The 288,358-nt window shown below is 42.5% G+C and overlaps 1 protein-coding gene and 1 pseudogene across 3 annotated transcripts; both read right to left on the reverse strand.

Moving 5' to 3' along the window:
* Positions 1-3,644: 3,644 nt before the first annotated feature.
* Positions 3,645-239,348, reverse strand: APBB2 (amyloid beta precursor protein binding family B member 2; the record flags this gene model as incomplete). 2 transcript variants are annotated; one of them, XM_079713593.1, is made up of 14 exons in its annotated part: positions 3,645-3,812; positions 7,505-7,684; positions 9,496-9,611; positions 11,307-11,390; positions 12,046-12,133; positions 14,732-14,846; positions 68,754-68,881; positions 71,993-72,139; positions 110,163-110,223; positions 110,318-110,403; positions 110,786-110,848; positions 119,486-119,694; positions 190,601-191,416; positions 239,303-239,348. In XM_079713593.1, the coding sequence occupies 14 exons, from the start codon at positions 239,346-239,348 to the stop codon at positions 3,645-3,647; spliced, it is 2,307 nt and encodes a 768-aa protein (XP_079569719.1). The 2 variants fall into 2 exon arrangements, with proteins under 2 accessions (XP_079569719.1, XP_079569720.1); XM_079713594.1 differs by lacking the exon at positions 239,303-239,348 and having other exon boundaries at positions 119,486-119,691; positions 190,601-191,384.
* On the reverse strand, positions 185,787-186,418 carry LOC307061146 (programmed cell death protein 5-like; annotated as a pseudogene). The gene has a single exon. The product of its transcript is annotated as a programmed cell death protein 5-like (transcript).
* Positions 239,349-288,358: the final 49,010 nt, after the last annotated feature.

Consider the following 288,358-nt stretch of genomic DNA (forward strand, 5'->3'; position numbering starts at 1 on the left):
TAAATGTGTAAAAGTGGTCAACAGCAAAAGGGGCAGAAAGCAAAACCAGATGTTCTTTTGGGATGAACAAGCTGCTTTGGATGGCAGGGAGTGCTCTCACTGATAAAGTGTGAGCAGTATCTTTTCCCTGAAGCTGAAATAAACTTCATTTTACTGGCTGTATAACACATGTTAGCTGTGTATTGGGTTAAGTAAACCTGGCAAACTAGAGAGCTAATGCTTTTACTAGTTAAGCTGTGCTAATATCAGTTAGGGAGATGTTTCTCACATTGTTTATGAAATCTTGAGTTTGTGTTGCAATGCTTATGAAATGAGTGTGTGTCATGTAAGAAGAGGAGGAAAGATTTAGGGCTTCTAGTAAATGACCTTGTGTAGAATTGTACAAATGTTCGTCATAAAATCATAAAGTGGAATTTTTTAAAAAGTAGCAGTGCCAACAGTTTATCACCAAGAGCTTATTTTAATGGAAATGGGTCTAATGTCGCTTCATGCAGTAAGACAGACACAAACAAAAACAATGGTCCTAATTAGCTATGGGTGATCATATATCCAGGTGTAAACAAAGGGCAGGAGGACATGTGTCTGTCTCTTAGATGAGCTCACACGTGTTGTGAAGGATATAAAAACGAAGCACCAAGCAGTGCTTTAAGTTTGCAAAGAAGTTTTTAGCCATAGGCATGTTGGCTATTCCCCTTGATGCGGCCAAGGAGCACATATGTGAGTTGGCAAGTATGCGTCTATCTAGCTGCTTTTAAAAAATAAAAGGAACTTTTAAGTATTTTGCCTTTTCTTATACATATTCCGATAAAAATGTGACTACAAATCATTACAAAACCACCTTTTAGGCAATGTATAGTTCACTGAGATTACTTAGACCTGGATACATTGAGAGATAATATCCAGTAAAAATAATACATTAACACAATAATGCAGTATATTTCAGTAAAAATAGAATAAATAAAATAAAAATATTTTAAGCTGTATTTAACAGGTTAATTAAAAAAATGATAAGACATACAAGGCATAGTGAACATGGCTGCCTGTTTACCAAATCACAGATACAAAGAATGCATAGATAACTGAAGTGTCACTACAATATCAGGTAAAACGCTAGCATCCTTTCACAGAAAATACACACATACTTTCATACATACTTTTTGGCCATGGCAGAAAGTGTCTGAACATACGGCTTAACATAATTAATTTTATAAAATTAATTGCATTTAGTATGCAAAGCTATTTTTAAAACAAAGTATCTGCAGTAAAGTTTTCAGTATGTAAAGGCTATCATTCATCTTAATGCATCCTATAATTGCATATATAAATCAGTTTGCTACTTAAAGCTAGCTCAGTATTCTTGATCCTGAAAACATATGTATGCCTTAAAAAAAAATGAATGGGTTCTGGTAGAGATGTCCAGTATAAAAGTGGATCACTTTTTAAAGAATTTTGAAGTTTATCACACTAAAATGTTTGTTTCACTGTGGAGGTCAAGATGAAAGATCATCAAGATTGAATTTTGAACAGCTTTTTCGAGGGGCACAGTAAGGATTTTCTTAGTGCAGTAATTTCTTAGGATGTCACTGGTAACTTTAGTAGAATAGTATATAGGCTGGTGAGAAGTATAATCCACTTCTAGAGTGGCATCTCTTTTGTCATAACACTAGGGTGCTAGCAAACAATTCCAGAATTCTGAGAGGGAACAGAGGCAGGAGGCCACCTACTCATTCCATCATGTTCTCTGGTGGCTATCATGAGTTAGGAATATTTCTACCACATGTAACATCATCTCTGGACTGCATGTAGAATCCTGTCCTCTACAACACATTTGAGGCACACTGCAGGAAAACTGAGAGCAGATAATGGTTTTAAATCACGGCATGAGTAATTTGGACATACTTCCCTACTTGTACAGGGAATCCTAAGATTGCCTGACAGTAACTGGATATGCCCAGAGTAATTTTGGAAAGACTCCTCCTGACTGGTGTGGAAGCAGCATAACTTAATAACTGGGAGTTGAGAAGCACGGGTCCTAGTTCTGGCTTTCTCACTAACTTTCGTGAGATCTTAGGCTAGGTGACTGAGCCTCTTTAATTCATATTTTTTATTTCTCAAATGTGTTTAGTACCTTCTCTACTTTATAAGGCTCAAATGTGACGATAAGAATGTGGAAACCATTTTGACAAGTACATAGCAGTAGATAGATAAACATAAAGCATTACTTTTACAATGATGTTGTAAAATGATAATTTTATCACTGAAAAGTAAACAGAACTAATGTTTAGATTGAGCTTCTTAGCAACTTTGTCTTTAAAACATTATCAACAAGTGTCTAAATCTGTTTATCTTTACAGCTAAGTCTCTCATCTATATAGAGAAGCAGGAAAGTGCTGTTTTTGGGAAGCCTGTTAAATAGTCCTTTGTTCCTATGTATATTTTGCTCTGATATGAAATTTTTAAATCTTGAAAATAAATGGAAAACATATAAATTTAAAAATATATCTAGAGTCCAACAAATTTTAATATTAAATACATAAATTCAGAAAGGTTCAATTTAATGAAGTTTGTTGCCATGGACAATACATGATGGACAGACAGCTTTCTGGGCAAAAAGCATTAAGGTAAGACTGAGCTAGATGCAGAATCCTAGCAGAACATTTACCTAGGAGGTGGAAAACAACGTGGTGGTGGAGATCTAAAATATAAATGACATTTCCTCAACTCCAAGTTGCATATTGGCTAATTATCAAACTAAGGATGAAAGGCTTATGAGGAATATTTCATTTTAATGTTTATGTAGAGAATGGCCATAGTGAACTGTAATTCTCTAGCTGCATTGTACAGTATAAGGCAGAAGTTTGAAATATGTCCCACCCAAAATGCATTATGATTTTGTTAATCTCTTTCTTTTTCTTAATAATCAGTTTGAAAACCATCTCAACAGAAAGGCTATTTTTGTTCTGTTTTAATTTCTGAAATTTAGTTTTTCAATTTTGAAGCTTCGCTTTTTCCCCAACATCCCCCAAACAGCTGTAGACATGAAATGGTGTCCATGTGTCAAAGAGCTCGTCAAGGAAAGTTGCCAGTTGGTTTCTATACTGATGCCAACAGCCAATTTTGTCAACCAAAGGTTCGATTTTATGAAAAACTAAAACAAAAACGAGTCATCCTGTTTTTACAGCAATTCAGTGGTATCCGGTATGCAGTGTCTACTCCAATGTTGAAAACAGGGCAAAGTGCTGTAGGAATTAAAAGTTGCTTGTGACAGATCCAGTCAAGAAGACAGTGAAACTAACCCACATGTCACTCACTCCAAGGACTCAGCTGCTTCACTGGGAGGGGTGTGGCCACATTCTTCCCTGTGTGTGTGAAGTTACATAGTGTTCACGATATTTACAATAAGACAGGGAGCTTCCACTGCTCATGATGTAACTTACTGACAGCAAAAAAAATTAGTCATGCTTTTCATATCACACGACGGTGGCAAGACGAGAGAACATGCTTGTCTAACACTGTTTGGTTAAGTTATTAATCTCTGAAGACAAAGCATCAGCAACTGAATGGAAGGCCAGAGATCAGCTCCTCTTCTTTAGTGTAGCTATTCAATCTTCAGTAAATATTACAGGATCCTTTCACATATGCAGCTACGGCGTTTCTGTGACAGGGCGTTTCTGTTTCAAAGTGTCAATGAGGGATAAGACCCCTCGTTTTACATTGGTTGTGACTCTCCTGGTCACAGAGTCTGCTGGCGCAGGAGGTGGTCGAACTTTCTGTGAAGGCGGCCTGGCTACCAGGCACTTCTGGTATCGTAACTGAAATAAAAAAGTTGTATGGTCGTTAATAATGTATCATCCCTTCTTGTTTATCGTGATTTTAATTCATCAATATATTTAACTTCCAAAGGTTAACGACCTAGCTCCTAAACATGAATCCAGGAGTTTAGTATTTTTTTTCCTTAATGTGGAGTGTTTTAAGTTCTTTTGAAGTTCTCTGTATTGTTAGGCTGCGATGAATATACCTCATAGTCGAAGAGCTAATGAAAAGAAAAAGGATTGGGAGAGAGATTATTAACTTTTTCCTCGGACAGGTAATGAAGTAGGTGTTTATGGCAAACCAAGTGAGGGTCAGCATGGTAGAAAGGGCAGGGTTTGAATCTGGCTCTACCACTTGTGAACCGTATGGCTCCAGGCAAGTTATTAAATTTCTCTGAGCCTCAGTTTCTTCATTTGTAAAATGGCTGAAGAATGGCGACCTTAAAAGACAGTGTTATGATTAAGGAATACCTGCAGAATGCCTGAAACAGGCCTAGCGACACAGAAGGCATTCATAAATGTTTGTTCCTGTCCTGCTTTAATTTAAAAAAAATTATTAAGATTTCAGGATATATTTTATATACAAGTCTAAATCTTAATAGATTTAATTTTTAAAAATCCATTAGCACTGGCACCAGGGGCAGTTTCCATCCTTCAGAAACAAAGTCACAATCCACCTGCTTTTGTATCAATGCAAAGGTAAGTCATTCTTCAAAATTAGATTAAAAGGTTAAAATGTATCAAATGCTTTTTTTCTAATCCAAGCACTTAAAAAATCCAAGCACTTTAAACTGATTTTCAAAAACCTACTTAACTATTAATAGGTTCCTTAGAACAATTGTGAAACAGGCTGATGTTTCCCTGTGAAAAGCACGAACTATCCTACAGCAAGACTCTCGTCACAATGTGCTGTCATAGCCCACAGGCCAAAAAATTAGCCCCTTTCAACCCAATCATATGAAAAACGATTGATCACGTCTCCTGCGTGTAAAGTATGTTTCTAGGTCTGCATCACAATCAAAACAACGCACTTCCAAACACAGTTTTATAATGGGCAGGTACCGCAACATGGTATACTGGACTGGGAGTTTCTAATGTTAGTTACGTTATATCCAGTGCAAATCAGAATTGTGCCTGATGAATTTCATTAAGCAGACCCCTCTCCATCTCCCTCTAAATTTCATCAAAATAGTTTCAGCTGGGCCTATACCACTCAGCTGCAAAATATGCTTAAAAATTCAGTAGATTCAGAATGTGTTAATGCCAGAGATATTTCAGATTGTATAAGTTGATGCATAAATATTTCAGATGGAGAATCATGCAGATTTGAATCAAGAGGAAAGCCACCCAGTTAGAAATGCTGGATACAGAGTGTAAAGAAAGGTTTGATTTTACCCATATGTCTTATGTTGGATTGGCTGAGTCACTTCAGCTGGTGGCCCTAATACAATTAAAATAGTAAACAAGTGAGTAGAAATTGTTTCTAGAGGAGAGAAAATGAGTCTGGGAATCAGAACAAACTGTAACCAGTGATAAAGCTAATTACTTAATTGCCATCAGCATTTAAAATGTATAATTAAGGCTGAAAGCCATTCATTTTATGACTAAAACCATCTGTTACGATCCTTTACAATTTCACAAAATACCTAAACAGTCACCATCCATTTTTGCTTGGCTGGACTCTCCCATTTTCTGTTTTCTTCACACAGTCCGTTCATCCCATCTCAGATCCCTACGCCTGGTCAGGAGGTTCACCTCGACTGCTTCACTGTGCTGCTCCCCTCCACCCAGCCCCGGTCCTTTGTACGCAGGTGGACTTGAGTTAGAATCCTGGCCCCGCAGCACCTGAGGGGAAACTGCACTCTAACACAGGACTGTGGCGAGAATGAAGCCAGATAGGTGCACAACACAGGTCTTCCCCTCCCACTCCTCCCCTCTCTGTTTCAAAGGTGTCTTTTAAAATAAAAGCCAGTTGGCTCTCTCCTCGTCCCCCACCTTTGCCTCTGCCATCCGTCCACCTCGTCCTTTCTCCTCTTTGTTAACTAGCAGTGTACTGTCTGTAAAGAAACAGAGGATGCCCTCCACCGCCCTCAGCTCCACCTGTTCCTGGACTCCGGGCATCTTCTGGCCAGTCTCAAAGTTACTCGAACCAAGCAGCACTCTAACCCAACCCCAGGCCCTTCATCTACCACCAAGACCTTGGCCCAACTACAAATATGACCCCTCTTTCAATCTGGCTTTACTGGCTCATCTCCCTCAGCCTCAAAACTGTGAGGATCGCCCCAACCCCCCAGCCAACAAGCAAGTATCTCAACGGCATGCTTCCAGCTACTCCTTCACCACAGACCCGGTGAGTGACCTGCTTTCAAGGCCACCTTCTTCCTCCCGGTCACTCCTCCATCCAGTGCAGTCTTACACTTTCACTTAGAGCACTTTCTACAGCACAACAGAATTCTGGTTTACCCGTCTCCCCCATAGGCCTAGACCCCGTAATGCAAGGATCGTGTCTTATTCCTACTTGAACTTCCCAGAGTCCAGCCTACAAACGGTGGATTGAGTTAAAAGAAGTGCAGGTGCTTCAAATTCAGCATGCCTCATTGCCAGCCAGGTGTTTCTCCATCACCTGCTCCTGTCTTTTCCCCACTGCCACTCCTGGTTTAGATGCAACTCTCCCAGGGACCAGTAAACTGACCTCCTGGTCATCTCCCCACCTCTGCCCCATCCTTTCAACCCACCTCCACTTTGTTTTCTTCTCTCGTTTTTGGAGTGTGCTTTAAAGCCTAACGTGGTCTACGCACTCTCCTGCTTAACAATCCCTGCTGAAGGTCACACCTTGGCACGAGATCACAGGCCCTTCATGGACATGGACCTCACCTCCTTCCACTTGGTTCCAGCAACCCTACCTCCTGTTGCTGGAATACACCATGCAGCCCAGGCTTGGATGTCTACATTCAAACGGTTCCCTCTTTTTACTAGAACTTTCCTAGTGCTGGGAATGACAGGAGCTCAAAGGATATTTGCAGAATGAGTGACAAGGTGTTTCTCTTTGTTTGAAATCATGTATGTGGTACAAAGAGCACTGGCTTTATTACCCGGAGGCTCGGGGGTGAACGCAGCCTCTGTCACTTACCAGCTCTGCCCTGGGGCCTGTCCTTTCCTCTGAGCCTCTATTTTGTTATAAATAAAAGAGAACTACTTAACAGGGCTGTGGTAAGAATAGAATTCATAGATATAAACAAAGTATGTAACAACAATGCACTTAGACCAACTATCTAAAATAAAAACCATTCAATACACTGAATTTTTAAAGAATTATTGAGTTGGTTCCAAACAGCACCAACTCACGCATGACCAGCATCTCCTGATCGCATACTGAAATTACTTAGGGATCAAGAATTAAGAGGCCTCAAATCCGTGGTTTTGAAGATCATCGCTTTCAGTGTTCCTGGAGTCTCTGCAGAGGAACTTGGCTCCATCCAGTCCTGCTTCTTTCAGGTGTCCTGGCCTCTTAAGACGGCAAAGTGCTTGTCACGATTGATTCTGTCCGCAGGAGTGAGGGTGTCACACAGCAAGGCGTTTAACTTTAGAGATCAGACTTGGCTTCTTTTAAGTCAGTAACTCTGCTCTAATTTACGGCATATTAAACAAAAGCAGGGGCCCGAGGGTCGAACCCCTGCAGCGGGCTCACTCACCATGCAGGCGGCCTGCACTGCCTCGGACACGTTACCGGCATTAGGCTCGCACCAGAAAACATGGCACTCGAAGTGCTGGTTCCCAGTGTCCATGATGAAGGCAAACGTATGCACATCCTTCCCGACGCCCATGAAGGACAGGAATCGCACCCGACACTCCACCAGGATCTCCTCTTCATTCTGCAAGAAACGCTGTTCAGCAGCTCTGGCCAAAGTCACAGACACGTTCGGACCTTAAGTCATAGAATCCGCTTAGAGTGGCTGCACAGAGGAAATGGTGTCTAAAAATATACAGCCAGACTAAATTTAGACAGGACTTATTTTTCTAGAAAGGCAAGTTTCTAAATGTGTCTGGAGAGGCCTCACTGCTGTGGGTGCCTCGTTCCGGCATTTAATCTGCTCTGAACCACACTGCAACTGGGTATGTGTGTTCCGGACTCTGTCTGCTCGACTCCAAGCCCATGGATTCACTGTGGGTGGGAACAATGTCATGTATACTTTTTCCGTATTGCCCATACAGTGGCTCAGAACCCATTTGCCCAGGCAAACCCACCGGAAACCCCAGAGCACCAAGAGGAAAGGAGCCATGGGCTCTCTTTCCATCCAGGTCTTCTTCCCCAACTAAACAGCACATTGAATCATATTTCTATCTAAAACTGTGTAAAACAGAAAGTTGCCAAATACTTTTTTTTTTCCTTTTTCACAAACTGGTATCCATATGGTGCCAAGTTAAGAAGTGTTTGGAATTCATTCTTATGAACACCACATCCTTTGCAGCAGCCATATGCAATTTTTGAAAATTAGTAAATACATCCAGAATAATGCTGACTTTTGGCTCACTCACATCTTGACTTATTAAATATTCACTCAGGTGCTGTGGGACTGATTAACAGGCAAACTAAGCTGGTCTCAGAGGCTGGGAAGTTTTGTTGGGAGAAATGACATTTACATTGAGATCTACGTAGGGGCTGGGAAGGCAAAGGGGTAGAGCACAGAAGGAGCAGCACTTGCAAAGGTGCTGAGGCAGGAAAAGGCACCACATGTTTGCAGACTTGAAGAAAATCCAGCGGCACAGGCTGGAGTGGCAGGCAGGGTCAGTGAGCATCTTACTCCTCTTTAGAAATTGGGGCTTCCCTGGTGGCGCAGTGGTTGAGAGTCCGCCTGCTGATGCAGGGGACACGGGTTCGTGCCCCAGTCCGGGAAGATCCCACATGCTGTGGAGCGGCTGGGCCCGTGAGCCATGGCCGCTGAGCCTGCGTGTCCGGAGCCTGTGCTCCGCAATGGGAGAGGCCACAACAGTGAGAGGCCCGCGTACCGCAAAAAAAAAAAAAAAAGAAAAGAAAAAGAAATTGAATTTGGCTTGAAGGTGAGCTGCTAGTGGACAGAAGCAAGAGCAGACGAAGGACTTACGGTCTTTCCATGACAGATGCCTCACAGAGGCAGAATGGAAAACTGATTCTGCTACTTCTTGCTTTGTGCCTGGGGGCAGTTACTTAACCTCTCTGTGCCTCAGTTTCCTCAACCACAAAGTTGAGGTAATTTGTGTTGAGGCTAATGCTGGCCTCTCTCCCGATGACCAGTGGTCCCTGCTACCACAGGACCTTCCATCACAGAAGAATCTCTTGCGCCCCAAGCCCAGATAACAGCCCAGTCAATACCGGAGCCTGGAGAGTGGCCAGAAAACCAAGCCCCATTAGTGACTTACTGCTAGTATCACACAGTCACCTCCAGCAAATGATTCCAATCTCCCAGGCTTCGTAGAAAGGAAGCATGAGGAACGCCAGAATAGAAGCCTCTGAGGTGTGCAGAGATCCAGGCACAAAGGGCAAAATGTCTCTCTCTCTCTCTTTTTAATGTAGGCTATTTTAATCACAAGCAAGCACAACTCCCCAGAGGCCAAGCCTTGGCACGTGCCTAAGTTTCATGGAAGCTTATTGTATCCGAAACCTCACTGTATTCGACAGGCCAACTCCATCTGCCACCCTTCTCACCTTCTCACTGATGACAGTCACAGTAGCATCGGCCACATTCATGTTCACCGAAGGCCAGTCCTCCTTGCTGGATGAGGTCATAAGACTTTCTATGGCATTGTTCAGGGTATCCATTCCTGTGGATGGAAGGGATAACTGAAAAAGGTCCTAAAGCTATTTCTGAATCACAAACATGGGCCCAAATCACCCAGTAACACCTATGCCCAGACTGGTCTTTTTTTTTTTTTTTGTAGCCCCAGATAAGACATTTCATTTGAGCTTTTCATTGCTCAAAAGAAAAGAAATACCAGCCTTTTCAACAGAAAGAAGGGTCATGAGAACCTCCAGAGAAGCAGTGTGTGATGTCCTGTCTAACCAGGACATCGCTCTCCCTCCCCCCTCTCTACAAAGATTCCCCAGCTCCGAGTGTATAAACAGTATTCAAATGCTACCTTTTCCTAAGCAAGGAACCTTGAAAAAGGGGACCCAACAGAAGCCAGCATCTGCCAGATTACCCTGATCACCTTTCATTGTACTTTGTCACTTAAATAAGGCCAAGTTTGGGCGGCCCCTGGACACGAATAGCATGTGCTATTCGATGGGGCTCTTTGGCTGGGTGTTCCCACAGCTGCTTTTGGTGGTGGGTGGGTGGGAGAACGTTACTGAGATATAATCCACATACCATACAATTTACTCACAGTGTAAAACTCAACGGTTTTTAGTATATTCAGAGGTGTGCAACCATCACCACCATCAGGTTTAGAACATTTTCATCACCCCAAAAAGAAACCCCGTACCTTTCAGAAGTCACCCTCCATTTCCTCCCAGCCCTATCTCTAGAGATCTGCCTACTCCACTCATATAAATGGAATCGTACAGGATATGGTCCTTTGTGACTGGCTTCTTTCGTTCAGCATCATGTTTTCAAGGTTCAGCCATGTTGCAGCATGTCTCATACTTCATTCCTTTTTATTGCCAAATGAAGTACCACTGTATGGAAGTGTATTTGATTTATCCATTCATCAGCTGATGGACATTTGGGTTGTTTCTGCTTTTTGACTATGATGAATGATGCTGCTGTGAACATTTGTGTACGAGGTTTTGTGTGGACACATGTTTTCGTTTCACTTGGATACAAAGCCCAGGAGCAGAACTGCTGGATCAAATGGTAACTCTCTATTTAACTTTTGAGGAACTGCCAGACTGTTTTCCAGGGCAGCTGCACCATTTTACATTCACCCCAGCAGTACGTGAGGGTTCTGATTTCCCCACAGCCGTTTTTTAACCCAGGAAAAGGCTACCTCTCTCAGCCTCCTTCCAGCCTGGTATGGCTAAGCAACTAAAGTCTGCCCCTGAGACGTGAGCTGACTTCTGACTGCTGACTGCTGTGTGCACTTTTGGGTCACACCTTAACAGGAAAGCAGGAGGGTTCCTTCAGCCCCCTTTCCCTGCCCAGCACGCGACAAGGACTGAAGCAGGCGCCCTGGCCCCAGAGATGGAAGCCTCAGTTCAGGACCGAGGCTTCCATCTCTGGAGGCAGGGCCCTTCCACAGCCCTGGCTCACGCAGCTCTGGACTGTGAGCGAATGAGAAATCGGGTCCGCTTTGTTCAAGTCCCTGTATTCTGGGACCGTGCATCCGAGGAGCTTAGCCTGTCCTGTACTGATCTTTTGATCAGGACTGTCTGTGCGCTCTGGCTGGTGACAGTGTGAGGGTCCGATTCAAGACAAGGCAAGGAGTGAAACAGCAGACCCCACCCCCATGGGAGGGTGAACATCTCTCATGAGCTCCCAAACGCTTGCAAAGTGGAAAGACAATACACGTTTCACATACCAACTGGTTTGTCCACAGGTAGCATGCCCAAGTACTGCACGTGGAACTTCTGGACCAGCTCAGTCTTTGGTGTTGGAAAATCTACTACAGGGAATAAAGCAACACATTTTTCTCAATGGTTCTAACAGACACATAATGTCCTGTGTTTCTAATGTCCTGTGTGCCAATCATGCTATAAGAACAGCCATTTCTTCCACCAGACACTGGGGCTGTCGATCAAAATCCCATTCACCTTTCATTTCTAGGTAGGAAAGCATTTGAAAGCAGGAACTGGAATCTGTGTGTTAAGCTGTGACTCTCTCTTGGATGTGTGCTAAGTAGCAGCTTTGGGTGCTCTATTTATTAGGGGAGGTTGATGCCCTGAGGAAATTTAATCACAGAGGGCGAAATCAGAGACAGGAAAAATGACTAAACTGAGCTCCCCCAAATAGCAACCCACATATTTTTAAACTAGCTGACCCTTACCCCAGGCTGTACATGAATTACAAAAGCACTAAAGATACTTTTCTTTAATCTTGTCCAACAACAATAAAACTCATCCTGGCCCTTGATACCTAACCCTGTTGACACAAAATCAGCTCTAAGCCTTGCCCGAGGTCTCGAGTGCGGGCTTGGCCCGGGTCTGCTGAGTCGAGCTCGGTTCTGAGGGAGACTAGATACACCAGGGAGCCGTCCGAGACCCTGCGCTTGGTGACCTGGGCAGAGAGCGCCAGGCAAAGGGGCAGAGGTGCCGACCTACCTTGCAGGGGCACGTCGAGGTTCACGTGGGCCCTTTCCTGCAGGGAGCTGCAGGCCAGGGCTTTGGCGTTCTTCCGTTCGGCCATGATCTGAAGGAGAGAAAACACAGCTTTGGCTCGCGGTTACAGACCCCGTGCCCTCAGCTGTTCCAGCCAGTGGAGTGTCTGCGCTGACTTCACTTCCAAGTTAAACTGGCTTCAGTCTGCTGCCTGACTCCTCACCCCCATCTCGGAGCCGCACGTTTTGAGAACTGTGCCCATCTTCTCTGGGGAGAATAGTGAATGACTGTTCCTCAGAGTGACTAACAGTCTCCTGACTGTTCGGAATTCATTCTTCCATTGACCAGGCTCCCACCTCTACCGCAACAAACCGCACGATCCCCCCGGTCACGCGTACACCTCCCGGCCCACAGCTGTCGGTGGAACACAGGGCAACAGATTCCCCCCGCTGCTTCCACATGGCCACTTTCAGGGACTCTTTTCAGGGCTCTGGGGACAGAGTACCTGGGTACAAATCCCACGCCTGCCACTTACTAGCGGTAAGTGGCCTTGAGCCAGTCACCTGCCCTCTTGTCTCGTTTCCTCCACTGCACATGTGGATGATAATATTTATGTCCCTAATAATAAAATAATTTCAGTCCTGACAGTAAATACAAGCACTCAGAAATATTAGCTGCTATTGCTGTTGGTGTTATGGTCACACTGTTTAAATCTGTCAGCTGTCTTTCTAAGTGCGTCTCCTCTGTTGGGGGCGCTAACATCTCCTTCACTTGACAGTCATCACTTCGCACCCCTGTTCACAGTGCTGTGGGTTTAGGGACTCAAAGAAGCCACCTTCAATGACCACAAGAGCAACTCACACCTTCATCCCCTGCCCGAGCTTTCCATCCCAAAGTGGAACAAGTCATTTCCCCCGGAGCTCCACTCTGCCCGTCTCCAGATCTGCGCCTGGGTCAGCGGGCAGGAGGGCTGCTGACAGTAAAATCCAAGATTCACTGAGCACTGACTCTGTGCCAGGCTGTGTTCTGAGGGCTTTACGCTAGCATATAAGCTCCACAAGGGCAAGGATTTTTTTTTCTGTTTTGGTCTCTGCTGTCTCCTCAGGACAGTGCCTGGCACATAAGCAGCATTCGGTTACACTTGCTGCGTGAATGAATGAGGAAACGAAACCCGGGCAGCGCAGCATGCTTCAGGGCTGCACAAGAAGCAGCTGCCCCAGTGCCATCTGTGCAGGAACGTGCACATGGGCTGAGGTGAACGCAGGGTCTCCGGACCAGCACCCACCCTGCAGGTCCCGGTCATTCGGTCAGAGCAGCAGACTGCTGCGCTATTCTGGGGCTGGGGCAGCCCCCAGTCCCTACCCTTCCCTTGGGAACTGTGGCTTACACCTGCTCCGCTCCTGCTGCGGAGGCCAGGCTGGGCTGTGGAGGTGGCCGTGACCTGGGCCTGGGGAGCTCGGGAGGACCTGTGGGAGTGAGGCTGGGTAATGATGCCAGCCAGGAACCAGAAAGGTGACATTAACACAGGGGGGCGGCAAAGTCCTGTGTTTAGATTCAAGCAGTAAGGCTGGGGAGTGGAAAGGCCTGGCTGAAGGAAGCTGGGGACAGCGTCCTGGAGACCTGGCTCCCACTACTGGAACACAGGCCAGTGGGTAATGGGATTGCTGAGAACACTAACTATGTATCCCTGGAGGTCAACTGTGGCCATGGTCCGTTCTCTGTCGACTCCCTTGTGGAACACTGGTTCATTCGGGAGAACCAAGCAGAGAGTGCCCAGGAGAGAATGGTTAGGAGCCTGGTCACCACGAGACCCGAAAGTGGCTGAAGTGACAGGGTGGGCATTCTGGACAAAGGAGGAAGCCAGGAGCAGGAAGGCTGGACGACAGACACGTGTGTCCAGCCCTCTACATGTGCCAGGCACAGCGCGCAGCTCCGACCGTCTCCAAATCGCAAAAGCTGCCCAGCAAAGAGACAAACAAGGAACCTCTCTCCTCTGCTACAGGCCACACATCTCAAGTAAACACACGGAGGTCCACACAAGGAAGGGCTCTGCAGCAGCCAGAGCCACTGCATCACACAGCCGTGTCCTGACAAGTACAAGGGCCGGGCAGAGGGTGGGACGAGCGTGTCGGCATGGGCTCTGCGGGAGTGGGGGGATGGGGGAGAGAGGCGGCGACTCTGAGGCTGTGACTCTGGAGGAGTGAGCGGGACACGTACCAGTGTGAGACTGTGACTACGGCCCTGCCTCGCCGCTGTGTGTCTTGTGACGTCAGCACGTGTTCACGGCAACCCCCGGCCGCCTGCACTTCCACAGACACGCCTGCTGGTTTCATACCCTCCTCCCTTCTTCCCGGGTCCATGCTCAGATCAGGTGGCCCCCGCCCTGGGAAAGCTGCCCTGACTCCCTGCCCCCACTTTCCAGCTGGGCTCGGGATACACAGCTCCTCCGCCACGCCGCTGTCCACCTGTTAGACCCCTGGACTGTGGGAGGCACCAAGGCCGTAATCCTATTGTAGGTGGAGACGCCTGACACGCAGAAAGAGCATTAACCACGTTGGCTGGGCTGGCGGTCGACCTGCAGGTCAACGTGAACGTGCCGACTCCCCCGTCCTTCCACACGCCCTTCCCTGCTCAGCGGGCGGGCGGGAAAAAGGAGCAGGGCGGACCCCTGTGCCCTGACCCACCTTACCTTGGAACAGATTTCGTGGAGACTTGTGGCAATGGCTTTTGCTGGTGTGTCACATCGAAATACATGACATTTCAAAATTCTTGTGTCTTTGTCTCTTGCTACATAAGCAAAATCTCTGTGCAAACAAAGTTTATCGGTACATTAGAATGAGGAACCTTCACAACACACATTCTAGTGATGAATGTTAACTGAGTGAGCAGCCAGCACGTCAGAGGTAAACACAATACGCAGTGGTTAAAAAGATAAACAAACGTCAACAGCCACCTCCGACAGAGGAACAGTTGTATGGATCCTAGGAATTCATTTCTGAGTAAAGTAACTACAGTGTTCCCTGGACCCTGCCTGTTGAGCTCCTGGAACCTTAATGAACAACGCTTAATGAAAACCGAACTTTACAGGAACCTTCTACCTAGAGTAACAGCAAATATCATGGTTATAAACATTATGATCACAAAACAGAAGACAGGCTTGAGAGGAGCATGACTTTGCATGAGTGAGGCTACAGTCGTGGGTAGCAGAAGCAAAACAACAGGCTCTGATGCGTAAATGTGTGCCCAGAGACCGGATCCGACCCGCAGCTGCGGAGTAAGTTGACGGACAGGCATGGGGACACAAAGAGACGCCACAGACTGAAGTCCAGTCACAGGCACTTGATTCTGCTAAACACACCTCTTACTCCAGGGCTTGGGGCGACGGCGGCAGCATCACCCTGTGTACTGTCAGCTCAGACGCCGAGGTGAGCGTGCCGCTAGTGCTGGATTTCAGCATCTGCTTTACTGATGAGAAGGATACTGTGCCCGTGACACGACCTGGCTTCAAAAGAATAATACCACACAACGAAATTTCTCACTGTTATTATTGAGGACAGTGGTTTAAAAGATCAGAGTATTTTTGAAAAATAAATGCTCAGATTTATCCATCTGGTAAGGGGTCACAGTGATTTCTTTGCACGTATTGCTAAGCCAGGATCCCTGTCTGTAGATATAACCATGGATGAATTTATTAATTACTTCTCTTAAGGTAAGAGCTGGTGGTGCTCTCACAGACTGGGATAGATTTTTCCCCAACACAGACTTGGCTTCTTTGGGAAGGAACAGAAGTCTATCCAATGGAGGCAACTGGTCACTGTGACGGCCCGGCCAGAAAGCCTGCCCTGTGGCCTTGCTGTGCCCCAGGCCGTCCCGCAGCGGCTCCAGGCCAGGGGCATCTTCACCCACAGGCACTCGAACCTCCGCCTGCGCCCTCACGTTCCACGGCAGTTGGTGTCCTCCATGCTAGCACCGGGGGGACTTCCTGATGCTCCCACCCCCGGCCCCAGCACTCCACACCCAACCCCCGTGTTCAGCCGATTTTACCTCCTGACGGTGTCTTGAAGCCAACCCCTTCCTCGCCAGCCCTGCCACCACTCAGGCACCCTAGGTGGGTCTCTCCTCCCTGCCTTTGCTCACACCGTCTCCATGGCCCGGCCTCGGGTGAAGACGCAGCTGAAGCTGGGTGAGTGCCCTGCCGGGTGCTGCCGTGTTCCCCGTACGCACAGCACTCACCACTGGGTACCATGGGCATCTGCTCATGAGTTCTGTCTTCCCCACAACCCCTCGGAGCTCCGTGAAGACGATGTGAGCCTCATCCATTCCCAACACCCAGTCTGGGCCGAGCCATAATCGGTACGGAGCGACCCCTCTCTCAAGCATAGGGATCTGCAGCACGTCCCCCCCAACCCCGTTTCCCGGCGGGAAAGCTGGCTAGTGGTCAGAGGTGTGAACGGGTGCCGTGACAGTGGGCTGAGGGCGGGGGTCTGGGTGAGGAGCTGCGCCCAGACTTTGGGGGCGAGCAGAGCCCTATTCCACACTGTGCTCCTGAGGCCTTTCCGTCCTAGTCTCAACCCCCATCGAGACAGCATATTGCTTCAAAAAGGAAATGACGAGGGCTTCCCTGGTGGCACAGTGGTTGAGGGTCCGCCTGCCGATGCAGGGGACGCGGGTTCGTGCCCCGGTCCGGGAAGATCCCACGTGCCGCAGAGCGGCTGGTCCCGTGAGCCATGGCCGCTGAGCCTGTGCTCCGCAACGGGAGAGGCCACAACAGTGAGAGGCCCATGTACCGCAAAAAAAAAAAAAAGGAAACGACGAGAAGGCATCACTTTTGGAGACATGCTCAAGGGCAGTCTTGTTTTCGGCCCCCCTCCTTCTGGCTACTTCTCTTTCCTGGATGGTTCCTAAAGTAATATATGCAGTGTCTCGCCACGCACAACTCTTCCTCTTCAAAATTCCATGTTCAGTTGCCATTTTCTGAGGCCAAATCTCTTTGAAGTTCTGTGGTCACCCACAGAAAGTCCAACGACCTCTGTCTGGATTTCTGGAGCCCCAAAATTTGTCCCACCAACTCCTCCAGCATCCTTACTCCAATTAAGGAGCTCTCCCCTCTGCTCCAGAAAGCTGGGGCTCCACGTCCGCTCACGGTACCTCCCCTTGCCTGGCGTGGCGACCACTGGCCTCCCTGCACCGTCTGGAGCTCACTACTCTACCTACTCTGTACGGCCCAGCTCCAAAGCCTGCCTGGCCCCCTGGCCCCAGCACCTTGCTTGTGTCTGAATGCTGACAGGATCTGTATTCTGCACCACAAAGGATTACAGCTCGGTACATCCTACGTTTAGTAGTTACTGTAGAGATCTTACCTCCATCTGTCCTCTCTGAGAGAGAGAGAGTAAGGGACAGCTAGAGGGCAACGGATCAGGATCCAGGCAACCCAACTGCTAGTCCCATTCCTGATTCCACTGAGCTGTACAACATTGGGCATGGAGTCAAACCTCATCTCTAAGTGATGGAACATGATTTCCAAGGTTCCTTTCTGGCTCTGATATCCTATGATGTAAGCTTCCAAGATCCATCCTGCTCTCCATGACAGTTGGTCGGCCTTACAAGTGTAGCAAGTGCAAGGTCACCATCATGGAGGACCAAACAGGCCCTGATCAATAATCAGCTCCCATCAAACTTCAGCTCTGTGCCCTCTGCTCTTTCAGAGGCAACCCCTTAGGAGTAACTTTTAAAAATTATTATTATTAATCTTCATTTTCTTCTGGCTCAGGAGAAAGTGATTAATGCCTAAGGCAACCATCTGGAATCCACATCTCCTCAAGAGGGCAGCTCAGCAGCTGCAGGCTCTGTCTGGGGGATTCTGACACTTTTTTTTTAAACAGCTTTGTCTTTTCCTGTTCCCTCCCAGGTACCAGGCTAACAGATCAGGGAAGCAGCAATCTGCCGGTAACTAACCTCCCAGGAGAAAACAAGTGCCTTCTTCTCCTCACTGCGGGGGTCAGGAGATTTGCATGTCTCTCCTGTTTTACTCCCATGAAACATATCCCAAGTCACCCTAAAAGAGCAGAAAGCCTCAAACACGGGGATTTGCAAGACCTCTCTCTGACCTGGAGCACAGACAGTTGGGACAACTTCCTTTGTGTGCAATGAAATACATGGCTGAGTTAATCTCATTATTGTTCAGAAGGAAATCCAAACACTTCTTCACTGGTTGTTTTAAAACCTTGGCTTTTCAGCACCTGATTTCTGAAAAAGGCTGCAGCAGTAGACAGAATAATGACCCTCCCAAGCTATTCCTGTCCTAACTCCCAGAATCTGTGAATAGGTTACCTTACATGGCAAAAGGGACTCTGCAGATGGGATTAAGTGAAGTATCCTGAGAAGGGGCTGTTATCCTGGATTATCTGGGGGTGGGCCCAACACAATTACAAGGGAGAGGAGGAGGCACTTTCCTTATAAGTAAAAGAACCGGCGCAAGGGCCACGAGCCAAGGAAGGCACCAGCCTCGAACAGCTGGAAAAGGCAAGGCTGAGTTAGCCTCCACGAGAACAGGGTGGAGAAGACAGATGGGTAAGAGGTACTGGAAGGGTGGCTGCAGGACTGAGGGATGCGGGAGATGAGAAGGAGAATCCAGAATAACTCTGAGGTCCCTCCTGGGACAGCTAAGTGCCCTCACACTGGGGACGGGATGGGGAAGGATCTGGTGAAGGAAGCTGATGAGCTCCAGGTGGGACAATAGTGTGAGGTGCTTGGGGCGGGGGGTGGGCACCAAGCACGTGGACACTCAGTCCCTGAGCTCAGGCCTATGGTCTGGGCCTAGGGGGCAGCTGAAGTCAGGGGAGCAGATGGGAGACTGGAGAATGAGAAAGACAAAACAAGGGCTGGACCCCAAGGAGGAAAGGCATTTGAAGGGCTAATTGAGGCCAAAGGTCCAACGAAAGGGTGAAAAAAGAATGCTGGGAGTAGGAAAGCCCAGGACAGACTGGCTCCAAAGAGCCAGGAGAAGCTTCGGGAGAAGTCCCCAGGGCTGCAGAGGCTGGGCAGCAGGAGACAAGCCACTCGGTCTGAGCGACATGGAGGTCTGCAGTGACCTCGGCCTGCCGGGCCCTTCCCCTGGAGAATGGAGTTTGGGTCCCAGCTTCAGGGTGCAGTAGTCAAAAGAACACAGTACCTCTTCTTTTTCTCCTCCTTTCGTAAACTTCTCATTCTGGAACTTCTCAAACACACAGTAGAGAGGACGGTCAATGAACACCCATGTCCCATCATTCACTTTTGCAATGACCAAGATGTGGCCTAACTCAGCCTTTCAGACTTTTTTCCAATCAGTATTATAATCCTAAAAGTCCTCATGCCCATATGTAAGAGCAATTTAACATTTTCTAGAGCTTTTCCTATACTGAGGGGGACAAGAAATTGCTTTAATTACCAGCCTCCACGGCTAGAGTATCCCTGACAGATCAGCCCAGTGCCACGCGTGGGAATTTGGGAGGACAGAGCAGCGGGCGTCGGCGGGTATCACCCAGCCAGCCGGGCAGCACCCGCAGGGGCTCTGACACTGTGCGGTGCAGTCGGGCTGCAGCTACCCGGTGCCCACAGCACCGAGAGTGTCACAGCTCAGAGCCAAGATGCGCTCAAATGGGCTTCCACGCCGCCCCCGTGGTCACGCCTCCTTCCAGGGCCTCGGTGTGGTCTATAAAACCACAGAGCTGGCCCAAATGGCCCCCGAGGTCCAGTCAGAGCAGGCGCCCGTCTTTTCTAACAAATTCTGCTAGATGCCCGTCCGTCTGAGTCACTGTGTCTGACGCTGAGCAACAAGGACCATTTTTGTCCTTTGCTCCAGCTCGCTCCTGGAGGCGCCATTTGCTAAAAGAGGTGCAGGTCCCCTCTGGAGTTTTGCCCCATTTATTTCCTGCAGTCAGGGGGATCACTGCATTTCCTTTATAAACCAGGAAGTGGAAGGTTTATAGCTAAGTCTCTTCCTTAAACTGTAACAGAAGTGAATCAACTACCTTTCACCATTTGCTGGCTAAGCCCTTGTGTCTCCAACTCTTTTTGTTCCTCTCCTTTTGCTCTCCTCCCCAGCAATTATTCCCCCAGAGGACCAGCAGCGAGTTCTGACAGGGAAAAATGTCAGTGCTAACACATCTTACATGACAGCCTCAAATTTCTTAATGGCAAAGAAAAAGGGCAAAAGATTGCTTTTAGCTCTCAGCTGAACAGCATGTAGGGGCTTAATCCATCTTTACGGAATGAATGAATGAACGACTCTTTTATTCAAATGTGTTCTATTAAAAAGTAACCAGAACAGAACTGCTCAACCTTTCCCTAAGTCTCTCCCACCACGACTCTTACATAAATGAAATCTGCTTATGTGTTTATCCGTCCTCAAAAGGTATTTATAGGCACCTACAGACCTCGTAGCAGTTACCCAGGCTAACATTTCAAAGTCCCTCCTTCTACAGCAACCCAGACAGGTGGTGCCTAGAATATATCAGTGGTATAAAACCTCATCTACTTAATGGATCAGGAGCTCCACTGCTGAATGCTCGCTGCGAACCAAAATATATTTTTTCTTAATGATGAATGGAAGCTTGCCTCCCTGCAACTTTTGCCTGTGGGATTGGGTTCTGCTTTCTGGAGCTGCTCTCCTCAGGCACATGACAGCCCAGATGTGTCTGGCAGTAGCTCTCTCCTCTCTTTTCTGTTAGATTCCTTGCCATTCACTCTCCCACTAAATCTTTTCTGTTAGCGCTCCTGACCAAGTCTCCACGATTTGGTAACGTCTTTCACATAACCCGTATTTTGCTCAGGTCAAATCTGTGAAGGCTGGCACATGAAGGCAATTGAATAATGTCAGTTGTTATTATAAGTGAGGAAAACGAAGTCAAAGAAAAAGCCCACTTTGAAATACTGTCACCTTATCCACGAGGGATGTTTTAATAAATCTTTGTACTGATATGAATATAATAACACTTGTTGAACTGTACCTAAAGACCCTTATCCTCCCAGCTTATCTTTCTGTAGAAGCAATAAGCCAACAGAGTTGTTACCACTGCAGAGGACGGGACCCACCTGCGAATAAGGACAAAAGAGCAGCAACCAGGTTGGATCTAAACACTCTATTCCCAGCCCTTTATGATAAAGGGCTTTCTCTCCATCTCACCTGCATAGGGCCTGGAGGGAGGAATCCTGTTTTCAGGACTGCCTGCTCTTCTTTGCCTAACTGCTCTTGTTTTCTGATTGCATTTTGAAAATCTTGTTTTGGGGGGGTTGGCGGAGGAAAGAGGGGGAAAAGGGGATGAGAAATGTCATCTTCCTAAATAGCTAATCCAGAAGGTTACACACATACACATACACGACTTTGTTTTTCAAACTGTACCCACTGGCACATGCACCATATGTGGGCATCATTAATTTCACAAAGCTCAGGCTCTGGTTTGATAAACTCAAACTCTCTTGCTTTGCAGGCTTAAGAAGATGCTAAGTTTGTAAACTCTGAAAGGGGCATTCTAGCAACTCATCCCCTGGGTAAACACAAATTCTCTGCAGGGAAACCCTCACCAGGTGCTTTCAGGAGACACACAGACTGTGTACACAGCAGATCTGAAATTCTACCACCTGCAAATAATCCAGGTGGCTTGGGCGAACCAGAATTTGTAGCCCTCTCTAGAACAGTCTTGCTGTTAATATTCAGAGCAACTGGTTCCCAGCGAGGACACGGAGGGTAGGAACTAGCAAAGATCCGAAAACATCCTTACCATGCACTCTGACAAGAGGTGTCGTGACTTCAGACAAGGGAGCTTGTATCCAAACCCACAGCCCTCATCCTCCAGAAACTTGCATCACCTCCAGGGGCCCAGAGCCTCCTCAAAAGTAGTGAGAAAGTCAATCAAGCTCCCAAATTTTCCTAAGCAAACTCTCTGGAAGACCGACTGTGGAAGTGCTACCCACCCAGCCTACGCCGTCTCCCTTCCCTCCAGCCATTGAGCTATGACAGCAGCTTATCCTAAGGGAGGACAGTGGCTGCTAGCTGGAGCTCAGCCCCAGCCAGGAGGGAGGCCCCTGGGACGGACTCCAGCACAAAAAGCAAAGAGGTCAGCGTTGGTGTTGCTTCACTTTGCCAAGCAGTACTCACAATCATTTTTTCAAGGAGAAAAATTCCAAAACTTTCTCCTTTCATCAAAAATGGAGCTTTTATTAAATGATAGAGCTGAGGAATCATGGAGCTTAAAAGCCCCCAATCAGCCAAATGGTCAGGCTGACGGTCAGAGCGCGGGAAACACACACATCTGAGGTATAAATGCCTTTCATTTTGGAGTTACAGCCTTTTCATCATTATGTTCATCTACAGGTGGGAAGGGAGAAGAATTCCATAGATTTTTGCTAATAATCCAGACTGAAATGGAGTCAGTCCTTCCAGCTACTGGCCTAGAACCAAATCTCACCAACGAAACCCTATAGAGAAGTCATAACAAGCAGGTCCTAGAATTAGTTCTTCAAGAAGCACAAAAAGCCTCCTACACCACATGGTACCTAGCCTGACTATTTCTATCACGCCTTCTCCCTAGCATGCTGATTAGACTCTGCTCAGCCAGTAGTGAGAGGGACCAAGTTATTGTTCTGACCAACACCTTCCCCAAACAGGGTCAAGCAACAGAGGATCAGGGACCCAGAGGCAATTCCACACTAGTTTAAATGCAGGACACATAACAATGATGATGAGAAAAGGTTAAACAAAACAAAGTTCTGCCTTTTAAAGACAGCTATGGCTATGGTGGTGGCGACAGGGCACGAAGAAAGCAAGTGAGCTTTGCCAGACACTTAAGACAGCACAAAGGGGGAGAAGTGAAAATTGGTTGGTTACCTCTCTCTGAATCCGGGAAGGCATGAGGGGATAGAGCAGAAACAACACGTTAGCATTCACATGGCAACCGGTGCGTAAGACAGTCCCCTTAACAGCGACTCTGAGCTCTGACATCCCATCTTATTTCCCAACTTGGCTGCAATTAATAGCCTTTCGGTGCTTATTTTAGCTGAACTCTCTCACACAGAAGTGTGTATTTTGAGCCACATTACGATGAAGCCAAGAGATGCCAGCTGAGTTTACAGAGGCAACGTATCAACCTGGGGAGGTAATCAAGCCTAAAATATCACAGTGAAATACAGGAAACCATTTGCAGTGAACAGCGCAGAGTACTTATCCTCATTTTCCAGCTCCACCTGCTGCCAATAAAAAAACATATGGAGGGCTTCCCAGGTGGCGCAGTGGTTGAGAGTCAGCCTGCCGATGCAGGGGACACGGGTTCGTGCCCCGGTCCGGGAAGATCCCACATGCCGCGGAGCGGCTGGGCCCGTGAGCCATGGCCGCTGAGCCTGCGCGTCCGGGGCCTGTGCTCCGCAACGGGAGAGGCCACAACAGTGAGAGGCCCGCGTACCGCAAAAAAAAAAAAAAAAAAAAATATGGAAACAATGACATGGCAACAGCCTTACCTGCTTTACCAACACTTCTGACATCCTATTAATAGAACTACAACATTACACTCCAGGTACTTTCACGGAGCTGCATCCACAGAGGGCAACAGAGCAGGAGGGGGCGGAAGCAGGGCCGAGGGCCAAGGGCGGAGGTGGGACGAGGCCGGGCCAGTAAATGAGCTTAAGGGTGAGAAAACAGATTTGTGCCGGGGAAGAGAGGGGTGGAAGGTGGAGAGGAGCCGACAGCAATTTGGAGTCTGGGGCTGAACGCTTTGAGTTCCATCCCCAGAGCTGCTCTGAGCTGCCAGAGCAACGCTAATGACGCCACTTAACCTCCCGACCCAGAGTGCTCACGACCCCCTGCTGGTCTCAGCACAGCCAATCTGAAGGGGCCCCGAGGACAGAGCCCCAAGTCGGGCACAGGCATGCATCCCACTTGAACAGACTGAAGAGGCGGATAAGGAGCAAAGGCAGAAAGCTGCCCCTGCAGGGGCCCCGTGGCCAGGGTCACGGAGCGGCCAACAGGACCCTGCGGAGATGAGGGCTGAAATCACGGTGTGAAAGAGCAAGCACGCCCCGTCGCTGGGCCGAAAGGTGAAGCTGTCCACTCTGATACTGAACAGCGACCATGACATCTTATCAAATGGGGGGAAGGCAAGCAAGCAAACAACCCAAGTCGCAGATATAAGATCTTACAGGAAAAAACAACACGTTTGAGTGTGTATTTTAATGTGTGCGTGGCAAGAAATCTGGAACAACTTAACATCCAACTGTCAACTCTTACCTGGAGGGGGGATTACAGAGGACTGTATTTAATATATTCATTTAAATATTATACAATAAGAAGACGTGACTTTTGTAGTACAAATATGTAAACATCTACCTCAGCACTTGAGGAGAACCACCGTGACACGCATGCCCCGAGGCGCAGGTAACCACCCTGCAGTAGATGTGATGGCCACAATCACACTCCCAGCGACTACCAGACTACCGTCCACTGAGCTCCGGCTCTGTGATGCCCTAACAGCAACCTGACAAGGCAGATACTACTGTTCTCACTGACAGAAAAGGAAACAAGCCCAGAGGAGTTGAGCGACTTGACCAAGGTACATGGGAAGTCAGCGTTCGACCGCAGGCCTGCAGGACTCTCATTCTGGTCTTCGGGGAATGCACCTAGGACGGGACCCCCACGCTTCTTCACAGTCCTGCAGAGTCACCTCACAGTTTGTCTCCCAAATGAGCCAGCACGCTGCTATGCACAGGTGTTCAAGATGGGGCAAAGGGTTTGCAACTGGGGTTTTAGGTAAACGGGAGGACCCCCCGCCCCCCACTGAGGCCTGTGAACTTTTGCACGGGAAGAAGGCAGCTGAAAATTCCCAAGAGAGGCCCTTTAGCTGAGTAAGCAGTCAGAGCTGTGTTCAAACCCTGCTGGTTACTTACCCTCTCTTTTTCCTGGGGTCCCTCTCTGTGCCCCTTGGAACCTGTTTCCTCGTCGGTGAAAAAGGGACAAGGACCCCTGGCTCAGGGTAATCATGCGAACTCAATTAAATGAGATGGTGTGTGCAAAGAATGCGTGTTCTGTTACAAGTGCGACAGACTGCATCACTATAGTTATCATCCCCAGGTCACCTGACGGTGTCATGTCTCAGGTGGGTCGTGCTGGGCAGCGTTTGAGATGAAACGTCTCCCACAGAAGGGAGGTCACTTGGGGGAGTATTTGTGGCCTCTCCTCAGATTTGCTGGGCACCACTTACCATAGCATTGAGGGCACCTCCCTCCACCTCGAGCCTGCCCCTCTGCACTGCCCCACTATCAAAACCAGTCTTTGGAGGTAATTTAGATCATCAGCGAAGGATCCAAAGACCTGGACTCTAGTCTCAGTTTGAGTAAACACTCTGCGAGTCACTTAACCTCAATCTTGGGTTTCTTATCTAAGATCACATGCTCTTCGAATCTCCTAATGCCCAGATTTTTATCAGAAAAGAATTCAAGTGCTTTGACTCTTACAAAAATGAATGGGCAGCATTTCTTTGACTAACTTTTGGTTTATGCCAGGTGCTTTTAATTTTTATTCTTAATAAAAAGCCTGTGCCTAGTATACGTAGTATATTTAAGTAACCTTAAGTCTAGACCCCCAAGGACGCAATCTGTTTCTTTCATGTATAATTATTATTGGCACCTTGGATATTTGAAATCAGACCCATTACTAGTGATTCACTTAAGGAAATGACATCAATATGTAGCTACCCTGCTTTTCCCTGAGGGCAGTACTCAGAAAAATGACACTGAACTTTTAACAAGGTTAATTTGTTTGGGGTTAATAGACACTGCTTGATTTAAGTGTTGAAGAGAAAAACAGCCATAAATAGGGACTTCAGAGAGATCTCTGAAATGTCATTGGAAAAATGCAGCAGAGTCCTAGTGGCCGCTGCTTCACCAATTCGACACCTTGTAATGTGCTGGGGAAGAAACATCAGCCCAAAGTTGGGCTTCTGCGTGAAGCGCCATTCTGAGAACAGGGAAGGCTCAATTTAGAGTCAGGTGCAAGCTTACTCCCGTCTCACCACACAAGATGCCAGTGGGAAGAATTCAACCCCATGATGAATTCCATACCAGCTTCACACCCAAAGCCTCCCTGATCTCCATGCTCTCGGTGGCTGTTTCTTGGGAAAATGAACGGAGGAGTAATTGTCAATGTTTTCATTAAAATAAGCCTGAAATAACAGAACTACTTGGCATGTGTAACCAGGCATCCAAATAAATAGGAAATTCCACACACACACACACACAAAATAGCATACCAGAATAACAATGTCTACTCCAGCGCTTTGGAAGAGGACGCATCTCCCCAGCACAGCCACCTACTTCTTATGCAATGCACACCGTCTAGTTTTCACAAACTGAGCATGTAAAGCAAAGACTTGCCAGGGTAGTTCTCGCTCCATGTTTGCAGAACTCTCTGCTTCATACGACTTTTTGATGCTCGTCTGCCATCACTGAGAGTCTTTTGAGCCTTCTGAGCGCCAGCACAGACCAGAATTACCCACATGGCAATGAAGTAAAGACATAAAACTTCATGTCATGAAAGCTCTCAAACAAACTCATGAAGCTGACAGTTTCTTTTTCCCCAGCTTCAAGTTTTTTGTCCCTGACATTTATTCGCTGTCTGCATTTGGTCAAGGCCCTTAGCCTCTTTGTTCTTCAGTCTCCTCGTCTGTGAAAAAGGAGCAATAAGTGGTATTTACTACTCATTTCCTAAGAGTGCTGTGAGGATCGCACCCATTAATCCGTGTCAGACTCTCTCAGCAGGACGGCGTGCAGTGTGGACCGGATGGGTACGCTGAGTAGTGCCGTTACCAACGCAGGGGGAGGAGGTCTGCGAAGAGGAAGGTTTCTAACCTCTTTTGGATCATGGAACCTTTTGGACTCTGATGAAAACACTCCAGATAGAAATACATACAGACCCACGCTTTCACACACCATCGCAAGGGGCAGAGGGGAGAAAGTTCAATAATCCCTGAAACTCATTCACAGACCCCTTTAGAATCCACACCCTGCAGGTGAAAGACCTCCGAACTGAATTCTGAGTTTATGCAAATTTACCATCTGGTGTCTAGTGAGTTTCAGAAAAATGCAGCTCAGGGAAAGGTTCTGTCCTTCCCAGAACCAAACGGCAGCAGGAACACCTCTCTCTGACAAGTGTGCCTTCCTTTGCAAAACGAGTATCCTTCCCACCTCCCTGCTCCTGTCTCCCCCATCCCCCTACCCCAGCACCAGGGAGCCTGTTAACTGGTGACTGGCAGACACAGGCCTTAGCGTTCCAGCTAGAATAAGTGTGAAGTTGAGGATCTAAAGTGGTTTAAGGTTATTGAAATTCAAGGCACATTCTTCTAAACAAAGGACTTTCTCATGCCACTGGAGAGAAGACACAATAGTTACCAGTCAGCTTACTAATGGGGAAAAAAAGGATATTTGAGAGCAACCAGGAAATGAGAATTTTTTTTAAGTCCATCTTTGAAGACAGCGAGAATTAACGAGCGTCTGCTTTCATCTGTGCTGTATTACAGTTAAAAACAAAAACCAAAAAACCTTGCTTCTCTGAATATCTGAGCAAAAAGAGAATACACACACACAACTTATATTTAGTTCTCAAGTGAGAGATAATTCATGCCACATTATGGTTTCACGGTATAAAGTTTAGGGCACAATCAAAGGATAAAATTAATGTAAAATATACCTGAATTGTGAAACCATGGGCTGGCTTCCTTCCTGAAAGTAGAGATGGTAAAACAAAAAACAAAATACTTGATACCCAGAAGGCCCCTATCTGACAAGGTTTGAGAACAAGGGAACATTTAAAGACTCTGGTACAGAGCGGTGAAGATGACAGTTCCCTGTACTGGGAAAGTGGTTTCCATGCAAGAAGTGCCACAAGGGCACCAACCACTGGCAGGGTACAGACCAGGCTCTGAGTTAAAACCACGGCAAGCCTGTGGGTGAATTTCCTTCAACTCCATGCACCCAGTCTCACGGAGGACCTCTTGTGGGGAAGACACATTCTTAAACCTGTTTCTGAATTTTCAAGAGGCTTTAGGGCTATACCTATATAGCCAATCCCCATTCCTTTGTGCAGACAGAAGGAATACTAGTACAGGTAACACAAAAAGCCAAAAGACATTTGGTCTTCACTTACATTATGGAAACTTCCATGTAGATACAAGTATCCCTAACACTCTGTAAACTCAATAATACCTACACAAAAATAGACATCAACACTAGAATGAATGATTGCTAAAAGCAACATAACACTAGCAGTTCCCGTTTTATTCAATCTGCCACGCAGCCAGGCTCTGTTCTTGGTGAACATCAACGCCAAGCCACACAATAACCTTGAAGGGGAGCCTCGCGACTCTCATTTTATGAGAGAATCTAAGGTTCAAAACCCCCAAGCTAGAAGGTGGTGGATCCACAAATGGGAGACAGGTTGGCCTGGCTGGTCTCGCCTTTGCTCTGTGTTTTGGGGGCACCTGAGCCTGCCTCCTTCCCAGTGAATGGGCTCTCCTCACCCCTTGATGAAGAAAGGTGGCCTCAGCTCTCTGCTCCTGTCTCCATCCCTATTGGATTTTTGGTTCCACCACAGCTGGGCCTGGTGACAAAAATTGTGTTGTGGGACTTCCCTGGTGGAGCAGTGGTTAAGAATCCGCCTGCCGATGCAGGGGACACGGGTTCGAGCCCTGGTCCGGGAAGATCCCACATGCCGCGGAGCAACTAAGCCCGGGAGCCACAACTACTGAGCCTGAGCTCTAGAGCCCAAGAGCCACGACTACTGAGCCTGCGTGCCTACAGCCCGTGCTCTGCAACAAGAGCAGCCACTGCAGTGAGAAGCCCGTGCACCGCAATGAAGAGTAGCCCCCGCTCACCGCAACTAGAGAAAGCCTGCGCGCAGCAACGAAGACCCAACGCAAGAAGGGAGGGAGGGAGGGAGGAAGAAAGGGAGGGAGGGAGGGAGGAATGAAGATCTCCTGGTATTAAGAAATTGTTTAAAAAAAAAAAAAAGTGCTGTGTTTGGTCTAAATAACTTTGCAGGGCAAAGGCTGAGGATTTCATTCTTTACACAGCAGACACTTACCCTGTTGCTCCCCTGCTTATGACCCTTCCCCCACCCAACCCCAAACTCCCCATCTATCTTTCTGACCTCACTTCCTGCCTCACCCACACTTGCTGGGCTCCAGCCATACTGTGTTCACAAACACGCCCACCGCTTCTGCCTTGGAGCCTATGTGCTCACTGTTCCTGCCGCCTGGACACTGAGTCCCCCAGATCTCCCATGAAGGACGCCTTATCGTCATCGCCTCCAGAAGACCCCGCCGGACCACCCAGCCACCACCAACTCTCAAGGCATCTAAAACTACCCTCTGCTTATTTGTTTACTGTCTGTCCTTCCTTCTGCCCCACAAAAAAGTAAAATCTGCGCGAACAGCAACGTTTCTGCCTTGTTCGCTCACCACCATGGGTAAGTGTTCACTCATCACTGCCTGGCACATAATAGGGAATCAATAAATATTTTTTAATAAATAACTAAGTAGCATAAACAAAGGTCTTCCTCCCTTATTCCTGATCATGTTGGTAAGAGAATAATGCTGTGAATAATAGGGGCTTGGCTGGATTTCTTTTTCTCCTGCTATTGTTTATTACAGCCGGCACTTTAATAATGGCTTTAGTTCACATTCCGTTCTCATGTCAATGAGAAATAATGTTAATAAAACATCTATCTTATCTGAATGGGCAGGAAGCGAGTTCTTAGAAGATTATTAATCTCTTGTGACTCAATTTGAAAGCAAAGCAAATCTATACTCTGATCATCTCCAGCAGAAACGTTTCCAGAGCCCCTAACTAGGTTCCTTCTTTAGAACATTTGTCTAAATGAAAAACGGTGCCTCTTCTCCTAAATAAATCAATATATAAATTTCCCTTGTACATTGATTTCTATCAAGATTTTCTGACTCCCCAGATACTCTTCTTTATCTTTGTACTCTAAGAGAAATAAACTTTCGTTTATCATTTAGAGAAAAGACCCCAGACAACACATTTCCATACACGCGGAGGCAGAGGAAGTATGGAGAGCTCTACTATATATAAGGCAGCACAGAGTATCCCCCCAATGCCCCCCGCACCCCCAGCCGGGAGGTGCTACACTGTCTGAGCAGGGGTTAACTTCTGGATACAGTTTGAAAGAAGACACACCTTTCCTATTCGATGAAGTTACTTCTTATACACAGCTAGCCTGCTGACTCCAGAATCTTCTTTCTTTTCTCTCAAATATAATAAATCTTTAAAAAAAATAAAATCACAATCCCATCACGGTAGCATCCTGTTTTTACTGTCCGAGTTCACCTTCCTTTTATTGTCCATATGTCTTCACACTTGACAAACAGAATTAACATGCCATCTCAAAGAAGCTCAAGCGTGGGTTCAGGGATGTTCAAATGACGGTCTGCCGCAGAAGTACCCCTACCAGCCTGACCTTCTTCAGGAGTGCTCTCTGGAGACTGGTTTTCAGAGCACCATAAAGCCGCCCAAAGGTGACCGAGCCTTCTTGCTTCCAAAGGACAAGATCTCTATTTCAGTTGTCACTGTGGTTTCCACTCAGGTCCTTTACATCAGGGGTTGCAAACGACGGCCCCAGGACCACAGTCCATCCACCCCCTGTCTGCTTTTATAAACAGAGTGTCACTGAACACAGCCGTACTCCTTCATCTCCTACTATCTAAGGCTGCTTCTGTGCCAGTGTGACAGCGCTGAGGAGCTGCAACAGAGACCACAGAGCCCCAAATACTTAATATCTGGACTTCCACAGAACAAGTATGGAGCCCTGCTCTAGATGTCGGCCTGATTCAGAGGTGCAACACACAACATGGACAAACAGTGAGACTAGGACCAGCTCAATGACTTGCGGAGCCCAGTGCAAAATGAAAATGTAAGGCCCTGGGTGAAAAAATTATTACGAATTTCAAGATGGTAACAGCAGAGCAGTGAACCAAGCGTGTATTAAACCCGTTGCGACTGGCTGAGATAGTGGAATAATCCTTCTTACAGGTGACAAACTCCAGGGCCAGCTGGAAACTATTCCACCCAGAAGCAGGAGTAAGAACTCTTCCAATTTGCAGCTTTAGAATCAAAACATCTTTTGCTCAACTAAAATGCTACATGGGTGCCCAAAATGAGAACCAGAATCAATATGGGTCTCTGCTCCAGCCATTTTATTTTGAAAGAGTCACTAGCAGGCTATGACTCTTCTTAGAATGTTGTTCTTTTTTCTTTTTGGGGCGGTGCGGGGGGCTGGATAAAAAACAAAACACACTGGACTCCTTGAAAACAGCATTTTCATGAAACCTGGCAAACAGATGCATGCTTTGACATGACAGAATCAGGTCAAATCAGCCCCAATTGTCAACTGTGTTCTCCGCAGCTGCTTTTCCTCTATCATAATTATTTCAGCTGTCATAATTTATTCATCCCCAGACATACTTACATGTTCTAGGGTAACAAGTCCAGGCTTCCAGATCAGAAGGGATGGCAGTCCCTTCTCATCTGCCTAAAATTCTGACTGCAGAAGAAATATTTTCTGCATCAATATTTTTCTGCAAACCCAAACCAAAGATGGTTTCAAAACCAAAGTTAACTGACAAAGACATTGTAAGCTTTCATGTTCACAAATCGGAAGCTAGAAGGAGGGGCCCCCCAAAAAAAATCCCATCAGAGACCAAGTATTTCATTTCTCTACTTTTTAGATACAAGGAAATGGCTTTTCTAGCTCGCAAAATGCACAGTGAATTTCCTGCAAAGTTACTAAGGAATATTACTCTTTCTGATTTTAAATAGATATAGAACAAGTCTTATTTACAACAGAATATCTGTTGTTGGAACAATGGAGGATACTGTATATGAAAGAAACAACTTCAGATGCAATTATCAATTATACGGTATCTTATAAATCTGGAAGCAAAGGTAGAGTAATTCCGTATGGATTAAAGCTTAAACCTGTCTTCTTTCTTACTTTGATCCTTCATTTTTATGACAGAACAGAGAAAATGCTCTAAGGTCTGATAACCAGTTGAGAAGGATAGTCAGGGCACTGAAGGGTGAAAATGTCCTGGAAAAAATGGCCAAATGCACAGCACTCCACTGGGTAGGGCCGCTCATCAGCACTGGAGAATAAGACACAATTAAGTCAAGGTCTTGGTATAATATAAATTGAAAGTGAGCTGCTCATTGCTTAATTGTCCTTATACAGTCATTATTTCTATTAATACATATATCCAACAGAAATAAACAATGAATCTAAAAATCCAGGTACGGTCCTAGGTGACTCCTTGTCCTGCATCTTCCATAGTCAACCCTGACATTTCAACCTCCACAACCCGCTTCTCTTCATCCCCTCTGCCACCACTTTGATCTTTCCTGGACCAGGACTCGATAACTGAACCCTCAGCTTCCAGTTCAGCTGCCGACATCCATACCCCTTAACAGCATTCACTGAGATCTTTCTTCATGAAACAAATTAGATCATGGCACTCCCCTGGTTACCACCTTTCAGAGGTTTCTCATGGCATTAAAAAGAAAATTCAAACCTTCAACCGTAACCAAAAAGCCCTGTAGGATCTTGTCCCCCAGGCCCCAAGCACCTCTTCCACCGCAGCACGTATCATTGGACTTCCCACTCCGGGCTCCAGCCACCCTGGCCTTCTCTCACATCCTTGAACATGCTGAGCACCCCTCGTCCGTCCTCCTTCCTCCTGCTCCCCTCACACACCCGGCTTCTTCCCAGCTTTCAAGATCAGCTCAAATGCCACCTCCTAGGATGGGCTGCCCCTTGGTGGCCCCTTTCCCCACCGAGGTACTCTCTCTCTGTTGCACTGTGCTGTTGATCTCACAGCACTTATCATAATCCATATCATCTTGCTTCCTGAATTGTTTTTCCAGCTTAGATCCTGCCTCTATGAACCCTATCTCTCCCACTTCCTCATGTACCTCATGAGATGCCTGACACACGGATGTTCCACATCTGCTGAAGGGCAAATTAATCTATAGATTATAAATATCAAGTACGTGTGATAACCATAGTTAAACCCTAAAAGCAGAAAATGAAATATTTCACCTACATTCATTCAACAATTCAATTATTTATGGAGAGCGTCCTATGCCAGGTACTATGTTAAGAACAAAGGAATTCAAAGAGCTAAGACCTTCTCAAAAATGTCATATTCTTCATTTAAAACAGGAAGTTGAAAAGGACAAGTTACACTATTTAGTATGTTTTCACATGACCCTAGGGATCTGTGGAAAAGTCTGAAAGCCCAGACAAGTAAGAAATTAAGTATCATCAGTACACTCCCCCAAATCCATGAAAAGTAGAGAGTGCGTGACAGGGGTTTCGCAACCATGTTCCAGGTCTCTAAACCTAGGAGTCACCTCAACACCTGGGAAACTGGGGACAGATATAAAGCTTAGCTCAGTCAGTGGTCCAGAATGAAATTCATTTCCCTGAGGGGCTGTTCAAGATGAACGCTACTGAGGTGAGACTAGGAGACTGCATGAAGGATAGTTTTTGAAACAGACTGGAATCACCACATCTGAAAAAACAATGCCACTGTTCAGACTCTTTGAGAACTCAGCTTCTCCTGGCCCTTCTTGCAGTCCCAGGCTCCTCTGAGAGGTATCCACAATCAAGGCAAGCAGGTTCAAGAAGACAGAGTCCAGGGCACAACGACCCACTGGTCTGATTAATACCTCCACCCTTGGAGCAGAGGTGACTTTGGCCCCATCTGTTTGTACCTACAGCCTGGGCACAGCTGACCTCCCGGGCAGCAGCTAGCAGCAGCAGCATCCTGGCTCACCTCGGGGTCATCCATAATGCTCCCCGGGGATGCTCCAGTTCAGAGGACCCAAAATGGGTCCTGTGCTAGCACAGTGTGAGCTCCAAGAAAGCAAGTAGGTACTTGTTGCATTTACCACTTGATCATTAGTGCCAATGCCAAGCACATAGCAAGTGTTCAATAAATGCTTGTTAAATAAATTATCCCCATTGCTCAAAAGCCAGGACTTGTTAGAACGACAGAAAAACTCATAAACGAACCAGCAGCGGTCAGAAAGGTGGGGTTCCTGACCAAACCGGCACACACAGCCCATGCCTTCGCTCTGAGCCAAGTCTGATAGCACTTTCTACAACGACAGTGGCTGATGCCTTGTAGAAAGTCTTTCCCCTACTAAGCTTGTTCTACACATCTCACTTTGGACAACAAAACCGCTGGTAACTTTTAAAATTACAGACAAAATTTACAAATACAGATTTAGGGCTGTTCTCCTCACAAGGCATTATGTATCTAACTTCTTAGGAAAGGCCTCAGGACACCTCTGTCCTGAAAGGCTTCACAAAGCAAATAACAACTCAAGGGCAGTGGCAAAGATCTGCACTTTGGGGAGAAAGCTTAAAAACTGCTTTTGTGTCAGAGTAAGGCTGGAGGAGAAACTGACTGCTCCACGGTCTAAGGAAACCAGAAAGAGAACAACACGAGGAAAGCAGGCGGAATCCACCATTCATGATACTAGTCAAAGCTAGGCTGCAGCTGCAGTTATAAAGAGAAAGAAAAGACTAATGAGATTGCTCCTCCCCCGCCTCTTCCCACCCAAGGCAGTAATGAAGATTCACAGCTAACACATTAACTGGGGAATCGATAGACATGCCTGGATACAATACTGGTACAGGGAAATAGATAACACACAGAAAAGACACAGATTCCCTGAGAATCCAATCAACTGTTGTGTTCAATATTTAGATCACGTTTTTCTTAAAAAACAAAACAAACAAAAAAAACCAACCAAAAAAACCCAAACCAAAAATCTACTTTTTTTTTTTTTTCAGTGCCAAGAACAAGCACGTGATAAGTTGGCAGTTTTCTACCTTTTGGGAATTTGAGACATTTGCGTGGAAGTCCACCAATACTGTAAGTCATCCAACTAAAATTATCTGAAACCGCACAGTCTTTCTACACCAAAGGATATTGCTTTTAATTCAAAAACCGGATTACCAAGATCCTGCAATATTTTTCACTCCTAATGTAAACAAGAGGACATAAGCGTGGATTCATCAGAGGGCATGTGAGATGAATGCACTCATTTGCTCAATCATAACACTGGACACAACAGAAATGCCCAGGGTGGACCATCTGAACAGCCCACCTCTGAACAGCTTCCTGCCACCCTGGTAAATTGCATCAAAAGACTCCTCCACCTTCCCTCCATTTCATACAATACTCATCCTTCCCTCCAGCAAGGCAGAAAGACCCCTCCTCAGCCCTCCCGGCCGCCCCCAACCTCGCAAAGCACTGACTCCGGGGAAGGGAGGATGCAGCCTTTGTCCCGCGGGTCGGGTCTCCCGGGCGCAAGCTCGGGCGCCCACCCCGCCAGTTACCTCTGCGCTCACCTGCAGACAAAGGCGCGCCGCTCCCTACCCACGGCCCTCACCTTGGCCTCCCGGGCGGCCGCGGGGCTGGGCGAGGATGCCGCCCCCGTGCCGGGGACGAGACCAGGTTGCGGGGACCAGCCACCCCGGAGCGGTCGCTCACACCAGCTGCTGTGCGTTCCTTCCGTCTCAAGTTGAAGCAAGTGCCATCCGCGCCTCCCCACGCGCGGCCCGCCCGCCGCCGCAGCCCATTGGCTGCTGAAGAGGCACGTGAGCACCCCCCCCCGCCCGTCCCCGCCCACCGCTCACTCCCCTGCCAGGTGCCCCCGGCCAGGTTCTCCCAGCCGCTGGGGCCGGGGCCAGGGCCAAGGCGAGCAAAAGAGAGGGGCGGAGTACCCCCATCCCTACCTACCCCCATACTATGACGAATGTTTCCCTTTTGGGACTCCCGGGACTTGGAAACTTCATCCTAATCCCAACTCTTTAAAAAGCTGACATGCCGGGCCTGGGTTTCCGGTTTCTCTTACGACCTGCCTGATCGGTGCCAGGGAGACGGGCCGTCCTGCAACCCACAGCCAGAAAGCCTCTGCAATACTACAACTAAGCAGAAGCAAACTGTAGTTTAATCAATCAGGCAGCAAGTTTTGAACTGAGCTGAAAGTAGTTTTTACAGATTGCTTGACAATTTACACGAAGCCCATAACAGTGGTTCACCCCTCCACACCTTCCCCATCCCGGCCTCTCGTAAGGCACCTTCTGTTCACTGTTGACTTAAAGCCAGGATGGCACCCCAACACTGTATCTAGCTGGGAGCTTCCTCCCCCCCCACCCCGTACATACATGGAAGCAGAAAAGTGCTCCCTTGGCTAAACAACAGCATTTAAGTAAGAGTGCTGGCCAGCCACTGGCCAAAACGGTTCTGAAAGAAAAACCCAAGGTCTCTTACTGACCATATATTTTGTGTACTGAAAGTACTTCCTTTTCCTAATTATTTCTGGGCAAGACTAAGTTACTTGAGCGATTACAAAATGAAACAGGCAGAGAACATCAGCCATGTTTTCTGCCAAATTCAAAGTTCCATACACTCCTTTTATAAGGAAAGGAACAGAAAATACAAAATATATATGGAAAATCAAGGGAGTATGTAACTAAAAGGCCTTGTCTGGGTTTAGTAAAACACACCACAGATATACTGGAAACTCTTTTTTTAATGTTCCTGTTTTAAAAGAGGATTAAACATCTCACTCATTCAACATTTATTAAGCTCTTCCTAAGTGCCAGGCTCTGTGCTAACAATTTTACATTAGGCTTTTCTGGTTAGCGACTGTTTTTCAAGGGGGGCATGATTTAATTCATGGTGTACTGAATATATGACCAGTAATACCGGAGTGATTTAGAAGAACTGTTTACAATGAACTGCTCTGGCAACCGCAGCTGTTTGGAACACAGCCCATACTAGAAGTGGGCACGGGGGTGGCCTTGAGTCTTGGGGTTCAGCAGGGGTTCAACAGGTGTCACCTAGTCTGGAGACATGAATTGACTTCACCGGACTGTACCTGTCACCCTGTCAGAGGGCACCTTTCCTTCCTTACACATAATTCTAGTCAGTTTGGTTTTCTGCTTCTCTGCCTACAGCCAAGGGGAAGCCACAAATCAGATGGGGCTGCCAGATGCCCACTGGTGACAGCACAGTATGACAGCCAAGGGTCTGCTGGCAGGGCTGACAAGACCTGCCAACTCTACCTCCTCCTGCTGTCTCAAACTCACCCCCTCTCTCCGACTCCAGTGTCACCACCTAGTGCCAAGCCCCCATCTCCTCCCATTGGGATGGTCGTAATAGTCTTCTCAGAGTTTCCCTGTTTTCACTCTTGGCCCTGACTGGCTATTCTCACTGCAGCCACACACATGACCCTTTAGAAAAAGAAATCACAAATCTGAGCATCCACGCTCCTGCTTGCAAACTCTACAATGGCTTCCAGTTAGGTGGAAATAAAGTCCATACTCATTTTCGGGGTCTCTGAGGCCTCCTGGGATCTGGTCCTTATTTTCACTCTAGTCATCGCTGCAACCACATTCCCTCCTCTTTCTGTCTGCTCCAGCCTCCTCTCCTTCCAGTTTTTGGAACATGCCCAGCTGCTTCCCACCTCAGGGCCTTTGCACCAACTGTCCCCTACCCCTGAGATGCTCTTCACTGCACTACTCACCTGGCTAATCTGTCTCATCCTTCAGATCTTAGTTTACTTACCTCCCTGTGAAAAATCTTCCTAACAATACCACCCATCTCACAACCCCAAGCATCCGGACTCTTCCTGCACAGTCCCCATCTTCTTCATCTTCTGGTGAGTTTTATAAACTTATAGTGGGGTTTGGTTTTGTTTCTGAATAGTAAAGAATTCAGCCTTGGCCAAAAAGAGGTCTGGCTCTTGCCATGGGCTTCTGGGAGGTAATCTTTAAGACATGGAATGTCATACCTGATATGAGTGTTTTTGTTTACCTGGGGGTCTCGGGTCACACCAGATAGTCTAACAATGTGATTTAGGGTAGGGGCTTTGGGTCATTTGGCCTTAGTTCCACCTCTTGTGGGGCTAGAGACGTAGCTCAGCCACATGGATGGTCAACCATGTCCACGTGACGGAGCCCCCATAAGAAGTCTGGACACCAAGGCTCAGATGAACTTCCCTTGTTGGCAATACTCTGTGCACACTGTCACACATCAGTGCTGGGAAGACTATGCTGTCCATGAGCCCATGGGGGGAGGACAATGGAAGCTCCTATGTGGATCTCTCCTGGTCTTGCCCTATGCACCTCTTCTCTTGGCTGAGTCTAACCCATACCCTTTAGCTGTGAGTGAGTTCTGTGAATCCTTCTAGCAGATTATTGAATCTAAGAGTGGTTTTGTGAGCTATTCCTCATCATATTTTCAGCAGCAAGCACATTTCCTGACACACAGTAAGTGCTTAATACATTTAATAATCAAATTTAATAATGTACAATTTTTTATGGGTACTTTTGAAATGAGCACATAATCAGCATGTAATGCCTTAACAATTTAAGGAATAGATGTCCATTTTGCCAACTCCTACTTCTGAGTCAAGGTCCAGATCAAACGTCATCTTTTCCCTGAAGCCTTTCCCCACTCCCTAGGGCTTGCCATTCTTGCCTGTGTTTTCTGGCCCATTGCTCTGCTTTCAGAGCAGTCAGTGGTATTGAAATGTCTCTCCTTGTGAAAGAACTATGTTAGATCAACTCTGAGTCCCTAGCACTGGGCATGGTGCTTACACAGAGCAGGTATACAAAAGGTGTTTGCAGAATAAAGGCAATTTTTAAAAAAAGGATTTGGTTTATTGAAAGATAGGTTCAGTTATCTGTGAAATCCTGGTACATATTACAGCTCATTCCCTGAAAAATAAGATAGCTGTTACTGTAGTAACTGAGTATTATAATGGTATTCTACTCTATTATTTTCTTTTTTCTTTCTAAAAATAAAAATGTTCCTCAAAATTATTAACCACATTAAAAACCTGACATGCTTTAAATAAAATATGAAAGCAGATCACCAAACTTTTAAGCATCTGACTCCCTAATTAGAATGAAATATTACAGTTTATTTACATACTACATTAAGAAAAAAAAATCCAAGCCCTAATCTTACTCTCCTCTGTACAAACCTAACTGAAAATTCAAACAGCACACCAATAACCTATGGTATCCGCAAGTAGCACAGAAAAATCAATTTTATTTCCTTCAGACCTGTATTTAAACTGGATAATAACGCTATGATGTGCAACAGCCATAATCCAATTTCAATTTATTTGATTAGATGAGTATAAACATTAAATAAGAAACTAATGGGATTGTCATAAGAATGTTCAAGCTGTTAACTCATTATAGGCAAACATTTTAATTTGCTCCTAGAAAAACGTGCTGCTAGAAAATATATAAATATGGATTTGAACAATCCTTAAATCCCATACACAAAGATCCTTACATTGCCTCCTCACCCAAAGATAAAAGCAGCTTTGAACTTGGAGGCCACTTGAAACTCCCCCTGAATTTAGGATAAGGAAAGCTCCGAATGACTCCTTGAATATTTCAGTGTTTTTTTTTAAACATTCCTTCGTATCACAATGCAGAATCTGTGAGGATATCAAAGCAGCACCCACATTGGTGGTTCTTAAATTATAATGTGCATAATAACTGTTAAAATGAAGATGCCCGGGCTCACTCCAAGAGAGTGATTCAGAAGGTCTGGCTGGAGTGACCCCTTGCTCTTTTCACAAAAGCACCCAGAGGATTGGGAGGCAGGTGGCCTGTGAATTGTACACTGAGAAACTGTTTCCAGAGAAGGGGACAGGAATTCTGTGTGGGTGAAGGAAGTCAAATGACACAGATAAAGACAATGGACAATGCGATGCTGTAGCACTTTCTGTGTCCCCCACTGGACTCTGAGCTCCTGGGAGCTCAACCATGCCTTTTTTGGTTTTGTGTCTTTGGGCCCAGGTCAGCACCAAGCACTTACTAAATTAAGTTCATTTGTAGCAAAGTGGCATGCACCCATGCTCTCACCTACAGGGACATCAAGTGAATTAACCAGGGTGCATTTCTGAGGGTCATACATAATCCTAACAAGGTTATCAACAGAGCAGGGGGGTGTTTGGGCAGGACCTAGATCAGCGCCTTTCAAGCGTCAACGTGCAAATGCATCCTCTGAGGATTTGTTAGAATGCCAATTCCAAATCAGTAGGTTTGGGGCGGGGCCTGCATTTCTAAAAAGCTCCCAGGTGATGCCTATGCTCTAGTCCAAAGACTCCACTTTCAGAGGCAAGAATCCAGATGTAACTTAGCCAAACATGGCCACAATGACAAAGAAACAGCAAAAAAGAATGCAACCCTCAGATCTACAATGAACCGGGCAATGAACGCCAAGGAGTGGTGGGCCAAGAGTAATATTTCCCAACTTATTTTAAAGGACTGTGTACTTGATGGTTGCTCTTGGAAGAATCCATAACGTGCATTTGTAAAGAAAAAGCCCCACTGCCCCACAAAACATCAGATGCAGCAGAAGACTTGCTTGCACTCACACAAGGGTGTGACCTTTATTCTAAAAGACCTCCAGGTTTTACTACAGTATTTCTTTTTTTTTTTTTTTTTTTTAATAGACTTTATTTATTATTTTCTTTGCTGTACGCGGGCCTCTCACTGCTGTGGCCTCTCCCATTGTGGAGCACAGGCTTCAGACGCGCAGGCTCAGTGGCTATGGCTCACGGGCCCAGCCTCTCCGTGGCACGTGGGATCTTCCCGGACCGGGGCACGAGCCCGCGTCCCCTGCATCGGCAGGCGGACTCTCAACCACTGCGCCACCAGGGAAGCCCCTACAGTATTTCTTTTAACTCAGCTCTAGAGAAAATTTTGAGAAAAAAAATTCTCTTGCTCAATGGCCCAGAGTCTTCCTGTTCTGCTCTATAACATGCAAAGGCTATTTATAATAAGTGTGTACAACAAAAATCTTTGTAAGAGGAAGACATTTCCAAGCTCTACGTAGGGAGCGTAGCCCATTTTCTTTATGCAATATTCAGCAGACAGAACCTCCCACTAGACCAAAGACAGTGGGCAACTCCCCGGCACTCACTGTACTTTAAAGAGACTTGACTTATCCCTCCTCCCCGCCCGCCAGCTCCCCCTCCCCGCCTGACAGTTCTCACGTTGCCAACTGCTATGTGGTGGGCGGTGAGCATAAACCGTTACCCCCGAGGATTCCGGATCCTAACAGAACCAACACAACACTCAATTCTTAAAATGCGTCTGCTCAACCATCTTCCTTCTCAGCCCCAGGGCTTGCTCTCTCTGGGACACAGAACTGCAAGGTGGCGCAGGGGCAATGAAAGCAGGAGGATGAAGACACCTCCAGACTTTCCTCATGCTCACTCAGCAGGGACACTGGAGGGCCAAGGGAAATGCCTGTTCTCTGGCAATTTCCATGATTAAAATGAGAGAAAAATCATGTTTGTGTTTTGCATTAGAAACTCTACCTTAAATTGATACTAAATCCATGGCTGGGAAGGTGGGGCACGGGTAAGAGGGTAGGAGCTGGTAGAGTGAAGCCAAGAGAAGTTCTTGAAATAAATTATGTTTTCCTTCATCTCGAGCCCACCACTGCTCTGGTTTATGTCCCTATAGTTTTGTCTTTTCCTAAATATCACATACATGGAATCATATCACATAGAGCTTCTGAATCTTGCTTTTATCACTTAGCATAATTTTGGGGGAGGAAAGGATACATTTTATTATAAGGCCCAACGTCTTTTTTCTAACTTTCTTTTTTTTAACTTCCAGTTTTATTGAGATATAACTGACATAGAGCACTGTGTAAGTTTAAGGTGTATAGCATAATGACTTATATACATCATGAAATGAGTACCACAGTAAGCCTCATACAGATACAAACTTAAAGAGATAGAAACAAATTTTTCCTGTGATGAGAACTCTTAGGATCTACTCTCGTAACAGCTTTTATATATGACATAGAGCAGTGTTAATTTTATTTATCATGTTGTACAATACATCCCTAGCACTTATTTACTTTTCTTATAACTGGAAGTTTGTACGTTTTGACTGCCTTCATCCAATTCCCCGCTCCCTACTCCCCCACCTCTGATCTCTTTTTCCTATGAGTTCGTTCATTGGTTTTTGAAGTATAATCGACCTACCATACTATGTTAGTTCCTGTTACACAACATAGTGATTAGATATTTCTATATATTTCAAAATGATCACCAGGATAAGTCTAGTTACAATATGTCACCACACAAAGATATTACATAATTATTGAGTATACTCCCCACACTGTACATTTCATACCCCCGACTCATTTATTTTGCAACTGGAAGTTTGTACCTCTTAATCTCCCACACCTACTTCTTCCCCACCCTCCACACTCCTCTCCCCTGAGGCAACCACCTGTTTGTTCTCTGTATCTATAACTCTGTTTCTGTTTTGTTATGTTTGTTCATTTGTTTTGTTTTTTAGATTCCACATATAAGTAAAATCATACGGCATTTGTCTTTCTCTGTCTACTTATTTTATTTAGCATAATACCCTCTAGGTACATCCATGTTGTCACAAATAGCAAGATTTCATTCTTTTTCATGACTCATACTCCTTTGTATGCATATATATTCACTATATCTTCTTTTTAAATTTTATTTATCTTTGGCCGCTTTGGGTCTTCATTGCTGCACACGGGCTTTCTCTAGTTGTGGCGAGCGGGGGCTACTCTTTGTTGTGGTGCGCGAGCTTCTCATTGCGGTGGCTTCTGTTGTTGCGGAGCACGGGCTCTAGGTGCACAGGCTTCAGTAGTTGTGGCTCACAGGCTCTAGAGTGCAGGCTCAGTAGTTGTGGCACACGGGCTTAGTTGCTCCACGGCATGTGGGATTTTCCTGGACCAGGGCTCAAACCCATGTCCCCTGCATTGGCAGGCGGATTCTTAACCACTGCACAACCAGGGAAGTCCACACCATATCTTCTTAATCCATTCATCAACTGATAGACACGTAGGTTGCTTTCATATCTTGACTATTGTAAATAATGCTGCAACAAACACAGGAGTGCATATACCTTTTCTGATTAGTGTTTTTGTTTTCTTCAGATAAATACCCAGGAGTGGAACTGCTAGATCATAGGTTAGTTCTATTTTTAATTTCTTTAGGAATCTCCATACTGTTTTCCATAGCTGCTGCACCAATTTACATTCCCACCAACAGTGCACAATGGTTCCCTTTTCTCAAAATCCTTGCCAACACTTGTTATTTGTTGTCTTTTTTTTTTTTTTTTTGCGGTACGCGGGCCTCTCACTGTTGTGGCCTCTCCCATTGCGGAGCACAGGCTCCGGATGCGCAGGCTCAGCGGCCATGGCTCACGGGCCTAGCCGCTCTGCAGCATGTGGGATCTTCCCGAACTGGGGCACGAACCCGTGTCCCCTGCATCGGCAGGCGTACTCTCAACCACTGCACCACCAGGGAAGCCCCTGTTGTCTTTTTGATAACAGCCATTCTGACAGCTATGAGGTGATATCTCACTGTGGTTTTGATTTGCATTTCCCTGATGATTAGTGATGTTGAACACCTTTTCATGCACTTGTTGGGCATTTGTATGTCTTCTTTGGAGAAAAGTCTATTTAAGTCCTCTGCCCATTTTTAAATTGGACTGTTTTTTTTGCTATTGAGTTATAGAAATTATTTGTATATTTTGGATATTAACCCATTATCAGATATATTGTTTGCAAATATTCCCATTCAGTAGGTGGCCTTTATTTTGTTGATAGTTTCCTTTACTGCGCAGAAACTTTTTAGTTTGATTTAGTCCCACTTGTTTATTTTTGCCTTTGTTCCCCTGGCCTGAGGAGACATATCCAAAAAAAAAAAAAAAAAGACTAAGACCAATGTCAGTGAGCTTACTGCCTATGTTTTCTTCTAGAAGTTTTATGGTTTCATGTCTTACATTTAAGCTTTAATATAGTTTGGGTTTATTTTTGTACATGGTGTGAGAGAGTAGTCTATTTTGATTTTTTTGCATGTAGCTGTCCAGTTTTCCCAACACCATTTATTGAAGAGGCTGTCTTTGCCCCACTGTGTATTCTTTCCTCCTTTGTCATTGATTAATTGCCCACATAAGTATGGGTTCATTTCTGGGCACTCTATGCTGTTCCATTGATCTATGTTTCTGTTTTTTGTGCCAGTACTATTTTGATTACTGTAGCTTTGTAGTATAGTTTGAAACTAGGGAGCATGGTATTTCCAGCTTTGTTCTTCTTTCTCAAGATTGTTTTGGCTATTAAGCGTCTTTTGTGTTTCCATATAAATTTTAGAATTATTTGTTCTAGTTCTGTGAAAAATGCCATTGGTATTTTCATAGGTATTGCACTGAATCTGTATTTGCCTTGGGTAGAATAGTCATTTTAACAATATTAAGTCTTCCAATCCATGAACACAGTATACCTTTCCATTTGTTTGTGTTGTCTTCAATTTCTTTCATCAGTGTCTTACAGTTTTCCAAATACAGGTCTTCTACCTCCTTAGTCAGATTTACTCCTAGATATTTTATATTTTTTGATGCGATTGTAAGAGGGGTTGTCTTCCTTATTCCTCTTTCTGATAGTTTGTTGTTAATGTATAGAAATGCAACAGGTTTCTGTATATTAATTTTGTATCCTGCAACTTTACCGAATTCATTGATAAGCTCTAGCAGGTAACTGGTGGCATCTTTAGGATTTTCTATGTGTAGTATCATGTCATCTGCAAACAGTGAGTTTTACTTCTTCCTTTCTAATTTGGATTCCTTTTATTTCTTTTTCTTGTCCAATTGCTATAGCTAGGACTTCCAATACTATGTTGAATAAAAGTGGCATGAGTGAGCATCCTTCTCTTGTTCCTGACCTTAGAGGACATGCTTTCAGCTTTTCACTGTTGAGTATGATGTTAGCTGTAGGCTTGCCATCTATAGCCTTTGTTATGTTGAGGTATGTTCCCTCTATGCCCACTTTCTGAAGAGTTTTTATCATAAACTGATGTTGAATTTTGTCAAAAGCTTTTTCTGTATCTATTGAGATGATCATATGATTTTTATTCCTTAGTTTATTGATGTGGTATATCATATTGATTGATTTGCAGATACTGAAACATCCTTGCATCCCTTGGACAAATCCCACTTGATCATGGTGTATGATCCTTTTAATGTATTGTTGAATTTGGTTTGCTAATAATTTGTTGAGAATTTTGCATCTATGTTTATCAGTGATGTTGGCCTTCAATTTTCTTCTTTTGTGATGTCTTTGTTTGATTTTGATATTAGGGTGAGGCTGGACTTAGCATAACTGTTGAGTGTATCAGTGGTTCATTCCTTTTTATTGTTGAGAATTTCATGTATGGATATACCATTGTTTGTTTATTGATCTACCAGTTGATGGGTATCTGTGTTGTTTCCAGTTTGGGGCCATTATAATAAAACTGATAATAAGAAAACAAACAACCCAATTTTTTTAAATGGGCAAAAAATTTAGACATACACTTCATCAGAGAAGACAAAACCAGAGAAAACCAGAAGGTTTTCATAAGCACAAAAAGATAATCCATATAATCATTTGTTAGAAAAATGCAGATTAAAACTATGAGTTACCACTTCACACATTTTAGAATGCTAAAATAACAAAAGCCCACAAACACACAAAAATTTGGCAATACCAAGCACTGGTGGGGATGCTGAGCAACTAGAACTCCCTGACACTGCTGGTGGGGATACAAAATGGTACAGTTACTTCAAAATGCAGTTTGGCAGTTTCTTATAAAATTAAGTATGCCACAACCATGCAACCCAGCAATCTCACTCCTAGGTATTTACCCAAAAGAAGTGAAAACTTATGTTCTCACAAAAACTTGTATGTGAATGTTTATAGCAAGTTTACTTATTTATTTATTTATTTTATTTTTTCAGTTTTTTTTATTAGTTTCTGCATTATAACAAAGTGAATCAGTTATACATATACATCTGTTCCCATATCCCTTCCCTCTTGCGTCTCCCTCCCTCCCACCCTCCCTATCCCACCCCTCCATATAGCAACTTTATTTATGGTTCATGATTAACTTCCCTTTTAAGATGTATAGGCAATTGTCTTCTAATGGGTTTCCTAAAACTCCTTTGGTTTATTTTAGTTTTCCAAAGTTCACAGACCTGGGCATCTCAGTGATCTTTTAAAAATAATTAAAAGACTACAAAATAGAACCGCCTACTTCCTTGGTGGTCACGAACCTCTATTCTTAGGAGCTTGCTGTTGAGTCTTAATCCTAGAGGAGAGTTTAAACAGGAGCTCACCTTGTTATTGCCACTTCCAGAGCCAGGAAGCATAAAAAGAAACAAGGTGGCATTCTGACCCCTAACTGTTCTTAACCTTGACTCCCTCCTTCACCCCACTTTGCTCATCCCCCAAAGAGATACCAGCTACATCAGGGGCCTATGGAAAGTAAAGCAGATAAAATGTGCCAGCATTTTGATCTTTCAATGTTGAGTTTAAATAAAAACATCATTTATAATTGCTAATATTTGTCTTATCTTCATGCTCAACTGGAAGCTCCTAATTGGGAAGGACTGTGGCTTTTTGGGTCAATTCTGGTACATCATTGAGCATAGGTGTACTTGTTTTTAATAAACAAGGCTTTATTGGAACACAGCCACACCCATTCATTTATATCTTGTCTACGGTTACTTTTGCTTAACAGTGGCAAAGTTGAGTAGCTGAGAGACAGACAGAACGACCCATACAACCTAATGTATTTATAGTCTGGCCTTTTATAGAAGAAGTTTGCTGACTCTTGATCCAACAGAATCGCCCATTTAATCATTCAATTAATATGAATTATCAGTGTACTATTTGTATAGCATTGTATAGCTACAAATTACTAACATTTGTGTACCATTTTATATCTTCAGGTATGAACAAATGTCTGCTCACATCAATCATTTCATTACAGAATCCCATTAGCCCTATTAAGTCGGCTATTATTATTATCACCATCTCCCTTTATAGACAAAATAGGCTCAGAAAGAATGAATGAACTTATTTGTAAGAGGTGAAGCCAGAACTGGAAACTATCTCGTTTCTCCAAATCTTCTGCTCTCATCACAAATAAACAAAATGTAATAAATAAAAATACAGCACACACACAGCCGATCAGTTAGTAGACAAGCTAAGATCACCTTGGATTTTCATCTGCTTAATGCTCCATTGAACTCTTTCAATTAAAGTAAGTTCCACACAAAGTTCACATGTCCTCTGAGATGATGTCCCCACTTACCCTTATTACTGACACTTTTAGAGATTGCTTAACCTACAAAACACTGCTCTTTGTTACAAACTCTATTCCTTGTATACATATCAGTTAATTATATTCATTACTTATCAGAGTTGACTCGGGTTTTATGGGAATGAAAGCTTAGACAATTTCTGGGGACTTCTTTAAGAAAATGAATACAAAAATATCTTCCTTTTGCAAATCTTACAAAAACCATGTGCACTTATCAATAGGCCCCCTCCCCAGGGCCCTGAAAGGGGCCCTAAATTTTAAGCTTCATTATAATAGTAAATCCTCCTCTGTGTATTATCTTTCCCCCTAAAGAAAGGAAACTCATATAATCCAGGTTGAGTTCCTAGCAAAGAGTGGAGCCTTCTGACTGAGCAGACTAATCATTTAAATCTGCCACCCCCATCACCTTCTCTTAAAGCCACAAAACTGAAAGCACTATGCCAATTCTCAGCAAATTCTCTCTTTAGCCTAGAGCAGTGGTTTTCTAAGTGTGGTCCATGGATGAAATTAGCCTCACTTGGGAACTTGTTGCTACTGAATCAGAAACTTTTGAGGATGGGACTCAGCCGTCCTTGTGTTTACAGAGACCTACAGCTCATTCTGATGAGTGCTCAAGTTTGAGCATCACTGGCTATTAGGCCATACATTCCACTTTCTCCACTCATGTAGAAAATTTTTTGATGGAAAGAGAGGAGACTATATCATTTAAGCAAGTTCATAATTTCTCTTTAAGAACAAAACAATCTAATCATCAATTTTAACAGTAAGTGTTCCCAGTTTTAGAATTCTGGAAAACTATGACATGTGAGATGTGTCAGGATTAACCAGGAGGAGAGAAGCAAATGCTCATAGCTCAAAGTCTACTTTGATGACTTCTGAGTGCACTGATGATAAATTTAAGTGAATTCATGACTTATTAACTGAGTGGGAAATGTATATTTAAACACTCCTGATATAGTCAGAAGACTGAATCAGTAATTCCAAACTCTGAATCATCTTAGAAGTTGAAGGAACTTCCCACAAAAGACCTAAATTACTTACCTCAAGCAAAATTCCTTATTTTCAAAGAGTAGGAGTTGGACCAAATTGGCCCTTTTAACCACCAATGAGCCATTTTATTATTTTAACCACCAAGGACCTCTTATTTTAATATATATTTCTTATACAAATAACAAGCTAGTTTGATTTGTCCCCATGCCACTTTTCTCTGTTAATCAAAGGTATACTTAGCCACTACTCATAACTTCTGATCAGCATGAGCTAACCAATGTTGCCACTCTGAGCTGATGTATTTTCATCCCCGCCGGAAGCAAAGACCCTTACCATTTTAGCTGGCCCGCTTATTTTGCACAAATGCGTAGTTTTCCCTTTGCCCTCTCCTCACCTACAAAATGCAAATAATAAAACCTGCCTCCTAACGCTGTTATTAAGAATTAAAATTAAAAGACAAAACAAACAAAACCAGATATAATGTGATTAGCACCGCCTCTGGTGGATGGTGGGCACCCAGCTATGGCAGTTGTGCTTCCCATGATTATGAATTAGGCTGTTAGAAATCTTGAAATGGGCTCTCTAGTGCACACCTGTGATCCCCTTTTCTGTAAAACACCACATCACCCCAACCTATGTGGCAGCAGCAGGCCCCCGGGTGACATCTTGTATGAAGTGACCTGGCCAGTCAGTCTGACCAGGATGGGCACCTGGTCTATGCTGGGTATGAGTCTCTTCCCTTAGGAATTTAAAATTGAGAGACTACACTCCAAGACTGGCTGGAAAAGAAATGTACGGGGTCATTTTCTACCATAAGAACTAAGAAGCAGAGACGAGAACAAAGCCAAGAATAGAGGTGAAAGATAGAAGTGATCCTGATACTACTTCAAACCCTGTTCTGTCCTCTTGGGCATCCCGCTGCCTCAGGGTTCCAGAAGACACCCAAATCGTCTTTTGCTTAAGATCACTCAAATCATTTTCTGTTGCCTGTGATCCATGAGCTTTCACCCCACCCCACACTGTGGTGGAACCCCATGAGGACTGAGGTCAGTTCCAACTTGGTGATGTATGACCCCAAAAGCAGTCACTGGCTGTGAGCATGGCTGTTCCTCAGCATGCACCATGTAGCCACATCTTCCAGTATGTGGGAGTCAAAAAGGAAGGGGGCCCTTAGGCAAGACATACATTGTTTTTTTTTTTTTTGCGCTACACTCTTTTCCTCTCCCCTCTCTTTACCTCCAGGCTGTGTCTCCTCAGGGCTCCAGCCTCCTCTGCACAGGCCACCATGGCTGTGGCTCTGCTGGGTAGCCTTCACCTCCTTGGGCCCTTCAGCTTCCTGCTGTTGCTGATCTCTGAGTGCCTCCCTGTCTCCTGTTTGCTTTTCAACTCTTTCATCACCCATGTCACCAAGTCCATTAAATTCCTTCTGCTTCAAATATTTAGAGCAGTTGTTGTGTTCATCATTGTGCCCGACCGATAGACTATGTAAACATTTACTGTCATTATTTTATTTTATTTTTTAAAAAATATATTTGATTTATTTATTTTTTATTTTTGGTTGCGTTAGGTCTTCGTTGCTGCATGCGGGCTTCTCATTGCGGTGGCTTCTCTTGTTGCAGAGCATGGGCTCTAGATTGTGGGCTCAGTAGCTGTGACGCACGGGCTCAGTTGCTCCGCAGCATGTGGGATCTTCCCGGACCAGGGCTCGAACTCATGTCGCCTGCATTGGCAGGGGGACCCTCAACCACTGCACCACCAGGGAAGCCCTACTGTCATTATTATTGTTGCTGTTGCTATTGTCATCATTGTTTCGTACACCTCAGAGGAAGCTCTGGAGGAAACTGAGACTCAGGAGGTGAAGTGAGTTAACCAGGATGCCACGGCTGGTGGGTGACAGACTCCAGCATGAAACCCTTTTCACTCAATCTCTCCTTCTACGTACGGAGCCTTTGAATGGGCTGGTATCTTTGACTCTAATTATTCTGAATTTACAATGTATGTCTTTGGGGCTTCCCTGGTGGCGCAGTGGTTGAGAGTCCACCTGCCAATGCAGGGGACACGGGTTCGTGCCCCGGCCCGGGAGGATCCCACACGCCGCGGAGCGGCTAGGCCCATGAGCCATGGCTGCTGGGCCTGCGCGTCCGGAGCCTGTGCTCCGCAGCGGGAGAGGCCACAACAGTGAGAGGCCCGTGTACCACACACACACACACACACAAAAAAAAATCCATTTTATTCCTTCCGGTGGTGTGGCAAACAAAGACAAAAGACCACATTGTTGCCTGCACTATGTGTCTGTTGTTAGACAATGCAAATGTTTTAAACGTTTAATATTCAAACACTGTATTTATGCTGTTTTACCCACAAATGAATGTATGGGGTGTTCTTGGTCCTTTTGAGCACTGCAAACTGCTCCATGCCGGGAGCTGCTACAAAGTCAGAGCCCTCCTGATTCACAATCAGGTACTGAAAACAAGTTTTCCCATTGCATGCATGGTCACAGCACTCTAGAACAATTCTCTCCTTCCTTTCTTCCTTCAATAGATATTTATCAAGAAATCACCAAATTTCAGACATGATGGGTAAGTACTGAGACTATTCAATATTTGACCCCCCCCTTTTTTTTTTTCAGTTTTTACCTTTCTTATATCAAAGTTATTGTTAACCAATGACTCTGGGGCAAGCCAACTGTGTAAGGGCCTAGATGAAGTAATAATTCCAATAATTACTTGTTCAATACTCATGCTGTGTCATGCCTATGTCCTACTCCATGGCCATGGCAGACATGACTAACAGATCACAGAATCCCTCACCCAAGCCTGGATCTGGTTTCCTGGCTCTTCTCCACCCAGCATTTCAGGCCCTTCATGTCATGAGAGCCAAGATGGTGAGTAACCCCTACTTCCTAACCTAGCATTAGCATAAACATTTCTTAAAAATAAGGCAAATGTCTAAAGGGACTGCTTTATAAACAAACTAGGCTAGAATTTTAGATTCTGAAGGCAGACAATGAAGTATGTAAAACCACAAAAGCATTTGAGAAAAAAATTGGCTTTGGTATTTCTTTCTTTAAACTTTTGCATTAGTTTCCTTGCCAATTACATAACTGTTTACTTTTCTTCACAGCCTTAATGTTGTGGAGGCTTATTACCTATGGTACTTATCACTAAATAGTAATATTTAGTAAATACTAAAATTTATTGGAATTCACGTACACTAACATATCAGGTTCTATATACTACTTTAGAAATGGAAAAATATGAGGTCACCCCACTATGCACATCTGTATTTCTTGAAAGGAACAAAATGCAAATGAATACGCACTACATTACCTTCAAGCTTAACTGGCAGAGAGAAAAAACATTCAAGTGTCTAAAAATGTAGGTACCACATCATGTTATACATCATTTTGGAGGAAGACATAGTGCTCTGGCAATAAACTGCTCATCCGTGAAATGAAATAACCCTTCTAGGAAAGGATGATTAATTATTTAATAAACATTGTGTATTTTTAGATTCACTAAGAAAAATAAATGGGAGGAGCCAAAGAATGCCAGCAGCAACCAAAAGCCGGAAGAAGAGGCAAGGAATTGATTCTTCCCCAGGCTTCTGGAGGGAGTGGGACCCTGCCCACATCTTGATTTTGGCTTAATGAAACTGATGTTGAACTACTGGCCTCCAGACTGTGAGAGAACAAATTTCTGTAGTTTTTTAAGCCAGCAAATGTGTGATTATTTGTTACAGCAGCCTTAGATAAACTAAGACACTGACCTGCTGAATTCAAGCTGGGAATTTTGCTGTGTGGCCCCTTCAGCTTTGCTATGACCCAAACGCCAGGAGATATACCCCTATCCTGGTTAGGAGCTTTCAACTCTTTTTCTGAAGCTTCCTTCTCCCCTCCCCTGTGTGATCCTCAGCACAAGTAAAAAAAATTGGGGTGATCATATTAACAACTACAAGGAATAGGAAAAACCACTGGCCCAGGATTTAGAATTCATGGTTTCAGATATCGCTCAATCACTTTTTTTCTGGTGCAACACTAAGCAAGTCATGTGCAAGTTCTGGGTCTCATTTTCCTGATCTGTTAAAGGCATAATACTATGTCCTTTGGTCCCCGAAAAGATTAAAGGAGATAGTGTACACAGAGCCTTAAACTATAAAGTATTATATTAAAATATGGAAAGGGTTCTGATTATTCTCCCTTCTCTCCTTCATACAATTAAAAGCATTTTTAAGCACCTAATATAAGGACAGCATCATGCTGAGTTACATACAAGGAAGTATAAAAACATGGTGCTGGCTATCAGGGAATTTACAATCTAACTGGGGAGACGCACACATTTACAACATTAAGTAACAACATAAGGTTGAAAGATTAAGTGCCACTAAGATCTACATGATGCGGAGATAAAAGAGATCATAGGGCACTGCAGTGATGTGAATATCCAGTCCCCTTCCTAGGGAAGTATATCTCCCCATCCCCTGAAGTCAGGCTTGGTCATGTAACTTTGCTTTGGCCAGTGAAATGTGAACAAAAGTGTTGTGTTGTTCCCAGGCAGAAATTTTAAGAGCCAATGCATCTTTTCCTCCTGATACCATGGCTGGCAATACTCTAGTCTAAATAGTGACTGTATCATCTGCCTTGGACACAGAATGAGGACAATACTACAAGGAGCAGTACCTCCAGACAACATGCCACAGACATTTAGTAGAATGAGGACTGTTACTGAGTCTTCTGGTTGTTACTGAAGCATAACCTAGCCAGTGCTGACTGATGCAAATAGTGACAGAAAGGCTAACAGAAAAGGTGGGACCCTAAGTCATAAGGACAACAGTGTCATCTAGAACTTGTATAGGGCTTGGTAGTTATATTACAAAGTGCTTCATGGGACTTAAGAACTCATTTAATTACTTCCTATTACTATTCCACTTAGTACTGCCCATGAAGGCAGGAACCATGAAGTGCTTGTTCAGAGCTATATCCTTGGTGCCAAGCATAGTGGCTGACACATATTGGGGACTTAATACATGGGTGTCTACTAAGTTCCCAGAGAGACAGATGGGACCATACAAGAGAGGAGGAAGGAGGGAGAAAAGAAATTCCATAGCTTGACACTTCAAGGGAGGAATAAGGACGATATGGCCTTGGACATGATGAAAGCCACCTTGATAGATCATTTAAAAATACACAGGTAGGGCTTCCCTGGTGGTGCAGTGGTTGAGAGTCTGCCTGCCGATGCAGGGGACGCGGGTTTGTGCCCCGGTCCGGGAGGATCCCACATGCCGTGGAGCGGCTGGGCCCGTGAGCCATGGCTGCTGAGCCTGCGCGTCCGGAGCTTGCACGTCCGGAGCCTGTGCTCCTCAACGGGAGAGGCCACAACAGTGAGAGGCCCGCGTACCGCAAAAAAAAAAAAAAAAAAAAAAAAAAAAACACAGGTACAATTATGGTTAAATTGTAAAGCTTAAAAAAAAAAAAAAGATGGTGCCCCTTCCAGATGATGACAGCCATTTCTGTTCTCCTCCTGCCCTGATTAACATACCTCTTTGCTATAATCTGTTCTAACAGCATGATTTCAAGGCATAAGACAATGATTAACATTATGATTAAAAGTGACCCAAGATTTAAAGACTTAAGATATACACCATCTTCTTTTTTTTTTAAAGAAGCACTCTAATTCGTACAGTATAGACATATTAAAACCTTATCTTTTATTAAAAAAAAAATTTTCTCTCCCTTTTATTTCAACCCTTGACTTAGTGAATTTAATGAATAGGATTAGGCTTTATCTTTCTTTCTTTTTTTTTTTTTTGCTGTACGCCGGCCTCTCACTGTTGTGGCCTCTCCCGTTGCGGAGCACAGACTCCGGACGCGCAGGCTCCGCAGCATGTGGGATCTTCCCGGACCGGGGCACGAACCCGTGTTCCCTGCATCGGCAGGCGGACTCTCAACCACTGCGCCACCAGGGAAACCCTATCTTTCTTAATAAATATCTTCTAAGTTTCTCCTAAGTCGAACAACAACAACAAAACCCAAAGCAACTCAAGCTAGAAGCTATATAGAGATAAATCAAAATATTTCCTCTAGGCAATAAAGGGGCACAGACAATTACTCTAGGCCACCAAATTTGGGGGGGGAAATATATTAAGAAATTCCACACCATCCATTAGACGTAATGCTTTTAGTAATTGCTGTTTATCTTTGTAACAAGATCCCTGGTGGTGGAGAAAACTAGTCTGGTAAAGCAAGTACCTTAAGGGCCGAGGTGATTTCTGCGACACTATTATTCTCTAAATCATGAAGAAAGCCACAAATGTCATTTAGATTGGTCAATAAATATTAATTGTCTGCAAAGATATATTTTAAAATTTGCTGTTCTTAAAGCCACCCACGTATTGTACAGGGGGAAAAAAACACTCAAAATACTCCTCATTGCAAAATGCATAGCATTTACCAATTATTGAATAATAGGGAAATCAGAAAAAAAATCTGTATTTTAAACACTCTATTGTTAATGGGGCATTACAGCTGGACTCTGTTTACTTATTAAAATTTATATCCCATTTGCTTCCCAAAAGAATTAAATAGTTTACAATGAAAGGCACACATTCTATCAGGCTCTTAAATTAGAAAGTAAAATTTGAAACCAGATGGAAGGACGAAGTGAGTCTATAAATCAGTTAGGCTAAATATTAATTTGAACCACATTCAACCATTTCTGATCCACAAAAAAGGCAGTCATGTAGTTCAGTCTATTATCATTACAGCAATTGAGGGTTTGATTTAACACAAAACTTCCTGGCAGAAAGGGAAAGGTGAAAAAGTACGCAATTTTCACTGTAGGCCAAATTCTCTGAGAATTCTCGGACTGCACTGAAAGCTATGCTTGTGAGAATACCACACTTCTCAGTGCAGGCATGGGGGTGGAGTGCTAGGCAAAGGAACATCTAAAAATAGAGATCTGTGATAACAGATTGTGATATAGAGTCATCATTCAGAATCCCTAGGTCAGTGTAGTTCAGTGTTTTCTAAACTGGCGGGCTCTAGAAACGCCACTGGTTCCCTGAAGTTCATTGGTAGGAAGCAATTAATGTGTTTTATGCTCACCAAGTTTTAAGTGCAGGACAGCTTAGAGCCTTCAACAGCTAAGCTGTGTATTCAGGACTCTCTGAGAGCAGGACGTTTCCAAACATTAATTGTCTGTGGAATCTTTTAAAATTTAAACACCAGGTATTAAGCTGGTAGAGTGTTCAGTTCAAAGACTTTTTGGAAAAGTTAACCAAAGATCAGTGTTATTCAAACTATAATCAATTAATGGTCACAAACAGCGTTTTGAAAGTTAAATAGAACAGAGTGTAGCAAAGAAACAAATCAAGGAACAGAACACACTGCGAATATAAGTACTGTCGTGTAAAACTTTTGTGTGAGTCAAGGAAAGAGAGAGAGGCGGGAGGGAGAAAAACTAGGTCATGCCATAAACTGTATTTCTTACAGGTTAGGACAAAATAGCTTGAAAGCCAATGACACAGAAAAATAGATGACTATAAAGAACGTGGGCATTCACACACAAATTTTTAAAAATCTAATAACTGTCCATGCAAAATTTATTTTCACGTGGGTAGATACACACATATAATAATCAAGTTAAATAAAGCTTCTTCCTTCAGAGGTGCTGGGGTGTAAGTTCCCATAGGCTCTGGCTGTGCCCCAGAGGAGGGAATAGTCAGTTCAATCCAAGGAAACATAAAGGTCTCACCAGGAGGGTTTAGAAAATGAGCAGGCAGGAAAGGGCAGTGCGGCGCAAGGGCACAAGCCGGTGCAGCTGGGCATGTGCACTTGGCCACCATACTGGACGAGAGGTGGAAGAGCCTGGGGAGGGGCAGCTGACTTAAGTATTAAGAGGCCAAAGCACTAGGGTCTGACCACTCCCTACATGTGGTAGGGGTAAGAGGACCCCCAAGTTGTTGACTGTGTAGCTGACTAGATGGCAGAACCATGAACCACACTGGACTAAGGGCAAAGGTGACCTGGCCATAGGTTAGCCAAGCAGGCGCCACGCACACACGACTATCTACGGCCTTGTGGTTCGCAGTAAGGAGAGAAGCTTCTTTCATGAGGCAGCTGAACTCGCTGGAGTTCAGACAGATGCTTACAGATTTAGGAGTGATTTGTGTCCTCTTAGCCTTATCCCAATCCCCATTCCAGTTATGCCCAAAGGCAGATGGGGGCTTCCCTGGTGGCGCAGTGGTTGAGAGTCTGCCTGCCGATGCAGGGGACGTGGGTTCATGCCCCGGTCCGGGAGGATCCCGCATACCGCGGAGCGGCTGGGCCCGTGAGCCATGGCCGCTGAGCCTGCGCATCCGGAGCCTGTGCTCCGCAACGGGAGAGGCCACAACAGTGAGAGGCCCGCGTACCACAAAAAAAGAAAAAAAAAAAAAAAAAAAAAGACAAAGGCAGATGGGGTGGGAGGGCTGCTGAGGGGTCAGGGCCAGGGAGAATCAGACACTTTCGATCTGAACTAAATATCTATTTCACAGATTTGGTAATCAAAGAAATGATACTGGTGCCTCTACTGGTGCTGTATGTAAAATTCCTGCAAAACTTATCCCATAGGCTGTCGTTCTCTATTTAGTTTGTCTCCTGGGACCGACCTGGTTTCGGTGCCCTCCTAGAAAACATTTGGTTCTACTGGGCTACAGACTGAGACTTAGATTTTTCTGGCTTTGTTTCCAATAAATTGATACTTGGGAGTTCTCCTTTAGCGGGTGGCAAGAAAGGATTTAGAGATGAAGAGGCAGGAGCCTCAAACAATTTTCCAGTTACAAAGGGACCCTCCTTTGTATCATGACCTGCCCCATTCTGGGCTGGGCGACTCAGGGTACAGGGCCCGGATGCGTGAGCCCAACCTGAATGCGGATCTCCAACGGGCCAGGGTGCTCTGTGCAGGTAAAAAGGAGCCTTTGAAAACAGAGCTGGAGCCACTCACCCAAAGAGGCAGAGTTGGCAAGACAGGGGAGATGATTAGGCCTAGAGAAGCAATTAGAAGCACAAGGCACTGCCTGGGTAGAGAAAGGCAGTCCTCATCTGGTTGGCCCTTTCTACTCATGGCAAGCCCCCTGCCGCATTACTTGACAGTTCTGTTTGCCACGTCAGCAAGCACTGTACGCAGCCTCCCCCAACCCCGGGCTCCTTCAGAGCCTGTAACTGGGCACCCCTAACCCCAGCCCATCCCACCCCAGTACTTTCAAACACTCCTTGCCCTTGGGCATGCTTCTGGTGTAAAATAACAGGTAGAATGACAAAATTTTCTACGTTTTATTTCTTACTCCCCCTACCATCCAACTTCTCTGGATATGTGAATGGCACCAGATCCAGTCTGTCACACCCACTCTGTGTTCCTTTATTTATAATCTAAATGATTCTTCCTGGGTTTAGAGAGATTTACTCTTTCCACTGAAAATGAACTCCTTGGCTCACATATTTTTCATTTGGCCCCAAGCCTGATTTGGTATTTCCAATCTCTGGCCACTGCGACAAAGCCTGCCTGATTCTGCTCCCAGGACTTTTTTACCCTCAGAAATTGAGTCCTTGCCTGAGGACTCTGACTTTAATTTCTTAATTCTTGTTTTCGATTTCCTTTCTCTTCTTTACTTTTCTAAAGAGCAGTTCCCCAGGGCACTCTTTGGGAGCTGCCTAGAAAAGAAGAATTCTCAGTTGAAGTTATAATAAGAAACAGGGCACCCGGTGCTGGAGCCCAAAGGTTGTGTGCCGCTAAGAGGGAAAACAGGGAACATAACTCGGTCGTCCTCTTGCCGAAGGAGAGAGGCCAGCGAGCTGGAGGAGAAGAGAAACTTGGGCCTCAGTGGGAGCTGGTACAGCTCATGCTGACACAGACAGGTATGACAGCAGCAGGGAGTCTTGGATCCCAAGTGACTGGACTGAAAACTCATTACAGGATAATTTTCATAAATTCTCACCTTTCTCTATTAAAAAAATAACTCCTGCATACACAATTCATTGCCAGGCTTTAATTCACAGCTGTGATACATAAGCACCAAGTCTGGTTTAAGAAGAGGGTTAGAAACACACTAAGCCACTTGGTTGGGGCAGGGAGAGGGGAGTGTCTAAACATCAGTGTTGGCCTTTGAAGAGGCATCACGTCATCAGTCAAGACTCACAGGGAACCAATAATGGAAGAGTTTTAGATATTTAAAGTCAAAGACAAAATAATGCGAACCTCCCATGTTTTAAATTTTCTCCTGATTTTTATAATCTGTTACAGTTGACCCAGGGTAATATTTCAAGGAAATATTAATTCTTAATAAAAGTATTGCCCCTGGGGACAGTGCCTGACAGTTCTATGAAAGCACCTTCACATCTCTGCCATCCCAGCAAAAATCCCCACTGCAGATGGAGAGGCTGGGACACTAAGTCCCCAACACCAGTGCCAGGGAAGAACCATGATTAAATTGCACATGGTAGGATTCCTATACCAGTATTCCTTCTCTTGACCAACCTGGCTCTCAAAAACTTGACAGAATTATATGTGGGGAGACTCCCTGAATTCCACCCGACGTTCTCAAATTCGTCTTCTCCAGTAACCAACTGTGCACCATGATATTGTAATATAATAAGAAATATATATTTGGTTTTCGTCCATGATTCCTGACACAAAGCTTCCAAGACCGTTGTAATTTCCTGAGTGGTAGGAGCATCTTCTATCATAATATTTGGTCTTAGACCCTGGTTCCTGACACAAGAGCTTTCAAAACCCTTGGGCTCTCCAGAACGACAAGAGTAACTTTTTGCACATGAATGAGATGTCTGGGGGCCCTTACATAGTTTCAGCGTGAGGGCTGCTCCCAGAAAGACCAGGTTGTGATTAAAGGGTTGGAACTTACAGTCTCACCCTAACCTCCAGGGAAGGGAGAAGGGCTGGAGACTGAGCTAGTCACCAACAGCCAATGATTTAATCAGTCAGCCTATGTAATGCAACCTCCGGAAAAACCCTAAACAATGGGGTCAAGAGAGCTTTGGGGGTCGGGGGTCAGAGAACACATTCAGGTGCCAGGAGGGTGACATACCCCAAACTCCACGGGGACAGAAGCTGATAACCCTTCTGGACCTCACCCTTTGTGCTTCCTCATCTGGCTGTTCTTTTGTATCCTTTATAAGAAACTGGTAATAGTAAGTAGTGTTTTCCTGAGTTCTGTGAACCGTTATAGCAAATCATTGAACCTGAGCAGAAACCTCCATGGGAACCTCTGATTTATAGCTGCTCTCGGGCACATGTAGGGGTGGCCTGGACTTGTGACTGGCATCTGAAATGGGGGCAGTCTTGTAGGGACTGAGCCCTTAACCTGGGGCGGGGAGGGGTCTGGGCTAACTCCTGTGTCAGAATGGAATTAAATTGTGGGACACCCAGTTGCTGTCGGCAGAGACCTGGAGAGTTGCTTGGTGTGGAAAACTGACACATTTGGTGTCAGAAGTGTTCTGTGAGTGAAACGAATCAGAGGAGCTGCATTATGCTCTAAATCACTGGATTCACCAGGAAGCCCAAAATCTCAGATGATTACATTTAAGTAAAAGAGTTCAAGGTGGGGCTTCCCTGGTGGCGCAGTGGTTGAGAGTCCGCCTGCCGATGCAGGGGACACGGGTTCGTGCCCCGGTCCGGGAAGATCCCACATGCCGCGGAGCGGCTGGGCCCGTGAGCCATGGCTGCTGAGCCTGTGCGTCCGGAGCCTGTGCTCCGCAATGGGAGAAGCCACAACAGTGAGAGGCCCACTGCCGCAAAAAAAAAAAAAAAAAAAAAAAGAGTTCAAGGTGATAATCTGTGTACGAAAAACAGTGACTATCCATTCATCTGCGATAACGTAAGGCCTTTAGCGATTTATCAAACACTTAATCATTTGTTGAGTATATACGACAGGCCAAGTGACCAAGTGATGTTTTGGGTTACAATAGTTACAACTTTTTCTGCTCTCTAAGACACGAATCCATGTCTGCGTGGGTCATTAGGCTTCTTCTCCGCTGACACTACTCTTACTTCTGGTTTCGGAAGGTTCTAAGTGTTCCAAGAAGATCGCAGCACTTTCAAGACTGACAGAGAATCACTGGAGCCTAGTATGATGGATCACCCTCATGCTACATTCGGAATGGGCGATCCCTCACCTGGATTGGGACTCAGGGGAAGCGTGAGATGGAAGTTGCTCAGGGATCATCATCAGAATTTTTTGCTGTTGACACGACAATCTCAAGCTCCCACACCACACCGCCTGGTGCTGAAACATGCTTATGAGAAACAGTGGATTATGCACTGAACCAGCTATCAAAACACAGGATGCGTTCTTCAGAAGAAACTGTTGTCTTCATATATCCACTAAGGAAGGATCGGCTTGAAGACACTCTCAAGGCATTCCTCTGAGGGAAACTTTTCTTAGACAATCACTTACAATGTCTTTCCTTACAGGTTATTCTAGATTGAAAGTATTAGCAAGCATCCCAGCATGATTAATAGAAGGCAAGAAGGCCACTTCTATAGAGATAAAATATAACTATGGTGTAAGTCAGTGGAATGGCCAAGTAAATCCTGATGCCTCTGCTTACCATGTGTCTATATTAAAAAGAAATTAGCTCTAGAGGTCAAGATAATACTGGAACATAGGGAGAGAATTACTGCTCTCTCCCTGAGACTTTTCTCCCTGAGGCAAGGCAGCATATACCTTAGATTAAATTTTTATCAGATCTTGGAATTCCATCAATCTTTCATTACTGGCTGGCTCAGAGAACCCTCTGACTACATGTCATTAGGAAGCTCTCCATCCTCCCTGTGAAGACCCGCCTCCCTCCATCACTCCTAGGAAAAGAAACAGTGGCAAAGGGAAAATAGAGATAACTTTCAATTAGATCAAAAACCAAGAGGCCTGGTACTTCCCTGGTGGTGCAGTGGTTAAGAATCTGCCTGCCAATGCAGGGGACACGGGTTCGAGCCCTGGTCCGGGAAGATCCCACATGCCGTGGAGCAGCTAAGCCCGTGTGCCACAACTACTGAGCCCGCACGCTAGAGCCCGCGAGCCACAACTACTGAGTCAGTGTGCCACAACTACTGAAGCCCACGTGCCTAGAGCCCGCGCTCTGCAACAAGAGAAGCCACTGCAATGAGAAGCCCGTGCACTGCAATGAAGAGTAGCCCCCACTCTCCGCAACTAGAGAAAGCTTGCATGCAGCAACGAAGACCCAACGCAGCCAAAAATAAATAAATAAATTTATTTTAAAAAATGTGTATGTTGAAAACATTAAAAAAAAAAAAAAAACCAAGAGGCCCACTATTTCTAAAATCCTGTCACCTAAAACAGAACTGCCCTTTATCACTGGCAACTTCCACCAATTTAGAAAGGACGTCTCCTTGGCATACATGCTGTTGTGTCACCACAATGTGCAAAGCTGAACATAAAGAACAGCTCCACTCACTTGCTCTCCTGAATGCCCTCCTCAGGGCAGGCACGCCCTCATGCTGCCTCCTTTAGTCAGTGCTAATTCCATTTAAGGGTCAACTCGGGAGCATGCAGGCAGGAGACAGGAACCACACCAGTTACTGGGACAGAAAGATCATTTAAAGACCTGTAACTACAAAACTAAAAAGGGAATAGGAAGAAGTTATCATGGAGGCAGCAATTGCAAGAGGGGGCTGTGACCTGGAGGGTGGAGAGAACAAAGGGCAGAGGTTGGAGTTATCAAAACCTAGAAGCTTGGAGAAGCCCCATGGTGCAAAACCTCTGACACTGAGGAGGTAGTGCTGCTGGGCTGGTGTCTCTAGACTGGAAGCAGGGTCGGGACTCAGACCTTTAAAGAGGGCACCCGAGCCAGTGGCACGGGTAGCTCTGAAGAAGGGGAATGATTAACGGTTCTGCATTTCTGTGAGTGCTAGGAAAACTGCGTGAGAACTGACACAACGTGATGAAGAAGTTGTTCTAGGATGATGCTCACAGACACGGGAAGCAAGTTCCTTCTCGTTCCTCCAGCCTTGCAGCCCCTTCTAGTCAGAGTCTAACGAGCAGCAAACTAGAGAAGCAGAAACGTTTTTGCAGAGTCCCAGCTCCACTCTCACAAAGCGAGCAGAGAAGGATGGGTTTGGAGCTGAGGGACAGCAGCTTAATAACTGGCACAGGAAACAATAGGTCACAGGCTGGGAACACTGAGGTGATTCCTTTTCATACTGTGTAAGAGGCTAGTTGTTTCACCTCATCTTTTTTAATAGTGGTATTAACTTGGCAATTGTTGGCCCAGCTAGAGACTCCATTTCCCAGAATCCCTTGCAGCTGCATGTGGCCAAAGGGATATGAACAGAATGTGGGCATAATGTTGCATGTGCAAGTTCCAGGTCCCCTTCAACTTACAGACAAGTCCCCTGGTTGGTCAGACTAGGAAGACACTGGAAGGATGGCAGAACAGGACTTGCCTTTTACAGAGACTTCCTACAGAAGCCACAACGACTGCCTCATTCTATTCTGAATGAATGTTACTGTAAATGCTCTTTCTGGAAAGAACCAGGCCATGCTGGGTCCTCCACATTTGGGTCCCCTATTCTTTTTTTCCTTTACTTAAAAAATTTTTTTTAATAAATTTATTTTATTTTTATTTATTTTTGGCTGTGTTGGGTCTTCGTTGCTGCACACGGGCTTTCTCTAGTTGAGGCGAGCAGGGGCTACTCTTCGTTGTGGTGCGTGGGCTTCTCATTGCGGTGGCTTCTTTTGTTGCGGATCACGAGCTCTAGGCATGCGGCCTTCAGTAGTTGTGGCTCATGGGCTTCGTTGCTCCGCGGCATGTGGGATCTTCCCAGATCAGGGATCGAACCTGTGTCGCCTGCATTGGCAGGTGGATTCTTAACCACTGTGCCACTAGGGAAGCCCATTTTTTCCTTTTTAAAACAACCCATTAAAGATGGAAAAACCATTTTCAGCTCGGGGCCATATTTTGTCAACCTCTGCTTTTAATTCACACCTGTGGTTTCATCTCCTCAAGGAAAGAGACCAGGCCTTGAGTGCAGAGTTCTCCGTCTCCCTGCTGAGCCCAGGTTATGTGAGACCATCCATTATCTCTTGTCAGATTAACAGAGGAGCTCCTATTTGGACAGAGGACAATTCCAGGAGTCTGTCTTTGCCCTGTCACAACTAGATGGGTCACCTAAGGCAAATCATCCCCTTCTGTCCTCAGTTAATCTCTAAAATAAAGAGGTTGAAAGACAGTGGTTATGAAACCACCTTTTACATTTGAAAGCCTACAAGTTACAGTTTTGCATATTCTGACTAACCTCAGTGTTACAGCCAGGATGCCCATGTACCCCCCAACCCCATCCCAAAATTAAGCAGTTTTTTCCAAAGAATCAACACAGAACAACAGTGGCAGGAAAACAAAAGCATGAACTGTGTGTGGCAGGAGACTTCTAAAGCAACTTAAAACCAGGGACTTGGTGGATAAAACCAGTTGGGAATATTCCAAGAGAAGAGAAAACGAAACAAATATTCAGTGCACTTGAGACTTACTATGTTATTTAGATAAAAGTTCCTGAGATCTTAACCAGATAAAACAGTTAAGTCAAAGATAAACAATTGGAAATTTATGAATAATCTATCACACAGTAAGATTTTATTAAAAACTGTTCATCAAAAGCAGGAAAGAGACACATAAAACACCTTCTCAGAAGAGAAGTTCTGCTATACAAACTATAAGCACAAACAGTATCACAGGGTCAACATTTAACATGCATAAGAGAGTGCTTTTTAAAAAGCGCTTGTGCACAATGGCTGTGATGGCTGCTTTTAATTATAAAAGAATTTTACCTTCATTAGAGCAGGCCCAGTGGGGTCTCCACTTATAATGGTTATTTATTACAAGGAATTCCAATTTTTCCTAAAGACAAAAACAGCAGTCTAGTGTTGCCACTAATTTAAATTAATGAGTTTATTGACCAGAGCAGCGTTTCCCAAAGTGTGTTCCATGAGACTGCATTTCCAAGAAGAAAAGGGTGCCAGTCCACATCAGGACAGGAGAACCTCCGAGAGGGTCCAAAGCAAAGGGGCCTGATGCACTTGGTTTAACCCACTTTCCCAACTGACCCTAGATCTTTTTTTTTTCCCTTTCAAGGAAAGTCTATGAACATTTGACCTGATTAGTGCTCCATGGTACACCGACCTGGGAAATCCCACTTATGGGGTCTGAAACCCTGGACTATACCATCCACCCACTTTCCTTTCTCATGGGAAACAGACAGGATTAGCAGATTCTATTGCTTATTGGCAACGTCCAGAAGGATCTGTGTGCCCCTTCCCTTACCTGTCACAAGAGGCAAGGAAAGTCCCAGTTTAAAGTCTCCTATGTTCAGAAGTTATGTCTGCTTGCTACTGATATCTCTTTAAAAGAATAAGGAGGGGGCTTCCCTGGTGGCGCAGTGGTTGAGAGTCCACCTGCCGATGCAGGGGACATGGGTTCGTGCCCCGGTCCGGGAAGATCCCACATGCCGTGGAGCAGCTGGGTCCGTGAGCCATGGCCGCTGAGCCTGCGCGTCCGGAGCCTGTGCTCCGCAACGGGAGAGGCCACAACAGTGAGAGGCCCGCGTACCACAAAAACAAAAATAAATAAATAAATAAAATAAAAGAATAAGGAGAGTGCTGCTTCCCAGGGCCGAATGAATAAATAGGAGAGCTGTGGCCGGATTAGCACAGCCCCTGAAATTGTTGTGAAACCCCTCCCACCCCATCCTTGGAAGGGCAGCCTGCGGGTCCGTAGAGACAAGATGAGAGATGGCACTGTGGTCACCTGCCCCAATCACTGGCGGCAAAATGCCAGTTCTACAACCCAGGGCCTCCTTCCCACAGGGGTGGAAGCAGAGCAGGTCAATCTGGGTGCTCCCTGGTGCTGCCTGTGATTGGAAATACAAGGCTCATGAAACCCCTTTCACCAGTCCCATCTCTGGGAGCCTTGACATTTATCTCACTGTGATCAAAAGGAACCGAAGTAGGAGGAGGGAGCCCTCCCTTTGCCTGGCAGTAATGCACATGGGCTCCAAGAAATGCCATAATAAAGGCAGGCGTGACTCTCAAGAACAAGTCAAAAACGTCAGTCCAGTCCTGCAACCACCAGCACCCCATAGAGAACCAACGTCTGATGCGATGGCGACTTCTCAGCCATTCATAATAAGAGGCTTCTCCAAATCAACCTGGGGGATCGGTGGGGTGTGTCACAGCTGGATCATCTCCTCACCCAAAGTAAACTTACTCCATAAGTAACTTCTTCAGAGCAACTCAAATCCACTTGAAAGCCTTAAGAAAATGCTAAACCCAAAACAACTTTATAAATCCTGAAATTACATGGCTCAGTGAAGCACTCTGAATTTCAAGACAGACTGTGCCCTTCAAGCCTCTGGTATACATACTTTCCATATTCATTTTAACCACATCAAGAACTTCCCTAAGAGATTCCATTTTCTCGGCAAGGGAGGTTACAAAAGAGAATGTGAAATGGACTCATTTTCTCAAGCAAAATGAAACACTTTTATGTTTTATTCATGCAAAGTGTAAACTCCTTTCCTTTGCAGCATTACAAATTGAATTTGCTCTTGTAAATTGCTGTAAGAAAAAAAAAAGGAATCAAGAGCAAAAGAAAGTATTTTTTTAAAAAAAGCAGGAATACAAAGGCCTTCTTTTAGAGAATGAAAACTCAGGGGTCCAATGGGAGAAATACAACCTTTCACTGACAAACATACTTTTTTATTTACTGTTTCTAAAAGCAATCTAGCTCAAGGGCCCCCAACCACTACATGAGCTTTCTGAGGTCCTGACAGCTGATGCAGAGCCCTCAGTGTATTTCTAAATTACACTTATCTGCTAACATTGAGTAAGAGTAAGAAATGGTTTAAAAAACATGAGTAACTCAGCCCACACTTCAAAAACATAATCAAGGCAAGGTAACCTAATTTACACTGATATCACTGGGTGGCAAGAGGAGTGGCCCTTCCTGCTTTGTAGGACAACTGAACTCAGTGTCTGAAACAGCCTCTCGCCCTCTGTTATCAATGATAAACTGTCCTCGAAACCTCCCTGAGGTCTGACCCCTCCCTCATCCTCCCTGTCTTTGAAAGGAAGCCATGTAATTAGCTGTCTCTTCTAGTGGATGTTGCTTTAATGATTCAAGAGCTAACATTCATTAAGCATTTTCCACATCCCTCATCAGTGGGCCAATTACTATACACACAGAGGCACATACATACACGTGCTTTGTGGTGCTTTGTGGTCCTTATTATCACCGTCATTTCACAGATGAGAGAAAACTAAGCTCAGGGCTTGAATAATTTTGTCGATTGCAATTTGAATCATATTTTCTCCCTGAACAAAGAGCATTTGGCCTTACTTTAAAGAGTTGGGGTGAACTGAAAACCTCATCGATGAAATCCACTCACAAGCTAACCTCAAAAAAACACAACCCCATCCAGTTGTACACGTAAATCATGATCTTCATCTTGACTCCTGTCTTAAAAACAAACTTGGAGGACAGGAAGTAGGGAAGGATCAAGTATCTTACACTCTTCCATCAAGGCTAAATGTTTTTAATGATGCACGAACATCATCAGGTATTTTCCTCTGTAAACTTAATCAATTCATGCCAATGCATCAACTCCAGTGCTCCAGCTCTGCTAAGCAATTGAATGACAGGTATGGATGCATAATCTATCTACTCATTTCCCCCCAAAGCACCTGGTCCAGCTGTCACCGTTCATCACTGTTACAAAAGCTCAAAGACACAACTGTGCTCCCACGAAGGTTTATCCAATCAGCTGTCAGAGGACATTGCAGCTCTCTGTTTTGCAGACCATTTCTCACCTGTGATTCCAGCAAAAATGCTTGTTCTTTGATGAATGCTTAACCACTTTCCTTTCAGGCTTAGGACTTGCAACTGAATCAAAAAACTATCAAATCCACTACTGCCCATCTTTGGAAGACAAAGGATGGCAAAGCCAAGGCACAGCCACCTAGAGGACCCCATGATCCAATAAGCCAGGATGCCCAGGAATGGAGCCACCCCAGGGGAGCAGTCTCTCTGTCGTCTGGGATTTTCAGCAGCTTCTGCAATGCTCTTGCCCCTTTTCAACAGAGCAATAAATAATCATCCTATAGCTTGTCCCTAAATGCTAGGAGATCCTTGGGTATACCTCGAGAGCTGACAAAGATTAATTTAATTCAAGAGTTAGATGCATTTCATGTAGCCCAATTAATTCATAAAGTATCAAAGTATGATGCCTGTGATTACTGTCACTTTATTAGTTAGAATATGTACTTGAAAATCAGAACTTCCTTGTTTCCAGTCACTGGAGAGCAAAAAAGTCACAACACATCTATTAAGAAGTACTTGCTCGGGGCTTCCCTGGTGGCGCAGTGGTTGGGAGTCTGCCTGCTGATGCAGGGGACGCGGGTTCGTGCCCCGGTCCGGGAGGATCCCACATGCCGCAGAGTGGCTGGGCCCGTGAGCCATGGCCGCTGAGCCTGCGCGTCCGGAGCCCGTGCTCCGCAACAGGAGAGGCCACAACAGTGAGAAGCCCACATATGGCAAAAAAAAAAAAAAAAAGAAGTACTTGCTGGCAATGACAAATATTCAGTAGAATTTCAGAAAAATACACATTGAGTGGAACTTTGGTATGACCAGACATTTCAAACGTTAAAAGAGTTCAGCCATCTTCAAACCCCAGAAGCTCCTGATCAGCATGAGTTAATGATCTAAAGCTTGCAATTTGGATAAACAACAAGGTCCTACTGTATAACACGGGGAACTATATTCAGTATCCTATGATAAACCATAATAGAAAAGAATATGTATATCTATGCATAACTGAATCCCTGTACAGTTATACTGTACAGTGTGAATTTTGCTGTACAGCAGAAATTAACACATTATAAATCAACTATACATCAATAAAACAAATTTAAAAAAATAATAAAGCATGTGATTAAAGGCTGTACAACCTCTCCCTTCCAACAAGGCCTCTACAAAGAAAATACCAATAGCAGAGCATCTGAAATAGCTGAGACTCAACTTTAAAACAGACTGCAGAGAAGCCAAAAAAAAAAAAAAAAAGGTGGGAGTTCAGAAAGCCTGGATGAGTAGGGAACTTAGATGAATGAGGATGAGTGGGGGTTGGGGAGAAATACATGGAATCAGAGGCAGGATCCAGAGTTGACAAAAGGTTTGAGGTACAGAAACCAGGAACGGAAGGAGGGTTGATGAGGCAGGGCTAGAGATGTGCTTTAAGTTTTTACATTTCTATAGAGAGTCTACTGTCAAGTTTCATGTTCAGCAACATGCAGTAACAGTGAGGCCTCGCTCCAGGGTTAAGCTAAAACTGGGGCACCAGGTGAGGTGACAAAGGACAGTGCCGGCCCGGGGCACTCACCGGCCGTTGTCGCGGCCCACGCCCCACACACGGATGCTGGCGATGGGCTGCGTGTGGAGCGCACTGTGGTCCATGGGGTCCACCAGGCTCAGCGTGTCGTTCTCCAGGACCAGGTACATGTCCTTCCCCTGGGAGTCAACGAGAAGACAGGTTACCTTCCTCATGAAACCACACGTCTTCTGGATGTCTGTGGCTACCTGGGGGTGTCGGTTCAATGATCAAAAATTCACCCCTGTAATTTGTTCTCCTAAGGGAGAAACATCCCCTCCTGATTAAAAGATTCATAAATCTTTCACCTTCCCCTCACATGCCCAATTTCTCTCTCCTTCTCCAAATCCTCTGAAATGTGTCCCTAGCCTGCTTTCTAGCTGGCTCTTATTTTTAATTATTTACACTTTGAATCTTTACTCTAAGAAAAAAGGCTAATGGCAGGTTCCCTGGAGAATCTGGCCTCTTACTGACTCCAAGTCTGTCATCCTCTCACAACCCCTCTGTCCCCATTCCCTCCCCTCTGGCCAGACCCTACCAGGCATCCCCTTGACGCCCTTCCCAGGTCCACAACGATGTCTGTCTCTTCTCAACTGTTAACACCACGTCTTATCTGTGTGATCTGGCTGGTAAATAGCAAGCACAGCTTTGTGACACTTCTCGGTGCTACAATAGCTAACGCTGAAGTGACTTTATCACATCTCAGATGTTACGTGACAGGCTTCAGGTTCCTTGGGTCATGAGGGCTCTAACTTGCCTCAGAGCTTGGTTTTATTATCTGTGATTAGCGGATGGGAAAACTGAGGCTTATAGGTTAATTTAAGTAACCTGCTCACGGCCTAACACAGAAGCCGCGAGGCCTTTAGCTGCGCATGTGCTGTTGTGATACCAACACGGGGGAGGCTGAGGTTTCTTGCATCACTCTTCAGGTTTTCAGGTTTTGGTCTCCTGTCTCCCCACATGTTGGCTCTTTGAGGGTAGGAATGCTAGGCCATCCAACTTCACTCCCCTTGCAAATCCTCAGGCATAATTTTAAGAAATTATTAAACTGTCCACTGAAGGTCATGGTCAGCCCAGATGCTGTGGCGTGGACGCTAGGGAGGTCTAGCAAGGCAGCACAGTGAGGCTTCCTGGCAGATGTTCAAATCCAAAGCACGACAGATGCTCCTTGGTCTGGTTTTTGAGAACGATATTTCAGGTCCCCATCAAAGGTTCTCAGAGTAAACACAAGCTCTGCTGCCGAGGTGGCAGACACGGGTGTTTCAGTGCCTCTGCTAGTCAATGTCTAAGCCAAGCGTCTACAGATGAGATCCAGGATGAGCTGAAATCATCCCCCTACCCTGCACTGAGCTGGGTGGTGCATTTCTTTTGGATTGATTCAGCTTAGAAACCACAACTGGTCCACGCAAAGGCAACACAGGCCATCTTTGTCAATTACCTCTGTCGACAGTCATCGTATTACCGGACAGAACCAGTGACAGCTACCAGCTGGTCATCTGAAGTGACAATGGTTGGCTGAGTGTGGACTATCCCTGAATGAAAATGCATCGTGGCTTCTGCTGAGTTCACTAGGCACACTCGTGTCTTCCCATATGTGCTCTTTCCCTTTTCTCATGAACACTCAGCAACTCCTGGTTGACCACTGTAAAGTCTTGCTAATTGTAACCCAAACGACCAATGCTTATGCAGGTGTCATCTAAAGATGGGACACTCATCTGAAAGTCATGACTTTATTTTCAGTCAGCCGTTCAACAAACCTTTAAGGAGTTGTGCTGTGCGTGGTGAGGCATGGCAAAAAGTCACATAACATAAAAAGCTCATAACCCTAAACACTGAGCTGTACTTTATATACTAGGAACTAGAAACACTGCTTGAAGAATTTATCGTTTCAGAAGAAGAGGCAAGAACTGAGAAAAATAGGAATGGCCTAGCGGGGGCTAACTAGGTGGGAAGGCATAGCAGATTCTCAGGCATTGCTGGCCCATCCAAAGCTTTCTTTCCTGCTGGAATCGTGCCAATTGGAGATTCCCTTAGAATCTTACTTAGCTCTTCTAAATACCTGGCGGTATTCATTAGTCTCTCAAACAGCAGTATAGATTACGCCAGCTGTCCTTCTAAATCCTAGCTGAGATCTATGCCTTTGGTAGAACTGCATTTTGAATGAAGGAGAGAGAAGACAGATGGATAATTTGGTGGGAGAAAAAGGCCTGGGTATTGGAAAGGTAACGCAGTGAAAGGATAATAGAGGCAAATACCAAAAAAGTGTCCTTTTCTTGGCAGGAGAAAATTCTTCCTCCTCTCCTCCCATGCCTGGGATCTAAAAATCTGGTTCGTGATGCAGCTCAGCCCCATTCTAAAGCAGATGGACTCTACCATGAGGAGCCTTGGGAACCTACCTCCTGCTATGACAGTGCTGCTAGGACAAAAGGCGACAGGGGCTCCTAACAGCCCAATCAAAAAGCAAACTTTCGCTGCCAATGCTCTTAACTGGGGACTGATCAAGTAGAGAGGATTCACGTGGACCACTATCTCGTGATGCTCCCGATGTGCTTGTTGTACAGGTCTCAGAGCTTAGTAGGAATATGGCTTTTCCAATTTCACGTGATTTTTATACAAATTTGGTATTTTTACTCATGACTTTCCTTTCTGAAATGATCTCAACTAACCTTTCAAACTGGAATTGCTTTGTTCTTCACAGTAAGAAAGAATACACAGGTATCAATTCCAAAACTCATGTACGAGGTGGATTTTCAGATCACAAATAAAGAAGACTGTATTATAAAAGGATGATGTGTCAACTTTTAGAGAAGGGGCAACAACGTTTTGGGGGTATATGTGGGGGTCACGTTCCCCTCTGAGAATGTACTTTGAGAGAGGTATGGGTCTTTTTCCCAGAAAACTGCTCTTGTAGACTGGCACATACAAATATGCATGGAGGTTAGGGGGTTTCTGGGCCCTTAAGTCCATCCATGGATCCTTGGGGACTCAGGATACCAAAGTAGATCCTGTCATTTAGACACTGAGAAATGCCCTCTCCCAGGGCCCCAGTCCTCAACCGGCTCTGGCAGGGCTAATAGGTAAATCACAGGTGCATCATGTCTACACCAGCTGCCTTCATGGGAAAGTGACCCCGATAAATACCTTCATCAGCCATCAGTACCAAATCGCTCGGCTCTCAGAGCTCTGGGGTTTCATAAGGAACAGTGGAATGCAAGCAAGTCTGCCATTAATTATTTTCACCTGTTACTTACCTCTCCCCAAATGCCGACTGTATCACGGATGTCATTTTTGCAGTAAGAAAGCTGCCTGATGCAGTTGTTGACGGCAACACTACTCTTGCCAGGGGCGAGGTCCTCCTCTGCCATTTCCACCCACCCCAGAGAGCGCACAGCAAAACACTAGGAGGAAAGTCAGAGAACAGGAGATTACTCACTGGCCACAGGTCAACGTACCTTAAAATCCTCTACAAGGTGTACTCAATGCGTCTTTAATTACTACAAAATGTCCAATCATCTAATTTAGCAACAAATCCTAGATTGTTGGAAAATTAAATTGTGGCTATTTTTTGCTATTAAAAAAATGTAGTAGGACTTCCCTGGTGGCGCAGTGGTTAAGAATCCACCTGCCAATGCAGGGGACACGGGTTCGAGCCCTGGTCCGGGAAGATCCCACACGCTGTGGAGTAACTAAGCCTGTGTGCCACAACTACTGAAGCCCACGTGCCTAGAGCCCGTGCTCCACAACAAGAGAAGCCACTGCAATGAGAAGCCCGCGCATCGCAACGAAGAGTAGCCCCCGCTCGCCACAACTAGAGAAAGTCCGCGTGCAGCAACGAAGACCCAATGCAGCCAAAAATAAATAAATAAATAAATAAATTTAATTTTTAAAAAATGTAGTAATAACTATCTTCTTGCCTAACTTTCTGTGTGTGTGTGTGTGCTTGTGAGTGTGTGAGTGTGTTCAGGTTTTTTTTTTTCTTAGAACAGATTACTAGAAGTAGAATTACAGGGCTAATGGGTATAAACATTTCTAAGCACTTTTATCTAGTATAAGGCAGGTTTTTTTTTTTTTTTTTGTAGTAAGAAATGTAACCCCTGTGAAATTTGTTACTTGTTAAGCACCTGGGAGAAAGAATTAGCTACATGTTTGTCACTTGTTTCTAATAACAATGAGGCAAAATGTATTCTCTAATAACCAGAAATGAAAAAAAAAAAGAGGAGGGAAAATGTGCTTTCATGATAATAGGTCTCAGCATTTGTTACTAGCCCCAAATCCTGAAAGCCTGCAGAATGGATGGACTTGTGAGATACCTTAGAGCACAAATTCCATTTATTCTTTTATCATTTAGAGATATTTGATTTGAGATCACACTCCTTGTCTTCCTTTTAAAAGTTCAGGTGTTCAATTAAAAAAAAAAGGATCTTATCCATATTGTAACAAGTAAAAAATCCAAAAATTTATCAAGAAAGAAGTTCCTGGGACATACTAGGGTGACCTGGCTAGAGCATCTGCCTAGCTGTTAATCACCAGGTTAACCAGGTGGCTGGAACTGCGGTTTCTCACCGCAACCTGTGACCCGGGTCTCCTCCTGAGCTGCACACCAACTGAAGAGACCACCTTTGAAGGACAGGAGGGCAGATAAGGTGCCACACTTCTGTGGAGCCAACAGGCTGTTTCTCAAAGAGTGTCTTCTGAAGTTCCCCAAAGTGAACTTCATAATACAATGAAGAAATGCAGCCAACTGTCCCAAAGTGACCACATTCACTCTAGTTCAACCTTCTCTGTTTCAGACCCCACACCCAGGCTGGGTGCCTCCTTCCTGAATTGCTAATCACACTTTCTCAGGGGAAAACAAAACACGAAAAGACCAAAGACAACCCGGTTACGCTAATAGAAGGTGGATCCTCACGTCCTAAAAGGACGGAGGTACCTGTGTCACCGCCCGGAGTGGAACGTTTCCTGCTCACTGACGGTGCACACGATGCCTTTTACAAATACACCAAAAAAGAGAAGGTCATCCCCACAACAACTGCGAAAGCTACTCAGGACCCTGTGTCCTGGGGAAAGGTTCTGGGAGATGTCCTCACATTTCACGTGCTCATGTGTTTCTGCTGGAGAGAAACTGCCCGAGGGGAAGAGGATGCCACAGGTGCAAGGGCAGCCCCTTACCCAGAACTTCACGGGGCTATGCCCAGGAACTCCCCTCCCTTGTTGGCTCCCTACATAGTCCCTCATGAGTAAACTCACAGTGCCACAACCCAGCCCTCCCCCATCATTTTCATCTTGTTACGTACCACCTTGTAATGGAAAAACTCAGCTTTTCCACCTTTACCAAATGTGCAGATGTTTTCCTCCACACCAACAAGCGATTCTCAGACACCAGTAGGGTGTCCAAGAATTCAACTCAATTCTGACACCATCTACCTGGATAGAGCGTCAGATCCTGCAGGTTAAGGGCTCAGTTCTACAAGACTGTCCCCCCAACAACTGCCCGCCCCACCTCCTGCCTCCGCCAACTTCAGATGCCAATCCCAAGTCCAGGGTGTCGCCTGTACTTCTGGCCGACCAGCTATAGATCGAGGTTCGGATGACCCCCTTCTTGAGTTCAATGAATTTGCTAGAGTGGCTCACAGGACTCAGAGAAACATTTTGTATACTAGATCACTAGTTTATTATAAAAGGATATAACTCAGGAATAAATAGCCAGAGGGAAGAGATGCACAGGGCAAGGTATGGGGAAAGGGCCCGGAGCTCCCATGCCCTCCCCAGGTGCCACTCTCCCCAAGCTCCACGTGCTCGCTGGCCTGGAAACTCTCTGAACCCTGCTCTCTGGGTTTTGTGGAGCCTTCATCATATACGTGCGACTGATTAAGTCACTGGCCACTGGTGGCTGAACTCAACCTCCAGGCCCTCTCCCTTCCCTGGAGGTGGGCGTGGAACTGGAAGTTCCAACCCTCTAATAAAATGGTGGGCTCCACTAGCCCCCATCGTTAGGTGAGTTCTAGAAGTCACCTCATAGGTATTTATTCATTTAATCCTCTCCTCAACCCTGTGAGGTCAATACTAAGTTACTGTACCCATTTTATTTTATTTATTTATTTATTTATTTTTGCGGTACGCGGGCCTCTCACTGTTGTGGCCTCTCTGTTGCGGAGCACAGGCTCCAGATGCGCAGGCTCAGCGGCCATGGCTCACGGGCCCAGCCGCTCCGCGGCATGTGGGATCTTCCCGGACTGAGGCACGAACCCATGTCCCCTGCATTGGCAGGCGGACTCTCAACCACTGCGCCACCAGGGAAGCCCTACTGTACCCATTTTATAGAAAGGAAAGTGAGTGAAGCACAAGGCTGATAAGTGGTGGACCTAGGATGCAAGTTAGGCAGTGTGACTTCTGGGCCCTCACTCTTAACCACTCTGCCATATGCCTGAGAGCTTGTTGGAGGGACAGTATCCGATGGGGCTGGGTCCACAAAGAGGCACAAGAACACAGTCAGTGATGTCAATACAGTTTGAGTGTACCTGGCCCAAGAGCATGGACAGCCTAAACTACAATCTTAGCTCTGACTTACAGGTATTGTGATCTTGGCCATGTAACTTACAAAGTCCCAATTTTTTTCTTATTTGCAAAAATGGGAATAATAATGATAGTTAACTCAGAGGGGGTTCTTACAAGGAGAAAACAACATAACACAGGCAGAAAACCTAGCACATAGAAAACACTCCATGAGCATTGCTGAGTGAAAGAGCAAATGAATATAGTGTCACAAACATCTTAAAAGGAGTCATCAAAGGGGGAAAATGAAAGGAGATTTGAAATTAGTGTGACCCTATGCTCCAATTATCCTCAGGATGGTTCTGATTTATCTCTGTTGTTCTGGAAAAATTATTAAGAGCAGCTCCTTTTACTCCTTTTACTCTATAAATTATTATAATTACTCTAGCCAAAATTCCACTGATGAATCTGGTAAAGTTGCAGGATACAAAATTAATGCACAGAAATCTCTTGCGTTCCTGTACACTAATGATGAAAAATCTGAAAGAGAAATTAAGGAAACACTCCCATTTACCACTGCAACAAAAAGAATAAAATACCTAGGAATAAACCTACATAAGGAGGTAAAAGACCTGTATGCAGAAAAACTGTAAGATAACTGATGAAAGAAATTAAAGATGACACAAACAGATGGAGAGATACACCATGTTCTTGGATTGGAAGAATCAATATTGTGAAAATGACTATACTACCCAAAGCAATCTACAGATTCACTGAAATCCCTATCAAATTACCAATGGCATTTTTTACAGAACTAGAACCAAAAATCTTAAAATTTGTATGGAGACACAGAAGACCCCAAATAGCCAAAGCAGTCTTGAGGGAAAAAAACGGAGCTGGAGGAATCAGACTCCCTGACTTCAGACTATACTACAAAGCTACAGTAATCAAGACAATATGGTACTGGCACAAAAACAGAAACATAGATAAATGGAACAGGATAGAAAGCCCAGAGATAAACCCACGCACCTATGGTCAACTAATCTATGACAAAGGAGGCAAGGATATACAATGGAGAAAAGACAGTCTCTTCAATAAGTGGTGCTGGGAAAACTGGACAGCTACATGTAAAAGAATGAAATTAGAACACTCCCTAACACCATACACAAAAATAAACTCAAAATGGATTACAGACTTAAATGTAAGACTGGACACTATAAAACTCTTAGAGGAAAACATAGGCAGAACACTCTTTGACATAAATCACAGCAAGATCTTTTTTGATCCACCTCCTAGAGTAATGGAAATAAAAACAAAAACAAATGGGACCTAAAGAAACTTAAAAACTTTTACAAAGCAAAGGAAATTACAAACAAGACAAAAAGACAACCCTTAGAATGGGAGAAAAAATTTGCAAATGAATCAACAGACAAAGGATTAATCTCCAAAATATATAAACAGCTCAAGCATCTCAATATCAAAAAAACAAACAACCTAATCAAAAAATGGGCAGAAGACCGAAATAGACATTTCTCCAAAGAAGACATACAGATGGCCGAGAAGCAATGAAAAGCTGCTCAACATCACCAATTATTAGAGAAATGCAAATCAAAACTACAGTGAGGTATCACCTCACACCAGTTAGAATGGGCATCATCAGAAAATCTACAAACAAAAAATGCTGGAGAGGGTGTGGAGAAAAGGGAACCCTCTTGCACTGTTGGAGGGAATGTAAATTGATACAGCCACTATGGAAAACGGTATGGAGGTTCCTTAAAAAACTAAAAATAGAATTACCATATGATCCAGCAATCCCACTACTGGGCATATACCCAGCGAAAACCATAATTCAAAAAGACACATGCACCCCAATGTTCATTGCAGCACTATTTACAATACCCAGGTCATGGAAGCAACCTAAATGCCCATCGACAGACGAATGGATAAAGAAGATGTGGTACATATAGACAATGGAATATTACTCAGCCATAAAAAGGAACGAAATTGGGTCATTTGTAGAGACGTGGATGGATCTAGAGACTGTCATACAGAGTGAAGTAAGTCAGAAAGAGAAAAACCAATATCGTATATTAACGCATATATGTGGAACCTAGAAAAATGGTACAGATGAACTGGTCTGCAGGACAGAAACTGAGACACAGATGTAGAGAACAAACGTATGGACACCAAGCGGGGAAAGTGGTGTGTGTGTGTGTGTATGATGAATTGGGAGATTGGGATTGACATGTATACACTGATGTGTACAAAATGGATAACTAATAAGAACCTGCTCTATAAAAAAAATAAATAAAATTCAAAAAAAAATTCCAGTGAATTTAGCCTCTGGCATAGAAACCAAGGCTTGGATGGGATACTGAGATATGCCCAGGTGGAAATGGGGTTCAAGGTCAACAGCAGCTGCTGTCAGTACAGCATCCTGGTGATCCTGGTGGGGGTGAACCCTAATACACCAGCATTACTGTGGGATGGTCCTATGTCCTAAAACTAGAAGCCAGGAGCACACTTCCTCACTTTCTCTAATAGCTTACTTGAGAGTCCTACAGCCTGTGAAGACTCAAAGAATTTATTAACAATAAGGAAGGTGAAAAAGAATACCGGCTGCATAAAAAGAAACGAAATTGAGTTATTTGTAATGAGGTGGATGGACCTAGAGTCTGTCATACAGAGTGAAGTAAGTCAGAAAGAGAAAGACAAATACTGTACGCTAACACATATATATGGAATCTAAAAAAAAAAAATGGTTGTGAAGAACCTAGGGGCAGGATAGGAATAAAGATGCAGACGTAGAGAATGGACTTGAGGACACAGGGAGGGGGAAGGGTAAGCTGGGACGAAGTGAGAGAGTGTCATGGACTTATATACACTACCAAATGTAAAATAGATGCTAGTGGGAAGCAGCCACATAGCACAGGAAGATCAGCTCATAGCACAGGGAGATCAGCTCGGTGCTTTGTGACCACCTAGAGGGGTGGGATAGGGAGGGTGGGAGGGAGATGCTAGAGGGAGGGGATATGGGGATATATGTGTACGTATAGCTGATTCACTTTGTTATACAGCAGAAACTAACACACCATTGTAAAGCAATTATACTCCAATAAAGATGTTTTAAAAAAATAAAAAAATAAAAAATAGAATGTGAAAAAAAATACTGGCTGCTTTTTTGTCCTTGAGTCCAAGAATACATGGATTTCAAAAAACAAGAGCCCTCACAATATTATTAATATTCCGTATGTAATTTAGTATCTGATCTGAGAAGCTTCACCACTGGTCCCTACGGACAAAGGAAGGGGAAACGGGTTTATGAAGGGGAAACTCCAATAAGCAGCGAGCTCCGTTTCCTTTCAAAGAACCAAGCGGCAAAGAGCAACCTGCGTTATTTGGTGCTGCCCTCGTGTGGCTAGGAAGGTTTATAACCAACACCAGTTTTCCTTAAACTCGGGAATTAGAATCAGCTCTGTGAATAAACGCTCATTTCAGAGAATAGGAGGAGCTCAAAATATTCAGTCAAAATATGTAATCAAATGTTTAATCAATCTGACTTTTCAAATACTTTTTTCTTTTTTTTTTTAAGTTACCTGCTGGTCATTTTATTTATTTTTTAACATCTTTATTGGAGTATAATTGCTTTACAATGTTGTGTTAGTTTCTGCTGTATAACGAAGTGAATCAGCTATATGTATACATATATCCCCATATCTCCTCCCTCTTGCGTCTCCCTCCCACCCTCCCTATCCCACTTTTTTCAAATTTTGCAAAAAATATCAACATTTGTACTTATATTAATGCTCATTCTTCAATAGCTCTTTACCAAAAGGGCAAAAATGAGTAATGGATGGTTCAGGGTATGGACTGTGTCATCAGATGGATCTAGATTCAAGTCATGACTTTGCTACCTACCAGCTGGTGACTTTGGGGAAGTCACTTAGGTCTCTAAGGCTTCGTTTTTTCATCTGTAAAATGGGAATAATAATATACCTATACTTTATAGTACTATTGTTGGACTAAGTGAGATAATGCAGGTAAAATATTTAGCATAGTGCCTGGCATATAATAAGAACTCAACAAACATTTATTATGCTATTGATAAATTTTAACTTTTTCTCTATGTGTGGATTTTAAAGATTTCTCTAGTTTAACAGATCTCAGGCAAAGCTAAAACACCCAGAGGGCTTTGTTAAAACACAGAAAACTGGACACCATCCCCATCATTTCTGATTCAGCGGTCCCCAAACCTGCACTTCTAACAGCCTCCCAGGTGACACTGAATTTGCAGGTCTGAGGACCACACTTTGAGAACCACTGCCATCCACAGACGGCCCCTTCCTTACTCAAAGTCATGCTGTTCCTACGACTGGTCCTGAAAGACGAATCTGGCAAGTTAGTTAACCTCTCTGTGCCTCAGTTTCCTCGTCTGTAAAACGTGGATACTAAAAATCCCTGTCTCACAACAACCTATCTATGCTGTGAGGATGAACAGGGCAGAGTTTGCTGCTGTGCCTGTCGATGCTGTTAGTTATTACGAGCATTTAGGGAACCCGGGTCATGGTTGAACTGGGAGGGACCCAGCTCTTGGCTTGGGGCTTCCTTCTCTCCCACTGGTTTTCTCTCCCCCACACTGGAACCAACTGTCATATCCTGGTTGGAAACACACATCCTGTTTCAACTTCTGTTTCTTTGAGTCCTCTATTAATAGAGACTGATGCCTGGGGAGAACCTCTTCCTAAGACATGTGTCGAGGGGTAGAATTCAGTGCCAAGCCTTGGTTTCCAGGGCCAGACAGTCCCGGGTCCGCATTCCTCTATTCCCATCGGTGGGTGCTCAGCCTCCACGAACCTAAGTTTACTCAGTTGCAAAATGACAATAACTGTAAGCTCAGAGCCCTTCCGGGAGAGCCAAAAAGCAAACGAGGAAGGTCAGGGCCGGGGCACTGCAGGCCTTCAGCAAATGTTCCCTCTCTTCTCTCTCTGGCTGCAGGAGACCCACTCATGGCCGCCTGTGTTCTCCCACAGGCCTTCCACTTCTTGTCCGAGCTTCGGCGAGGACAAGCAAGATGAGAGCCTGCTGGCAGAAAACTGGGGGCCTCGTTCCTGGACCACGAGGTGGGGCAGGGGATGGAGGACAGGAGAGTCGAGGGAACTGGAGCTACTGGAGCTACAGTCGGACACAAACCTTGCCTCCTCCCAGGCGAGCCAGCCTCTGTGCACGGCACCAAAGAAGATGCTGCTCAAATGAGCGAAGTCTGTGAAGTAGCGCATTTGAAGCCCAGAACACGGTCAGAGCTCTACATAACTACGGAGGGATGATGACGAAAAAGTAAACGATACCAGAATTGACAGCGACACTAAATTATAGGTATGAAAAAACTAAGAAAATTTAAGAGAAAAGCTACAATTTGGTCTAGCACTACAAATGTAATCCTAATGAACACTCATTTATAGGAACTGCTTACCACTTAAGCCTAAGTACCCTGCAGCACAATAACAACTGTGCCTTCAAGTCAACAAACGTTTACCGAGTGCCTATTAGTTCCTGGAGACATAGAGAAATGAGTGCGACGCGGGGTAGACACAGAGCGGGAATCCATGACACGGCAACGAGAAATAAGGGGACGCAGAGGCGCACGTGTGCGTTGGTTGCTCATGGAGGGAGGAGCCTTTTTTTTTTTTTTTTTTTTTTTTGCGGGCCTCTCACTGTTGTGGCCTCTCCCGTTGCGGAGCACAGGCTCCGGATGCGCAGGCTCAGAGGCCATGGCTCACGGGCCCAGCCGCTCCGCGGCACGTGGGATCCTCCCGGACCGGGGCACAAACCCGCGTCCCCTGAATCGGCAGGCGGACTCCCAACCACTGCGCCACCAGGGAAGCCCAGGAGGAGCCTTTTAACTCACAGAGAGGGAGTTATGGACAGTTTCTGGAAGGAGATGGTATTGAGCTGAGCCTTGTAGGATGGATGGGTTCATTCGTTTCACAGAGATTTACTGACACCTGCTATATGCCAGGTACTGGAGGCACATCAATGAACCAAAGAGGCCAAACACTCTGCTCTGAGTAGTACTGCAAAAAACTGGAAGGGCGTATTTGTTTGGCTGTGACACCAGAGGTCACACAGCTCTGTGGACATGAACCACAAAGAGTAAGGTACAGTGGAATGGGGGGGAGGGGCTGTGAGCACTGTGGTTTAGGGCCTAGGTTTTCAAGTCACTGACTTGATATCTAATCCCAGGCTGGCCACTATTAGCAGTGTGATCTGAGCCAAGTTTCTTAATCTTGATGAGCCTCAGTTTCCTCATCTGTTGCAGTGAGGATAGCGGTATGGACATCCTGGGGGTACTGGCATGATGAACGGGAAGGCTTATGCTAAGAACAGGGCCTGGCCCATAGGGAATGCTCAAGGAAAGGTGGCTGCTGTTTTCACAAGGTCTCTGATCTCTGTCAAAAGTGTCAGGATTGAGGAACACCACCAACAGTCAGCCAGTCAATCCTGTTTCGTTTTTCCAACTAATGATCCAACCTCACTACGGATATACCTTGGGTGCCTGGGGGTGGGGAGAGGCCCGGGGCCTGGGGAGGAACAGGGGGTGGAACCCTCAGGTCCACCTAAGAGTCCTCGGACCTCGGAGAGCCACGGATGGGGCTTCAGCAAGTTCTAAACCTCCTGCAAATATATCCAAAAGTATGTGTGCGTTTGCATACTGCACAGCCTCTGGGGAAGCACAACCTCGGAAATGGCAGGCACTGCCATTAAAAAGAAAGGTGAGGGAAGCCCAACAGCCAGTTTTGAAAACCAGTGACTGCTTTTGATGCAATGTAAGCTCCCTCGATATTATCCCTGATGCTCCAGCAAAAGTCTGCTACAGAGATGGATGAAGTCAGGAATTAAGAGAAGGGTGTACTCCTCTCCTGGGGAGATGCTTGGTGGAGGAAAAGTAGTGGCGGAGGCCTCAGAGTGGAGAACAGGGAGTCAACACAAGAGACATATAAGCCCAGGGAATGGGCAGAACTGTGCGGGGGAACCCATGGACTTCGCAGCACACGAGACTGGGATTCAAGCCCATTTCACCTGGATTCTAAGAGCATATCGATCCTGCTGCTGCCTGAGCTACGCAGAGCTGCTCTGTGGAGACTCTTTATATCTGTGCTCTTGGGGTCAGGTGGAAAAAAAATAAACATATTCTCACTGTATGTGACTATGAGGAAGGACCTTTTGAATAATCATACATCCCACGTAGAAACTGTGAGAGAATCCTTTTTTATTTCATACTGGTGGCCACAGTAACATACCCATTTAGGGTACATTCATCATATTTGATAGCCTACATCCTGGGGTGTCTCCCTAAGAATTCAGAACACCCCTCTGCCCTTTCCATTCCCAGTTACTGCATCAGAGACAGCACGAACCTGACTTCTGCCCCCCGGCCGATCACTGGACCATCCAGATTTTGCCAAGAAATAAGGCAGCCAGTAAACAAAGGGCTGTGACCTCAAACGACTTTCAGAGTCTGTTCTAAAAATGCATAGGCTTTTCAAGGTTCAAAATATCTTCCCTGGACATGGCTTCCGTAATAGGGAGGTCTTTAGCAAATCAGAGTTTGGGGTCATGATACATAGGAGTGTAGATCATTGTCATTACGGAGACAGTTTGAAATAAAATTAGGCTTCATCTGCTACTGCTTTTCTTTGAAACACAGAAATGCTTTCTAAATCCAGCATCTCAATGGGCTCGGCCAGAGAGGTGCCTGGGGACTCTGGAGTGGAGCATGACCCAGTTCTCCATCTGGCTGAAGCAAAGAATCAGCCTGATTAATTATTCAGCACGGCAATGACCTCGGCAGCCAGGGAGGACCCAGAGAGCATTTCTACACTGACCCCAATGAGCACTTCAGCTGTTCCTTCTGTTTCTCCCCAGGCTGTCTGCAACATGGTAAGCATTCGGGCAGAAAACAAGACACCTGGCCCTTTGGGGCACTGGGCCCGCAAGTGCCATTTACTTAACTCTCCCTCTTTCCTATTTTTCAGAATAAGATCACCCTATTGGAAAGATACATCCTATGCTAACATTCTATGCTGACAGCTTCTGCTACAAAGAGGACAGTCATCATAATAACTACCATGCATGTGGTACTTACAGCGTGCCAGGGACTAAGGACTGATCCATAATTGAAATATCGTCTACAATGCCCACCTTCCTGTCTGCCTGCTCCCCTGGTTCCTGGTGGCCAGTTCATGGAGGGGGGGGTCCCCACTGTCTCTAGTAAATAACAGGCTCTGTTCCTAGTAAACACTCTGGAAACCTACAAGGTCAGAGGGCAGGAATACCAATCAGATTCCCTATATTCAGGAAATGCTCAGAGCATGCGCAGTGACGGGGACTCCAAGCTAAATTATCTAATGGAAGAAGAGGAAGATGCACCACAGTTTAGAAGCAGTGCCCGTAGTCATCTCTCATGCACAACGTGGAGCCATGCAGGTTTCTGAGATTTAAGGCTTCGGTGACTTTAAATCCTTAAATGAAAATGTAAGGATTCTTTCAAAGCCCTGTGCCTTGATTTCTCCCTCTCTGTGCCATTCCCCAAGTCAGCTCCTGCCTGCGATGACTATTCTGCAACTGCTCCTTCTGCTTTATAAAAACGCTTGCTGACTCACCACTCTACCACATCAAGAAAAGCAATCATTCTGAGATTTACCGGAAACGAGGTTTGAACCACTGATGTGCTGAAGGGCGTGCACAAGGGCAGTCACACTGGGAGGACCGAGATCTGATTCTGCATGAGTTTAAATATTTAACAGTCTCTGGGGTGTCTCTGCTTCCTCACGCCTCCTCACTGCACGGTCTCTTTGGCGGATGAGCTAGTCCAACTGGGCAGAGCTGTAGCCTGGTTTCCTCCTCTCCCCTCAGGTTGGGGGGGTGGGATTCACGCTGGGGAGTGGGACGGTGCCAGTGCACTGGGCTTTGACTTTTAAAACACACGGTTGAGCAGCACTGAAATCATGACGCCAACAGGTCTTGCTTTTAATTTAAGACACAAGACATGCATTTTTGCACAACAGTGAAATCATGACATCCATATGCCTTAAGCATATTTTTAAGTGTTTATTATTGTCTTAAAAACAATATTCTCACTGCAGCACTATTTATAATAGCCAGGACATGGAAGCAACCTAAGTGTCCATCGACAGATGAATGGATAAAGAAGATGTGGCACATTTATACAATGGAATATTACTCAGCCATAAAGAGAAACGAAACTGAGTTATTTGTTGTGAGGTGGATGGACCTGGCGTCTGTCATACAGAGTTAAGTAAGTCAGAAAGAGAAAAACAAATACCATATGCTAACACATATATATGGAATTTAAGCAGTACTGATGAAACTAGTGGCAGGTTCATCAGGAATAAAGACACAGACGTAGAGAATGGACTTGAGGACAGGGCGGGGCGGGGGAGGGTAAGCTGGGACGAAGTGAGAGAGTAGCATGGACTTATATACACTACCACATGTAAAATCGATAGCTAGTGGGAAGCAGCCGCACAGCACAGGGAGATCAGCTCGGTGCTTTGTGACCACCTAGAGGGGTGGGATAGGGAGGGTGGGAGGGAGACGCAAGAGGGAGGAGATATGGGGATATATGTATATATATAGCTGATTCACTTTGTGATACAGCAGAAACTAACACACCATTGTAAAGCAATTATACTCCAATAAAGATGTTAAAAAAAATTCTCAGTAGTGCTCAGGTGAGGGGATTTCAGAACGAGAAGGAGGAGGGAGGGAATTTGCATTTATTGTGTTCCTATGATAGAGGCTCTTTATTGATTACCTAATTCAATTTAGTTTAATTCTCACAATGAAGTGAATGAGGTATTCTACCCATTTTTGAGAAGAGGAAACTGACTCCTAAAGGAACCCTGGCAAGTTTAAGGCTTCATAAAACGTTTTGGAAAATCTGACTTTGCGGCACGGTGTCGTCACACTTGATGCTAACACTTGTGAATGTGGTGGTGAGGAGGGGGTTAAAGTGGGCGAGAAAGAGGTGGCGGACAACAGTGTCACACGCAGCATTTATTACGAGTGTCTGTGCACACATTACACAACGAGTGGGAAAAATCCACTTCTCTTTTACTACTCACCCAGAATGCTTCACTTCTGACCCTTCTAGTCACCAAATGTGAGGGGGGTTTTCCCCACTCCAAGCAAGTCTCTGCAACACCAGCTGGGTGTGCTACAATTTAACTCAATCCTGGCACCATCTACCTGGATAGAGAGTCAGATCCCATAGGTTAAGGGCTCAGACCCACAAGGCTGCTTGCCCCACACACCCCCTCAGACACCAACTGCAAGTCCAGGTTGTCACCTGTGCTTCTGACCGACCAATCGGCTACAAATTGGAGGCTCCCATGACCCCCTCCTCGGGTTTGATTAATTTGCTGGAGTGGCTCACAGAACTCAGGGGAAGTTTACTTACTAGCCCACCAGTTTATTATAAAAGGGTATAACTCAGGAACATCCAGATGGAAGAGGACAAGGTGTGTGAGAAGGGCGTGCAGCCTCCAGGCTTTCTCCAATCATGCCACTCTCCCAGCACCTTCATGTGTTCCCCAACTCAGAAGCTCTCTGAGGCCTGTACTTTAGGGGGTCTTCATAGAGGCTTCACATGATGAAGGCACGATCGATCATTAACTCCATTTCCATCCCCTCTCTGGAGAATGGGGGTAGGACTGAAAATTCCAAGCTTCTAATCATGGCTTGGTCTTTCTGGTGACCAGCCCCAATCCAGGAGCCTACCTGGAGTCACCTCATTAGAACAAAAGACACTGCTATCATCCAGGAAATTCCAAAGGATTTAGGAGCTCTGGGTCAGGAACCAGGGGCAGATACATGTGTGTGTGTGTGTGTGTGTGTATGTGTGTGTGTATGCCACTTTCTTTTACATATTTAATCAACTCATGGCAACATATGAGATAAATGTTATTACTATTCCTATTTTACAGATGAGGAAACTGAGGCACAGAGTGGTTGTTAGGGACTGATTTGTGTCCTCTCAGAATTCATATATTGAAGCTCTAACCCCCAATGTGGCTATATTTGGACACAGGGCCTTTAAAAAGGTAATTAAGATTAAATGAGGTCATAAAATGGGCTTAATCCAGTAGGACTAGTGTCCTTATAAAAAGAAGAGACACCAGGAATGTGAGCACACAGAGTAAAGACTACATGAGGACACAGCGAGAAGGTGACCATCTGCAAGCCAAGGAGAGAGGCTTTGGGAGAAACCAAACCTGCCAGCACCTTGATGTTGGACTTCTAGCCTCCCAAACTGTGAGGAAATCAATTTCTGTTGCTGTAAGCCACCCAATCTGTGTGGTATTTTGTTATGGGAGCCCGAGTAGATTAATACAGTGGTGTATACAAACCTAAGGTAACCAGCTAGCATATGGTGGAGCTGGCATTCAAACCCAAGTTCATGTACTGACAAATCCCTGTCAACACGCCATGCTACCTCCTAGGAGCCGTAACACGGCTGGTTTTCCTAAAGGGGGGGTGGGGGGCAGGCATACCTCACTCTACACCCAGGGACCTCAGAGAGGACCTATAACCCCTCCCTCAACCTGACACACTGTGCACATGTGCACATGCCCTCCCCCAGAATCTTAAGTTCTCAACAGCTAGACCAGGCTGAGACCAGAGGTCAGGAGTCCTGGTCCCACTCTAAAGAGGCCCCGGAGAATTCAAGGGCGGGAAGAGGCTGAGGAGAAGGAAATCCCCCCCCTGAGCAGGGAATGAGTACTTCAACCCTCGTACCCCTCCCAGGTCTAGCTTTATTGCTCCAGGCTGGCCCTGAGACTTCTCAGAGGTCTAAGAGAGCCCCTACCCACAAGGCACTAACTAGCTCCGAAGTGGTGGTCTGGGTGCTCCTGTGCACACTGTCCACCAGGGGGCACCATCATCCTTCTCCCTCCCAACCCCTTATTCCTGGGAACAGAGCCCTGGAGGTAAGGAGTCTCCATGGGGGCAAAGGAAATCAAATGTAATCAACTGCCTGATGCCTGTGCTCTCATCCCTCTAGGCCATTGCACAGCTGCTCACACTGTGTTCTGGGAAGGCCTAGGGTGGTTAGACTCTGGGACAACCTGTGGGAGGGCTAAGGGGCAGCCAGTGTAGCGCTGAGGCCTCTGGGGCGCCTCAGGCAAGGTCCTGCTCTTTCTCTCCCATGAAAGGCTTTCTTCAATTAAAGAAGGGCCAGCGTCCCGTGGCAATGTCCACAGTGACGGTCGCTAATCTGTTACCGAGCAGGGTGAACTGTCACCACGTTATGAGGAATCTATATTTACAAAATCTATAAAAACAAACACCAGAATGTCAATGTATTAATTTACAGAGGGAAATGTAAGTCTGACTGGATGCTCAGGCTGGCCAACAAGAGGATTCATCCTCTGGAGGAAATCCACTCCAGTTTTAACCACCAGCCCGCCGCAGGCTGATGAGCAGAGAGGCAAGCAGAGGGAGCCTGCTTCCACGTCTTAATGGCCAGGATCCTCGGAGACTCATCGCTAGTGCAAGACACAGGCCTCCGGGTTGTGATTTAATACATAAACAGTTGATTGTATTAGTCATTTCCTGCCCAGGAACCAGGCCAGCATTATGAGGCCTATTTTTATCAATGGAAAAGTTGAGTGGAGGTGGGTTCAACCAAGAGACTTAGGCCAGTATTTCCATAATGTCACAGAACAAATGAGACCTATGTGCATATTTAAACATAAACCTGCAGATATATCGCATCCGACATCTTCACGTACAATCGTCATCGTCTTTCTAGCCGTGCCATTTAGGCAGTGCTTACTCTGTGCTGAGTATTTTGTATACAAAATTAAGAGTTTGGACTTGGCGGGTAAAGCAAGGCGGCACTGACATTTATAGATCACTTTCTCAACGCTTCATGCCTTACAGCACGTAGCACATGTTCTCACAACCCTACAAAGCAGGAGCTCCTTATTACACATGTGAGAAACTGAGTCTGGAGAGCTGAGCTGAACTGCCCAAGGTCACACAATAAATAAGCAGCAGCTGGAATTTCATCTGAGGTTTAGTACTCAAGGTGGATTACTGTCTTGATTTTACAGAAGAGGAAACCAGCTCAGTGAAGTTCAGCAAAGTGACTCAGCTGTAGACCGGCTTGATCCAAGGCCTCGTCTTGCTCTCACCATTCTTTGTTCTACATTAGCAGTTCTATAAACAGGAGCACTCAATCCAAAGGAGGCTCCTTGAGAACAGGCCTGTTCTGTGGACCTCTGAATGCCTGCCACCCAAAAAGAGGGTCTGGCACATGCTACATGATCAATAGATATTTTTCGGACTTCCCTGGTGGCACAGTGGTTAAGAATCCGCCTGCCAGTGCAGGGGACACGGGTTCGAGCCCTGGTCTGGGAAGATCCCACATGCCGCGGAGCAACTAAGCCCGTGCGCCACAACTACTGAGCCTGCGCTCGAGAGCCTGTGAGCCACAACTACTGAAGCCCACGCGCCTAGAGCCCGTGCCCCGCAACAAGAGAAGCCGCCGCAATGAGAAGCCCGTGCACCGCAATGAAGAGCAGCCCCGGCTCGCCGCAACTAGAGAAAGCCCGTGTGCAGCAATGAAGACCCAATGCAGCCAGATAAATAAATAAATAAAACAATTAATTAAAAAAAATATTTGTCAAATGAAGACACTTGAGCTGGAGGCAGACCGAGGTACGGTGGCAAGAGTGGACCGGATCTGACTGGGAGTCCTCAACCTGGCTGGGCCCTAGGCTAGTTAATTGACCTAAGTTTCTGCATCCTTGGAGGGATAACGCCACAGACGCTGGTGAGAATTCAAGGGGGTGTACCAAGCACTGGTAGAGAGCCTGGCATAGCCACTTTTACCATAGCAAATGCATACAGCCTGGATTATGAAGCCAGAGCACCCAGGTTTGAATCCCAGATGCCCACTTAATTCCTGAGTGATGCAGCTTTCTAATCTGTAAGATGGAGACAATGATAGTACTTATGTCCTAAGGCACACTGGGAGAAATAAATAGTATGGTGCATCTAATGTGCTTAGAATGGTACATGGTAAGTGTTCAGTGTGTTAGCTATTATTATGATTAGCTCTAAATTATCAACAAGTCTGATCTAGGGTATGCCTAGTGATATAAAAGTCATATAAAAATATCCATGTAGCCAGTAATGCGAGCTAGAGTCAGGTATCATGTGCCTCCACTGTGAAACCGGAGGGCCAGTCCTTCTGGAGGCTAATCCCTGCCTGGGGCCCAATCCATCCTTATCAGGAGCCCCATCTTCACTAGCTGGTGCAGCCTTGACACAGCCCTGCAGACAGGAGCCCATTTAAGGGTCCTGGGACACAAGCACTGAGGAACAACCTGAGCCCTTGCTGTGTTTGCAGCCCTTCTCTCTGGACTTCCAATTGGTTCCTGATCTACACTCTGGGCACCTGGCTGGACCAAGAGTCCTGTCCTGGAGTTGAGTCCCCTGGCAGTGCTTTGTGCTGATGTTCCCTTTAGGTGCCAGTGGGATCTAGACACCTCACTGTCATGCTGTCCCTCCGTCCCAACCCTGACTCTGAGCTAAAGACCACTGAGATGCTACAAGGACCGGCTCATCAGATGGGTCCCTCTGGACATGAGCAAGCCTGCCAAGCCTCTGGAGGGTACAATCTGGACCATTCCTACACTCATCCAAGCAACACGGACAAGTGTAGAACTCAATGCTTTGTTCAACTGTTCAAAAATTCAAAAGCCTCCACAGAAGATGATTTCTTACATGATAGGAAACGGTGGCTCTCTTACGAAGGGAGGGAGGGTAGGGGCAGGAGGGGCACTTCTTAAACCTGATGCCTGACATGTCCAACTAAGGCACCTATCAAATCCCACTGACCAAACACCCAATCACAGGCCCTCCCGGACAGCCCGACCCACTGCAGCCCAAGGCCTGGGAGAACTCAGAGTCACCACGCAGCATCGCTGAGAATCAGAATCTGACAGTAACCACAGAAACTTCTCCTCGTGGGACAGCGAATGTGTTACACAAAAGGGAACTTCTTCAGCTGGAGACACCTGAATGCCAACAAAAGCTGAGTCTGTGGCAGTAAACATCAGCTCACGGCCCACTCTCTCACAGTTTTAGTAAGAGCCCATGCCCGTCCAGGCCCAGCAGCAAGGCTGGCTGGAGCAGCCTCTGTTCCTGCAGAGAAGAAGCAGATGTCTTCACTCCTGGGAAACCACTGTTCCGCCCTGGAAGCGTGAGTGATATTTTAGTTTTCCCATACAGGAGTCTTGGAAAAGATCGAGAAGCAAGTTGTATGGTCCACATGGCTGATTTACACTACAGATTTATATTATTTCTGTTGAGAAATGTTATTTGCAGAGAAAGCACAGAGTAAAACCATAATGAATCCTCAAATTCTGCACATAAAGTTGGCCATTTTATCTCGCTGGGGCAAGCAAGATGGCCATGTGAGCTCTAGAGGGGATGCTGATCCAAAGGAAGGACCAGAGAGAGCCTGAGGTCAGGAGACAGACTGCACCCTCTGGGTTGGGGGCTGGGGACCTGGAGACCTGGGCATAGTCGGGGCCGGGACACTGGGGAGACTGGGAGGTTACAGATCCAATCTCAGCTAGTAACAAGTCTACATGCAACACGGAAAATGCAAAACTCAAATAAACAGAGTACCATTCTTAATAACACTTAGCCAAACGTTGCCGTGTCTGAGGCGATTCAGAACTAATTTGATCCTCTTCTAAAATGTGCCCAATAGATGACCCCACTAAGAATGATGCCGCGTGGGTCTTGAATAAATCCTTCCTCTAAATAGCTCAACTGCAAATACAGTTGATCCTGTACAGTTGATTCACCTACTCTCCGAAATTTATCTGCAACCTCCACATCAATATTTGTGGCACGTTTGTGGTCACTCATGGACATGCAAAGACTGGCAAAAAATCTGGGTTGCATGATGTGCATGTTCCCAGCTGAGGTTGAACAAGTCTTCTTGTTTCAGCCCTCATACGGCAAATGAGCGCCCTTTCCGCGGTCTATTTAGCACCTTTTTGTATATGTGTGTGTGCTTTTTCTTGGTGATTTCACTGTTTAAAACGGCCTCCAAGTGTAGCACTGAAGTGCTGTCTAGTGTTCTGGTGGGAGAAGACTGTGATGTGCATTCTGGAGAAAATCCATGTGTTCCATGAGCTTCATTCAGGGGTGAGTCAGTGCTGCTGACTGTGGGCTCAAGGCTAATGAATCAACAATATATATTAAATCAGGTGTCTTTCAACAGAAACACACATAAAATGAGGTTATGTATTGATAAAAATGTGACCAGAGGCTCGCAGGAACCTAACTCTACACTTCCCGAGGAATACTGTATTTCAGTGTTTGCTAATTCAGTGTTGGCAGTGCCTTTACAGAGCTTTATAGACCCACTACAATAGTGAGAATCAACCATACCTGCCCTTCCTCCTAGAGCAAGGCCGGGGGGCGCAGGGTGGTGGAGGGGGACTTGATCACTCTAGCTTTCTGGATTGGGGTATAGCCGGTGCAGGTGGGACTAGGAACCACGGAGTCCTGGGTTCTCATCGCTGGCCTCCAGGCAGATCCCTCCTCCCCCCAGGCTCCCCCTTATCTCCCTGGTTTCCCCCCTCACATCTTACTCATGTCACCTTCTCAGGAGGCCTTCCTGGACTATTTAAAACTGCGACCCCTCCCAGCACTGTCTAGCTCTTTTCCCTACTTTATTTTTCTCCATATTTTCACCTAATGTATTTTCACCTAATGTATGTATATTCCACTTCTGTGTTTTGCTGTTTCTCTCTCTCCCCACACTGGGACACAAATTACATGAAGGCAGGGGTTTGGTCTGCAGTCTCCTCCGCCCCTAAGCACAGAATCTGATTGCTGCGAGGGTTAAATGAGTTCATACACATCAAGCGGGCTTTGAGCAGTATTTGGTGCCTGGTAAAAGCTATACTCATCATCATTATTGGGACTGATTGTAGTTTTTACTGCTGGCTTTTAAGAAAGTTTTTTTTTAAACTGCGCTGCTCACCAAGAAAGGAAAAATCTGCAACTTTTTACAGTGTCTGAGATGAATGCCGTAAACTCGTAAAGTGGGAAGACCTACAAAGACCTGAATTAAAAGCACAGCTGTTGATTGAGCACCCTTAAGGGAGCATTCACCAGGTCCTCGCTCTTGAAGCTGACTCCTAGAAGTCTACACGGTACACACACGGGAAGAGCCTTTGCCCACTGCACAGAGATCCAGAGCACAAGGGATCTGGGGACCCCGGAACCCGACCACCTCATTTCACAAATGAGTAGACCCAAGTCCCGAGAGCACTGCACTGAGTTGCTGCTAACAAGAATGAGTGTCTGTCTTGTGCAGAGTGGAGTGGGCAGGGGAGTCTGTCCCTAAAGGGTTCCCTTAGTCACCGCCACTTACTGAGATGGTACCTGACCAACTGGAATCACTGTGTAATGCAAAGATGAAGTGAGTATGAACACTCGCTATTCCAAGACATTTACGGCAATTCAAGAAGAAGTATTTTAAGTAGTTGTTTTAAAGACTGCTTTAAATTAGCTATATTGAGTTTGTAGGGTAGGAATGCATGTTCACAGAGCTGAGATATTAAAAAGGAGGACATTTCCAGCAATAGACTAAAGGCTAAAAACCTACTCCCAGAGGTGACAAGGTATCTGAAGAATAGACATATCCAGGACTCCATCTGAAGACAGATTGACCAAAGAGGCTCCCTGTGGCCCCTCCTCACAAGCAGGTAACACACCTGTGTCTCAAGTACACTCAGGTTTTATCCTGTGCGTGTGTGGACACAAGGAAAGAAGGAGCCTTAAGGAACCCTGTAGCTCCAGAAAGTGGAAACTTCTAAGACTTCCCTGGTGATCACACGAAATAACCATGGAGAAGGAAGGACCCAGAGAATGCTGCAAGGCAATGGATTCCCAAAATTCCAAGGGAAGTGACTGCAGATTGGATGCTGTCACAAAGCCTTGAGATGGAAGTAAGCAGTTAGTGGAGGCGAGCCTTGCTGGAGACTTACAGACGGGGGCAGAGAGGAGTTCCTGGCAGGAAGGGGCCGAGGGCAGAGGGAGGGAGAGAGAACTTTGCATTATTCAGGGTACATAGCCTCGGGGCTCATTACTGCTGCCTGTGGGACAACTGCAGCCCTGCCCCCTGAATGGACCTAGGGTGGAGGTCCAGTGATTTGGGCCAGAGGCTGCTGGTCCAAATTCAAGGAGAAGCCTCATTCCCAAATTCATCTCCCCTTTTCCTGGACTCTTATTATAGATACTCAGTAGCTTACCTCTTAATGCTCTACTATTCTTTGAATTAATGCCACCTCCCCCATTAGCCCCTGAGCCTTGTTTTCAGAGCTGAACTCAAAGCTTTGCTTGCCCCCTTTGCTTGACTGATGAGGCCCATCAGGGGAAGTGACTCATCCAGGGTCTCCTGGCCTGTGAGCGGCCGGTACAGGTGAGCAGTGGGGTGTCCTGATTCTCAACACCGTACCCCTCTCCCAGGAGCCACTTGAGGTCAGGGAGCCCTTGTGTGTGTTTTTCTTCTCCCACAATGCCCAGGTAAGTGCCACACACACCAGCAGCACTTAATATCTGTTGATTCATTTTTTTTCTTCCAAGGAGAAGATGCAGGGTATCCTGAGAAAAATCACCAAAACTAATCAAAGTGCTATGAGTCCTGTGAATTATAAAGAAAGGTGGAGGGAGTCTGGATTAATTTTCTCAGAGAAGAATGAGAAGCATTATCGTGAAGCAGTTGAAAAAGCGTGGGGAAAATGCAACCCAAAGTCCTCCTTCTACCTAGGGCGTCGAGCAAGGGGTAGGGGCTCTGGAAAGACAAGGAGAAACTGGAAAGCAGTAATGATGAACTTCTTAAGGAAAAGAGATACTAAAACAAGAAACCCTCTACCAAGGGGGCTGTAGACTCTTCACTCCTGGGGCAAAGCTTTAAAAGTAGGATGTTAAGTTAACTGTCCCCACTGATGTTCCTGTTTCAACAGAGATGACCAGACCAGAGACACGAGATTTATTCTGCACATAGGTTACAATTCTGCATGTAAAATACAACCTCTGTGAAACTTACTTCACGACAATACATGAGAACCTCAACCATCCCATTTTTCAAACTGCTTTGGGAAGAGTCTTTACATCTTGAAGGAGAAGATGGTAGTTCCACTTAAGCACATAAAAGAGGACACAAAATAAAATGTATTTTTCTGTCTTGAGAATATCTTCACTTATTAACAATGTGGAGTGCCCCAGGGCTGGCGAAACCACATTACCTTAACTCCACACAGCTTGCTCTGTGGGAACAGGGACCAGCCTCACCTAGTACACACATCACAACCCTGCCAGTACACAGTTAGCTCTGGCACGCGCTCGCCTCTGCGGCCTTGAATCTTTCATAGAGAGAGGTCCGCAAAGAACATTAGAGGAATGGGGAGGTTCCGTATGTAACGTGATGCCAAAATAAGCTGTGGGCCACTGGTGACTTTCTCAGCTTCCTGGGTCAATTTTTTCCCCCCATGTTAACTTTTAATAAGTTAAAAAAAAGATTTTTGGGAAAATGTTTTACAAATGCTACATTATTTATCAACTCATCTTGTGGACAACATGAGTACTTTAATGCTGTTAACGGCAGCAGGCCAGCTTCTGCTGCAGTCCCCCACTTTTCGGCAGTCTTTGTAATCTCTGAAGTCACTGTAAATGCTGGGGAGAAGTAGCAACTAAGGAAGGAACAATCTAGAGTCTCCTGTAAAAGGGGGGCAACTTCAATGTCAATAAAATGTACACAGAACTTTGGAGTAACTTTTCTTTTTTTTAAAGCTAGTATAAAGCTCTTGATGGCTGAAGCCCAAAGCTTTTCAACCAGAACTCTAGAGGCTGAGACCAGCCTGGGCTTCTACCCGGGCACTGGCACACTAGGAAGGGAAGGCTTGCGTTACTGAACTCAAGTGCTTCATTGCTATTCCAGCTGCACCACTGAGCAATTCTGAATTGATGAAGGCTTTACATAAATGCGTCCTAACATACAGAAAAAGGGGAGAGCAATATGCTCTACGTAAAGTGAGAAATCACACACACGCACGCATGCACAAACTGCAACAAGTCAAAAACCTGTTTCAAGGTTTGCTTTGTCTATAAGATGAGGCACCAAACACTCAATCCCACTGACACAAAGGAAATTCTTTATTCCTATCATCACTGCCTCCGTTCCAAAAATTAGATTAAAACTCCTCGTATAACTTATATAAGCTGGTACTATCTGCATTTTCATTAATAACCAGTGTGTCACGAGACATTTCCTATTTTAATTTATTTCTAAGGTCTGGAAAAAAGAAAGTAAAGCTGCTTCACTTAAGCTATGACACATTGTAATACTGTGATCGCCAAAATGATTCCCAAACTAAATGGATTAGAGAGAGAGGGAGGGTGGCCTTAAAGATGGCATACTTGGGACTGGGCTCAGTCCCACACAGCCTCCACCTGGTGGGACCTATACAGCAGCAAAAACGGGTAAATCACCACGAGTGATGGGGCTGCTGGGAACCATTACATCCGAATTTTTAAAGAAACTTTTGGAAGATCAAAACCATACATCCTGTTGACTTAGTGCTGTACAGCAAAACATTGCTATTGTATAACATCTTACTTGGTCTTCACAGTAATACTATGAGTTTCCAAGACTATGCATTAGTACCATCCCATTTTACAGATGAGAAAAGTGATGTTCAGACAGGTTAACAAAATCACACAGCTCATCCCCGACAGCATTGGGCCCAGAACCCAAGGATTCCAGCTCCGACTTCATACCCTTTCCCCTTGGAACATGGCCCTGCATTACGGACAAAGACTCTAGCTGTTTTTTCCTCTTCTGTCCTTCACCGGGAGTCAAGTGCTTGGGTAATCCACTAAAAGACACACACATACACATAAAACCAAAACACACACATAAAAACATATTTTATTTTTCCTCTCAATCTTTAACACAGTTGCACATCTTCAGGTGAACTTGAGCTCGTGGTATAGAACTCCCACACAACAATCACACAGGGAATCAGAGAACCAAACCAAAGGCATGCTTGCAAGACCATGGGAAGGCCCACCTACACAAGAGGAAGGACAGCCCAGAGATTAAAAGCTTGGTCTCTGAAGCCAGACTGCCTGGGTTCACATCTCAGCTCTGCCATTTATCAGCTCTGAAACTGTGGGCAGGTCACGTAAGATTCTGTGCCTCAGCTTCAACTAAAAATAGGAGAAATAAAAAAACATAGCTCCTGGGGTTTGTGGGAAAGCAGGACAGTGGAAGTCACATGGGAATGTTTTCTATTGCCTTTTACAGAGGTGCTAGATGAGCCTGAAAGACAGAAACTGAGTTTACCGATAACGGCCCCAAACCACCTTGGTATATATGTGCCCCATAACATACTAAATGCTCAGTGAACATCAGCAATCATCACCGTATTTTATTATCAGAACACGGGCTTTAGAGTCTGCTTCACTCAGGCTCAAATTTCAGTTCGTCCATACAACTGATTTGTGATTTTAAGAAAGTGACTTGGGTTCTCTGAATCTCAATTTCCTCATCTGTAAAGCGGGGATAACAACATCACCCACCCCCCTGCAGGGTTGTTCCGAGAATCAGATGGCCCGCTGCAAGTAAAGCACCCAGTAGGGTGCCCAGCACATGGCTGGAATCAGAGCAACGTTAGTTTTCTTCTCTGCCCAACCCTCTACTGTTGCCAAATGATGAAGGTCTATGTTGGATATCCATTCATTTTATTGTTTCTAGATCTCAACCAAAACAGGGCAGACATGTATTAGAATATCTGAAGAAGGAGAGATGAGCTTCATATAGTATTTTAGTTGCTAAGTGACACTGGCCTATAGCATTAGGTGAAGAGGGAAAATTGACATTTTCTATAAAATAGGTTGCTATAGATCTCATCTGAACTCACAGCTCTGAAAAAAATCACAGCTCTCATGAGAAGGGCTTTTTGATAAATCATATATTATTATTATTATTATTTTTTTTTTTGCGGTACGTGGGCCTCTCACTGTTGTGGCCTCTGCCGTTGCGGAGCACAGGCTCCGGACGCTGAGCAGGCTCCATAGCCATGGCTCACGGGCCCAGCTGCTCCGCGGCATGTGGGATCTTCCTGGACCGGGGCACGAACCCATGTCCCCTGCATCGGCAGGCGGATTCCCAATCACTGCACCACCAGGGAAGCCCAGAAATCATATATTCTTGCTTCTAGGGTCCATGTGTCATTTACATGGGCCAACGTTTCAGCTTCAGTAGAGACAGGGGTCACTTGCTGGTCAAACCTACCACTGGGAATGTGGCTGGAGCAGAAAAGTGGGCCCTGGGTGGGGACCTGTGTTCCCTTCCTGAGCAGCAGGTCTGCTGAGAGAATGAGAGACTATAAGGGAATCCAAAGGGACACATTTCTGCTCTGTGCCCACAGGAGGTGAATTGCAGTATTGTCTGGCTGGAGATGTGGGTTAAGAATGTGCTGGTTCAGGCTTCCCTGGTGGCGCAGTGGTTAAGAATCCACCTGCCAAGGCAGGGGACACGGGGTTGAGCCCTGGTCCAGGAAGATCCCACATGCTGTGGAGCAACTAAGCCCGTGCACAACTACTGAGCCTACGCTCTAGAGCCCATGAGCCACAACTACTGAGCCCTTGTGCCAGAGTTTGAAGCCTGCGTGCCTAGAGCCCACGCTCCACAACAGGAGAAGCCACCACAGTGGAGTAGCCCCTGCTCATTGCAACTAGAGAAAGCCTGTGTGCAGCAACGAAGACCCAACACAGCCAAAAACAAAACAAACAAACAAAAAAAAGAATGTGCTGGTTCATCAGCTAAGCACAGTCTTAATGAAGTGATTTTTAGTCTGAGGATCTTTTAAGGTCAATTGAGTTATTTCTAAATTAATTTTTAAAAACTGAGATATAATTGATATATAACATTTATGTAAGTTTAAGGTGTACAATGTGCTGGTTTGATACATTTATATATTTCAGTAAGACCACCATCATGGCATTCGTTAACACCTCTATCATGTCTCATTTTTATCATTTCTTTTCTGTGGTGGGAACAATCAAGATCTAGTCTCTTAGCAACTTTGAAGTTTTCAATACAGTATTGTTGACTATAATCACTACACTGTGCATTGAATCCCCGGGACTTATTTATCTACTAGTTGTAGGTGTGGACCCTTAAACAACATCTCCCCAGTTCCCCTGTTCCTGGCCCCTGGTAACCTTCTACTCTGTTTTTAAGAGTTTGGCTTCTTTAGATTCCACATATAAGAGACATCATACAGTATCTGTCTTTCTCTGTCTGACTTATCTCACTCAGTATAACACCCTCAAGGTGTATTCGTGTCCAAAGCTTGTCACAAATGGCAAGCTTTCTTTCTTGTGGCTGAATAATATTCCACTGCATATACATACTATATCTCCTTTATCCATCCATCTGCTAATAAACACTTAGGTTGCCAATTTAAATTATTTATGGATTATGCTCAGTGAACTGATCTCAAATGTCTCCTTCAACAGGAAGCAACTGAAATTCCACATACAGATGCAAATTGTCTCTTTCTCAAGTCCAGTAACATTGTAACTGTCATTCTTAGATTGGATTACCATTTCCTCTGCTGTATTACTTTCTTCTCCTCCTCTCCTTCGTCTGATTATCTCACCTTGCATGCAATTGTTGAATAAATATATGTAGAATGAGTGGATGGATGGCTTGGTTACAGACAGCTGTGGAGAGCTGTCGCACTTCCTGTCAATTTAGAGACTGAAAACATGCAAACCTGACTATTAAAACCATTTCCTTAGAAGCACCAGAGCCTGGAGCAGACGAAGAACTCAGGCTCTGATCGTTGTGGCTTCACACTTCAATGGGATTTTAAACAGGAGGCATAGGAGTGAGGGGACAGTGTGGCTTAGCTAAAATGGCTCAGTGTCTGAATTATTCTAATAGTCCTGTAGGAGGAACCATCATTTCTCTATCAATTTCATTAACTGCAAATAAATAAGAAATGTCCACAGTACTACCTCAGTACTGGCACCGGCATTAAGTTCTCAGGCAACAGCCCCGAGAAGAGGACGCCTGGTACGTGTTGTCAAGTTTCTGGGCAGCCTCGGAATGCCAGCTTCGGGACACCCCCAGGGCTCGACCAACTGGCGCTTCCTAGAGGACCCAGCCCTGCTCGATGAAGGTACCACTGCTGCTGCTTCTACCTGAGGCTGTCCAGCTCGGAGAATACCGACGGCCCAGAATTCTCTGCCAGGATCTCACGGGGCCAGGTTGACACATCTGCTGCCCCTGCACTCTCAGGATGCCCACCTCCACCCCTGCTGCTGGGGGCCGCCCATCACCTCACCTGTTTCCTGCTTCCTTCCTTCAAGGGAAGAAGGAAGTCTCTCTCCTTAATTAGCCATCTAGGCATCTGCCCACCAGAGGGAGCAGCTGCCAACAGGTGGATAACAGTACAGCTCGTTTCAACAGTGCCTTTCAAAACCCGGGGGGCTCGCATGGCTGCCAACTCCTCAACTGCTCATTCAGGCAAGCGCAGTGACCAGAAGTTAATAAGGGAAAGGGAGCCGTGGCTCTGCCAGAAACATGGCATTATGCATGGTCATGTTGGCAAATAAATGGAGGAAAACTGTTTTAGAAACACAAAAGCTGGCTTCTGGGCCCGGAGACAAAATGAGTATCAAAAGCCAATGGCTCAGTGTCCAAGAGACAGTGAGTGTCACCCTGCTCAGTGGAAAACCACGCTGGACCAGGGTCAGGAGCCTGGCTCGGGTCCTGCTTTTCCCAGACCAGCTATACACTCTTGGGCAGATAACCCTGCCTCTCTGTGCTCCTTCCACCTCTCCTACGGCTTGAATGAGATGGTCCTTATTTTCTCTTTGTGAATGTCAACCTGAAAGCCGTTCATGAGAGGATGAAATCTCATCCTGCCAGGACTTGGTACGTTCGTCATCGGCTCTGTGCCTTGGTTTCTTGATTCAACTGTGTTGACAGTTATGGCCCTCACTAAGGGCGTTTTCGCTGAATAACTAAAATGTGAGAATAACATCTGTCACAGACTGTATGTCCCAAAGATGGCAGGAATAAAGCATCCTCTCCCCTGCATCCTACATGCTCTCTGCAGTATGACCCTGACACTCTCCCTCAAGAGGTAGAGTCTGTGTCTCCACCCGTGGGTCTGGGCTGTGATTGCTCTGATCAACAGAGCAGGGTGGAAGTTGGGGTGCCATCTCCTGAAACAGCCTTGTCTCACCTGGTGGCTTCAGGAAGCTTCCTGCTTCTTGGAAGCCAGACACCATGCGAGAAGTACACCTGCCTACCCAGAGACCACCACTGTGAGAACTCCAAGCCACATGGAGAGGCCCTGGAGGATGAGATGCCACATGAAGAGAGACAGTGGCCAAGGAACATTGAGCCACCAAGCACGTGAGTGAAGAAGCCATCTTGGAAGTGGATTCTCCAGCCACACCTGCCCCCAGATGCCCCCATGTGGCTCAGAAAGGAACTGCACCACTGAGCCCTTCCCAAATTCCTGAACCCACAAAATTTATTTCAGGAGCAAAATCAATGGTTGTTTTAAGCTACCAAGTTTGGGCATAGTTTGTAACATGTGTACACATTAACAGATGACAAAAACAATGTTATCTGCAGTATTGGACAAATATGGGTGGGCCTCATCTTAATAGATCTGTTCCTAAAAGCATTTGCTGAAAATGAACACAAAATTACATATAAAATTATTTTTTAATCTTGAGCACTTACATTTACATTTTGGGAGAGAATCACTAAATCCCGCTTCAATGCAAGTATACTCATTAGTTTAGGCATCATCTCCTTCTGGAAAACCATATGCCACCCCTTACTCCCAGCCAGGATAGATGTCCCCGGCTCAGCATCCATGACATGATAGCTCAGCACTTAGCACAATGCACTGAATTTCCCTGTTTGTTGTCTGCCCCATGAAGGCAGGGGACATATCCGTTCCTCCTTGTAAGAGAAGAGTCATAACGTCTAATGCATAAAGTATGATAGAGGTGGTTCTAAGCACTTGACATAGATCTTATGTTTATATCAATTCACTTAATGTTTACTATAGCCTTGTGGGGTAGGTACTATTATTATGCCCACTCTCTAGATGAGGAAACTGAGGTACAGAGAGGCTAAGTAACTTGCCCAAGGTCACCCAGCTAAGTAAGTAGCAGAGGCTGGCTTTGAATCAAGGCAGTCGGGGCCCAGAGTCCATGCTCTTAGCCACTGTAACACACAGCTTTTCTTTAACATTAAGCATTCAATAAATGTTTTTGACTCAATTAATGAATCAACAACAGAAATCAAACCCAAACTTCTCATACAGATCAGGATTTCTGAAAGAAAAAAACCCGTGCCACATGAACAAAAATCAATTCTAAGAACTACATGCAAACATAAAAATCCCATACAAATGCTAAGTAATGATAACGAATTTGCTACATAGACCAGAAATAAATCTGAATGAGAAAAGATACTCCCTACCCCTTCCTGTTTTATCTATTAGTGCTAATCTAGTCAGTAGCCACTAATATAATTATTTCAGGAAAATCTATGCGAATAGGAACCAAGGGAGGGCACAGATAAATAAAGCTTACAGATGAATATCAGAATCTCATGTTCATTCACCGTTCACTTCAGGACATTCCTCTGTCAAACCTACTGACCAGCTGATGTGTATCACCTCTTTCTCTTTTCTCTCCATCTGGGGCAGGTTATAACAAAAGAGGACAGAGACAAGCAAAGCTTTCACGAAAACCAGTGCCTGGGAAAGACATCCCCGAGCAGCTGGGAACTGGCTGCAAGTGGCCATGACAGAACTGGGAGGTATTGTGTAGGAAGACTGCAGAGGATGCACAGAAACGACACCTTATTTATCTGATTTCAAACTTTTTTTGTTTTTTTGTGGTACACGGGCCTCTCACTGCTGTGGCCTCTCCCATTGCGGAGCACAGGTTCCGGATACATAGGCTCAGTGGCCATGGTTCACGGGCCCAGCTGCTCCGCGGCATGTGGGATCTTCCCGGACCGGGGCACGAACCCCTGTTCCCTGCATTGGCAGGCGGACTCTCAACCACTGCGCCACCAGGGAAGCCCTCTGATTTCAAACTTTTACTGTTGCTGCTTGACGTGTTGTGTATAGGCTGGCAGCATAAGTAGCACCCGAGCGCTTAGCAGAATTGCAGTACCTTGTCCAGCCCCAGAACAACTGAATCTGAATCTGTCAATATGGGCAGGAAAGTCTGAAGGCACTGCCAAGGACTGGACCATCTGGGAGCGCTGGAAAGGAAGGGGGAGTCTGTCCTCAAGCAACGACTCTCCAGTCCCCCCCACCCTGCCTACCTCTGACATCCCTGCTGCCTCCACCTCAGACACCCAGGCAGCCAGCGACCATAAAGCTTAGGGAAACGATCCCTGGGAGTGGGTGGGCATGACGCTCCCTTAGACCTTGGAGTCAAATGCAACTAGGTTTGAGTCCCAGTTCCACCAGTTACTGGCTGTGTGATAAAATGAATGATTTAACCTGTTCAAAGCACCAGTTTCTTATCTGTAATATGGGGGAAACAACCACGGTGCCTTGCGTTTGCAGGAAAATTGCATGTAGGTGCCTAGTATAGGGCAGGGCACGGCAGAGCGTGTGTTCAGAAAAGGGAGCCAGCTCCCTCTCTCCAGCCCTGAGCTCAAACTACTCTTTTCTTTCCTTCTCCAGATCTGGAGATAGACCAGACTGAACTATTTAATCTCCAGATGCCACAGATCAGGACTGCTCACTTCATTTCAGATCTGAAAATTTCTCAGAACCAGAAGTGACTTCTGAGATGATAACACATTCGTCTTACAGCCGAGGAAGCTGAAACCCAGAGAATTTAATGCTTGGGAAAAAATAATCTTCCTTACCCAGTTCCCTTGTTGTGGATTCCGAAGAACAGTGTTCTGAAAGCAGTTCTAATTACTTCTCCTCACAAATATCCTGAAAATGATTTGTTATACACTCTGACTCCTGGTCAGAGGCCCAGGAGACCCACCTTTGAGTGCCATCTCCACCACTAATTGTGGGACCCTAGGAAAGTTATGCACACAAATTTTCTGGGATTCACTTTTTCACCTGTCAAGGAGGACCATTCGATCATCTTTAATGTCACTTCTAGCTTTAAGCAATTCAATGATTTCAAATGAAATGCTGATTTCTTTAGGGACGTAATTTTAATATTGTCCACAAGATGGCAGAACACTTCCTTTACAGAAGTCTGAGCATAGTGAACACAAAGGAGAGGAAAGCACTCTAAGGAATCCGTACATATTTTCCAAAGCATTCAGTTTTCTACAATTTAATTATAACTGGCTTTTATTTTAGGGTTAATCATTCTAGTCAAGCATTTGGCCAGCAATAAGCCACATGCCATGAGAAAAGGAACGTTTTAAAGGGCTAAATTAGGCTACTAAGGTAGTAGGATGAGCCCAGGGGGCATAGTGTAGAATTGTGGGGATTCAGGAGTGCAAGCTACCTGGCCACTCAGACATGACTAGAAATTGCCTTCTTGACAAATGAGGCACAAGAGGCAACTATCTACAAAAAGCTTGTACACGCAGACATTTAAAAACATTTCACATGGAGAAGTGACGCAAAATAGACAGAGAGAGAAAAAAATTAATTAGAAAAAAATCTTTAAGATTACAATAACAAAGTTTTGAATTTAAAAATGCAGAGGGACTAAACACCACGTACTGTCCTGAGTTAGATCCTGGACCTGAAAAAGGACCTAGAAGAATGACTGGTAAAATCAGAATAAAGTGTTTAGTTAATAGTTTTGAATCCCTATTCATTTTTTAGTTTTGACAAGTGTACTATGGTTATGTAAGATAGGACCTTGGGGGAAGCTGGGTAATGGGTATACAGGAACTCTCTGTACTATCTTTGTCACTTTTCTGTAAATCCAAAATTATTCCAAAATAAAATTTTTATTTAAAAAATACATAGAGGGCTTCCCTGGTGGCGCAGTGGTTGAGAGTCCGCCTGCCGATGCAGGGGACACGGGTTCGTGCCCCGGTCCGGGAAGATCCCACATGCCGCGGAGCGGCTGGGCCCGTGAGCCAGGGCCGCTGGGCCTGCGCGTCTGGAGCCTGTGCTCCGCAACGGGAGAGGCCACAGCAGTGAGAGGCCTGCGTACCACAAATAAATAAATAAATAAAATAAAATAAAATAAAATAAAATAAAATAAAAAATACATAGAAAAATAAGGGCAAAAGACAGCCAAGAAAGGACAGAAACACGGAGTTTCATAATAAACATGGGGTTTTGTACCTACCAAAACAAATGTCCTATGTTGATGATAATTTAAGAGGGGGGAATTTTAAAGTAGGAGGTAGTAGCTCACATGCAATAAAATAAGGTAAATAAGTAAAAATGACAAATCCTAAAGAATAATGGGCAGTGGACAAAGGTGTCTTCTAGGGTATTACAGATGGAATTATATGCCGCCGTAGCCTTTTCTGAAAAGCAGTTTTGCAATAAGTAACAGAAGCCATAAGTTGATAGCCTTTGACACGGTAATACCTTTTTAGCAACCTGTCCCAAAGCAATGATTTAAAAGAAAAAAAGCCACCTATTTGTATGAAGTTGCAACTCTGCCCTGTAGTACCGGAAATTGTTCCTATGGCCACTGGGTGCCTAGACAGATTATGGTGCTATTAATTAAATGGAATATTATAATGGAATTAAGAATGATAAATCTGAGAATTGTGGAAAGGAATACATGAAGTAATTTTTTTTTTTTTTTTTTTTTTTGCGGTATGCGGGCCTCTCACTGTTGTGGCCTCTCCCGTTGCGGAGCACAGGCTCCAGACGTGCAGGCTCAGCGGCCATGGCTCACGGGCCCAGCCGCTCCACGGCATGTGGGATCCCGGACCAGGGCACGAAGCCGTGTCCCCTGCATCGGCAGGCGGACTCTCAACCACTGCGCCACCAGGGAAGCCCCAAGTGAAGTCGTTTTTTAAGAGCTCAGTACATGCAATGTAGTATCCTAGATTAGGTCCTAAAAAGGATGTTAGTGGAAAAAATGGGAAAATGTGAATGAATAAAGCCTATTTTAGTTAATAATACGGTATCAATATTAATTTCTTAGTTTGGATAATTGTCCGTGATTATGAAGATGTTACTATTAGGGAAACATAGGTGAAGGGTGTATGGGAGCTCAATCTTTGTGACTTTTCTGTAAATCTATAATTATTTTAAAATAAAAGTTAAAGAGCTCAGAATTATATACAAACTCATGCACATACTGCAATCAACTAAAAAAATATTTACTGTATATAAAGTTGGGTAGGCTCATAAAACACTGTCAGAGTTATAAAAATACTTTGCTTTTGCAGGAGTGGGGTGGCATGGGGGGAAGAGTTCATTTATGTTTCTACTTAGATGTTTCACTGAACAACTGATTATCAAGATGCTCTGACTCAGAGTGGCTGGGGAGAATTCTGAAGGATTCATATCCTGATAGTCTAAAAATGACTTTTATTTTTCCAGCATCTAAGTTTCATTGAGGGAGTAAGGAAGACATTTTCTATAATAATCTTTTTAGTAATCATTCCTCGGGGACTATATTTAGAATTCCATCGAACATGAAATTAAATATTTTTGTTTCCTAAAGAAAGGATACCTTCTGCTTCTTTGCGGGGCACTCAGTTCCTGAGTCCTTGGCAAATTGAAAGAATGGAAAGGGTGAACTAAAGATACCCTTTAGATATCTTTAGATCTATCGAAAGCTTGAACATCTGGGAACCTAGATCCTGCCACTTCTGCCTGCTTAGGTGCCCCAGGCAGCATTAAACAGCCGAGGGGTGACTAAGGGGGCAGATGGGAGATGCCAGAGGGTGGTGGCGATGGGGAATACCTCCAAAGTGGCCTCATCAAAGTCAGCTCTAAACCAATGGACTTGTTCCAAATTTGTAAAAAATAATTTCATTTAGTGCTGTTGGAAACAGCATTGAAGGATCACCTTAGCCTTCCCTGCAGGGTTTCCCTTGGCCCACTTCCATCAGGAGGTGGAGAGACTTGCCTCCAGAGAAGCACAGCAAGACTCAATTTCCCCAAAGGGACGCCATCTGTGTGGGGTATCTAAAGTGGGTAGCTCGGCCAATCGCCAGACACACAGATGAGCTCCACTCCAGCCCCCGCTTCCTCCTGTTCTGGCCCAACTTTTTATCATAAGCCTGGTTGAACTTACACCACTGAGGGATGGTCTGAAAAAACCTGCAGCCCATCCATTCCACTTCTAGAGTCTAGGGTTCATCTCTGCCTCAAGTCAGACTGGAAAGCTGGTCCACGCTGTCATAATCCTCCACCAATTGACTTGAAATGGGTTTGTCCTTTGCTTCCAATGAGCAAAATCCAAATTTCTATGTCTTTACATAAATTTGGAGTATTGTTGAGGACACTGATCACATTAATTGATGGTGGCCCCTAAATGAAGCTCCACGTGAGACTTTTCTTTGGACAGTCTAGTGAGCATGGGCTCTGGAGTCAAATGGCCTGGATTCAAATCCTGACTCTACTATTTAAGTAGCTGTTCAACTTTCTATGCCTCATTTTCCTCATCTGCAATAATGACAGTCAGCCCCTTGAATTTTTGTGAGGATGAGAGTCAACAGCAATGAAGTCTTTAGGACTAAGCTGGGCAAAAAGTTAGCACTCAAAAAATATTCATTATTACAATTATTTTATAACAAAGCACTAGAAAAACCATTATATTCCATAAGGAACTGAGATGCTTTTACCTCATGCACAGTGTGGTTCATAGAAAGCAGGGTTCTGAGACCCTTTTCCCCTCCCAACAGACTTAGGGTCCTCACGAGTGACAGTGACCTTCTATAGCATGGGGCACCTTCAGAATCTAGGGTGAGATGGGGCAGTTAGAAGCACGTGTAGTTTGCAGAGGTTTTTTCAAGATTCTGAGATGCCCTTATAGGAATTCATGCCATTTACCAGAAGAGTCCTCAGTATAAATAATCACCTGGAGGTACAAAAATGGACCCAAAGGTCAATTTTCTTTTTTTTTTTTTTTTTTTTTTTTTTGCGGTACGCGGGCTTCTCACTGTTGTGGCCTCTCCCGTTGTGGAGCACAGGCTCCGGACGCGCAGGCTCAGCGGCCATGGCTCACGGGCCCAGCCGCTCCACAGCATGTGGGATCTTCCCGGACCGGGGCACGAACCCGTGTCTCCTGCATCGGCAGGCGGACTCTCAACCACTGCGCCACCAGGGAAGCCCTCAATTTTCTTAACTATGCCAAGTCCTATGCTCTGAAAAAAAGTCCTATGCTTTTTCCTTTTCCCCAGTCTGATCTGTCCTAACTCCATGTACTGTCCCAGTACAGACAGATGCACTGATTCTTCCCTTATGTTTCCTGTGGCTTGTAAGTGCTTTCATAAGTCTCCTCAAATCTTTTATAGAACAAAGAAGGATAAAAAATAAATAATGCAATACACATGATTTTTTGTTTAGAACTAAGTACAACTTTTGTTACTTCTAAGAAAGCTGAGCCTCCTTATTAACATAAACAAATTCCCAATAGGTGCTAGAATAGACACGTTGGGAATAGAACTGTGGTAGATCAATAATTCGGTAAGTGGGCTTCCCTGGTGGCGCAGTGGTTGGGAGTCTGCCTGCCGATGCAGGGGACGCGGGTTCGTGCCCCGGTCCGGGAGGATCCCACATGCCGTGGAGCGGCTGGGCCCGTGAGCCATGGCCGCTGAGTCTGCGCGTCCAGAGCCTGTGCTCCGCAGCGGAAGAGGCCACAACAGTGAGAGGCCCGCGCACCGCAAAAAAAAAAAAAAGAATTCAGTAAGCAATACAACTGAGAGGGAAAAAGAGAAAGCACCCTCTTAGGTAATAGCTCAATTACCTCCTATTCCTGCTACCCATTCAATCTCCGTTCCATGCATCACTCTTCCGGCCCACTCTTGTCAATTGCACACTCAGCTTTACAGACATCACTGGCCCAGCCCTTCCGGGTGGAGAAAAATATTGCTGCTGCTCGCCCTTCCTCCTCCAGTCTTTGCTGATAGCCCTTATAAAACACTTGGTAGCAAAGCAAATTATTCACAGCCTGCCTTCCTGTTTTACTGCGTTCCTTCCCTTCCTTGCCATAAGATTTATCTTTAAAGGCCAGGGTGTCAGTGGCCAACCAAGAACTTGTTCAGAACACCGCTGGCTCTGGAGCAGCCTTAGCCTGATCAGGCTGTGCTTAGAATGAAGCTGAGCAAACTAGGAGCAACGGAGAAGCCCTGGGATTCTTATAGAACCAATGGCAATGTGGCAGATTCCGGCTAGGGAGCCAAGGTTTTGAACCTGCACGGTGTTCCCCACTTAACTACTGCTACAGGAACCTATCTGCTGTTTTATTCATAGACACAGATCTACTCTGGGATTCAGAAAAATATCTAGGTTCAGCTACATAATTTGCAAATGAAAATGAAATATGCAAAATGAAAACACATGGCCCCATGTTCAAAAAGCAGGGGGGAAAAAGCTGTAAAAAGTATTAAGACATGAAGCTTTATCCTTTCTTCTGCATTCTCTCTCTAAACTCCTAAGGTGTTTCTTGCTTGTCATTTAATGTCACGCTCTCTCGGGCACGGGGATACTTACAGGGTGAGTGCAGACCATCACAGGCTGCCCACCCCTACAGACCATCAGCTGCTAGGCCGATGCACCACGTCCTGGCCAGGGGTGGGGAAACTGAGCCAAGAATCCCCCTTTCCCGTGGACTCAGCACCCCAGCCCACAGCAAATGGATGACCCTCTGTTTGCAATACCTGTGCCAGGACACGCTAGGTACCTGGATTGGGAGTGGGCGGGGCCCCACTGAGTCACCCACGAACACACTGCTGTGCTGTCCACCTGAGCTGGGCAGGCCACTACTTTGTCCCCTCCTGGGACACCATGGAGTTTGTGTACCTAGCATCAACTCTCCCCAGGCTCACACCTAGCCCCCTACAGGGGTGGAAGGCAACAGTAACTGCTGGGTGGGGGGCAGCGATGGGGAGGGTGGCAGGGCCTGAGGTGCCAAGCAGCAGGGGAACGGGCAGCTGAGACACACTGGGCAGGTAGGGAGGTAGCAGGACTGTGCATAAGCCAAGGCTCCAACTCCCCGGGGCACACTCCGTTGCCCTACTGCACTTCATCTACAGAGCACAGAGTCAAAGATAAAAGTATGCAGAACATCAAGAGAGCAACTGCACAGAAAAACACGGGGCCCTGATTCTCCACGCAGGGCCCCGTGCAACTGTACTGGTCGCATACCCGTCAGCTGGTCCTGCTGCTTCCCCACCATGAAACAGGCCTGTGTTTAGGACAGGAATGAGGAGGAACTTTCGCTTTGCACAGGTGCGAGGCTGCCCTGGAGGAGGTGGGTGTGAGGGGTCTGTGGCACCTGTTCACCGCCCCTCCCATGGCACTGCAAGGCAGAGCCTGGCTTATCTTCAAAGGCTTCTGAAGCCCACCTGTTCGAACGATAATTTTAACTTATTGTGACGCACAAAGAATTGATGTAGTGAGATACAAGCAGAGTCGTGATGATTACAGAAATCTTCCCAAACCTAACCTGGCCGAGGGGTTTACTTTAATTGTTGGGGAGATTAGGAAAGAGAGGCTGAGGAATAATTCCTTATTAAGTGGCTCTGGGTTGATGGTTTGTAAAAAACTGGGCCATTATCCAAAGTCATTATTCTGATGCAAGAATATTTAACCTGGTCGCTGAAAGCACTTTCTTACAAACCTTAGCTTCTGGGTCACTGTTGATACTACAAGAATCATCATCATCAGCATGTGGGGCATTTCTAGAAAGAAAAACAGAAAATTGGACTTAGAATTCTATTGCAATCTCTAGCTGCACAAAGCCACTCATTACGGCAGGTGCTCTGAATGCCCTACCTGAGTTTCAAGGATGCATAGCGCAGTGTTGCTCCTTCAAACTCTTTTAAACTGGGGTCCGGGTTGACTGTGGCTGCATGCAAATCCTAGAGGAAAAGAGATCCCTGTTAATGTAGAAAGGGGAATGACCCATTACATGGCCTCAAATATCAAAGGGGAGAGAAGTCCTCCCAGCACGAGGCAGAGAGTGTATGTGAGCTTAGGCAGAAAAAGGCATGCATGGGCTGCTGATGCCGGTTTGGTGCAAGTGCCGCTTCTTACAAGACAACAGGAACCTGGGGCAATCAGCCTGAAGTCATTCACAATGGGAGACATCAAAAAAGGCGACACGTGTGAGTCCCACAGCCCTAGCCAGAAGCCCCATCACTCCGTCCCTGCAGAATGCATGATATTCACAAAGAAGATGCAGCCACAGCCATGCAAAAAGGACAAAATATTAAATGAGCTAAAATCTGACAATATACTTGCCTTCCAAATGTCACTATTAATCTTTCCCCCATTCAGAACAGCAAAATCACTCCATGGCTGTTTCTAGACATATAATTATTCACAAGGAAAAAGCACATTGATTTAAAAAAAAGAAAGAAAGAAAGAAAGAAAATAATAAAGGATAGAAAAGGAAAGGAAAAAAAAAGAAAACACACACACACACACACACAAGACACTGTTGTTAGCATTGATATTCACAGGATGGGTTAGGGAACAAATTCACTCTAACGGCAGCATGTGAGCTCGCTCTCCCTTGATCTAGATCAACACCTGAGGCCTAGGGCAGGAGGAAAGAGAGGGCGCTTTAATTACTTACCAAAACAAATGGCTGAATGTTATTACCAGACAGTGAAGTTATCGATACTTTCTAAATGTGGTCTTAAAAGCACACACTATGCATCAAAGTATTAAATGCCCAGCGTACCTAATTTCACAGGCACCTTTTTCTCTCCTATTAACCAAACAGAACTGTTTTCTTGAGCTGGAGGTGGAATTAGGGATGATGCTTGTCAATGTGCTGGATGGAAACGGGAATGTCCATGGCTAAGGGCATAAAAAAGCTGGGGGCCAAATTATTTTCACTTAAAAGAAAAAAATGGCAATGATGGAGGGCAAAGACCCCAGCCTGACCTCATCTTGCTGAGATTTAATCTAATAAAAAATAGCTCTAGACAATCTAATGTAAATTCCTCTTGTTCATAAAAAACTCTACTTCCTTGCCACCCAAGCCTCTTCACAAATTAATATTCGATCATGAAATGCTTTTCTAAACATAGTTATAGAACAAAGTGCAAAGCCTTGCCTTGCTGGGCAACCTCTCACAACAGACCTTCGAATCTAAACAACTCCTTCCTTTATTCACCTCGGACAACAATGGAAACATTTTTTTTCTTTCTACTATATTGACTGAATATTCAAATATTTTTCACGTGACATTTGGGGAAATAAATGATACTAATAAGACACCCAGGCACATCCTTATGAACTTGTTCCACTTGTCAGGAAAATCTCTTTTCTTGAATAATAAATCAGTAAGAGAAACTTTTCCACTAAGTTAGTTTACAACTAAAGTTCTTTGAAAATGAGACGGTAGTATTGACCCATAACATCTGCACACAATACAATTTTTAAAGCCACTCAAAGCAAGAAGCAGCGAAGATCAAATGTCCCAGGTGCTGAAAAATGCATTTATTTGGCTCTGAAGGCCTCTCTGAGGGCATGGTCATTGCAAATTTGGATCCATTATCACTTCTACACAGTTGGTGTCATTGTTGCTTTCTTTGCTGGACTAGGCACCCAACCTGCAGTTTTTCAAACAGAACTTGGACCACTGTGTTTATTTATTTTTCAAAAATAATCTCTTTTACTGAGCACAGAGCAGGAATGCTGTCCAGCCCCTCACCTCTTTCCTCACTCCATCCCCAAAAGCAGTGTTCAGCTTTTACTGAGGAGAAAATATTACAGGAAAATCTTAACCTGTCAGCTGTGGCGACCTATGAACCCCCTGAAATGGATGTGGGGTTTTGCGCAAGTGCATTTTATCCCCAACTTTTCTGTTCTCAGAAGGGCCAGTGACCGAAAAATGTTTAGAGTTACCATCATAGGGGGATTAATAAACACTCACGATGAGGACTTGAGATATCAAGTACAAAATAAAATTTTAAGCTAAAATTTCTTTTTAAAAAAGAAAGCAAGCCTATTTGGTCCCAAACTGTCATCATCATTTACACGTGAGCATTATCTGGTTTTCATTTAGGTTGAACTTTGAAAATGTAATCAGATGATGAATTAGGAAGATTCAAGATAATTGTGCTCTTGTGAAGACATTTTTAAAAAGGCATGTGTGTCTGACAAAGGGAATCTGATATCAGAAATTATACCCAAAAGACACTGTGTTAGGACTACAAAGAGTGAAAGAAGAGCATTTTTTAAAACAAGTGTTCAGAAAAGGCTTTGGCATTTTATCAAACACTTCTCTATACATGTGTGTTTAAATTTTTTTATGTATTTACTCTCTGGATGTAGGAGTCCCTGTAAAGTAAAAGTTGATTATATAGTTCTAAGACTGCATGAATCTAGCTCTCATGCTACGGAGACATGAGTCAGCTGGCAAACTTCCAACAATCACCTTTTACAGATTTAAATAAACAAAGGCCCTATACAGTGATTTTGCAAAACCTTAAAGTAACATAAGTATTCCTAAAGAAACCCTTTAGCACAAAACTCAAGCAAATAAAAATGGAAACTAACATTACATGTTATGAACAGGCCAAAGACCTTTTTTCCTTCCCATATTTAAAATTTTCATTGACATCAAAGATGAGAAATTTTCTCCTCCATTTAAGTGACTATTTTTTTTTTTAAAGTCAAGGGCAATGAAGGACAAAAACAGTTTGTCCTAAATGTTAAGAACGATATATTCTATTCATTTATTATTATTTTTTTAATTAAGAAGAGAGAATACAACATTTTAGCTAATAATTTAAAGAAAAAAGACACCAACACAGATGCTTGGGTTGTACAGAAAGTCTGCAGTCTGGGTGATGGGAGTGAGAGATGAAAGAAGAGACAAAGAGAAAGACAATAAAAGAGGAAAAGGCAGGCGAGCAACATGCCCCAGGGAAGACAGACACAAAGAGAGGTAAAGGAGAGTAGAGGAAGAACAGGGACCATCTTCCATGGGTGACAACCTCCAATCGGTCATCTCTCAGGCAATGCAGCTAAAGCCTTGCACAGCTGAGAGATGGTGGTGTCAGAGTTATGGCTGGGGACACACCCTCCTGGTGCTTGTCTTGACCTTGGCCAGGCTGCAGCACCCCTTATCCTGATTACGGTGATGACATTCAGGTTCTCGAGAGCCCTGGAGCCCTAGCTCCTCAGAGACAGTGGGGACTGACCCAGCGCCTGGAGCACGGCACCTGCCATGACCCTTCATGACCTTTCAGCATGGCACCCTCATGACCTACTAAGGGAATCAATCTGACTGTATAACCTTGACTACTGAGAGTTTTCTTCTTCCATACTTTTCTTCTGGAATCTTAGAAGACTTCCCACCAGAGTGTGGACAGAGTGAGGTCAAGCACGTGAGCCCTTAGCCCAGGGGCTGGCTGCCTGAAAGTGCCCAGGAATAGTAGTGTCCTTATCTCTACTAAGGCATTTGTAAGAATAAAAAGTTTGAGAGCCTAGGGACTACAAAGGGTTATGGATTATGCTTCATAATCCTCTTTTGTCAAGACTTGAGCCTTGGTATGTGTAGCCTTGATGATAAATGGCAGAGTACCTGGAATTCTGGAAATCCAAGGCATAGGCCAGTCAATGTTAATAAGCACTGTATCCATATATGTGTGTATATTTTTTCCTTCTTTTTTTTTTTTTTTTTGCGGTACATGGTCCTCTCACTGTTGTGGCCTCTCCTGTTGCGGAGCACAGGCTCCGGACACGCAGGCTCAGCGGCCATGGCTCACGGGCCCAGCCACTCCGCAGCATGTGGGATCTTCCCGGACCAGGGCACGAACCCGTGACCCCTGCATCGGCAGGCGGACTCTCAACCACTGCGCCACCAGGGAAGCCCTATTTTTTCCTTCTTTTAAAACTGCTTTCCGTGTTTTGCTGGATGCAACACTATCAAAAGAACAGTTATGGTTTATCATGCAAATAAAATCCAGAGAAGTTAAAAAAAAGAATCTAACTAGAAGACAAACTGACAAATGCTTGTGCAATTAAATTAGTCTCTGTGAGCAGCAGCACTATTTAGAAACTAGAGGAGAGTCAGGAGACCTGGGTCTCTAGTGCTGGCTCTGCCTCTACAGCAAGTCAACTAAGAGCTCCCTCCGCTACAAAGCTGGTTTATTCCTTCATTCAGCAAACATTTAATGGACATTGACACATACCAGGCACTGTGCCAGGTGCCGAGGACACAAGACGAGGGGGGCAGGTCCCGACACCCCCCAAAAGGGAGGCGGACGTGCCTCATGTAAGAATACTACAAAGAGACACAATGGAATAAAGGTTAAAGGGCTTTCAAAGCAGACGGGTGAGAACAATCCTTCCCAGGAGATGCTAGCGGGAAGCCAAAGAATTGAAGGGGAAGTGACATATAAATAAAAACAGGGAGACTAGATTCGCTAGAAGACCAGCTCTTGTACTCACTCAGAATTTCCTGGAACGCTTATGATAAAGGCCGATTCTCAGGCCCTACCCTTAGAGAGTCTAGCTCAGTGGCCTGGGGTAAAAATAAGGAAACTTAGCATGTTCTGCAAGCCCCAAAGGACATCCTGGCCACCGTCCTTGGCTCACAGGCTGAGAAGTACTGCCGTAGCATTCACTAGGCCCTTCTCAAAGGTTCTTGCTAGCTCTAAAATGTCATGATTACTTGATCAGGTCAAGAATTTCAGTAAAATGATGACAGACTGGCCCCTTTATGTTGTCATCTTATTTTGAAATGTATGTGAAAATCCGTAGGTTCTAATGCAATACATGGGTTTTGCCCCTCCTGGGGAGTTAGCTGCTCAGGCCCCTCCCAGACTCCAGAGGCAATGCAGCAAGAACAGAGTGAATTGTGATCAAGAAGAGATCATGGTCCTGAGAAACAATTTGACCTTGCCTTGCTGCAGACCCACTTGGTCCTCCATACTTTTATCCTTAAGGAACTTGGAAACACCTTCTGCTGGAAAGATTCTAAGTAAGACTTGCTTATGGGCCAACAGTTATTCCTTACAATATTTTGTGTAGCTTCCTCTTCTCTCTAAAATTCAACATCTAAGTGACTTGGAACAAACTGATGGACTGGGGGGAGATCATCTTTGGGCCAAATTTCAGCAGCAAATGCTTCCCGGCCAGTGTATAAACTTTCAAAAATACTGCTGGCGTATGCAGAGGGAACATTATGCGCTGCGCCTAACACTTCCCTGGTGAACTTTGGAATGTGAAATGTAAAATTTTCAAACTGTAAGGAAGCCTTCCGTCCTAAACTTTTGGGAAGCTGAGTCAACAGATTTGGCACTTACTTTTTTTTTTTTTTTTAAGCCAGCTCAGGAAAAATCTGTATAAAAATATGCGTTTCTAACGCGACATATTACAAGTTTCTTCTTCTCGCCCTTACCATTTTGCTTTCTCTCATGTTTCCAAATTAGTCAAAATAGATTCTATTTAGGGACCAAAGAAATGGCATCAAAGATATAATCATTTCTCTTCAACTGTTATTAGCACCTGAGACAATGTTATCAAGAGAAGTCATTTTCTAGAAGGTGCTGCATATGTCACCGCCCTCCCCTGCAGTGAGATGAAGCTATTCAAGGCTCTCCAAGCCTCCATACACACATAGTGAAACCTGGGGTAGGGGCAGGGGCCAGCAGACCTCCATTCAGGCTTGACTCCACTAGGTATTAGGTCTGTGATCCTGGGCAAGCTCCCTCACCTCTCTGTGTGCATTGTCAAATGTAAAAAGGTAATGACAACTGTCATACAGATGCATAGGGTTTTATGAGTAAGGAGACAAGGCATGAAGCTGGCGCTCTAAACACTCGATTACCCTTAGTGCTTCTGCTTTAATATCCATGTCAGCACCTGCCGGACCTGGGAATGTAGCAGCCTGTATCTTCCCCCACCTCTCCCCTTCCTCTCCTCTCTACCTATCTGCTCATCTCTTTGCCCCTAGGATTTTAATGTATTTCCTTTTAAATTTGCTTGGTTCTTTGACTTAGTGGATGGCCTGATGTCCAGGCGAAAAAATGTACATGAAACAAACAACCGAAAGGTTGATCCAAAGAACATCTACCCCATTGGTCTATTTAAAGTGCTGGGGGACTTCCTTGGTGGCGCAGCGGTTAAGAATCCGCCTGCCAGTGCAGGGGGACACGGGTTCAATCCCTGGTCCGGGAAGATCCCACATGCCACAGAGCAACTAAGCCTGTGCACCACAACTACTGGGCCTGCGCTCAAGAGCCCGTGAGTCACAACTACTGAAGCCCGTGCGCCTAGAGCCCGAGCCCGTGCTCTGCAACAAGAGAAGCCACCGCAATGGGATGCCCGGGCAATGCCACAAAGAGTAGCCCCCGCTCACCGCAACTAGAGAAAGCCCGCGCAGCAATGAAGACCCAACGCAGCCAAACATAAATAAATAGAATTAATAAAGAAAAATAAAGAGCTGGGAATGAGCCTCTCTCTGAAACTTCAAAAAACTACACATTTGTTAACACGTTTCTTGGAGGGGTAAGGCTTTGTCCAACACGATGGCAACAGAAGAGAGGAACGGAACCATCCTGCCACCCTGACGTCACCTGCCTGGTTACTCAACTCGCTGAGCCTCGGTTACCTCTTAAGTGGGAAACATAATAGCTGTCATCTCTGCCACATGAAGAGTCTTGAAGGGGACACATGAAGTGACGTTTATGAAAATACCCTGAAAGCCACAAAAAGTCATGAAGAGCAGCTGGGAGGCTGACCAGTGGGGATGTGATGGAAACACTGAACTCCAGGAGAGCAAGTGAGGCAGGCGGCCATAGGACACAGTCGGAGCCTGGGAAGGGGGGCTAGGCAGTGAGCGGGAGGGGGGTGGAAGCAGGCATGGACGGGGCAGAGCAGGCAACAGTGGGCATCAGAAGGCGGCTCAGGGATGAGAAGAGGACTCTGCTTCCCAATAATTATCCCCAGAGCCAGCAGCCCACCTGTGCTGCGTTCTTCCTAAGACTTTTCGCAGAAAACATGAAAGTGAAAGTCTACCATATTAATCAAAGAAGTAAAAATCCGAGGCACATAAACCTCGGGATGCCCTCCTTGGGCTTCACCCCACCCATGCCTCGGCCTCAGGAGGTGGGCTCCGAGACAAACTTCATTTCTTCCACGTACAGAGGACAAGAGATTCATTGAACAGAAATGGTATCTCAAAGTTAGTCTGATCTCCTCACCTCTGGACCAAGCGAAAGCAGGTAGGCTGAGATCTCAGAGCCAGGGAAGCCAAGTGAGAAGAACTCTGACCTGGAATTCAAGGAGGATTCGGGAACCCTGCGTTCTAGAGCCAGCGCGGCTGCTGGTCACTGGCCTCTCTGTGCCTCGGTTTCCCTGTCTGTAATGGACAGATACTGGTGCCAATGTCCCCTTCCCAACTGGGCATTCTCTGGTTGCAGGGCACTCCCTGGGGGTGAAGATGGTAAAGGGTTACAATAAGGGGGATGGAGCCCTGGAATGGACAAAGATTCTAACAGAGATGCCAAGAACCAAGCAGTACAGGTGAAGAAGAAAGAGGAACTCTGTGCCTCAGTGAGAGCCCAGGGGCGTCCTGGCCCACTCAGCCCCTGGGAGGCCACTCTGCGGTCCAGGGAGAAATGCCAAGAGGTAACTGGGCCGGAATGGAAGAGGGCTCCACTTCATGCTGAGCTCCACGAGGAGCAGCCTGTGTTGGTTCATCTTTACCCCCCAGCACACCTCACATAAGGCGAATAAATCGACTGAATGGGATGTGCCCTGAGAGGAGGAATATTATGCTAATAAAAAGTTATCAAAATCACCCAGTGATAAGCAACAAAATCCTAAGTGATTCAGTGGAACTGAAGCACATATCTGATCATCAGGGCCACGTACCAACAAACCAAGGCCCTGGTCTATCAACGGGGCCTATAGCTCGCCTCAACCCGTCCGTCACTCGAAAGATGGAGAATTTGAGGCCCAGGTAGGGTGAGATGCCGAAGCCCAGTAAAAGCAGAAATGTGGCTGGAATGTAGGTCTTCCTGCCTCCCAGAGAAGAGCAAGTAAATAATGGAAGAGGTTGTTTACTTTCAAAGACAGGAAGGGTGATAATAGCGGCAAATATGTAGAGAAACTTTGGGGTAAGAGATGCAGTTCAAATTCCTTCCATGTCCTCAAAGTAAAAGAAAATGAGTTGTTTAAAGAGCAGAAAACTGTGATCAAAAAAAGGCAGAAGTGCCCGTGTGTTAGGAATGAAACTTCCTTTCTCCAGAAAAGCCATTACTTAACTCTAACCTTTTTCCACTGTAATTCTCTTGAATATTTAGTTATCAGGATTCACAAAGGTTCACTGAAGGGATTTTTGTATTAATAAATACCACGATGGAATTTTTTTAATGCCTCAGTTCTTTGTTTAAACATCAGATTTCATCCTCAGGGACAGAACAAATTTATACTGCTAATTACTTCTAAAACAATGTCACTTCTGCTAAATAAACAGATCCGCTTTTTTTTTTTATTAGAAATTAAGCGTTTAAGGGCTCTCAAGGGTTATTCCTGCAGACATTCTCTCTATGCAGTCAAATGAGCCCACGGATATTAATAAGATATGCAGTAATTATAACACATCTGGCCAAGAGACATTCTTCTGTGTGTAAATATTTTATGGAACCAGCACCATGCAACAGCACCTACAGAGTAAATTACTGCCTCAGTGAGCCCCAGGGAATCTTAACCACTTCTCATTAATCAGCCTCTCTTACTTTCTGTACCTGAAATGGTGTTTCAAGAGACCAAAAGCCATTAAAAAAATGAAAACATCCCTGAAAGATGGTATTAACACTATTCACTAAGAGGAAGCCTTTCGGTTTCAAATGCAACATGCATGAAAGTCAAAAGCTTACCTTGATGACCTGTTGGGGCAGAAGCAATGAGTCTAAAGAGAAATCACAAGTTACATCCACTCTACTAAGCCATCAAAAAGACACTCCGTTTTACCTCGTTCTCTGGGGTGGGAGATGGCGTTACAGAACTAAGGGACCCTTTCCTAGAACCCTGAAGATCTGCTGGGATGGAGACAGGGCGTTCCCACTGAGTCGTCCCGGTTGGTATGTGCCAATAATAGGTCCCAGCGATGTCACTGATTCTTTTCCAGCCAGGTGGCAAATCTGGATCAGTCTGAAAGGAGTGATCACTCCATATATCTGCTGGAAAATGGAAAAAAAGAGAGGGTTTTATTAAAAGAGGAAACAATTACAGTCTTCCAATTTTACTACCAACAGTCAGGAGAATTCCACAGGCAGATGTGTCCATAGCCCGAATGAGAACTAAAGCCATCCTACGGACACGAAGTATGGAAAGAGGGGGAATACGGAAAGAAACATGGAAAGAACTGGAAGGTTGACACTTGAGAACATGGATATAAAGGACCCATTATCAAGTCATCTTACAGCTCCAAGGACCCTATGAACAAACAGGCTAAAGCTCCATTAGTCAGAATCAACTAACTACCCAAGCAAAATTTGCAAGGTTACACACAAAACCTACTGTATCCCTTTGTACATTTGTAAGATTTACTGTTTGGGATCATATATCATTCCCAGCGATGAGTACAACTCTAATGTTCTTTAACCGCTTTCTGGATGAGTTACTGGATTTATGAGTACTGGATTTATACCTTTCATTTGTTTTAACAACTCCTCCCATTTGATTGTAAACATCTACAAAGTAGCCATGTCTTTTGTAATACTCTAGAATTCTAAACTGCACACAGAAGATTCCCAAGGAGTGCAGACTGAAAAAGCCTTGGAATTCGAAAAGGAACCAGACGGACACTAAAAACCGGCCAGTAATATAAATGCATGAAGGAGGACAGGTGTGGGATACAATAGAGAATGGTGAGGATGGTGGCAAACTGGTAAGCATGTGCAAAGTCCAAAGGCATTTAAATTCAAAAAATAATTTTTTAAGAACTGTATGTGTGTGCATGTGGGAAATAAAATACATCTACTGGGCAATTTCAGTCATCCCTGGCTTATATCAATATTTTATTAATTTACTGGATAACTTTGTTTTTTAAAAATCTCATTTTTGGCCTTCTTTGAGTTGAGTATGAGATGGATTAAAGTGCTAGAGAAGAGAGGAGAGACATAAGGAAGCAGAGTAAGAAATCCACAGAGAGGGAGGCATAATGGAGGAATCGCAGGCGGCTATTATCAACATACACAGGTAGAAAAACTTAATAAACTTGTGCTCTAAATCTGGGGATCACTTCATTCTAAGGATGAGGCCCTTTTCTGTGTGGTCATTCACAAGAGGCTGGAGCCGTTACAGCAATTTAAATGAGAAAGTATGTGGGCCTTGCTCTCAGCAAATGTCATTGCATCATGTGGGCTGGCATCACTGAGGCTGCTACAGCCGCAAGAAGAAAAAAAGAAACCAAACAAAGAAGTTGATTAAGGCTATGGGCACAGATGTGCATTCATGCGGTTGTTTAGCATCCCAGCATTCACTTTTCTCATTTAAATCTGCCAGAGGCAAAACTGCCACTTGTCTCAAATTATGATGGAAATTTCCCCTCCCCCTACAGGAAATTAAGCATGATTAAATAATTTCAAGTTACCCAAATCTTTCAGAAACAACTCGAAACAAACATGTGCATACACTCCTCTGTCCTGTCTCCGTTTTAGGGGGTGAGACGGTTGTTTCTGCTGTTATTTTGTTTTAAATATTTCAACTGGGCTGGGAAAGGTAAAATACACAGGTCTTGGTATTAAGTTGGAGAAAACCCTACCAAGGGTGTTCCCTTGTCCAATTCTAGCAGCTCAGACAACAAGCTCGAGATGGAAACTAAAAGGACATAAACAGTTACCGTTTCTGTTGTTTTTAAGGTCTGAGGGCCTGAATTTACACATGTATCCCCATTGTCTCTACAGCTGGGACATTAGCATATATGAAGAATAGCTACATAACACTATGAGAAAATAAATCACATCAGACCAAGGGCAGAGACCAAGGTCAGCAGTCTTCAGGTGTGGCTTTCCAAAGTGGTTGAGAGGGGCCTTGGGCTGCATGGCAGAAAGTGGTCTGTTGTGTTTCAACCAGACCCATTCACTTATATTTGGTTTATATTTTGAATTTCTGGTGAGATTTTGTTGGAATAAAAATTACAAGGGGGGTTATTCTGTTGCTAAAAATTGGTGATGATCAGATGATGATGATGGAAGGAGTGAGGTGCGCACATCTACAATATTATCAGCAGTTCAGAATCATTTATAGAATCCCTTCCACATTACCCTACCCTGGTTGTAAGGAATGTAAGCCCCGTGAGGGCAAGCAGACATTACCTCTGTCATGCTCACCATCATATTTCCAACACCTAGCATGGCAGGTATTCAATTACAATGAGATGGATGAACGGAGGATAGATGGTGGATGGATGGATAGACAGATGGGTAGACAGAAGAAAGGAAGATAAGAAGGAAGAATGCACAAAGGAGGAGGGAGAAATAAGTGAATGAAGTCCTGAATGATGGGAATTGAACTTGGCGCTTAGCAAAGAAGAATTCTGAAGAAATCAGTTCTGTGTAATTTCATAAAACAGAGCAACTTCACAAGGCTCGGGAATACTAGCTTCTAGTTAAGAGCATGTCTACTTCCCTTGAAGGCAAATGTGAATGTTGTTATGGACAAAAAGAAATACAATATGATAAACTGGAAAGAGTCCTGGGCTGGAGTTGAGATTTTGTTTCTTTTTTTTATTGATAGGTTCCACAGGAACAGCAAGAAGTATGCCTTCTGAGGTACCTCAGTGCCATTACACTTCATTTTGTTTAATCTTCAAAGCCCCAATGTGCTTTGTTTTCCTACATAAAACTATGTACACATTTAAATAAGTACCCTGGACCTTATTCAACAGGTCAGTGGTTTTCAAATGTTATCAAATTGGGGAGAAGGACAGTGGTGCAGGTAGGTGGAACTCCAGGCCTGTCCAGAGTCTTTTGACTGTTGCAGCAACATTTTTACCTTTTTAAAATATTGGTCTTGTAGGCATGATTTTCCTTGAAAACAGGGATTAGTTGAATGCTCACATCAATCCCACCAGAAGGTAAGAGTGGGAATAATAGCCAGCCAAGACAAGAAGCCGGGCCTTTCAAGGCTTAAACCCAAGTTCTCTTAATGCTACCATGAGGTTCTCAGCAGCTGGTAACAACTGTGCTGTTATTTACAGTAAAAGTAACAGGGATGCTGATGTGGGCTGTGGGCTGAAATACCCAGCTGCTTTATTGCTTCTTTATTGCAAGAGCTCGTGGAGTGTCCACTGCTGCCCTATGAAGGACACACTATGGTTATCCCATTTCTAAGGCTCAGAGAGGATGGCAGTTTGGTTTAAAGCCAAGGGGGTAAACTATGTCCCTATGTAGAAATGGATGTTACTTTTTCAGAGATCTGATAAAAATCAGTTGTGGTCAGCTTGGGGGAATTTAGAAGGTGTATAAATGGGGCGGAGGCAGGGGGGGACACATCAGAAAGGACACAATGGCTTCAAGTCTGAGGCTATGAGACCGGCCAGCTGACCTGACCAAGGTTACAGAGTTGGTGAGTGAGGGCACCAAGATTTGCCCTGGAGACTAGGTACATCCATGCAAGGACACTTCCAATATAGGCATTGCATAGGGTCCTCCCTTCCGTGTCTCCCTCCCTAATTCTGCATCCAGTAAACCCAGGCAGCCACTTCAGCTGGTCCATGGATCTGCAGCCTCTCCCACTGGAAACCCGAGGATCATATTCCACACCCAGGCACACAGCAGAGACTGAGATCCCACCTATTTCTCCCTCCTCCCTTCCCTACAGGATCCCACAGCTAAGAAGCTTTATGGTCTCCTGTCATGTCACCACTGCATCACTGCATCTTGCTGAAGGCGCCTTCAAGGAGAAGAGGGAAGCGGGGCACGGTTCAGTGGTAAGAGCAGAAAGCTATAGATATCCTTTCTAAGTGGCTCTGTGGCCCACGTTGTCATTTGCAGTTTTGTTCCAGAAGCAGGGCCTGGAAGTCGGAGTGTAAAAATAGCAAGGCTGAGAGCCCCAGAAAGTCTCTCTTGTGCTGGGAGCCTCTTGGGCCAAGAGCAATACTTGGCATAGAAACAAGGAGCCCGTCTATGAGCAGCAAGGACCTGCCCCTTCCAGCCGCCTTGGGCGCCAGTGCCGCTGCTGGCCTGGCTCCACCTCTATCACTTCTCTCCCGCTCTCCTCCCTGGTCTGTGTGTGAAGCAAGCCTGCCTCTCATCACCCTCTCCCCTGGGTTCACTTGCAGGAACTGAAGGGTCAAATGAAAACGAATTAGCATCTAGCAGCAGCTGGAAATCTCCCCTCTTGCTCCGGAGGCCACAGGAAGGAGGGATGGGTGAGCTGGGATTCTAAATTTGGCAACGTCTGCAGTGCAGAGCACAAGAGGCCTCCCTCTGGCCCTCTCAATGGCACTCACTCCCTTCCTTGACAGTTGTATACCCAGTGCCTTCAGTGTGTACGGCAGGGGGTGAGCACCTTTCGAAGAAAGAGGAGACAGATTAACTCATTCAACAAATACTTCCTGTCTACTCTGTGCCAGGCATTGTTCTAGGGCTGGGGGGCGCAGAGTTCATCAGATAGACCCGGGCCCAGCATCCGTGAACTGGGGCAGTGGTTCTCAAGTTTCACAGTCACCTGGAGAATCTGCTAGAACACAGATTGCTGGGTACTACCTCCCCACCCCACACCGCCAAGGTTCTGACTCAGTTGCTCTGGGGCGAGGCCTGAGAATCTGCATTTCTAACAGTTCCCAGGTGGTGCTGATTTCTTGCTGCTGGTTTTGGGACCACACTTTTAAGAACCATTGGCCTAGGAAAACAGAAAAGGTAATTAATCTTTTCCACCAAACTCCATCTAACTGCTGGCTCCAGAAAATAAAAAATGTGAATTATATTCAATCATTCTTTCATTTATTCACCCACTTATTCATTCACTCTCTTGCACTGAGGGCCTCCAATGCATTCCAAGCACTATTCTAGAAGCTGAGAACACAGTAATGAATAAAAGAGGCAATTCAGGTATAATGGGATCAATTGTGTCTGGGGATAGGGTGGGCTATTTGGATAGGATGGTCTGAGGAAGGAACAATGTCACCCTAAACTAGTAGGGGCACCAGCATTGGGAAGAGACAAGAGAACAGCACTCCTGGAAGACGGAACAGCAAGTGCAAAGGCCCCGTGGCAGGGAAGAGCCTGTTGTGTCATTACAACAGAAAGTCACTTGAATGAGATGTGAGTGGTCTAGGATAAGATTTAAGGCCATAAGGGCTAAGGATTCACCCTCTATGCAAAGGCAAGCTCTCGAAGCTCTTGTGTGGTCTGTGTTTTCAAAATCAGAAGAGTAATCTGCACAATGCTCCCATTCTTAGAGAAGAAAAACCTCTCTCTTCGGAAGTCTTAGCTGCAGCTACTGCTGGCTTCTCTTTTGAGCACTGTTATTCCAGAGGGAGCCAGATGCCTTAATCCAAACTATCTGAATTTAGCTTTAAAACACTTTCTCCGGTCACCGGTGGTCTGCTTCCTTTGCCTCTCTCTCTTCTTTCCCAACTCACTACTTAGTCCCTTTATTCTTTCTGGACCTAGAACCTCCTTGTCAGAAAACAGCAAGAAGGCTCTTCATTCCCTCCAGCTTCACCACCGACTTCTGAAGACAAGAGCGTGGAGCCAGGACTCCAGGTCTGGATCATTTATTACAGCTTTGCTGAGGGTTCCAGGCAGCATACAGAGGCTGCTCAGAACCCAGGGTGAAACTGTCCTCAGTCAAAGGAACTGGCAAAAACAATGACTGTGGAAAACAAGGGAATGAGCCCCAAATGTCCAAAATCTGTGAGCTCTCTGACCCGCTGGCCTGCCAGACAGAAGGGAGGAAAGCTGACCTAAAACAGTTTCAGGGCCCCTGCTATTTCTTGATATTTATTTGCAGGGCCTATTTGGGACCCTGAAGTGTCTATCACAGCCTCAGAAAAATTACACATTGTACTCAATTGAGCTTTCCTGTGGTTGCATTCTTTTTACAGCTGTAATAAACCTCTTAACCGTTTTGGGAGCGTTGATTTTCTAACTCTTTTTCCCTATTTTCCTTTAAAAAAATTAACATTAAGATATTTAGTGTCCCTGAAATACGTAGTTATTTGTAACTGAGGATTTTTCTGTTAAAGTTTTTTTTAATTTTTATTTATTTTTTTATACAGCAGGTTCTTATTAGTTATCTATTTTATATATATTAGTGTATATATGTCAATCCCAATCTCCCAATTCATCACACCACCACCACCCCCCCCGCCACTTTCCCCTCTTGGTGTCCATACAGTTGTTCTCTACATCTGTGTCTCTATTTCTGCCCTGCAAACTGGTTCATCTGTACCATTTTTCTAGGTTCCACATATATGTGTTAATATACGATATTTGTTTTTCTCTTTCTGACTTACTTCACTCTGTATGAAAGTCTCTACATCCATCCATGTCTCTACAAATGACCCAATTTCATTCCTTTTTATGGCTGAGTAATATTCCACTGTATATATGTACCACAACTTCTTTATCCATTCGTCTTTCAATGGGCATTTAGGTTGCTTCCATGACCTGGCTATTGTAAATAGTGCTGCAGTGAACACTGGGGTGCACGTGTTTTTTTGAATTATGCTTTTCTCTGGGTATATGCCCAGGAGTGGGATTGCTGGGTCATATGGTAATTCTATTTTTAGTTTTTTAAGGAACGTCCATACTGTTCTCCACAGTGGCTGTATCAATTTACATTCCCACCAACAGTGCAAGAGGGTTCCCTTTTCTCCACACCCTCTCCAGCATTTGTTGTTTGTAGATTTTCTGATGATGCCCATTCTAACTGGTGTGAGGTGATACCTCATGGTAGTTTTGATTTGCATTTCTCTAATAGTTAGTGATATTGAGCAGCTTTTCGTGTGCTTCGTGGCCATCCATATGTCTTCTTCGGAGAAATGTCTATTTAGGTCTTCTGCCCATTTTTGCATTGGGTTTTTTTTTTAATATTGAGCTGCATGAGCTGTTTATATATTTTGGAGATTAATCCTTTGTCCATTGATTTGTTTGCAAATATTTTCTCCCATTCTGAGGGCTGTCTTTTTGTCTTGTTTGTAGTTTCCTTTGCTTTGCAAAAGCTTTTAAGTTTCATTAGGTCCCATTTGTTTATGTTTGTTTTTATTTCCATTACTCTAGGAGGTGGATCAAAAAAGATCTTGCTGTGATTTATGTCAAAGAGTGTTCTTCCTATGTTGTCCTCTAAATAGTGTCTGGTCTTACATTTAGGTCCTTAATCCATTTTGAGTTTATTTTTGTGTATGGTGTTAGGGAGTGTTCTAATTTCATTCTTTTACATGTAGCTGTCCAGTTTTCCCAGCACCACTTATTGAAGAGACTGTCATTTCTCCATTGTATATCCTTGCCTCCTTTGTCATAGATTAGTTAACCATAGGTGAATGGGTTTATCTCTGAGCTTTCTAACCTGTTCCATTGAATTATATTTCTGTTTTTGTGCCAGTACCCTATTGTCTTGATTACTGTAGTTTGTAGTATAGTCTGAAGTCAGGGAGTCTGATTCTCCCAGCTCCATTTTTTCCCTCAAGACTGTTTTGGCTTTTCCGATCTTTTCTGTCTCCATGCAAATTTTATGACTTTTTGTTCTAGTTCTGTAAAAAATGCCATTGGTAATTTGATAGGGGTTGCATTGAATCTGTAGATTGCTTTGGGTAGTATAGTCATTTTCACAACATTGATTCTTCTAATCCAAGAACATGGTATATCTCTCCATGTGTTTGTGTCACCTTTGATATCTTGCATCAGTATCTTATAGTTTTCTGAGTACAGGTCTTTTACCTCCTTACATAGGTTTGTTCCTAGGTATTTTATTCTTTGTTGCAGTGGTGAATGGGATTGTTTCCTTAATTTCTCTTTCTGATCTTCTGTTCTTAGTGTATAGGAATGCAAGAGATTTCTGTTCATTAATTTTGTATCCTGCAACTTTACTAAATTCATTGATTAGCTCTAGTAGTTTTCTGGTGGCATCTTTAGTATTCTCTATGTATAGTATCATGTCATCTGCAAACAGTGACAGTTTTACTTCTTCTTTTCCAATCTGGATTCCTTTTATTTCTTTTTCTTCTCTGATTGCCAGGGCTAGGACTTCCAAAACTATGTTGAATAATAGTGGCGAGAGTGGACATCCTTGTCTTGTTACTGATCATAGAGGAAATGCTTTCAGTTTTTCACCATTGAGAATGATGTTTGCTATGGGTTTGTCATATATGGCCTTTATTATGTGGAGGTAGGTCCCCTCTATGCCCACTTTCTGGATAGTTTTTTTTTTTTTATCATAAATGGGTGTTGAATTGTGTCAAAAGCTTTTTCTGCATCTATTGAGACAATCATATGGTTTTTATTCTTCAATTTGTTAATATGGTGTATCACACTGATTGATTTGCATATATTGAAGAATCCTTGTATCCCTGGGATAAATCCCACTTGATCATGGTGTATGATTCTTTTAATGTGTTGTTGGATTCTGTTTGCTAGTATTTTGCTGAGGGTTTTTGCATCATATTCATCAGGGAAGAATTGATATTGGTCTGTAATTTTCTTTTTTTGTAGTATCTTTGTCTGGTTTTGGTATCAGGGTGATGGTGGCCTCAGAATGAGTTTGGGAGTGTTTCTTCCTCTGCAATTTTTTGGAAGAGTTTGAGAAGGATGGGTGTTAGCTCTTCTCTAAATGTTTGATAGAATTCACCTGTGAAGCCACCTGGTCCCGGACTTTTGTTTGTTGGAAGATTTTTAATCACAGTTTCAATTTCATTACTTGCGATTGGTCTGTTCATATTTCTATTTCTTCCTGGTTCAGTCTTGGAAGGTTATACCTTTCTAAGAATTTGTCCATTTCTTCCAGGTTGTCCACTTTATTTGCACAGAGTTGCTTGTAGTAGTCTCTTAGGATGCTTTGTATTTCTGTGGTGTCCATTGTAACTTCTTTTTCATTTCTGATTTTATTGATTTGAGTCCTCTCCCTCTTTTTCTTGATGAGTCTGGCTAAAGGTTTATCAATTTTGTTTACCTTCTCAAAGAACCAGCTTTTAGTTTTATTGATCTTTGCTATTGTTTTCTTTGTTTCTATTTCATTTATTTCTGCTCTGATCTTTATGATCTCTTTCCTTCTACTAACTTTGGGTTTTGTTTGTTCTTCTTTCTCTAGTTCCTTTAGGTGTAAGGTTAGATAGTTTGAGATTTTTCTACTTTCTTGAGGTAGGCTTGTACTGCTATAAACCTTCCTCTTAGAACTGCTTTTGCTGCATCCCACAGGTTTTGGATTGTCGTGTTTTCGTTCTAATTTGTCTCTAGGTATTTTTTGATTTCCTCTTTGATTTCTTCAGTCATCTCTTGGTTAAATAACCAAGTAATGTATTGTTTAGCCTCCACGTGTTTGTGTTTTTTACGTTTTTTTCCCCTGTAATTGATTTCTAATCTCATAGCATTGTGGTTGGAAAAGATCCTTGATATGATTTCAATTTTCTTAAATTTACCAAGGCTTGATTTGTGACCCAAGATTTGATCAATCCTGGAGAATGTTCTGTGTGCACTTGAGAAGAAAGTGTAATCTGCTGTTTTTGGATGGAATGTCCTATAAATATCAATTAAATCTATCTGGTCTATTGTTTCATTTAAAGCTTCTGTTTCCTTATTAATTTTCTGTCTGGATGATCTGTCCATTGGTGGAAGTGAGGTGTTAAAGTCCCCCACAATTATTGTGTTATTGTCGATTTCCTCTTTTATAGCTGTTAGCAGTTGCCTTAAGTATTGAGGTGCTCCTACATTGGGTGCATATATATTTATAATTGTTATATCTTCTTCTCGGATTGAGCCCTTGATCATTATGTAGTGTCCTTCCTTGTCTCTTGTAACAGTCTTTATTTTAAAGTCTGTTTTATCTGATATGAGTATAGCTACTCCAGCTTTCTTTTGATTTCCATTTGCATGGAATATCTTTTTCCATCCCCTCACTTTCAGTCTGTATGTGTCCCTAGGTCTGAAGTGGGTCTCTTGTAGACAGCATATATATGGGTCTTGTTTTTGTATCCATTTAGCGAGCCTGTGTCTTTTGGTTGGAGCATTTAATCCATTCACGTTTAAGTTAATTATCCATATGTATGTTCCTATTACCATTTTCTTAATTGTTATTGGTTTGTTTTTGTAGGTCCTTTTCTTCTCTTGTGTTTCCCACTTAGAGAAGTTCCTTTAGCATTTGTTACAGAGCTGGTGCTGAATTCTCTTAGCTTTTGCTTGCCTGTAAAGCTTTTGATTTCTCCATCCAATCTGAATGAGATCCTTGCTGGGTAGAGTAATTTTGGTTGTAGGTTCTTCCCTTTCATCACTTTACATATATTGTGCCACTCCCTTCTGGCTTGTAGAGTTTCTGCTGAGAAATCAGCTGTTAACCTTATGGGAGTTCCCTTGTATGTAATTTGTTGTTTTTCCCTTGTTGCTTTCAATAATTTTTCTTTGTCTTTAATTTTTGTCAGTTTGATTACTATGTGTCTCGGTGTGTTTCTCCTTGGGTTTACCCTGCCTGGGACTTTGCGCTTCCTGGACTTGGGTGGCTATTTCCTTTCCCATGTTAGGGAAGTTTTTGACTATAATCTCTTCAAATATTTTCTCGGGTCTTTTCTCTCTTTCTTTTCCTTCTGGGACCGCTATAATGTGAATGTTGTTGTGTTTAATGTTGTCCAAGAGGTCTCTTAGGCTGTCTTCATTTCTTTTCATTCTTTTTTCTTTATTCTTTTCTGCGGCAGTGAATTCCACCATTCTGTCTTCCAGGTCACTTATCTTTTCTTCTGCCTCAGTTTTACTGCTACTGATTCCTTCTAGTGTATTTTTCATTTCAGTTATTGTATTGTTCATCTCTGTTTGTTTCTTCTTTAATTCTTCTGGTGTTTGTTCTTTAATTCTTCTAGGTCTTTGTTAAACATTTCTTGCATGTTTTCGATCTTTGCCTCCATTATTTTTCCGAGGTCCTGGATCATCTTCACTATCATTATTCTGAATTCTTTTTCTGGAAGGTTGCCTATCTCCACTTCATTTAGTTGTTTTTCTGTTGTTGTTTTTTTTTTTTGCAGTACACGGGCCTCTCACTGTTGTGGCCTCTCCCGTTGCGGAGCACAGGCTCCAGACACACAGGCTCAGCGGCCATGGCTCACGGGCCTAGCCACTCTGCGGTATGTGGGATCTTCCCGGACCGGGGCACAAACCCATGTCCCCTGCATCGGCAGGCGGACTCTCAACCACTGCGCCACCAGGGAAGCCCTGGGGTTTTATCTTGTTCTTTCATCTGGTACAAAGTCCTCTGCCTTTTCATTTTGTCTGTCTTTCTGTGAATGTGGTTTTTCTTCCACAGGCTGCAGAACTGTAGTTCTTCTTGCTTCTGCTGTCTGCCCTCTGGTGGATGAGGCTATCTAAGAAGCTTGTGCAAGCTTCCTGATGGGAGCGACTGGTGATGGGTAGAGCTGGGTGTTGCTCTGGTGGGCAGAGCTCAGTAAAACTTTAATCACTTGCCTTTTGATGAGTGGGGCTGGGTTCCCTCATGTTGGTTGTTTGGCCTGAGGTCACCCAGCACTGGAGTCTACCCAGCTCTTTGGTGGGGCTAATGGCGGACTCTGGGAGGGCTCACACCAAGGATTACTTCCCAGAACTTCTGCTGCCAGTGTCCTTGTCCCCACGGTGAGCCACAGCCACCCCCCGCCTCTGCAGGAGACCCTCCAGCACTAGCAGGTAGGTCTGGTTCAGTCTCCAAAGGGTCACTGCTCCTTCCCCTGGGTCCCGATATGCACACTACTTTGTGTGTGCCCTCCAAGAGTGGAGTCTCTGTTTCCCCCAGTCCTGTTGAAGTCCTGCAATCAAATCCCACTAGCCTTCTAAGTCTGATTCTGTACGAATTCCTCCTCCTGCTGCGAGACCCCCAGGTTGGGAAGCCTGACGTGGGGCTCAGAACCTTCACTCCAGTGGGTGGACTTCTGTGGTATAAGTGTTCTCCAGTTTGTGCGTCACCCACCCAGCAGTTATGGGATTTGATCTAACTGTGATTGCGCCCCTACTACCATCTCAGTGCGGCTTCTCCTGTGTCTTTGGATGTGGGGTATCTTTTTTGCTGAGTTCCAGTGTCTTCCTGTCAATGATTGTTCAGCAGTTAGTTGTGATTCCGGTGCTCTCGCAAGAGGAAATGAGCGCACGTCCTTCTACTCCACCATCTTTTTGTTTTTTTTCGTGGTACGCGGGCCTCTCACTGTTGTGGCCTCTCCCGTTGTGGAGCACAGGCTCTGGACGTGCAGGCTCAGCGGCCATGGCTCATGGCCCCAGCCGCTTCACAGCATGTGGGATCTTCCCGGACTGGGACACGAACCTGTTTCCCCTGCATCCGCAGGCGGACTCTCAACCACTGCGCCACCAGGGAAGCCCTACTCCACCATATTGAACCAAGCTCTGTTAAAAATTCTTGAGTAAATGTTCCAAGAACTCACTATTTAAATGGTTCTTAAATTTGGGCCTGGCAATACTGTATACTTTGTGTATTTTTATCAAATGTTTTGGCATAAGATCAACACAATATTTCTTAATTTAAACTCACTGGGGACATAGTTTTTGCTGGGCTTACTCTATTAAATTTGTTTCAGGGCCACATTACTATCGCAGGCAGGAGCTCTGGAGAGAGTGGACAACCTTGAATCTCAGCTCCAATGCTGGCTAGCTGTGTGACCTCAGACAAACAGCTTAATTTCTAATGGCCTGTCTGCTTACTATGACAGAACTGATGATAGCTTCTGTGCCATACAGTTGATGTGGAACAGAGTGCCCAGCACAAAGCCAGGCATGTAACAGTCACTCAGTAAATGTCTGTTACTATTCGCTATTCATTACTTCATTCAAATGTGGCTTTGGGGGAAAATACTATGTAACAGAAACATTTTTGAAATGGCATCAACCATAGTGCATTTCATTGAAAAACTAAGATTTCTGAGAGTTTGCAACCACCAAATGTGTTTTTACTGAAAAGGTAGTTTTTATTTAGATCAAGAAAAGTAGATGAGAACAGTGGTCACTTACATATCCATTCAGAAACAACATATCACATGAGGACCCACTGGTCTGAGTTTGTGGCGCCTCTTTAATAAGCATGTGGAGGCTTCCCCAGTGGCGCAGTGGTTAAGAATCCATCTGCCAATGCAGGGGACACGGGTTCGAGCCCTGCTCTGGGAAGATCCCACATGCTACGGAGCAACTAAGCCTGTGCACCACAACTACTGAGCCTGCACTCCAGAGCCCATGAGCCACAATTACTGAGCCCTTGAGCCACAACTACTGAGCCCACATGCCTAGTGCCTGTGCTCCGCAACAAGAGAAGCCACCGCAATGAGAAGCCCGTGCACTGCAACGAAGAGTAGCCCCTGCTCGCCACAACTAGAGAAAGCCCATGCGCAGGAACGAAGACCCAACGCAGCCCCCCAAAAAAGAAAAAAACCAGCATGTGGCTGCTTTATGTCATGCAGTTGAGCCATTAAAGAAGCAGAAATAAAATCAGAACAAAATAGTTTATGAAGTCTGCTTTGTTATTTAAGACATCCTTCTTTTGAGACTGCTTCTGCTCTACCTTATGTCCTCAAGAAAGTATGTAGGGACTTCCCTGGTGATCCAGTGGGTAAAATTCCACACTCCCAATGCAGGGGGTCCAGGTTCAATCCCTGGTCAGAGAACTAGATGCCGCATGCATGCCACAACTAAGAAACCCACATGGCACAATTAAAGATCCAGCGTGCCTCAACTAAGACCTGGTGCAGCCTAAATAAATAAATAAATATAAAAAAAAAAGAAGAAGAAGAAAGTATGTAAATAGGAACTGATCCGATGATGGTGGAAAATAAAAGGGAAATTATGCCTCTCTGTTCACAGACTGTTAACCAAAATCAAAACAGAGTCAGGGGGACTCTGCAAAGACAAATTTAAAAACTAAAGGGCATGAAATGTAAGCCACTAAAAATTATCCAGGGGGAAAAATTGGTATGTGTAAATATCCAATCATACATCCATACCTATACATAGATATAACTGAAGTTAATCATATGACCTGGCTGCAGAATATTTTAAATATCGTAATAAGGTCTCATTCGAAACACACAATAAAACATGCATTTTCTTACAAGTTATAAAAGGAGATACTAAAATTTTAAGATATGAAATATAACCTAAAACACTATTTCCTTTTAGAGCGTGCACAAAGTAGCATAATTTACAAGCACTACTGAGAAGCTGCAGGCTTAAATTCTTCCCTCCCCTCCAAAAAACGTAAAAATAAAACCTTAGAACTTGAATGGAGAATAGTACTTTAAGAAAGCTACAGATCATTTCAATAACCTCAATTTTGTTTTTCTAAGATGTGCTGGGAAACACCTGTGTTGAAGCTAACCAATCTCCAAAATTCAAAAGTCTATTCACAATAAAAAATGGAGAATGGGTGCAGGTGGGCATGCTCTTGAATCAGCAACTTGTTGGTGATTTTAAAAAGTTAAGGTTGCAACATATTTATATAAAATTGCTAGGCAGGTTTATTACTTTTTCCTTCAGTTGTCTGACTATACCACTCAACTAACTGAAAGGCAGCAATGCATCCTGTGCAATACCAGACGGGATTATTCAGGTTTGGCAGGAAGATCAACAAGTCAGCCCTAATATTCTTTGCTTTCAAGTTTAGGTATTTAGTGCCTAAACACCGTGTAACAGGAAGACCTATAATCATATGGAGATGAAGCAACTGTACAACATCATTCAGAGAACATGTCCAGCTGCCATGTCTGCAGTCAACCAACCACACATCTTCCTCATTTGATTATTCTTTCACAGCGAGCAGTTGGAGAAAAGACAAAATGCCACCTCGGGCAGCAATCTTTCTTTGGCTTCCATGCAATTACACAGATACAATTATTACTGGCACCATAGTCTTTCAAGGTAGACAGGTCTGAAAGTATATTAAATAAAGCCTGTTTTCTTTTCCACTATTTTGGCAGGGTCTTCAATACACTTTTCTCTTAAGAGCTGTGGTCCTCCTCAGGCTGGTACACAAGAGCACTGATAACAAGGTGGAAGCTATTCTACGGGCTGCCTAGACCAACTTCAAGGTCATTATTATTCTATACAGTGGCATGAGAGGCCTTGCCTTCTCATCTACATTAAGTATTAGGACAAAAGATGATTATGGAGAATCTAGGAGATCAACAAAGTATTCAACAACCAACTACAATTTGGTCTTTTATCAGCATGTTAAAAGCACAAGTGGAAGTGGATGCCATCTTTTCTAAAGTCAAAATCAGTGTGTGGGAGCATATAGAACTATACTCCCATAGATTAAAATGTGTATATTTTGTTTCTGATACAAGAACAAGAGCATGCACTTCTAGAGCACTATGGAATTTTCAAAGTTCTGTAACTAATTCAATCTCATTTGATCCCACAAAAGCTTACAGGACAGGTACAGGAGATACTATTCCCATTTTACAGGTAAAGATACAGATTTCAGCAACGTTATATAACTTGATCAAGGCTGGGAAACTGGTTGTCATTGACTGTGGAGAAATCTCAGTGTATTTTTGTTTGGGAACCATTCTATTTGTTAAATGTATTTTTAAAGGTTAAGTGCCCTTTAAAAAATCAGCATACTGAAGTAATTTGTTCAGTAGGCCTAAGTGGTTAGTGGACAAGCTTTAACAGTTGATGTAAAATGTAAAATAGGATTTTCAGGCTGTGGATGGGGTGGAGTAGTTCAGAGAGAAATGTTTTGCTGAGATTAACTTTTAAAAACACATTTAAAAGGATCAGGGTAAAAGCTGTTTTTTATTACTCTTCTGAAATATTTATTGTCTACCTAAATTAAAAGAGAATTTGAAGCAGCTTATATAAAAGATATAAATGTATTTGAAACCAATAAAATAACATGAGAAAATAGAGCCATGGAATTGAGAAGAAATTTAATTTCTTGCCCCTAAAATTTACAAAGTTTTAGTTATCTAATAAAAGAAGTTTACAAAAAAAGAAACTTTTTCCTAAGCACCAAATCTAAGAGGAACTTAGCATGCGGTAAACAGCACTGGAGGTAGAAAGGCAGTAACTGATGATCGTTTCATATTGCATCTAGGTGGTTTTATTTTGTAATCTTGTTCTAAATTATAATCATGTTGTACACTAGGTAATTACGTGTAAACTTTTTTTTTTTAATAATAAAGTTAACTGGGCAAACCATTCTGTGCTTTTCCCTTTGTCTTTGAGAAGCCTGGTGTTTGGGTCTCATAAATAAGGCAGCCAACACTACAAGGTGTTCATCAATATCCAGTGTCTTCTTCCTTTTTATTGGATACATGGCCATCTAGAATACATTTCTCAGCTTCCCTTGCATGCAGGTAACATTCTAACTATTGGGATGTAAGTACAAGGATTGTATGGCAGCTTCTAAGAGCCCTCCTTATAAAATAGCTGGCAGGCACATTTTTTTCTGGCTGCCTGGAACAGACAAGCTGCCTTCGACCATGAGTACACTGGCTATAACCTAAGAATGTTGGAGTAGTAAGGTCAGGGAATTTGGGTTCCTGAGGTCTTTGTGGAACAGAGCCACTATATCAGTGGACTGCTACTGCCAGGTTTCTTCTACGTGAAACGGAAATACATTTCTATTGTAATAAGTCACTGTTATTTTAGAGTCTTGTATTACTAGCAGTTGAAGTTGATCCTAACTCATTCATCTAATGGCAGGAAACTGAATTTCAGACCTAGTACCTAGGAAAGAAATAGCTTCTAATGGATTGTCTTTGCAACCCCATATTCAAAGGCATCTAAATTATAGAGTTGAGTTAAGAAACCCAGGTTCCTGACTCCCAACCCCTCCGACACTGTCCAAAACAGCATATTGTTGGAACATAACCTCGTTGGTTATCATTCATTCATTTTCACCCCCACCAATCCAAGCATTTTAACCTCATCTCCAACTCTTGTAAAAAAATACCAAATGCAGACACTGCGTTGGGCCTAATTTTTCACAAATCTCAAAGAAAGTATCTACCAGGATTCAACCAACCACAAGCAACATTCAGCCATTCATTTGACTCAAGGCTTTTGATTCTTTGATTTGTACCATCCTCCTCCACTACTCTTTCCAATTCTAGGTCAGGAGACAAAAGCAAAGATTCTCCAGGGGAAAACAAAATGGCAAAACCTATTAGCTGATGTACACCTGTGCAATAGCTTGGTTATTCTTTTCCAGCAATGAAAGAGTGGTACACAGAGCTCTGAGTTTTTCAAAGATGCTGAGGCAACTGGCAGAAAAGAGGCAGGGGTATTTGTGGATCCCATCTGCCAAGGATGCACGTGTAGAAAGTCTCATTTTTTTATGCTTCTCATAATAGAATCGAGCATAAGACAGTATTAGGTAATTGGGCCAAAATTCCAGGAAAGGACAAGTAAACAGAATAATTATTCTCAAAAATCTCAAACAATAAATTAGTGCTCAAAGTTTAGACGGATTTCTTTAGTGATCAGGATGTGGAACTATCTGGTGTTTAAGTTGTGGGTCCTCAGGAGCAAAAAGATCAGAAAAAGTGTCATAGAGATGCTACTAATCACAAATTAAACAGATCAAAATTCCTTAAAGCCAAGATCAAGCTTGTTCCTCTTTTTATTTTAATCAACTGATGAAATGTACTGCATTCACACGTACCGCATTTTCGATGTACCGCAAACATGTCTCACGCACAGTAGGTGTGCAATGTAAGTTTTCTGAAGGTAAGCGGATATAGCTGGGAGCAGCTCCCTTTTCTCATATCTCATCCTCTGAAACTGCAGAGGCTACCAAGATAACACCAATATGAATGAGAGCCACAGGAAAGCGGAGGACAAAGAAGGAAAGGAGGAAGAAAGAAAGGGAGCTAGGGAAGAAGGGAGGGAGGGAGGGAAAACGAGGCTGTGGCCTGTACCACTAAGCTGCCTGCCTCCTGAGTCCCAGCAGAGTTCTACTTTGCACTGACATCCAAAAAGAAAGTAGGATGACAGTTTGCTAGTTTTTATTTACCCACAAATGTACTGGTTACCCACTAGGCCATGAATCCCAGGCAATATGCTAAAATTATTTTCCTACTAGAAAAATGCTCCTGAAGCATTAGGGGTTTCTTATCTGCAGGGTGTCTGGGAAGGATTCCAAATTTATTATGCTACAGAAATAGGTTTATTTTTCCTCGTCTCAAAATCTAAGCCTCTTACTTGTGAAAACTCTGATTCATACAAAGTTTTTGTTCTGGGTTAGTTCCATTTCCTTCTTTCTAGATCTACTGGTAGTTAGTGTCCATCTGTAAATGACGGTCAATCTGTTCTTGAATTCTGATACGTTCTAAGCATCTTCCTCCTCAACCCTCCCCATTACTTCCTCTCTGAAAGAAATTACTATAACCTAAAGGCCTTTTGAGAGAAGACTCTGCTCAGCACACACAAATGATTCTTAGATCTCAGAAGTGGGTACAGAGGAATACTCTTTGGAAGCAAATGAATCAGATGCTGTGTCAAAGTCTTCCTTGTTGCAGGCAAACAGGCAGAGATCGGTGGGGACAAGTGTATGACTACGTGGAAACTTCACCCAACATAGTTGTTTGTGTTTCCTTCCTTGTAGAAACAAACTTTGTGTGTCTTCCTGTGTCACAGGTGCACTTTGATAAATGAACTGAGAGCATTTATCCCTCCCTTAGAAAATATTACAGTGGAAAGTACCTAACCATGGAGCCAGGAGCGGAGAGGAGTTGAGTAAAATAAAACACTGTATTTTTGTTTTGTTTTGTTTTGTTTAATTCTCTTTGGAGAAACAAACAGCATAAATTACTTTTAAAAGCAAGAGTGCATTTTCAGTGTATATTTTCCATGGGATTTTTTCTTTAAGGGTAATAACTTTTTTTCTTCCACTTTCTGCTTTGATGACTAATTCATTAAAAATACATATATTCTACTCTGCTGATAGAGCAAAAATTGCAAATTTTCTTATTGTGAATAAAGGCTACTTGCACTTGGCCCAAATTCCAACTGGCCACCCTGGGAAAGTTGACCTCTTTCATGGCCACTGGGTCTGTTTGAGAAACACATTTATAAGAATTGAATTGGTTAGCGAGTCCTAAAAAAAAAAAAGCCACAACTTGATTCACCTTACCAATCAAAAGGATCTGATTCAACAAACACTTGCAATGCTCTATTTTTCACTGAACAAAATTATATAGAAGTATATCCAGGGCTTCCCTGGTGGTGCAGTGGTTAAGAATCCGCCTGCCAATGCAGGAGACACGGGTTCGAGCCCTGGTCTGGGAAGATCCCACATGCCGCGGAGCAACTAAGCCCGTGCGCCACAACTACTGAGTCTGCGCTCTAGAGCCCACGAGCCACAACTACTGATCCCACGTGCCACAACTACTGAAGCCCACGCACCTAGAGCCAGTGTTCCGCAACAAGAGAAGCCACCGCAATGAGAAGCCCACGCACCGCAACGAAGAGTAGCCCCTGCTCACCACAACTAGAGAAAGCCTGCACACGGCAACAAAAACCCAATGCAGCCAAAAATAAATAAATAAAATAAATACATTTAAAAAAAGTATATCCATCAATAAAAATAAGATATCATTTTTTTTTTCAAAACAAGTATATAATATACACCCTATAAGCCAGCAATACTAAGTGTAGAGCTCACACCTCCTCACATCGTTCCACTAGAGGATCCAAGCCAGGGTGCCCCCTGTGAGATTACGTACGGTGCTGGGGAAAGGGGCACACCCTGGGAGCCCACCATTCTACAAGGGGAAAGGGAAACACCAGAGTGCCATGCGGCAGTTAGAAACAATGCATTAAATGTCCACCCAGCCTTATGGATAGATCTCTAAAGCACAGCACATGGGGAAAAAAACACCCTTTAAATAAATTAAGAAAACACACACAGAAAACAATAATGTACATCGCAGGTACACTTCTGAACAGAAAGTTACACATTAAACACATTAGGATGGTTGCCCATGGGTGGAGAGAATAGGAGCGAGGTAAGGGAATAAAACAGGAGGTAATTAAGTAAGAACATAAAACAATATGTTTTATATGGACCAGTGATGAAAATAATCATGAATTGTGGCCTATGATTAACTCAACTGTCTACAGCTGAGGTCCAAATCAAACTCACTTTTTCACATTTACATATTTTCCTTAACAATAAAAACGCTAATTTTGAAAAATCATCAAATATAACAGCCACTGTTTAGGTAGCTACTGAAGTGGCCCAGGGCTCTGAAAAGGCCAAAGTTCCAGGGCTATGATGTCCAATATGGTAGCCACTAGCCACGTGGGGCTACTGAGCACAGGAAATGTGGTTAGTCCAAGCGGTGATGTGCTGCCAGTGTAACACACACTGAACCTGGAAAACTCAGCACAATAAAAAGAATATAAATATCTTATTAATAATTCTTATACAGATTATATGTCAAAATGATATTTTATTTTTTTTAAAGATGAGATTGTTTATTTATTTACTTTATTTATTTATTTGTTTATTTGGTTGCGCCAGGTCTTAGTTGTGGCAGGAAGGCTCCTTAGTTGTGGCTCACCAGCTCCTTAGTTGTGGCATGTGAACTCTTAGTTGTGGCATGCATGTGGGATCTAGTTCCCTGACCAGGGATCGAACCCAGGCCCCTTGCATTGGGAGCGCAGAGTCTTAGCCACTGTGCCACCAGAGAAGTCCCAATATTTCAGATATACTAGGTTAAATAGTAAGATACACGATTAAAATTAATTTTACCTGTTTCTTTTACCTTATTTTAATGTGGTTATTAGAATATTTACTATTACATATGTGGTTCACATTGTATTTCTAGTGGATGGCACTGGTCTGGAGGCTTCCAATAAGCCAGGGGTACAAGAGGGATCCTTTATATAAAAATTTCTTTGGAGCCTCAAATTAGAAGGTCCTGAAAAACATAATATGGCCCCCTGACTGGAAGGATATAAAAGCGGTTCAGGATTAAATATTAAAATTCTAGGTCAGGAATTGCCAACAATTTTGAACCACTCACAACCTTCCACTGCTCTCATTTTAAAATGTCCCTAGGATTAATGCTGCTCTTCAGAAATTTAAGCCCAGTCCTCTAAACTAGACTAAAGGAAAAGAAATTTCTACTACAACTTATTCCAAAGCTATGGTTTAAAATAATAAGATATAGTTGGAAAAGCCCGATATAGTTTATCAATATAGTTGCACAAATATATGATTTAAGCATCCACTCCTGGGAGGTGCTTTTTTAAAATCAAAATGACCTTGGCAGTAACAATTTAGAGATCATGTATTCAGTAATCCCTCCTCTCTCCCTTGCTCGTTTTCTCTCTCTGACATGTGTGGTCCTTTGTCACATGTGGACTATTTTTTCCTGCACTCTTTTGTGTGGACCAATGGCCACCTATTAAAGGCCTCTAGGCTCCTTTATGACAAGACCACAGCATTTTTACCCTTGTATCCCTGGCTCTGAGCACAATGCTCAGCACATAATGGATGGTCAATAACTACCCATCAAATTAACCAAAAGTGAGTGTTTCCAGAGGGGCAGACTGAGATGTTTGGGGAGGAAGAGTCAGATAACTTATTTTCTTGAGATTGCTTAAAAAAATTATGAAAAAGTACCAAATACTCAACAATGTTTCCATTTCATCAACACCAGCATCCACATTGTTTACTTGAAGTGTTTGCCACGTGCCAAGCACTGTTCTAAGTACTTTAGGTTTATCCATTCACTTACTCCTTATGAGAACCTTTTTAAGGTTGGTGTTATCTTATCGCCATTTTATAGATGATGCTTAGAGAGGGTAAGTCACTGACTCTTGGTTCCCAGAGCTAGTAACAGAAGAATTGGTATTCAAGGCAGGCAGCCGCACACCAGCCAGAACCCTCGCTCCCGGGTACCTGTTAATCAATACACAAAACTATGTATTTCAGGAAATGAATCTGGAGCGGTACAGCGCTCTCATACTCACGGCCTCCAACCCCAACAGACTGCATCAGTCCAAGCTCTCAAGAGCCTCACCTGGATTCAAAAATGGTTCATAATCAATTACGGTGACTACACTGGCTCCTGCTAATCATACTGCAGCTGGTAATTTCCCAGAGAACACCCATGTCAACCACTCCCTGTTCTTGTTCCTGCACAAAAGAAATCGACCTCCTTTAGCATGGCAGTGCATCCAATCAATGCCCCCTTCAATGCCTTCCTCGCCCTCTGCCCTCTCACTCCCTTATGCCCCTTCCAGTCCAGGCCAGGTGCGTACTCAGTGTCTCGCAACGAGCCATACATTTCTGCATCCCTGTGCCTTTGCTTGTGCTGTTCCCCTGGACCGGAATCCCCTTCTTCTCCATTGCCTCCACACTAAAAACTGGTCATCCTTCAAGGGTGGGTCCCTCCAAGAGACTTTTCCTAATCACCTATTTTTTAAATTAACCATTTCCTCCCTGTACTACCACCTCCCTTTAGAGATCATTTAGGACAATTTTCTACTTAAGGTAAAACAAAGAATGTTGCCCACCATCCAGTTCTACAAGGATTAAGTCATTAGCCACTGCAGTTGCTGCCTGAAACAGTACACCCTGAAAGGAATTCAAGACGAAAACAGGATAACGCACTCTGTGCTTTGGAAAAAACAGGCCACTTAGATGGTTAGAGATATCTCAGGGGAAAAAAAATTTTTTTTTAATTTTTTTTTGGGGCTGTGTCTCGCAGCTTTTGGGATTCAGTTCCCTGACCGGGGACTGAACCCAGGGCTACAGCGGTGAAAGTGCCAAGTCCTAACCACTGGACCACCAGGGAAGTCCAAAAAAACAATTTTTTTAATGAACCCCGATTCTTGCATCTTCCCACACATAAGCGCTAAAAGCATTAACTGAAATATCTGATCCTCGTGACTAGCAGTAACCTTTTACTGAGATGTATGCTTGACTGCGCGTATTCCCCTGCCAAAACCATATGTACACTCAGAGCTAGCTGAGAGGCTGTCTCCCGGCCTATTATTCACTAAGACCTGGAATAAAATTCAACTGACAGCTCTTACGCTGTGGATTTTCTTTCAGTCGACGTTAGTATTATAGTTTCCAGTGTGAGACACGCATCTCCCTCAGCTCCTGAAGGCCAGAGTCAAGGATCATATGTGTGTGGGATCCACAAAGGATGCCATTGAGAGAGAAAGTGGAATGTGAGGTGGAAGCTACTTTCACAGGGCCCCTACACAACCACATTTTTAAGCTCAGAATTTATTATACAGGCAACAAAACGCGATCGAAAGTTTTGAGCAGGAGACCCCATATGTTTTGAGAATATTATTATTGACAAGACAGAAAATAGATGAGATAGCATTGTATGTATTAATGCAAAATTTATGTATTATAACACATGTTCAAAAATTACATATCCGTAATAGATGTGAAAATAGAGCCCAAATAACACATAATTACCAATTCTCCATCCCTATTTAGTTTTGCTATCAATATAAATCAGTGATTAAAAACGCAATCACTGGCCATTTGAAAGAGTCTTTCTTCCCAGTGTGTAACTGTTGTCATGACAACATGACTTCCGGCTGTATCTCTGTGAACAAGCTTATGTTTAAAAGGAGAGGATGAGGATCAATCAGTTTAAATAAAGAATACACTGACCAATTTTGAAATGTAAGGAAATGTGTCTCAACCAAGGTTACCCAATATAATCTCTTTAAATCCCCTTAAGTAATAGAACCAGGCTGGGTGTTTTTAATCAATAAAATCATGCTTTAGCATCTATATTCTTTACATATAATAATAACGTGCACCTAAGTTCTACACACTAGTCCTGTAATTAGTGAGGAATTTTTCAAAACATATCTTGCTCTTACACTTACTGATATTGTCCTACATCTTCCTTTCAGAGGTCACCTGTCTTCTGTCTCATCCCTTCTGAAGGGTGTACTCTCGTTAGGAACTGATTCTTTGATTCAAGGAGACGGGATGGGGGTGCAGCGTGCTTCCAAATTATCTAAATGTTGGACATCTTGCACGACTATACAAATTAATTTGAAATTCTGTGAGAACTAGTAATTATTTGTGAATAAGAACCACAAACAATAAAAAGCTGACTAAAAGTTTATAAATAGAATCAATTTTCTTATTTTTTAACATGCACTGGATTTTTGATGCACATCGTCTATTAGAAAATCTGTTGAGATCAATAAATCTAATCTTAAAATTAAAAAAAAATAAACCATTTTCACCTCTCCCTACCTCTCTTTTTGTGCCAAAAGCATTTAAACTAACTGCATTTGGATTTTTGTTTGTTTGAAGACTGAAGGGGGCCTCCTGCATCCACCTTACTTCAGTAATGGTCTTGCCCCAGGACCAGAGTGACATATAATGTTATCCCTAGAGATTCCCTAGCCTCGGGCTAGACTTAAGAGTGGTCCCTACCCCTAGGGGACATTTGAAAATGTATGGGAGTGTTTGGGATTCTCACAATGGGTGGAGGCACCACTGGTGGGTGGGAGCCAGAGATGCTAAATGTCCTACAATGAGCAGGGCAGTCTAGCAAGGGTAACCAACTGCCCTGGAACTCTTCTCATTTTATTTTATTTTTATATTTTTAAACTTTTTATTTTATATTGGGGTATAGCCGATTAACCATGTTGTGATGGTTTCAGGTGCACAGCAAAGCGACTCAGCCACACATATACATGTATCCATTTTCCCCCAAACTCCCCTCCCATCCAGGCTGCCACATAACATTAAGCAGAGTTCCCTGTACTATACAGTAGGTCGTTGTTGGTTATCCATCTTAAATATAGCAGTGTGTACATGCCGATCCCAAACTTCCTAACTATCCCTTCCTCCCACCCATCCCCCCTCGTAACCATAAGTTCGTTCTCCGAGTCTGTTTCGTGAATGTGGAACTCTCTTGATTTCAGCACTGAAAGTCCTGAATCCTAGGAAACCTCCCAGTCCCAAGCAAACCATGACCTTAAGTCCAGCATAAATAAAGGTGTGTCACTGTCAAACACTGGAGAGCTTCCTCTCTCAAGGGTAGTAAGTATACATTTGCCCCTCTGTCCTCCAAGAATTCTCTATGGTTCCATAACTCACTAGTTCCTCACAAGGGTGAACTTTCAAACCAGCATTTCTGTGAATAATTCCTACATCAAGGCTATGAAGTGTCTTCTCATGGCTCGGCATATTTCTATTGACTGCGAAACTCCAGTGAGACCTAACAAAGGGGAGCACAATTCTTCCTTAGGAGACTCAAACTAAGGAGGAAGGAAACATTTTAATCTTAAAAATTCAAACAACATATTGAGAAACAGACCAGTGGCTTTCTGAACCTGCCTTCTCTTATCTTTGGTTTCCTTCATTAATTAAAATTTTTTATTTTATTTTATTTTATTTTTGGCTGCGTTGGGTCTTCGTTGCTGCACACGGGCTTTCTCTAGTTGTGGCGAGTGGGGGCTACTCTTCGTTGCAGTGCACGGGCTTCTCATTGTGGTGACTTCTCTCTCTTTTTTTTCCCTAATAAATTCATTTATTTATTTATTGGCTGTGTTGGGTCTTCGTTTCTGTGCAAGGGCTTTCTCTAGTTGCAGTGAGCGGGGGTCACTCTTCATCGTGGTGCGCAGGCCTCTCACTATCATGGCCTCTCTTGTTGCGGAGCACAGGCTCCAGACACGCAGGCTCAGCAGCTGTGGCTCACAGGCCCAGTTGCTCTGCGGCATGTGGGATCTTCCCAGACCAGGGCTTGAACCCGTGTCCCCTGCACTGGCAGGCAGACTCTCAACCACTGCACCACCAGGGAAGCCCACGGTGGCTTCTCTTGCTGGAGAGCATGGGCTCCAGGCACGTGGGCTCAGTAGCTGTGGCTCACGGGCTCTAGAGCACAGGCTCAGTAGTTGTGGCGCACGGGCTTAGCTGCTCCGCGGCATGTGGGATCTTCCCGGACCAGGGCTCGAACCTGTGTCTCCTGCATTGGCAGGTGGATTCTTAAACAGTGCGCCACCAAGGAAGCCCCATTAATTTTTTTTTTACAAGTAATTTCCTCTGTTACTCTTAAGCTGAAAAGGCATTTTATACTACTGAGAACTATAAGAACTAGATTCTGTACTTACTCATTCAAATAAAGGACACAATAATGGGGGTGAGAATCCCTAGGGATAACATTATACATCTTTATGCAGAAATACCAGACATTCTCTGTGGGAAAATGGTTAAGTCAGCCACTTTTTGTTCTCTTTAAATTTCCTCATCCTGAGGCTATTAGATAACACAGCTACTCAAGGGTTCTACACTATTTTTCCTAGAAATGTTCTCCTTATATGGTCATCAAAGGAGTGCTGGTTTCTGTTTAGTAATGGTGCTTTGGAGGCCCAAAGGAGTTAATACGCCTAATTTAATACCAGAAAATGTTTCAATAGCAGGGGAAGAAAGTCTACCACGTAACTGCTCCCTTTGACACCTTTCGGTTCTTTAATCTGACACCAGGTGGCAGATATTTTGCATTAAAATTAGTAAATGTATTTGTGTAAGCAGATAGGCTAGGGGGTCCCCAGAGAAAGAGAACCAGGCATGGCTTTCTTGACATAAGAGAAGCCATTTTAGGCCTAAGCCAAAATTTTGTGATCTAAGCCTGGCTACAATGCTTGCCCTTGAACAGGTTTCAGTAATTAATGATCTTAAGGGAAGTGAGGGAATGCAGGAACAAAGGAAAAGCAGTCAAGAAACAATAGTTCAGCATAAACCACAGTCCCAGTTCCTCCTCAAGAGAAGTAAGTAACATCTGATACATATCTTTGAGCTCTGCAGGAAGTAGGGGCTCTACCTAGGTGGAGGATGGAATGATGGTATTGACCTTTTCTGACCCTCGTGAATTCAATCAAGTAAAGCCTGGACTCTGTCAACCTTTGCCCCAAGTCTATGCTGAGTTCTCCTCTGCTCAAGCCCCTTCATGAATGTGCATGTATCCTTAGCTAAAAACATCCCCAGTTTTGTAGTTCCAGGAGACACTGCTTTGGGAAAGGTCCCTGGTGTTCCCCTTACTTGCTGCAAGTCATAAATCCTTCCTTCTCCTGATTTTTGGCTTGGTTGTGTCTTTTGGCTGAACACCCATCAAGAGGCAAACCCAGTTTTGTGGGTAACATTCCCCCAAATTCTTGGTCTAGATTTAACCACTGATGTAGATGTGAAAAGGCTATATACTGCATAACAAATCTTTTCATATTCACATTCAAGTTTTCATTTAACTTCAGTTAATATTTTTATGGATAAATCAGTTTATGAGAACAGTGACCAAAGAAAACAAAAAGATAATATTTGGTTTCAATATCTAAAAATGAACAAAAGCTCTCTCAACAAAAAATAAAACTTCCGAAAACTAAATCTAGAGCTATAAAATAAATTGTAGACTGTTTTGTTTTAGCATACTTGCTTTGTAAAGGATCCATTCAAATAATCCTTGCAAATACTCCCTAATGCAGTTATTTTGTCCAATTTTGTATATTTTAAGCCACCCAGTAATTTTCAAAAACTCCTCAATAGTGAAGAGAAAGGGTCTAGAATAAGTCACAGTGGCACAGAAATAATTTTGAGCTGAAGGCATTTGAGTTCTTGAAATCCCTTATCTGCCTAAAAGCAGAGCCTCCCAAGAGAACTCAGCAGTTGTAAGTTCCTTCCCTGGGAGCAACTCTAATCCCTCTGAGAGATGAGAAGTTTATGCCCAAACAGACTGTCATCAAACTATTATATCTCGTATCTATTCTCCTAAGAGCCCAATCTTTCAAAAATCATTTGTTTTTCCAGAGTTTCCTTTCTCCCCTCTTCTAAAGTCATTTGTTCTCCCAGAAGTACCCTCTGTCCCTCCCCATCCTCTATTAAGACTGTGTATTAAGCCCCAAAGTCTAACAGCCTCTTTGAGTCACATTTCTTTGTGAACTCTCATAAGTAAGTATGTAATTAAATCTTTTTTTTTCTCCTGCTAATCTGTCTTATGTCAGTTTAATTTTCAGGCCCCAAACACTGAATCTAAGAAGATAGAGAAAAAGTTTTTCCTCTCTGGCAAATACAAGGAACTCTGTCATTCACTCACTCATTCATTCAGTTATCAATTCATTCAGCGAACACCTGCCAGAAGTGAGGCTGTGGGCTAGGTGTTGGGACCTAGCAGTAAACATCCACCATTGGCCTCATGAAGCTTGCAGTCCACAGGAAAAGAGTGGCATCTAGTTTTTAATTTCAAATTACACTGAGTATTATGAGAAAAGTAGAGTGTTACGGGAGTTTTAACCCTTGTTAATATAGTTGGTGCCTACTAGACTAAGTTCTTTAAGGGTAAGGACAGAGTCTAATTCACTCAGTGCTTATCCCCAGGGCTAACTAGTACCCAGCACTACAGTAGGCACTTAATAAGAATTTGTTGAATGAATTCCACTGCCTTAAATCTTGTACTCTAAAATAAACATTTCTGGGTAGCCTATATCGGCAATCACAGTATTTGTTGAGAACCAGTGGTATGCATAGTACTATCTTAGACATTAGATTCTTTCCTTCTCATAGAGAACAGATACCTTTGAATGACATACACCCCTTACCCCAAATGTGTGAGATGTTCTCCAGTTCCCCGCTAGAACTACTAACCACCCTTTCCACCCTGCCCTGGATGCTAAGAGCTAAATCCTTGGCAGATTTGGCCAGTGAGAGGCTCAGCAGCCATAGGAGTGCTGGAGGAGAAAGAGGTCTGAGTACAAATTCCCCAGCTCCCTCTCTGCAAGAGCACAGTCAGGCTGAAAAAGGAGGAAAGGGGGCAGGGCACAACCTTTAAAAGAATGACGCAACTGTTGAGGATATGACAAAAACTGGTTAGAACCAACTAGGTCCAAGATGGTGGAAGATTTGACTTCAGTAGACCCTGAGCCTCAGTATACACTCATTGTAATCCATTAGCATGCTAAATGACACACCCACAGGCACCATGACAGTTCCGAGGCCGACCATAAAGGTCAAAAAGTTGGTGGTGGTGGGCTTCCCTGGTGGCGCAGTGGTTGAGAGTCCGCCTGGACACGGGTTCGTGCCCCGGTCCAGGAAGATCCCACATGCTGCGGAGCAGCTGGGCCCGTGAGCTATGGCCGCTGAGCCTGCGCGTCCGGAGCCTGTGCGCTGCAATGAGAGAGGCCACAGCGGTGAGGGGCCCGTGTACCACAAAAAAAAAAAAAACAACATTGTGGTTTTATTATAGTTAAAAACATCATGTTAATAGACTCTAAAAGCTGCCTAACTACTTCCTCTCCATTACAGAATTGTAAGGAGGGATGCTGAGCTTACATCTGCCTGTACATCTAGTTTTAGGCGTATCTAATTCTAACATCTCCATGAAGTTCTGTCTAGAGAAGTAACCCTCTTTAACACATTCAGGGAACATCTACTGAACAACTCACTGCTTTGGGCTGGACTCTGAGATAAATTCTGAAGAGACAGATGTGAATGAGCTATGGTCACTGCCTTCAAGGAACTCACATTCCAGTGAAGGCAAAACAACCCCAAATACAAATGCTGAGGGTGTCGTGCTCATTGCACATTTCTCTGCTTTCTTCAAGTGCTCAAGCATACATGTACCTTATTTTGGTGACTCAAGGCCATTACGCCAATTGTCACCTGCTACAATGAGAGACACTCAACTCTTTACCTCTACCCCTGCTATCCAACATGCTCTCCGAGCACTTAGGATTTGTTCTGGGTTCCTGCCCCCTCCAACCCTGCCCCCATGCTGAGCTATCACCTTGCTAATACTGGAAGGCTTGGCTCTATCAGCTTCTTTTTTTCTCCTGATCCTTCCACCACCCAGCTCCCTTCTAACCCATTAAATCTAATCCCCTGTCTTCTATAAAGCCATATTAGAAACATGTCTAAATCAGAGTAAATAGGCTTGGAGCAAGGGCCTGGAGGCTCTTTTTAAAAAAATTTATTTGTTTATTTATTTTATTTAGTTTTGGCTGTGTTGGGTCTTCGTTGCTGCGCGCGGGCTTTTTCTAGTTGTGGCGAGCGGGTGCTACTCTCCGCTGCGGTGCGCGGGCTTCTCATTGTGGTGGCTTCTCTTGTTAAGGAGCACAGGCTCTAGGTGCACGGGCTTCAGTAGTTGTGGCTCGCGGGCTCTAAGGCGCAGGCTCAGTAGTTGTGGTGCATGGGCTTAGCTGCTCCACGGCATGTGGGATCTTCCCGGACCAGGGCTCGAACCCGTGTCCCCTGCTTTGGCAGGCGGATTCTTAACCACTGCGCCACCAGGGAGGCCCGGGCCTGGAGGCTCTTAATAAGTGAAATGAAAGTGGTTCAGTATAAGGACAATGGGGCCTCTATTTTTGGCTTCTTAATAGGTTTTTGCCGTTGTTTCAGCTTCTCATCATTGATCTAGTTCTGCCCCTACCCCTCTCCACCACGGTGGTTTTCTACGATGAGCAGTAATCACAACTAATTTTGTCTAATTACATGGTTTAATTATTGTCTGACTCCTGCGACAGAACTTCAGCTCCTTGCAGCTATAAATGGAGAAGGATATAACGGTGGATCTTTAGCATCTTGTACAATATTTGGTATATGCTACACGTTGGTAATAAATGTATTCATCTTGTAACATTTATGACTCCTGACTACTCCAGGCACCATACACTTTATGTCATATAATCTTAGGGTTGGCCTAGAAGGGAGGACATTATACCGTAAGGTCGCTTATACAGTGCATAGAAACAACTTTCAGGTAAATAAGGGATTTGAATGCAGTAAGAAAAGAAAGAAACCCTACCTTCCGCTATATAAACCTCATTCTTTACAAAACAGACACATTCTTTACTTATTCTAGGGAATCTAATAAACACCTGGTTTCTCATTTAATCCAAACCAGTAAATTTAAGTTACTCAAAGTTGTTTTTTTTTTTTTGCGGTACGCGGGCCTCTCACTGCTGTGGCCTCTCCCGTTGAGGAGCACAGGCTCCGGACGCGCAGGCTCAACGGCCATGGCTCACGGGCCCAGCCGCTCCGCGGCATGTGGGATCTTCCCGGACCGGGGCACGAATCCGTGTCCCCTGCATCAGCAGGCAGACTCTCAACCACTGCGCCACCAGGGAAGCCCAGGTTTTTGTTTTTTAATGAATTTTTATGCCTTCTTCTGAACAAAATTATTAGGAAAACTATCAGCAATAATAAGGTTTATGCAAACTCATGAAATATTAATAATGTTTAAGGCTATTTTTGCTTCATATAAAAGTTATTATTTCTCTCTATAAAATTCAGTGCTACAGAGTTAACAGTATATAGAAAATTTACTAACGTTAGATTTTAATTCCAAATTATTTTTTACATCTGGAAAAATCCAACAAATCCAAAAATTCCAGCTTCATAGTAGCAAGTTAAAAGCAATTTCAGAATGGTGCTTGTTTTAATTTTATGTGAACTGTATAATTTACTGTAACTAAATTTACATTAATGGGACTAAACGGTAACATTAATGGGACTCACTAGGTATGAGAATTAACCAAGATGCTAATTCTTAATCTGACACCAGGTGGCAGACATTTTAACATTAAAATTAGCTAAGGTATTCCTCTAAATCCTTTGATTCAGAGACTGCAGACCTTTGGGGATCACATTATTTACTAAAGGAATTCCCAACTTCTAAAAAGCAGAAAAGTGTCTACATATTAAAGAGTGGTCCTAAAACCACTTACCAGTTGTGGTCACAAAGCCTTTGACCACTAACATACGTATTGAAGCTACCATGTGAGGGTCATTCTGTTAGGCACTGGGGTCATGGATAAACTCAGCCTGGGGATCATGAGCTTCCAGTCTAGGGGTGGAGGTGAATATTAATCAGATATTCTTCATTCAAAGAACTAAAGAACTGAAAAATTTATTAGTGCTACAAACGAGAAGCCTTAGCCTTGCCAGTTTTCTTTACCTACCTCACAGAAGAAATATGCCGGAAGACTTGCAATAGGGAAATATCCCAAATATCTCAAAATGCAAAGCACCTTGCTAGATGCTGAAAGGGCAGTGGCTCTCAACATGCAAGAATGAAGGCGTCTTTTATTATATTCTTAGTAAGTACTGATTAGGTAAAGACCTAAGTTACAATGAAGTCAGTGTACTTTTAAAGAAACTTATGCTTTATTCATCTCAAGAGCATCTAAATACATTTGAAAAAGAGTCACACACATATAAATATACACTGGGTACAAACAGAAATGCAGACCCTGAAATATTTCCTTGTTCCCAGAGGTCTGAGGCCCACAGACTAGGAATTACCACAGTCTGTGACAGATAGAAAGATGACTGCCAGGAAGACACTGGAGACGTTGTCCCTGACCTCAGGAACCTTCTTTCCAATGGAGATTTAACAAATCTCAAAACTAATGTACAAATGAGTTTCATATCAGAGTGTAAAACACAAACCATGTGCTCCAGGGAGCAAGAAGGTGTGTTACAGTGATATGGCCGATGATAAGAGGCTTCATGGCAGAAGCAGTGACAAAACGGTTCAGCCATTCTCACGTGAAGGTAAGAAATGTCCCTGTTTGTGCCCATAACCAAGGGCTGATATATATGAAGATGCAAAGGATGGGACTCAGAAATAGCCTATGGTTGCATTGTTTTCTCGATTTGGGGTATTTTGCCCACCAGTATGCCTTCACAACTGCCAAAGATGTGTGCTCAGAACAAAACTGGCAATTAGTCCATTGCTTCACCCCCAAATCAGGCAGCCCTGAGGCTGGGCTAAGCCATACAGATGAGTGAAGGACATTCTGTTCCTACTTGACACATCCACAGTCTCCATGCTGGGACAAAAACTAGCTTCTTATTTGGTAACAGTCACCCCTCAAGCTAAGGATGAGTCTACCCACCTGTGAGGTCATTTAGCAGTGGGCAGTCTGGAGAGGAAGCCTGAATACACACCGCTATAGAGAAACACTGCCTTGTCAAAGGTAAGATTCTACTACAGAAGAAGACATGGAGAAAATAGTCAATCAGCTTTATACTTAAAGAAGTATTTTTTTTAGAACTAGCAAGTATCACCAAATATGGGGGAGAAAAGCATGGAAAATTACTTAATGAATATCAATCCAGCTGTCCATCACAATAAAAGGGTTTTTTTGGTGAGGCAGTTGAATCATAAAAGCTTCCTCTGGGGCTTCCCTGGTGGCACAGTGGTTGAGAGTCTGCCTGCTGATGTAGGGGTCATGGGTTTGTGCCCCGGTCCGGGAGGATCCCACATGCCGTGGAGCGGCTGGGCCCGTGAGCCATGGCCGCTGAGCCTGCACATCCGGAGCCTGTGCTCGGCAACGGGAGAGGCCACAACAGTGAGAGGCCAGCGTACCGCAAAAAAAAAAAAAAAGCTTCCTCTGGTTCCTCTCCCCACCTTCAGCCCTCTAACTCCTTGACTGTATGAGTCATCATGAAAATTATGAAAATTACACAAATGGTCTTCCCTGGTGGTGCAGTGGTTGGGAGTCCACCTGCCAATGCAGGGGACAGGGGTTCGTGCCCCGGTCCGGGAAGATCCCACATGCCGCGGAGCGGCTGGGCCTGTGAGCCATGGCCGCTGAGCCTGCGCGTCCAGAGCCTGTGCTGCGCAATGGGAGAGGCCACAACAGTAAAAGGCCCACGTACCTCAAAAAAAAGAAAAAAAAAGAAAAAAATGAAAATTACACAAATAACAAACAGCCAAATGCTCATTTTATCCAAGATTCTATTTCATTTAGTAACTAATTCATAAACACATTAGAAGAAAAACGTTCCAATTCAAGACAATAATGGCAAACAAGGAAAACTGTTCATTAAAGTCAATGAGCTCCTGATTAATAAGCTTATCTTTGAGAAAAATGTAGAGACACATAGGAAAAGAAATGATAGAAAGGGCCAGCAGACCCCCAGCCTTCCTCTACTCCATGACCTTGGGAAGTTGCTTCCACTGAGACCGTTTTCTAATCTGTATAAGGAGTGCAGGTAACTGGATGAGTGAGCTCTGGGGTTTTCTTAACACTTTGATTTTAAATTCTAAAAAGAAAGGGTAGATATTTTATTCTGCTTAACAACGTTTCTCTAAAAAGTTACAGATTAGAATCTATACACCTAATTCTAGACTCCTAGAAATTAATACTTTTATAGAGTTTCTAGCCAATTAACAGTCAAGATTTGGTGCCCAACATATAATGAACAATCTTTGTATATGTGGCAGGCAGATTTCTAAGAGGGTTCCAAGATTCCTGCCTCCTGATAACATTCTCTGAACAGTTCCCTCCCCTGAGAATGGGCAAGACCCAGGAATATGATGGGTTATCACTCCTGTGATTATGTTACATTGTAAGGTGAAGGATTCTGCAGATTTAATTAAGATCCCTAATCAGGGACCTCCCTGGTGGTCCAGTGGTTAAGACTCCGTGCTTCCAATGCAGGGAATGCGGGTTTGATCCCTGGTGGGGGAACTAAGATCCTACATGCCTCACGGTGCCACCCACAAAAAAAAGGATCCCGAATCAGTTAACTTTGAGCTAACTGAAAGGGAGATTATCCTGGATGGGCCTTACCTAATCAGGTGAGCCCTTAAAGGTGACAAGCAGCAGCAGACTGGCCTTGAAGAAAGCAAGCTGCCATGTGTAAAAGGAAGGAACCACATGGCAAGGACCCAAGGACAGCCTCTAGAGCTGAGGGTGGTCTTGGCTGAGAGCTAGCAAGAAAACAAGGACGCCAGTCATACAGCTACAAGGAAATGAACTCTGCCAACAATGAGTGAGCTTGGAAGAGGATCCCGAGCCTCAGGTGAGACTGCAGCACTGGCTGACAACTTGACTTCAGCCTGCGAGGCTCTAATCAGAAGACCCAGATAACCCATACTCATAATCCAGACCCACAGGAAATACAGATGTTTGTGAGCATTTGTGACTCAGCAAGAGAAAACTAATATAGGACATCTAGACTTTTGGGAACAAAATCAAGGGTTGTTTCTCCATTTTACCACCAGCTGGACCTTTTTCAGTCTTCTCCAGTCCATAATTTCCTGGAGAGCACTCTCTTCCTTCATGATTTTTTTCTTTCGTATCCATTTTGGATCCATTAACACTTCCCTAACTCTGGCCTGGGAGAGCAGTAGCCATTCCACTGTGGGCATGAGATAAAAGAAAGGATGTCCACATGTGGTCCACAAAGGTATACAGCAGAGCCAGTAAGTGTCCAATAAAAGTATGACCATTCAGCTTGAAGATATATAACACCGTAGAGGAGAAGGTTTGGTACAATATCAAAAACACTAGAAATTATAGTCCTAAAGTTAGATCCCTTCTCCATTTTGTGCAATCTAATAGACAGTGCTTACGGTCTCATAGCTTGATAAATGCATATGGGTACAAAACAAAATTTAAATCGTGTAGCTTTAGGGATAAGGACCAAAAAAGGCAGTAAGAAGTATCCAAAACCTACTATTTCTCCCTTTCGGGTTTTTTTCTCAAGTCTATTTCAGCTTCCAGTCTCTTTTCAGGAGAAATCTCAGGTTACTGAAGTGGGATGGGAGGACCACCAGTGTCAGATTCACTTAGGGATACCTGCCAACAATGGAGGTTCCTGGACCCCATCTAAGACCCGACTGAATTGGAATCTCTATGGGGAGGGGCCCAGAGAACTCGCACTTTAACACGTTGAGACTTGCACACTAAATTTGCAAACCAGTGATCTAACTTGGCTAATCCCATCCATTTATAGGTAAGGAACACGAGGCTAAGCAACTTGTTTACAGAGATATGGTTAGCAAGGAAGAGAGCTATAATTAGAATCGAGAATGTAAAATTTACAAACACAGACCAGGAGGCTGGGAGTAAATCAGGGTCTCTGCATTTTCCACACTAATATTCTCCCGCATTAGTAGAGATAATTAAGCATTTAAGATAAAATGACTTTGTAGTGACAGAAATATGTAAACACATTAGGGGGAAAAATTCCATTTCACCAAGATCTGTGATTAGTTAGCATTTTATGACTGGTGCAAAATTTGACAGTACACTGAGATATCACTGGTATGGCTTGCGAGGAAGGTTCTTCATTGAATATCACCTCCCAACCACCCATCAGCTCCAAACAACGAGTGTCCATTCTGGTTGCAGGCGTGGTCCCTGCTCCCTGTAGACAACTAGGCTACCATGATGACGTGTGCAGGCTGTCCCTACTCTCTCCAGGTGCAGCCCCTGTAATTCTTCCACTGTAGCAGTCACATTCGTGTTTGGGACTATGTTTCCTTACGTGCTGAGCATGCAGAAAAGTAGAATCTGCCTTAAAATAACCCCCAAGCTCACTCAGTCACCAATAAATCACATCCTGTTGTTGTGGACTAGTATGTATCCCTTCATTAGGGTATCATTTCAACATTAGGTTGAAATCCTAACCCCCAGTTCCTTAGAATGTGACTGTACATAGAGATGGGGCCTTTAAAGAGGTAACTAAGGTTACATAAGGGTGTTAAAGAGTGGGCCCTAATCCAACAGGACTGGTGTCCTTATAAGAAGAGGAAGAGGGCTTCCCTGGTGGCGCAGTGGTTGAGAGTCCGCCTGCCGATGCAGGGGATACGGGTTCGTGCCCCGGTCTGGGAAGATCCCACATGCCGCGGAGCGGCTGGGCCCGTGAGCCATGGCTGCTGAGCCTGCGCGTCCGGAGCCTGTGCTCCACAGTGGGAGAGGCCACATCAGTGAGAGGCCCGCGTACCGCAAAAAAAAAAAAAAAAAAAAAAAGAAGAGGAAGGACACCAGGGACACGTGGGTCCAGGGGAAAGACTGTGTGAGAAGGAAGCAAGACGGCAGCTATTTGCAGCCAAGGAGAAAGGCCTCAGAGGAGACCAACCATACCACCATCTTGATCTTATACTCCCAAGCCCCCAGAACTGTGAGAAATTAATTTCTGCTGTGTAAGCCATCCAGTCTGTGCTACTTTGTTATGGCAGCCCTAGCAAACTAATCCACCTCTCTATAGTAACAATTCTCACTAAATAAAAAATCCCTTACATGATAACCAGAGATAATAAATAACATGTTTGAGACTGCATTCTAGGCATCCTTCTCTTCAGATGAGGCTGATTGGTTTTCTGATTACAGTAAACCCTTTTTTCCCCCAAGATCAGAAAACATGCATTTATTCAATAAATTAAAAACACCCCGTATTTTCCCCTGTAAGTGTTCAAATGTATTTCTTTGGTCGTGAAGTGATGAAAAGTCACAAAAATAATGCATATTGGTGACTTCTTATTCATCACTTAAAAATCAATCTTAGTTTTAAACAATTTAACCTAAATATACACAGGAGATAAATTCAATGGAGAAAAAAGCCAAAACCACTCTCTCCCTCCCCCAGGATGAACTTTAATAACCAATGTAAACAAACACAAAGATGGAGCAAAAGCACATGGGCAGGGTTCCTTCCCACCTGGACTCCTACCAGGACGCAGACCATCAGGGACGTCCTCCTCCTCTTCTTCCTCAGAGATACAATATCAAAGTTCCAAAAGTCCTTCCACTTGTTCAAATGCAGCAAGTATAGCAGGGGAAAACTGTCCCCTCTTTGGAACCAACAGGTGACAGACCCCTGACATGTACCTGGCTTTACACACTTTGTGCTCTGAAGGGAGCTGGAACTGCCCTGTGTCACTCCTTCCCAGCCTGACCCACTCAACGGCTGGGGGAGGATAAGAATGGAAGCAGACAAGGGAGAAACGTTAGCTATATTTAAGGATGCAAAAATAACAAGAGTAGCTGACATTTATTGAGTACTTACCATGAACCAGACACTGTTCTAAGCACTTTTTGTACTTTAATTCTCAAAGCGCCCATTTCACAGGAAAATGAGGACCAGCGAGAGTTAGCAGCTTGCCTAAGGTCATACAGCTACTGAATGTTGGTGCTAGGATTCAAATCCACTAAGAACTGATACTAAAGCAAAGATGATTAAAAGGCATTCGTTCGGTAATCTACCAACCCATCTATGCTATGAAGAGGACTGTTTCTGGAAAATAAGAATGAAACACACATTTCTATAATTTAAGTGTAAAATATTAGGAACTAGCAAACATTTCACAAATATTCTCCTCCCTACCATTCTAGGAGGTATGTAAATATTATCTGTCTCAGTAATAAACAAAACAGCTAGAGCTGACTTAGTATTCGGTTGGCCAAAAGGTTCCTTCATTTTTTTCCATAAGACGGCACTAGTAGCTCTTAGTTGTCTTTAACTTCATTGGAAACAATTTTGTTAGACTGTATTGTGACAGTTGTCATATCAGTGTGCATTAAAAAAAAAAACTTATCAAAATTGGTGAATTTTTGTGTAGCCATTTTAATATTGAAGATGGAAGAAAAAAAGCAACATTTTTGGCATATTATGCTTCCTTATTTCAAGAAGGTAAAAACGCAACTGAAACGCACAAAAAGATTTGTGAAGTGTATGGAGAAGGTACTGTGACTGAACGAAGGTGTCAAAAGTGGCTTGCAAAGTCTCATGCTGGAGATTTCTCGCTGGACGATGCTCCATGGTCAGGTAGACCAGCTGAAGTTGATAGGGATCATATCAAGACATTCACTGAGAACAATCAACATTATACCATGCAGGAGACAGCCGACATACTCAAAATATCCAAATTGAGTGTTGAAAATCATTTGCACCAGCTTGGTTACGTTCATCACTTTGGTGTTTGGGTTCCACATAAGAAGTGAAAAAAACCTTCTTGACCATATTTTCTCATGTGATTCTCTACTTAACGTTATGAAAACGTTTCATTTTTAAAACAAATTGTGATGGGCGATGAAAAGTGGATACTGTACAATAATGTGGAACGGAAGAGATCGTGGGGCAAGTGACATGAGCCACCACCAACCACACCAAAGGCTGGTCTTCATCCAAAGAAAGTGATGTTGTATATATGGTGGGATTGGAAGGGAGTACTCTATTATGAGCTCCTTCCGGAAAATCAAACGATTAATTCCAACAAGTACTGCTCCCAATTAGACCAAAGGAAAGCAGCACTCGACGAAAAGTGTCCAGAATTAGTCAACAGAAAATGCATAATCTTCCATCAGGATAACACAAGACCGCATGCTTCTTTGATGACCAGACAAAAACTGTTACAGTTTGGCTGGGAAGTTCTGATTCATCTGCCGTATTCACCAGATATTGCACCTTCGGATTTCCATTTATTTCGGTCTTTAAAAAATTCTCTTAATGAAAAAAATTTCAATTCCCTGGAAGACTGTAAAAGGTACCTGGAACAGTTCTTTGCTCAAAAAGATAAAAAGTTTTGGGAAGATGGAATTATGAAGTTGCCTGAAAAATGGCAGAAGGTAGTGGAACAATAGGGTGAATACGTTGTTCAATGAAGTTCCTGGTGAAAATGAAAAATGTGTCTTTTATTTTTACTTAAAAACTGAAGGTACTTTTTAGCCAACCCAATACAATGTCACTGCAAGTCTAAATCCCTAAATCCAGAGTCCTGTGTACTATGATATTTTGATCCCTGAATCATGAAGTCTCTCATGAGAGAAGAAAAAAAAAGGCATTCTTATTTGCAACACTGCCGGTGAATTCACTGTTCAATGAAATGATCCAAAGAAAACCCTGGCTCAGCAAACATCTGGTTAAAATGCTAGGGGTGGACTATTCCACAGATTCATAACTTGATCTTGATCTTTAGAGGCAAAAGAAGGCAGCAGTGCACAACGACCAGTGCAAGGGATCGCTGGGTGAAGTTGAAAAATTGACGGTGTGTCAGACTACAGAAATCACAGACATGGGACGCCTTTCCCAGTTGTACTAGGACAGTGGTCAAGCATGAAACCTTCAGGGGGCCGACCGGAGAAGCTGGCCCATCCCAAGATCATCAGCATTTGTGCTGTCTTTTATAAAAGTTCAGGGAATCCCCTGGCAGTCCAGTGGTTAGGACTTGGTGCTTTCACTGCCGTGGGCCTGGGTTTGATCCTGGGTTCCCCTGGTCAGGGAACTAAGATCCTGCATGCTGTGCAGTGCAGCCAAAAAAAGTAAGAAAAATAAAAGTTCGGTCACTGAGCCTAGACTCAGGTATCTTTGAGTGAGTTCAGAGCTGTCTTTCTTCCTTTCAGGGATCTTAAAGGACCTAATTTCTGAGAGAATGGAGGGCAAAGGTAGATTAGGTAAAATTAAGCATGGAATTTAGGGTTTCAAAAGAGGATATGTGGTCACTGGCCAAAGGAACTGTTCCACCAAGGAAGCCAAGGGCTGAGCAACAGTTGGGGGTCAAGGAGGTAGCATTCCGTGACATCCCCACTCAAGGGCATCTTGCTCTGTGAAAACAGTCCTGGCCTGACGGTCATGTGGTTCACCATAGTGATGTGTTCTGTACCATCCAGTCTCTTGGAGCCTGAAGAGGTGAAATGACAGCGCTAGTAGCAAAGAGGCAGAGAAAATCTGCCCAGAGGAAGCTGGGAATTTAGTGTGTTGCCTCTTTTTTTGGGGGGGTGGGGTGGGGTGGGGTGGGTAGAAAGAATAGTTTCCAGTAAAGATGTTGACATATTGCAGTATTTCATATTATGAAATTAATAATAAAATACATTTTAATAGATTTTTTTAAAGACTCTACCCTCTTGATGAATACTATATTTAATATTGTTGCTGAGGCCCACGCACAAGGAAACAGAGATTCAGGAACCCAATGTCTGTCACAGCTTTGTTTATAATAGTAAACTTTCTTGGCAGTGGTATCTGTCAGAAGTTCTTTATCCAAATAACTCCTCTAGAAAAATATCTGGACATATTCATGAGATGCATAAGAAGATTCACTGAAGACTAGTTTGTTATGAGGAAAACAAGAACAAACCTAAGGGCCCAGAAATAAGGAACAATAAAAATAAATGTAGTACACCTAAATTCGAGATTATTACGTAGCAGAATGAGGAGGTCTTTGTATTGAACATGGAATCTTGAACTGGACTTCCCGTATTCTAATCCCAGCTCCACCACACACTTGACAGATACCTCTTACAAGGTTTATTACTATGAACAAGGCTGTAACAAACAGTGGTCCATGGATCGCTGTTTCCCTGTTTAAGGGTCTGGCTACATGATCTTAGGAAAATTCTGTAACCTCTCTGGGACTCAATTTCCTGATGCTGTAAAATACAAATAATAATAATGGTCTTCTTATAGGGCTCATGGGAGGTTTATAAGCAAAGTGCTTAGAACACTGCCTGACAGAGAGTAAGGGCCATAAAAGTGTTAACTATTAGTAGCAGCATCTCCAATACATGTCATGTGTTGGAGGGGGACGCAGGGGAGAAAAATACTTATAGATTATCCCATTTATATAAAATAAAACCAGTAAGCCACCACCATAGCTCTCCTCTTCTCCCCTACCATCCTTCTTTCACTAATACACACACACACACACACACACACACACACAGAGCTTCCCTCTGGGGAAGAGAGAAGGTGGGATGGGGAGTGGGTACGAGAGGGAGTTCTGACTTATAAGCCTAGACTTCAGAACTGTCTGAATCTTTTGGAACCGGAATCATCTACACTAGTTTCCTCCAAGTTCCTACCTCCTGCTCACTCCTAACGCTACATCAAACTGCATTCCACTCATATCACATCTTCAAAATTACTCTCCTCGGGCTTCCCTGGTGGCGCAGTGGTTGAGTGTCCGCCTGCCGATGGAGGGGACACAGGTTCGTGCCCCGGTTCGGGAAGATCCCACATGCCAGAGCGGCTGGGCCCGTGAGCCATGGCCGCTGAGCCTGCGCGTCCGGAGCCTCTGCTCCGCAGCGGGAGAGGCCACAACAGTGAGAGGCCCGCGAACCGCAAAAAAAAAAAAAAGAAAAAAAAATTACTCTCCTCTAGTCATTAATAACCTCTTGCTGGTAAAAATCAAAATGTATTTTTCAATTCTCATTTTATTCCACTTCTTTATGTCTTTCAATCCTCTTTTAAAAATGGCTTCCAGGAAACTGCCCCCTCCTGGCTGTCGCAGCTGGCCATTCTGCTCCGCTCCCACACCCCTCAGTCTCCCCGACTCCCTTATACTGTCCACGTGGGCCTTCAGTGCTGAAGGCTGATGCCTGGGCCCTTTCTCTGTACACCTGATTCAACTTCTAGGCAACCTCCTCCGTGCCCAGGGCTCCGGTTACGATCTCTAGGAACATTCCTCTCACACTTACACCCCCACTCCAGATCCTTCCTGAGTTCCCGACAACACCGACTGCCCACTCGGCATCGCCACTGGTACTTTAAACTTACCATGTCGAGGCCTGGTCCTCCGGCTTCCATCAGTCCCTATCTCATCCCTCCAGTTACGGAAGCCACTTAGGGCTCTTCCTGACAAATCCCTCTTCCTCACGCCCCTAAATCTAATCCTAGAATAGTTGGTTACTGTTTCCCTCTTCCATCCATCTCCTTCCCTCCCTCCATCTCGACTGCTACCTTCTTCAGGCTAAAACAATCTCTCACCTGGGACACTTCGACTGCCTCCTAACTGGTTTCCAGCCTTTACTCTTGTCTTCCTCCCAGAGGTTCTTAACCAGGGTCCGTGGACTCCGGAAATATTACATCTTTTTTTCATTAATCTCAGAATGAAATTTAGCATTTCAATCAATCATGAATGTTAACAACAAACCATAATAGTATTAGTACTAGGAGAATGCTGATATTATTGGGAGAATACCAATACTCCAAATGCTGTTGTGATTTTGCCACCAACAGAAATCAGGTATTTTCATATAACATGACAGTTGTTAGATATGTTCTTTACTGTCATCACTACTTTGAAATTACAGTAGCTATTAGACTTCCCACTAAATCTTACTATTTAATGTGTTAAGAAGCACATATACCACTACATCACATGTGTGTTTAATATTTTGACAACTGTATTTCAATACAATTGGTCTCCTTTGTAATCCTATGTGTTTTATGTTATAGATTTTAAAACATTATTCTTAGAAGGTGTCTCTGAGCTTCATCAGACAGTCAAAGCCATCGATAGCACAATAAAGAGCAAGAACTCCTGCTAGCTAATTTTTCACACCACGATCACAGTTATTTTCTCAAAACACAAATCTGATGTCACCTTCACATGGTGCTGATGTCACTGTCACCTGGCTTCCCACTGTCTTGCTAATAAAAACCAAAGTACTCAATATCTGGCCCCGGCTCGCCTCTCTGGCCTCAGCTGGCATCAGTGATCTCTTGTTGCCTAGGTTGTAGCCACACCAGCTGCCTTTCAGCAACTCAAGCTTGCCATCCTCCACCCGCCCCCAGGGACTCTGCTCATCCTCTTCTCTACCTACTCATCCCTACCTCCATCTGTTGACACAGCTAACCCTTTTCCAATTTTCAGACCTTCCTGTAAACATCACTTCCTCAGGAAGACCCTCCTGGGACCCCAAGGCCATCCTTTCCCTTGTCTCTACACTCTCAGGGCTACCAGAACTTTCTCCCCATAGCACGTCTCATGATCAGTATAACCAACTTTCCTCTGCAAAGCTATCAGTTCCATGAGACAGGAACCATGAGTGCTTTGGATCTATTCTACTGCTGACCTGTGCTAGAAAATCAGTTAACATTTGTCAAATGAATGAGTGGTAGAAAAAGACCAACCTAAATATCCAATGATGAAAGTAATTAAATAAATTATGGCATTACACACCCAAGTTACTGGGCAGCCATTAAAACTCATGTAGTAGGGGGCTTCCCTGGTGGCACAGTGGTTAAGAGTCTGCCTGCCAATTCAGGGGACACGGGTTCGAGCCCTGGTCCAGGAAGATCCCACATGCCGCAGAGCAACTAAGCCTGTGCGCCACAACTACTGAGCCTGTGCTCTAGAGCCCGTGAGCCACAGCTACTGAGCCCGCATGCCACAACTACTGAGGCTGTGTGCCACAACTACTGAAGCCCGCACGCCTAGAGCCCGTGCTCCGCAACAAGGAAAGCCACCACAGTAAGAAGCCCGCACACCTCAACGAAGAGTAGTCCCCGCTCACTGCAACTAAAGAAAGCCCGCATGCAGCAATGAAGACCCAGCACAGCCAAAAATAAATAAATAAATATTTTTTAAAAAAATCATGTAGTAGGGATTTTGCTGGTGGCACAGTGGTGAAGACTCCACGCTTCCAATGCAGGCTGCACAGGTTTGATCCCTAGTTGGGAACTAAGATCCCACATGCCATGTGGCATGGCCAAAAATTTTTTTAAATAAATAAGTAAAATGGTCAGTACTTAAAAAAAATCATGTAGTAAAAGTATATTTGCTGACATGAAAATTTATCAATATATCTAATATTTAATGTAATAATAGGTGAAAAGGGCAAGTTACCAAGCAAATGTTCAGCAACTTCATCTTTATTAAGAAGGGAAAAAACAGACATATACATATGAAAAGACAGAGTGCCACAGAACTAAGTCTGAAAGGATAATCATAAAATACATAACAGTCCTTACCTCTGGGTAGCAGAGTTAGAGAAGATTTTAAATTGTTAATTTACATCTATGTATGTTATCTAACCTTGTCTTCAATGAACATGCGTTGATCTATGCAGGTAATAAATTACTAAAATTTCAAACTCTCTGCTTAAGTTAATTATTTTGAAAAATAATTAAACAACCCATAAGTGGTAAGCTATGTTTAGCTGAGTTAATTAAAGTCCATTTCAGCAAGGTTAATCTTAGGAGACAAGCAGAACTTTTCATGAGGCTACATAAAGAACTGCAGAACCTAAGGATACACCCGATAGTCAGCACAGTGTCCATGGTGAGATCATTATGACCAGGAGAGGTCTTTTCAAGTTAGTATTGATTTCATTATCTTGTAAAATCCACTTTAGTTACATTAAATTTCACGTTCAATATAATGACTAATCTACAAACCATAATAAAGGAGAAGATAAAAATCATGGTAGTTTCTACTATTAAAGGCAAATTTCTTACCGGATATACTGAAATTAAAGTAATATTTTTTCATCCTGCTACAATTTAACCACATTAAATCTCTAAGTATTAAAATAATAAAAAGATAAGATTCGTTAATTTGCGACAGAGTGAAGCTGAGTAAAAAGATGAACATTAATAATTTCTGGAAAGTTGAGCAAAGTAGCATTTATAGACATATGTCAAACTGAGAGAAGCATCATGGGTAATAATTACACATCTTCAGATCTGGTTTATATTTCATTACAGTAAAAAGTTACTTCACCCTGCACTAAAGCGTTTGGCTTGGAATGAACTTGCTGATTCATATTATCTTGAGTACAGACTTTTTCTACTTGGATAACTTAATAGGTTGTTGCAGAGAAGAAATTAGTGACACATGAAGGAGAAAAAACAAGTTTTGTAACGGATTCTAGTTGTTTGAAAATCTTCAAGCTCCACGGATCACAATCTCCAAACCTCACCACTCAGGCCACAGGAAAGCTAAGAACTTAATTTTGAGACCACTCTTTTCAAGCTACTCCATCAATTCAAAATTGCTCATTTCCTCTTTTTATGATCCCCCTGCCAGCCCAACAAAATGATAAGGTAAAAAATAAAGTTCCAAAGCAATCCGGAAGCAAGCTTTAACCAATGACATACCATGGGTAGTAAGAGATTACTTACAACCTCTCACTGGGACAGCACAATCCACTCTCAGCTGATTTGCTACCAGCATCCTTTAGGTTTTTGAATTACATTTCTCAGCAGTTTCCTATCCTCCTTCACATACCTCCAAGTCAGCTCCTCATTCCAAGCAAGGCAAGTAGTTTTGTGTGTAAATAAAAATTTAGTTAATTAGCCCAAGCAGAATCGACTTTTAGGGAAGAATGAAATCACCTCTCCCATTCACCTTTGCCTGGAAATCACATTGCTGAAGCTCCACATGCAAATGGCATCAATGCCCCCTTGTCTGGATGGGCTGGGAACACAGCAACTAAGAAAAGTGCATTCACCACTGAGCTGCTTCCAGTTTGAAAGACACTGATGAGTGACCTGACTTATTCCCTTCAAGAGATGAGATCAAGAAACAGGGCATCTGGACCATGAATCTACTACATCGATCCATCACCCATGATTGATACTAGGTAGTCACCTAAACAGCAAAAACTCCTCATATACACATTCCTCTTATGAGCACAAAAGAAACCACTCAAAAAGAAGATTTCACTGCAAATTGTTTGGATAAACATGGAGGGGAGAAAGGAGTAAATAATAAAAAATAATAAAGACAGATTTAGGAGACACAATTCTTCCCAAGGTTCTTATTAAAAACTTCACAGGAGCAAAACAGGAATGGTGGAAATTGATTTTTGGGAAAGGCTATTAAAGAGAGTGCTGTTCTCATCAGAAAGTCCCTCCCCTTTTTAACCATAATCAATAATTTAAAGCAAAGCCAAAAATCACATCAGTCAAAATGACCAAGAAAACTTTTTTGTGGGCAATATAGGAGTAAAATTAAATTAGTGTCTGTTAAGAAATTACTACTCTTAAGAGAATTATTAGGTAAAAAATTTAACTCTTTTCCACAGCTTGCCAATATGCTGACTTGAAAAGAAAAGCTCAATGTTAAATAATTAGATGCCGAGTATATATATCAAAAGAGTAATAAATTTATCCTTTTTATTACGTGGACATTTGATTTGCTGTCAAAGTTTAAAAGGTCAATTTTGAATTTGTCAGGCACAAAACATACTTCAGAACTTGGCAATGTAATTGTAAAAAGTTGTTTTCTTCCTCAGTTCAGCAAATTTCTTAATCTAAAGTTATAAAATAATCAGCAGGAAGCTTTGATGGTTTGATTACAAATTACACTGAACCAGTTCTTTATTTTACTGTTCCTGTTCACTTTAGGTAATGATTTGTACCCTAAGGGATATATTTCACAGGACTTTTTTTTTAGATCTTACATTCAAATCCAATGACTAATTCTTTAAAATATATTTAAAGTTATATAGTCATCATTTCTCAAAATGAAGGATTGAACATAGTGTCAGTGTGTACAATTTGTAACTAGGGCATGAGAATTCTCATGGTGTTTCTGGCTGGTGAGCACAAAATGGAAAAAGTTGAAGAACTTTGGCAAGTAGATATGTATCACCATGTTAATGAAGGCCTCTGGTTCTAGAACTCGTTATGGAGAATGATTCTGTGAGTCTCCCAAGGCAAAAGAAATAAAAGCAAAAATAAACAAATGGGACCTAATCAAACTCATAAGTTTTTATGCAACAAAGGAAACCATAAACAAAACGAAAAGATAACCTAATTATTAGAGAAATGCAAATCAAAATTACAATGAGGTATCATCTCACACCAGTCAGAATGGCCATCAATCCAAAAGTCTACAAATAATAAATGCTGGAGAGGGTGTGGAGAAAAGGCAACCCTCTTACACTGTTGGTGGGAAGGTAAATTTGTGCAGCCTCTATGAAAAACTGTATGGAGGTTCCTTAAAAAACTAAAAATAGTTACCCTATGATCCAGCATTCCTACTCTTGGGTATATATCCAGAAAAGATATATACTCATATATCTTGGGTATATATCTTTTCAAATATATAATTTGAAAAGATAACATGCACCCCAAAGTTCATAGTGGTACTATTCACAATAGCCAACACATGGAAGCAACCTAAATGTCCATCGACAGTGGAATGGATAAAGAAGATGTGGGGGGTATATGGGTGTTTGTGTGTGTGTGTGTGTGTGTGTGTGTGCGTGCGTGCACAATGGAATATTACTCAGCCATAAAAAAGAATGAAACAATGTCATTTGCAGCAACATGGATGGACCTAGAGATGATCATATTAAGTAAAGTAAGTCAGACAGAGAAAGACAAATATATGATATCACATACATGTGGAATCTAAAAAAATGATAACAATGAGTTTATTTACAAAACCAACAGACTCACAGACATAGAAAACAAACTTATGGTTATCATAGGTGAGGGGGGGATAAATTAGCAATTTGGGATTAACAGATACACATTACGTTATATAAAACAGATAAACAACAAGGACCTACTGCATAGCATAGGGAACTATATTCAGTATCTTATACTAACCTATAATGGAAAAGAATCTGAAAAAGGAGATATCTATACACACATACATATATATATGTATCTGAATCACTTTGCTGTACAACAGAAACTAATACAACATTGTAAATCAACTATACTTCAAAAATAAAAAGGAAAGAAAGAAAGAAAAAAGAATGATTCTGTGAGCTATAGAGCACCTCTCCAAGAACCTAGTGGATGGCTTCCCTGGTGGAACAGTGGTTAAGTATCTGTCTGCCAATGCAGGAGATACGGGTTCGAGCCCTGGTCCAGGAAGATCCCACATGCTGCAGAGAAACTAAGCCTGTGCACTACAACTACTGAGCCTGCGCTCTAGAGCCCAAGAGCCACAGCTACTGAAGCCCGCGTGCCTAGAGCCCGTGCTCCACAACAAGAGAAGCCACCGCAATGAGAAGCCCGCGCACGGCAATGAAGAGCAGCCCCAGCTTGCCGCAACTAGAGAAAGCCTGCGCACAGCAACGAAGACCCAACGCAGCCAAAAATAAATAAATAAATTTATTTAAAAAAACCCCCAAAAACCTAGTGGATTCGTCCTAAGCATGTGCTTAGTGACCAGCTCTTTAGAATGGAACAGAAGGGAATTAGAAGGCAATTGGAGTGGATAAAATCTAAAGTCCCATCAAATTCCAAGATTCTGTGGTCTTTCACTACATTAAAATGAGATTTTACACTCAAACATTAGCATTCATCAGACAAAAGCCAATCTCTCCAAACCTCAGTTTCCATGTCTAAAGAAATGGAAATAATTATATCCAGGAATATTTTATGAATTGAATGAGATAATGGATGTGAACAGACTGTTCATACAGTGGGCAAGAAACAAATGGTCACCATGACTAAGTGACTGTGTCCCAAGGATGATTCAAAGCCAATTCTGACAAGAATTTCAGAGCCATATTATACCTACACACACAATCCCAACAGCTGCAGAACCAGATCTGATCCAAGTGTGTTATTCCCATTGTACTTGTGCTGAAAGCCCTTATTTCAATACCCACTATACTCGAATGCAAATGACTAAAGCTTAATTCCCCCCCCACCAAATCCACCCTTTTGTTTATAAATGCCAGGGGCTAGGACATGGTACACATACAATTAATATTACTGTAATGAATGCTAAATAAATGAAGTGTTCTTCTGCTGTCCAAAGTCTTCTCCTGGATGTTTCAATGTTTATATAGTGGGTGAGAAACAAATGGATTTTTCAGTGACACAGAGAAGAAAGAGGAGGTTGGTAACATAGCCTCCTTTTCTACCTCATTTACTGCTGCATGGGATTAACAGTCAGCTTACCATTATTACCTGCTTGGACTCTCAAAGAAGGCAGGTATCCATTATGCCTTGCCTCTTGCTGCACTTTTCAGGGGTCTGAGGCAGAAGGAAAGCCAAGCTCAGCTCACACAAGATGCTTTCTCCCCTCACCTATTCACTGAAGCACACCAGCATGTACATGAAATATGCCTTCCAGAGGTGGACGTTTCTCTACAGAAAGGGCTCATTTCCAGGAAGCAAAACCAAAATCTCTGCATCTGAAATCTATGCTTCCAAAAATTATGGCTTTTCTTTCATCACTTAGCTTTTATAAAAACAATGTGCAGATAAGCTTAGTGGAAATCAATAAAACGCCAGAGTTTTTAATTTCCTGAGTCGACTAGAAAGTACTTTTTTCCCCAAAGCCATCCCAAATGTGTCAGATGTTCAAACTAGCTACATATTTACTTTGTTTGATAATATGCTTGTTTATTTATCCTGTAATTACTCTAATAAACAATTTAGAGTGATTTACAGAAGTGCATGCATCACAGAGATTATCAAACCTCCCACTGAATCCTGGTCTCTGTTATGCTGAGCTTTAGAGTCATCACTGTGTCACGAAGGCTTCATCTGAAGGGGAATGTCTTTGCTCTAGGGGATGCTATTATAGATGCCACATTCATAGATTAAATAGCATGCAACCAGAATTTCTAATCCAACAGCAACAAAGATAATAATCATTGGGTATTCAGGAAGAGCAAATCCTGGCCTCAAAGAGATCTTCAGTGGATTGTCTGTCCAAGTGGGAAAAAAAAGAAAATGAAAGAGCACATACAAAATGCTAAAACTATGTCAATCATCAAAGAAGAGGTCCCAAAGATGGACTTGAGACCCTTATTGTGTTCCAGAAACAGAGACTCCTTTCCCCTTAGTGTTCCCTGTTCAAACATCTGACTTTCAATCACATTTTCAGGAAAAGGAAAAGGAAAGAAAAGAAAGGGAACATGCAATCCGAAGAGACAGACCTTGGTGTGAATCCTGATCATTCTGGTTGCTTAGCTATGTAATTTAAGTCATGATTCTTACAGCTTTCTGAGCCTCAGTGGAAGGAAGGAAGGAAGGAAAGAAGGGAGGGAGGGAGGGAGGGAGGGAGGGAGGGAGGGAGGGATCTTCCCGGTAGGATTGTGGTGAAGATTAAATTCCCTCAGGCTTGGATAGAGACTAACACACTGTAGGCATTCAAGAAATGGTGGCAATTATCACTCCCATAAAGTGAGTACTGTCAATGCGTTTTACAAGAGTGAAACTTTCTGCAAGGTTAATCAGCGATTCTCAACCTTGCCTGCACAGTGGAATCAGTTGGAGAGCTTTAAAAAATACTGATACCAGAGCTTTAAATAAATACTGTTACCATCACAGATCAGTGAAATCAGAGTCCATGGTGGGAACATCCCAGCACAGATAATTTCTTAAAGCTAAGAGATTATAATGTAGGCCAGAGTGAGAACTACAGGGTTGAATCCTTAGCCAAGGACAACCCCACATCTTTTCTTATTCCCCATCCTACGCTTACCTACCATAGGTCTTTAGCCCACCTGCTACACCAATAGTCTCAAAAGTGGGAGTGGTACAATGTGGAAGTAACCCAAGTGCCATCAACAGATGAATGGATAAACAATATATGGCATACACATATGATGGAATATTACCCAGCCTTAAAAAGGAAGGACATTCTGACACTTGCTAGACATGATTCAACCTTGAGGACATTATGCTAAGTGAAATAAGCTAGTCACAAAAGACAAACACTGTATGTTTCCAGTTATATGAGGCACCCAGAGTAGTCAAAATCATAGAGACAGAAAGTAGAACGGTGGTTGTCAGGGGCTGAGGGGAGGGGAGATGAGGGGGTTATTATTTAATGGATATAGAGTTTCAGTTTTACAACAGTTCTAAGGATCCGTGGCAGTGACAGTCACATAAAAATATGAACGTACTTCATGTAACTGAACTGTGCACTTAAAAATGGTTAAGATGGCAAATTTTGTGTTATGTGTGTTTTATCACAATTTTTTAAAAAATGGGAGACATGCAAGATAGTCCACCGGGATTATGAAGTAGGTATATCTTCTATTTATACTTAATTGTTATTGTATCCAATTATTTCTATTTTTGTATGTTGAATCTATGCGCATAGTATATTAGTATGTTGCAAATGTGTGGGGTTTATAAACACATATACATATGATCATGATGTATATTCAAATAACAGAAAGGACAATGAAAAAAATTTGCAAGTTGTTTCTAGATTTCCTAGAAAGAAATGCGGATCCTAATGCCATCTTAGAAGGCAGGCCTGAAACATGTCGTCATTAAACAGAGCCAGGCTTACAGACTGGGGCAGGGGAGGGCAGGCAGGGAAGGAGGAGCTTACGGCACACAGGCAGCCTGAGCAACAGAAGGCAGTCATTCGGCAGAGCAAGCAGTAGGGTTCAGACCCATAAAATCTATTCTAGTGCAAGTTCCATTCTGCTGGCTCTACAATAATAGCTTAGACCAATGTTAACACCAGATCAAAGGAATCACCAATGAGCATTACTAATATTTTAGGAAACTAGATATTTATTGATTCCTGCCATGTGCCAGGAATATACTTTACATATACAGACAATCTGCACATATTTTAGCACATACACTTTCCACATGTTGTTAGCTCATTCGATCACCACAGGAACTTTATGAGGAAGGTGATATCAGCCCACTTTACAAATGAAGAAACTGAGGCTTAGAGACGCCTAATAACTTGCCCAAGGACACAGAACAATGAAGCGGATCCAGGATTTGACACCTAGATATATCTGACTCTAAATACCACTCTTTTTTCAATACGCCCCCAGAATGTGGTGAAAGTAAGAAATGCATTTTCTCTTCATAATCCAGTAAATACACATGTTATTTATCCAACTCTAATAACTGTTTTATAAAATAATACTTAACCTAAAACTGACTTTGCCTAGTTTGCTGCCCAGCATCACGCGAACATTCCAGCTGTATCAGGTGTCTAACCTGAGACAAGTGTTCATTTTACAAAAGTGCCAAAAACAAGTGGTGAAATTCATCCAAAGTTAATCATTTCTCATGAAAGCACTTGTGCCATAACCACATTCTATACCAAAAAAAAAAAAAAAAAAAGAAGAAAAAAAGAGAAGAAAAAGGAACTCAGCAAATAGCTCAGCATTTCATTAGCCTACCATTCCAAACCTTCCAGACTTCCAGAAGGCTCTTGACAGAACTATGGCAAGCTCTTGGGGGAAATGCTTCGCCTTGATGGAATCCAGTCCAAATATGCCATCATGCAGGAAATGTGTGGTGGGTCCAAGTGCATCCATGTGGGCAAAGTAATGCAGATTAAATAGTGATTTATTTCATCCCAAACTACATTCATCATTTTAAAACTATGTTTCACCATGTTACTCCAAACTGTATATGGCATCTTCTCTTCCACTTGTGCCAAGGAAAGCAAAGACTCTGAGATTCAGCTCATAAAGATTTAAATAGGGTTTATATGCTCTACAGAGGCAAGTGGGGGAAAAAGAGAAAGAAGCAGGGAGAATTCTGAATAGAGAGAGGAGGGTGGAGGATTTAGTCTGCTGATTTATGGTCATTTTAAATTAGTTTCTGATTTTTAGATTTCTTATTTTGCTTTCTGGTATTGATAATAAGTCCCCTGGAGAATATCATGCATTTTGAAACATTCATACCCTTGTTGATATTAACCTGTTCTTTCCTTAAGTGTAAGAATATAACCTTCAAAACACTTTAGATGAAATTATGGTGGTCCAGAGTAACTTATACTAAATGATTGTTTATTTATTTTTTTTTACAAAAAAAACCCAACTAATATTTGGAAACATGAAGTATGGCATGTGTTTGAGTTGATAATATAGAAGGGATAATATAGTATGTTTTTTTTAAAACATACGCCAAGAACACAGAAAAAAATATACACAGAGTTCGAACTACAGCAATTTTCTCCTGCTTGTTGATACTGAGTTTGAAGTGAGATGATTTTGTTTGTTCGTTTTTGGCAAATGAGCAGAGAAAGAAGCAAAATGTAGAGATAAGCTCTAGACTTTTTAACCCCTCTTCCCAAAACACACGGGCTTTTAAATTTACAGCTTTGAAAATTCTCCTTCTCTAATTTAGTTTATCCCTCAGTTTTCTAGGTTTCTTTCAGAATCTGCAGAACAACAGAAGGTATTTTTTAGCTGAGGATTCTACTCATCATACCCTTTCACAAGGGGGGGCTGAGGCTTCTCTTAAAAATCTCCTATGAGAATGTTCAGACCATCTAGTTTATAACTAGAAAGTTATAAACGCTACCAGCGACAGCACTCTACAACCAAGAGAACGTTTGTTTTATCCTGTCTCTGTCTCCCTCCCACACATGCACATACCACAAACTCATACTGAGAGTAACAGAGTGAAAGCCGTCAAAGTAAAAAGATATGATAAATAAAGCATCTTTGCTAACACTTTCTGCAGCTAATACTCAGAACACCTTTTTGTGAATGAAAAGTATGATACTTCATCTGACTGGTTATCAACATAGCTTTTTAGTTCATTTTAGCAGCTATAGATTCCTCTTCTGAAATAAACAACATGTTTGATATCTCCTGGACAGTATTCTGGGATGCCTCATGAATAAGTAGTGAGGAAAAGAGTAAACCAAACTTGGAAAATTGTTCAATGAGGAGCACGGGATGGCTGGGGAAAAACACCAGGACTCTGTGCAAGTAACCCTGGCTTGTGGCTGCGAGTGTCAAGGGCAGAACCCAGCCCTCCGGATGCCCACACCCAGGGGACTGCACCACCTTCAGGACCCACCCCTCCGCCCTACCCTTTCAATTAAGGCTGATTCTCATGGGCAGTGACTCACAAACCAAACTCTGTAGGGCCTGATGGAAAGCAGGCCAGCCTTCTGCTTGCAACGCCTTTATTAAGAACTGTATCCTGTCTGCCTATTTTCGTCTCTTCCGGTGCTTATCTGAGAGTACTTTGTGTTTGTTCGTGTACATGATCCTAGTCCCTCTTTGACCGCATATCCAGCACGGTGCTAAGTACTCCACATGCCTTACTTCACTTAATCCTTGCAACCACCCATGAGGCAGGTACTACTATTAACCCCATTTTACGGAGGGGGAAACGCATGATGTTAAGTGACTCAACCACAATCACCCATTAAGTAATGACAGAGCTGGGATTTTAAACATTCAATCTTTATGTGGCATCAAAGCTGATGTCACAGATCCCATTTCAGGGTCAAGAGCCAGAGAAAAGACTTCCAGTGGTTTAATTTCTGGAGCCTACAGCAATTAAGAACACCTCCTGCTTCTACCAAAAGCAAAACAAAGCATTGTTTTTTAAAAAGGAAATGTATTTTTACACATGTTTTTCATTAGAATTATAATTCTTGTTCAATTTTGGCCAGATCAGTACTGACTCTAAAAGGAACATGGCACTTTAAACACAAGTGCAAGCCTGGACTAAAGCAGACCCTATGTCAGAAACCTAGGTAGCTTAGAAAAAGCAGACCATAGACTCAAATTCCAAACAAGAGAGCATCTTAGACAATTCAAGGATTCTGGGTCCATGGTAGCATCATCCCACAGGGAGGGAACACAGGACACATCGGGCCATTCCAGTTTGATACCATTTAAACATGAGCTTCATCTGACTCTCTTTGGCTAAGACCATGTTCCCCAAGCAAACTTCTGCTTATGTCTGGGTTTCCTGTGTGGTTGTCTAGAGGGAAAGAATGCCTAGTCACGTAGTTTAGGGCAAATCAGGTCATGTGATAATTATTTCTAATTAGGAAATAATACACTGGCACTGAGAGTATGCACTGATTGTATAATGTCAAGAAATCCAGTGCCTGGAAGAATGATCATTCTCATCAGAAATTAAACTGATATTTTTGCTGTAGTATTTCAGTCTCATGAATTTGATTAATCAGTCCATCCCTAAGAGACAGATCTGCTTTTTAGAGCCTGTCAGCTAGAAAGGTCACGAATACCACTTCAGGTAAGGACTGCTGGGTGCCTTACCTGGCAGAGACCCTCAATGTCAACTTGTGAGTGGAAAAGAATGCTTGTGGCCCCTTAACTTTACTGCAGAGAAGTAAAAATAAGAGAAATGGAATGGGTCATCCCTGTGTTTAACAGCTCAATCACCAGTGAATGAGACAGCTAGCCATTATTCTAGAAGTATGGCTAAATCATGTTTAATATTTAAAATGGGAAAAAAGAGCAGACTGGTTCAAACCATCATTAACTATTTCAGTGGTTTCTTTCTTTCTTTCTCTCTTGCTTGCTTTCTTGCTTTCTTTCTCTCTCTCTCTCTCTCTTTTTTTTTTTTTTGTTGCAACCCTCTAATACCACCCAACCTGGTTAGGACACCCATGTTCCCACTCCATCCTTATCCTATCACTCTTCTAAATCTAAGTATGGTTAAAACATACTTAGACACACCAAAAGAACATAGAAAAGTCCTAGACATAGTGGAAGAATTATGTCCAAGTAGAGCCACAACTCTAACTTCAAGACATTACCCCCTGGCTATTCCCACATTGTCACAAACTCATACATCTAAAATCAAAAACAGCATAATTCTCCAAAAACTAATTCCTCCTCCCAACCTCACTATTTCTGAAAACCAGCATTTTTTTTAGTCTTCAAACTGAACATCTGACATCTTTGATTCTCTTGTCTCCCTCATCACCCATATCTAATCTATCATTAAATCCTAGAGATTCCTTTCTTCCACCTCTGTTCTGTTTTTAAAGCTACTAGTCTCCAGTCCTCATGGTCTCAAATGGATTGCTGTGAAACTCTCATAACTGCTTGCCTCATTTGACCCTCTGACATATTCTAGGCGCCAATGTCAGATATACCGTCTTCAAACTCCACCCTGCAAATGGCACTTCTTTTCTCATAACCATCAGTCATGTTTGGCTGACAAAAGCAAGTTCACAATTAAGTGTTAGCATTCTTCAATCTGGCCTCCACCTACCTATCTGACCTCTCTCACAATTATCCTTCACAGACTCTCCTCTCCAACAAAGCTGCTGGAAGCACTAACCCTCTTACGGAGAGCAAAAGTTTCCCAAGGGGATTTCAGGGGACCTCTGAGGTCAAAATTATTTTCATAATACTAAGTTGTTATTTATAGTCTTTTTCACTGAGCTGACATTTAACTGATAGGATGTAAAAAAATACAGATAAAATTGCTGGCATCTCAGCACAAAGCAAGAAAATGGCACAAATTATACTAGTAATTACTGTATTCCCTAACACTACATAGTCCTACTAAAACCAACGCCAGTTTCACCTAAGAATGTCCTTGTTGAAGGAGTAAAAATTATTAATTTTATTAAATCTCAACCCTCGTATACACTTCTTTAAGGTAATTATGCACAGAGCACTTCTGCTGCATAAAAAAGTATGATTGTTGTTTCAAGGAAAAGCACGTGGAACCAGCACTCTTTTTACTTGACAGAACCACTGACAAACTATGGTTATTCGAACTTGGGTACCAGGCAGGCATTTTCTCAAAACAAATGAGGTGAGCCTGTCACTTCAAGGAAAACAACTGACAGTATTTGTTGCCAATGATAAAATGTGAGCTTTCAAGCAAAAACTAGAATTTTGGAAAAACTCGTATCCACCACTGAGAGTTTGACAGCTTCCCAATAATTAATGACTTTTCTGATGAGATGAGTGGTAAGATTAACAAATGTAATGTTTTTACATTGTATAATGAAATGTGTCAACATTTGGATCTTCATAACTCATTGAACCAACATTTTCCAAATTGCCAATGCATGATGTTACAAAATTATGTATGACAGACCAATGGATTTTAATATAACACAGGACAAAAAAGTTTACTATTGTGGTTTCAGATTCTACATTGTAACTAACCTTTAAGAAACTACCAATTACCAAGTTTTGGTGTAACATGAAAAAATGAATATCCATAATTGCCTGAAAAGGCTATTTCTGCCTATATAACTGTAAGAGGTAGGAAGGATTTTCTTCATCTACTTTAATCAAAACAACTTACTAAGACACACTAAAGGTAGAAGCAGATAAGAGAATCCAGATGCCTTCAATTAAGCCATACATTAAAGAGATTTTCAAATAAATAAAACAATTATCACTTCTCTCATAAATTGCTGTTGGCTTTGGGAAAAAAATGGTTGTGCTTCACAAAACATCCTATTTTGTTAACATTAATGGGTTTTTTATTCTTTTTTAAATAAGTAATTTTTTAAAATACCTGTTTTAACTTCTAAATAAATAAACAATAAACACTTATAGATATAATCCACATAAGCAAAGACCTTTGGGGTTCTCAATAATTTTTCAAAGTGTAAAGAGGTCCCCAAGACCAAAAAGTTTGAGAACAGTGCTTTAGAGCAAACTCTTCTTTTGATTTCTTCTAGTTTCTTTTTTCCGTGTGCCCACTACTTCTTTATTTCTCCAAACCCCATTTGTCTTTCAATTTTGTCCTCTTCTTGCACCACAAGAGCCCTCCAGGTCAAGAAATGCCTTATCCGGAACTTTATGACCCTGATCTGTTCTGCATACTTGGCAAAAATCTAGCTGGTACCAACTACTTATGTTTTGAGGTATGCTTATGTTATTCTTTTAACACAAGTATAAACCAGGCACTGTTTACCCTGTGTGCTCCAGATAAAGCAGTGAATAAAACAGACTGGACCCTTCCTCCTGTGGTTTACAGTCCGGTGTTATCACTCAGCGTGCAGTCAAGCACCAGGGTTATGACAGAGCTTGCTAAAAATGCAGAATCTCAGGCCCTAGCCCAAACCTACGGAATCACAATCTACATTTCAACACGATCTCCAGGAGATTTTCCTGTACACTAACTTTGAGAAGCAGAGGATTTATGCATCCTCTTAATTATCGTGAACTTCTTGAAGGTAAACTATTACCTTTAATTTGTTGCACTCCTAGTATAAATGATACAGTTTACCTATTATGCTAATCATTCACTCAAACATGAGTACCCATCAAATGGAGTCATTTCTGGGGATTAAAGACAACAACAACAAAGGCAAAACAGCTTACACCCTGAAGAAGGTTTCAATCTCATAGCAAAGATAAGACAATAATTATAATGATAGTTAACATTTCAAAAAGTGCTTTCTGTGAGCCAGTTATTGCACCAAGGGCTTTAAGTAACAATTTTATAAGGTCGGTCCTATTATTATGCCCACTTTAGAGATAAGAAACTTGGGACTCAGAGGTTAAGAAAGTGATGGAACTGGGATGAGTCAGAATGTTTGACTCTAAAGCCCAGAAAGTGGTAAGACAGAGATTTAAAATAATCTTGAGGAAGGAGCCTCTGAGTTCCTTGAAGGAAAGCTTATGCCTCAATCTTGGAATCACCCAGAGAACTAGCTCAGTTCCTTGCACATACTAGGAACCCAGGAGACATTCATCAGCTGAAAGTATGTGAGTAGATTAAGGTTAACTTATCACCCTTACTAAAAAGTATCCTAAAAATAAACAGTCTAGACTTTACCAACCCAATAATGCTTAACTACATTGAAGATACAACGGACCTGAGGTGAAAATGCTTCTCTCTGATACATTATACAGAGAGTCCATTCACTGACTCAGGGCTCTTATTCCATAGCATGTGGAGGAAAAATAAACGAGAGACAGAGGGACAAGACGTCGACTAAAAGGTGAAAGCCACTAGGGAACACTGAAAAGAAGCTGATGCTTATTCCGGGGAAAGAAAGGAAGGGCAGGAGGTCATAGAATGTCTTCCTTGTCCATAGTAAGCAAAGGATGAAAGGAAATGTTGGTCAAAGGTCCCCCAAAGGACACATCCCTGCAGCAGAAACAGAAAAGTAGGAACTGAGGAGTTAGCCCATTACAAAGAAGTGTCCCTGGAGGCTTCCAATTACCAGGTATCTAACTCACCACCCTCAGCCCTTGAACTTCCTTTGCTACACCTCCCAAAACCATTTCCCAATGGTTTGGAGTTGGGGGTCATCTCCATTCTCCCACTTTCTGACAAAATCACATAGAACTATGACCACCTTTTCTTCTAGAATATGCTGAGAAAAGGTCCTACAGTTCTACTGATACTATTTCACATGTCTAAGTAGGCTTTTATGGGCCAGCCGTCTTGTATACCTAACCATCACGTATACTACATGTGTATGAGAAAAAAAGTGTCCTGGTAACAAAAAAATACCAGACCGAAATCAGCTTCCTAAACAAGCCGCTTCCAGGATGGAGATCTACCTTTATAATATCCTAGGTGTACCAATTCAGTACAGTTCTATATGAAGACTTCTTCAAATTATGCTGAGGAAGAAGAATGATCACCTAACAATGTCCTTAATGATATTAAAGAAGAATCCTTGCAAAGATTAAACTCAATCATATTCAGGAGTAAATCTACAGAAGGCAAAACGAAAAGGGAAAAAAAGGAAAGCTCACGTAGTAATAAATATCACCTCCTCTCTTAGATACTGACAACAATGTTTTAGGGCTGGAGTTATCCCGTCCTCTCACGTTCTGACTCTTACACATGGAATGCTAACCACGTATGATTTTCTAATAGTTAAATGATTCAATTTTCTAGTCAAATCTGTTCGAATGGGAAGATTTTATTTCACTGCTTTGAACCCAAGGGATCTGAAAGGGAAACACAATATAAAAATTATAAGGGTAATTGGTAACTACCCTCACATTTATGAAAGCAAACTGGGTGTATTAACTGAGCCAGACTTGAAGCACAAAATTTATGAACCACCTACAACCTAGCTTTTGAAAAGCTAATGTTTTCCCTCCTCTAACCAGATTAACAGATGGAGAACTCTGAGAAGTCATCTAAAGATGTCTTTGGAATTTTCAAGCATGTTTTGCTTAACAGTTCATGTCACACTTTATAATTCTACCAGAAGGCATGGGACTGAGACTAGGATGACTATGATTAAAACAAGTCTGCAGGTGCGAGCATGCTGCTACTATATAGCATTACAGTTGCACACAGCTGTAACAGGCAAGACCAACCAAGCCTAGTTCTTTCTACTATAATAGTTTCGTGTGTGTGATGGCTGACACTTAGAGCAGGAATCCACAGGCCTAATGCCTTGAGCCCCAGAAGGCAGGACCCATCTAAAGGGCTGCTGCTGACTGGGGCCTCCATGGCATTTGAGCCCAGTGTTATGAGATTTCTGGATTTAGAAAAGAAAGAGGAAACCCATATTTCTATGTAAAAGCTCCCAATTTCTAAGCATTGGCATCTAATTCAAAACATCATCTGCTAGACAAAACCTGTCTGCAGGCCTCCTGCGCACTCCCCAGCACTGTGCATTTGTGATCTCTGAAACTTTCATGGCATCATATTGCCTTTGCATTGCCCTAAAGTTAGGGTCATAGTTTTTCTTTTATATTCTGCAAAGCTCCTAAGAACGTACTCTATGTTTGGTAAGCAATGTCTCTTAAACAGAGGTAAGAAAAGCATGGCTGTTGCTAATATCGCTGTCTGTTTTTAAGCTTCGATCCAAAGGAATAACACCATCCCCATATTGCCAAGTTCCCTGAACTATCCTGTTCAGAACTGAGCCAAAGTGCTAAATGTGAAGCTTTACAGTGTCTTTATCACATTTTCCTGCCCTTCCCATACTCATTCCCAATCTCAGTTGGGTTTATGGTTTCAGATTCACCAGTATCAGGTCCACACTAAGCTCCTTCATACAAGAATTTGGGTGAAGGCAACCAAAACTATCTTGAGGTCCTTTGCAGCATACTCTATCCATTTGTCAATTCTGACAATATCTGCAAGTATTAACTTTCCTTCCTGAAAAATTTAAACACAAAATTTCTGCAAATATCCTTTCACATCTCCTCTGTGTTGCAGATATTAAGGAATTATCTACGAAGATATCTGTACTGGGTTGAACAGTATTCCTCTAAAATTCATATCCACTCAGAACCTCAGGATGTGATCTTATTTGGAAACATGGTCTTTGCAGATATAATCAGTTAAGGTGAGGCCGTAGTGGATTAGGATGGGCCCTAAATCCAACAACTGTTGTCCTTATAAGAAGGCCATGGGAAAACACAGGCAGAGACTGCAGTGATACAGCTATAAGCCAAGGAATGCCAAGCATTGCTAGGACCCACCAGAAGCCTAGAAGAGGCAAGGAAAGAGCCTTTAGAGGGTGAATAAGCCCATTGATACCTTGATTTCAAACTTCTAGCCTCCAGAACTGCGAGAGAATAAATTTGTTTTAAGCCTGTATGGTATGTTTTCTTTAAAAATAAGTTTATTTATTTTATTTATTTATTTTTGGCTGCACTGGGTCTTCGCTGCTGCTCATGGGCTTTCCCTAGTTACGGCGAGTGAGGGCTACTCTTCACTGCCCACTGCAGTGGGCAGGCCTCTCATTGCGGTGGCTTCTCTTGTTGTGGAGCACGGGCTCTAGGCACGCTGGCTTCAGTTATTGTAGCATGCGGGCTCAGTAGCTGTGGCACATGGGCTTAGTTGCTCTGTGGCATGTGGGATCTTCCCGAACCAGAGCTTGAATCCACTTGCCCTGCATTGGCAGGCGGGCTCTCAACCACTGCGCCACCAGGGAAGGCTTAAAACAAAGTGTATGGTAATTTGTTGCAGCAGCCCTGAGAAACTAATATAACATCTAAACACCTTCTTCTCTTCTTTGCTTGTAAACTACACTGCCCAGGATCTGGGGATGGGCTTTATCTTTCCGTACTTCCTGAGGCATGCCGTGTGAAATGGGACAAAGAACCCAGGGACACATTTCAGATGGTGGGGACGTCTTCCATGGAGACAGGAAACTGTAGGTGAGCTATCTGAGGTCACAGACTGGTTCTAATTTAATTCTATGTCTGGGGCACCTAGCACAGCCCCCAGAGTAGACATTAAAAAAATAATTGGCATGTGTACATATATATGAATTAACAAATGAAAAAATGAATGGATGAATTAAAACAAAGCAATGGTGAACAAACCCACAAACTCTTGAATGGTTGTTAACTTCCACGGATACTACCGCTCAGTGAAAATCACGGTAAAGTTGCAGATCCATTTCAGCTCCCCATAAATGTAGACAAATTCAAGCTTGCCGACTATCTGGATGTTGCTATAGCCTCTTGGCTTTTAAAACCATAAATCTCTCTATGTGTTTATTAACTTAAGGTTCTTTTGTGAGGACAGTGGGTCAGGACAGAATGTTCATGATGAAATTTGACCAGAAAATTTCTGAAAGTGGCAGGTAGTATTTTTGTCTCTATGATCCCACTGAGTCACAATCTTAGAGGCAACATGCCCTCCTCCAAGGAGGCATCACTGGCGCTTCTGGGAGCACTTCACGCAGGACTACTGGAGGACTCCATCCAGTCATTTCCTAAGCAGCGACTCTCTGTCTCTGTCCACTCCCTCTCCCCAGAAGCCAAGCAACCTGCCAAACTAGGTTCTAAAATTTTTATTTTCAAGATGCCAGTAAAGCAGACATAAGAGTGGGGTAAAAAATCATGAATTACACTTCTTCAGTGATAAATTTAAAAAAAGAAAAGGACTCCTTACTTTTTCTTTTTCTTTTTTTTTTTTCTTTTTGCAGTACGCGGGCCTCTCACTGTTGTGGCCTCTCCCATTGTGGAGCACAGGCTCCGGACGCGCAGGCTCACGGGTCCAGCCACTTCGCGGCATGGGGGATCTTCCCGGACTGGGGCACGAACCCATATCCCCTGCATTGGCAGGTGGACTGTCTACCACTGCGCCACCAGGGAAGCCCAGGACTCCTTACTTTTTTAACAGCTCTGAAGGGCAATGATCTCCCCACATCTTCATCTGTTGAAAACCTATTTAATCTCCAGCACAGATAACTTCGATGCCTGAGCTTCCATATCCCAGTCAAATTTTCTTCCTCCTCTAAGCTCTCCTTACCCCACAACATTCCACCATCTCATGGCTCCTTCCTGGTTCCATCTTGAATATATCAATGGTCTTGTGTTCACTACTAGACTCGTAGACTTCTGTTGCCACTCACTGCACTGTATTCATTTTTTTGTGTACCCTGAAGTACCTAGTATAATACTTTATAATGGAAGGCAACCAAAACCTATCCTATCATTCAACTGAATATAAATTGTTTCTAGAGCTTTCCAAAAATAATTAATTGAGCAAAATCATTTTCTTCTTTAAGTTCATGAGGTGAGATAAAAAAATCTTTTTATACATCTTACTCCCGAGATACTAAAATCTAATTTGGAAATCACACCATCCATCCCAGAACTATGTGTCCCAGCTATTTTGGAAACATCTCACATCTGTCTTCTTGAATTCCTCCTGTCACATCAGGGAACGCTCAACTGAGAAGACAAGACAAGAAGGCTAGTGAATCACTAAAGGGTGTTTGAAAGATTAAAATTAATTCAGCAGGACAAACCAGCTGAACACTGGGTCTTTTCTATATCCTGGAATTTTTTTTAAAGGGATGGGAGCTTTCAAAAAGCAATTTAAAAATAATTTATGGTTGAAATTACCAAAATCCATTTGACATAAAATGAACATTTAGAAGACGTTTCGGAAAGTTAATAATATAACTATCCAAAGCCCTAACACTCTTAAGCTAGCTAAGTCCAGAAATAATTAGTGCTGCCAATTGCGTTGACATAATTAGGTTTGTGCCTTGGCTTTTGCCCTCACCAGCTATCCAACTTGCAAAAGAGTTCCACTTTGCTTGCCTCAAGACTGGAAACCAATCAACTTAAGACAGCAAAGGATTCAAACTCTCGAGCAACATGGTTCAACTTACAATGCAAGGCAAAGTGTGAAGGTAAGTGAAAACAAAATGGTCCTTTTCCTTAACCCTGGCTATTCTGACTTGCAGACTTAAAAACTCAAACACAAAGAACGTTTGTGACACACTGAACTACTGGCCCCAACTCTTCATCCCTCCCTGAAGCCTAGAATACAAATAAGAATCACCGTATCCAGGTGCTCTGAACAATTATTTTATACAAGTTGTGCTTACCTTTTCTATTTCTAAAACTGTACTGATGTAGCAGACCTCAAAGTATGCATGTTTGTGGTCCAGCTCCATCTACCCAACCAGCAAACTGATAACATTTATGGAGCCTGTCACTATGTGTTACGTACTGTGTGAAGAGGTTCACATCCACACGTAATGAAGACTCAGCTCCTACTTTCATGGAGCTCCAAGTCTAAACAAAAACTTTCCAGTAAGGTTACAAACTGCTGAGAGGAATGTGATAACAGAGAATTGGAAATATTTCCTTGAGGTACAGAAAAAGGACTTTCAACAGCTCAGAGGGTCTAGAAAGGTTTCACAGAGGAGCTGAAAATTGAGCTAAAACTCAATTGTTTACAGGAATGGAAAATTCCTCTAAAATATAATTTTCTATCTTTCAGATTATCAGGATAATCTAGTTGAGGTGGATAAAGTCTGATGTATTCAGCCACTGGTGCCACGAGCCTAGGTCTCAGAACTATGATACAGTGGAAAAGCGCTGGATGCTAGGTCCAAAGATCTTGGTTCAAGTCCCAGCATGGCCACCTGAGTGTGAGAGAGTATCACAAACAAGACCTGGCACCCAGAATTTCACTGTGCCTTCCCCAGGAATTTGTTAATCAGTATCCCCCCTCCACTGTGAGGCAATATCATCAATTAAGTTAAAAATATGTACCCAATATCAAAATCAGGCATTGATTAAAATATAATATTAAATGATTTATTCAATACATCAGGGCCATTTGGAGATATATGTAGATAGCTTCCATTTTTATTCAATTAGTCATTATTTATTTACTAAGTTTACCTGCTATATTTCAGGCACTGACAGCACAAAGATGAAGACAAACCAATCCCTGCCCTTAGAAGATGCAGAAAGTCCTAACTAAAATCAGAGCCCAACGTATGCAGACCAGGGGTTGAAAGGGGTGGGTGGGGTGGGATGAATTTGGAGACTGGGATTGACATATATACACCACTATGTATAAAATAGATAATTAATGAGAACCTGCTGTATAGCACAGGGAACTCTACTCAATGCTCTGTGGTGACCTAAATGGGAAGGAAATCCAAAAAAGGGGATATATGTATTCATAAAGCTGATTCACTTCACTATACAGCAGAAACTAACACAACACTGTAAAGCAACTACACTCCAATTTTTAAAAAGTTTTTTAATATGTAATAAAATCAGAGCCCAAAATATAGGTAATCCGTAATTAAGAGAGACGTAAACTTTTATCTCACTGCTGTACTGGTAATGATTATCACTAATGATAAGCACTGATATTTATTAAGCTCCTGCTATATGCCAGACACTGTTCTAAGAGCTCTTCAAAGATGCTCTCACTTAATCTTCACAACAGATCTATGCTAAAACCCTACTAGCACCCCCAGTTTACAGTTGAGAGGCTATGCAAATTGCCTACATGGAACCCAGCTGAGGTTTGAACTCAGGAAGTTGACTCTAGAGCCCATCCTCTCAATGATAAATTAATGCAGCACTGGGCCCACTGTCACACCATCTAGATTTGATTTTCTCGGTGTATATTCTGCCTTTGTACACTTTAGTAATGAACCTAATTTTGAAATGCCTATTCCACAAGATCCATCCAGTTTCACACTTTGTATCTTCAATTTTTTTTTATTTTGCATAACAAGTTTATTTTTAAAAGGCATATAGACAGTAAACAAAGTAAACATCCCATCAAGATCTTAAACTTCAGCCAAGTGTTATCTGTTCTAGAATTGCTCCTTTAAGTTCCAGTCTCTAGACGTCTTAAATTCAATAATCGTCATCTTCATCAGAGTCCATTACTTTTCTTCTGCTGAATTTAACTGTTGTTTTCTTTTCTGTTTGTTGGCTTACTTTTTCGAGGATTTCTATTAAGCCTTGTTCTGATACCTTCCACTTAGTTGTCCATACCGTGCCATCTGTATAAGGTAATTCTCTACTGCTTTAGTTTTCTCAGGCTTTACAAGTGCTAAGTTACTTAATCGGGCCCGGGCTGACTGATCCAGAACTTGGGCTAAGATACTGTTCCTCATTTCTGCTTCCCTTTGCTTTGCTTCCTGTTGTGCTACATCGCCAGGGTCCCTGTGCTTCGCCTGCAGCTCGGCCAGCCTGTGCTTCCTCAGCGCCTCGAGCTCCTCCTCCGCCATGGTGCGGCCGTCCAGAGAGAGCAGCCGCGGCCATGCTCCAGCCCACTCGAGAGACCGCTGGCAGCCCCTCAGCGCGCCCGCCACCCTCCCCACTGCGCAGGCGCCCGCAGCTGTATCTTCAATTTTATTAAGCCCCAAATTAAACCTAAGTTACCTGTTAGTACAAACTAGGTACCCTGGTAGTATCAGAATGTTGTGTCTTTCCAAAGTTTTCATGAAGCAAACATAAAACACCAGGTGATGGGCTTCCCTGGTGGCGCAGTGGTTGAGAGTCCGCCTGCCGATGCAGGGGACATGGGTTCGTGCCCCGGTCCGGGAAGATCCCACATGCCGCGGAGCGGCTGGGCCGGTGAGCCATGGCCGCTGAGCTTGTGCGTCCGGAGCCTGTGCTCCGCAACGGGAGAGGCCACAACAGTGAGAGGCCCGCGTACCGCAAAAAAAAAAAAAAAACCAAACAAAAAAAAACACCAGGTGATTAATGGAAAGACTACACACAGTCTGACCAACCTATATCTATCTGAGCCATCATGCTTACCTGGGGCCACTGAGGGGACTGCATCTCTGGCAAAACCTGAACAGACTTAAGGTTCCCACTTTCAAGTACCAAAATGATGCAACACTTTCCTTTAGAATCCAGGTCAGGGCATTCTTTTGAACTTTTCTAAATTCCTATGAAACTCAGTAATTCCGCTGATGCTTCCCTGCCACCCCCCCCCCCCCCCCCCCCGCTTCTAATAACCTCTTGCTTCTCAAAGGACAGACGACATAGGAGGAAAAGAGGAGAAACATATATACATGATTGACTGTGCAAAGAAAGTTACTAACATGCCGAGCTGGGCAATTCAGAAAGAAAGGGAAATAGAAAGTGGTCAATCTCTGGGCTGCGCAGTGCATTTTATTTTATAAATAGCATTCTAACTTGGAAAGCGTGCCCCTAAGGTAGAAATGAGTCTATTTATTTTTCCAGGCTCCCCAAAGCACAGTCTACAATCCAAAGATAACTGGGTCAAGATTTAGTCATACAACATACACCACTGTGATGAATATTTGTTTAGCACACAGTGAATAAGCAAGTATGTACACTTTGTGTATATGTATATATGTACCATGGCGCTGCATAACTAGTATCTTACAAAATACTTGCTCTTATTTCTTTTCTTTCAACAATTAGTAGTTTGTGTTTATTTTACATATTATATATAAACTCATATATACTATATAAAACATATATAATAATGATTTCACCATTAGAAGTGTTTAATTTAAATGAACTGTGGGACTTCCCTGGCAGTCCAGTGGTTAAGACTCCGCACTCCCAATGCAGGGGGCATGGGTTCGATCCCTGATCGGGAAACTAAGATCCCAGGTGCCATACGGTGTGGCCAAAAAAAAAAAAAATTGACTGTGATCATTGTGAACACTAACAGTATGTTTCACTGGAAAGATGAACTCAAAATACCAATGCTGAATAATCAATTATTTTACTTTACGCGCTAATTTATGTGATCTGTGTGATCATGAAGTAAAGAGGTGTCTTTTCAGTTGGAGTTCACAACTGGCTCTAAGGAAATTCCAAAAGAATTCCCAAATATTATTAATATTCTGAGGCATTGTATTAAGCTGAAATAAAGATCCCGAAGTGATGATTTTGAAGGGATGGCTTCTAGCATTTGTAAAAAACTCAATCTCACAGCTTTAGAAAGTTGGGTCACAGCTAACACACTTTTTCAAGCACATATGATTCAAAATGTCTATCCTTAGCTAGCCATTATGGGCCATCACCATACTGCCATCCTTACTCTAAAATTCAAGGTCTTCAAAAGCGACTTTAAGAATGAAAAATGAATGTATCCCCCAACATGTCAGAAAACTCTAATCCAGTTCACATCACATGCCAAGCCCTGTAATGGGTTCTGTAGAGAAACCCAGCAGCAAGTAACACCAGGATACCGGGCAAATGAGTGGTGAGCCAAGGGGACCCTGGAAAGGCCCCCTGGAGAGAGTGGCAGTGGACCAAGACAGTGTACAGGTACAGTTTAAACTTGGTGCTCTTAGGACTTCCCTGGTGGTCCAGTGCTTAAGAATCTGCCTTCCAATGCACGGAATGCGGGTTTGATCCCTGGTCTGGGAACTAAGATCCCACATGCCGTGGGACAACTAAGCCCGCACGCCCTGAAGCCCTCGCGCCACAACTAGAGAGAAGCCTGCGCACCACAACAAAAGATCCCGCATGCTGCAACTAAGACCTGATGCAGCCAAATAAATAAATAAGTTAAATTAAATTAAATTAAAAATAAACTTGGTGCTCATCACCAGCCCTTTTTGACACCAGCACTCAATAGGCGAAGGGGCCAGGGATAGAAATACCCTAAACACTCAGCAGCGAGGGAATCATTAAATAAATCATGGAGCTTGAAGAGGGTGGAACAGCATGCTTAATACTTAAATTCAGCCTGAGGTAGAAAAATGCTATATCCTGATATGAACTGATCTGCAAAATATATACTTTGGTGGAAAAAGCAAAGCATTTATAAAACAATGTAATGTGTCATTTTTTTCCCTTGTTTTAATTTTTACTATGGAAATTTTTTAACATACAAAATGAGAGAGAACAGAATAATAAACCCGTATGTACCCACCTTTAACAAGGATCAGCTTATGGGCAAAATCCCATATACAATATTATAGTATAATATATTATATTATACTATAATATTTTAGTATGTATCTCTAAATGGTAAGGACTCTTTAAAAATATCATTATAAAATTTGGGTAAATTTTAATATTTATTATACATGTGGGTATATGCCTAAAATGGTTTCTGAAAAAAATAAAAACTAAAAAAAAAAGTAGTGGTTGTCACGGGAAAAAAGGGGGCCAGAGTGAGGAACCGAGGAGACTTTACTGTTACTTAATACCTTTCAGTAAAATTTAAAATATAGCTACAAAAGGGAGCACAGGTCCTGAAAGAGCAGCAGAAAGGCTGCCACGACGTGAGGAAGACAGTGTGGCCTCAGTGGAGGGCGCTGAACACACGAGGTTGAGTTTGAGTGTGACACACTCAGGAGCCATTTATATAGATTCAAACACTAGCAGGTGACAGTGTCCATCTGCTACAGGATATGAAGTCTCTAAATGTGAAAAGTAATAGAGAGTTGTGAACTCAGTGACATTACTATACATAATTACGATTCCAATAACGTGCAGATCCAGGCATTTCTGAGATGAATGGGCTCATCTCAACCTCCCTACTGCCATATCCAGCTACAGGAGGCTGATAAAATCTATCATTTAAAGCACTCTGGTTTTAAAGGGCACTTCAAAAACACTTTTTTTGTTGTTTTTTTAAACAAGTTAATGTCTTACTTTCTCCTCTTTTCCCATCTGTAGTCTTTGTAATTTCTCTGACTTATACGTGGGGAAAATGTCAGTTCCTTCCCTGGTGGTTCTATCTGTTACATCTGTATCACATTAACAGAGCCCTGGGATCCACCAGAGGCAGGGTTAGGTTAAAGAAATAAGCTTTTGTGAGTGCTTGTTTACAGTGAATTCAGACACAATACAGTTCTCCAGTCTTTTAGTCTCATGATCAGTAAAATAGGGGCTATGAGAAGATAAGATTAAAAGTAGCTGATTTTTAGGACCCTGTTCATTTCTGTGACAATTTTCACTCCTCTGAAAAATCCAAAGATGTTACAAAATATAGACAAAAGTCAGGAAAGACTGGTCTCAACTAGACTAGTTAAAATCCAAAACTTCTAAATATATGTTAAAAGAAACACTATTTTCTCACTTTCAAATATCACTTGAACAAGGCTAATAAAATGTTCCCCAGTAAAGGTCAAAAGGGAAATGTCTTTAATGAATAGACTTTCAACTTTTTAAACCTTAAACTTTTCATTAGTTTGAGTACAAATAAGTTTTTTCTGATAATTTTAAAATACTTGGTTCTCTTTTTCAGGTTATATCCTGCCCCTGGCAAGTGTCTCCCTTTTATTATTTTCCTTAACAAAACCCAGCATTTCTACATAGTATATAGAAATAGTTCACCTAACCACTGGCAGTATAGTTGCTAAATAGGTGATGTTTTACTGTACTTAACACCGGGGATCTATGCTTCCCGGGACAAAAAACTTATGTATGAATCAAAATGAAACCGCTGAGGAATCTAATGATATTTTCACACAAATTGCCCAATTTTACCCCAAGAGGCTCATGTTCTTCTCTACCTGCAGATGAAAATTTGGGGGAAGGGGGTCAGTGTAGAGATTAATTCCATCAGTAAGGGAAAACACCAAAAGAAAGTGCCACCGTAGGCTACACCTTTCCCAGGTACCTGTCTCATCTGCGGAGCTGGGGGAGGCACTGTCTTGGGACAGGGTCGTCCAGCTGGATTCCTCGTCGCTCGGTGCCAGATTCTGGATCCGGTGGAGTGCACAATCGGTTTTGGCCCCCGTTTTAGGATGATCCTTCTTGGTCTCCGGGCTGGATGATACGGTGGCTATCTGGCCATCTTCAGGGCTGAACTGGGGTTTGTTTGGTTTCTGCAGCAGTAAGTCGCCATTCCCAGCGACGGTGGAGGCCTGGCTCTGGCCTGGCTGGGCCTTCTCTTCCACAGCCCCATGCTGGTTGCCCAAGTTCTGCTCAAGTTCTCTGGTTGAGGTTTCCAGGTCTGCATAGTAATTCAGGAAGCTCTTGGTTCTTCGGGGCTGGGAGGGTAAAATCTCACAGCTCGAAGAATCCCGTGGGTGGGGCTCTTTACCCTCTAACTTCTCAGAAGTTATGTTGATGACTGCAGTGGGGCTGACGTTTCTGTTGGGGTCCTGCTGCCCTTGTTCTGCAGCCTTCCGGAGCTGGTTCTCTCCATTTTTCACCAGCTTGATGTTGGCAGAGCCATTTCCCAGCAGGGGCTGTGCGGCTGGATCCGAGAGGCCCATTGCCGCCTGGATGTTAGTTAGTGCATATTTTTTCCTGCATTTAGGGGGTGTGCTGTTCTTGGTTTCTGTGTGTTTTATTTCAGCGTTCAACAATTCATTGTGGGAGGAACGGAGATTAAGGGTGTTTGGTGGTGTGGCCGGGCTATTCCGATTCGTGACGTCTGTCGTTCCGCTGCTGGCCATAAACACTGCCAAAGTGTCTACACCTGAGTCAGCTGGAAAAAAAAAAGAAAACTGGTCATTAGACGCCTGGCATGATTAAACTACTTAGCATAGAGAGTGAGCAAACATTTCTATACAGAAAATTGAAAGAACCAATGCTTCCGTTGCAGTTTTGTAGAACGGACCCATTTTCCTCTCTCTTTTCAACGTTTGCTCATACATTAAACAGGAGCAAATAAAAGGCTTAATGTGGATACACAAAAGCCAATTTATACAAAAGCTAGGAGGTCTGAGGGTCCAAATTTTACTTAAAAAAGTATCTCTCTTTTGAAATCATATAAAAGCATTTTCTTCCAGCAGCTGGTCTTCGCTTTTTCACAACCTTGCAAATCATCCCCTTTCTAAACATTTACATCACATTTCTATTCTGTCGTTCCCTCAGGCAACAAAAAAGTTGCTCAAAAATCCTCTGGGGCTCCAGCTTTTTTAATTAACCTGAAAGGTCACTGTTCAATGAAGCACCATACATCCAAGGTAATTTTTCTTCACCATGTTTAGAAATTGTGTTCTGAACACCAGGAAAAATCAAACCTCCATTAGAGTTTGATAATGTCTTGTGAACATTTCTGACCTGGGCTTACTGTTTGTACTAAACAGAAATTTTGGAGAAATGGCTTAATTGCTCAAGAACATACATACTGACATAAAACTATTACTAATAATGTAGCATTGAGCCCTTGGCTAAAGACGTGTTAGACTCCCCAAAGGAGTCTGAATATATTCCACTGAATTAAAACATAGACTCAGCGGTTTGCAGTCACCACAAGCCCTTGCAGAACTCCTAGGAAATTATCTGACAGTTGCATTTATCTCAAATATTGTTCACACCATCAGTGATTTGTTCCATGCGTCTCTTGCTAGTAAGACAGAAAGGTTTCTCAGACTAGAAGGGAATAAAATTCATCAGCAAGAATTTCTAAGGTTTCAGATTTCTCAGTCTATAAGGAATGACTTCTTTCTTATCTGATCCCTTGCCCTCCAGAGACCTCCGTGGGCTCTACACCAGCAGTAGATGAACCAAAGCACAGCTCCCAACATTCCTGAAATTGCACTGTGACAACTCCCTCTTCCTCCACCAGGCAAAACAGAGACCTCCGCAGGGAAGGAAGGTAAGAATGTTCTACTGTTCGGAAGCTTAGAGGTATCCCTTTCCATCATCCGATACTCAGGATGAGCTATTTTAGAAAAGAGTTACCCACTGATTCTAGAGTCTGTGTGCTTCTTGGAAGCTAGGGAACATCTGTACACTCCAGGCAGTGTCCATATTTACAATAGAATGACCATATGGCCCACAGAGATAGCTAAGGCTGTAACCCAAAGTGGTTAGACTTTGGGCCCCATTCTTTAGAATTATTATTTATAAGAATTCCTGCTTACCCAGCATCTACTGCACTTGGGCTTCATTGAGAATCTGGTTTGTTTTTCCCTTTTAAACACTATTCTGATGACTAAATTTTAAACAAAAATGTATACTGTTTTGGCTACTACTACCATTTTACAGAAAACATATTTCAATTTATAATTCAACCTCACTCCAGAGCAGCATTTGATATGAAAAGGGTCCATATTGAACCCACATGAAGTTTTCCCTGAGACACACAACCATAACATAGGCACACAAGAGAAAATTACATTTAGACTTCTGGGTATTTAGGGTGACATTATTATAAAAAACCTGGCAATCTGCTGGCTTTTTAGACGGTATGGCAAAAAAACTGCTATGAGGCTATTTTACGATGTTAGATACTATATCCTAGCAATGTTATTAGGGAGAATTTTTTATTTACTCTGCTTATAATTATAAACATTTTCAGAAAGAATACCATCAAAATTTCTTGGTGAGTTAATATTTAAGTGGCTTTTATACCCTGGATGTGACAGGTAAAAACTTTGAGCCAACAGAGCTGGAGGAAGCAGGCTCCCTGACTTCAGACTATACTACAAAGCTACAGTAATCAAAACAGTATGGTGGGCTTCCCTGGTGGCGCGGTGGTTGGGAGTCCGCCTGCCGATGCAGGGGACGCGGGTTCGTGCCCCGGTCCGGGAGGATCCCGCATGCCGTGGAGCGGCTGGTCCCGTGAGCCATGGCCGCTGGGCCTGCGCGTCCGGAGCCTGTGCTCCGCGGCGGGAGAGGCCACAGCAGTGGGAGGCCCGCGTACCGCAAAAAAAAAAAAAAAAAAAAAAAACAGTATGGTACTGGCACAGAAACAGAAATATAGATCAATGGAACAGGATAGAAAGTCCAGAGATAAACATACGCACCTATGGTCACCTAATCTATGAAAAAAGAAGGCAAGAGTATACAGTGGAGAAAAGACAGTCTCTTAAATAAGTGGTGCTGGGAAAAACTGGACAGCTACAGGTAAAAGAATAAAATTAGAATATTTTCTAACACCATACACAAAAATAAACTCAAAATGGGTGAAATACCTAAGTGTTAAGACTGGATACTATAAAACTCTTAGAGGAAAACATAGGCAGAACACTCTCTCACATAAATCACAGCAAGATCTTTTTTGATCCACCTCCTAGAGTAATGAAAATAAAAACAGGAGCTTCCCTGGTGGCGCAGTGGTTGAGAGTCCGCCTGCCGATGCAGGGGACATGGGTTCGTGTCCCAGTCCGGGAGGATCCCACATGCCACGGAGCGGCTGGGCCCGTGAGCCATGGCCGCTGAGCCTGCGCGTCCAGAGCCTGTGCTCCGCAACGGGAGAGGCCACAACAGTGACAGGCCCGCTACCGGAAAAAAAATATATATATATATACAAATGGGACCTAATTAAACTTAAAAGCTTTTGCACAGCAAAGGAAACCATAAACAAGATGAAAAGACAACCCTCAGAATGGGAGAAAATATTTGCAAACGAAGCAATGGACAAAGGATTAATCTCCAAAATATACAAACAGCTCATGTAGCTCAATATCAAAAAAAACCAACCCAAACAAAAAATGGGCAGAAGACCTAAATAGACATTTCTCCAAAGAAGACACAGAGATGGCCAAAAAGCACATGAAAAGATGCTCAACATCACTAATTATTAGAGAAATGCAAGTCAAAACTACAGTGAGGTATATCACCTCACACTGGTCAGAATCAAAAAAATCTGCAACAATAAATGCTGGAGAGGGTGTGGAGAAAAGGGAACGTTCCTACACTGTTGGTGGGAATATAAATTGCTATAGCCACTATAGAGAACAGTATGAGGATTCCTTAAAAAACTAAAAATAGAGCTACCATATGATCCAGGAATCCCACTCCTGGGGATATATTTCTGGAGAAAACTGTAATTTGAAAATATATAGGTACCCCAATGTTCATTGCAGCACTATTTATAATAGCCAGGACATGGAAGCAACCTAAATGTCCATCAACGGAGGAATGGATAAAGAAGATGTGGTACAAATATACAATGGAATATTACTCAGCCATAAAAAAGTAAAAAATAATGCCATTTGCAGTGACATGGATGGACCTAGAGATTGTCATACTGAGTGAAGTAAGTCAGACAGAAAATGAAAAGGCAACCTTTGGAATGGGATTTTTAAAAAGGAAAGAAATAGGCACAGAGGGGTACATGATTAAGGTGTCAGATGTGAACAGTGAGGAATGCACTCCAGGATCTGGCCTGGGGAGGGCAGGAGACGGAGCCGGGAGGAGGGTGAAGAGCTAGGGGAAAAGGAAAAGGCCAAGGGGTCAGAGGTCTCTGAAAGGTACGGGAACAGGTGTGACAGGAACAAGGGATTGCTCCAACCCTAGCTGCATGCATACCTTGGGGAGCTTTTAAAAAGCCCAGAAGCCCAGGCCCCACCCCCTAAGACACTCCCAAATTCTGATTCAATTAGTTTGGGATTGGGACCACTCAGGGTATTAAAATGAAATGTTCTTTGGGTGATTCCAGTGTGTGGCCAAGGCTGAGAACCACTGCAGTAAGTGAGAGATTTGGAAGAAAAAGATGATATATATGCATGCTAATGATTTCAGAGGCTCTTGGAACACTCTGGTCACACATGTCATGTTCCTTGTACATGCACACATTCTCAGCATCCCTACCTCCTTCCTGGCAAATTTCTGCTCCACCTTTAAGATTCAGGGTAGATGTCACCTCTTTGGGAAACCTTCTCTTGCCCCTCTAGACAGATTCCAGGGCTGCTTCTTCTACGCCGTTCATAAACCTATCTCCATTTCTCCATAGCATAACAGCATTTCTCACACTGTTTTATTTTTAACCTATTTGAGTTTATCACTAAGCTGTGACTTCCAGCAACAAGCACAGCGGCCTATCATGCAGTAGGCACTCAGTAAATGTTCGTAGAATAAACTGTTGAATAAAATGAAAAAGACAAGTGTTTCATTAACATCTCAAGAAATGTTTACTTAAAAAGCCTAGGTTAAATTTTTTGAGTTTCTTATTAAAGATTGAAAAGGAAACCACCATTACTGCCTAAATAGTCAACAGTAAATTCATTTTTCCTTTCCTTGAAAAAGACTAATGCTCTCAGACAGGGAAAAGGTGATCAGTGGTCAGTTATCTCAGCTTTCCCCCCGTGCAAGCAGCATCTGGGCAAGATTTAAAATAAAATCTTTCAATACTGTCTAGACCAATTTATTTTGTTCCTCAGTCTCAGCTCAAGAAAATTCCTGTTCAATTCTGTCATAACTCCCCCAAAAAGAAAAGACTATTTAGAGTCAACTAGCCTTTTTTTTTTTGACCCAGAGCAGACTGGTGTACTTCTTTGCCAAACATCATTTCTCACCAGCTGTGATCCCAACAGCTTAAAGTTCTCCGTGCTTTGGTGTGAAGAAAACTGGAGGCCCAGCAGAAGCTCTGGTGCACACAGCCCACGTGCTCCTGTCACCCTGTGATCCCCACCACCCAATTCCGGGCCTTCCTCTGTTCCTTACCTCCTCCTGTTTACCATCTGCATCGTTAATAACACTGAACAGAAGAGAATTAAGTAGAATGGGAGATAGCAACATAACAGTAATATAACAAATTATGTTGAAAAACAGATGCTCTATGGACGTGGAAATGAAAGGATATAGAATGAAAGATGCTATATTGAGACTCTAATCAAAAGTTGGTGTAGGGCTTCCCTGGTGGCGCAGTGGTTGAGAGTCCGCCTGCCGATGCAGGGGACACGGGTTCGTGCCCCGGTCTGGGAAGATCCCACATGCCGCGGAGCGGCTGGGCCCGTGAGCCATGGCCGCTGAGCCTGCGCGTCCGGAGCCTGTGCTCCGCAACGGGAGAGGCCGCAGCAGTGAGAGGCCCGCGTATCGCAAAAAAAAAAAAAAAAAAAAAAGTTGGTGTATTTAAGCTGGTTCCATTTTTCTCTGCCTCACATGATTTTACTATAGTTATAGATCAAAGATAACTTGGTATACTACTCCCTATAAACTGGGGAAAGAGGAGAAGTTAAGTCCACTAATGCACGGGCTAGATGCTAACTGAGAACTCATGGCATTGCCATTCTCCCGAATTCCCTGCCTGGAAACCTGGGAATAGCCCTTCATGAGTTTCTTATCCTACCAAATTCTGTCAATTTTACTGGAAAACGTTTCTCCAATAAATTGAGTTCCCCCTTTTCACCATCTTTATGGCTGCTTTCAGGTTCTCACCACTTGAAGTTTCCTTCTATATCTCCCAAGCACAACAGTTTCTCAAACTCCAGTCTACCCTGACACAGTTCATCCTCTGCAATTCTAAAAACAAACGGACTGTGCAATTCTCAGTTTAAAAATTTCTACTGGCTCCCTGTTGTCCAAATTCAGCTCAGTATACAAGGCACTTCAAATTCTCCTCTGCTAGCCTAAATCTACCCTTCCCATCACATCTCCTGTCACTGCATCTCCCCCTCCCGCTGTGGTCCCTACATGACAGCAACAGTGAACTTTTCTGAGGATGCTAAGCCTCTTCACTACTCTTTGCCTCTGCACATAGAATTTGTTTCCTCTGCCCGGGAAGGTCCTTTGCCCTCATCTGCTTTACCCCTGCCCTATTTCCTGCCTGAAAACTCCTATAAATCCTTCAAAACCCAGCTCACATGTCCTCCTTTAGGTCTTCTCTGACTCCTGAACATAATCCTCTGTGCTAGGTGTGTGACATGCAGTTCACATCAGCACTTCTATACTATTCCATAATATCAATTGAGAGGTCTCTCTCCCCTTCAACACTGCAAGTGCCTTGAGGGCAGTGACTGTTTTGTTCACTTTTTATGACAGTTTTATTGAGATATAATTCACATGCCATAAAGTTCACTTTTTAAAAGTATAATTCAGGGATCTTTAGCATATGCACAGAGTTGGGCATTCATCACTACAACCTAATTGCAGAACATTTTTATCACCCCAAAAGGAAATCCTGTACTCACTAGCAGTCACTCTCTATTCCTCCCTCCGCTAATCCCCTGAAAACCACTAATCTACCTTCCATCTTCATGGGTTTGCCTGTTCTGGACATTTCATATAAACAGACTCATACAATACGTGGTCTCTGTGATTAGCTTCCTTCACTTATGTGTATCCTTAAGGTTCATCCATGTTTTAGTATGTATCACTACTTCATTCCTTTTTATGGTCAAATCATATTCTACTGTATGGATCTACCACACTTTGTTTATCTGTTCATCAGTTAACACAGGTATTTGGATTGTTTACACTTTTTAGCTATTATGAATAATGCTGCTATGAACATTTGTGTACAAGTTTTTGTGTGGACATATGTTTTCAATTCTCTTGGATATATACCCAAGAGTGGAACTGCTGATTATAATGCTCCTGTGATGTGCACACGTATATATAGACATACATACCATATGTATACGTGTGTGTGTGTGTGTCCGTGTATAAAACCTTGTGAGGAACTGCCAGACTGTTCTGCAAAGCAGTTGTACCAGTTTACATTCCCACTAGCAATGCATGAAGGTTTTGATTTCTCTACATTCTTGTCAATACTTCTTATTGTCTCTTTTTGATTATAGCTACCCAAACAAGTGTGATTTAATTTTGATTTGCATTCCCCTTTCATTTTTATATTCCAGAGTTTCCAGTTCCTTTTACAAAGCCTGGCACATAAGAGCACTCAATAAATGTTTGGTTCATTAATCGTTCACTCATTTATTAACTAAATATTTTTCACTCATTCATTAACTAAATACTCTCGGAGCATCTATTACATGCCAGTTGCTCTTCTCAAGGTCAAGAACACAACAGTGTATAAAATAAGCAAAATGACTGAGGAATGAGCAAGCAAACGCCAATAACCCTGAGGGCCAGTCTTCAGTACAAAGGTGGCTCTGCCCCTGGATATCTCGAAGGTGAATGGGACCCATGACTCTGCCATCACCTCCGCATCTATTCATCATGCTGTCTTGAGCATAACTCACAAAGATCCAACATCAATTCAAGAGGCTCGATTCCTATTCCAGAGCTCAGTATACGTTCAGAGCTAAGAGTGTGACAAGAGCTCATATTATTACTGCTGTCACTCTCCTGCATGGACAATGCACAAACATCTGTTATGACCTGGCATGTAGAAGCTTTACAGTTTTTCTTGAGAATCAGCCTCCGTCCACGCTCATTCATTCATTCAACAAATATTTTTTCGTGCATTACTATGTGACAGATACAGTTCTAACTGCTGAGGAGACAGCAGTGAACAAAACTGACAAAATTAAAATACCTGCTCTCACAGAGGAATTCAGCCCCTGTGTTTCAGGCAGAGATGACTCTACCCCTTATTCATGAGGTCCATGGCCTAGGCCCAGCCAATCAGAGGAGCAAATCTCCATGGCTGTGGTGACTGGCTCAAGGAAAAGCATATGACCAATCCTAAGCCTTCTGCCAGAATGATCAGAAGAGAAGTGCTCTCTTTTCTCTTTTTCTTGAACTAGAAGATATAAGCCTAGAGCTTTAAGAGGTCACCATGAAGAGACACCTGTGTACGTAAGACCTAACAAATGGGCAGACAGAGCCAGGAAACAGAGAGAAAGTGAACATGCCCTAATGACATGGCTGGAATCCCTGAAACGAGTCATGCCTGAAACATGAGGTGCCGGGACTTCCAGGGTATTGAATCTAATAGATTTTCAGCAACTAAAAGAGCTGTAGTTAATATAATGCACAGAGTATTTTTTATGAAGCCTAATTAAAATTAGGTAAGCCAGGGTCACTTTAATTTCATGGCTAACAAAGCTTTCCTCAAACCCTGAGTCGCAAAGATCCCAGCCCTGAGATGTAACCCCGTAACTCAGGTGACATCCTAATACAAACCCATGCTGGAGCCCGGAGTTAAACCTGCCCTCCCCCCTTCTCTTTTCTGAGACCTCTAGCCTCCTGTCAAAGAAAGTTTGTCAGTAATAACAGGAAACTCCTCTCTTCAATAACCTGCTGCTCTCCCTCTTCTGCTCCCTTGGCATGTTTAACAAAATTGGAAATTGACAAACAGGCCGGGGAAGCTCAATGCCTGACCAATTCTTAAATGAGACTTCACATTTTCTTCATTTTTTAATTTTTCTGCTATACAACTTCATTTCCACTGAGGAGTTAACAGCAAAACTTCTGCCCTGAGGAATGTTGCCTTTTGAACTAGACCTCAAAGTATTAAGGAAATGAAGTAAACTCAGATTTTTTTTTCTTTTAGGAAGGAGAGGCAGGATAAAGCTGGTTTCCTGAAATTACTGATGAAAGTAAACTCTCAATGTGACAAAAATGATAAGAACTTCTCTATGAACAAAGGAGACAAAGGTTATTAGGAGGCAGCTTGGGTCCCTGGGTCAGAGAGATCACAGGATTAGAACCTTAGAAGTTTTTAAACCAGGAGGACAACTTCACACAGCTGGCTCACAGGACAACTTCCCCAGGCTCTAAGATAAAGAGGTGATTTCACCCGCTAGGTCTGACCCACCTAAGGGGCTTCCCAGGTCCCATTCAGCTAAACTGCCTGAGGGCTCTCTCTGCTCAACATCCCAAGTGGATCTGAGGAAAGTCAAGAAAGATGCACCAAACACTTTTCTTCAGGAAACTCAGACAGGGCAGAGACAAGGATACGTTATTAACAAAACTCCCAACGGCTAAAGTACGCACAGGGTCTTACGAGAAGAAGGTATTAAAGATAAGGACAGAGGTTCAAGGAAGACTCCCACAGAAGGAACGGCTGAGCTGGGTCTTGAAGGATAGGCTTAGGGTTAGGGTCCACCAGTGGACAAGGAAGAGAAAGGCACTCCAGATGGGAAAATAACCTGGTATTCCAACATCACACCCAGCAGATGTAGTCACCTTGGGATATTATATGCTTATCCCAAGGATATTTTCTTTGCTCAATTTCTAAGCTGTTTTCATCATTTCATCTTCTTCTAAATGATGTCTTCCGAAGACAATTGTATTTTTTAAATATAGCTCTAGAGTTTTATGGCCAAGTTTGATTAACATAGTCAGTGATCAAGCTGGTTTAGGTGAGGAAAAGTAGGTAAGCTAAAGTAACAACATAGATTTTCTTGAAAAACTGATAAGCTGGCCTCAAGTCAATTCCCAAAGAGAGAAAAAAAAACATTAAACAATGGCAGTGTCCTTGAAATAGGGTAATTACCCTACTATGTCACAGGCTGAGACCTACTCGGAAGGGACTCCCGTGTTGAATCTTGAAGGTTCAACAGGAATTTTCCAAGACATATAAGGGTATACATTCTGGCTTTTTTTTTTTTTTTGGTTGAAAGGCTTTATTCAACATTTTTCTATACATTTTTTTGACATCTTTATTGGAGTATAACTGCTTAACAATGGTATGTTAGTTTCTGCTTTATAACAAAGTGAATCAGTTATACATATACATATGTTCCCATATCCCCTCCCTTTTGCGTCTCCCTCCCACCCTCCCTATCCCACCCCTCTAGGTGGTCACAAAGCACTGAGGTGGCATGTTTGTTTTTTTAAAGGCTCTTTGTAGTCACAGCTCCTAAGAGTTGAAAACGGGCTTGAAAGCAAACCTTATCCCAATTATTGGTCCCTACTCTACTTCACTAGCTGCCATTGGATTTTCAGGTAAAAAATGGCTGGAATGATACTCTACTGAAATAAAAATACAGTTTTCCTTGTAAAATGTGTTACATCCTATACCAATGCATGATAGTAGTAGCTGTTATTAAAAACCATGCTGGATAACGGTTTCATTATCTCTTATATAACTACCAATTGAATAAAGCAATTTGAGTAACAACAGTTAAAGTGAATAATTGGTATAACAAAATATAGTGACAATAAGAAATTTCTATAAGTTATTTGATTAGTTCCCCTCTATTTAGAGGAAAACACATCGTTTACATGTTTGCCAGCTTTATTCTTATGTTTCCATGCTGAGTCTATTTTGCAGTGTAATAAAAGACTTTAAATGCTAAAGAATTCCTAGAAGGAATTCTTCTCAACACTTAAAATGTATTTGTCAAAGGACACATGTATTTGCTTTGATTTTTCAAAATTAATATACTTATTCAAATATGGATTTACAAAGAAAATCTACTCCCTGCCCCTAAACCGGCTTCTAAGAATTGCCTCTAAGTTCCTAATTTTCCTGTGTGAATTAAGGTTGGTCACATTGTTTTCAGCTGTCTTTAATAAAAGGATATTTCCAGTCACTCAACTGCCTCTACTTAGCTTAGTGTTTATTTTATTATGTTTTAATTTTAGTTCTCTGTTGAGATGTAACATGCAGTGTTATATAAAGGAGAAAAAGGCTTGGACATACTTATTGAGTTTAATTTTAGAATTTAGGGACATTAACATCTATTTGTCCATGGTTTAAATTTACTTATTTAGAAACTCAGAATTTGCGGATTGGTATGTGCCCTAACAAATATAGAATCTACCTAGATCTATTTGCCACTTACAGTCCTATATTATGTTTAATTCAAAATGTCATTGCAATTGCTTTTTTCTTATTATATTACTATGAGGCTAAGAATTAAATCCCACACCACGTTGAATGCAGACTAGCATCCATCACGACACAGAGAAAGGGGCATACAATGAAATTAAGTTGGTTTTCTTATTAAGGCCTGAAATTAATCAGCATTAGATCCAGGGAGAATTCTGAATTGGGAGCTCTATTCTAGACAAACCCCGCAATGCCTAAGATGCTGTTTATGCAGACTCACCACCAATGCCTCCTTTGTTCAAATTTAACAGTTCACAGGCTATATAACATGCAATCCTACATGGCAAAATGTGACAGTTTTAGTTTTCTGTTATAGTCAACTAAAATGTTTTCACATTATGATATTAGTAGAGTCATGCAATTAATACATGCATGCAGTTAAGTTCAATTACTTCTTCTATCTTACTTCAAAGATCCACCTTTCTAATACATTAGTGAAAAACAATAAAAAAGCCAAAGCATGTTATTATAGTAAATCATAAGTTTAACATCAAAACAATTATCTAGTATATATATTTGTTAAAGTTTTAATAGTCAACTAGTATGCTGGACTGAAACATGTGAAAGTATATCTGACCTGGAAGTACTTCTGACATGGGTCACTGGACGTCAGCAATGGTGCAGGAAATAGGTTATAATCTGAAATCTGAAAAGAGGGATCATTTGAGAAATTAAAACCCCAAATAACAAAGCATGAAAGGAAAAAAGTCTAGCATTGAAAATTCTTCTAAAAGCTGTTAAAAACATTAAGCAAATCTTGGCAGACAGTGTCCAAATTTGGTTTACTTATAGTTGGCCAAACCGCTTTTGACTGAAATTTGAATTCCTGCTTAACCATATTTCCCACAAACATTTCTTGAGATTTTTTTTCCATGCCAAGTTTAAGTTATCTATCTATTGATCTCAAGTTTCCAATGCTTTTTCTCATTAAGAACACACAATTCAGAAGCCAGTAAAGAAAAAAACCTGGTAAATTTCACCACATAAAAATTTAAACCTTCTGTTAAGGAAAAAAAAAGGCTATAAACACAACAAAGACAAAAAACAAACTGAAAAAAAAATTCATTACAAATGAACTCATTTACAAAACAGAATCAGACTCACCGACATGGAAAACAAACTTATGGTTACCAAAGGGGGAAGGTGGGAGGAAGGATAAATTAGGAGTTTGGGATTAACAGATATACACGACTATATATAAAACAGATAACCAACAGGACCTACTATATAGCACAGGGAACTATATTCAATATCTTGAAATAACCTATAATGGAACAGAATCTGAAAGAGAATATATATATATATATATATATATATATATATGTAAAACTGAATCAATTTTCTGTACACCTGAAACTCAACGTTGTAAATCAACTATACTTCAATTAAAAAAAAAAAGTTCACACCATAGATGACATAAAAAGGTAAATTCCCTTTATATAGAATGAGCTCTTTGAAATTAAGAAAAATATAAACAAGCCTATAGGAAAATGAGCAAAGGACAGAAACAAGTCCTAACAACTAACCTCACTCAAAACTGAAGAAAATGCAAATTTAACTAACAATGACTTACTAGTTTTCCTGTAGCTAACTGCAAAGATTAATAAGCTTGATAAGACATAATCTAAGGCAAGGACACTGGAAATAAGAATTTCCAAATCTTGCTGGTGGGAGTAAAAACTGGTAAAACTCTTTGGAGAGCCATTTAGAAATATATGAGCAAATTTAAAATGCATGGACCCTACTGCTCAGCAATTCCTTTCCTAAGAATTTATTTTACAAACAAACTTACATAGACTCTCCTGTTCTAAAAGCAAAAGATCAGTAACAACCTAGCTGTTCATCAGTGGATAAGTGCTTCATTAAACTATGATGCAGCCATACAATAGAATACTGTGCTGCCATTACAAAAAAATAAATCGAATCTACATGACCTGATACAAAAGGGGCCTTAAGACACATCACAAAGGTAAATAATATGCATGATCGAATTTGAGTAAAATTTTTAAAAGCATATACATATATATATATATGTGTGTATGCATATACACACACACACACTTGCATTTACATAGAAAATGTCTTAAAGGAATAATAAAGAACTAGATACACTGGTAAACTGCCAGTTTACCACATTAGATACATAACAAGGAAAACTGAAAACAGACTTTGTTTTCAATGAGTTGCTATCAGGAATGTCATTTAGAATAACAAACTGCTATATTAATTCAAATGTGGATACTGCATGATTCCATTTATATAAAGTACAAAAACAGGAAAAACCTATCTATTATGTCAAGATAGTTTGCCCTGGAGGGCAGGAAAGGGGAAGAAGCAAGAAAGTAGCCTCTGGGATGTTGTGATGGTAATATACTTCTCGATCTGGAGGTGAAAATTCATCAAGATGTAGCCTTATGTGTACATTTCTGTATGCTTACTATAGTTCCATGAAATGTTAAAAAAAAGTTAAATGTTAGTGGTTTTCTAAAGCATTATTCAAGTTGAGAAACTTTATATTTGCAAAGACTAAATTCTAATCTAACCTTTCCAAACTAGTAATCTTTAATGGGCATTACTTCCAACTTATGATTTAGATAATGACCTGACAACCTTGTCTACTGGTCCATCATACATTTTTTAATTATATTTTCACATATTGTGGGTAAGGCTCATTACTTTTGTATAATTAAAAGGATGGGCTTAATTTAAACCGTCCTGAAACAGCAAGAGATGTTTCCTCTATGCACCTTTGCTTCTGCCCTATATCTTTCTCAACTCCTTAAAAGTATTTCACAACTCACTTTTCCTTTCTTTCAGTTTTTGTCTTCAGTATACCTTCAGTTATAAGCATAGCAGATATGAGGTGATAGCTATCAAGAAAATGAATACCAATAAAGTAGAAGGAAAGCTAAGAAAAGGCTTTACAGGAGTATTTTGAAAAGGCTTGAACAAAAATTAAAAATTTGCATACCTTAGTTTGTATTACACTTAAAATAAAATATTCCTTTTTCCCCAACACAAAACAAACTCTGATTTCTATAAAGTTAAGAATTGGACATTCTGCTAATCACTTCATTTTTAAAAAGGCCCTGTGCTAGTATTATCATCTGACCAATATTTAATCCATATGTGCCATGAATTATGCTAGGAGCACAAAGCCCTTTAGTGAACAAAAACACATTCTTCCCTCTTTTGGAATTTATAGACTAGTTGGGGAGACGGATATTAATCAGAAAATTAATCAAATCAGTGTGTAAGTATATATGTTCTAGAGGAAAAGAATTCAGTTCTATGAGAAAATGTAATGAAGGAACAGGTGATATAGAGAGCCTGGAGAGTCAGGAAACATTCCCCTGAGAAAGTTAAATTTATGTTGCAATTTGCAGACTAAACAGGATTTAGCAGGATAAAGTTATTAAACACCTAAACGCTATGCAAGGCACTCCCTAGCCCTGGAGACGAAGCACAAAATGCAGAACTATTTTTCCCTAGGTGCTTATATCCTTGATGAATAAATGTAATGTAGTAAAACAGTTTCCGAGGACTTTGCAGCATGCATTAATTCTACATAAATAATAACCTGAGAAAGTATAAAAGCACTCAAGTATGGTTTTAAGAATATTCTATAGCAGGTAGCCACTAAGAGCAACATGGAGCTACTAACACTTGGAAGGTGAATTTTTAATTTTATTTAAGTATGCAGTTGACCCTTAAACAATGCAGGTTTGAATAGAGCTGATCCACTTACACCCATTTATTTTTCAATAGTGAATACTGTAGTCCTACATGATCTGTGGTTGGTTGAATCCTGGGATGTGAAGGGAATGCTTAATCCCTGAGCAATCCCAGTATTGCTCAAGGGCCCATTGTCATTAATTTAAATATAAATTTATAAACTGATGCTTGACTCTTTGGGGAAACATTTTAAATAAGTTTGGAACTTCTTGGGTAGGTAAATCTACTTCCAACTCTAAACTTTATGATCAAGTATTTCCAGTGAAAATTCTACATCTGAGTTGAGTGTTAAAAAAAATGCTGATTTTGGAGCCTTTGCATGAAAATAAATGTAAAATATCTCAATAATTTTAAAACATTGATTACATGTTGAAATGATAACATTTTGAATATAATGAGTTAAATAAGATGCATTGTTAAAATGTTTTTTAAATTTTTTTATTAATTAGTTTATTTATTTATTTTTGGCTGCATTGGGTCTTCGTTGCTGCACGTGGGCTTTCTCTAGTTGCGGCGAGCAGGGGCTACTCTTTGTTGTGGTGTGCAGGTTTCTCATTGTGGGGGCTTCTCTTGTTGCAGAGCATGGACCCTAAGCACACGGGCTTCAGTAGTTGTGGCACATGGGCTTAGTTGCTCTGCGGCATGTGGGATCTTCCCTCAGCAGGGCTCGAACCTGTGTCCCCTGCATTGGCAGGCAGATTCTTAAACACTGCACCACCAGGGAAGTCCCGCCTTGTTAAAATTAATTTCACCCAGTTTTTAAAATGTGGGTACTAGAAAGTTTCAACTTACGTATGTGGCTTGAATTATATTTCTATTGGAGAAGTACTGACCTAGGGTATGTAGGTGGATTCTGAAACTTTACCCTACTCAAAATACTATCTTCTTTTCCCAGAAAAAGCAAAGCAAATGCTCCCTCAGCTGTAAGCTAGAGGAGGTATACCAGCTTTCAGAGCAAGTGCCTTTGTTTACATAAAAATCACATACTGAGTTGCCAAGACACCCAAGACCCAGGGTAGGCCACCACAAGCTCCACGTTAAGAATATAATTGTGGGAATTCCCTGGTGGTCCAGTGGCTAGGACTCTGCGCTTTCACTCCTGGGGCCTGGGTTCAATCCCTGGTCGGGAAACTAAGATCCCACAAGCCTAGGGGCGTGGCCAAAAAAAAAAAAAAGAGATATAATCGTGATTTCAAAACAAACAATGAAATTAAATGAATCAATCTAGCAACAGGTTTCCCTTCCAGCAGTGTTTTTATGTGTCACATTTAGGAAAATCCATAATGCTTATGTGCCTTGTGACAATGCCATTGGAGCTCAATAAATGTCCGACATGACCACAGAGGAGCAGCCTAAGCAGAAATCACAAAAGCACTAGTAAACAAATAAAGAAGTGAACAAGTAACTTGAATGCCCACTTGTATTTTGGTTCAGTATAAGATGCTATGTACTTTTCCTCACCATTGGACATAAATATAAAAATTCAAAATTATATACATATATATTAGTTCAATGTTTTATATGATAACACTCCAATCCTCAATGCCTTTATTTTTGTCAATATGATACGCCCAGACCAAGAATGCTACAGTAAACTATCTCACTATAATCAGGCACTTATGTGCTCCATTTGCCTTAGTAACTGACTGGTCTTTTTATTTGTGATATTGTGTTTGTAATTTAAAATAAAAAGAATTTTTCCCTTATTTTTATTGTGTATTTTACCTTTTTTCAATATGTAATTATACACTGTACCCAACAGGCTTCAAACAGGAAACAGATGACACATTCAAATTGAATATTTTGAGGAGGGTCTAATTAAAGGACTATTTTTTAAAAAAAAGTGGGCAGGGCTTCCCTGGTGGCGCAGTGGTTAAGAGTCCGCCTGCCGATGCAGGGGACACGGGTTCGTGCCCCGGTCTGGGAAGATCCTACATGCCGCGGAGCGGCTGGGCCCGTGAGCCATGGCTGCTGAGCCTGCGCGTCCGGAGCCTGTGCTCCGCAATGGGAGAGGCCACAACAGTGAGAGGCCCATGTACCGCAAAAAAAAAAAATAATAAAAAAAAAAAAATAAAAAAAGTGGGCAGAATAGGAAAACGACAAGAGATAATGCAGACCCCAGGACCAGTAAAAGCAAGTTACCACTCCTGGTCTGAAGGAAGAGAGAGCAGTGTGCAGGGTGAGCACTGCCCACCACCACCATGGAGGTTCACAGCCAGCTTTCAGCAACCTTGTGCAAAACTAGTGTCTTCTCCTGCTCTCAATGCCTGATCCTTTGGCTATAAGGATGAGAAATTACTCCTTAGTAAGCTAAAGTTGTGTGTAACTCCTTTTTTCCAAAAATAAATGAAAGCTCACAAGTGTTCATCCATTCAGATCCAGCTCAAGTACTGCATCCTTGATAAAATGTTCTCTGAATTACCTACTTGTTTAATCATTATTATCCCACCACTAAACTTTCTACATACTTCTATTATTATGCTTAATGCACATTAAATTTTTATTTTTATCTTTTTTCCCAACAGAGGGTAAATGCCTTGAAAAGAGGACTGCCTTACTTATTTTTATTTTTTTAATTGAGGTATAATTGACATAAAATTATATTTTCAGGTGTAGCACATAATGATTTGATATTTTTATATACTGCAAAATGATCACCACAGTAAGTCCAGTTAACATCCATCACCATACACAGTTACAAAACTTTTTTTTATCTTGTGATGAGAACTTCCGTACTTTTAAAGGATGCCAGAGAAACAAATGATATAAAATAAAAATAAGACAAAGAATTCCACTTTACCTCTCTTCCCCAAATACAGTTAAAAAAAAAAAACTGACAAATTCCTCTCAATTTACTTCACTCTGTCCTGTGCACCGCCTCTTTAGACCCTTAGTACTTCACCTGGTTCCATAATTCCTATCATGGCCTCAGTCTAATCCCTCCTGACACTTCCCCCCAGATCCATCCCAGCTCCACAACGTCAAACACTGCTCTGTTCACAATCACTCCCAATCCAAAGGCCTCCAGAATAAAGTTCTTTCAGCCACTGAGAACCTAATACCCACTTGATTCTAGAACTTATTTTTAGAGAGCCCTCTTTTCTCACTGGTTTTTAACCTGGGAAAACTATCTGGGGAAATGAGCCAAGTTAAGTGTGTCCTAACAAATTTCTGAGTTTATGGACCCTCCCCAGCTCATCTATCTTAGCCTGGTGTTGGGCCCACAGTAGGTCTAAACAGTTATTTTTTAGACACTTTGTGATCTTCACAATTCTGAGGCTGCTTGTCCTCTTCCCAGCTTAAGAATATTGGGTGGGGCTTCCCTGGTGGTGCAGAGGCTAAGAATCTGCCTGCCAATGCAGGGGACATGGGTTCGAGCCCTGGTCTGGGAAGATCCCACATGCCGCGAAGCAACTAAGCCCGTGCACCGCAACTTCTGAGCCTGCGCTCTAGAGCCCTCGAGCCATAACTACTGAGCCTGTGCTCTAGAGCCCGTGAGCCACAACTACTGAAGCCTGTGCTCTAGAGCCTGTGCTCTGCAACAAGAGAAGCCACTGCAATGAGAAGCCTGTGCACCGCAACAAAGAGTAGCCCCCGTTCGCCGCAACTAGAGAAAGCCTGCGCACAGCAACGAAGACCCAGCGCAATCAAAAACTAAATAAATACATAAGCCTGTGTTCAGACCATCATTAAAAAAAAAAAACAGAACAAGTGTGTAAAATTGTATCTCACTCTGCAGGTGGGTTCTAAAGTCAGAAAATGAGGCAAAACTTGACAACAGTCAAACTTACTTTGAAAAATCCTTTAAATTGCCTTAGCACAAAACAGTTTCCATTAAACAATTAAAGTGTGTGCAATTTTATTATGCATACACAATAAAGAGTATTTCATAAGTATATGTATATGCAAATTTTTATTTCAGCATTTTGTTTTTCCATGGAGAAGAGAGGTATGACATAATATTGCACACTATGGGAATAAACTTGACTTTTTAAAAATTTGACATATAATTACTAGTACAATTTCTTGCCATCTGCATACCTGGGTGCTGCATATCTGCTGTTAAGAATCACTGTTCTGGAAGAGCCTAAATTTACCACTTCTACAACTTAAAATAGAAGGAAAAAATTGCAGCAGTAAAGGTACAGGGACTAATCCTATTGCTAGTCTATATCTGAAGCAAAAACACTTAAAGAGGTTGATTTGTGATTTTAGCTTTTTATCTTACTTGAGTCGATGTTCTCAAAGCCAGAGTTCAAAACCAACTCCAAGAACAAAGAAAAATAAACACAGGAAAAACCATGTTTCCGGAACTATATCCCAGGGGAAAACATCAACAACTAGAAAAGAAATATTTTCAAGACAAAACAATAAATGTAGATTTTTCCATTTATAAATTACCTTTATAACTCTTTTTTTTTTTTTTTTTTGCGGTACTCGGGCCTCTCACTGTTGTGGTCTCTCCCATCGCAGAGCACAGGCTCCAGACGCGCAGGCTCAGCGGCCATGGCTCATGGGCCCAGCCGCTCCGCGGCATGTGGGATCCTCCCGAACCGGGGTACAAACCCGTGTCCCCTGCATCGGCAGGCGGACTCTCAACCACTGCACCACCAGGGAAGCCCCCCTTTATAACTTTTAACAAGAAAATTTTTATGCTCCCCCCACAAACATACTTGATCCCCATTTTTCATATTTCAAAGGTATAACATCTACAGTTTAGAAATAACAGCAATGTTTAATGCTTCTAAGAAGTGCCAACTTAGGACTTCTCTGGTGGCGCAGTGGTTAAGAATCCTCCTGCCAATGCAGGGGACACGGGTTCGAGCCCTCGTCTGGGAAGATTCCACATGCTGCGGAGCAACTAAGCCCGTGCGCCACAACTACTGAGCCTGCGCTCTAGAGCCCACGAGCCACAACTACTGAGCCCACGTGCCTAAAGCCCATGCTCCGCAACAAGAAAAGCTACCGCAATGAGAAGCCCGCGCACTGCAACGAAGAGTAGCCCCCCCCGCACCGCAACTAGAGAAAGCCTGTGTGCAGCAACGAAGACCCACCACAGCCAAAAATAAATAAATTAATTAATTAGTCAAAAAAAGAACTGCCAACTTAAAATTCGCTGCTGAATAGCTGTGGAGGATGAACTGCGTTAATGGCCTCAATCAACAACTTCTCTGTATCCTCGCTGCCTGCTCTGTCGCTTTGCAGTCCCTTCTCACTGACTGGCCTTGCTATGTCACTTGCTTTGGTTAGTTGAAGGTTAGCAAGTGAGATGGCACAGAAGCTGTCAAAGCATAGCCCATTTCCGGCCCCCTGAGAAAGATATGATCTGTACCACCGCCACGAGAACACACCCAGGCTGGCCTGTTGAAAGGATGTTGGAGACTTGGGTAGCATAGCTGAGTCCTCTTGTCCAAGGCCACTGAGATCAGCCTAAGCCAGCCGACCATCAGACTTGTGGGAGAGCCCTGCAGAGATCTGCAACTATACCGGCAGCTGACTGAAAGCACATGAGTGAACCTAGCAAAGGCTGTAAAAATGACTCATCCATTCTGTAGAAACTAATGGCTACTGTTTAAGCCACTAAATTTTGGGGTGGTTCATTGCATAGCTCTACTGTGGCAACAGAAAAATGATAACACTAACTATACCCACAACAACCAAAATGAGACAACAGAAGAGCCATTGGGATTAAATCTGAATTGATCCAGGGGAGGTATGATGCTATGTGAGGACCCTGCTTCAGGGAATCAAGTTTTTTCTTGGAGATTTATGCCCTCCCTCAGTTACATAGCACTGTCTTGATCAATATAGGCTGCATCTTTGGTTTCTACAGTTGTTCATTCACAATACACAACCATTTACATGTTGCACATCAGAATATTCCATGTCAGCAAATTTTAGGAATTTGTCATAAGGACATATAAGCACCATTATTTCTACCAGGAACAAGTTAAATGTCCATCAATAGAAGACTGATTTAATTTATACAGTGGAATACTATGCATCATTTATTTAAAAGTGAGTATATTTCTATATTTAGTTAGATAGAAAGATCTCTACTAAATATTGAATGAAAAACTAATGATAAAACAGTATGATGAGGATACTGGCATTTCATACCCAGTGCTGGCAACTTTTCTGTATATTTGAAAATTAAAATAAAAAGTTGGAACAAAGGCAGCATGTATAGTGTCATTCTTTCATAAATTTTTAAAACTATTTTTATGGTAAAATAAAACACAGATTTAGAAAATCACACAAAACAAATAGTTTATTAATTATTATAAACAAACCACTCTTATAACTACCACCCAGATCAAGAAACAGATTTTTCTAGCCAACTCAAAATGCCTTTCCTCTAAAAGTAAACAAACTATCTTGAACTTATCATATTCACTTCCTTGTGTTTCTTTATGATATCATTACCCAAGGTTACAACTCTGGTCAACACAGTTAATTCTTATCCATTTTTTAAAAAATGTGACATGTATTTTAAGTTATGTTTACTCTACCTCCCCCATTTTCCTTCTCTTTATCTTACAATTTATTCCTTAGAGAATCTGGACCACTTGAACTATGGAGTTTCCACAGTATGAGTTCTGCTGATTACTTATTCATGGTGCAGGTTAACATGTTCCTCCACCCTCCGAATTTCCTGCAAATTGGCAGCTGGATTATGAGGTTTGAAAAACACTGAGATTCAGTCCATTTGGTTGTATGATCTTTCATCAGGAGGCACACGATATCTGGTTTTCTTGGGTTTCTAATGTCAGATGCCATTGTCGCTCAATGCCCGGATCCATTAAATCAACGGGGGTTGCAAAATAATGATAGTCTAATTCTCTCATTTCATTTTCATTTATTGGGTGGAAAAAAATTTAGGAAGGGCCTCCCTTCATCTACTACGTGGTTATCCAGTGATCTGTTCATATAAGAAAGGCAGGGTAAACACTTGGTTCTTTCTTGACCACTTTTAAGACAATGAATTGGTGATCCATTAACCTCAGGTAACCAATAATTTGTTTTTCTTATCATCAACCCTCACAGATTTAAACATACTTGGAATTCTTATTTTTGAAGCTCTAATTGCACCATGCCAGTAGAAGCTTCTTCAAGTTGGCTCCTGAGTCCTTCTGACATGGTCCTAATAATCTTTGATAACAACCTTGCTAGCTATTATCTTGAGATGTCTGGGCTCATCTTGTATCTCTCCAGTTATTTTCATTGTTTAAAGCTCACTCTTTAGGAGATACCTTAAGAAGAGTTCATGGGAACAATATTTCTTCCTCTCACTTCTTGCATGTTAATGCAGTGTTGGTGTTCTTCACATATGTAAGTCAATATTGCTAGACATAAAAAGTACAGGATCATATTTTCTTCTCTTAGAGGACCTTAAATATGTTATCCCATTTTCTTCTGATATAAAAGGTTTCTTCAAAAAGTCTGAGAACAATCTAATTCTTTTGCTGCTGTTTTTCTCTTTTTTTCTAGATGCCTGAAGGACTTTGCTTTTTCTTCTTTTTAATCCAGTAATTTTACTAAAACATCTTGGCATTGATTGTTCTAGGGTGATATCCTAAAATACATGATTTGCCCTTTAAAAATGTCGTTTAAAATCTTTTTCTCAGGAAAATTTTCTTGAAATATAGTATTTGTACTGTTCCCTTGCTTTGGTTTGCTTTTCCTATTATGGTATGTTCGATCTTCTTTTCCTATTTTTAATATCTGTCACTTTTTCCCAAATTTTATTTCTTTCTTCATTTCCTTTCAATTTTTAACTTTTTCCTCCTTTTCACCCTCAATTTCTCTTAGGGCAGTATTTGTGGTATTTATCTGATTTTGTGTTCCATCTAAGAATTTATTTCTAAAGTGATTTTTTTTTAAATTTCTAATTCTTGGGCTTCCCTGATGGTGCAGTGGTTGAGAGTCCGCCTGCCGATGCAGGGGACACGGGTTCGTGCCCCGATCCGGGAGGATCCCACATGCCGCGGAGCGGCTAGGCCTGTGAGCCATGGCCACTGAGCCTGTGCGTCCGGAGCCTGTGCTCCGCAACGGGAGAGGCCACAACAGTGAGAGGCCCGAGTACCGCCCCCCCCAAAAAATAAATAAATAAACAAATAAATAAATATCTAATTCTTTGAGCTCTGTCATCTTGTCTGAGATTTTTCTAATTCAGATTATGCTGTTCTTTCATGTCTTGGATAATTTTTAATTATCTCTTTTTCTTTTGAAGTAATATATTAGTTTTTTTTTTAAGCATATCTTTTTGGCATGTTTTCATTGTCTATAGGATATAACTGTGTTCCCTTTTTTTCTTCTTAATATTAAGTCTGTATGGGGTTTAATCTTATTAGTTTTCTGTACTTTTATAAAGTTTCATGTAGGTGCAGAACACTGGCAAAGTTAATAAATAGTTCATAAAGGAATGAAAAGACAAGTTCATCAAAATGTTAACAGCAGTAATCTCTGTGCGGTAGGATTTAGAAAAGTGTCTTCTAATGTTTCATATGTTAATTTGTGTAAATTTTTAAATAATGAGTATGAAGTATTTTCATATTCAGAGCAAAAGAGTTATTTTCAAATTGAAAGAAATAAAGTGTGTACATGAAGATATATATACACACATGCCATATATCTTTTAAAATAAATAGGTAAAGAAGTAGCAAGCAACCCATCCCATTCCCCTACCTGCACTGCATATGTCTCCTATTCATAAATGAAGGCTCTGGGGTAAACGGTGATAAGGCTAAGTTTTACTAAGGAAGACTAGTTTAGAGTTTGTGAAAAGGAAGACAGCTACCACCCAACTGCTTTCCATGCTGTATTTGACAGATTTTACTCTGCAGTTCAGAAAACATGTTAATAGGACTTCTCATGGTGAGGGGAAGAGATTAAAAAAGCAAAGAACCCTGTTGTGACAGTTTGGCACTATATGGAAATAGCTCACAGTGCCTGTAATTCATGGAACAAAGATAACATCTTTTCATAAATCTATACTCCAAGACATTCCAAATATACACCTGAGAAATGCCGACAGCAGTGACAGCAAAGCACCAAACAGAACAATTGCAAACAAGAATGAGATGAAGCCTTAATTTGCTTAACTGGGCTTTAATATACCTCTCAGAGAAAACATAAGAGATGAACTGCCTCATAAAGCAATGGTCTTCTCCAGTTCTTTTTTTTTTTTTTTAACAAGATAATTAAAGGAAACGAAAGAGCAAGGATCTTGTTAAATTGGCCAAGGAAAATGATTTCATCTGAAGTAGAATGCATGAGTTTTTGAAGAAAGGATTTCAAGTTTCCCCACAGAGTTGACACAGGTCATTTGGTAATGCCTACATCAGAAAGCGAAGCCATCCCAAGGGTAGACAGCATGGAACACCCGGCAGGCCCTATTAACAGAGGCAAGACGGAAGGCTGCGGGAACCATGGCCTTGTGGAAAGAGCACTGGAATGGGGAGTCAGGACACGTGGGATTTGACTTCTTGACTTGTGACTCTGAAGAATCTAGTTCATTTTGTCACCTGTTAATATTTCTTAGAAAAACCCATTATTCATTCCCCTATCCTATCTCGGTAGTGAGAACAAAGGAGGTAATGAGAAAAATCTCTGCATGACAAAGACTACAAGTGCAAAATTATTCGTTTATAATGAAATTGTGTTTCAATTGCTAAATATCAAAGTCCCACTGTGCAGTAATGTTGTGAATTAAAAATCAGAGGAAGGGAAATGAGGGTCCAGGTATTCTGAACCCAGCAGAAGAAGAAACTATGTCCACTTCTCTTCTCCTCTAAGCTCTAAGACACTTTTCTGAGGGAAAGGAGAGGCAGATAAACGTATACCTCAAAAGCGACTCAAGATTCCATGCCAGATCCTTGACTGAGACAGTGATAAGAGCCAAGGGTCTTTTACGGTTTTGGCTGGGAATCATCCAGAACAGGCTATGCCCCCTAATGTCACCACATATGGCTTGCCCACTGAGCCCGAATTTCCAACCAAAGCTCCAGGGATATATTAAGCCCTGGGTAACTAACAATTGTTGAAGGCTTCCTCTGAGCTAAACATACACAGTGTGCACAATCTTTCTCAGATCTCACAAGCCCTAGGAGGTGGGCACCATTATTCTCCTCCTTTCACAAGCAGGACACGGAGCTATATGGAGATTAAGAAACTTGCAAAACATCAGGCAGCTAATAAGAGGCAGGGCTCAGGCTCCAAACCTGGTCTACTGATTGCAGCACCCTTAGTTTAATATTCTACTCTACTGCCTCTTCCAGGAAGCGGAAAGAAAGAGGGAGCTGGTGAAGCAGGGACTCCAAAGATCCCATTTACAGAGTTTATTGATCCCTCACCTACCGGTTCCAGGAGAAGGTGAGTGTCATAACCAAGCAATCAGGAAGTGGCTTCTCCCCCGTCGCATAACAAAAGCAACACAGAGCTTTCCTTCTGACTTGCCTCCTAATTACCTCTGGAGCTCTCTTTTTCTGCCAGAGAAATCCTTTCCCCTCTCTCCTTTGGACTTTTCCTGATGCTTCTAACATCACTTCCCCAATCCCTCTCCATGAAAACCAAATCCACTCTACATTTCAAAAACTATAGTTTCATCTCATTTCAACACATTATGCATATGAATCAATCCTGATTTCACCATAAAGCGGCTTAGAAGAGATTTGGAAATTGCCTGAATAACAATAATTTCTAACACTTTTATCACATTGACTATTTACCAGGCACTGTTTCAAGACTTAGGTATAGTAACCATTTCAATCCTTATATTCACCCTATGAGGAGGGAACTATTATTATCCCCATTTTACAGATGAGGTAACAGGCAACAAAATACTGAATAATTGCTCCAGGTCATATCTGCAGCAGGTGACGATTTTGTTTTCAACATCTCTGAACTTCAGTTCTCTCATCTTGAAAATAAGAATAACAATAACATGGTTACTAGGCAGAAATGAAATAAACATGCATAAAGCAGTTTAACACAATACTTAGATTCCCCCATCTCTCTCTAGTATTTCTGGGATCATCCTAAGGTACTACCCAGAAATTTTTAATTGGATGAGATCAAGGAGATAAGAGAAGTGCCCAGTATTCACACATGCTGTCCCATCTGTGCATCACAACGCCCCTTTGACGCAAATATTACCTCCCCTATTTTACAGATGAGAGACAAGAGAAAGCATGGACCTTTTGCTAGTGACTGGACCAGGCCCTGAACCCAGATATGCATCCTGCCTTTCCAAAGTTTTTAAGGAGCTTGAGGACAGGGATAGCCCAGTCTTCTAGTCCCTTCATCTTCCCCTTGTAGCCAGACCCAGAATAGCGCATGCTGTATAAATTCCACACGCAACCAATGCTTATGTGACTTGCCAGGGTTACCTTTCCCTGGGAAATCAAGATGTAAAACCAAAATCAAATACAACAATAGGTGCATCACATTTACTGACCCTGCCCAATTAGCAACTCCTCCGATTAGAGGGGAAAAAAAGAAGGATGGAAGGAGAAGGAATGATGGAGGAAGGAGAGGAAGAAAAGGAGGAGAAGAAAATGCCCAAGACTGCAGATATTGTGATGAAACATAAACCCAAACGGTAATTGCCATGTTCTCTCATCCACTTCAGGACTCTTTTTTTCCCAGAAGGATATTAGCTACCGATCTTGCTACTGCTGTCCCTTCTGGGTCCTTCAGCTGGCACCCGAAGTTAGAGGCCTCAGAGAAGATCTGCCAGACCAGGATCACCCTTCTCAGAAAGGCGACAGGAGGGAAGAACACTGCTCTCAGCCCTGACCTGCGGGCAGAGGCCACCACCGGAACAGGGCGTTCCTCCCAGCACCGGATGCCCACTCACAAAGGAACACCACCATCTCCTCTATCTCCCTCCCATCAACACCTAAGACCTAAGGGAGGACAGGAAAGTGGAAGTCAAGGGTCACTGCTGGGGAAGCTGAAACAAAAGGTGACTTCCAGATGAAGAACCACACCCATCACCTCTCCTGCTCTCACACCCCATATTCTATTTCTTTAAAAATATTTATTTATTTATTTATTTATTTAATTCATTTTTGGCTGCATTGGGTCTTCGTTGCTGTGCGCGGGCTTTCTCTAGTTGTGGCGAGCGGGGACTACTCTTCGTTGCGGTGCAAGGGCTTCTCATTGCAGTGGCTTCTCTTGTTGCAGAGCACGGGCTGTAGAGCGCAGGCTCAGTAGTTGCGGCGCACAGGGTTAGTTGCTCCATGGCATGTGGGATCTTCCCAGGCCAGGGCTCGAACCCGTGTCCCCTGCATTGGCAGGCAGATTCTTAGCCACTGCATCACCAGGGGAAGCCCCACCCAATATTCTTAAGCTGGGAAGAGGACAAGCAGCCTCAGAATTGTGAAGATCACGAAGTGTCTAAAAAATAACTGTTTAGACCTACTGTGGGCCCAACACCAGGCTAAGATAGATGAGCTGGGGAGGGTCCATAAACTCAGAAATTTGTTAGGACACACTTACGTGGCTCTTTCCCCCAGACAGTTTTCCCAGGTTAAAAACCAGTGAGAAAAGAGGGCTCTGTAAAAATAAATCACCACCTTCCCATCAAATCTCCTTCTCAACTTCCCTAATCCAGTGAGGCAGACATCCAAGCGATGTCTCAATTATCTCTGACTCCGTCCCTCCCCGGCCTCCATATGCAATTGGGGACCTGGCACCACTGATCCATCTCAGAAGCTCCTGCCAGCTGTATTCTCCTCCCTTCGTTTCCACGCCAAGCTTTTATTACTCTCCTGGAGGACTTCCATCACCTCCTGATCACCCTTCTGCCCTCACTTCGATCCTCCTGCACTCTCCTACAGATCCATCTTCCTGAGAGAATCCACCACCTTTATCACCACCAGACCATGTTCTGGACCATTAAAAGTGGTACTCCAGGGACAGTCCTGGGTTTGAATTCTTTCTCCATCATGTCCTATGAGTATCTCTTTGGGTTAAGTCATCTAAACTCTCTGTGCCTCAGTTTCCTCAACTGTAAAATGGAGATGAGAGTACCTACATCAAAGGCTTGTGGGAATTAAACAGGCGAGAGCACGTGAAGCATTCAGAACAGTGGCGGCATACTGGGCTATGTAAGTGTTAGCTATCATCATCATTGTTATTATTTTAAGAGCACCTCACTGGCTACCAAATAAAATCCCCACTCCATTGATGGGCTCCCAAGGTACTCCATGCACTGGCCCAAACTGGCCTGAACTTGTCCCTAATTTCTATGGACATAGGCCTTTCCTCTACCGCCTGACCCCAAAGGGGCACCAGACTGGGCTCTGCACCCTTTCCTGAACTGCCTGAAATTGTCCCACTCACACGTTCCTACCAGTGGCTCTGCCTGGGAAGCCCTGCCTCCTACCAGTGCCTGTCAAACCCTCAGCAGCACTCAAGGATGAGCTCAAACGCTCATCTACCCAAGGTCATCCATCTGCCATCTGAATTCCAGCACACGGCCCTGAAGATGTTAATAAATCTAGAAGGTTTCATGGTCCTGCCCCTACAAGAGCTACTTTCTGGTCCACCTTAAAGAAATAACCTTCGTCCTCTACGGGCTTCAGTTTCCTATCTGTAAAATGAGGCAGTCAGAACAGACAGCTTATAAAACTTTCTTCTGAAGGCCCTTGGGTTATACAAACAATGTCTCCTTGTTCCTTTGAGAAAATCTTTCATTAAGGAAGAGGGTGCATAGGGTAACCACATGTATTTTTATTTTTTAAATGAATGACTAATTGTTTTAAGTCTCAAGTTCTAAGGTTATGAAAAAAGTGAGATTTTATTAGATGATGTCTACAATTCCTTTCTCTTTATAATTTGATGACCCTATGACTTATAGTCCCCTTTTTCCCTAACAGCTTAGAATACAACTTCATTTTATACTTTATATTATCTCCATGATGCATACCACAGGGCTATTTCTACTTTCCCCATGGAAAACAATTCATTGAGTGCTATACCCAAAGACCAAGACAGTAAAAACAAAAACAAAAACAAATCCAAATTATTTCCCCTACCCCTCAATTCAGCAAGTGAGAATTCCAGGATAAGTTTTTTTCCATAAAAATACAGATCCAGCCCCCAAATTTCTTGAAACCACCAGGGTGGAACTTACCCATAAAAAAGTTTGAAAAGAAGCAGAAAATTTAATAATACCATTATCCTGAAATCCAATAAAGCCTGTTGGAGCTTCACATTTTTAAGAATCAGACTATTTATGCTATTACCCCTAGTACTATTATAGTTTCCTATAAAGCCATAAATACACATGATGTAGTTCACCAGAACAGTGACTAAGACCATCACACAAAAGGCCATAAGGAAGATAGTGGCCATGAAGTATGGCTCCGTGGCACTTGCTACAGCAGGTTCACACAGACGAATTCATTTATTTCAAAAATTATATTTCTAAGGCCACAACTCATCATCTTCAACTGTGAACAACTTTTAATACAAGTTAGAACTTCCTTTTCAGAAACTGTTTTCACACAGACTAAAGGTCATACTGAATATCAAGGGACATTTATGAGGTAATCACAACACACAGGATAAAACTTGTAACACCACATCTTCATATTTGCTTTAGTTAGCATTGTGCTCACCTTTAAGTAACAGAAACCTAACAAAGAGTGGATTCAACAAACTGGAAGTAGTGGACAGGCTCAGGGCTGCTAGTGTTGGTTCAACAGGAACAATGTCAGGGCAGGTATCTCTGTGATGCCTTTGGCTTTTCCTTTCTGCTTGTTACCTCGTGGTGACATAAGGGCTGCTGTGCACTCACACATCTTATCAGCATTCGAGGCAGAAAGCAGAGGAAAGCAGCAAAGGATACTGACAGGCTCATTTGTCAGGTTTTATCAGGACAATAGCTCTGTACCAGAAATCCCACCCCCATCCCAGTGGACTTATTCCCAGGTCCCACTGACCAGGGCTAGGTCACATGGCCATGCTGGCTACAAGGAATGCTCGGAAGTCAGGGGTCAGGACTGGCATGTTGGCTCAGACCAGCACAACCTACTGTCTGAGGCTGACCACCACACCACCCTGAATTAAATCTAGGTTCTAACAGCAAAAAGGGAGCAGGATATGGGTACTGAGTGAGTGAGCAACTGTGCCTTCATTTTGAGTCTCCACCTTAGAAATAAGAAAGTCATCCATTAGAGAAGGTAATTAATTATAGTATTTCCAAAGTGTCTTCAGCTCCCCACACCAAAATCATCTACTACATATAAAGTCATATTTTATAAATTCAAGGCCTATAAAAGCAAAAATAGTTGTTTCATCTTTAGGTTCATATGCTCTGGCTTTTCTCTCTATATATAAATAGGTATAAATTAGGTAGTCAAATGGCTAAAAGGTAGGTATCAAGCCTTGTTGCTGTGAATCCTGATCACAACCCGAATACTAAGAAGCTTTATCTGACATGAGGTTCATCTTTCCCCAGGCAGAAAGGCCACATTAGCTGTGATTCAAACTTTTAAGGTACCAGACGGGGGAGAAACATCCTAACTGTTCTTTCCCCACCTTGTTTCCCTGCTTCTCTCAGCCTCCTCCCTGCTCCAACAGGTGCATCTAATTAACACCCTGGCCCTCCCATGGGACCATGCCACCCATCTACTTAACACTCAGCGGCTTCCCACTGCTCTTAGGAAACAATCTAAACTCCTTACCAAGGCCCTCAAGTCTAACTGAGCCCCGCCTCCTTGCCCAACCTCGTCTCCCACCAAGCCTCAACACACGCCCGTTCTGCCGGGGCCACCCAGGCCTCCTTTCCATCCCTTGAACTGTCCCTAGCCCCACAGCCTGGAATGAGCTTTCCTCATCCTTCACGCGGCTGGGCTTGTCTCATCCTTCAGATCACAGATCAAATGTCACTTCTCCAGGGACATCTTCCCTCTGCCGCCCTATGTCACATGGGCCCCGCTCAGTAATTCTCATCACACCACTGACTCCTCCACAGCACGGACCACAATCCATAACCATCTTCCCTGTCGAGTAGCTTTCCCATCGCCTGTCTCCATCACCAGAATGAATGGAAGTTCCAAGGGAGTGGCGACCTTACCTACCTTATTCAATGCTCTATCCCCAGAGCCCAGAACACAGAAAGGGCTCCAGACCATTAGTTTTGCCCCTGTGCTTCCTGGATGGGCTTGACGCCGCTGACCTCTAACTCCCATCTACATCACTAACACCTCAGCGTGGCCACCAAACAGACACTGCATCCCCGGGACCTGGCCCCTGCAATCTTGACCTTGGAATTTCCTCTCTCCCCAACAATTTCCCTTGCTCGTAACCCCTTCCAACTCCTCTCACACTGACTGAAGCAGTCAGCACAGTGGTTAAGAGAACACACCCTGAAGCCTGACAGCCTGGATTCAAATCTCAACTACACCACTTACTATATAGCCTTAAATAAGTTACTTATCTCCTCTGTGCCTCAATGTCCTCAACTGTAATTGAGTGATAATAGTAGTATCTGTGTCACAGAGAGTTGTTGGGATTATAAGGATACACCTGAAGTGCTTAGAACAGCGTCTGGCTATGTATGTGTTAGTCATTAATAATAATATAGGGCTTCCCTGGTGGCGCAGTGGTTGAGAGCCCGCCTGCCGATGCAGGGGACACGGGTTCGTGCCCCGGTCTGGGAAGATCCCACATGCCGCGGAGCGGCTAGGCCAGTGAGCCATGGCCGCTGAGCCTGCGCGTCCGGAGCCTGTGCTCCGCAACGGGAGAGGCCACAACAGTGAGAGGCCCGCGTACCGCCAAAAAAATATATATATATATATAAATAGGGACCCTGGTGGTCCAGTGGTTAAGAATCCGCCTTCCAATGCAGGGGATGGGGGTTCAATCCCTGGTCAGGGAACTAAGATCCCACATGCCATGGGGCAACTAAGCCCATGCGCCACAACTACTGAGCCCACGCACCACAATGAGGAACCTGCGTGCCACAGCGGAGGATCCTGCACGCCACAACAAAGATCCCACGTGCCGCAACTAAGACCTAACGCAGCCAAAAATTAAATAAATAAATAAATATTTAAAATAATAATAATAATAATAATATAAATAGGCATTATTATGAACATGCTTTGTTCTCACCAGGCTATCCAGTCCCTTGAACCCTTCCCGTGTGACCCTACTTCATGAGGTCCCTCCATGATATCCCATTTCACATGCTCTTCAAATACCACCCATGGCACCTGCAATCCCATAGCTGCTCTGCCACTACAAGATCAGAATCATACCTAATACCAGACCTTTATGTCCTATTGGAGGAAGACGTTCTCTAAATCTGTTTTTTAGCTCTTGAATTTCACTGCTTACACATATCTTTACTGGCCTTCCTCTCCTCTAAAGTGCTGCATCACATAATTTGAGTCTAACTGATGCAGTTACTACCTTTGGTCATGTCTACATATGATAACATAAGCTCTTTGAGGACAATATGCAACTCTTCTCAATACTCCAGAGAAGCCAGCACAGCATTCGAGTACAGCAGATGCAGCATCAATCCTTCTATTGTTTGGCTCTGATCACCCCCCTTCAGCCTTAACTCTACTCTCTCTCTCAACCAGAAAAAAAAAAGGAAGCCTCTTTTAAGCTTTGTTTAAATTGGACCCTTCAGTGTGAGGAATAGTGGTTTCAAAAACAAAAAGCTTCTATCTCCTGATGTTCAGGAAATCCTCCTTAACCCTAACCAAGCCCCAGTCACAAGGATAAGATGGTAGCAGGTATGCGTGATTTAGCCAAGTCATGGTGAATTTACTGGTATCAAGTTCCAAATAAGCAGCATGTAACTTAAGCTCTTTGAGGAATGTTCTTGTACCCTAGGAGATGGGGATCAACTTTTCCCATAATTGGACACTCCCAAGAAAGAATTCAAAGGAGAAATCAAGTGTAATCCATGGATTTAAGTATTTTCCATAAAACTAAAAGATGAAGAATGACTAAAAAGTTTAGATGTGGCTTTAATAAAACATTCTCAACAGAATATTCAGTAGTACATGCTTGCTATTTTCTATTTCTATACTATCTACCTACCTACCTATCTATCTATGCATCCATCCATACATACACACATAGACATAAATACACACACACACACACACACTCATAAAAGGAAGGTCTAGAAGGTACAGATGCTAACAACAAACTGACCTATCTCATGACTGCAATATACCAAATCATTCCTTTCAGAATTCTATAGGTTTCATTTTGTAATGGTTTTTGTGGCCTTCATTCAGGTCATCCAAGTTCACATCCCCCAAGAACAATTTCAAGTTTGCATAAATGAGCAAGTGTCCAGGAAACCTGGAAAAATAATTCTATTTGCTTTGGTTTCAAAATTGTCCCATAAAGTTGCCTATTTCTCTTCTTTCCTTTCCCTTCTGGGTCTTAAGCTCCCACAGTCTGGCTGGGGCATTTTCTTCCAGTTACTCCATTAGCAGAAAGTGCTGTGGCCACCTCCCTGAGGACAATACATCCTTCTCATCTCTCTGAGTCAAAGCCTGTCTGCGTATCCAGAAGGCTAATCCATCCCCAACATCCCAATCCTCTTCACATGGAGTGTGGCAAAAAGGCTGCTCAGAACCCCCTACAGTTATCCCAGAAATGCTGGGCATGCAGTCTGCAGGTACTCACCACACTCTACTAACAGGTTCTCTTGAAGCAAGAAAGCTAGTCTTTAGAAAATAAAAGGGAGGCACACTTAGCTCTCTCCACGGACTATTTTGCCATGTTTTCCAGAGTCTCATTCCACAACCAACACAGGCAGGCTTCCTTCCAGGATGTTGATTCCTACTGCTAAAGACTTGACATAGGGCTTCTTAGTTCTGTTCTCTCTTTCTGTTCCTATAGGGGAAAGCACTAGGTCCAGAGCATCCTTGTGAAGAGGAGACTTTTTTTATCACAACAAAACAGGATTTCAAATCTCTAGCTCAGAAGAAGCAGATTATAGAGAAGGTTTTTTTTAAAAAAAAAAAAAAAAAAGCAAAAATTTACAAAGAAGAGATTTTAATTTGGATGATCGAACTTTGATTTCTGTCTCCAGAGAAGGATAAATATATAGAAGTAACCTTTCTTTATTACTCTTAATATCAAGATAGAACCTTATTTACTAAGACATGAAATAAGCTCCATATTCGTAAATACCTAAAAATACTGCCAGTAGACAGCCCTCAGGTAACCATTTTCACAGCTTGGGTTCACATGCCATGTTAAAACCTTGAACCTAACCTACTGATTCTGAGAGGTGTACAGAAAGTGGTATTCCACAAGGAATGCAGTGGCTACTGATTAGACTGCACTTCACTACACTACACAACTGTGGTTACTCAGGTACAAGGCAACTCAGTAAAAGGATCTGCAGAACACCCATCCACTGAATTAATATTTACTTACCACTTATTTATGTTTAAAGTTCTGAGGAAATCAGGGATTGCAATCTGGTGATTCAAAAGTCTTACAAATCCTTTAATCAGACTGCAGTGATAAAGTTTCTAATCAATATGGTGAGCAAAGATGACAAAGAATGACTGCCTGTTTCAAATACATAGAAAAACTGAATAAGATATAACTAACGACATTTTAAATACAAAGAAAAAAAGTCAAAATCATGAAAAATAAATCCCTGGGCCAGAAATGAAGATGGAACTCAGAGTCAGTGGAGAAAGTTGAAGCTTTGAAGACTTAAAGGCTATGAGAACATGATATAGCCTTAATGTCTAGGGCCTAAGACTCTGATGATCCCTAGGAAGGAAAGGGGCATACAGACAATAGGGCCCATGAAACTGGCTGGCTAGAGCTGAGCTATTAGCTTAACGGGGCAGTCATACAGGGTTGCCCCTCAGTAGAAAACATTCATGCCCCCCACTCCCTAAGCTTTGCAAGGAAGCTTTTATTTGGGGATGGGGTAAAAATAAATAAATAAAAATCAACTTTTCAAAACCTCATCAATATGAAATCAACATTCCAAGACTGTTCCCACATGGTGGTATGGTATCCACATACATAATCTCCATGTAGTAGCAGGGCCCCAGGCCAAGAAAATAATACAAAAAATGGTCCAGAAGCAATGATACCCACGGACACTGACTGAGACGAATAAGAAAACTCCTCTGGGCTCCCACAGTCCCAGTCCCATGAAACTCCCATGTTAACCCTCACGGAAGAGGCGCTCACAGTCACAGGTTAAGACCGAACAAGAAAAAAACCCACTCTAAGAAACAGCCAATGCAGATTGAAAAATCTGTGCCCCAAGAGCTAAAAATAGTAGAAGAGTGTGAAAGAGACTTTAAAAATATATTTAAACAATTGAAAAAAGTAAAAATGGGATAATATGGAAGGATAGCAGGTGAAACTGAAAAAATCTACTACAAGCTCCAAAAGTGAAGGAAGGGAAAATTTAAAAAAACAAGATCGGACTTCCCTGGTGGCGCAGTGGTTAAGAATCTGCCTGCCAATGCAGGGGACACGGGTTCGATCCCTGATCCGGGAAGATCCCACATGCCGCGGAGCAGCTAAGCCCGTGTGCCACAACTACAGAGCCCATGAGCCACGACTACTGAACCCATGTGCCACAACTACTGAAGCTCGGGAACCTAGAGGCCGTGCTCCGCAACACGAGAAGCCATGGCAATGAGAAGCCTGCGCACTGCAACAAAGAGTAGCCCACTCTCGCCACAACTAGAGACAGGCTGCACGCTGCAATGAAGACCCAACGCAGCCAAAAATAAATAAATACATAAATAAATTTATAACAAAAAACAAGATCCCTCCCTCTCTCTCTCTATAGATAGACTGATTCATCTATAGAAAGAGAGATACACATACACACAAATCAATTCTACTTCCATGCACTAGCAACAATCCGAGAATGAAATTTATAAAAAAGTCCATTTATAATAGCATCAAAAAGAATAAAATAGGAATAAATTTAACAAAGAAGTGCAAGACTTGTACACTGAAAACTATAAAACATTAAAAGAAATTAAAGGAGACTTAAATAAATGGAAAGCTATCCATGAACAAAGATTTGGAAGAATTAAATTATTAACATGGCACTACTTCCCAAAACAATCTAAAGATTAAACACAACCCCTATCAAAACCCATCTGGTTTCTCTGTAGAATATAAGAAGCTTATCCTAAAAAGGGAAAGAATAGTCTTTCAACAAACAGTACCGGTACAACTGGATATGAACATGCAAGAGAAGGAAGTTGGATCATATACAAATATTAACTCAAATGAATCAAACACCTAAAGGTAAGCCCTAAAACTATAAAATTATTAGAAAAAAAAGGGAGTAAATCTTCAACACCTTGGATTAGGCAATGGTTTCTTAGATATGACATCAATAGTACAAGTGACCAAAAAAAAAAAAACCCAGATAAATTGGACTTCATCAAAGTATAAAACTTTTGTGCTTTAAAGGACACTATCAAGAAAGTAAAAATACAACCCACAGAATGGGAGAAAAATTGTATAAATCTGATAAGGGTCTAGTATTCAGAATATATAAAGAACTCTTACAATTCAAAAAAAGGGGGGCTTCCCTGGTGGCGCAGTGGTTGAGAGTCCGCCTGCCGATGCAGGGGACGCAGGTTCGTGCCCTGGTCCAGGAAGATCCCACATGCTGTGGAGCGGCTAGGCCCGTGGGCCACGGCCGCTGAGCCTGCGCGTCCGGAGCCTGTGCTCCGCAATGGGAGAGGCCACAACAGTGAGAGGCCCGCGTACCGAAAATAAAATAAAATAAAAAAAGGGTACATAACTCAATTTAAAAATGAACAAAGGATTTGAAAAGATGTTCAACATCAGCAGTCATCAGGTAAATGCAAATCAAAGCCAGAGTGAGATATCACTTCACACCCACCAGGACAGCTATAATCAAAGAGACTGACAATAAAAAGTCTGGCAAGGATGTCAAGACACTGGAACCCTCCTATAGTACTGGTGGGATTGCGAAAGGGTTTAGCTACTTTGTAAAACACTAGCAGTTGCTCAAAAAGTTAAAGATAGGGTTACCTTATGACCTAGCAATTCCACTCCCATATATCTACCTAATGAAAACATTTGTCCATTCAAAAATTTGTACATGATTGTTCACAGCAACATTATTCATAACAGCAAAAAGTGGAGACAACTCAAATGTCCATAAACTGATGAATATATAAACCAAATGTGGCATATCTATACAATGGAGTATTATTCAGCAATAAAAAAAGAATAAAATGCTGGTAGGTACTATCAATACAACATGGGTGAACTTTGAAAACATTATGTTAACTGACAAAAGGCCATAGAGTCATCCCTTGGTTTCCATGGGGGATTGGTTCCAGGACCCCTACTAAACATCAAAATCTGCGGGTGCTCAAGTCCCTTATATAAAACAGTGTAGAATGTGCATATAACCTACACACATCCTCCTGTTTAATTTAAATCATCTCTAGATTACTTATAATAACCTAATACAATGTAAATGCTATGTAAATAGTTGCCAGCACATGACAAAGTCAACTTTTGCTTTTTGGAACTTTCTGGAATTTTTTTTCCAAGTATTTTCTATCAGCGGTTGGTCGAATCATGGATGAGGAACCTGCAGATTCAGAGGGCCAACTACATATTATGTGATTCCAGTCATACGAAATGTCCACAATAGGCAAATCCATAGAGACAGAAAGTAGATTCTTTGCTTCCTGGAGAGAAGGAGAGCAATGTGGACTGATAGTCAATGATGGATACAGGGTTTCATTTCAGGGTGATAAAAACATCCTGGAATTAGACAGTGGTGATGGCTGTACAACTTTATGAATATACTAAATGCAACTGGATTTTACACTTTAAAGGGGTGCATTTATAGTATGTTAATTATATCTCATTTTGGGGGGGGAGGGATGCAAAAACCCTCAATGCGCAAGTTCAGGAATAGATAAGAAACAGCCAAAGAGGGAATTCATGAATCTAAAGATGGCTAAGCTAATAAGGAGGGTTTGTTTTAACAGGGGTTGGAGATTTGCCAACAAAACAGTATTTTTTTTTTTTTTTTTTTTGCCGTACGCGGGCCTCTCACTGCTGTGGCCTCTCCTGTTGCGGAGCACAGGCTTCGGACGCGCAGGCTCAGCGGCCATGGCTCACGGGCCCAGCCGCTCCGCGGCATGTGGGATCTTCCCGGACCGGGGCACGAACCCGTGTCCCCTGCATCGGCAGGCAGACTCTCTACCACTGCGCCACCAGGGAAGCCCAACAAAACAGTATCTTAAATTTGGGGCTTCTTTATATTCTCCTCTGTACTATTGCATTTACCTTGAGAAATATTAGTTTCCTCCCCAAACAAACAAACAAACAAACATTCCATGTCTGAATTGCTGTGCCAGGTACTCAAAAAGGGTAAGATTCCTCCTTACGTGACAGGACTAGGGGGTCATGATGCTGGACCGAGGAGCAGAGGGGCCACCAGGAAGGCCCCACCCCACATCCCAGTGAAGCCAAATGGAGCGTTGACACTGGCCCCCATCCCGGACCTCCTCTACCCGGGACCCCAAAGTGCTCCACTCCTCCGTGTGTGTGTGTGTGTGTGTGTGTGTGTTCCTATAATAGCAAATAGTTGGCAGTAAGTAGAAAAGGAAAAAGTTCAGGGTGGAAAAAGAAAAAAGGTAGGCTGGGGCTTCCCTGGTGGCGCAGTGGTTGAGAGTCCGCCTGCCGATGCAGGGGACGTGGGTTCGTGCCCCGGTCCGGGAAGATCCCACATGCTGCGGAGCGGCTGGGCCCGTGAGCCATGGCCACTGAGCCTGCGCGTCCGGAGCCTGTGCTCTGCAACGGGAGAGGCCACAACAGTGAGAGGCCCGCGTACCGCAAAAAAAAAAAAAGAAAAAAGACAAAAGGTAGGCTGAATAATGTCATCCCCTCCCCTCAAAAGATATCTCCATCCTAATCCCTAGAAACTTATATGGGCAATAAAACAGCAACTATGATTAGGTTAAAGTCTTGAGATGGGGAGAGATGCTGATGTTCTGGGTGGACCCTAAATGTAATCACAATTGGTCTTTGTAAGAGGAAGCAGAGAGAGATTTGACTGCAGAAGAGGAGAGGGTAATGTGAGCAGAGATGAGAGTGATTCACTTTGAAGACGGAGAAAGGGGCCACAAGCCAAGGAATACAGGCAGTCACTAAAAGCTGAAAAAGTCAGGAGTGCAGATTCTCCCCTAGAGCTTTCAAGAGGAATCAGCCCTGCCAACTTGATAGCCCAGTAAGACTCCTTGCAGACGTCTGGCTTCCAAAATAGTTAACAGAGTAAATTTGTGTTAAGTCACCAAGTTTGCAGTAATTTATTACGGCAGCAACGGAAAACTAATACAAAAGGTAAGTAGAAGAAGAGGAATAATTCCACCTTGAGAGAAACAAAGGTAACTGACACCAAAACATACAAGGGCATTAGAATTACTTCCCAGTTTGGCGTGAGAACTGCCTCCCAGTTTGCAGAGGAGAACACTAAGGAGATTTGGATGAGAGGGTTGATGAAGTCAGGTGGGTGCAAACAAAACGGGTTGTCATGTTCAGAAAGAGGCTACCCTGAACACAACTAAAGCAATAGAACCATGTGTGTTAGAAAGTAGGATTTGGAAAAACTTGTAATGTGCAAGGAATCCCCTTTGTTCATTCATTATATATAAAATATTATGTATGTATTGAACATTTACTATATGTCAGGTCCTGTACTTAATGACATTCATAATGTTCTCAGGACTTTTCCTATCAGAAGCATTTACACAATGACACCAGGAAACAGGTACTAACACACCTGTCTAAACTGTCGAGCTATCTAAACACTATCATGTAAAAGCACTTGTGTTTTTGTCACTGCAGTTGTGTAGTAAAGTGGATTACGTTTATTTACTCGGCTCTGACCTCTCATTTAAATGCTCTTTGTCTTGGCCTGTTTGCAGGTATTTTAAGCAGTTAAAATCCAAGGTCAAACACTACTTCACTCTCTGTTAATGTTCTGTGTTCTATGTCTTGAATATAATTGCTCTGCCTTTGGCTTGGTTCTCCCTAGAGCCAAGGTTCAGTTGCAGTTCTTTCTCTGGAAAGCAAGTATACTATAGAATTTTTGAACTAGAGGTTACCTAAACATCATCCAGTCCAACTCCTCAATTTACAGATGTCAGAAGTGACATTCAGTTGGTTCGAATGACTCTTCTATGCCCTCAGTCCAGGAACGGCAGGGCCAGGGCTAGAACCCAGGCCTCCCACCTCCCAGTCGGAGGACTCTCTCACAGGCTGTCGACTTTTAAGTCCAGAGTTCTAAGTCTGAGGGCTTGGTTTCATATTTTAATTAAATCCCCAAGCTATTATCATATGAAAAACCTAGCAACCTTATCTCTTTAAAGAATCAGACTTTCAGCTTATAACCAATACAAACTACGTGTAATGAAGACAAGTCATATTACCAACACACGTCAAATTGACTTTTTTTACATTTGCATCGCACGTATTTAAAGTGGCTGATTTTGGGCTACTGAACAGATAAACTTTTTTTTAAGTTTAAATAAACTGAATTAAAAAATTTTAAATCTAAGCCTCAATATTAATAAAAAGGAAATGCAAACTACAACAATGAAAATAGCATATTTCACCTATCATATAGAAAAGTGTGGTTTTTTCTCTCTCTCTCTGTTTCCAGAGTAAGAAGAAATGGGCAATCTTCACACAAGAGTGATGGAAGTAAATAAAACTTCTCTAGAACAGTTTGGATGTGTGTAGCAATGTCTTTAAAATGTGCAAGCAACCCTTCAACTTAGCAATTTCACTTCTAAATATTTCTTAAGCACACACACACAAAAGACTTATGAGTAATCTACAAGGACAGCAACAGACTGGAAATAACTTAAATGTTCAACAATGGGTGACTGTTAATTATGATACATCCATGCATTGTAATAAAGTATAAGATCAGTAAAAACCACCTACCAGAAGAACATTTAATATCAGAAATTTCCATGATGAATTAAGCAACAAAAAGTAGGTCATAAAATAAGATGATGATGACAATAATGCTAACATGGAAGTACAGGTGCTTATATAGACACACACACAAAGATTATAAAGACAAGCAAAATGTTAAGGATGGTTTTTTTCCCCCTTGGGCTTTTTAGTATTTACGCATTTTCTAAAATATATAGATTTTTTTTTTCTTGGACAGAAGAAAAATCTAATCAGTGTATTTTAAAAATTGTGTTCCCTTTAACTTTCCCAACTCCTACATACATCCACTTTTCATTCATGGACTCACTACAACCCTGAGACTCCCCAGGGGCTTCCCTGCTGTGATCCCCTGCAGGTGATCTGGACAATCCTGCAGGCCTTCATCCCATACCAGGAAAACCAATGAAAACCAGAACAGAAAGCCCCTCTCCTGGGATGCCACGTCACGTCCTGGCTGTTCTAGGCAGTGAGACCCACACTTGGCTGTGAATGATCTTGGGCACTGCTCTCAGGCTCCTGGTCTTAACTCAAATTCCCAATGTTGGGGACTTCCCTGGTGGCGCAGTGGTTGAGAGTCCGCCTGCCGATGCAGGGGACACAGGTTCGTGCCCAGGTCCGGGAAGATCCCACATGCCGTGGAGCGGCTGGGCCGTGAGCCATGGCCGCTGAGCCTGTGCTCCGCATCGGGAGAGGCCACAACAGTGAGAGGCCCGCGTACCGCAAAAAAAAAAAAAAATCCCAATGTTGGGACTTCCCTGGCGGTCCAGTGGTTAAGACTCAGCGCTTCCACTGCAGGGGGCGCTGGTTCCATCCCTGGTCGGGGAACTAAGATCATGCATGAAGCGCGGTGCGGTCAAAACAAACAAACGAACAAAAAATTCCCCATGTTTCCTCAAACCCCAACTGAGTTCAGAACCCTCCCCCACCCCGAGCCCCTGAAAACTCCAAGTCTGCCCAAGCTTGCCCTCCAGTACTCTGTAATCTCTAGGGCAGTGCTTTTCAAACTGAGAGTTGAGATGTGTTAATGGACGGAGAAAATCAATTCGGTGGGTCCTGGCCAACATCTTTTTAACCAGGATAAAAGTCCCTCCTCCTGTGGAGGGGAATCAGGCTCCCTGCACTCACCTGCTTTTACTGCCTTCCTCTGGGACATCACGTAAGTAAGTCCACTACAGGCTACAGCTACTGAGTTGCTACTGGTTTAGAAAGGTATTTACAACACTTTGTTAAGTAAACACAATGTCTGACATTGTCTTATTACTGTAAATAAACAATAAATAAATATATTAAGAGAGAATACTGGAAGTACAGGAAAGCGTTCAACAAAATGTTTAACACAGTTATCTCTTGGTATATAGGGTTGTGAGAACTTATTTTCTCTTTTTGTCATTTTCAAAATTTTCCAATGTTCAACATCGCTAAGAATTAGAGAAATGCAAATCAAAACTACAGTGAAGGACTTCCCTGGTGGCGCAGTGGTTAAGAATCCGCCTGTCAATTCAGGGGACATGGGTTCAAGCCTTGGCCTGGGAAGATCCCACATGCCGCGGAGCAACTAAGCCTGAGCACCACAACTACTGAGCCTGCGCTCTAGAGCCCGTGAGCCACAACTACTGAGCCCGCGTGCCACAACTACTGAAGCCCAAGTGCCTAGAGCCTGTGCCCCATAACAAGAGAAGCCACCACAACGAGAAGCCCACTCGCCGCAACTAGAGAAAGCCCGTGCGCAGCAACGAAGACCCAACACAGCCATAAGTAAATAAATAAATTTATTTAAAAAAACCTCACACCAGTCAGAATGGCCATCATCAAAAAGTCCACAAACAATAAATGCTGGAGAGGGTATGGAGGAAAGTGAACCCTCCTACCCTGTTGGTGGGAATGTAAATCAGCACAGCCATTATGGAGAACAGTATAGAGGTTCCTTAAAAAACTACAAATAGAGTTACCATACGATCCAGCAATCCTACTCCTGGGCATAGACCCAGAGAAACTCGTAATTCTGAAAGATTCATGCATCCCAATGTTCACTGCAGCACTGTTTACAATAGCCAAGACATGGAAGCAACCTAAATGTCCATCTATAGAGGAATGGATAAAGAAGATGTGGTACATATATACAATGGAATACTACTCAGCCATAAAAAAGAATGAAATGCCATTTGCAGCAACATGGATGGACCTAGAGATTATCACACTAAGTGAAGTAAGTCAGACAAGTATCATATATCATTTATATGTGGAATCAAAAAAAATGGTACAAATGAACTTATTTACAAAACAGAAACAGACTCAGACCTAGAAAACAAACTTATGGTTACCGAAAGGGAAAGGTGGAGGGGTGGGATAAATTAGGAGTTTGGGATTAACATACACACACTACTATATATAAAATAGATAATCAACAAGGACCTACTATATAGCACAGGGAACTCTATGGGAAAAGAGTCTGAAAAAGAATGGATATATGTATATGTATAACTGATTCACTTTGCTGTACACCTGAATCTAACACAACATTGTAGATCAACTATATTTCAATATAAAATTAAAATTAAAATTAAAAAATTTCTATATTAAACATATATTACTTGCATGATTTTTAAAGCATTGTTACTATTTCTGTATTATTATTAACTCTTTCTATATGAAGTACTCTCGTAGGGCCTTCACATTACCTGTAATTACTGGGTTCAAATAATGGATAAAAGAGGAGATACGAGACAGATGTCAGCATCATTTGATGCAGAATCTTTTAGGCCTCTAAGACCATGTTACTAAAAGCCATGGTGTGGAGAACAGGAGAGTGGACAACATCTAAATAAGTGATCACCCAAGTGATGACCAGGTCACTAGAAAGCCTGGTGGGAGGAAAGAACACAGACAGAAGGCAGATAAACCTAGGCTCAAACTGCAACTCCGCTGTGACAAGTTATTTTGTTGTTTCAAGCCTCAGTATTCTCATCTGTGAAATGGGGATGATATGATGAACCTTTCGAAGTATATCCCATTTGAAGTGGAGAATTTCTAGTAAATTCAGTACACAGTGAGTGGCATGGAGTAGGACTACAAACAAAACCAATGTCTTTCATCACTGAGAACAGGGGAAGTCAAGGAGGGAAGGCCAAAAGAAATAATCATATGTGCCTGCTACTGTTTAAACTTTTTAAACGGCAATTTCTTAAGAAAGGGAGGAAATGCCCACCCTGTGAGTGGGAGGGAAGGAAAGGCAGGAGAGCCAGGGGCGGGCAAGCAGCACAGGGCCCAGCACATGGACAGTCCTGGAGGCCTTAATTACACCCTCTTGGCCTTGGCCTTGGCCTTGGTCTGCACAGGTTCCACCAAGTTCTCTGGAAAATGCTTTATAGGGGCTTCCTGAGGACAGTTATTACCCAGTCTCACCCCTAAGCCCAAAGTGATTCCACAAATATTTGAGCTTCTACCACTGATGGAGCACTGTCCTCATACACAGAGGAGAGGAGGGAGATGAAACAGAGTTTAGTTTCAAAGGTCTGACGAAGTATACACACACGCCAAGACAGAATGAGTAATTTGGGACACAAGCTTCACAAGGGAGATGTAAGAGCTACAGGAATGCGTGCTTCCTGCTGGGAAACGAGGGAAGCTTCCTGGGAAAGAGGGCAACTCTGCTGCACCCGAAAGTCAGAATGGGGTTTTAGCAGGTTCTCCACAGAGGGATCCTCATTCCAGAGAGGGCACAGCACGAACAATGAGTGACCCAAAGGCAAAGGGTGTGTCTCGGCAGGAGCAGCCCACTCGGGCCAACACAGGACACCTACTGAGGAGTAAGACTACCACCAACGACAATCACATCAGTAACCAACCAGTAATCATGGGTATTAAAAGGAGCAGTGAAAGAGAACGTTGAGGACTCCAATGTCAGGGTGACCTTCTGGACTAGCGGGGATGCGCTGAGCACAGGGAAGTGATGTGATTAGAGCTGTGCTTCTGTGAGATTAATGTGGCCACTATGCAGGAGTCAAATTTGCAGGGAGAGAGACTTCCGGCCAGAGGTCGGGAGACTATTGCAATGGTCCAGACTCTGATGGTCAGGGTTAGAGCGGAGACTGCAGTCACACAAGGAAACTACAAGATGCAAACAAAAATAAATAAGGATGCAATCTGACTAGTAATTTCCAGGATAATTTAACTCTAGTCTTAACACAAGCACAAATATCTATATGAAAAGTGGGGAAAGGTCAGCTCTAGCTACTGACTTCTTACTTTGGTGCTCAATGGATGCCACTCCAAATTCCACCAAAGAACAGCATCCTGTCCTGAAAAAAGCCTTGAAAGGCAGAATAGTGGTCCCAAAACACGAAAAAAGAAAATCCAGAATTCCCATTTGCCATGCAAGCCTCGGAAACAATTCAGAGCAGTATGTACTTCCAACCCTTGATGGAGGGTTGTGACCACACTTAATGACAAAATTATAAACTCCAGAGAATTTCTTTCCCCTGAAATAGTTTCCCATCTCCAGGGAACTATTCATGTCTAAAGTTCCTGATCAGGCCTGGCCTGGCCCGGAGTGCCCAAGTCATCTTAGATTTCTTGCCTCAGGTGATAGGAGACAGAGCAGCTGAGGTGAACATTTCCTACCACCAAGAGTAGCCACTAAAGAATGTCAGCTGGAGATTTCAACAAGCAAATCTTACTTAACAATCAGGAAAGGGGAAGTACAAAGGGGAGGGGGAAAGAATGGAAAACAAACCACATGAAATAAATGATGGTTTTAATGCTTTGGACTAGGGGATCAATAACACTAGAAAGAGAGGTGGAAAGCACAGAAGGGTGGGAACCACGTTCTAGGTCCAGGGAAGGATGTTTCAAGGAACGCATTACACAGACACGCTGCAGGCCAAGGGACCATCATGCATGCCCCCTGGACAAGGCAGACACGCACCCTCCTTCCCGCCAGAAAAAGGCCCAGGTGACATGTCCAGCAGAGGCCTCGGCATATTCATAGCAGCCACCTCTATTCTGGGGGTGGCTAGCTCATTCCTAGCACCCAGGAAGGGTGAGATAAGAAGACAGTTTTCTCCTAGAGAGTACTAGTAAGAATTAAGCCAAGTGAAAAAGAAGCGCTTCCTCTCAACTAGTTAACAGCCCTTTAGAAAGCTCTGGAGAGGAGAAGTACAATGGTGGTGAAAAATGAGCAGGACCACACTTGTGAATTTTCCAAGGAAGTTTACTTCTTCTACTCCAAGAAACCAAACTTTAAAATCTTAAGCATTTTAAAGGAAGAATGTCCTCAAAATATATTAGATTGAACCATAAGCAATCAGCATTTTTGTAGGTCAAAAACAGTCAAATATTAACAATTTCATGTGACTGAATCGTACTACATGCCTTCCAACTTTTTCCACAGCAGAGACAGGCAAATTTTTCTTTTTCTTTCTTTTTCTTTTTTTTTTTTTTTTGCGGTACTCGGGTCTCTCATTGTTGTGGCCTCTCCCGTTGCAGAGCACAGGCTCCAGACACGCAGGCTCAGCGGCCATGGCTCACGGGCCCAGCCGCTCCGCGGCATGTGGGAACTTCCCGGACCGGGGCACGAACCTGTGTCCCCTGCATCGGCAGGCGGACTCTCAACCACTGCACCACCAGGGAAGGCCAGGCAAATTTTTTTTAACAGACTGGACTGTAGATATTTTAGGCTCTGAGGGCTAAGAGGCAAAACGGATTATGCAGGTAACCATTCAAAAACATGAAAACCATTGTTAGGCCCTACAAAAACAGGCGTGGGCTAGATCTGGCCCATGGGCCACCCTTTGCCAATCTCTGTCTTACAGTATGACAAGGGTAAACTTTTTCTGATAATGTTCACTATAAAAATGGCTGACTTTAGAGTAATACAGTGATGCCCTTGGAGGATACGAAAGTCTATCAGTAAAAGCCACTGCTCCCATCCCAGCCGGCTCTAACGCTGGTGGTTGGTCTGAGCCCCCAGTCTGCTGTCAGTGCTCCCTTCCGCTGCTGCTTCTACCGATCTGGCTTATTTTAGAAGCAGTTGTCTGCGGGAGGGTTTGAGGATGGTTCTAACTTTTCTACGAAGAAAAAAGAAAAAGAAATGTACAAGGAAATGGGGCTTAACGGTAACTGTGAATAACCATTAACTACAGAAAGGATAGGGGAGCAAAGGCCTTCTGAGGAATTACACCCCTGATTTGAATTGAAAATTCCAGAGGTCCAAAAGGCAGCAACAAAAACAGGTAAATACCTAAACAGCTGGCCCAAGGCTGAAAGACCAAAGAGAGCAAAAAATAAGTTTGAGACAGACTATGCTTTATAGAAATAAGAGAGATCATTAAATGGGCAATAATCATTTTCTCCTAAGTTATCAGGGTAGAGCCAAATAGGAAAAGGCTGCATTGGTAGCCACTCCCAAAAGACTACTGTTGGGAAAACTTAACTGTTGTGAGACACAGAAAGTCATCACTGAGGGAATCAACAGCTTCCTCCTATGAAGGATGTTAAGAAATTAGAGTCAGGGGCTTCCCTGGTGGCGCAGTGGTTGAGAGTCCGCCTGCCGATGCAGGGGACACGGGTTCGTGCCCTGGTCTGGGAAGATCCCACATGCCGCGGAGCGGCTGGGCCCGTGAGCCATGGCCGCTGAGCCTGCGCGTCTGGAGCCTGTGCTCCACAACGGGAGAGGCCACAACAGTGAGAGGCCCACGTACCGCAAAAAAAAAAAAAAAAAAAAAAAAGAAATTAGAGTTGGGGACTCTCTCGCCAACATGTATTCAACAATGACATACCCTGAGGACCTCTTCTGGGTCCGTGAATTTTTTTATTGCAAAAGAATTTTTTAAATCACTGGGAAATGTTTCTAATTTATGGCATTGCTATTGTTTCAAATGTTATATATTGTGATGAAAAAGGAAAACTTAAACAAACAAACAAACAAACAACAAAACCTGTATGTGAGTGGATGCGCTAAAACAGAAAAGGGAGATTGCTGATATACACTTCTGGTCTGTCTTATAGGGCCACTGAATTATAAAAATCCTAATTTAGATAACATTTCTCATCATTCAATATTAAAAACTTACCCTAGAGCAGATCCATTCTCCTGCATTTCTAAACACTGTCATGTATATCTTATAAACCTTCACCAGTTCAGTAGCCTGCAATATTCTACACTGAAAATTAAAGGAAAAAAAAAAAAAGAGAGATGAATCTCATACATACATGAGCTGCCTGGATAACAGTGAGCCTCTGGGTACCGTCTGCCCATAGCGACCAGTCAGCACATTATCAGGGGCCCCGGCAGTTTCCAAGTACTCAGGAAAGACTGAGATGTTTAAGCTGTGGTACAGGGAGGGGGAGACAAAAAGAAAGTAGAAATAAAAAAACAGATTTAGGATAATGATTGCATATTTTCATTCAAATGCTACTGATGACCACAAATTACCAGATAACCAGGTTTATGAATTATTCATAGTCACATCCGAGATGAAGTCTCCCTGTCACTGTTGGCAGGCCCAGAGCATGTTGATGATTATTAGCATGTGGCCTCTATACTAAGTGTGACAGAAGTGCACGTCGCTACAAGTCTATCCATCAGGGCTGGCCCTCACTGGCCCTCTTTATTTATTTATTTGGCCACGCCACGTGGCATGTGGGATCTTAGTTCCCTGACCAGGGATCAAACTGCACTCCCTGCATTAGAAGGGCAGAGTCTTAACCACTGGACCGCCACTGGCCCTCTTTAGAGGACCAGACAACCCCACCCACGCTGATGCTTTTTCATCTCACTCTTCCTTAACGTCAAGGAATAGCACTAGCCTGGTTCTTTGTTGTGACATCTAAACTGATATTCTGTAAAAAAAAAAAAAAAAAAACAAAAAAAAAAACTCTAAAAGCTTGAAAGGAAAAATTAAATTTTCTACATTGGGTAGCAAAGACATCTAATTAATTTTTTTAACTTTTCATTGAAGTAGAACATAAATATAGAAAAGGACACATACCACACACGGACAGCTCAATGAATTTTCCTATACTGAACACACCAGATCAAAACCCAGAACATTATCAGTACCCCAGAAACCCGCTTCGTGCCCCCTCCTAAAGGTACTACTACGCATAGATTACTTTTGCTCTTTTTTGTAGACATCAAATTGATTTATTGTCCTTATCAAGTCTTCACTTAAAAAACATATGTTGAACACCTCCTATATGTGAAGAATAAGGCACTGTCTCTGTCTTTAGGGAAAACAAAGTCTAGTGGGACCAAGAAACACACACAGCTGACCCCAAAGGGCAGTGGGATGAGCACAATGACTGAGATTCATGGCAAGCAGCCCAGAAATGGAGAAGTCGGGGAAGGCTTCCAAGTACCAGGGGTGCCTGGCATGTCCTCAGGCTGGGCAGGACTTAGCCAAGCGGGGACTGAGAGACACGACAACGGAAAAGGCAGGAGTAAGAAAACTGCCTGGTGTATTCGGTGTTGCTGGACTCTCTAGAGTGAGGCCAGGAAAGAAGCTGGAGCCCGACTGTAACCTTGTACACATATTCGAGAACTTTAAACTAGTTGCAGATAGCCACTGATGGATCAGAGCTGGGTTTCATATGCATTACTCTCTCTCTGGATGGATTCAAAGAGGGCAGAGTAGTGGCAGGGAGACCGGTTAGGTTGGAGAGGAAGGGTGAAGATTAGGGCAGTGGAGGTAGGTGGGGAAGGGAAAAGGAGAGAAGAATTAGTACTTGGGAAACATCCAGACACTAAAAGCAGAACAACACGGTACCTGACGACATGTGGGTGGACGGCAGCGACAAATGAGGTAGAGAATACTAGTGAATTAACAAGTTTAATAAGGAAGACAACGGGTTTAGTTTGGTGCATTAGAAATTGAGATGTAGAAGATTCGAGTGAGGACAACCAGATATTCTTGAGAGTGAGGCTTGGGGAAGAAACCTGAGCAAAACGTAAAGGCACAGAAGTGGTCACTGCATAGAAAGTAGCAGAAATTAGATGAGCGGGTGATATCACCGAAGGAACATGGGTAGAGGGAGAAGACTGGAGGATTAGTGCCAAAAGCAGAACCGCAGAGACAATGACAGAACTGGCAGAGGAAAAAGATCTTCTGAAAAGGACCAAGGAAGAAAGGCAGAGAGGTACTATGGAATACAATGAGGTGAATAAAGATAAGAAACGAAAACTATAGCTTTGGCTTTGACACTTAAGCAGTCACTGGCCACCTTGACTGAAGGTGGTTTCACTGAAGTGGTAGACGCAGTGATAACAGAGCAAGTGAAAGAAGAGAAAGGAGAACCAACAGTTGTTGAAAGGCACTGGTGCTAACTAACGGAAGTCCGTATTGACAGCAGTAGAGACAGAAAGGTTGAGAGTTCAAGAGGGAGGAGGTAAGGATGGAATAAAATCCCAAGGGAGGTGGGGGAAAAGGGTCAGGAGTACAAATGAAGGGCCTGACCTTGAAGAAGAAGGGGGAATTCACAACCCTCTTATATTAGAAGTATCTTAGACTTAGAGGAGTGAAAACAAATCTGGTTATAGTAAGTTTGTAGGTAACAGCACTAGGATATTAGAGGCAACAGACTAAATGACATCAGTATTGTAGATAAATAGCTGCCATGGTTCTTTGCTAGGGATAAGTTGACACATAAATGGTTTGATGACATAGATCTTGAAAATCTTGGTTTCTGGCATGCTACCCTGTTATAAGTAGTCTGACCCTGTTTTAAGGTAAATAAACATATACGCCAGTACATATCAAGGTGGGAAGGGGCATTTGCGAGATAGGCACACCCATAGTAGAACTTATTAGTAGTACCAAAACAATAGCATACAAGCAAAAGATTCAGAAGAACACTCTTCTTTTTTTTTTTTTTTTGCAGTACGCAGGCCTCTCACTGTTGTGGCCTCTCCTGTTGCGGAGCACAGGCTCCGGACACACAGGCTCAGCAGCCATGGCTCACGGGCCCAGCCGCTCCCGCGGCGTGTGGGATCTTCCCGGACCGGGGCACGAACACGTGTCCCCTGCATTGGCAGGCGGACTCTCAACCACTGCACCACCAGGGAAGCCTAGAACACTCTTCTTAAAATGATCTTTGTTCCCCGGTGCCAACCTTTCCAAAGGTTTACATATAGTTTCATTAAATGAAACCACTACTACTCACTATCGTACAAGGCCTCTTAAGATGCTTCAATTCAAAGATTCTTTCTAGCATGACTAACCTAATGAGAATGAAGAGTCAGACATCTTAAAGAAAAGGCAAAAAGAAGAGGAGAATGGAGCTGGCAGCGGCACCTGCCAGCGATTTCCTAGTGAAACATCCCTTAAGACAGCAGCGTAGTCATCATGCTCCATCTCCTGCCCACTTTTTCGCCTCAGGTTTTGATGAATCCGGAAGTGGATGGAGTGACTTAGCTCTTGGAAAGCACTCCAACGATGCCAAAAGTAGCGAGTCTCATTAGAAAATCTAATGCAATGGAAAACACCTTGAAAAGCAGATTTTCTGTTCTCTAGGCAGCCTTTGTGATCTCACAAACTCTGAGGCTGCTCCAGGGTTGTTTGTCTATTCTGGTCACATGAACATGTCTCCAGGCCATCTTTGGAAGATGACAGAATTTTAGAATTCTAGATAAACACATCATTATCATCCTTGAAGTCAGCCAGGATTGAGATGGTTCCAGAGCCATCAGATGACTACTGACTGGGCCATACGCCTTTGTGTCCCTGGGGCTCAGGAGACAGAGCAAGCAGTCCATAAATATGGAATCAATCGATAAACCAATACATAAGCGAAGAGTTCTCACAACGAGGAGGTAAAGAGGCCAATTAAATGGCGAGAACAGAATTAGTCTTTCTATTCCTTCCTTTCCCACCCTATCTGACACAGAGCCAAGCCGCAAATCGCATTCAACTGCATTTACTTTCCTCTTCACAGAAGAATGTCTCTATGAACTCATAAATAAATACTGTGTGTTAAGAGAAATCAGAAATCATGAAATTATGAAAAACAGGATGCCTCTTAAGTGGGAAAATAAGTAGGTGAGAACATTTTGAGCATACAAAGAAACAGAAATTGCCCACTTTACATCTATCTGCCTTCTTTGTTATCCTTTGGTGTGAAGGACAGACCCATTATTACTTTAACAGCAGGGTGCCTCTCCTCCCAGCCGCGCATTCACACAGCAACCCGCTCAGCTTCAACCCACTGGGCAACAGATCCGAATGGGATAATCAAGTCTCGCTTCCTTAAAAATTCTGATCCTAACATATATTTATATTATGCGTCATCTCATTTCTTTCATAACGCATAAGCTCTAAGGTATCACTGATCACACTGAACACATTTTACACATGACAAGAAGCGCATTGTAGTATTGTTTGGAAACAACTTTAAGGATAAAGTTCCCAAAAGTGAGGAATAGTGGGGTTGTTGTTTTGTTTATTAGTATGTACTATGTGACATTTTTCTGAACTGTTAAAAAATAACTCGGTCCTGAAACATCCAATCTGTTTCTGCCCATCTGAACAGCAATATATAGAGAAGGAAACAGATCTTTGAGACTGCCATCCTTTTTCCTATTCTTGATTAAGAATCTAGGAGACCAAGATGAACAATACACCATTCACTTGAATGCAAGCCACCAAGGGGAGGAAAGGAATATTTATGCCAGTGCACAGAGTGTTTAGTGTGCAACTTTTTAATTACTATATTTATGGTATTATCCATAATATATTCACTAACACAAATGCTCTACAGGAACATTAATCCTCAACAAATACATCAATGCTTCCCTCCTCTCCTCCAAATTCTTATTATGCTGACATGGGGCAAAAATGCCAAGAATTCTCTCCGAAATAAACATTTCATGTCAACAATCACTTGTTCTACTATCTCCCTTTCTAACTGGTTTATAACATAACAACTCTACTTAAGTATTTGCTATTAACCTAAAAGACAAATTTGTAAGCAAAATATTTTTAAAGGGCTTTGTTTAATGTAACATCTTTTTTGATATGAAAGCTGGCTCAAGCTACTAAAAAAGTTGATTATGTTCTAAATAACATATTCTGTAACTCATCAAATTATAAGTCTCTGTATCACTCTGCACTTATAGTACTGTATAATTTCTGCTTTTTAGAAACCTCAAGGGGTAAGGCATTCAGGATGATGAAGAGTTTCATAATGGCTGAAGGATGACCCATCTAAGTAATAAAATGGGTTTAATTTCAACCATACTGGATTATTTTTTTTTTCCTAAAAGGTAATGTCTTCTCAGAGGATCCAGAATGTGATTAGGCTTTGGTGACACAGGATCATCAATATGACTATCAATTATCATGCTCTGTTAGGACATGAGAACACTATCTCTGAGGAAAAGAAGCTGGCCCAGTGGATACTAGGCAGATGTTGAGTTTCTACCACCATGATGAGAGCTAGATGGGGAGTTCCCACCAAAGCAACAGGACACTCTGAGAATCAAAGGGAAGAGGTTGATGAAATTCAAACACCAAGGAAAAGGAGAGCCAAAGGTGAAATCTAAGTCACAGATCCAGGTCTAGAGCCAAGTGGAGTTGGGATGTGAGTGGAAGAAGAATAGATGGGATGGAGGGACAGGGCATAGGACTGGCTTTATGTGTGTGCTGCTGGTAACCGTACTGACCTTGCCTAGAGTGGCCAGTGGCAAGACAACCTTTCCAGGCACAGAGGGATGTCTGTTCCTCTACTCAAAGGTTGCTGACTGCTATATTTTGGGAGATATTTTTGCCTACCTTTCATAGTTTGGTTATGTCCTCTCCCTTGCTGTCAAGAGTTGAGTCTCATTGCTTTTAGAGTATCAACCTTTCCCTTTTTCAAGTCAGCTATGATTTTGGAAACCAAATAAAACTAAAAAGCATAAGAGAATTGAAACTTAAAATACCAAGCTCCAGATAAGTTCTGAAGGACACAGTACACAGACTCTGAACCCATAATGGGGCAGTTGAGATGTCTTTTTTGTTTATTCCTTGGTTCTTACAGAATTCAAATCGTATTCCTTAAGTAGGACTCGCACGAAGTCATTTAGTACAGACACAGCCAAACCTAAAACATGCCCTGGGGTGTTATTTTTAAGTGACTGCAGTTATATTTCAAGGACTTCTTTTAGAGAAACCCAATAAGTTGAATATCCAGGAACACAACTGAACCAATTGCTCTGATGTGAAGTACCTGGGGAAATGTGGGAATAAACTCAAAAGATGGAGAAGGGAGGGCTTTGTCACTGGAAAAGTGGCTGTGGGCAAGTCAATTAGCCTTCTACTCCCATCTGTAACATGGGTTAATGATACCTACCTTGCAAAGGTATGAAGAACAAATGAAAGGCTCAGACAATACCAACAAATGTGAATTAGACCTTAATTAAGTGGAAACGCACTACATAACCCCCTATGACACACAGATCTTTATTTAGAGCTGAGAAAGTCATCTGCCTAGTGGTTTCTATCCAGCTCTCACCACCTCATATGATAAGATCCTCTTCCCAAATTATTTTCGACAACTTTCCTTTTGGTTAATAAATAAAATGTTTTCAACGTAACTGTTTAAATAGGAAGTACAAGTATCACTGCACTTTCAGGTAAAAAAACTAGAATGTAAAACTTCCCCCCATTATGATATTCCCACTTTGTTTCTTCCTCAACTTTTTCTTATTCAAGTGATTTATTTTCCCTTTTTCCCATTTTTCTTTTTTGAATCCTTGCTTTCTCACTGTAAGTTATGCCCTTGCAATAATAGTAACTACCAGCTTTATGTTATTTAGCAGTTTACAAGACACTTTCATATATAATACCTATTTCCCTTAAAGTACTTTTACTTTCTTCCCTTTATTTTTACCTTGCTCCGCTTTCCAAAACACAAATAGGACTTCCTAAAATCAGCAAAGAAGTAATTTTTCTCCTTCCGACTGCCAACACATTACACAATACTTGGCAGAGTTGTCTAAAGCAAGTTAGACTATATACAGTATACCTAAATCCTGATGCATCCAATTCTTCTTGCAGATTATTTTTTTCTCCCCTGGTGATGATCTTTTGAAGTTAAAATACAGTGAAAATTATGTAAATGTACCACCATGTTAAAATAAGACAGGAAAATCTCTTTAAGAATCATCAAAAATAGTAAATGAAAAATAAAAGAGAAAGAAGAGGTAAAAAGATTTACAAAGAGAAAAAGAAAAAGCACAAAGTTGATGTTGTTTTGGCTTCCAGGAAAATCTCCATAATCTATCTCACCAGACCTATTTTTCTCCAAGCTCTGCATTAAATAATCTGATCATTAAATCTGTGAAAACCACAAGGGATGAGCCCATCTCATTAAAAAAAGATGATCTTTTGAGTTATGATCATGAGAAAGAGCATCTATTTCTGGTTTTAAGGACAGAAATACTTCCTGCTTCTTGCTCAGAGGCAGCGACACTTCTAGTAAGCTTTAGCACGGAACAGATGCCTGGCACCCTTTACCTATCATGATGAAAACAGGGACCTTCAAATAGAAATGTTTCCTCTCAGAAGCTCTACATACTCTCAACCTCGACCAACAAAGAACATGAGGTGTCTGAAACAGGAACATATTAATTCTACCATATGAAGGTAAACTTTTTTTTTTTTTTTTTTAAAGGGGGCTTCCCTGGTGGTGCAGTGGTTGAGAGTCCGCCTGCCGATGCAGGGGACAGGGGTTCGTGCCCCGGTCCGGGAGGATCCCACATGCCGCGGAGCGGCTGGGCCTGTGAGCCATGGCCGCTGAGCCTGCACGTCCGGAGCCTGTGCTCCGCAACAGGAGAGGCCACAACAGTGAGAGGCCCGCGTGCCGCAAAAAAAAAAAAAAAAGGATGCTGTAAGCTCTAGGGTGGGAATCAGAATTGGCTTTCCCTTTGCTTTACAATGGTTGAATAAGGCCCATAGCAATTTTACAGTAATTCTTGACATACCTTAATACATTAAACATTATTTAAAAAATCAGTTGTTAATGTTAAAACTGGAGAACTAATAAAATTTAAGGAAAAGGTTGAAAGAGAGGTCATATTTGGTCCCGATTCTGCTGTGGGGTTTACATGTTCAATAATGTAAGCCTTTGGCACATTATGAAATTTTCTGCATTTTACAAGAGATATTCTGAGATATTATCCTAGGAATGGAGAAAGATATCATGGTCTGACATTCTTCTATAGAATCTACAGAGATGCTTCAAGGAAACTCAGTAGCCTACAGAATATACCTGGAACCACCACATAAAACAGTACTTAGAAAAGAATGTTTTTCCAGCTTGGACACAACTCAAGTCAAACTAGTAGGGAATCTAAGAAAAACTGACCCAACTGGGATTATGGCCGTGGAAAACCTGAAGGGATGGAAGTCATTTCTTTGAAGTGTTGTAAATTGTGTGTGTTATTCTTGTGACTGGGTTTGAGGTCAGATTTGGAATTTATACCTAAGAAATAACTGACTCTTTTTCTTATTATGTACTCAAATCAAGAAAGGATGACACCTAGTTCAATTTTGACAGTGAGAGTAACAATCTCTGAATGAAACTGAAAAGTATAGTAAATGGAATCCATCTTAGAGTAACCAAATTAACTCTTCTTTAATGGACCAGACAACCATGTATGCAAATGGAAAGACCAAATCTCAAAAGTTCATGATTAAGGATTTTCAGCATCAAGTGGTGGATTATAATCATGTGCTTAACTGCATTCCCTCCACTAAGTGACACCAAATAAGAGGAAGAGATAAACTCAAAAGAAGAAAGAGAATGGAAAAAGAGAAAAATAATGGAAAAAATTTTTGGAAAATGGAAAGCAGACGGGCAAATGCCGAGTGAATTTTCAAAGCAGGGACAGATAAAACTGAAATGCCTACTAGCAGAACTGACAGGAAGAAGTCAGACAATATGAGGCACTGACCCTTCAGAAAGTACAAAGTCCAGTTACATCTAAAGTGGGGGACGAATGGAGAAGGAAGTGCAGAGATGGCATTGAAAACCGGAGAACTGCTCACAAGACATTTTAAGGAGTAAACCTCCAGATCTGTCCTTAGCCATGAAGCTTGTCAACTCTCTCCTTCCGCCTGAGAAGGTCTGGACTCAGGGACACTAGGAAGAGTGACTGGGTGGAGGTACCATTCTGAAACAGAGGACTGAGTCAAAGTGCACACTGAGCAGAGAGACCCACAGCCTTTCCCTTGCTGGGTTTCTAACCAGCCCAAGAAAAGAGATCTACAGTTACCAAAACTAGGGAGAAAGGGGGCTTCTGAAAACAGAAAATCATCCTATGGCAAGTAAGGTCACCAGGTGACATGAGAGAGCCCTGTCAACTTGTTTACGCACAAAGACCCTCCACATAAATAAAAATGGACAGCAAATGATCACCAGACATGTGATGAAGAGCCTAATGTGACGGACAGGAACTTTAGGAGAAAAGAAAGTCAGTCAATGCTGGGAGCAGGGAAAAAACTTCATAGACATTATTAAAAAGATACTTGCATCCATAAAGCAAAACAAGAATAGGGTGCTATAAAATAGAAATATTATTAGAACAAGAGCTACTAGAAATTAATATTATCATCACAGAAATTAAAAATCCATAGAAGGGTTAGAAGATAATAGAGATTTAAATGTTCCCCAAGAGTAGAACAAAAAAATAGAAGGATAGAGATCAGGGACTTTTTTTTTTTTTTTTAACAATAAGTAAGTTGGAGGAAAAATACAAAAGTTCCAGCATCTGACAAATAAGAGTTTCAGAAAAGAGAAAAACAGTGCGAAGAAAATTATCCTCCACCACCTACCGCAAAAATCATCACAATGGATGGAAAAAGTTACACACCAAGGCACATTATGCTGAAACCTCAGAACATTAGGGATTAAAAATAAAAGACTCTAAAAGCTCCCCCGCTACACTCCTCCCAAAAAAAGTCACATATAAAGTAACCAGAATCAGAAAAGCATCCAACAATAGCAAAATTGGAAGCAGAAGAAAATGAAGCAGGGACTCCAAAACTCTCAGGGAAAATAATTTCCAACTTTAAATTCTGTATCAATCATATGTGAGGAGAGACTAAGTGATATTTGCACACATGCCACATCTCCAAAAAATTACATCATACACACTCTTCTTTCTCAAGAAGCAACTGGGCAATGTGCCTCCCCCAAAAGAAAGAGGAAACCAGGAGAGATGCTATTCAGTAAACAGGTCAGTCAAGAACTCCTAACATGGTAGTAAAAGAAAATTCCAGGTCAACAGCTGTGCATAAGGTCTCAAGAGCAAACAGTCCAGAAGGGAGCAGGCAAGCAGAAGGCTCCCGGAAAAACGTCACGCACACCACAGACACACACAAAAGAACTGAGAGCCAAGCCGTTGTGTTTGACCTTATTTGAGAATTTGGGGATGAATAAGTAGCACATAAATAGAATAGGAAGCCAAAAAAAAAAAAAGATTTTTTTTAATATGCTGAACAAGAAAGAAAATAAAATCACAGTACACTGCATAACTCAGCTGGGAAAAGTATTTATGGTGAAAATAAATCGAGATATAACTATCTCAGAGAGTGAGAGGCAGGTATTTAAGGGAGGGAGTGTAAAAGAGAGCTAACCCCTTATATTCCTTAATAGAAATTCAATGTTTAACGTCTAAAAAAGAAAAAAAAATTCAAGAAACATCATTATAAAGATAATTAGCTACATGGAAGTAAATATCAGAAGAAGAGTTCACTGAATTGGAAGTAGTTGCCTCTGAGAAATGGGAAATGACGATGCAAATAAGCAGGCAGCAACTTGTAAGCTACATATATGTATTACTGCAAATAAAAAAACATTTTTAAGAGGGTAGAAATTTATGAATAAAATATATAAACCATCTATAAATCATCTAAGACAAACTGATAATGTGAAGTTTCATTTTATACTATAAATTTTAAAAAAACCAGATAAATCTTAATCTGCTCCTCCTAGTTAATCAAATTGTTAAAATTCCATGTAATGCATTTTATCTTAAAGTAGTAAGGAGCACACTGTGAGAGGTCAATTATACCTAAATTGTCAAGTGACACCTCTAGCCTTAGTTAACACGTGATGAAAGGGTCCCTGGATACCAGTGCACAAGAGGGAATCCGCCATCTCTGTTATCATAGAGTGGTCAACTACAGCTTCAAACAGATAAACATGTTGGCCACTCCCCATCTACCAGAGCCCAGACGGTGGTTTCTTGTAGTGAAGATTTGTCCTTACAGAGGGAAGAAGGATGGAGACTATTCAGCATCTGAACCCCATTCCTGTATTTGGGAAATTTCTCATCATATGAGTATTGATGAGAGACACACCTTTCAACATAGAGACAAAAATGGCTGGACACTCACCTTGCCAGACTCCCTTGCAGCTAAGGCATGGGACCTAGTCTTGGCCTGACCTGCATCTAAAGCTGGAGACAGGGGCAGGAGGAACTTATTGTAGGTGAGGGCAATGGCAACAACATCTAGTGCCCAGAGGCAGCAAAGGCTGAGGTGACAGAGTTGGTAGCAAGTGTCTGGTCCCAATGGTGTGGTCAGTGTGAACCAGCATGATCCTGTGTTCAGTGACAGGGTCCACCCTGCATAGAACTAATCATAGCATATGACCTTGGCTATGAATCTGGCTGTGTAGTCTCTAATTGCTCCTGACCTTTTCCTAACTTTTAGCAGTTCTAAAAACCACCCAACAGCATCTCCATAAATTACTTCTCTGTGTAAAGCATTCAGCCAGTCTCCATTGTTTCTGTCTCAGAACCCTGCTTGATACATTGCCCCAGGATACATAGGGGGAGATAGGTGGCCATCTCCTGAAGTTAAGAATGAAACGTTTACGTTCCTTATGATACCAAAGCAGAATCAAGGACATTTTTCCACAGGGAAACATGGGGGAAGGTTAGGTTTTAAAGTACAAATAAAACTATACTGCTGGAATGTTATGGGTTAAAAGTTTTAGTGGGCTCATCTATTCTTTGAATTCTTTTCTCTCATTAGAAAACAAATTCCAAGTTCAAAACCACTAACTGACTTGACAACAAGCCACGAGCGTGTAATCAGTTTGTGAATTGGGAGTTGTCACTACTCACATTTGGCAAAAGACTTGTGCTCACGATTCTTACTGTTGTGAGTGGGCAGAAGAGCAGTGGGTGAGGAAGAACAATTTTCTTTGTCTTTCTACTTAACACAGAGCTTTCTGAGAACTGAAGCTATTTGAAAACCAGTGGTCAAGAACCGCACATGAATATGAAAATGCAAACCAAGGCATCCAAAGATTTATATTCAGCTGTAGAAACATCAATATTGCTGAAAAGCTACATCCATCAGCTCAGCCTACTGCAGCATATTTAGTTCCAAGACTGAGAAAGCTGAACCCTAGGCAATTTATCTGCTTGTGTGTTGGGCTAACCACACAAATTTTGCAGACGAAGCTAGAAGTTAAGATAGATAGATTAGAACAAACTGTTGATGTGACCAAAAGGGCTTCATAAAAGAGTAAAGTGCAATCAGGACATTAATAGAAATGTGGATGGAAAGAAAGAAAGCCTCTCTCTGTGGTGCCCATTGTTTCTGGAAACTGAGGAAGTCTTTCATGACAAAGTACAGCTACAGTTTTTGTTAGTCATACTGAACAAGATTACACGCACTCTGTAAAGAAGGCTAACAAAGTAAATGCAAAGCCTGATGTACGCACATGATTTCCCCTCCTGTGGTGTTATTTCATAAAGACTTGCCAAGAGATCAATCCCTCAGTCACAGAAGTCAGGCTATATAAATCATCTTGGAAAAAAAATTAATTGTATTTCAGTCGGTGATGTAAATGCTACTTCAAATTCTATCAACTGCCAAAGCATCTTTACCATATATTCTTCTCCTGTGCCGTCAGTTCCCATGAAATATCTAATGGCCACTAAAACAAGAGTTTTATTCCACAGCTGCCCAGGTGAATTATATTGTGTTCACACAGTGTTTTGAAAAGCTGAGATAAATTCATCTCAGTTAATCCCAGAACACCACCCTGCCCCCAGCTCCCTGTTTCATTTGGAGATTACAATGGACAGTGATTCCACACAGCAACATGCGTGTGTGTCAAAGTAAATATGCAATCTAATCACCACAGCTCTGTACAGAACAAAGCACAGGTTTGATTTTAGCTCTGTACAGAACAAAGCACAGGTTTTGATTTTGCTACTTAGGTTTCAGAAATGAAAAGGTGGGGGGATCCCAAGAAATCAGTCTCAAAAGCTTTTTCCAAGACTACTTTTGTGAGAAATTTTAAGATAAGTCTCAGTTTCTGATACACAAGTATAAAGGAGGCAAATTCACAGCTAGTTACTGAATTTCAAAATGGTGAAACCCTAAAAGCTACTTCCAAAATAGACTCACTATATCCAAAGCCTGAATTAATATTTAGGTATATAGAAATATTTCTTTGTTTTTCTCCCCTCTCCAATGGCTTAAGAGATCATTCAGAAATTCACACTGAGGGGTTTTGTTTCATTCTGCATAGGTTCTGCTTCCAACCATCACAAGTAGCAGATTTTAAAAAAGCTTTTACTATAAGAATCTCTATATGACTATATAATCTCTCAAACACCTTCTTAATCTAAATTTTTTAAACAAATGACAAGATGTAACTAAAATGGCATTGGTTTCACCAATATCACACAATGTAAACTGACAGTCAATGAAGTTCTAAGGAAACTATAAAATGGTGAAATATTATCGCTCACTTGAAAAAGTAGTAACTGAAAGCAAGTCAAATGAACACCAATCCTTCAACATTTACTACAAGCACAGCAGTTTGTAGTAGGTGTGGAACAGGAATGCGGCATGTGACACACCTACTGGCAACAGGGAACTTAGCATATTGCAGAAACATGAAACACTGATGAACACTGGATCACAAGCCCCCCAGAAAGATTTAAGTGTGAAGGACAAGAGGTTGGATAGGTCAAATGAGACCAATTTCTGTCATATTATTAAGCCTATTATACACACTTAAAAGATTTTATGTGACATGAATACGTCCACACCTCTTATATCATAAAGGATACCAATCAACAATACTGTCAAAGTCAACTTCATGCAACTAAGAAACTTTACCATATCTTTCCAACATCACTCATATTGCTGTATTTGTTTTTGACCAGTCTGAGTCTCCCACTGGACTATGAGATATTACAGGTCAGAGGTGTGCCTTATTGAACTTTTAATACTTAGCTCTTGGCACTACTGAACACAGAATAATCCAATATACTGATGATGAATGATGAACGGCACTAAAATAGTAGCTATTTATTTGGTGATTTATCTGAATACAAAGATTGATTCTTGACAATAAAACAAAGTTTAGGAGGCTTCTACAAAGTTATATTTTACTAAGAAAATGGTCAAAATTAAGAATCAAAAAATACACAAAAGAGGTGTTCACTGAAGCTTTATTCATCATAGAAAAATGGCAATATTCTGAATTTTCAACAATTGGGCAATGTGCTGTTTTATTACGGTCAAAGATTGCATAGATTATGGAACCATTAAAAATGACAAACATGAAGGCCTGCAAAGGAGGAAATTAAGATGTAACAATAATAAAAAAGAAGGGGTCAAAATAAGATGTATACTACAACTACAACCAAATAAAAATATATACATATGTTAAAAAAGACTGGAATGAAATACACACAAAAATACTTGTTTAAGTAAATAGATTTGGAGCTTATAGGTGATTTTTCCACTCTAAACTTTTTGTAATACTTGATATTTACATCATCATTTATAGCTCCTATTGTAAAACTGTTATATTGCCATTACAGATTCTTGCAAAAGTAGCATTTTAACATTATATGTCTAACAGTAATTGTTACAATGATTATTAATAGTAACTTATTTAATCAAATCTAAGTGCTATTGGAAGCTACACCACTATTTTATGTGCTAAGAATAAAAACAAAAGTGCTGCCAAGAATAGTTATAAGATGTCAGCAATTGCAAGATACATCAAATTTCAAGAATGTCAAAATGTGAAAGATGTATGTCTTAGAATCAATGAGACAGAAGAAAGAATAAACAGAATAAAGCAACTGTACAAGAAACTATTTTATTGGTGAAATAAAAGTGATTTCTAGATAACAAGAAACTATCAAATATATGGGGAAAGTGATAGAAATCTCTTATCAAAATAAATTATTTGACTCACAAATAAGTCTATATAAAGATTGGGATAATGAAAGAAACAAGGACATCACACAACAGAAGTCAAGTCTTCATCATACCCCTGAGATCAAATATACCTGGTCCAAATGGATTGAATAAATGGACTACCAAGAAGTAATTAAGGGTTTCCCTGGTGCCACAGCGGTTGGGAATCCACCTGCCAATGCAGGGGACACGGGTTTGAGCCCTGGTCTGGGAAGATCCCACATGCCGCAGAGCAACTAAGCCTGTGCGCCACAACTACTGAGCCTGAGCTCTAGAGCCCGCAAGCCACAACTACTGAAGCCCGCACACCTAGAGCTTGTGCTCCGCAACAAGAGAAGCCACCGCAACGAGAAGCCTGCGCACCGCAATGAAGAGTAGCCCCCGCTTGCCATAACTAGAGAAAGCCCATGTGCAGCAACAAAGACCCAATGTAGCCAAAAATAATTAATTAATTAATTTTTTTTAAAAAAAAAAAGAAGAAGTAATTAAGGTAAGCCAACAGGCCTAGACAAGATTTTTTAGCTCGGGGTAGGGTGGGGGCTATGAAATGAATTGCTTTGAGTGGCATTCCCTTGAAAGTAATGCTGAAGCTTCCTGTTGGTTTATAATCACAGAGAGGGCCACTGACTGAATTTTGGTAACCTCAAAATTTTTGCATAGAGGAGTAAGATGGGAAGAGGCAGTAAGTCCACATCAGTGAATGAAGCATCATGGTTCACAAAAACAGAATTAAAATTTGTAATTTTCTACCTAGTCCTCTAAGCTTTCCTCCCTAAGTTCACGCATTTCTATAAATAATTGGCTTTTTACTTAAAATAATAATGGAAATTAATTAATCTCACCTGAACTTTTAGCAGTTTAACATGAAGAAACTGTAAGGAACTTTCCAGTTGGAAAGCAAATCATAGGACACCACCTTAACTATCCCTGAGAGAGTAACCACAACAATGCAACAAACTGTAAGAACAAACTACAATAAGCAGTGAGACAAAAATATCACCCAAGAAGAAAAATTGTCAAGCGCATTATTTTAAAAGCACTGATTATTTAAACCCTTCATACATCTACATATGTAAGGCAAAGGGGTCTTACTCATTGCCAAATAACAAAAACAAAATACAGAAGTCTAATACTAAACTAATATAAACATCAGTTTGCTTACTGTAAGAATGAATAAAAGTCATAAAAGCCAACCTCTGGGAAAAATCAACAAAGCCAAGAGTTTGGTTCTTTAAGAAGTCCAACAGAATTGACAAACCTTTAATTAGACTAAAAAAAAAGGAAAGAAGACTCAAATAACTAACATCAGAAATAAAAAAGAGAACATTACTACCAATTGTAAAGATATAAAAAGGATTACAAAAGAGTACTATGAACAACTGTATGGTAACAAATTTGACAACCTAGATGAAATGGGTACATTTCTAAAAACACCTACCAAGATGGAATTATGAAGAAAGAAAATCAGACCTATAACTAATAACAAAACTGATCAGTAATCTCAGAAAGAAAAGCCTAGGACCAGATGGCTTTACCAGTAAATTCTATCAAACATTTAAAAAAGAAGAATCCTTCTCAAGTCCTCCTAAAAAAATTAAAGAGGGGGAAACACTTCCAAACTCATTCTATGAAGCTAGCATTACACTAATACCAATGAAAGTTTTCTACATAAAACAAACAGACAAACAAACAAATCCCTACAGACCATTATCCCTTATGAATACTGATGGAAAAATCCTCAGCAAAATACTAGCAAACAGAATGCAACAGCATATTAAAAGTGGCGTTTATTGCTGGAATGCAAAGATGGTTCAACATATGAAAATCAACCAATGTAATACACCACATTAAAAGAATGAAGGAAAAAAATATCACCTGATCATCTCAATTGATGCAGAAAATAAACCTGAAAAATTCAGTACTCTTTCATGATAAAAAACACTCAACAAATTAGGAATAGAAGGAAACTACTTCAACAAAATAAAGGCCTTATATGAAAAACCCACAGCTAACAATATGCTCAGTAATGGAAAAGGCTGAAAGCTTTTCCATTAAGATCAAGAACTAGGCAAGAATACTCACTCTTGCCACTTCTGCTCAATATAGTACTGGAAGTCCTACCCAGAGCAATTAGGTAAGAAAAATAAATAAAAAGCATCCAAACTGGAAAGGAAGAAGTAAAATTATTTCTGTTCACGGATGACATGAAAACCCATCACAGATATAGAAAACACTAAAGATTCCAGAAAAAAAGAGAAAAAAAATGGTAGAACTAATAAACAAATTCAGCAAAGTTACAGGATATAAAATTAACACACAAAAATCAGTAGCATTTTTATACATTAACCGTGAACAATCCAAAATGAAAACTAAAGACAATTCTATTTAGAATAGAATCAAAAAAGAATAAAATACTTAGGAATAAGCTTAACCAAGGAGGCAAAAGGCTTATACACTGAAAACTGCAAAATGTGGCTGAAAGAAATTCAAGAAAAGTCAAATAAGTGGAAAGATATCCTTCATTCATAGACTGGAAGACTTAATATTGTTAGGATGTCAATACTACCCAAAGTGATACACATATTCAATGGAATCCTTATCAAAACCCCAAAGACATTTCTGCAATTGTGAAGTCCACACATATTCTCTCTTTCAATAAGTTTTAAGGGTGAATTGCTCCAAGTTACCAACAGACATTAATAATACTTAATCAACCTATAAAGTAATATATTGAACATTGCGAATTGGAAGCTACCATTCAGACATACAGAGGATTCAACGTTTAAAATAGGGTGGCATCATCACTAACATTCAGGCTGACAATGGACCAAATTCACAACTTTTTGCACGAGACAATCACAGGAGAGACTTGGTGAGCCTGTTCTGCCACTGCACTTGAAAAGCATACCAACGGAATAGTATAATATCAGATAATGGGTGGAAAGGCCTTTTCCAGCAACAGATACCTGGGTCTCCACAGAACAGCTACAGTCACAAACCAGGGCAGTGTCAAGGAAGGTAATCACCATCATCAGATACAGAGAGGATCAATTTGTTCAAAAATTGTACTGTGCATTTTTTTTTTTTTTTTTTTTTGTGGTACGTGGGCCTCTCACTGCTGTGGCCTCTCCCGTTGCGGAGCACAGGCTCCGGACACGCAGGCTCAGTGACCATGGCTCACGGGCCCAGCCGCTCTGCAGCATGTGGGATCTTCCCGGACTGGGGCACGAACCCGTGTCCCCTGCATTGGCAGGAGGACTCTCAACCACTGCGCCACCAGGGAAGCCCTGTACTGTGCATTTTTAGGAGTTATTATAGATGCATAGAATTTCTGATTGACAAAGACCTTTAAAATCATATTACATGTGAAAATCATTTTATGGATAAGAAAATGAGGACCCCAGGAAGGGGTACCTATGTAACTCAAGGTCACACAACTAGCAGTTAGCAAAACCCGGACTAGAACCTAGGTTTCCAGTGTTCCTCCGTCTTCCCTAATAAAACTCCTGAGCTTCAGGTTGGGAGTACCACCTTAGTCTGCTGGCAGGAAAAAAATCTCCCCACAAAATGATTTCTTTTTCTTTCCAGTTTTATTGAGCTATAATTGACATATAAAACTGTATTAGTTTAAGGTGCACAATATAATGACTTGATGTGTATTTATTCAAATTTAAATGATCACCACAGTAAGTTAGTTAACATTCATCATCATGTATAGTTAAAGTTTTTTTCTCTTGTGATGAGAACTTTTAGGATCTACTCTCTTAGCAACTTTCAAATACACAGTACAGTATTGTTAACTACAGTCACCACGCTGCACATTACATCCCCATGACTTATTTATCTTATAACTGGAAGTTTGTTCCTTTTGACTACCTCTCCCACCCACAAACCCCTCACCTCAGACAACCACCAATCTGTTCTCTGTTTCTGTAAATTCAGGATTTTTTTAGATTGTACATATAGGTGAGATCATACAGTATTTGTCTTTCTCTGTGTGACTTATTTCACTTAACATAATGCCTTCAAGGTCCATCCATGTTGTTGCAAATGGCAGCATTTTCTTCTTTATGATGTCTGAATAATAGTCCACTGGATATATATGCCACAGTTTCTTTATCCATTCAGCTGGTAACGGATACTTGCATGTCTTGGCTATTGTAAACAATGCTGCAATGAACATGGGGGAACAAATATATCTCTCCTAGATAGTGATTTCATTTCCTTCAGACATATACCCACAAGTGGAATTGCTGGACCTTATGGTAGTTCTATTTTTAATTTTTAATTTTTTGAAGAACCTCCATATTGTTTTCCATAGTGGCTGCACGATTTTACGATCCCACCAACAGTGCATAAGAGCTCCTTTTCTCCACATCCTCACCAACACTTTTTATCTCTTGTAGTTTTGATGACAGCCATTCTAACAGGTGTGAGGTGATCACAAAACAATTTCTTAAAGATTCTTGACCACATCAGTATATGCCCAATATGATTAAATCAACTCATGCCTGCCTTAGGAAAGGAACCTTCTAGGATTATAGGGAAGCCTTTGCACTGATTCTGCATTTTTTGACAGCTGTGGCTATTGTCATCCCATCCCTGGGGTAAGCGGTTAGGATCTGCCCTGTGATAGGTGGATTTCCCAGTGTCAATTATTCTGGGAAGAGGCAGAGCCTGAGATAAGAAATGAAAACTGGGAAGGAAAGACCTGGCAGAAATCTTCCCTCTTCCAGGGCCTTAATCTATTTGATGCCTGGCCTCTACAACTAAATATGCTGATAGTCACGTCTGGGAGAGGGGGCTGGTGGTCTAGGCCAGAGACGTGGCCTTGTAAGGGCCCAGTGAGGATGGGTCTCAGTATGCCGTATCTAGTAGCAATTTTACGGGACTCTCAGGGTTTTGTTAAAGGTCATAAACTCAACTTTTATCTACTATAGAGAATTAAGGACATGTTTCCAAGCTAAGGATGCAGTGGGAAATAGGAAAGCAGAGTGGGATAGCAGAGCTATCACAGTGCTGGCAGCAATGATTAGCAAGGTCCCCAAAGAAAAGGGAACCTTGGGACAGGAATCCAGGCATGAGAGCTAGGCTCACCTCATCATATGAAGATGGTGTCCTTTCCCGATCACCTCAGAAGAGGAAGCATTAATTTATAACTAGGAGACACAATGGGTTTCTTGCAAATCATCACAGGTTAAACAGATTTCCTGATACTGATAACATAGGATGATATTCAGTAGGTGAGCACTGTGATGACTGTCCAATGTTTATAGTCAGCATCCATTCTGATTGGCCAGAATCTGGTTGTCAACTATTTTGAGTCTCATCCTTCCAACAATAATATATGTCTCTCCATCTCAGTTTCTGCTATTGATTCCTAAGACTTGGAGAACATTAACCTTTTTGTTAGTGCTTATCACAGATGCAGGAATGAATAAACACTATATTAATAAACTCTAAGCAATAGATACCATTATTCCCACTTTATAGGCTAGAAAACCGAGGCTCAGAGAAAGAACTCACCCACAGATAGCCTGAGGCAGAGCCAGAATTTTATTCCAAAACAAACAGAATTTTAAGATTGTATAGAAACAGTCCCTCCACTCTGGGAATCTACCCTCCTATGAAAGATAACATTGCAGGGAACAAGAAACTATGGGACTTGAAGGTAAATGCATCCTTATCTCATAAAATATCAATATTAATATGGAAAAGACTGGTCTAATAAGCATGATTTTAATCCTACCCAACTCTCATGCTGCAATTATTGTCAAGCGTTACCTGAACACCTAAAAAGCTTTTACATATATCTGTGTGACAAAATACTAGTTCATGTCTTCAAATCCATGTATGCGAACTATAAAACCAATTTAATCCTATTTATTAAGAGAAAAGCCCCAGCATATATTCTAATAATGTGCACTGAATCCCTATGTGAATCTCACTTGATTAAAATATTACTATTAAAATATTATTACTATTAAAATATTATTATTATTATTACAAAAGACACAATTTAACAGATTTAAGGAAAAAACTTCAATTCAACAACTTCCCCTCCGGTCATTTATTTAAACCTCTGACAAAACCTCTGTTCTAAGGAATTATTTCTTCTACTTTCTACTCAGAGAACAAATGAAAGTACATCTGAATTAAATTACCACTGCTGTGGAAACACTGAAACTCTAAATAAAAACTAGCAATCAAGACAAGATTATCTCAAAAGATGCTAGATTCCCTCAACACTGCCCATCATCAGAACAGTCTTTAAATGCCCTTTCTCATAGGCTATGCCAGTCATTAGCTGTAATTAAAATTCTTTTTGAAATTGGCTTATATCTCTCTACATCTGAATCTTTTCAGGTACCGCTCATTTTCTCTTCTTCCTACTTATTATAAGAGATCAGACACTAGTCTGCTTCAAAATTTTACAGGTACTACATCCACATTAAGGTAATTCATCAAAGTAGTCTGAATGCTGTAAAGATTATTTTTTTTAATGATACAGAACGTCACCAAATTCCCTTATTAGTAGGGTGGCCATTTAATTTATCATCCAAACCAGAACACTTGGTTCTGAAAGGGGGCATTATCAAAAATAGCAACAGGCACAGTCAGGACTGTCCCAGCAAACTGACACATATTGCCACCCTACTTATTAAAGAACCAAACACCATGCTTAAAAGCTGAAAGTCTCAAAAAAGTGAAATAAAGTTCATGGTGGGAAAGGGGGTAGAGTGGGTTCATGTGTGAATAGAAAGTCAGGAGAGTCCAATCAGAAGGTCAAGAGAAAGCTGCATTCTCTCTCAGGCACCCAAACGCAATGGCACTTCCAGATTACATAAACACAGCTCCTCCCTGCCTTGGATATTAAAAGGGTTTGTACATATGAATCAAGTCTATCATATGTCGTGTGCTCTCCTTATTTATTTATCGGTTTATTTTATGGCTACCCTCACACTCCTCCTCGATATTACCTTATCTCCCACACACCCCACAACCCACAAGCTTCCTTTCCCCTCTCTTCCTTATTTTATGTCTCATCACTGAACCAGTAAACCAGAATTACTAGGAACTTGCTACATACCAGGCACTGTGCTAAGTCCTCTTACATAAAATGGGGATCCCAAAACTGAATTAGATTCAGTCCTTGCCAGCTCATTGTTCAAATTTTTATTCACCACACTTTGTTTAAAACTCAATACAAGGGATTTCCCTGGTGGCGCAGTGGTTAAGGCTCCACGCCCTCAATGCAGGGGTGCTGTGTTCAATGCCTGGTCAGGGAACTAGACCCCACATGCCTGCCGCAACTAAGAGTTCGCATGCCACAACTAAGGAGCCAGCGAGCTGCAACTAAGGAGCCCGTGAGGCACAACTAAGACCCGGCGCAACCAAATAAATTAAAAAAAAAAACAAACTCAATACCATTTCACTCCAGCCTCCATTTCTGCATGTCCTAAGCAGCCCAACCAAGGAGTACGGTTGCCAAGTTTCCTAGTGAAGCCACCTCTCTATTTATTTGTAGATAATTTAGTACAGTATATACATTGATATAAAAGAAGAATAAACTAAACAACTTTGATTAAGGCGTCAAGATTCCCACATCTTAAAAAAACTTTATAAAAGCTCTTCTGCTCTCCCAACCAAGACACCGCAGCTTTTGGAGGGGAACACTCTTTCTTGCATACCTTTTTCCTCCTTGAAGCTGGTGAAGGATTATGTCTTGCCCACCACTGAATTTCCAGCACCTTGCAGAGTGTCTAGCACAAAATAGACACTCAATAAATATCTGTTGAATAAATGAATGCATGACGGGCTCATGGTTAATGACTTTTTTTTTATGTCAACACCTCAAGATCTTTGCTCCATTGATCAACTCCTCTCAAAAGGCAGTCTCCCCACTCCCTCCCTCCCTCCCCACCACAGTAAAAGCTTTGGAGTAACAGCTTTGGAGTAACCCCAGATCAAATCCCAGCCACTTAATAGCAATGTTATCCTGGGCAAGTTTTCTAATCATTCTCTATGCCTTATTTTTCTTATCTATAAAATAGAGATAGCACTATCAAGTTTGCTAGGTTTTTGTGGTATTTGTGAGATTTGAAAATAATTTACGTAAAAGGCCAGGCAGGAACCCACTAAATGTGTGTCAGATGAAAGAATAAATTGCCATTCTGCTCTGTGGATCCAGGTCAAAATGTAACCATCAAACTGTAATCTGCCAAAGCTGATCTTCATTTAACAACAGATATGCATCAGAAGTTGGAACACACAACTGGAGTCTGTCTGCTGTGGAACATCAAAGGGAGAGTTTAACATCTGCTTTTTTTTTTTTTTGCATTTGCCTTTTATTTTTTTTTTTTACATCTTTATTGGAGTATAATTGCTTTACAATGGTGTGTTAGTTTCTGCTTTATAACAAAGTGAATCAGTTATACATATACATACGTTCCCATACCTCTTCCCTCTTGCATCTCCCTCCCTCCCACCCTCCCTATCTCACCCCTCCAGGCGGTCACAAAGCACTGAGCTGATCTCCGAGCTGATCTCCCTGTGCTATGCCGCTGCTTCCCACTATCTATCTACCTTATGTTTGGTAGTGTATATATGTCCATGCCGCTCTTTCGCTTTGTCACAGCTTACCCTTCCCCCTCCCCATATCCTCAAGTCCATTCTCTAGTAAGTCTGTGTCTTTATTCCTGTCTTACCCTTAGGTTCTTCATGGCATTTTTTTTCTTAAATTCCATATATATGTGTTAGCATACGGTATTTGTCTTTCTCTTTCTGACTTACTTCACTCTGTATGACAGACTCTAGGTCTATCCACCTCATTACAAATAGCTCCGTTTCGTTTCTTTTTATGGCTGAGTAATATTCCATTGTATATATGTGCCACATCTTCTTTATCCATTCATCCGATGATGGACACTTAGGTTGTTTCCATCTCCGGGCTATTGTAAATAGAGCTGCAATGAACATTTTGGTACATGACTCTTTTTGAATTATGGTTTTTCTCAGGGTATATGCCCAGTAGTGGGATTGCTGGGTCATATGGTAGTTCTATTTTTAGTTTTTTAAGGAACCTCCATACTGTTCTCCATAGTGGCTGTACCAATTCACATTCCCACCAGCAGTGCAAGAGTGTTCCCTTTTCTCCACACCCTCTCCAGCATTTATTGTTTCTAGATTTTTTGATGATGGCCATTCTGACTGGTGTGAGATGATATCTCATTGTAGTTTTGATTTGCATTTCTCTAATGATTAATGATGTTGAGCATTCTTTCATGTGTTTGTTGGCAGTTTGTATATCTTCTTTGGAGAAATGTCTATTTAGGTCTTCTGCCCATTTTTGGATTGGGTTGTTTGTTTTTTTGTTATTGAGCTGCACGAGCTGCTTATAAATTTTGGAGATTAATCCTTTGTCAGTTGCTTCATTTGCAAATATTTTCTCCCATTCTGAGGGTTGTCTTTTGGTCTTGTTTATGGTTTCCTTTGCTGTGCAAAAGCTTTGAAGTTTCATTAGGTCCCATGTGTTTATTCTTGTCTTTATTTCCATTTCTCTAGGAGGTGGGTCAAAAAGGATCTTGCTGTGATTTATGTCATAGAGTGTTCTGCATATGTTTTCCTCTAAGAGTTTGATAGTTTCTGGCCTTACATTTAGGTCCTTAATGCATTTTGAGCTTATCTTTGTGTATGGTGTTAGGGAGTGATCTAATCTCATACTTTTCCATGTCCCTGTCCAGTTTTCCCAGCACCACTTATTGAAGGGGCTGTCCTTTCTCCACTGTACATTCCTGCCTCCTTTATCAAAGATAAGGTGACCATATGTGCATGGGTTTATCTCTGGGCTTTCTATCCTGTTCCATTGACCTATCTTTCTGTTTTTGTGCCAGTACCATACTGTCTTGATTACTGTAGCTTTGTAGTATAGTCTGAAGTCAGGAAGCCTGAGTCCTCCAGCTCCGTTTTTCGTTCTCAAGATTGCTTTGGCTATTCGGGGTCTTTTGTGTTTCCATACAAATTGTGAAATTTTTTGTTCTAGTTCTGTGAAAAATGCTAGTGGTAGTTTGATAGGGATTGCATTGAATCTGTAGATTGCTTTGGGTAGTAGAGTCATTTTCACAATGTTGATTCTTCCAATCCAAGAACATGGTATTATCTCTCCATCTATTTGTATCATCTTTAATTTCTTTCATCAGTGTCTTATAATTTTCTGCATACAGGTTTTTTTTCTCCTTAGGTAGGTTTATTCCTAGATATTTTATTCTTTTTGTTGCAATGGTAAATGGGAGTGTTTTCTTGATTTCACTTTCAGATTTTTCATCATTAGCATATAGGAATGCCAGAGATTTCTGTGCATTAATTTTGTATCCTGCTACTTTACCAAATTCGTTGATTAGCTCTAGTAGTTTTCTGGTAGCATCTTTAGGATTCTCTATGTATAGTATCACGTCATCTGCAAACAGTGACAGCTTTACTTCTTCTTTTCCGATTTGGATTCCTTTCATTTCCTTTTCTTCTCTGATTGCTGTGGCTAAAACTTTCAAATCTATGTTGAATAATAGTGGTGAGAGTGGGCAACCTTGTCTTGTTCCTGATCTTAGTGGAAATGGTTTCAGTTTCTCACCATTGAGGACAATGTTGGCTGTGGGTTTGTCATATATGGCCTTTATTATTGAAACTGTGATTAAAAATCTTCCAACAAACAAAAGCCCAGGACGTGATGGCTTCACAGGCGAATGCTATCAAACATTTAGAGAAGAGCTAACACCTCTCCTTCTCAAACTCTTCCAAAATATAGCAGAGGGAGGAACACTCCCAAACTCATTGTACGAGGCCACCATCACCTTGATACCAAAACCAGACAAGGATGTCACAAAGAAAGAAAACTACAGGCCAATATCACTGATGAACATAGATGCAAAAATCCTCAACAAAATACGAGCATACAGAATCCAACAGCACATGAAAAGGATCATACACCATGATCAAGTGGGGTTTATTCCAGGAATGCAAGGATTCTTCAATATATGCAAATCAATCAACGGGATACACCATATTAACATACTGAAGGAGAAAAACCATATGATCATCTCAGTAGATGCAGAGAAAGCTTTCGACAATATTCAACACCCATTTATGATAAAAACCCTGCAGAAAGTAGGCATAGAGGGAAGTTTCCTCAACATAATAAAGGCCATATATAACATCTGCTTTTAAATGCAGGAGAACAACAAATAGTCCACAAGTAAATGGGAAAGGTATACAATCCGATTTTATTTTCCCCACCAGGGTATCCATGTATTAAGGGATTACCAGCTTACAGCAGACTAAAGCTTTTTTGCAAGGGTCACGTAGTGGGGGAAGGTAACCCTAGAAATGGTTTTTAAATTCAGCATTTATTGATAGCTCCTGCTTTTCACCATCAAGAAGGTACAGGCCAAGTGTGCCCTTCCTTCAAAGTGCAAAACTAAGCAATCAAAAACTACAAGAATAAGACTGAGGCTGAAGAGTATTTTTACCCAACTTGTTAGCAATCTAAGATATTAAACCTCAAAAGGGAATAACATCATGAATCTTTGTGCAAATTGAAATTTATGAAATGCATGCCTGTGATGGACGGGACACTTTGTTTTCACTGTAGAGCCACGTTCTGAGACCCATTCTCCTGCTGTCAGGCCGAGCAGCAGCCGTGGAAATAAGCAGCTCCCTGTGCTTTATTTCTAGCACACCTGAACCTGCCATCAACTGCGGCCATGACAGCTATTTACGGGCCCTTACTTTCCCCTTTTCCAGTAACAGTGGCAGAGACAAGCTATGAAACTTCCCCAGGGTTTGCTTTCCTTCCTCACAGCTCTCTTGGAAGATGAAAGAAACCCCAGAGTTTTTCAAAGCCCAGAGGCAATGTTGATCTTGAGTAACATTTTCTATTTTCTTAAAAGACGTCGTTTCCTACTCTGCTCCAGCATACAGAACATGAAGCAAAGTCTAAACTACCTCCTTAGAGTACAGGAAAATAAATGCAGTAGTTACAAGAGAACGTGAACTCTGGTTTAAAAACAGCAAAGGGTTAGGGATAAACACGGGCTGTAATACTGAACCGTCAAATTCTGTCCTACGAGCTCACAGTTTGGGCCTCCTTTAAAGAGTATCTGAGCAAAAGTGGCTCCCATCTGAATACGGATATTTTCTCCCTAAATTCCCAGTGAACCAAGTACACGAACCTATTATAACAACCTGTTTTCTTATCCATCTTCATTTTACAGATGCTTTCTTGTCATGAGTCACAGAGTTCATAAACCAAGAAACTAGGGTGTAAACCTAGGCAGCCTGACCCCAACGGTCTCCCATAATATGCCCTGAACCAGAAAAGTACTTCTGTTTGTTGTCTAAATCTGAAAGCAGCCAGGACCAACAGGAGTAACCGTCAACACAGGGCTCCACATATTTTCACAAACTGAGGTCCCTACCTGCATGAATGATGGTGTAGTATTTTTTATGGACTCAAAAGTATCATTTAAGACAGTTTTATACCTGCCATAGCATTGAAGCAGCAAGCACAGCTTTACAGCCTCCAAAAGGGCTTACAAGAAGTGCATTTTAGTCTCAGCTTCAGTTTTGGACAGCAAGTCACAAGATAAAATGGCAATTAGGAATTTCCTGAAACTTTAGAGATCAATCTAGATATCAAACAACGAAATAGATAAATAAATAAACAAATATCAAACTAAAATCCAATTACCCCAATTTGAGTAACACTTAATATAACTTCAACAGAAGCTTCACATATATAATTTTAAAACACTGAATTTCAAGGGACAAAATATCTTAGAGATTATTCATCTTATCAATGCAAATTTTACTGAGCAAAGAGTTATGAAAGACAAAAAAAAAAAAGTGAATGAGACTAGATCCCAGGCCTCAAGACCTTACAGTCTATTAAACATTATGTAAATAACTATAACCCAATTCAAGTTAAAAACAATAAAAGATAAAATCAGAATATACTATCAGAGAGACTGAAGTAAGGTGTTAAGGGAGTTTGACACACAGAAAGGATTACTTCTGATCATAGCACAGTGGTTAAAGCATAAACATGAGAGTCATACAGACCTGAGTTCAAGTCTTGACCACTCCACTCCCCAGCTATGTGACATTAGACAAGTTATTTAACCTCACTGAGCCTCAGTTTCAAAATCTTTATAATGGGGCAACAACACCTACCTCTCAGAACTGATATATAGGATTAAATAAGATGAAATATGTAAAACTCTTAATACAGTTCCCAGCACACTCCCCGGGTTAATTGCTAGCAGTGGCTTCCAGTCAGACCTATTATTTCTCCATCTCACATGCCTAGCTACTTCTCTTACCAATGCTCCTTAATTGCTCTGGTCCAATGCCCTGCTAGATCCTACTACCAACTCTTCTTTAAAGATGAAGAGATGGACTTTGAGAAAATGGGGAACATGCCCAATGTCATACAGACTCCTGATTCCTCGGGAAATGACCGCCCCTTCCTCAGCAGGCCCACAGCATTTGCGAATCCATCTTCCCTACAAGCTCACCAGAGTCAGATGGATACCTCATGGGCTTTAAAGTTAGATGGATCAGAGTTAGAATCCTAACTCAAACCTTTTCTAGCTGTGTGAATGCTGGCGAGTTACTTTCCCCCTAGTTTCAATAATCCCTACCCTAAGAATTACTGTGACAATCTAGTGACTCACTACTATGACTTCCACACTTGTTCAGACAGCGGAGCCAGTCTAAGGGCAGAATATCAGAAATCTTGGTATATTTAACTGTACCACATGAACCAAGAATTATTCTACTAGGAGAAATTACAACTACATTATATACATACTGCTTCCCAAATACTATGTGTGTGTGTGTGTACACATATGTGTGTATAAATATATACACACGTTTTTTAAATCATTGTTCTAAGTTTATTGATTAAATGCTTTTTATTCATTAACTTTTTTTTTCTATTTGCTAATTTAACTTAACAAGTAGTAGCAGGTACCAAAAGTTCAGGAAAATAAAATGGAAAAAAACCCTTAAGGATTAGAAAATTCTATTCATGATTTATTTTGGAAGGGATGGGTCAATGAATATCATTACTGAACTGAATGTTAGTGGTCAAACACCTCATTTGAGAATATCCAGAATATCACATAGTACACACTGAATGTATGTTATTTGAATCTGAATTTGAAACTCAAATTAAGTTCCCTGAAAGCAAGAGCATATCTCATTCATCTTTGTATAATGAGCTCCTAACACAGTGCCTGGCACATGGTAGTTGTGCAAAAAATGTTGGCTTAATAAATGAACCTAAAATTGAGAAGGCATGAAAAGGTCTATAATACATTTTGCATCTCCAATTAATTTGGATTTCAATTTGCTCCAATAAATTATATTCCAAAGTCTATGAAACATTCCTTCTGTACCCATCACCTCATCTGAGATATTAAGAGCTCCTTGGGAGGGAGAAATACATAGGTAGAATCCTTCCTTAGGCACAGAAATATTGATGAAGACAGCTAAGCGGGAGAAAGATGTCTCCTGCACTCTTGTAATATAACAAAGGGACCAAAGAAGACTCAAGCTTTATACACAGTACCCGTCAAACAGTGACATTTACCATTTTGAACACATATTTAGTCCCACAAGCCTCCTGCTCAGAACATGTCTGGTTACAGTAAACACAGTAGAGATTGTAGAAGGTGAATCCTAGTCTATTCTCTGTTCACAGATGAAAAACCCACACCATATATTTCACATATTTATACTCCCTTCTAACTGAAAGCCAGGATCACCTAAAATTAAACAAAAAGCTAAGATTCAACTGTTTCTCTTTCACTAAAAATATTGTAGACAAATATTTATTAGCATGGGAATTCATTATTTAAGTGGAAAAGAAAGGATACCAAATAATTTGTAGCATATACTACTCTGAGAGTATTAACATAAAAATAAACATATATATGTATTAAACAGGATAATAAAATAGAAGCTATTTTCTGCTTCTTTTAAAATAATCCATGGCTAATTTTTCAAAAGTGTATCCACATTTTGTCAATATTATAGACTCAAGTTTCCAGAAACCTACTTCAAACAATTAAATAAAACGCTTGAAACAAGGAAGTCTTTGAAAACATATTTGTGATTAAGAAAAAAATAAAAGTAGAGGACAAATGGGAGTTAAAAGGAAGCGTGGGGGCTTCCCTGGTGGCACAGTGGTTGAGAGTCCGCCTGCCGATGCAGGGGACACGGGTTCGTGCCCCGGTCCGGGAAAATCCCACATGCCGCGGAGCGGCTGGGCCCGTGAGCCATGGCCGCTGAGCCTGCGCGTCCGGAGCCTGTGCTCCACAACGGGAGAGGCCACAGCAGTGAGAGGCCCGCGTACCGCAAAAAAAAAAAAAAAAAAAAAAAGATAGTGTGGTGGTTGTTTAGGGTTCTGAATTTTCCCTAAAATTGCACTGATCTCCCCCCAAATAAGTCACCAATTCATTTAAGTACCCCTTACAGTTTTCAAAGTACTGTCAGAAACATTCACCTGTGACTTTTGTACATTTCAGGAGGGACTTTCCTCCATCTCCCCCCACCCTGCCCTCTCCCTTAATGTTTACTTCCATATAACTAGTTCTTCAGGACTAGATTTATACAGAGCATACTTATGCATTATAACCACCTTCTTTTTAACTTAAAAGTCAACTGTGAACATCCTTCTGTGCATATAAGTTTTCACCTATGACATCAGTTTCAGTAAGCAGGGATCCTCCTGCCATAGTCCCTTTGGTAACACAGGGACTGTCTTTAGCTTATTGTGGCGATCAAAAGTCCTACTGATGCCTTGCTTCTACAAAATGGAAAAGTAACTTTTACAGCAATATCACAAAGGGAATACTCTGGTGTAATGGAAGGAAAATATTTCACCAGGGACTATATTAAATTTTAAAGAAATGCTAAATTATTTGAAAGGCACTTCAAGTGCTCACTTTCTGGGGCTAAGTTGTATTTCCAATCTAAACACCACTGCAAATATTGAGATCCTAATGGCCAGAGAATTAATCATTTGCTCTTTTCGTTCTACTTCTGTGGACAGACTGGTGACTTCCAACCTAATCCTCTTTCAAATATCCTTCCAGGATGGAATAAATATCCTTTAAGGTTAATATGTGAATACAAGGCTAAAAAATTCAACTAAATATATTGCTATCATTTTTTTTAAATTCCACTGACAACAGTATTTCACTACTGCAAATATTTCACTGTAACAAAAAAAAATGTTTTTGGAGAAAATTTTCCAAGTCCTTGCTTTCATTGGATTTATATTTTAGCAGAGACTTGATGGCTCTCAGAAACTGTTTTCGTGGTATGTGTATACTCCGTGTGTGTATGTAATATTTTTTTCAGTACATCTTATTTAACTTCAAAACAGCTTCATAATTAAAGACCCTTACCTTATTAAAATTATTTCAAATAACACACAATTTAGTTATAAATAAATTTACACTACAAACAATATAACAATAAAATCTGATCTTACTGTTTAATGCTTCTATGGAACTTCTAGAGTATAGTTTCTGTTCTGTCTTGTTTTGTTTTAGGAATGTTTCAACTATCTCATTTGTACTGTCAGAAATGTAGAGGAGCTGCAATACACAAAGAATATAAAGTTTAGAAAACTATCTAGTGATTTAATGAGCAAACAGTTCCTACTGTCAATGATATTGCTTCTGGAATACACCAGAAAGGAGGTGTGTGTGAATGCACGTGCGTGAGTACGTGCGTGTGTGTGTGGGTGTATGTGTGTTGTTTCGCTTACATTCTTATGGGCCACTCACATTTCCAAGTAGTATCTACAAAAAAGTAGACTGCATTATTTTTAGGGCCCATTTTACCTTTCTCTTCAAAAAGATCAGGGAAATAAACTGAACTTTATGGCGTCGAACAATTTTTTCTACGAGATACTCAAGCCATTCACACAGGTTTCTCAATTAAACTATCTTAGAGTTTCTCGAAAAAGTTATAAAACAATAAAACTGACATGCATCAATTCTTCCAAAACCAAGCTACATGAGGGACTTATTGAACAAGTGATTCCACATTTTATTTTCCTTTCCAGACAAGAAAAGAACCAAATGGATTACATTCTTATTCTAAAAAATTCAGAACCAAAGAGCTTATCTAAAAGTCTAAAACTCCTGAAGCTCAAAAAACTGGACTCACTTTTCTGTCTCACCATATTACACTGTCTTACCTTTAGAGTTTAATTCATCTACTGAACACCTGATAAAAGGTTTTATCACAACCTTGAGGACTCAGTTTATGAAATTCCAAAGAAATGGCACATTGCAGAAAGTCATCCTAATCTCTTGAAAGGTTTTTTTTTTTTTAAAGGTCTCCTGAGTCCCTTTCCATGTTTCAAGTCTGTAAGAACATATAAAACTTACAAAGCCAGGAAAGAAAGGAAGTAGAAAAGCCACAGACAAACTGTTAACTTTCTGAGAGAAATATAATAAAATTTTTAAAAAGCAAATTAGAAAATTACTTACTTTCCCCAGGTCTTTGGTACAAAGCTCAGAAAGCAATTTCCCTTTTCCCACAAAGTCTTGTTAATTAATAGCAATCACTCAATGAGGTCAGGCAGCCCGAATATATCTAGAAATCGTGTAGAGACAAAAAGTTAACATTCAAAGTCAGATTAGAAATTAAAAATCAAAACACCCCATTGTTATTCAGAGTCTCTGCATAATTAAAATACAGATTTCATTGGAAAATCTAAATGATGAGCTATATTAGCTACTTTTCCTTCAGAACAATACTAACAAGACTTGCTAAATCTAGATGGTGTTTTGATCTGTCATCTTATTAGTTACTAAAGCCAGAATCAGCAAGGCTTGTTGGCAACCGTTCACGATAAAAATGTCCTTCTCAGGGAGTTCTAAAAAGCAACTTAGGGAGGGTGTGGACTTCTAATTATACTGTGACTTGGGAGGGAAAGTCTTCTGAAATCACACTTGCCTGCCCCACCTTCCAAAGATGAGCTCATCTCACAAACACAGAAGCAGTTGTAAATAGAAGTGAACAATAACAACTTAAAGAAATTCATCAACAACTTGTAAATGCCCTTCAGATGTATCCATTGAAGCACACTTCACTTTTGCAGGTGGGAATGAGAAGAGAGAGGCGTGTTAACTTTTTTAAAAAATTAATTAATTAATTAATTTATTTTGGCTGCACTGGGTCTCTGTTGTTGTGCACGGGCTTTCTCTAGAGTTGCAGTGAGCGGGGGCTACTCTTCGTTGCGGTGCGCAGGCTTCTCACTGTGGTGGCTTCTCTTGTTGTGGAGCACAGGCTCTAGGTGCACAGGCTTCAGTAACTGTGGCACGCAGGCTCAGTAGTTGTGGCCGAAGGGCTCTAGAGTACAGGCTCAGTAGTTGTGGCTCACGAGCTTAGTTGCTCCGAGGCATGTGGGATCTTCCCCGACCAGGGCTTGAACCCATGTTCCCTACATTGGCAGGCAGATTCTTAACCACTGCGCCAACAGGGAAGTCCCAACTTTTTTCTAATAAAAGAGAAAATCTGAAAATTCTGCATGATGATAATCTCACTTAAAACATCAGTTACTTCCCCCAACAATCCTGTGAATGAATACATAGGTAATAAATCATTCATAAGATAAACGAGTTTAAGTAGGTATAACAGATGCCACAGGTAAACCATAACCTAAAGTCTGTGCACCTGTCAGCCTCTCCCACACTAGGCCACACATTAGATGTAATTCTAAGAAGCGTGATAAACTCATTTAAAAGCCATAAGAGATTGAGAAATAGGTCCTTTAGGAGGAGGCAGGAAGCATTGCCATGGTAGGCAGTCAGAATCCCACAGACATCAATAGTCATCACTTATTATTACTGTCATTGTTACTGTTACAGTTTAGAGTTACTATTACTGTTACACTGTTATTGTTACACTTACACAGTATGGACTCTCAAGCCAGATTCTTCTCTAAGTGTTTTTACATGCATTAACTCCATTTAGGATAGAGACAAGCAGAAATATCCCCTAGACATCACCCTGGTGCCACACAGTACACTCAGTTCTCCTATAACACTCGTGTTTGTTCCAAGGTTGATACAGTAGGGAGCAACTTGAGCGTAACTTGATTTTCACATTTGTTTAGGTATGATTTCACTGCAAGAAACATTAGGTAATAGCAGAAGATTGCACGGGGCGGAACCCAGCTGTCTAAGGATACACAAAAGGAACAAAATCCACGCCTCAAATATCTGTTGGCGATCTCAGTCCCCCAGACGTGTGCCGAGCCACAGCCCTCCACGCTGGGTGACCCAACTTTCCTTCTGATTTCAGGTAACCCTCCTTCCACCACTTCACAGTGACTCACAAACTGCAACCTTTCCAGGGCCTCAGTCCACAGAAAACGTCACGACTTTCTCAAGGTAAAATGCCATATTTAGTGCACTTTTTATCTATTTACTTCATGACCAACTAATATGTGTAAAACTGTGCTCCAATTTTTATTCAGTTCCCATCTTACTTTTTTTTAATGTGTCACTGATAAAGGTTTTTTTTTTTTTCTTAATTTAGTTTTGGCTGTGTTGGGTCTTCGTTGCTGTGCGTGGCTTTCTCTAGCTGTGGCGAGCGCGGGCTACTCTTTGTTGTGGTGTGCGGGCTTCTCATTGCAGTGGCTTCTCTTGTTGCAGAGCATGGGCTCTAGGTGCGCAGGCTTCAGTAGTTGTAGCACATGGGCTCAGTAGTTGTGGCTCGTGGGCTCTAGAGCACAGGCTCAGTAGTTGTGGCACATGGGCTTAGTTGCTCTGCGGCATGTGGGATCTTCCCGGACCAGGGCTTGAACCCGTGTCCCCTGTGATTCAGTCAGCAGTGGCCGGGTCAGCAGGGCCATGTGACAGGCTTTCCTCACAAATGGCTCTATGAGTGGTGCAGGTAACCTGCTAGTGTTGGAGGGTCTCCTGCAGAGGCAGGCAGTGACTGTGTCTCACAGTGGGGACAAGGACACTGGCAGCACAAGTTCTGGGAAGTACTCCTTGGCATGAGCCCTCCCAGAGTCCACCATCAGCCCCACCAAAGAGCCCAGGTAGGCTCCAGTGCTGGGATGCCTCACTGATAAAGGTTTTTGAGTGTTATGTCCCTGATCCTACTTTTCCCTTAAGCACTGGGGGCTTTACTACATGATTCTGCATAGCATGGTGGTTTTTAGAAACACATACATTGCATTTTAGCAGAACTGACTGTATAATAACTAGTGTTTACAAAGATGCTTGTGTGTTGTGTGTTTTGTTTTGTTTTTGGGGGTTCTTTTGGCCACACCACGTGGCTTATGGGATCTTAGTTCCCTGACCAGGGATCGAACCCAGCCCCATGCAGTGAAAGCACTGAGTCTTAACCACTGGACCACCAAAGGAAGTCCCACGACACTTGTGATTTAGACCAGAGGGGTTAAATTATGATTTGCAAATATGTTAATTATGTTAAAGATGATAGCAACATATGTAATTTAATTTTAGAAAGAATCACACTCACCTAGGTTTACAATAACCTAGTATGAACACTTTTAAGGGTGTTTCAGTTACGTGAAAAATTTATTTATGAGAAGTTCCGTAATGGTGTTGTTAGATAAATGAAGCTGCACCATTCCGGACAGACCAACATGATGGTGTTATAAAGATATGATTCTTGCAGACAAGAGGACTTAGCCAGAATTGCTAGAGAGGAGAAACTGAATTATTTGTCATTCCTTGAAACCAATAAATTTTTAAAAGATTAAAGTTATCCGTAAAAAAAAGTCCAAGATATACATAAAGATATGTACAAAGATTTTCCATTAAAGTAATAACATTTTAAGCAATTTTAAAATATAAATATTCAGCAACGGATAAAGTTTTTAAAAATCTGTAAGATATTTAATAAAATGAGAAAATGTTTTTAAGCAGTGTTCATTGGGAATGCAGACTATAAGATGATTTGTTCCATATGATCTCAATTTTGTTTAAAAGTATCTATACCTAGAAAAAAAAGACTAGAATGAAAAAAAGTCAACATTTGTGTATAGTTGCTAATTAGAGATAACAGAATTAGAATAATTTTTATTTTCTTTGCATTTTCCTGTGGTTCCCAAATTTTCCACAATAATCACATCTACTTTTACAGTTAGAAATAACCAAATGCTATATAAAAATAGGACTAAGGCATTTGGTGGGGAAAAAACCTTTTTATCTCCACTTTAATTCTGAATGTGACTCCAGCCAGTAGAATGAACACCAGCCCAAGAACAAGGGTACCAGATGCTTCCTCCACAGGTATTAACAGATCCAGTCACAGAAAGTATTTTCTATCTCATAATTCAAGGGCAAATACAGTCCCAAAAGATGTTCAAAGTATATAAATTCATTTTAGAGGCCAAAATATAATTTGCTTTTACTGGCTAAAACAGTTATGGATTTAGTAAAATCCAGATGAAAGAAGACTTTTAATTATATAATTGCATATTAGCTGTCTTAATGTCTGAAAGAAATTTAGTTATGAATGAAGAAATTGTGCTCTGGATAAAGCTCCTTTCAAACAAGATCAAGATTAAAGAAATACAAGAAGCAATGGATTCGGTTGTGGGGATGAGTGCCTCACGCAGGGAGTTTTTGATAGAAAGTAAGAAAGAGATATTGATCTTTACGACCTCCAAAAGAACTCAGCTGTATTAAAATTTTCCCAATAACAATAAAACTAGACTTTGAAAATAATCCATTTGCCAAAAATGGTGACTCCTTATTAGTCATCAGTCTGCTTAGTTTAATCCCATGCACTGAAATTGCATAAGAACTAAATGGTGAAACTACAATACTCTTAAGTCAAGGGCCAATGTGTAACAATTTGGCCACCACACAACCTGAGTTCACTTACCTATTCTGGCAAGCAGCACATTTAAAGGATGTGCCCCTTTCCATCTTCAGCGTAGCCTTACTCACGCCAAATAGCCAGTAACCATTTGGTGTAGAGCAATTGCTTTAGTACCACTCTCCATTCTCAAGAATGCACTGAGGGGGGCTTCCCTGGTGGCGCAGTGGTAGAGAATCCGCCTGCCGATGCAGGGGACACGGGTTCGTGCCCCGGTCCGGGAAGATCCCACATGCCACAGAGCGGCTGGGCCCGTGAGCCATGGCCGCCGAGTCTGCCTGTCCAGAGCCTGTGCTCCGCAGTGGAAGAGGCCACAACAGTGAGAGGCACGCGTACCGCAAAAAGAAAAAAAAAAAAAAAAAAAAAGAACGCACTGAGGGTTAAAAATCAGTGATTGTGTGTGTGTGTGTGTGGTTTTGTTTTATAAAATTACAAAGCATCTGTAACATGCAGTGTATACATCTGAATAATAACCATATTCCTGGGCTTCCCTGGTGGCGCAGTGGTTGAGAGTCCGTCTGCCGATGCAGGGGACACGGGTTCGTGCCCCGGTCCCGGAAGATCCCACATGCCGCAGAGCAACTGGGCCCGTGAGCCATGGCCGCTGAGCCTGCGCGTCCGGAGCCTGTGCTCCGCAACGGGAGAGGCCACAACAGTGAGAGGCCCGCGTACCGCAAAAAAAAGAAACAAAAACATATTCCTGCTGTACAAAGTATAGATGTACTAGTCTCTGTTTTGTTTTGTTTTTTACTTCCAAAAATGCTGACTTCAATGGAAAACAAACAAAAAACCCTTCTGTTTCAAATTTGCTTTTGTATTTTTAAGCATTTTCATAACTTCCCTATCAAATGGAAACAAAGCTACTGATTTCATGTTTTGTTCTGTTTTGTTTCACAGAATAGAAAAGGCAAATGAATATTTTAATTACGCTATCATATACAAGAAGAGATCACAGAGGTGATACTGAGTTCCAGAAACATCAGTCAGTTCAAGTTCAAGATCAGAGACTATCGTTTTATGAAATGTATGTTGATTACTTTGGAAAATAACTGAAATTCTTGGCTTCTGTGTCTCAAAAGTTGCTGCCTAAAATGCTGCACATATGCACCTTTAATAATTTGCAACCAAATATTATAATCAGCAAATAAATTCAGATACTATTTTCAATTAGGAGTGTTCAAAATAAAAACTATGAATTTTAATTTTTAAAAGAAGACATGCAGAAATATACATCTACCTATACACACCTCACACTGACTCTGAAAATACAGAACACTTAGGAACTCTCAGTATGGAAACTATATTTCTTAAATTGCTCTAAGAATTAGCATATGTATAGCTCAGGGGAATACACTCTCTTAGCATTACCGGGTATAAAAAAGGGCAACCAATTTTCAGAGTCTACCTGGAAAATAAGCAGAAATTATTTTCTCAGGCTCTCTAGTCACTCTGTGGGCAGAATTCCAACATAATCTAAATTGGTCTTGGCACTATCTCACTCCCCCTTTTTGCATCACTGCACCACCTCTGGTCCAAAGCCCAGTGACCTTCTCTTTCAACGGCCTCCTCCTCTCACTGGTCCTTTCCTTCCAACTTCTAAACTTCCAATGACTCCATGGCAATATTTTAGCAGAAGCTGGGGAATGGGGGAGCTTCAACAAATAATTAAGGAATTTTAACTTTCTCTGGATTATATGCATTTTTAAAGAAAAGTTTGAGTAGCCAGATCTTGTTTTTCTAAGCACCATAGCTCACTGGAGAAATAGTTGGGTCCAGGCCTGGGGGTAAGGAAAGTACAGTATAAGCCTAGAACATCATACTATGCCAGAAGGCAAGAAGTGCTCAAATATTAATGCAGACATGACAGAAGGACACAGGAGCTGCCTTGAAGGGGCTCCCACTGGCCAAATGTGGTACAATTTGAACAACAAAAAGAATGATACGGATAAATTATAACACGCTCAATTTTAAAAAAAGGAACCATAAATCCACAGATATTCATGGAAAGGGGGATAGTGGAAAGCTCTTTTTTACAAAGAAAGCCAGCTAATAGACACCAAAGGAATAGCAGAAATAGAAAATCCCACTTTGCAACCACCAAGGCAATGATTGATTCAGTCAAGGATCATTAACGGACACTAAAACCATTAGGGAAAGGGTTGCTATGGAACAGGATACTCACACTGTCTCAGAATATCACCCCACAGATTACTTAACACTTACCGAGGGGAAAAGGTATCTTTATAATGGAGAGCTCTGGCAGACCACCTCACCCAAGTGATGGTTGGCACAATCAATTATAGGATAACCAAACGTCACATGTCTCCACAGGGACTATGTAGTATGTTTGTCAAAAGGCTTAATCTGTATCTCATCATAACGTAACAATCAAACAAATCCAGTACTTGTGGTACTTTCTGCAAGACAATTACCTTGGCATTTTCCAAGATATCAGTGCCATGAATGACAAAAAATAAACAAAAACAGGGTGACTGTTCTGGATTAAAGGAAAAGAAACAAAATGCAGTGAATGACTGTTGATGAATCTTGGATGAGGAGAGGGGTTATAAAAAGACATTACTGGAATAACTGGGGAAATTTGAATCGGTATTATGGACTATGTGGGAGAATATTCTTGTGTTTGGGAGATACATATTAAAGTATTAATATTTCAGGTAAAGGGTCATGACCTCTATAACTAACTCAACCGGTTCAGCAAAAATGTTTTAAAGTGTATGTATACAGAGACAGAGAGACAGAAACAGAGAGAGACAGAGATAAAACAAATTTGGCAAAATGTTAGCATTTTATATGGCAAGCTGGTTGTAACCTCTAAAAGCCAGTAACTATGGTTACTTGTAGGCTGTGTCTATTCCGTATGAAGAGAGATCATAAAGGAGCCTACGGTTGAAACCAACACAAATAGAAATAGAGACCACTGGTGTTAGAGCATTTAGCCCATTTTTCAAAAAACTTTTTCCAATTCATTTTTCTTCTGTAGCAATTAATGGTCATTAGTTGGGAGGAAGAAGATTTACAGAGAAAAAGAAACCCAAGGAAGAGGATAACAATGGATAAAAATTAGGCACAGATAATTTCAGTTCTCTTCCATACCTCTTCTTTGGAAGAAGAGGTAAGTCTCAAGGTTTAAAAAAATTGTGCATTGTTTTCCATCCTGGTGAGAAACCCTGGATAGATGTGTACCTTTCCAGTGAACAAGAAAGAGTCCCTCTGCAAAGGTATTCTGACCAAACACCAGGACCAGGGAAGCTGAGCACTTCATTTCATGCCCAGCCCTGGCTAAGCCTAGAACAGAGGGGCATGTGTCTGAATAACGAACATTCCATGTGGGCAAACTTGCATCCCAGAAGCGCAGCTTTCAGCAGCTGCCTCAAACTGAATGTGTTGGAAACAGAATTCTCCTCCACTAAACTTGATCCCTTGTTTCTATTACCTCTCTTCTCAGTCTATCCAGTCTCAAAAGTGCAGCTTCATCTTTCACTTTGGTTCCCATTGGCCCACTCTTCCTCATTCACATCCTCAGGGCCACATTGGCCACAAGGTCTCTCACAGTCCAGGTAGAAACAGCCTCTCTTTTCTCTGTTTCTCCTCAATACTTCTATCTATGGCACTCACTTGACACTTTTTAAATATCTTTGCCACATGGTACTGATTCTGTACTCACTGTAGGCAAGAACTTTACTATGTTACCTCATTTAAAAATCACTGAGGGGGCTTCCCTGGTGGCGCAGTGGTTGGGAGTCCGCCTGCCGATGCAGGGGACGCGGGTTCGTGCCCCGGTCCGGGAGGATCCCACATGCCGCGGAGCGGCTGGGCCTATGGGCCATGGCCGCTGGGCCTGCGCGTCCGGAGCCTGTGCTCCTCAAGGGGAGAGGCCACAACAGTGAAAGGCCCATGTACCACAAAAAAAAAAAAAAATCACTGAGGGACTTCCCTGGTGGCACAGTGGTTAAGAATCCACCTGCCAATGCAGGGGACACGGGTTTGAGCCCTGGTCCGAGTAGATCCCACATGCCACGGAGCAACTAAGCCCGTGCGCCACAACTACTGAGCCTGCGCTCTAGAGCCTGCGAGCCACAACTACCGAGCCCACAAGCCACAACTACTGAAGCCCGCATGCCTAGAGCCCATGCTCCACAACAAGAGAAGCCACCACAACGAGAAGCCCGCGCACCGCAATGAAGAGTAGCCCCTGCTCGCCGCAACTAGAGAAAGCCCGCGCGCAGCAATGAAGACCCAACGCAGCCAAAAAAAAAAAAAAAAAAAAGATCACTGAAATTCTGTGAAGTAGTTTACGTTATTCTGCTTCTATCTACGGAAGAAATGGATACTCAGACAGGTGAAATAACTCGTCCGAGGTCACAGAGTTGTAAAGTTGATATTCAGACCCTGATCTTCTGGTTCTACCCTAACACCAAGGTGCTTCAGATTTTATTTATCATTTTAAACACTGTCCCCTGTGCTTAAATCAAGCACAGACTCCTTGAAGGAAGGGATCCATTTTATCCAGCCTTGTGCTCTCTCCAGAGCCTAGCAATACTCATAACTCATGTTCAGTGAATTATATTTCAAGACTCAGCCCAGAAACCATTTTTCTTTCTGACTTCCAAGCCCAATCCCTGTAGCACCACCCACCCCCTCCTCTTGCCCTCTATCTGGTTCTACTGCGGTACATGCAAGCCTTAACGGCAGGCTTCGTGACTGCTGCATGTGTGCCCTGGAACACAGCAGGCACCTGATGTATGTTTGCTAAATGAAATGTTTATGCATGAGACAGCTGGGTTCCTTATCAAGGCTACTATGTCTTGTTAGAAAACTGACCTCATTTTTATCTTTATCACATACTGAGGAAATTGTTTTAGGAAACAGTGACACAGGGAAAATGGAGAAAAACAGTCTTGGCCTTTGGGTCCTACCCACTTCATCTGCTGTCCTGGGTATACTGTGTTCTGGAGAAGCGCTTCCAAATTTTAATGGATACGTAGTATCATTCAATACAAATTACGATTCAGTATGTCTGTCATAGAGCCCAAGATTCTGCATTTCTTTTCCTGGGGAGTGGGGGGATGCATACAAGAGGCTAACCAAGATTCTGCATTTCTAACAAGCTCCCAAGAGACGTTGATGCTGCTGATGTATGGACCACACTTCCCAGGAGCAAGAAGTCCTAGACTGTAATAGTGAAACTGTGCCCATTTAAAGAGAAATAACATGTAGACTAAATGACCAGACATAAATTCAGAGTGTTAACGCTAGTTATCTCTGGGTTTCTTCTTTCTACTTTCCTATAATTTCCAAGTATTCTATAATGACTCTTGCTGATGGAAATAAAAATTTGAAATGCTATATATACACATGCATAAAAAACTGTACATTTGGACATTTCTACTTTGCATGGTTACATCTTTATTTAAGCAACAAATATACTTAAGAGGACCAGACTTGGGAAATAACAAGATGGTGAATTTAGCAATTCCCTGTCTGCTCATTTTAACATGTACATTAACATAAAACAGTAATTACCCTTAGCAAGCAGTCACCACCACAAGCATTGCTTTTCTCAGGTTCCTTTCCCTTAAAAGAAAGAGAAAGAATCCATTCAGTTGGAAGACAATAAAAGGCAAACCAAATTAAGCAGAAGAAAAAAACAAGCAGGTGCTACAATGAACCTCTTCCAAGTGGGTCAACAGAACCTCATGAAGTTGAAGAGGAGGTGGAAATGCATTTCTCCCAGCAGAGGTGGGGTGGGCTGGGTTCCCCGACAAGGCGAAGTGCAATAAATTAAAGCAGCACTCACCGTGCACCTGCAAGCGAGGTGCAAAGAAATGGTCCTCAGAGGAGCCTCCCTTCCAAACGTAACAAGGAAAGATAATCAGGAAAAGGCAATTAGAGGGTGTGCGTTTGCAGGAAAGCACTCCCCAAATACCTCCTTTTCTGTGTTGTTCCAAAGGATGCCAGGTTTATCCTATGAGTTGCAGAAGTTGCAGCCCAGGCAGGTGGGCACCTCATGCCCACTCCCATACCCACAGCTATTCCGGACTCTTGCCCAGCCATAGGCACCTGTGACTCAGGAAGGGCCAAAAACAAAAGAGGCACTTTGTAACCAGAGTGTTCCTGGTTAAAGTAGGACCAACAAGGTTCTGCATCCTCTGTTTTCCAACCCACAGGCCTAAGTGACTTTTTGCCTTAAAGAAATATTGTGAAACTCGCTGTGAAATTACCCGAAAGGATTGGAACTTAGTGTCTGGAAGGCTTTATATGTACAATGGGACTAAAAATCACTTCTGTGTGTTTATTAAGGATGTGGTTTCCTATCTGTGAAGTTTAGACACGCTAGACATTCAGCTCAACTGAAAACAGTGAGTCACTTTATCTCTACTGAGTTCTGTGAGTCTAGAGCTGGACCATTCAAGGCAAATAAGCATATGCTGAGGTATTTAAAAATGTGATCACTTGAGATTTCGATAGCATCAAAGTCATCATCTTGATGGGAGAAAAAATCTGAATCTACTTGGACTTGCTTACATTTCTTTTATTGAAATTCAATATTGTTTTTATTTTGAATTATATGGAGGGTAGATGGGGTGGGGGAGGGGAAAGCACCATAATCTTCTCAGTGCTCCAAAGCCTCAGAGTCTTAATATCTTAGTAGGAATTTTAGATCTGAGGAGACATAAGAGGCACGACAATCAAATAAAATGCAGTACACGGTCTTTAGCTTGGATTCTGGTTTAATTTTTTTTTTCAATGCTAAAGACTTAGGGGACTAAGTCTTTGGGAAATTTGACTATGGACTGATAATAAATGATATTTGAGGACTACAATTAATTTTATTGGCCATCATAATAGTTCTGCATTTACATAAGGCAGCTTCTTTATTTCTTGGAGATGAATGCTAAAGTACTTAGGGGTAAAATGCCATGATATCTAAAATTTATTTTGAAATGGCTCAGCAAAATATAATATATGTAGGGCTTCCCTGTTGGCGCAGTGGTTGAGGCTCTGCCTGCTAATGCAGGGGACACGCGGAGCAGCTGGGCCCGTGAGCCACAACTGCTGAGCCTGCGCATCTGGAGCCTGTGCTCCGCAACAGGAGAGGCCGCGATGGTGGGAGGCCCGTGCACCACGATGAAGAGTGGCCCCCGCTTGCCACAACTGGAGAAAGCCCTCGCACAGAAACGAAGATCCAACACAGCAAAAATAAATTAAAAATATATATATAATATATGTAAATTTACACAGATGAAGTAAATAAGAAAAATGCTAATAGTTACTGAAATCAGATAGGGGTTCTATGGGTTTTCATTGTAGTATATTCCTTCTACTTTTTTCTATATTTGAAAAATTTTAGAATTAAAAGTTTAAATTTATATCAAAAACATTTATGACCCCATAGTTTTATCTCCCTTGTCCTATTCTCTTGCCATATTAGACTACAGTCCATCTATAGTAGATTATTTTCTTTCCTCCAGAACACATTCTCTCACGCCTTCCACCTCTGTAACTTTGTGTGTTATATTGTCTCAACCTGGCATTTTTCTCCCTCCAGTCACTGGGCCTCTGGTGAAAGCTGATTTATTCTTTCAGGTCAATCTCAAAGGCTACCCCCTCTTGGAAAACTTTCCTAACCTCCACCCCACTTTATGCATCTCCCCTTTTCAGCCTCCCCATTACACCTTGTACCTCTCAGCACACCTATCACATTCTACCCTGCAAGGTAAACACTGAAGCTGACATTTACTGAGAGCTTCCCACGTGTGAGGCCCTGTTCACATGCTGTCGCATGCATTCTTTACTTCACTCATTTCTTTCCTACCCCACTGAGGTAGGAGCTGTCATTACCTCTTTTCACAGGTGAGGAAACAGGCTTTGAGAGGCTGGGTGACCTACCCAATTACAGGGTCAGTAAGTGGCAGTTCCAGGCTTCATTCAAATATAGCCCATCTGCTTCTAAACTCTTAAGCACTAGTGTGTATGTCATTTGCATGGCGGCCTGATCCTTTCCCACTACACTGTAACAATTTAAGGGCAGGTATTGCATCTTCTTTCTTTATTCACTCAACCAATAATTGTTGAAAAGCCACTATTATCAGGAAACCACTGCCCTATGTGATGAGGTAAAGATATGAGTGAAAAGGACAGTTTTTGACCTAGGCAAAAACTAAGGAAATCTGAACAAACTATGGACTTTAGTTAATAAAAATGTATGTACTGGTACATTAATTGTAACAAATGTACCATATGAATGTAAGATGTCAATAATAGGGCAAACAGGGTGAGAGGGTTAATGAGAACTCTGTACTATCTTCTCAATCTTCCTGTAAATCTAAAACGGTTAAAAAAATAAAGTCTATTTTAAAAAAGGAAAAAATAATGTGACAATGAGGTCAGTTTTCTTGATTGGCTCATAAACTCCTTATAAAATCAGCCCTAAAGAAGAGTGGTTCAGTCATTCTAGCAAAAGGGGCGACAATGAAACGTCTGACTAGGGCCTATCTGGGGAATGAATTCAAATGAGGATCTCCAGCTGAATGTGTGGCATGTGTTTTTTAAACCTAATCTCATACATGTATGTCCTTCCCCTCATACAACACTAACATGCTTCAGGTTCCAGTTTCTCCAGCTTAATTCACGATGTTTTAATGAACATACACAGGAAGGAATGTACCACATCTCCTACTTCCCTAAATCAACTCAAGTTCTTAAGTCTCAGAAAGACTCTTAAGATGTTCAACTCCTTTTTTAGGCATTGGTTATTTTTTGGTTTTGATTTTTTTGTTTTTGTTTTTTTCCTTAAAGAATCACAGAGTTTCAAGTCCCACACTCCATAGCCATCTCAAACCCAGAACTTTAGGTACCTACACATTAATATACTGAACCATCCTATGCCTGATTCTTCCCTAAAAAAAAAAGGGAACTCGGCCTTTCAGATACCGTTCAGGGATTCCTCTCCACTTTAGTAAATGGCTCTCTCCACCACATTTGTGAGATCAGCTACATTTCCACATATAAAAACCTTCCTATGTGGAGCTAGCCTAATAAACCACCATGAGTAACAGTAACTCTTTTTTTAGATCTAACTCCTGGAAAACTACAGCTCCTCACAGCTATGTAACTATTTAACAGACACCATTTGACAATATTAACCATAGTAATAAGTAACAGCATTGAGGGTATTTCACTGGTTGTGGTGCATTTTGGAAGTTAGTCTCATAAAAGTACTGTGATATGGGTGGTTAAGATATCATCACCATTTTATAGATGAGGAAAACCGAGGCTTACAATTGAAGTTAGAACTCAGTCAAATACACCACTGCGTGACCTTGTTCCGCGGGGGATCCTCCAAGTCCTGGCTCAAAGCCAACAGTGCTTTTGCTCTCTCCAGACAGAAAGCCAGCCCCTCTCCCAGAAACTGTCCACAATACTTGCCTCATCCCTGGAGGCGCTCTTTCTCTACAGGCCACGTATCCGCTCATGCATCCAATCTCCTGAGAAGAATCATATAAACTAACTCAGGACTAGGGCCCCGCTTCACTCATGCTTCAGCCGCCACATGTTAACACATGGCCTCACACAGTGGGTGCTCCCCAAGCCCAGTGGTCCACAACCACATGAACGATCCTGAGCTGCAAAGCTTACCCACGGGCAAAAGCCATGAAACAAAAACATACCCTGTTCTGGTGCCTGACAACTAATGCAAAGTTCAAGATGACTTTTTTTCATTGATCTTAAAGCAAAACAAATTATATTTAAGTTTTACAACATGGCTGATAACCATAAATAGAAAAGAGAGAGTTTTGTTTTCCCCATGAGTCCTCAGTGAGGCCTCCAACTCGGGGGCCAAGAACATTCAGGGAATGTGCCACAGATCTTGGTTTTCATCCAGAGTCCAGAAAAAGGACAGAGGCAAATGAGTTTTACCAGCGACACAGTTTGAGTTCGTCCTACAGGGACCACCCTCTACAAAATAACGCCTAAAATCGGCTTGTGCATATTCCTCTTTCTATAGACATCTTTCTGTTTTTTGTTTTTTTTTTTTGCAGTACGCGGGCCTCTCACTGTTGTGGCCTCTCCCGTTGCGGAGCACAGGCTCTGGATGCGCAGGCTCAGCGGCCATGGCTCACGGGCCCAGCCGCTCTGCGGCATGTGGGATCTTCCCGGACCGGGGCACGAACCCGTGTCCCCTGCATCGGCAGGCGGACTCTCAACCACTGCGCCACCAGGGAAGCCCTATAGACCTCTTTCTAATGGCCAAGTTGACCGTTCTGTTATTAGAACCTTGGATTCTTTAAGTCAAATGAAAAGTCAAATATTTTTAAAATATCAAATCATTAAAAAAAATTCTTCTCTGCCCTCTGGTACCAAATATAAAGGTCCTGACTTCGCACAGAGAGTGAGTGATTCAGAGTTAACTGCTCCTGCCTTGAAAGGAAACCGAAGGTTTCCAGTGCCCCAGGACATCACAGAAGTTGCTGAAAGAAGCAGTTTAGTGAATCGTACTTCTGTGTCTTCAAAGTTTTAACATGCCCAACAGTGGAAAACTAAAACCATTTGGATCAAAGAGGCTAAAAATCAATGCTTGCTTTGTTTGTTTTTAACCAGAATAATAACCAAAACTGAATATAGTTCACCAAGGTTTTAAATTCTGTCTCACTGTATTTTTCCGTCTGTATCCAACTATACAAGAGACTTTTAAAAAAAATAATAAAATGCTCTATTCTACCATCAATAACACACATGTGCTTTGAATTTTTCAGGAATGAAAGATGGGATTGTGGGGCTCTCCAAACCCTTCCTTGTGTGTCCAATGGCATATATTATAAGACTGCTCCCCTGCACTCATGAGAAAAGTGATCACAGGATACCAGAGGGAACTTAACGGAGGGTGTGTGTGTGTGTGTGTGTGTGCGTGTGCACGCACACGCACACACTCAGCTGTGGTGTATCTATGGGTGGGGTTAGGGTGGGGGAGGGCAAGCAACAGAGTGTCGGAACTCCTAAAAAGTGTCATAGGTGTCACCTAAGATCTAAGATTCCACTCGCCCCTCCACTTTTCCTCTCTGTTCTTTGCTCCAGGAAGCTGACCCACTTGACAACACACTCCCTCAAAGCAATCCTGAGGAAAAAGAACAAAGCTGGAGGCATAACCTCCCACACTTCAGACAATACTACAAAGCTACAGTAACCAAAACAGCATGGTACTGGCACAAAAACAGACGTATAGATCAATGAAACAGAATAGAGAGCCCAGAAATAAACCCATAAACTTACAGTCAGTTAATCTTCGACAAAGGAAGCCAGAATATACAATGGAGAAAAGACAGTGTCTTCAGCAAGTAATATTGGGAAATCTGGACAGCCTCAAGTAAATCAATGAAAATAGAACACTCCTTCACACCATATACAAAAATAAACTCAAAATGGTTTAAGGACCTAATATAAGACATGACACCACAAAACTCCTAGAAGGGAACATAGACAAAACATTCTCAGACATAAATCACAGCAATATTTTCTTAGGTGAGTCTCCCAAGGCAAAAGAAATAAAAGCAAAAATAAATAAATGGGACCCAATCAAACACATAAACTTTTGCACAGCAAAGGAAACCATCAACAAAACAAAAACACAACCGACAGAATGGGAGACACTATGTGCAAATGATACAACAAGGGGTTAATTTCCAAAATATTCAAACAGCTCATACAATTCAATATCAAAAAAAAAAACAGGGCTTCCCTGGTGGCGCAGTGGTTGAGAGTCCGCCTGCCGATGCAGGGGACACAGGTTCGTGCCCCAGTCTGGGAAGGTCCCACATGGCGCGGAGCAGCTGGGCCTGTGAGCCATGGCCGCTGAGCCTGCGCGTCCAGAGCCTGTGCTCTGCAACGGGAGAGGCCACAACAGTGAGAGGCCCACGTAACGCAAAAAAAAAAAAAAAAACAGACAACCCAATCAAAAAATGAGCAGAAGACCTAAACAGACATTTCTCCAAAAAAGACAGATGGCTAACAGGCACATAAAAGATGCTCAACATCTCTAATTGTTAGAGAAATGAAAATCCAAACTACAATGAGGTATCACCTC

This window comes from Hyperoodon ampullatus (assembly GCF_949752795.1).
Source record: "Hyperoodon ampullatus genome assembly, chromosome: 1".
In the NCBI taxonomy this organism is placed as follows: Eukaryota; Metazoa; Chordata; class Mammalia; order Artiodactyla; family Ziphiidae; genus Hyperoodon; species Hyperoodon ampullatus.